We start from the raw sequence: 288358 nt of genomic DNA, 5'->3' as shown, positions 1-288358 counted from the left end.
CAAACTTTATGATAGATACCTACATTTAGTTTTATTTTATTTATTATGCTTATTTGTAAACATTCAAGTTACATTAGAGTACAGTGTTTGGGTATTTCAACCATATTAGATCTGATTAATATTCTAAGCTGCCAAAAGCACACAATCCCAATCTTTCCAGACCTGCTAATCATACTGTTTGCCAAGACTAAAAAAGAGAAAGAAAAGAGAAAAAACACGTTTAACTGTGCACTCACATCTTCTGCTGGTCTTTGGTGATCACTACCCGATTGAGCCTGTTGTCTTTGACCCCTTTGCTCTTGGCTGATTCATATTTATTGTACAGCTGTCAAGCATTCTAATAGCTTTTCCATGATCCTTTTACTTTCTATGCAAACTATGTGCTTTGCAGAGGGGGGGAGTAAGCTTATTTGCCTAGTAAATATTACTTGTAGTTGTCCAACTATATTTGTAGTTTTAGACGCTGGTATCACTGCCTAAATATGTTTTTTAAACTTTGTGCACAGAAAACAGACAGTATCACTGTAACATGTTTTATGAATTCTAATGAAGCACAGTTTTGAAGTGGCACTCACTGACCACTTAGCTCTACTTAATATAATGATGTGTAATATCTTATAGTCTGCTTCAACTGAAGGTTATGTAATATGTGTTTGTAGCAGCCTCTCTCTGGCGCTGAGTTAAACCCTGAAAGTCTTTGCTTCTTTTTTTTTAATTTAATAGTTTTATAGTTTTTAGTAGGTTATAGTTCCATCCATCCATTCTCCTTGTCAGGGCTGAGGGGGGGCTGGAGCCTGTCCCAGCTAGCATTGGGCGAGAGGCGGGGTACACCCTGGACAGGCTGCCAGCCTGACGCAGGCCTAACACAGCGAGACAGACAACCATGCACACCTATGGGCAATTTAGATTCAGCACTGCATGTCTTTGGACTGTGGGAGAGAGCCGGAGTGCCCACACATGAGGAGAACATGCAAACTCCACACAGAAACAGCCGGACTCACAACCTTCTTGCTGTGAGGCAGCAGAGCTAATCACCATGCCACCATGTCGGTTATAGTCAGATTTGGAAACTCCTTGGCTCTGAACTATAATAAACATCTTACTATTGCTATTGTGCACCCTAAACTATTGTTCATTGAGAAATTAAATGCTGGCACATACCTCGATTAATTCCCACCTTAAATTTCACCGTATTAAATTTGATCCAACCTCTAAAAGCATCATCAATAGTTAGTCCTTGATTTAAAAAGATCAACACTTTCATATTCAAATCACCTCCACTGATAACATAGCAACAAACTCATCCGTCTATGCTGGTTGATTATGAGCTACTCTTCTGTAAATACATTTTAAATGTGTCACAACAGACTCCATCTGTACTGCTGTCTGTGTGGTTCTGTATGACTGACAGAAAAATGGTGAAGAAGAGCCATCTCCTTACCGCAAAAACTCCTGGACCGTCTTCACTCCTTGTTTGGCATATAAAGACGCTGCAGGGAAGAAAGGTCATGTTAGCCAAACAGCAAAGCAAATGGAGCATGTGGAGCTATAAATGACATAAACACAGACAGAAATATCAGGAAGGCAGAAACAACACATCTCCATTTACTGCTCGTTGAAAGTCGGTACAACCTGTAAAGGTCTGCTGTCAAAAGTCCCTGAGCTATAATAGGAAAGTGTTTCTCTCTGTCCCTCACCCTCCCACCCTTTTTTCTTCTGGAGGATGTTTAAGTTTTGGCACTTGCCCCTGCCTCCCTCTCCCAGACTGGGAGTCCGTTTCACTCTGGCATGGTGTCAGGAACAGTCATTTCCATGTGTGTGTTTTGTTGTAATGCTCAGTCCAAAGGTGGTCTGTAGCTCTTTGATCATTATGTCCTCAGCTTCGTTGCTTTGAAACCTCAGTAAACCCGTTTATGATGATTTTTATGAGCTTAGTTGTTTGTTTAATGTTATACTGAATAAACCATGTTGATGATGATAATTATACGAGTAAGCCAACTTCCTGACTTTTGATTGACAGGTCATTAGCAAATGAGCCGCAGACCAAGACAACAGTGCAAACACACATAATAAAAAGAAAGTCCAGGACATGGTTTTAAAAATCAGTCTGTAATAGAAAATCATGTGTGCAGTCTTACCTCAGATGGGCAACAACACACTACATATTCCACCGTGTCATTGTTTATTTACCACACAGGAAGCCAAAATGCTAAAGCAGTGTGTGAAAAAAGTCAATACACCATTACACTGATATGATGATGATGTCATTCTTATAGCTTCTCTGAGGTTACCTCATTTTAAGACTTGGCAGCGAATAAATGACCCTTTTTATATCCTGGTACATCAAATGTGAGATTGTTTTTATGATGACTGTAGTTCATGTTTGTGACTAAACTTGAAAATGGTGAAATCTGTACTCGAAGAAGTCTGTCTTGATTTCTATGAGCTGAACACTGAGATAGTTGTGGTGAAGTGTCAACTTGCACACCACAGCAACTCTGTGTCCCTCAGTATAAATACACAAGATATTCTGGCAACTTTCTGCTGGTGTTGAAAGATATACACTGAAAGATTAATCAACGACTTATTTTCCTAAACTGCGAGCTCTGTTTGCGGAAGTGTGCTTGTAAGGAATCCCTGCTGATGATGTTGCCTTACAAGTCCAGGAAATGACACTATTTACCTTCTACACCCAGCGCCAAGTCATCGTCACTGCTGGGGTTCCTCTGCAGAGGCCCTAAAGGGGAAATGAGATACAGCATTATGAGAACCAGAAAATACTATGGCAATGTGCATCAACAGTGTCAGGGCCTGTGTAAGAGTTACAGACAACCCCAAGAGAAAGTGAATGCTATACAAGCATCCACTTTGGCTTCCTCCCACAAGACATGCATGTAAGGTTAACTGGTGATTTTTAACTGGCCATTAATGGGAGGTAGATTAGGTGTTTACAGTAAGAATATCTTTGAATGGTCATTTAGACATTTAGAAAAGTGCAAAAAGTGTAAATGCAGTTTCCATTTTCTATTTCAGCCATGCAGCCAAAGCAGATACACTTAGATGAAAGTTTCACTGACTGGAACATGAAATCACAAAAATGTCTACATCTCTACAGTAAGTATTTTTACAGGGCCAGGTCAAAATGGAAAAAGATCTTACAGTTATATGTTTCTGTAACTTATTTGTTCTTTGAAATTGAACGTGGTATATGTAAATGTACCGTACAACTGAACTGTAAACTATGTTGCAGTCATCAGGCATAACATCAAGACCATCTGCCTGATACTGGGTTGGTCCCCCTTTAGCTGCACAGACCTGACCCAGTGAGGCACGGACTCCACTAGACCCCTGAAGGTGTGCAGAGGTATCTGATACTAACATGTTAGCAACAGATCCTTTCAGTCCTGTGAATTGTGGGCTGTAGCCTCCATGGATTGAGGCCCATTTCTGCTTTGTGGCAGGGCACAGTGACCTGCTGAATACAGGAATAGTTTCCATGGAATAGTGCAACAATGCTTAGGTAAGTGGTACATGGCAACGAAACCTCCACATGGATGGCTGAAGCCAAGGACTCCCAACCATACATAAGCATCACACTGACTCCACCTGCTCGTTTTCTTCCCGTAGTTCATCCTGGTGCCATGTCTTTTACAAACATTTCCACGTGAAGTAAAAGAAAATGTGTTTCATCAGATGAGGTCACCTTCTTTCTTTCACCAGTTTGAGCTGCTGTAGTAACTTGTCTGTTGTATACGGACCAGCCTTTGCTCTTTAACTAGCCTTGGCTAATTAAATGACAATTTCGCTTGTTCACCACTGTTCCTTCCTTGTAACACTTTTGACCAGTACTTAAGAAAAAGTATGACAGTGTGCGCAGTATCTTTGTGTTCCTAGGACAGAGATCTCAGATGTCATTGCTGAGATCTGCTGGAGCCACTCACCCAGTTTGGGGGTCACTGCCCAGAGTGCTCTGATTACTACAGGGACCGCTATTACCACTGTTACTCTCAACCTCTTCTCAAGATCCTCTCTCAGACCTTGGTATTTCTTGAGTTTCTTGTCTTCCTTCTTCCTGATCTTGCTATCGCCATCTATAGCTACATCTATGATTAAGACCTTCCTTCTCTGCTTGTCGGCCACCACTATGTCTGGTTGGTTAGCCATTAGCACTTTGTCCGTCTGTATCTGAAAGTCCCATGGGAGCTTAGCTTGGTTATTCTCAACCACCCCTGGGGACGTATCTCCTTTGGACCGCAGGTCTTCCAGACCAAAACCACCACAAATGTTACTGTATACTATGCCAGTCACTTGGTTATGCTGTTGCATGTATACCATGCCTTCTAGCATATTTTTCATTCACTTTTTGTTCACTTTCATTTAATAATAAATAATAATAATAATAATAATGAAGAAGGTCTATTACTTTTGCCTTTAACACATTAGATGCTAAGCTAATGGGCCAAAAGCAGCACAAACATGAACAAGACGTGCCCACAAACCATTAGTTTGTCACTGACAGAACAGGACATTGATTTGAGATATATAACGCCATGTTAAAATACATGGTCCCAGTGCAGGTACGTAGAAATATTGAAGAAAAATGTGTTTATTCATGATTGTTGTATAATAATGGAACCAATGACCAGTCAGCAGTGTTTTTATTCTCTTAAAGTCATATTTTCTTCTCTAGATATTGTAGCCCAAACTCATCATTCTTTAAACTCCACAGAATCACTGTGGTCTGAGTGACTTTTTATAGTCAAACAGAGAATAGTGTGAGGTTCTTTTGATTTAAACACATGTAACAAAGAAACAACAGTGCCTTGAATTACAGACACAATAGCGAGCTGGGATGTTTTTCTTTCAGGGCGAGGAGCCGGAGCGAGAAACAGGCATAAGGACTATTTGTTGTTCCCATGGTGTTCTCAACCACTATTTGCATGCTGTTTGAATAGGCTTGCCTCAGGATGGGGTGGGGCAAGAAGCGTATGGCTTACATAATTCATACTGCTCCACAACAACATGCATAAACGTATGCATGTTGTAGGTACAGCTTTTAATTTCCAAACCACCAGATTTTCAGTTTTAGTTCAAATGTAGTTATACATTTAGTCTTCAGTAAAAAGCATAATGATGACGTGGCAACCGTTTGGATAAAAAAAACTCCTTAAAACATTAAACAGCAAAGGATGTTTTAGACTGGATCATCTAAAATAGACTGTATAAAAAACATAGGACAGCAGGAACAACATCTGTTGATCAGACAGCTTCGTCTATGTTGGATTTGCAGTGTATACTCTACAGGATAGAATAACCAACATTTTCTGCTCGTATTTGCAGGCGGAGCGCTCTGCCTCATTTAAAAGGTCTCTAGATGACTACAGAAACAATCGAAACCAAACAGACAAAGTACTCACCACTCTGTAACACAAACTCACACAAAGAATAAAACAATATACAGCTGAGCCAGAGTGAAGGCGTGAAATAGCTTACAGGCAAAAGAGAAACAGAAGGATTCCCATTGTTCGTACCTGCGTCTTCCTGCAGTGGCTCTTGCTTTGCATCTTCCCTGCAAACACAGGTCACGTTTTATGAGAAGGAGGAACAGAGTACTCACACACAGAGGTAAGTTTCCATCACTTCTGAGATCATTACGCTGAGTCGGTGTGGGATGGGGATACGTTTACTATCACCACCATATTCTAAACATGCTCTTAAAATATCCCTGCAGCTCGTCTTCATGCTAAAAATAAACTATTTATATTTTTATTTCATTCATAAAATAAAGCTACATCATAAGTAGTCCACTTAAGCACACATAATGTGGGCAGTATACGGTAATATTGTCGTGGGCACCATCCTTTATAAACATTGGGTACTGTGTCTGAAGGGTGGCAACAGTATGCTCCATCTTCATCCTCAATCTCCTCCAAAAATATGACAAAAATGAGGTAAATTATACAGGTATTTACTATTTCTTTAAATAGTAAATACCTGTATAGTAGTAATAGTAGTAAAGTAGTAGTAGTAATAAACTATTTACTAAGTAGTAGTAAATAGTTTATTTAAAATGATTTTGCTCGTGTTTTACTCCACTTCAGTCAAGAGTTTGAGTACACCTGAGGATGTGGATGTTTCTCATGATCAAATAATTAAATAAAAACTATGACGCACAAAATGAAACTACTATCCACAGGAAACATTTGTGTTTAAACTGAACTTTCTTAAAATGTGTTCTTAGCATAACAGAACAACAATGATGTTAGGAAGTGACATCTCGAAATCATATTGATCTGTGTAACTTAGTTCATCTTTTGTCTTTGTTTAATTCACATTTTTGCGCAGTGCCCCAATGAAAACTCATTATCTATTAAAAAACAGTCCTCAGACCTGACCAGCAGTCTGTACTGTCTGGAAGAACACATAAAACTGTTGTTGGCAACTTAAATTGACAGTATACCGACTACTGACCCTAGTGCCATGATAACTTGTAATTGTCAGCTTATGATCATAGAACCAGCGAGTTGACCATATAAAGCCATCGTCACCAGAGAAGGTTACAATGATCACCTTTCCTCTTGCATTAGTATGAAGCCAAGTAAGTCAGTAAAGTGGGTCTTCACATACATTCTCCCAAACAAGGATTTAGTTCATATTTAAGCATTATACAAAAATGTTACATTTTTCTTGAGAGAAGAGCTGACTAAGTCCAGGATACTTTCTGTGAATCATTACAAACCAGCTGGGGGTGTGACCAGGTGAACACAGGTTCTCTGGGTAATTGAGATTTGATTTAAAAAGAAAAAAATCATTTCCATTTGCTATTTGGTCAAATTTAGACTCCAAAACGTTTTATTTGAACCCTTAATTTTGCTGCCTAGCTTAGTCACTCATTAGATGAGTAATTTTTAAAAAATAATTGTATTTTGGGCTTAACAGTTCCCAACTAGGCGTGTGAAAAATTCACCGCAAAGTACGTGGTGCAGCCCGATATCACGGCGAAGCGTGTAATAGGTACGCCGTGCCTCTCCTAAACATGAAATGGACACAACTGCAGAAGTTGCAGTATGTTGCCAGCAGAGGGAGATATGTGTTTTCAAGCCAACACCAACATAATAATGGGAAAGCCTTATTACATTATTATTACAGACATTATTCTCACATTTACATGTATGTACATATCAGTCCCTTAGCGTAATGGTTTCTGACAACGAGGACCCTGGAATATGCTTCTCTCCCTGCTGGTAATGCTACTTCTGCAGGCATGTACATTTCGTGTTTTGAAGAGGCCTGAAATGCTGTGTCTATTATACGTTTCTCTATGATGTTGGGTAAGTTAAAATGTGACAAAACTACAAATAAGTGAAGTGGTATTTTGTAATCTTAGAGGTTGATTGCTAACTGTTTACACTGACAAAGCAGTCTATATTCATGCCTTGATACTCACTGAGTGACATTGGTGCTGAGCCACTTCCCAATACTGTCCTGACTTGGATTTCCTGTGGTGGACAAGCAAATTATAAAGAAACCACTAACAGTAAACACAAAGAGGCGACAGCAGGAAGCTTCCACTAACAGATTGCAACATAACAGTAACAGTTGAACTGACATGGTCATTTTAAATGTAAAGACATCGTTTGTAATACAATAAAAAGCATGTGGCGATTTTTGGAAACAAGTTGGAAGTATTGTGGGTTACATGTCAGAAAAGTAATGAAAACACTAGCATAATCTGAGAAACTATTATTCTAATTCATCTTTAGTTATCTTTATATTAGCAACATGAGATTTTAAGCAAACGAGAATAAAACTGGCAAACAACAAGTATTCTTTAATTTTGGTATGTAAAGTGCATGTACTAAGTTTCCATACCGTGAGTGTCCTGGTCTATAATGGAAACACACGGGCCCGTGTTTGCCCAGTGGACCCTGGATGCAATGAGTTTGGCCCTTTTGGCCGCAGCTCCTTCAAACGCCATGAAAGGAAGGTAGGACAGAGACAACTACAGAGAGAAACTTCAAAACATCAGTATGAAGTATACAAAATGATAGACTGATGTACACATGACTTACCAGTGTGAATTTCAGGCTTCACATTGTTGTGGAACCAGCACCAAGACAGTTCAGCCTATAACTGGATCGACACAGAGAGCAGTTTTCATTGCGCTCTCTCCCCACACTGTAAACATGACTGAGCAAAGGAGGGACATGCAAATGACTTGGTTAGACTTTTCAGCCCTACAAGGAAATACTGTTTCCTGGTTGAGCGGTTAATGCCTTTGAATACTTCCTGCTCTTATTTTATCAGTGTGTGCCTGCGTACATCCACATGAAAATTTAAGAAAATGTCTTTGTACTCCTCCCCAGGATATGTCGTAAAGCTTTATTCTAAGAGTGTTATAAAATCATATAATTGTGAAAAACATGCAATTGTGTGAAACGATCTCGCTCTCATCAGTGTTTTGTTCATTTTTTAATTAATTGTTACTTCCTCTGCTGGTTACAGAGTTCATGTCCTAATACAAGCTTTTGTTTTCTTTAAATATCATTTTACAAAATGTTTCAGATTTTCCTGCTGATAGGAAGTTGAAATATTGTTGTGTTTTTTGGGAGGGGGGTAAAGGAAAGTTTTGGTAAATTAAAGGAGCATGTCGGGTTGTCTCTGCAAAGTGGCTTTCCTATCAGGACACTTTGCATGAACATTAATGGCAGCAGGCCTCAGCAGGCAGGAAGAGCTGATAGGCTGACTTTAAAATGCAAAGTGATTTTCTTTTATGAGCAGTTTTATGAGAAATGTGTGCCCTAAAGTTAGAAAGAGGAAAAGGGAATTAAAAGGCACAATGCATGCAGTCCAAAAATGTACCTTTCCTGATAACCGTGAAGAGAAGCACAGAAAATCCATGCGCACAGCAGACGCCTTCAAACAGAGAATGATACTGGTGTGAGTCTGCTGTGGTAACAGTAGAGTCCTGAAGATCATTGTGCTTTTTTACACAAGTCATAAAACAGATAAACTACCAGGGAAAAATATATCTTCATTATATCCTGTTAACATTTTAATCAGGAATAAATAGTGAAAATGTTTGTTATACTGACATGAGATGTATTCCCGCAGATATTCCCTCTTCCTGGTGGAGAGGTTATCTTGTGTAACTCCTGCCTTTCATAAAGCCAGATTAAATGTTCAGATTTTGGTGTGAAACGGAAAAAAAATGACAATTACAGACAGTATCACTCTAAACTGTTTCATTTTTAATATTTCTTTCACTTTCATAAAAACCAATGTTGAGTGTGTCCTACGGTGATGACAGTAAAGAACAAAGTAACTCTTATTATGACTGTTACTGATAGTTCCAGGTGCCTTTACTCAGTTTAGAAACCTTTGATCGCACCCTGAGTTAATGTCTTTCTTTTCTTTTAATTTTTACCACTAGGTGTCACCAAAACGTCTAAAATCATACATAATTCTTGAGCTAACAAGCCACCTGCAGGACTGAATGAAGCTACCTTCCACAAAACACAGCATGTAAATTGTCTCAGGGTAACTAAAGTAATCTGTAAATTAATCTCTGTCCATTTCCTAATGAAGGACACTTTTTACAGGGTTCTACTACAGAGTAGTAGTTACAGAATACCCATATGGCTTCATTTACTCTAATTTCAGCAGTTGGAGTAAGTGGTCACGAGACCTGTTACCTAACGAGTCAGCCCAGGGTTTCCTGGTCTGTCTGCGCACATTCACACACACTGGTAGCATCACACCGGTCATTAGCAGCAGAGCAACTGATTTTACAAACTACAATATGTTAAGAGAGAGAAAACACAAACCACAAAGACGTTAAGCACAGACTGAAAGCAACACAGCCAAATGAGTGGTGTGTTTGAGAGAAAAAGTATGCTCTATAAGACAGTTTAAGTTCTTATTCTTTCAGCTACAGCCTCACTGCTGTTTAACCCAGAGAGAGCAGGTTAAGTTCAGTAAAAATGTAAAAAAAACAAACAAAGCTGATGTGCAGGGGTCCAAAATTACGTGAGGCTTTACAAAAATTACAAAATATACAATCAAAACATTACAAAATGAAAGAAAAATAAGAAATGAAAACAAAAATGATGCACTGATAGCACCTGGTGGGTCATATCAAAGCACTCAACCGCTGCTGAGTCAAGTTGACCGTGTGAGCTCTGAGTTATCGCAGCTGGTTAACCTATATGTTGAAGAGAAGCAACCAAGGCTTTTTTTGGGGGAAAACAATTTAATTTTTGTTATTTATGTTTTTATGTGTGTCGGTGGTTATTGGGGGAAAGCTTCTCAGAAAAGCCTGCCATGTGCCCAGCTTGTAAGTGGGTGGCACGTACAAGACACCCAAGGGAGTTGGTATAGGCAGTGGGAAGGATACAGTGGACTGTATCCATTACTAATCAGCACCCTGAGAAGGCTGCCAGATGGGCCTTTTGGATCATCTGTGGCCCGAACAGACAGCTAGCGGCCAACCAATCAGATCAAAGATTGACAGAAGGAAAAGTGTGCACACCATTTTGTTGTTACACAATTTTCTGGCTGAGAAACAACATATTTTATTTAATAAATAACAAAATCATTATGATATCATCAAGATGATATCAGGGGTTTGTATGTGCAACGACTTTAAAAGGCTTTTCAAGGCCTTAAAAAAGCCTCCTGACAAGTGCACTAGTCCACTATCATGGTATATATTACTGTTGTTGTTGCTATTAGTAAGAACATTGTTATATTGTTATTATTCTTAAATATTACAGTTTACGTTTGTTACTAACATTACTAATTACTAGCATTTATTACTGAAAGTTAGTTATAGTCAAACAAAATGAAATTTATTTGTACAACACCTTTGTTGTTTGGGGTGGTGTGTGCATGCAGAGGGGCTAGAGCTGAATTTACTTATGCTGAGTGACATCGTTCAAAGCTGAAGAACAGTTACACATTGTAAAGCTGAATAAACAGAAGGACATAATATTATTAGGAGCCTGATTATTGTTGTGTGCTGTTTTTGTCTTTGTCTGGTTTTGTGTCTCCTTTTTTGGCACAGGTGGGCGGGGCTACACTGAGCCTCTGGCACACCTGTTATTCATCAGAAGCGTTCTTAAGGAGCTGCGCGACACATGTCTAGTGTCGGAGCATTGTCCTTTCAGGAGTGCCTGTGTACCTGCTCGCCCGTGGAGATCATCTTTATTGGGGCTGAACTGAGTTTTGGTTTACATCCCAGCGTCCCACCTCTCGGTCTCTCTCCGTGCCGCCCAGTCTGGCTTCTGATAACGTCCCGGCTCTGCGTTCCTATACACGTCCTGCCTTGTAAATACACTGTGCCTGTAAATAGCTCTTCACTGTTAATACATTTCCTCAATGCAAACCCTCGTGTCTCCTGTGTTCTGCTCTCTGAGACTCTCTGAGTCCAGCCGTAGTTACACATTACAGATATGTTCTGAAAGAGCCCAAAATAAGGAGCACTCTGCCCACTGAGGGTTTCTGTTGTTATTGTTAGGCATTACCTCGCTGTGGATCATTTTCTTCAGCTACCTCGTTTTAAATCAATGAACTGAAATTGAGATTTCTTGTATTATGTCCTTTTGTTTTTACAAAGATTTTACAGACCGACAGCTCTCAGGGGGGTATGTAACACTTAAATATTTCAGATCATCAAACAAATTTAAATATTAGACAAAGATAAAACAAATAAACACAAACAGCACTTCCACACTTCTGGCTACCTTCCCCATCTGTCATCAGACAGGTCTCCAGTGTAGCTCCTCCACAGGCGCTGTAGTGGGTTTTCAGTCAACTGCAGAATGAACTCTCCACAAAGGTGGTGTTATCCCCATGTGAACAACTCACCGAAGCACTTTAAGAGCCTGTTTGTACATGTGGCCATCTACAGTATACTTCATTTATGTATCTCCTTGGAGGTGGAAGCCTTTGGCCTGATGTGAACTTTAAACCGTTAACTACCTGCTTGATAACAGAATTGTCACGGGCCGTGCGATTTCCGTGAGTCATCTCGCCTCGACTTCTGCAACAGCCTCTACTCTGGTGTTACCTCGTCATCTATTGGCCGACTACAGCTGGTTCAAAATGCTGCGGCAAGGCTTCTGACTGGCACGTGAGAGCGAGAGCACATATCCCCTATACTCGCCTCGCTACACTGGCTGCCAGTAAGTTTTTGAATTGATTTTAAGATCTTGACACTTGTCTTTAAAACATTGCATGGACTAGCTCCTATATATCTTTCTGATCTTTTAAATTGGTATACTCCAGCGAGATGTTTGAGGTCTGCGGACCAAATGCTTCTAGTTGTCCCTAGGTCCAGATTAAAACACAGAGGAGATCGGGCTTTTGCTGTGACTGCTCCGAAACTGTGGAATAAACTGCCTTTACATATCAGGACCTCTGCAACACTGGATACTTTTAAAACTCGTTTAAAGACCCATTTCTGCTCTTTGGCTTTTAATTCTGTGTGAGTCTGTCATTATTTTATTCTTATTTTCTTATCTTTCATTTTATTTTCCTTTTAAATTTTATCTGATTATTTTATTGTTCAGTACTTTGGTCAACAGTTGTTGTTTTTAGTGCTATATAAATAAAATTGATTGATTGATTGATCAAATACTGCGTTGCAGTTGCTGCTAATCTATTGAGTAGTTTGAAATATCAGGAAACGATGTTCTTGACACGACCTGGTGCCGTATCTGATCCCAGACCATGGAGGAGTGGGTTGATTGATATTACTTAAACCCCTTTAGTAAAGCCAGGCTCTTACTCCCCTGTAGGTAACATACTGCTGGGTTTCCCAGTCCATGATAAACAAAGACAAAGCAAACTCTTTTCCCCTTTTTTGGATAAATATTTAAGTTGTTATAACAAAAAAAAAAATAGCTGAGCTTTTCTAAGGCAAAGACACAAGATTAAAATTATATCACAAAATAGAAGCAATAAAAGAAAACAGTGCAGAGTTTCCATGTGTGGCATTTGCTTAAAATTGAAAAGTTAAAACAGAAGAGAAGAATGATGAGATGAATGCATGGACGGGTGGATGTGTGATGGAAACTGAATTTATTCGACCTTTGAAACAGGAAGTAGTTTAAATTTATAACAGTAACAGTGTCCCAGTGTTTCTCTAAACCTTTACAGGATTACACACGACAATCCTGCCAAAACAAAAGGTGGGACAGTGCCAACCACAGAAACAGGATGGCTCTGGACCCAGAAGATATATCGAGTCATCCCAAAGTGATTTGGATATAAAATGCAAATCACCTGTTGACTGGCTGTTAACCCACATCCCACGAGGGCCTCTGAGTACAGAGTACTTTCTTATTAAAATGCTCCTGGCAATATTCAGCTTCCTGCTGCTTTGGTCACCCTGTGACTCCGGAGCTTGTTGGAAACCTCTATCAGCGACTAGCTTCATGCATCACAAGTTCAATTCGTTGCTTTAATAACAGAGAAAACTCTGCATCTTCTAACTGTAATTCACATCAGAGCTTTAACATTTTTCATCAGTCTATGAAGATCTGCTGTGAAAAAGATGGACCAATGTCCTTTGGGGCTGAATTTTTAATGTAAAAATTGTAGGAAGAGGAAATTGTTCATTAATGTATTGAGCATGTGAACAGCTGGGAAGAAGTTTATCGTCAGTGTTTAGTGCATACCACTGTAAACTCTGACATTAATCACATACTGCTTTAAATGCAACTCATTATGATATGTGAGTTTTATTAACATAGCACCAGTTAACAATTACATTTCACTCAAAGTGCTGACTTTGCATGTAAATCTTCTCTTTGACCACTAGAGCCCAATCTGCCAAATATCTGCATCTGCAGAATTACAATATAATTGTTAATGCTAAGCTGAAGTAAACAGTAACTATTGTTGTTACATTTATTTGGGTCAAATTAATTTAATTTTAACACAGTGCCAAATCACAACATCAATCACAAGGAACATAATAAGACTTTAAATGATAGTAAATAGTACACATAGTTCAACATAGTACACACGTCCATATACACAGTATATACCTGCTTGAAGTCAGCCGTTGGCTCTGAAAAGCTGCTGAAACACTGACACTTTCATCATTGTGTAACACACTGAATCCAAACATTATTAATGAAACAGTCACAGAGACTTGTTGTTATCAGCAGAATATTAGTTCTTATCATGTATTTGTCAGTGAAAACAAAGCTGTGACACATGTGGTAAAGATGTAATGCAGAACAACAGCTCACCATCAAATATTCACCCAGTAGCTGCTAAAAACAAACAAAGTGCAGTTACAGAAACACAGCCTACAAAATGCACTTGACATCCTTATAATAATTTACTACGTAAAGCAAAACAGAGAGGAACAGGAGCAGCACCAAACATGAGGATTACAATATCACACCACATTTGTTCTGTTCATCCAACATGACAGCTGCAGCAACACCATAGAAATGGCTGCGCATTCAATTTAAATGTAGTTTCAGGGATAAATGTGCTGATATTTTAAAAGTATTCATGTGTTTTGGATAAAACCTTCAGCGATTTGGCCCACAAGAAGAAAAAATCATTATGCAGCTAACAGAGATTATTATTATCATTATTATTATTATTATTATTATTATTATGGGACTCGGCATGCTTTCCTTGTGTGTGTGTGTCTGTCTGTGTCTGTCACATTACAGGTTGTTGTCCGCAGACAGTTCACTGAAGATGACTTACTGCTTTCTCATCATGCGCTCCAACAAACCCCTGTTATTGTTGGCACTACTGAACTTCTTAAGAACTCATCCATTTATATGCTGTTTATCAATTATGGAAAGGCTTGTTTAATTCTCCCTGCACCTGGTAAAACTGTCGTTGGATGTCATAGGGACCAAGGTCTGAGCTGGAGGCCTGATTGATGGGACCATAGCGGAGACCATTGCGACAACTTCGGTAGTCAACCGGTTCCTCGTGTTTGAGGGTGAAAAGCCCACTGAAGTTGAAGGGTGGGCTGAGAGTCCCCATATCCAGAGAACCAGAACTGTCTGGAGAGGAACTGTTGTTTACAGACTCAAAGGGGCTGCAGAAAGAGCCAAAAGGTCGCAGAGACCTACCGCTACCCGCTGTGGTGGAGCCCCCAGCCTCGGGACCAGGATGGTGATCATAGGCTGCGTACAGAGACAATGACTCCTCGTCGGGTTGTGAGATGACGCTGCAGGTGTTGAGCTGGAGACAGCCAGCGACAAGGTTAGTGGTTGGCTGAGAGAGACCTTTGCACAGAGTCTGAACGAATGTGAGCAAGTCCAGCCTTTTGCCAGTGCTCAGGATCTCACTGAGAACCCAGATGTAGTTCTTGGCCAAGCGGAGGGTTTCTATTTTGGACAGCTTTTGTGTCTTGGAATAACAGGGAACCACCTTTCTCAGGCTGTCCAATGCATTGTTAAGTCCATGCATACGGTGTCTTTCCCGCGCATTTGCTTCAATCCGTCGTAGTCGAACCCGGTCCAGGCGAGAGTGGCTCAGTTTCTTCTTTTGAGAAGCCCTTCTTCTGAGCCAAGCTGGATCTCCTGCTTCACTTTCCTCCTCCTTCACTTCACCATTCCTCAGTTCATCCTCCCTCCTGGTCTCAAGGCTTTCCTCTAGGGCTCTGTCAATCTCTGGCTTAATCAATTTGACTAATTTGTTAGAGGTCCAACTCATCCTGAATGAACTGATGGTTTGATTGGAGGACTGTTCACCAAATGGCAAAGTCAGCATGCTGTCCTGCACATTAATGGTGGGGAAAGAAAAATTAGATACAAAGCTTCAAACCTTACAGGATAAAAATCCCCAAATTAGGACAAAACTGGATTTTTAGCAGAAAATTTGACTGTACACATAAGAAACATCATAATATCATTGTGCAAGATATCACAATTAGGAAAAACTGGGATATAACAGAAGTCCTTATCATGCGAAAAATACCAGTTGTGATAGATACAGCTAAAATTAATTACCCGGCTTACCTATTTTAATTAGCAGGCTATTATTATTTTTCAGTGACGCACTAAATAAGTTGGCTCACCCAGCTCTGTTGTTAAATTTTAAAAGGTATCGTCCTGAAGCCTCCAAATATCTCGACAGGCAGTGAACAGCAAACACGTTCTCCTCCCTCTTTCTCCTGCTAGCGTCTTCTTCTTCTTGCAGCCTTACAGACACTGATGCCATCTGCTGATGTCCTAGTCCTCTCTCTCTCTCCCTCACACACACACACACACACACACACACACACACACACACACACACACACACACACACACATACAAACTAGCTTCGTATCGCTCTTTTCTCTCTGCATCACTCTGCCTGTGCCTCTTTCCCTCTGCTCCTAACACGGTGGATACTGATCCTGAGTTTTTAGAGTTCACATTGAGCTGCTACAGTCACACAGTCAGCTGAAGCTAGTCGTGCACTTGTTCATGTCAGCTGTCCAGCTTACACCTTGCACCGTGCTGTCACGTGCATATAACCAGTGGTGGACTGGCCATCAGAGGACCAGTAGCCTAAAGGTCGTTTTGGCCTGCTGTGAATTTTCAACTTGATCTGCACATAGTTCATGGACCACAGAGAATCCATGCATCAGGTGCAACTCTCGGCACAGACGAGAGTCGTAGTGATGTCTGATGTGCCAATATCTTTACTTGTATTGGTACAAAGACTGTGGTGAGCAGAATTTAGTAACAGGGTATATATTTATGTACTCGTTATAAATAAAAGTGCAAATTCTTTGGAAATGTTTTAGAAATCTTTATCTTAGTGCATCCTCAAATTGGACAGAGAGTATTTTATCAACTGAATTGTCATCCATGACCTATTCCTATTCCATACTACAGTCAGTGTAACAGATTCAAATACTCATTATGCCTTTTTTGGCCCTCCACCATGACAGGCCTGAACTCCAACGTGTGTTTGATGAATGCAATGCTCATCTATCTGGAAGCCCATTAGGAAAGAAAGAACTGGATATTAAATATGTATGAACTGATACTCTCTGCACAAAGTAGATGACATTTGTCTCTTCTTAACTTTGGATAATCTGGGACTATTTGGAGTGGCCTGTCATGCCATCCAGGCCATTTATAATGACAGTAACTAGCTCTTAATGAAAAGTCCCTCCTAACCACATTAGTTTCTTCTTCCACATGCAACGTGAAACATGGTAAAGTAGACCCTACAATGATGCAGCACAGTGCAGAGCAGCTACCTAAACTCTCCTTGCACAGAGGTTGTTTGTTTCAACAGTACCCAGAGTCAATATGCGACACAGTGTACTGTTATCATTTTTCCTGAATACTATACAAATAAGTCTTCTAAAAACAGCACGCCCAGGCACTCCAGGCCTCCTGCAAGCAAAAACAAAAACTTATTTGATGGAGAACACCTGATTGTTCTGTAAAAAGTTTGAAAAGGTTATAAAAAAAAAAAAAATTAAAAAAAAAAAAAACGCCTTGGCTGCATTTTTAGGTAATAGCTACACGTAACTGTGTTGTTTTAAAACTTGTGCATAGTTTTTTAAAATGTACAGTTTCTATTTCAAGTTATGATTCATTAAACATGTTTGTGGTTCTTACAGTAGAACTTGTTTCTACTCTGATTTTATGTTTTTTTGTCTGATTTTAGATCAATTGTGGTAATACAACATATCAAAATAAAAACACATATCTCCAGGACAAACTGCTTTTCTCATAGGAAGATGCGGTTCTTTGGATGTTGTCCTCAGCTCCGTCTGTGCAGCCAGAGATTATACTGTGTGTTGATGCAGAGAAAGCCTTTGACCAAGTAAATGAGATGAAGTGACGTATGCTGAACAACAGGCCCACGCCACGATGTTCCTACCTCCAGACTTCACTGTGATATGCAGTGTCTTTTCACCTTTTGCATTGTGGCATCAAAAGAGTTTGGTTTTGGACTAAATGTTGTTCAATGAGCTTTCAGCACTACAACACACCTTTTCTTCAGCTACTGAGCACTGTGCAGTGAGCGTGCATACAGGCCATGGCACTTGAACACATTACTTGTTGTTTTCTTGGAAACAGCTGTACTGGCTCAGGTCTTTCTCTAGCTTGGAGATTGTGGTCCCAGCAGTGCTCACTGGGACCTGGTTCTTCTGTAACCAGTGCAGCTGTTTTGCTACAAAAAGGTTGTGAAGCTCTTGAGAGAGCTCTTTAGTTTTATCCATCATGGGTGTTTCTTTCTGTGTGTGTGTGTGTGTGTGTGTGTGTGTGTGTGTGCGTGTGTGTGTGTGCGTGTGCGTGTGTGTGTGTGTGTGTGTGTGTGTGTGTGTGTGTGTGCACCTGGAGGCATTTCAAAGGTGAAAGTCATCCAATTTAAAGGTTTAGGTTTCATGACAGAAACAACATTTGTAATCTCTCTTTTTTGTAATCTGTAATCTTATTTTTCCTTTTTCCCAAATAAATACCTGCTGGGGTGGTCCTTATTAATCTAATTAGATGATTTGTATTGCTACATGTGGTTATATCCCTGTGTCTGTAAGAAAAGCAACATCTGAGAATATTGCATAAAATACAATACATTGAAGTTTAAATAAAAAAAGATTTGTGGTTAAAAGATGAATTTCATAACACCAGTGAATCTGGAAAAATTAAATATCGACATTTTTTTGTTGTTTAATTTTGTTTAAATCATGTATTCTGTATTTATCATGGAGGGAAATGTTTCAGCCATTTTAATTGTGATGACTCAAACCTGAGTATTCTTGGGACAGAGACACTACTTTCTTTAAATAACTAAGTGAGAGGTGAGGAGATCAGTATCCGTTTGGAATTTTCTTCCTGCTGGTTGACCAGCAATAACAGTGAGTTCATTACAATAATAACCCTGCTAGTGACAGCTTAGAGTCACTTTTACTGTTGTTTATGAAGTATGACTTGGTTTTGCTGACATTCCTAATACGGAGAACATTCCTTGCCTGTCAGAATCTACGGGTGCAGACTGTGTGGAAGTTTAATAGTGGACCCAAAAGCAGGCACATGGAAACAAAATGAATTAACTGAAGGTGAGCTGTTTGTTCAAAAACTGGGGAGAAATACAAGACAAAGGGTAGGAAACTAACACTAAACACTGGAACATGAAGTCTGGACACATGAATACCTGAATATGACACATGAGAGCAAAGAAAAACTCACACACTAAATACACAGAGGTGTGACGAAGGAAGCAGAAACACATGGGACCCCAGCTGGGGCGCACAGGGAAGCCAAACACTGAGACGAGACGAGAGACTGACAAAATAAAACAGGAAACACTAAGACGTGGTCGCTAGAGAGGAACGCACACGAGAACATGATCGACTGGGGATGATCGACCTGTCTGCTGTATCCCCACGTCCAGTCAGTGTCTGTGTCTGCCCTGGTCCCACGTCTCTGTTCCCTCTGTTGTAGTGCCTGCATGTGAGTCTGTGTCTTTTGTTCAGTTTGTGTTATGTGTATCCTGTTTTACTTTGAAGGTCTCTGTCTTATCTCAGTGTGTTCAGTTTACACTTCCTTGTCTCGTCAGTTCTGATTTCCCCCAGCTGTGCTCTCCTTCTGTGTCTCATTCCCCTCGTTACTTCCCGGTGTATTTAAACCCTGTGTTTCTCTGAGTCAGTGTCGCGTCGTCCCTCATGCTGTGTGGATCTCCCTGTGTCTCACTGTGAGTTTAGTTTAGTTTAGTTTGCTTTTGTATGACTTTCTCCTGCCAGCAAATAAAGCTGAGTTCTTTGTGTTTAAACCTCATGCCTGAGTGCCTGCATATTGGGTCCAACTCCTGCCTGCCACAGAGCAACTCATGACAAAAACATGGAAATAGTCAAGGGAGACGAGACATGGAGGGAGGGATGTAAACACAGACGACATGACGAACACATACTGGCGACACAAAGGAGACACCCAACGGGGATCTCACAGACAAGAAGCTACACAAGGAATATAAGAACCTCAAAATGCTGGCTCAAATGACCCAGAACCATGACTATGTTCCTCCAGACTGACTTCTACTGGGATTTAGGTGCTCTACCCCCCTTCCCCCCAAAATTCCTCAGAGGACAAATGTTTTTTAATCTTTTAGAGAAATCAGAGATGCAGTGCTGGCTGCAGAGTGGTCCTACTGGTCCTAGAAGACACACGCTGTCAAAAGATGGACTTCCTCGATCTGTTACAGAAAGACACACAAAGACTGCGCAGCCTTAACACCAACATCAAGCTTCAGTTTATGGACACCCTTTTTGGGTGTGGATGGAGTCCTGTGGGTGTGTCACTGCTACTTCCATACTGACTCCCCTAGACTCTGACAGCTCATCCAGCTGAAGGAGATTTTGGCCAAGAATCTTGCATGTTCCTCCTCCAAACACAGATGCCCATCAGGACTATCCCTACTAACATTATTAAAATAATACAGGCTTTGTAAATAAACCCTGAGCAAAGGTATAAGACAGAGCTTCCCAAAGTGTGGGGCCTAGGGGGGGCGCCCCCCCTAGGGGGCGGTATGAAAAGGGAAAAAAAACAAACAAACGCTTGGACACTGCTAGCACGGGGCTCCCACACAAACGCAAAGCAGGAGATGAAGCATCGCTGAATATGTTTCCAAACGAACCTCATTCTAAGCCAGAGACTAGAAAATATGGTGAAGCAAATCTTCCCTTTGGCTTCACCTGCACAAGTGCCGAGGTAGGTCTCCCCTGCAGAATTGCTTTTCCCTGTGAGCACGCGCTGGGCTCTCCAAATCACAGACAAACAGTATCCCACAGTTGTTTATGTTTGTGAACCCATTTTGCACAGAGAGGCATTTTTGAAAAATGTATTGATAGCAATGTTGAATATTATTACACAGGAAAAAACAACTACACGTAAAATAATCACACCGTGACGCCTCTGCCTTTGTAAATGGAGGGACAGTAACTGCATGTGTGTATGTAAGCGTGTAAAACCTGAAGATAGTCAGATTAACAGTATTGTGTCTCTACCTGCCATTCTGCAATTCCTCTCATGTAAACAATAACGTGGCGCACAGCGTGACGTGAAAAAAGCCACATACCTTTGACGTTGCATGATGAACTCTGTATTCCTCGTCCACACGTAAACGCAAAAAAGGAGTTTAAAAAATCTCAGTTTTCGGTGATTCGAAACGCCGTTTACGTGTGGACGAAACAGCTGTGTTTTCAAAAATACCTGTGTAGGTGTGGACGCAGCGTAAAAGAGTTAGTAGTTTATTTTATTACTACCTGTAATTTATTGCAGATTACTAGTATTTGCTTATTTGTTTACGAAATGTTTGAGGTGTGAAATAAACCGCAATGGAGCAAAATATGGGTGTGTGTGGTTGGAGGATGTGTGTGCGCGCGAACATTTTTCTTGTAAAACAAAGGGGGGCCTAGCAAAAAAAGTTTGGGAACCACTGGTATAAGACCTTTCAGAGTCTTATATTCTATCTCCTCTCCTTTTTGTTGTATTTATAGACCCCCAAGGCCAGCTAAAAGGCTGGAGACATTATGATGGTACACTCAAAAAAATGAATGAGGTGGATTGTTCAGTGTATATTAATTATTTTCATTTTACTTAAAATATATGTTTTTGTTAAGTTAAAATATGTTTTTCTAATAAACTCTACGTAATTGTGTCTATTATTGTCTGTATAGAATACTAATGTGTTACTTGATGGCATAACATTTAAGTTAAGTTAATTAGGATCTATATACTTTGTATATCCACAAGGTGGCAGTAATGCAAAAACAGTTGTAATAAAACTGCGAAGAACAACAAGGTTTCACGGCTTGGGCCTGCTCATGCGCAAGACTTCAAATTTAACTTAAAAACGTTGTTTTTGGCACCAAGCTGCTGTTTCTTTGAGAGGTAAGACCATTTTTTTCTTTGATGTGTAGTATCTACATGTTGAGCATGGTTATATTTTGCGTTTGTCTTACAAGACATGTTATATAGTTTGCGTGCGCCTGTGCTACATTAGTTTTACTGGGTCCTGGATAAGTTAGATATGTCTGCTTTCATCCTGCCAAACCCTGCCATCGTAACACGGGAACCGTGAGACCAGTGGACAGGTGGTGTGTATAGGTCTACATCATGTGCAAGGTTTTTGGTAACAGATGAAGTATGCCCCTCACAGAGCAAACCTGGGTTTAAGATGAAATATAATATTACAAGGGATGAAATTTAGTGTGCCTGTTTATCTCAGGCTATTGTCAACAACTATTAACTGCTTATAGGGCTTTGGAGTTGACGTCACGCCGCAAGGTATTGTGGGAGCGCGGCGCCATTTTCCTGGGCCACCAATCAAAACAAACACACTGTGTCGGAAGGACGACTGCAAGAAACATGCTTAAAAGCAGCTCAAAAGAAAAAGGACGGTATAGAGACCGACTGCGTCCGGAGGCAAAGCAGCGGTACTTGCAAAAAATAGAGTGCATCGCAAATGTGGACCCATATGAAATACGCCAGTGGAGTAGAGACCCAGATGACTTACCGCCATTGTCCTACCCCGATATCTTTACGTACCTTGTTTGTGGAGTCAGCACATACACGGCGAACCTGTTTCGTGCCGTCCACTGCACCTGTATGGAGTCGCGGAGACCTGCACCCATGTCACTGCTCTTCTGTTTAAAGTAGAAGCAACAGTGTTGATCTGTGGCACAGGGACTGTTACAGGTGAACCTGCATACTGGGTTTTGCTGGGTAATGTGACCAAGATACAGCCAGAGGTTGGCCATAAGATGGACTTCTCCTCTTCAGCTGCCCCAAAAAAGGCTCTTGATCAAAACATAAACAGACCATCTGTATTGAAAGGTAAAAGAAGCCGTCCTCAAAAAGGAAAAATCCCACCTGCTACTGTGGAGGAGTTGTCACTGCTATTGGATACTTTGCTGGAACACAGTAAAGCTGTGGGTCGTGGGAATGACCCATAATGTTTTATCTAGGGGTCTAGATTTATGCCTGCAGTGCACTGCCATGTAAATAATTTGCATTTACTGAATATGTACTGACTGAGTACCGCTGTTCAAAAATTGAATAAAGAAACAAACTAATTTTTGCCTTTTTTTTTATTAAAACCACTTTATAGAACATCACATCAGTTACAATGATGTTGTTTATAGTTTACAAATGATAATGTTTACACAAAATCATGACAGTGTTTGCATGATATCACCCACTACAAACACTACTTAATTTACTGTATCTACTGTATCTATAGGGCACTACCTCTTTACCTGAAGGAAGACCCAAGCATCCTCTTCAAAGAATACCTGGTTGGTAATTTGAGTGTAGTTTTTATCTGTATTAAACCAAATCTTGAATAACTAATGTTGTCACGTGTTGTAATGTTGTTGTTATTATAATTTGCACGTAACGTGTTAAAATGTTTTTGGGAATCTTTTATTTATATATATATATAAAAACACCCATCTCGCCCCTGTGGGCGGTTTATCCTTCAAGCTCGGGTCCTCTACCAGAGGCCTGGGAGCTTGAGGGTCCTGCACAGTATCTTAGCTGTTCCCAGGACTGCGCTCTTCTGGACAGAGATCTCCGATGTTGTTCCCGGGATCTGCTGGAGCCACTCGCCTAGCTTGGGAGTCACCGCACCTAGTGCTCCGATTACCACGGGGACCACCGTTACCTTCACCCTCCACATCCTCTCGAGCTCTTCTCTGAGCCCTTGGTATTTCTCCAGCTTCTCGTGTTCCTTCTTCCTGATATTGCTGTCATTCGGAACCACTACATCGATCACTACGGCCGTCTTCTTCTGTTTGTCTACCACCACTATGTCCGGTTGGTTAGCCACCACCATTTTGTCCGTCTGTATCTGGAAGTCCCACAGGATCTTAGCCTGGTCATTCTCCACCACCCTTGGGGGCGTCTCCCATTTTGACCTCGGAACTTCCAGGCCATACTCGGCACAGATGTTCCTGTACACTATGCCGGCCACTTGGTTATGGCGTTCCATGTATGCCTTGCCTGCTAGCATCTTGCACCCTGCTGTTATGTGCTGGATTGTCTCAGGGGCATCTTTACACAGCCTGCACCTGGGGTCTTGCCTGGTGTGATAGACCCCAGCCTCTATGGATCTTGTACTCAGAGCTTGTTCTTGTGCTGCCATGATTAGTGCCTCTGTGCTGTCTTTCAGTCCAGCTTTGTCCAGCCACTGGTAGGATTTCTGGATATCAGCCACCTCCTCTATCTGCCGGTGGTACATACCGTGCAGGGGCCTGTCCTTCCATGATGGTTCCTCACCTTCCTCCTCTTTCTTGGGTTTCTGCTGCCTGAGGTATTCACTGAGCACTCGGTCAGTTGGGGCCATCTTCGTGATGTATTCTTGGATGTTCGTTGTCTCATCCTGGACTGTGGTGCTGACACTCACCAGTCCCCGGCCTCCTTCCTTCCGCTTAGCGTACAGCCTCAGGGTGCTGGACTTGGGGTGAAACCCTCCATGCATGGTCAGGAGCTTTCTTGTCTTTATGTCAGTGGCTTCTATCTCCTCCTTTGGCCAGCCTATTACCCCAGCAGGGTACCTGATCACGGGCAGGGCGTAGGTGTTGATAGCCCGGATCTTGTTCTTGCTGTTCAGCTGACTCCTCAGGACTTGCCTGACCCTCTGCAGGTACTTGGTGGTTGCAGCTTTCCTAGCGGCCTCTTCATGGTTCCCATTTGCCTGCGGGATCCCCAGGTACTTGTAACTGTCCTCTATGTCTGCAATGTTGCCTTCTGGTAGTTCGATCCCCTCAGTTCTGACTACCTTCCCTCTCTTTGTTACCATCCGACTACACTTCTCCAGTCCGAACGACATTCCAATGTCATTGCTGTATATCCTGGTAGTGTGGATCAGTGAATCGATGTCTCGTTCACTCTTGGCATACAGCTTGATGTCATCCATGTACAGGAGGTGGCTGACAACCGCTCCGTTTCGTAGTCGGTATCCGTAGCCAGTCTTGTTAATGATTTCACTGAGGGGGTTCAGGCCTATGCAGAACAGCAGTGGGGACAGAGCATCTCCTTGGTAGATCCCGCACTTGATGGTGACTTGTGCTATGGGCTTGGAGTTGGCCTCTAGTGTTGTACGCCACATCCCCATTGAGTTCCTGATGAAGGCTCTTAGGGTCCTGTTGATCTTGTACAATTCTAGGCATTCCAGTATCCAGCTGTGGGGCATTGAGTCATAGGCCTTCTTGTAATCAATCCAGGCTGTGCACAGGTTGGTCAGTCTGGTCTTGCAGTCTCGGCTGACTGTTCTGTCTACCAGTAGCTGGTGTTTTGCGCCTCTGGTATTCTTGCCAATCCCTTTCTGTGCCCCGCTCATGTATTGACCCATGTGCCTGTTCATCTTAGCCGATATGATGCCTGACAGGAGCTTCCATGTAGTACTGAGGCAGGTTATTGGTCGGTAGTTGGATGGGACCGGTCCCTTCTGGGGGTCCTTGAGAATCAGGACCGTCCGACCTTCGGTTAGCCATTCCGGGTGTCTCTCGTTAACTAGCAGCTGGTTCATTTGTGCTGCCAGACGCTCGTGGAGTGCAGTCAGCTTCTTCAGCCAGTAGGCTGAATATATATGTATCTCTCTCTCTCTCTCTCTCTCTCTCTCTCTATATATATATATATATATATATATATATATATATATATATATACATGTCTGTAGTCTAAAATAGACATGTTCCTAATATTATGTTTACTTCATTAAAGGGTAGCTTTGGCTCTTCTGGGTTTGTTTGTTTTTTTTAAACCGGATGCCATTTTTCTATGTTTTTGTGTGTAATTGACAGATGGGTTGGTTTTTGTACTCTCCGTTATAAAGGATTCTGATGCTACAGCTGTTCAAAGGGAGCTGGAACAAATTACCCTTGCTATCTTCACAATCGAAAGAGCTGATGCCAACACTCCTCCAGCCGATGTGGGTATAACCGTCGAGGGTGTTCTGCATGACCTGGAAGACATGGCCTCTGGGGTTTGATATATGCACTGAATCTCAGTTAACCTTGAGACTGAAAGCTTTCTTTGAAGTACTTCAGAAGCTCTTCCTTCATCTGGATGTCAGCAGACTCTTGACCAAGGTACAGATGCTCAAGAATAAACTGAATGAATAAGCAAACCCTTAATTTGGATGATGAATGTTCTGTCAGATGGACAGAAGTTTTTCGGAGGCTGAATGTGAATAAAATGGCAATTTGTTGAAAATAGCAGATGAAGGGAAAAACTACATTTGAGAGAAATTTAGAAAATTGGAAAAGTTTGTAAACTACTATAATTAGAGAGATTTTACCCTTGTGGGGGGGCACTGCACCAGAAATGTTGAAGTGTGGTGTGTATATTAACATTAGCAATAGCAAGATCGCTAGCCCGATGTCCCGGGGTTAGCGATTTTTTCCAGTTGGGCTACCAAAATCCATCTCAGCCCTGCCCGTCGGGCTATAATAGGAAGGAAAAATATGTTTCAATGCTTTTGCATTCTTTCGCAAATGTAGCTGGGTAATTATGTCATTGGCATCGATGAGCCACTGTCAATATGTGACATATTGAAATCGCGTTTGACTTGACTGCGCTTGTTTTTTCACTTTGTGATCGCGCACACTGTGTATAGAGAGCGACAGCACTGATTGGTGAGTGACGATTAATTGCGCACCAATTCCTCTGCCATCGTCTTATCAATTGTTAGCTTACTATTCAAACATGACAAGTGAAATCTCCCACAGCAAGCTTAAACATGTCATAGAGGTTGATTGCGCAGAGAATCGCTGACCGTTATGTAAGTATGTGTGTAAAAGCAGATGGATTTACGCCAAATAGTTCTGCAGAGCCAAATAAGACAGGTCAGGGTGAAGACGGGACAGCCAAAGAAAAGCCTACCACAAAACGGAAAAGTTATGACAAATCAGACTATGAGGCAAAAAGAAAGCATAGCTTTTTTGGTTTGATGGACAAAAGAGTCGACAAGCGCCTTTGTTACTGGGACCAGTCATTTTAAGAAAGACCCCATCAGAACCCATGAGAAGTGCAAGAAATGCATTATTGCTCAGTCTGCAGTATCTTTCCCAGAACATACACCAATTGCAAAAAACAATAAGTCCTGAAAAAGCTGTTTAGAACAGCGTGCTATGTTGTGAAGAGTGACCTACCATTGGCAAAATTTAACAGTCTTTGCAAACTTCAAAAGGCAAATGTCCTAGATCTTGGTTCCCTCTTACCTGTGATTTCAGTGGAAATGTCAGATTCAGGATCTGACACAGACTGATTCATGTTCTACGCAGTTCTTACAAGTTCATAGAAATTTCTGTTCAGTTAGAACCAAATATTTGAGTTAATGATTGTAATTTTTATACAGTTGTTGTAATTTGTGTTTTAACTATTTTTTGGTTGGTGTTTTGTTTCCTTTACAATATTATACTTTAATGTATGATATTGTAAAGGAAACAAAACATCGATCAAAAAATTGTCCTCTTTTTTAATTCGGGCTACTTAAATTTATTTTGGGCTACCAAAAACTGAAGAGTGCTGCCCGAAGGGCTACCAGGGATTTAGAAGTTTTGTGAGGCCTGGTTCAAGGCATATTGTTATGAAGTGGAATTATGTTCATATTGTGTTTGTGCTAGATTGTGTGCATTGTAAAGGTAATTGAAATACATACTAAGAATAAGGCTAAGTTAGGAATGCAAGATGAATGTATATTTTGCGGACTTTTAAAGACGAACAATTGTTTCCATGTTAAAATGTTTGCAACTCAAGTTTTTTGCTGGTAAAATAAATGTTGACAGTGGCAAGTGTTAAATGGTTACTGCTGTGCTGCTGCAAAAAACTGACAAGCTGTTTTATTGTTAGACCATAACGTTGGCATGCTTTATTAAAGTTTTATTTGGGATGTTGATATAATTTTGTTTGATTGCTAATATCAGTGGACTATTGTTTATTATTATTATTATTATTACAATAAATTTTTTTAATTGTGGCTGTTGAGGTGGACACTTCCCTTTGCATTGGTAAAGGAAAGCACTTCACTGGCGTTGTGTTGCTGGACTGACCCTAAGCAATCACTGCAAATAGCAACTTTGCTATTCATTTCAGACACTTAAAGAAAAAGCACTCCACAGACCTTACTAGCATCACATGTGCATAACTCAGGTGTCTTATCAATGTGTTATGTGGTCTTCAATGTTTTTTTCTTCTATTTCTGGCAGATACAGACATTTAATTTAAATTCTTGATGTTGCATCTGTCTACATACTGTTAGTTACTAACCCTAATGAGCTGTTGTGTTTTGTTTCAGACCGGGATTACACAAATGCTCACTGAATGTGTTGGCAATAAAGGAAATTTAAAAAAAAAAAAAAAGTTGGATGTACTTAATTCATTTGTGTGGAACCTGTTGACAAAATAGCTTCATGTAAAACTAATCAGTAAAGCATAAGGTGGCTGAAAATATAATATCTGAATTAATCTAACATAAATTTAACATTTTACTGCCACAAATAAGAAATGTGTTTAAAAAACGAATCTAAACTATCTAACCTGTAAATATATAACTTATGTTCATACAACATAACTTGATTTAGGTAGTCTTGAATATCTCTTGTTAATCCTAAGTAGTTTTGCTTTAAACTAACACAATGCAATTTCGTGGAACCTGTTGACAAAATAATTGTAATTAAAGTCAACGTTTCATTTTTTTGAGTGTAGGATGTGAGCAGTTGGTGATGTTTGCTGATGATATTCCTGGAGGAGCTTTAGAAATCATTTGAGGTGTTTAATGAACATAATACGTGACTTTGGCAAATTTTCTCTTTAGAGATCAAAGAGTACAAGGAAAAAAATTCTCAAGGAGGGAGGGGTCAACATTGGGCTTTTTTAGAAGGGGGTGAATAACAGCCTGTTTAAAATATGGAGGGACACATTTAAGAATTATTCATTACCTTAAGAGCAAGTGGTGCAATGGTGTGTGAGACCTTTTTGAACAGTGAAGTTGGTAAAGTGTCAAGTGGGCAAAAGAATGGCTTCATTTTATCAACCAAACTGACGAGACTGTTCAGAGAGATTGGTGCAAAGAGTGATGAGCAGCTAATATTTGCTTGATATTATGGGTCTTATTAACACAGAAAGTTTTCACACTCTTTATTTGACTGAACAGTTGGAGCAGGACGTGCAGACGTGACAATGTTTCTGATTGTGTCAAATAAAACTTTTGAATTCTCTTGCTGTCTTGGATAAAATTTGAAAAATACGTAGCCTTCACATTTTTGGATATTATTAAAAGAATGTAAGAGCTCTTTATATCACAAAGATGCAAATTTATTCTTTGATTGTTTTTCTGTTGGGAACAAAACATTTTTACAACAATTTTGTTGTTCTATAAGGATCATGGTCCTTGATGGACCTACACTGACCTCATATCAAATTTGTAGATAGATTTAGCTTATGTTTCTATTTTTAGTTTCAAACCTTTAAGCTGAGAGAACATTTTTATTTACAGCTTGTTTTAAGTGTGATAGAGACTCAGTCCTGGGGGGAATACCCTTTATATGTGCAGGTTAGTCTACAGAACTAAAACTGCTGAGTGAAACTGCATGCATTGCATTGTCACAGAAACGTGCACAGTTCCTGTTAATTTGTAGAGAATTCCACATTTCCTTTATTAGACTGTAGGACAGAAACCCCAGGGGAAACCGTGGGTTAGCTTACCAAGTTAATAACAAGCTTTGTGTGACTGTTTGTCCTGATCACCAGTGTTGGCCCAGTTACACTGCTGTGTAAATGAAACACTTTAATGATTGGTTATGTGTCAGTACTATTAGAACAGCTGACACATATCTTCTCTAAAGACCAGGTTTTTATGGCTTTTAACCCCAAAACATGCTACGCCAAAAATGAGTCCACCCACCTGGCAGTCCCCCGGCACAGATTAGTAATACTCTATTAGAGTAGTAATACACTATTAGAGTAGTAATACACTATTAGAGTAGTAATACAGTAGTAAGTGCCAGGATGATTGTCATGTTTTATACATTAAGGAAACCAAACAACCTCTGGCTAAGCACATGGCTTAAGGCAGAAGAGCTACCTCATTATCACCATCATTGATTATTATGCCTAAAGCTGGGTTAGATCTTAAACTAATTGAGCTAATTTAAGTTATAATTTAACTTATATATATAAAAAAACTTTACAGGTACTTTAAAATGACTGAACCACAAAAAAAAAAAAACATATGCTATTATAAAGTAAGTGCAGCTTTTACTTAATATTACACTTCGTTCACATGCTTATTTTTTGCATAGATATTTAGATATGATGGATATTTGTTTTTTGTATGTACATTTATGTTTTCTATGTTTTCATTCATTGTTACTGATCTCTTTGGCAGTTCATCCATTCATATATGCATTTGTACTTGACGTGTCAAAGTAAAAATAGATAAATAATAATAATGATAATTTACTATTATTATTATTATCATTATTATTATTATTGCAGCCACAGGTAGGTGGCAGTAATGCATCTCTATAGTTGTTGTCAGCCGCCGATAAAGAAGAAGCCGAAGAAGAAGTCGACCGTGGAGAGCAGGCCGGTCGTTGTGTCCCAGTCATGGCGGGTTTCAGTAAATATCTGACAGCTAGGAACTCCTCCATAGCGGGCAGCATTTTGTTTGTGTTAGTCCTGCTGAAGCACAGGAAGCGGACCAAGTCAAACAGGTAAGCGGCTGCTGTGTCGCTCAGTAGCTGGTTGTCAGCGGTTTGCGGCGACAGTCGTGCTACTGAGGAGCGGCTAGCAGCTCATGCTGACAGGTGACTGCGACCTGCCGCTGCCGCGGTGCTCCGGAGTCTCCCTCAGGGTTTCTAAGCAGGCACGTTTTCTGTGTGCACTTTGGGGTCCTCTTGTTTCGGTCGGCATACATCCCAACACAAACAGAAATAACGTGTGTGTTCCTGACACCTATGACTGGGCTGACTGGGAAACGACTTAGTTGTCAAATCTGTGGCTTGGTGTCGTCTACTATATCTTTCTAAGTAATGTCGTACTGTCAGCCAAAGTTGTGTGTGTATAATTTAATAAGCTAGTGTGTGTAGTTATCTGTCAGCCACAACAACAGTAAAGCTGCTGGCAGGTGAAGTGAGTAATGTTAATTGTGGGAAAGCTTCTAACACTGCTCTGCGGCGGTGTACGCTGAGGTTGTAGTCCCGTGTGTGAATCCTGTAAACGGGCCTCATGCTACAGGATGGCAGGGAGGCCACAGCTAACAGCGTGTTTCTGATAATCGTCTCATGCCTTGTTTTTCAGAGGAAGCTCAGATCTGGTGCTGAACACACAGGTATGTTGAAACACCCTGACCTGAATGTCTAAAGTGTCCAAAGGCTACATAATTCTTAGTTTGGTGCAATGGCTTTAATGCTTGTCTGTACCTCTTCATGTAGAAGGATGGCAAGAAAGATCGGGCAGCTGTGGACAAAGTTTTCTTTCTCCGGATCCTCCGGATCCTCCGGGTCTTGGTGCCTCGCGTTTTCTGCATGGAGGTAAGATGTGAAGACAAGCGAGTAGACTTGAACCAAGCTGTTACACTGCCTGCACTCACTGCTCTCTTATTTATTCATACATGTGCTTTTGTTAGACTCCAGGCCAGTGGACAGTTCTTTCATCATGCCAGTGTAGACATGCTGTACATTTCTCCTGATCGCTGTTAAATGATTATCAGGAGGAAAAATGGCCCTTATATGGATGCTGCGTTTAAAGGCTTCATGCATGGTATACACACTGCATCCTTTATTCTAAAGAAATAGCAGAAGAGCCAGGACAGTGTTTGATGGTGTACAAGTTTAAAGCAAAACAAGCCTTGACTGCTTTGCTCTTTTACCTCATTAACGCACAAAATTATTAGTCTTAATCTTAATTATAACAAATTTCATTTAAACAGTGATAGTAATGATTAGTCAGTCAGTGAGCACATCCTGGTTCCTCCTTTCTAAGGACCAGAGACTGACGAGTCATTACCCCACCAGGGCTCAGTGCCCATCGTATCTGAGCTGAGATCACAGCTTCCAGTATGTAGTTGGTGACTTGGTGTTTTCACACCTGTAGTTCTTGTACTCTGGTCTGTATCAGTTGCTGCATGTGTAGCTGGTCCCCATCGTTTGGTTTGTTTTCACACAGAAAAGTCAAATCTGTCTGCAGTGGGAGCAGCAAAGGTTAGCTCAGGACTATAGGAGAACATGGAGAATCTCACAGCTCGCTTGCTAGCCCATACAGACCCTCGCATATCTATAGTACCTTGCCGGATCCCAGAATACAAAGCTTACATGGCTCCGGAAAGTTCCGGATCAGCAGGTTGCTTTGGTTCGTATCACAGTGAGGTTACTGTGTTCACATCTTCACATCATTTTAAGTGAAATAAACACAGCAGGTGTATAAATCTGATACTTGGACAGTAATGACCTGATAATAAGATGGTAGTGATACCAACATCTTTGCTTCCTTCTGGTCAGCATTAATGTTGAAGGCACATGTTGCCAGTCCTCCCATTTAAAAGTACTCGTGCCTGTGTTTCCCTCCCCGTGGTGTTCGATTGGCTGCTCTCTGACATTTTCATGGTTATTGGTATTACATTTGAAATTCTAGTTTTGTGACAGCCCTAATTACTGAGGTCCATTTGCCTTTCACCTATTTGACCAGTGATGACTGGGCCAACCATAAAACATCTGGTGATACTTGGAAAGTGTTTCCAAAGCGTTACTCTGATTGCGTGTGCAGCAGAGCCCTTTGACACACAAACAATAACTCCACAAGTCAAGGTCGCAGCCACATGGCTGCTCCTGGTCTCGTCTTATCTCATCAGTTCATTAGATACGAGCAGAGTCAAAGGTAGGATAATAAACATCTGTGATTGACTGCAGTCTTTTACACACTCCACTAACCAATCTGTGGGCGCTGTTTCCCCTCTCCTCCACAGGCTGGCTACCTTATGTTTATTGCTGCCATGTTGGTGGCCAGAACCTACTGTGACGTGTGGATGATCCAGAATGGGACCATGATCGAAAGGTCAGGCTTCAGTGTTTAAGATGTTTGTTTGTTTTTGTTACAAAAGTAAATCAGACGACACAACAAAGATGGAACGGTGATGGATCACTGGAGTGGTATATGTGGGGGGGTGGGGTATGGTCATAGTGTATATCAGCGATGTTGATGCCCTACCAGGCCGAGGCCGATGCACAGCACGTTCCCGGGTTTCTCTGCTGCTACTCACACAATGAAAGTCTGAAAATGTAACGCTGATTTTGCTTTGCTGTCTTTACAGGAATTGATGAACTTTGTTTTGATTCTTCACAGTGGTATTATAAGCAGAGACCGCTGTCTGTTCAACAGGCACTTTTTTTCCTACATGTCAGTCATACCAGGGGTAACTGTCAACACGTGCTTGTATTAGAAGTGGGGAAGCCATTAACATGGTAGCTTTAACATCTGCTTTGGAGTTGTTGTGCTTTGTGTGAGGTCTGCTTTCCTTTTGAGGTAAAACACTGACCTGTGGTCATCATGGTAATGTGTAACGTCTTGGCATAGAGTCACTGGAATGCTGTTCAGTGTGTGCTTGTTACTCCTGCTTTAGAAGCAGCCTGCGCCAGTCTGATGTCAGAGTAATGAGCAGCACAGCTGTCTCTGGATCAGCTGGCTCCACCTGCAGCTGATCAGACATGGCGTGTAGTATGAACTTGTTCTGCTTCAGATACTGTGTGCGCCGTTTCATGTATCACGTGACCCCAACACACGAGTGCTGCCAGTCACAGATTGTTTCTGATGAGAAACTGCTGGCTGAGAACATGTTTTTAGGAGCAGTGAAAGCCGTCGCACGCTGCATTGTTAAGAAGCGACTGAAGCTGAGGATTTTTCAAATGCAGACTTGTTCTGTGTACGCTCTGCAAATGTCAGAAAGCCCAGTGAGCTGGGCCTGATGCTTCTAAGCAAGCAAAGACCGAGACTGTGGTTTGATCCATTTCTTCATGGTGGAGACCGTCATGGTTTGATCCAGGAGTCGAAGCTGCTCCAGAGCATCGTCTAGCTGTTTGACTGAAGTATTATTGATTACAGATTTGATATTGCTGCAGAGTTTGAATTACGAGCACACGCACACACTGCACTTGGGTATGGGTTGCGATATTTTTTTATTTTTTTGTGCGATTAGGTGGATCTGACAAATATTTGTAATGTATGTAACAAATCCAGTTTAATGCCACTAGCCACTGTCCGTCAGACGTGGTACAATAAAGCCGGGGGTCGGGGGCCTCTGTAGTCCAGTGCACAGCAGCTAATAAGATGGAAATGCATAGGTTGAATAGTGTTCCAGTGTTGCTCCGTGTCAGGATCCCACCATCCTTCTGTTTGTGTCCTGTCACATCATAAATTGCACACAGCAAGCTTCAGTGTTTGTCTCTGACCTTGGCTTTGTTTGCTCATCTTTGTTCTTGTTGTGGTTTGCAGTGCAATTATTGGTCGTTCGACTAAAGATTTCAAGATCTGCTTGTTGAAGTTTATTGAATTCATGCCAATTGTAAGTGTGAACTCTGACGTCTGAGGTTTGTGACACTCCAACGTTGATTTAATGTCTGTAGTTCATGCTCCCACATCTTTGTTGGAATGACAAATAATTCCATTTAAAACCAAAAACACACACTAGCATGTTTCTGCTTGGCTAACAGTGTGAATGACTGCGTGTGTGCAGCTGTGTGACTGACTGCTTTTCAGGCACAGAAACTGGTGTAATTATCATACTGACATAAACTGAGCATTGACTCTTCCCAGGCTGATTGTCTTTAGTTTGCATGGCTTTCATGAAATCATGCTGTAGCTGTGGGTGGTCACCTCTAGCTTTGTTACTGCCACGCTGTTCTCCTGGGAGCTTCTTTTAATGTGTGACTGGCTGTTTCCAGATATCCTTGGTGAACAACTTCCTGAAGTTTGGTCTGAATGAGCTGAAGCTGAGGTTTCGTGAGAGGCTAACCCACCATCTCTACAACCAGTACCTGCAGTAAGTACACCAGTAATACTTCATCACGTGCAGAGGGTTTCACCTTCAGTGCATGTGAGACGCTGACAGCAGCATGGTTAGGCTGGTGTATGTCAAGTTAAACTACAACTTCAATGAAACGAGTGGCTTTGTTTGCTAAATCTGGGGAACAAATGTGAGACGGTGTCAGTCGGCTGTTGTGTTGAAGCCTCTCTGTGGTCACTGACACAACACCTGGAACATGTTGTTCAAATGCAGCTAGGGCCGTGTGGGTGCAGCGTTTTCTTTTTGTGCTACTTAGCTTGTCACTACTGAACTTTGACCCACATGTAACACTTCAGAGGAGAGCCAAAGCAAACAGTATCAACCTCTTTTCCATCACAGGGACTCTAACCCAACTCGTAGTGAATTAGATCTGTTGTGTGATTGGGACACGTGGTGATTGCTGCACTCTGTTTCCTGCTTCTTCAGAGGTTACACTTACTACAAAATGGGAAACTTGGACAACCGTGTAGCCAACGCAGACCAGCTGCTGACACAGGATGTGGAGAAATTCTGCAACAGTGTGGTGGATCTGTACTCCAACGTCAGCAAGGTACTCCCATACATGTTAATGATCAATCAGATCAGTCAGTGCACTGACACACAGCTGCACTCCCCCATCATGCAGGTGTAACTCTGCCAGAGTGGGATGTAAATACACTGTACGCATCAGAGTATGCTCACCCCGTGTGTGGATGGAGAACAAGGCGACACAGGAGAGTCAAATTGATGTCATGGATATATGTACTGAAAACCTCTGACTGCATAATTTAACAAGATCGTCACCTAGGTTTTTAAATCGATAGCAGAGGTGTGGTTACCAGGAGGCTGAGGGTGCAGCAGTGTTTAGTGGAGTGGTGGGTAGGGCTGGGCCACATCAGACCATTCACTGTAATCCCAGTATAATGTGCGGAGCTGGCTGAGTTTCTGTCCGGCAGATGGGCACCAAAGCACTTTTTTTTGTAGAACATGCAAGCGGCCGTCGTTATTACCGTCTTTTTCACATAAGAAGGCACACTTAAAATCGACAGTGCGCCTTATGTATGAATTCTGGTTGTGCTCACTGACCTCGAACCGATTTTCTGTGCTACACGGCGCTCATGTCAAAATGTTTCAGTACGACTTTGCTAAGCTACGAAGCCGCACCGCTCGATGGGTCGTTGGAGCGTTACGGCTGCCGTAGTCTGGAGCCTGGTGGAGCGATACGTACTGTGCTTCAACATAAGATTACAGTACTGTGTGTGTATATGGCTCCTGTTAAAAGACGTGTGTATGAAGTGGATTTTAAAGTCTATCAGCAGCGCAGTAGATCATGAGAACAGAGCAGCTGTGAGAGAATTCAACATTAATGAATCGATGGTACGAAGTGCAGGAAGCAAGAAGAATGAAAAAGTTTGACTTATCTGTTTGGTTTTCTTATAATCCCGTGCACCTCATGGTCCGAAAAATACATGTTTGACTTATTTATTTGGCACACTGCAGTTTCATGTTGCAAAGCGCCTCTTTTTAACCTGTGTGGATATTCTACATGGTTATGCTGAGGATATGTCGGCCAGTTTCCACTGAAATGCCTTTTAGTTAAACTGTCAGCGAGGAGTTTGCATTTGCACTGTTGCATTGTTGTACAGCTTTAATGCACATAAAAACAGCTGCTTGTTTAAGTGAAAAAAGTATTTTGTCTCGCGTCAGTTATGTCGTTATTGCAAATTTTCAAATATATCGTGATAAATATTTGTGGCCATAGTGCCCTGCCCTAGTGGTGGGGGCCGCCCTCTACCACGTGGGCGGGGCCTTTCTGTGCTGAACGTGCGTCTGTAACTACAGCTGTTCACCTTCTGTTTGGTGTCTCTGTTAAAATCCACAGCAGCTCTGGACTCGTGAGGCCTCCTGTGGTGTTTCCCTGTTTTTAACTCTTTCCTGTTTGTGTCCTGCAGCCTCTGTTAGATATTGGCCTGTACATCTTCAAACTGACAAGTGCCATCGGTGCCCAGGTAAGCAAGTTTCCAAGAAATGTCTTTTTATTTTGGGATGGAACAAGTACAATGATTCCTGTTGGTTCTCAGGAGATGTGTGTGATCAGCACTGTCAGCTGTAGGTTTGTCTGGGCTGGTTGTAGAAGGACTCCTGAGTCAGCAGAAATCACCTTCCTCCTCATCATGAAACTCTTCCTTTCTTTCTGCTTTCCCTCTGCTACAAATCACCCCACCCTGACATCTCCATCTCCTCCATCACCCTGTCCAACAAGAGGAGAAGCAGAGCTGATGCTTGAACCCATCTGTGTACATGTGTGCTGGACCAGCCTCACACAGCTTTCTACCACAGTATGACTCTGTTGTGCGTTACCACAGCTCCCATTGTGTGCTTCCACAAAGACACGCTTCAACTCTTTCTGACCTTCCCTTCTTTAGGCGTCTGTCAGTGTGCATGTTTCCTTAATATGTGCATTGGAGGACAGAGCCTGGGATGGCTGAAGGTCGATCGCTGTCTGGTCCAGCATAAACACCTAAAGTTCTCCTTCTGAATTCAAACAATCCTGAGGTTGTGCTACTGTGTTGTACCAGAAAAAGCGTGTCTAACCAGACTTCAGGTGGCCTCCAATAGTACTGAAGTATTTCTACTAAACCGAAGGACTGTTGAAGTCGTTTTTGACCAGGATATTTCCTTCAGTGAGGGTGTGGGTCCACCTCCTTACTACATCTGTTAAGTCTTCTCATTGTTGCCGCGGGCACATCTTAAGCTCAGGTGTACTGGTGTCTCTTTATTCATCACCACCTAGGGTCCAGCCACCATGATGGTCTACCTGCTGATCTCAGGGCTGTTCCTGACCAGATTAAGGAGGCCAGTAGGCAAGATGACCGTGACTGAGCAGCGTTACGAGGGAGAGTACCGCTATGTGAACTCTCGCCTCATCACCAACAGGTAAACCTGTCAGTGACTCGTCTGTTACTGTGTAGGCTTGGTGTGTTTGTTAATGATGTATTTTCTCATTAGTGAGGAGATCGCCTTCTACAATGGGAACAAGAGGGAAAAACAGACCATTCATAGCGTTTTCCAGAAACTGGTGAGTACCATTTTTAGGTGACCCTGGGTTTAGCCCAGGCTGAGGGACTGTGTTTGACCTCAGTAAGTACTCATGTAGACAAACTTAGAAGATGCAAACATTTTGTTTTTGAGGGATGAAACCAGTAAAGCAGGAAAAATGTCCAGTTCCTGGTAACTATGAGTGAATATGGGAGTGTAACCCAGACTGTATCAAAGGTGCGTGTCTTCTTCCAGGTGAACCACCTGCATGACTTCATCTTCTTCCGGTTCTCTATGGGCGTCGTGGACAGTATCATTGCTAAGTGTAAGTAGTAGTTGTTTTGCTGACGTGCTCCTCGTCCAATCCTCAACGAGCATCAGTAACAGCCTGTAACTGACAGAATGAAGCCATTTTCATCAAATTCAACCCAAGAACAAAGTGTCGTCCTGTGTGCACGTACTGTTCCTTTGCAGATCTGGCCACCGTGGTGGGATATCTGGTGGTTAGCCGGCCGTTCCTGAACCTGTCCCATCCACGGCACACACACAGCACACACTCGGAGCTGCTGGAGGTGAGCGGTGTGGAGAGCTGTACTGTAACTTAACACGTGTCTGAAAGAATACTTTATAAATCCATGCTGACATTTGTTAAAGCTGTGATGAATCTAGATTACAAATATATTCTATTAATGTAATAATGAACTGTAGCTTCTGTCAGCATCGCTAGAAGAACCTTGACTTTAATGTCCTCTAATACAGCGGTCCCCAACCCCCGGGGCCTCGGGCCGGTACCGGTCCGTGAGTCGTTTGGTACCGGGCCGCGAGAGTTGAGGCTCGGGTGTGAAATGTATGGTTTTTATCAGTTTTCAGCGTTATTTTGTTATCGTTTTTATCGTTAACTCGGTTTTCCTGGGTCTTTTCACGTGTGTTATGAATAAAACACTAGTACCGGTACTAGTTTTATTTTGTTGTATTTATCCGCGACACCTTAAAGGCCGGTCCGTGAAAATATTGTCGGGCATAAACCGGTCCGTGAGGCAAAAAAGGTTGGGGACCGCTGCTCTAATGGTCCTCTAGCAGCAGGAGGCACAGGTACAGTCTGAGGTGTAACCTGGCAGCATCACACGGAACGAACAGGTGTTACGTTGAGTTTGGGTCAGGTGGTCGTGGGAACCAGTCAGTGGTATCGGTTCCTTCGTTCTCCAGGAACTGCCTGCATCCATGAGGTCTGCCATAGTCGCGCACCACAAGTTCTGACAGCAGCAATCAGACGATGGGCGTCATCCTAATACCTCATGGCAGTCGAGGTCTGTGCGTACCTGATGGTCTCCTCCCACCATCACTCACCCACCAACAAGCGTTGTCATGCTGAGCCTAGCATCCTCCACAGCTTCTCCAGATCCTTCATGTCTGTCACGTATGCTCAGGGTGAACATGCCGTCACCTGTGAAAACCCCACGGTGCCAGTGGACCTGCCAGTTTTGGTATTCTGTGGCAAATGCCAGTCAGGCTCCACACAGCCCACTAGAAGATGCTGTGGCTTCCCAGTAGATGAATTCCTTGGAGTTGTTAGTGTGCTTGTCTATCGATCCCGCTCATCGGTTCCACTTGCACTTGTGCTGCAACTGATTTCAGTTCAAGTTGCCGAGGAGGAGAATAGTGCTGCAGTCTGCAGCGTGGATGTGAACATGACTTTCTTGCTTTTGTGCAACAAAGATAAGAGTGTGATGGTAAAGGGCAAACTGCATCCAGGACAGGCACAAATATACATGCTGCTGCTAACACAGCTTCAGCTCTTTACAAGCACCTGCACAGACAGCATGCTAATGCTAACACCAACCTAGCTGTTGGGCTGGGGTTGACATGCACCTGGCTAACTGAGCGACTGCAGACGTGAGCCAAGCAGCCAGGCCCTGAACTTCCACAGGTAACAAACTGATGAGCAGTCGGGCTGCAGCCTGTTTCTGCTCGTGTGTCCTGATGGAGGTTTGTTGGTGTGTGGCATAGAGATGGACCGATCCGATATTACGTATCGGTATCGGTCCCATACTGACCTAAGTTACTGGATCGGATATCGGAGAGAAATAAAAAATGTAATCCGATCCAAAGTATCACAAAATCACCTCACAAAACGCGCTGCTTGTCGTAACCCAGCTCAGCGCATCAGAGCAGTATGTGTCACGTGATGGAGCGGCTGTTGTCTCCGAGACATGTCGGTGGTCTGGTGGAGCATTTGGAGCCTCGCTACCTGCTTCCAAACCGCTGCATTTCACCTCAGAGAAAACGATCCCAGAGAAGTAAAGTGTGTAAGTGCATCTCTGAATGTTTGCATAGTATTTCCACGTTAAGCTCAACAACTGATATATGGAGCCACAGCTGGACTGGCCATCGGTGTTCCATATTGAGGCGAAAAGGAAACGATTTGTCCCAGACTTCAGCTAGAATGGAAAAAAGGCACAAAGCTGGAGTTATTCTGTCTTTGCTGCACAGCTGCCTCTTCTCTCATTCTCTCCCTCTCTCTCCTGTTGCTACTTCAATCATGAAACTGATCAATGATCAGCTGATCGGCTTTTCTGTTGCAAGTCCCGTCTTAGTTGTTTGTTTATCGCTCACTTTGCGCCAGAAAGAGGAGACAGAGGATAAACAACAGCAGCACGTTTAAGCTTGATCAGCTGTTGTTAGAATTTATTTAATATTAATTTCTAGTATCAGCTGATGTTTGCTGGAGCCACAGCTGTAAAAGCTGCTGGTCATGATGTCGGTTTGGATATGTGGTGAGAGGGAAACATGAAGATGAAACCAGGAGATGTCCTTACTGAATCATCAGAGCTGAACAGGTGATGGAGAAACAGGTTTACCTTTTAGGTGACATGAATGAGTTGAAGTTATGAACTGTTTCTGAGAGACAAATAACACCAGGATCCTTTTTTATGTAGCTAACAGCTGGTAACTGTGCAGGGGCGGCTCTAGCAAAGTGTTGCCAGGGGGGCAGGTAGGGCATTAACAGGGAGAGGGGGGCACAAAGAAATACTTTTCTTTCTTATTCTCATTTAAAATGACTAACTTTTGATAAATAATTATCTGAATCTTACACCCAAAGTGGTCATCTAATTAAATGTATAGAAGTCCATTACTGTATATAGAGATCGACAGACCACGTGACTTTCGCGCATTGCATTGTGGGTACAAGTGGCAACAAAATCAAAACACTGCATCAAGCGCCAGCATTTCCAGCACCGGTAATCATTAATTCTGCAGTTTTAATCCCTACTTGCATTTTATTTGCCCCAAAAACAGTTATGTACAAAACGACGGAGAACACGGCAGGTCCGTACAAAGACAGACGTGACGAAAAGGCAAAAAAAAAAAAAGTAGGAGGAAAAAATCAAAGGAGTGAAAGGGTCAGACCCACATGAGCATACAGAGTGGACTAAAGACGTTAGCGTGCTGCCCAGCTTTCATCACGCTCATATTCATAATTATATGGTCCTAAGTGTGAGTGCATACACTCACAAAATGTTTAGTAACTTCAGATCCCTGCAACAGGCCCAGGTCCAGTTTACTTTGGTGATTTGGACTATTCCATTTCACAGCTGTTGTTACATTTTTTTCCTTTGCGTTGGCCTGTACACGAGATAATCTGTTTGTTGTTTCAGGTTGTAGTATTACACAACATTTTCAGATCTAGTAGAAATAAAATAAGTGTTTCGTAATTCATTCAATTATTGTCTTTATTTATAACTGCCATTATTGTTTCATTCTATTATAGAATCTTACAAGAAAGAGGCAAAATTGTAAAAATCCATCATGCTTTATTAGCTGCTTCGGTGAAAAACAAATCAACAATGCAAAAGAAAAAACACATCAAAACAACACACTGGAAAACATTTATTCATCACTTGATTGCTTCAATACAACACTTGGGCACATATATGTGGGACTGTTCGTGGCTGTTTTGATATCGCTCTCTCTCTTAACCGATCAAATCTGGCTGTGGTAGCAGCTTTAAACTCGGTCTGACCCAGGCTGATAGAGGCTGCCCAGTCTGGATCACATTCCAGCATTTTGTAGGCTGGTTTTCCTACAAAACACAACAAACATTAGCCCGCAAAGCCACAGCGAACAAAGCATAGCACAACGAATTCAATTCAAATCAATATAAGACTTATTTGTAACCTACATCAACAATGATGTTATGATAAATTACGTAATAACTACAACAGAAGACTGATCTTTGTGGAAATGCTTGGAGCAGACTAACATGTGAGCTGGAGTGTTCTGGAACGTTATATTTGGTCTTCAAATGGCTGCAATCCAGGCCATCCGTCGGCTCTTTGTTACTTCGGAAACATGGTTTGAACAATTTTTCTTCCACGACAGAATCCGATAAAAACCGATCTCTTTACCCGTCGGCTTCCCGTGGCCGTCATGCGACCGGCTATTGCAGTTAATAATAAAACAGCTTCTTGCCCTTATTTGTGTTTCTTTTTATCACTGTGTGATTGTTTTCATGTGAAAGCCTGCGTGCGCTAGTACCGCTTGCCACTCGTACCTACAATCCTTTGCGGTTTTGACGTCACATTTTCAATCTCTATAGGAACTAAGTCTAATATACCCCAGTAAGCTATAGTACTTTTTCCTTTGGGACGGTACCATCTGTGCAGTCTGCAATTCTGTTGAAGAAAGATGTTGAATCTATATAAATATTGTAGAAAAATAATAGATTTCTGTGCTTTTGTTTTACACGTGCATTAAATTAAAGTTATGTTGATTAAGCATTGTGAGGTGGAGGGTGGGGGGTGGTTCCCTAATATTTTTGCTATGAGTTGGCAACTCTGTTAGTTAGGTTGTTTAATATTTCTGCTAAGTACTCTTTAAATACCAGAATAGGGAGGATGGAGTAGGTTTAAGTTTAATCAGTTTTGCTGAAGTATGAAATATTTTGGGTGCAGTGTATTTTTTGCATACAGGTGTAACAGAATCGCTTTAGTGTTTTGTTTTTAAAAACTTGAGTATGAACTTGTACAAAATGCAGCAACATATTTATAAAAAACAGTTTTATTGATTAAAAAATACACTATATCAGATTAATTTTGGTATCAGCAGTTATCCAAATTTGTGGTATCAGTATGGGACATAAAGTGGTATGGTGCCGTCTCTAGTGTGGCACTGCAGACCTGTGGGCTTCTATTCAATGGTAACTATGAAAGGATGCGTTTCAGGTCATTATGCCATATGTAACAAACAGGAAAGTAAAGTTTAAAGGAAACACTTCTGTGCAACATGTGTGATGCATTACACTTTAGAGCACCAACTCTAACACTGATCGCAGCAAAGAGGGGAACTGCAGCATGCAGTTATATTGCACACTATGCTGCGACGCTGTTGACTCTCAGAGCGGAGCCAGTGAGAGAGGCTTTAAATAAGTGATATGGATCATGGAATGGGAATTCCCACTGGTGTGTCCAGCCTCCTGTGGCAACAGTGTGGAGTATCTGGAGGATGAAGTGTTGCCTTTAAATGGCTCCATGCTTCAGTCTATCTGCTGCTGCCAGGCTCCGCCTCCGACTGTCCGGGAGCTCCGTGACAACTGATTCCAGATCTGTGAAAGGGTCCATGATTGATTCCAAGCATTGATTTTTCAGGGTGTCTTTGAACTCGGCCCTCTGTTGGCTGATCATTTTCATGTCTATCCAACAATGTGGCGTCCCTTCAGTCCTCATGTTAGACGTCCAGCATAATTAGTTTTCACAGATAGATTTAATGCTGTTTTTAAAGTGTATGTTTATGCTGCAGTCGGGACGTACAGCAGGAAAACAGCTGTAACAATGATGAACTGACAAACACTGTAATGCTGTAGTGATGTTGGGCTTTGAGGTTTGACTGATTGGTGTTCGCAGGACTACTACCAGAGCGGCAGGATGCTGCTGAGAATGTCCCAGGCCCTGGGCAGGATTGTTCTGGCTGGCCGGGAGATGAGCCGGCTCTCAGGGTGAGTGTTGCAGAAGGAGAGCTTAGATTTGACTGCTCATCTTTAAATGGATAATAATGAGAATGTCCTACATTTGTCTTCTTTCCAGTCTGTTCTTAGTTTCTAGTTCTGACCGGACACTTTCTTTACTAATGAAAATAAGCTAAACTCTGGCAGGCCACTGATTTCAGGGCCTGGCTGTAGCTGCTTGTTACTGGTGGCCCAACAGCCTGCTGTCAGCATTGGCATGATGAGCTCGGGCTGTCTGGGTTGTGTGTTGTGTTTCCGGTTGTAGAACAAACACAGCTAGTGTGCTGTTCACTGAGGATGTGTTGAATTGTGCCCCCGACAGGTTCACGGCTCGTATCGTTGAACTGATGAAGGTGCTCAAGGACCTTAATGCTGGCAAATACGAGCGCACCATGGTGTCCCAGCAGGAGAAGGGTACGCATGACTCCTGATCGTACTATGAAGTGGATTTCCGACAGCTGCCGTCATCATTTGTTTTTCCGCTGTGTTTAGAAGCAGATGCTGCAGAGAAACTGGTTCTGGTCCCGGGCAGTGGTCAGATTATTAACAAAGACAATCTAATCAAGTATGTGCTGGATGTGTTTGTGTGGTTTCACTTTGTGCTTTAGTACGATATCGAGTGTGATGTGTTTTCCTCTCCTTTGCAGATTTGAGAATACTCCCCTAGCAACACCCAATGGAGACATCCTGATCAGAAATCTTACGTTTGAAGTAAAGTGTACTTTGCATTACCTCATCTCCATCGAGTGTTTTAGGATCAAGTACTTATTTCACTCAGTGGTGTGCAGACACAGTTCAAACTTTTCATGGCTGCATGTATGTGTGATACTGTAACATGAGATCAGCCGGGGCTCAGATAGCTTTGTCGCCTGTGTTTTGATGTTCAATGGGACTTTGTGTAGACGCTGTTCTCTCTTTTCTGAAGGTGAAGTCTGGCACTAATGTTCTTGTGTGTGGACCCAACGGCTGTGGGAAGAGCTCCCTGTTCAGGGTGCTGGGAGAGGTAGGGCTGCACCATCAGTAATCCGTTTCATCTAAAGCTGATTTTACTTTTCTAATGTGGATTTGTTTGTTTGTGTTTTAGCTGTGGCCTCTGTTTGGTGGGCATCTGACAAAACCAGAGAGGGGGAAGCTTTTCTACGTCCCACAGGTGAGAGTCTTCAGGAGGTGATGTGTGAGCTTTGCTCTGGGTTAGGCTAACTCTAACTCTGATTCAGTTTGAGGAAGATGGTCTCTAAGAATGAGACGGGATAAAACACAACACTGTCACAGAGTTTATAGACTACTCCAGAGTCTCACTGGCTTCCTGCACTTTTCACACTGTTCACCAGGAGCATGTTAGTTTGTTAAAGCCTCCTGTGTGTAAACACAGGTCTGAGCGATTCTTCAGTAGATGCTCATTTCGTGCCCAAATACTGCTTTGGAATATAGGTCTCTGCTGAGATGTTACCCACGACACATGTTTAAGGGTCAGCTTGGAAAACACAAGCACAGCATTAATGCATCCCTTCACAAGTCCTCCTCTGTTTCTGTCCAGAGACCCTACATGACTCTGGGTTCTCTGAGGGACCAAGTCATTTACCCCGACACCCATGAAGAACAAAAAAGGAAAGGCATCTCTGATCAGGTACGGCACTGCAGACTTCCTCCACACTGCCACTGTGTATGTGTGTGTGACTCTACATTTGTGTACAGGTGCTGAAGGAATACCTGGATAATGTTCAGCTGGGTCACATCCTGGACCGGGAGGGCAGCTGGGATACTGTCCAGGACTGGATGGATGTTCTCAGTGGAGGGGAAAAACAGAGGATGGCTGTAAGGACTCACTCGTACCTCTCCACATGCTGAAAAGCACACACCGGGGGGGGGGGCAGTATGCTGGCAGTGAGGGAATGGCTCATCTATTGTGGGTCCATCAGACAGACACACTGCCTCCATGTCTTAAAGTGATCATGTCCGAAGCATGTGTTTAAAAATGAACTGTACGCTGCAGCCAGTGTGGTTCTCCCATTCACTGTCGCCTCTACTGTCGCCTCTACTGTCGCTCCTTTGTTTTTCTGGCCCAACCAGTCATGGTTTGGCAGATGCATGAAGTTTGGGCTTTCACCCTCTGCAGGGTCGGGGTCTGCGGGTCGGGTCTGCAGTGGATGAAAGCCCTTCTCTGCTTGCTAACAGACACATTTGAAGGAGCGCTTTATTCTCACACCTAAACCTGCAGTGTGATGCAGGAGTTGCCCTGTGGCTGTGGATTTGAGTATCATTTTCAGTCAAATGGTCAACTTTTGGAACAGCAGTGACTGACTTACCTAACACATCTATTTCTTCATGTAGATGGCCAGACTGTTCTACCACAAGCCCCAGTTTGCGATCCTGGATGAGTGCACCAGTGCAGTGAGTGTGGATGTTGAGGATTACATCTACACCCATTGCAGGACGGTATGTCTTTGCATATACATAAATATAGCACATGAGCACATTTGTTGGGGGCCTCTGGGTTTTCAGGTCTAGAAAACTTTGTGCTGAACTGGGGCCAGTTAGAGAGTGACTAATTATGTGAACCTGCTCACTGGCACGACTCCTCCCGTCCAGTTAAATCTGTCGCTCATTTCTTCATTCAGTCATATCAAAGTGCATCTTGGAATTCATTGGTTTCTAGAAGTTTCCCTGTTTACAGAAACTGAACAGTTAAATATTAGTTTGACTTCTCAGTGATGTCAGGGACCGACCTTGATCTGAATTCATTGCTTTCAGAATAACATCTGTGCAACGCCCTCCTTTAACTGTTGTCAGTCTAAAATGAAGCTGTCAAGTCACTGAATCCAGATCAGCCTCCTCAGACGGCTCAGCCAGTCCTGAGCATGCAGCTTCACCTCAGCTCTTAACTTTTAATTAACAAGCACAACACAGGTTGCCAGGACAACTCCACCTAATATATTTCTCTTCATTTCCCAAAGAATCAGCTGTCAGGGGGGTCGCTACATAAAATCAAACCATCCAACATTCACAATGGTACGTTCCTCTGAAAGGTCCAGGGATGAGGGAAAGTAACAGAAGCACACAGGGAGGCAAAATGGTTTTATTAATGTTTCTACTACTAACTAAACTCAAAGACACACAGAAGCTGCCTTTAAAGAAAGAGAGCAACAAAACTCAGGTGTTGGTCAAAAAGCTGGAAAGTCAGAAGGGTTAGTTAGTTAATCAACCACCACACAGCTCACTGGCTGCAACCCAACAAGGCTCTCTGGCACTAGAGCTCACCTTTCTCTGGCCTTAAGTACCTTTAAATGCTGATGGGGGTCAGCTGTATGAAAAGGTCCATTTGAAAGGAGGCCCTGCTGGGACCATGATACACTATGAGCTTTTGCAGCAGGGTTGGAGATGATGTGGCGAAATCTCACCATGGTATTCTTTAAAAGGGGGGTTTGTTTTTTGTCTCAACAGGTGGGCATCACCTTGTTCACTGTGTCTCATAGGAAATCCCTGTGGAAACATCATGAGGTAGGACTGGATGTTCTTATGTTTCAAAGTGCTGTCATTGTTTCAGCGCTCGGCTTCATTGGTTGAGGCTGAGCAGACCACTCATAGTGTTTGTGGGACCAGTGAGTCTGTGCACAGTTCAGTCTGACACGTCTGTGATGCTCAGTGATTAAGGCTTCCAACAAACTGTATTCAGGGTGGTTTGTTGTTTCACCCCTCATCTACTCACTATGATTAAAAGTCATTAAGATGTTCAGTGTTGATAAACACTGGCACCAGATGATGTGCCACACACTGTGTAATGTTGGCCGCTGAGTCTGTTGATCTTGTTGGTCGCGATCATGAAGGGAGGAATCCTATTGGTTGAAGCTGTGCTCGGGTCCTTTCTTATGCTAGCGTCAGTGAAACGGTCAGTGCTACGGCGTGCTGGTGCTTTTATGACTGTAGCCACCTGTAACCTGTGAATGGTGACGGACATCCCAGTTCTTCTTCATGTGTGTACAGAAACATGTTGCTTACTGTTACCTAGAACTAACCATCTGACACTTGGTTACATTTGTAACTGATCTTTGCTGTTGTAAACGACATCTCTTTGTACTGGTAAATGTTACTGTTTTAACCCACTGGTCTCTTCTCTCCTTCCCACACTCACTCTGTGTTCCTGTAGTATTATCTGCACATGGATGGAAGAGGAAACTACGAGTTCAAGCCCATCACAGAAGAAACAGTGGAGTTTGGTTCATAACTACCAGCTGCTGACACCGGCACAAATTTCCTGTTGATTTAGAAACCCGTCCTGTTTTCTTTCTGTTTAGTGTTTCTGTTTGGTGGGTGGGTTGCACTCGTGGCAGCAGTTCAAACTACTCACCGTTAAATCCTTATCACTGTTGTCCTGTCGAAACAATAATTTGTTCACTGCCAAACGTCGGTTTCCGGCCTTTAGGCTGTTTCACACTAAGAGGTAGACGCATGCTACTGTGTTATCACTGCAGTCATGGATCATAACAGTACCAGGTTTCCTTGTAATGAGGAGCAGGATGCTGTTCTTCATGTGAGTGTGATGCTCCTTACATGTGTCTGTCTGGGAGCTTCTGACTGAAGATGAGAGTTGAGTTGACCTTTGGACGGTCCTTCACTCGTAATTAATGTTTTAATGAGCTAATGTATGGAAACATTTGTGAGGAGGCGGATCCTGTGGCGTCACAAACCCCACAGACTTCACACAGGACATCTCGTCTTGTTGCAACCACTCACATTTCTCACTCTGGATTTCCCTCGCTCTCCGGTAACCTTTAGCTAAACTTGGTTTAGGTTCAGATTCACAATGACGGCTTATTTGTTTTTGTTTTTTGTTTGTTTTTAAATTGTGGTACCAGGGTGACATCTTGCACTCCACCTACAGGTGACGACACCAGCAAGCATTTCAACTTTCACATGTAGCTGTGGGTCATAACGAATACCTGTGGGGGAGTTTGTGGGGAGGGACCCCTTCTCTGATGGCATAAATGTGCTTGCTTGCTGCTTCTGTCATTACTGGCTGTTTCCCCTCCTCTCTCCAAGCCGAAGGATAAAGGCCGTCTAAATGTGCCATGAAGTTAAAGCAAGTTTGCTCAATGACTTTTTCTGTGGCTGTGGGACAGAGTTATCGAGGCCTGTGGTTGTTTCATGTTAAACACATTATAAGTGCTGTCACAGACAGCAGCCTGTAGTTTTCCAGAACTTTGCTCTTGTTTATAAAGCTGGTCTAAATGAATATCTGGACTCTGTGATCGGACAAACAAACAATGGAGAGAGAGGGAGAAGCAAAATGCAGCTCGTTAAGTTCAGTGCAGCGTTTTTATTTATGAAAAACTGTAATGTTGGTAACAGTACGAGCTGTGGTTCTGGAGCTCAAAGAGTCATTTGAACCTGGTGGTTGTCAAGCTGCACTTTCTCTTGTTTTTAATCAGTAATGATAAAACTGGTCCACACTCGAACAGCAAATAATGACTTTGAGCATTTCCCTTCTCCAAGTGTCATTACTAATTTTCATGAATGAAATGTAGATTCTGTGGGTGGTGGGACTGAAGCCTGTGTTTGTTTTGGGGGGTTTGTACCTTATACTAATGTTTTAAAAATGTAAAGGGGAGCCTTAACTGCGTTGGTATTTTCTATAATTAATGTTATCTCACTTCAGATTAATGAAATAAAGAGTTTTAGAAACTATTTTTGTGTCTGTACATCCACAGAGAGATGGAGGTCTGTTTGTAACGAACAGCTCAATGTTTCCAGTTATTCGTTTAACGAATAGCTTGTAATGGTACAAAGGTAAGTGTTGAACTGCCACAGGTTAAAAATAATTTCAGAATTATACAAAAAGACTTTTGTGGGGAACACAACACGGGTAAGAAAAGCTGCTCTGCAGTGATGGAGGTTGATGTTGGAAGCGATCCTCTTGCCAGCCCTCCTGGCTCTCCACTCTCACTGCAGCTCACATTTAATCTGCGAGCCTCAACCTGTCATCACCGTTGTGAACAAGAGGAGATTCAGAGCTGATCTCTGATGTGATCCATCTGCCTCATCTATGACACGCCTCCCCACCGTCTCGCTGTGCTTACATGTGTGCTGGTCCAGCTTCCTTTCATTGCTCCTGCTCATGAATCCATACTGCTGCTTGCTCATCACGACCTCTCTCTTCATCCTAGTTTCAGACGCTGTTTCCATATCATCACACTGTAATTACTACAGCCTTGCACATCAACCTTGTTCCAAATCTCTACCTGAGCTCAGTTGAACATGGAAAAATGTGATGCAATAAATGGGGTGAATGAGGACTCTAGTGTAAAGTGCTGAGAGTAGACAGGCGGTGCATGAGAGCCAGTCCATTTACCAAAATATCTGAAAATATCTGAACCTTCATACGTTTATTACTTCTATCTGTAATCACTGTCAACAGGAAGTCCTAAAAACTCCCTGAAAGCTTTCAGTTGATCCAAAATGTTACAGTGAGAGCTGACAGGGGGCAGAGGGAGCAGACTTCCTCTGTACTGGCTTCCTTTGAAATTCTCCCAGTTTGGATTCAGGACACCCTCTCTATTTTTAAGAAACTTAAAAACATTGCTTTTCATAAAATTACCACAAAAGAACTAAATTTGTGTTGGTTGATTTTATTTCTGTTGTAACAATGTTTCTCTTATTTGCCCATAAATAGTAACACAATTATAAGGACAATGCATCCTTGAGTTGTGCAGCATCCATGAAACACCAAATTTTTTTCTAACAGTGTCACATATTCTGTTATTGATACGCTGGTGTTGTTTATCAGAGGGGATGACTGAAGTGTGAAGAAACTATTTGGCACTATATATTCACTCCGCCCTACTGGAACAAGCATGGTTATCTTGGAGGATGGACGGTCCCCACTGTGTGGGACTGTTGCAGAACATCATCACTATCTCTCTGCATCGAGGAGCCTCCGGTGATGACGAGGCTTGCTTTTCCACAGAGGGTGACAACATCACACTGCTGTGACACTGTCAGTGCACCAGTCAGCATAGCGCTCGCTGCACAGCCTGTATTTAGTTAAATTACTCTAATTTAGTAATTACGTTCATCGTTAGCCTTGAATGATAGTATAATCAAAGTTACACACTGTAACCACAGGAAACACCCACACAGGTGTTTAATCTCATTATGTTTTTGCTTTTTTCAGAGAGGTTTGTTTGTCTTTAGAGCTTCCTTTAAAATCATTTAAATGTCAGTCAGTAAGACTTCATGCAGAGCAGAAAATACTGCAAGATCTGTGTGAAGGTCTGCACTTCTTTTACTCGCTGCAGTGTGTCACAACGTTTACAACATGTCTGCTTAGAGCGACTGCAGTCAGTTTGTACTTTGACCTGCTGATCAGCTGATATCCTGTTTTTCTCGCCCGGCCTGATGCAGGAAGTTTCAGGTTTGTTTCAGTTTTAAACAGGGGAGCACAGTGAAGCCATGGACAGGCTCATGTGTATAGTGTTGATTTTAAGCTTTCATAACTTGTGGAATGGCCTCGACGCTGTGGAGCAAGGTAGGCTACTGTCAATGTTAGGTTTGATTTACAGTGTGTTGACCTGTCAGTGTACACAGGAAGTACATGATACATATACATACATATTTGAGCTTATACGTATTATTATTACTTTGTTTCCTTGTTGTGACAGGCTGCTAATAAAGTGCCCAAAGTTACAAAACAGGGTATTTACCAAGTTGTGTGTTTAGTGTAGCTGCATCATTGGTTCATCCCTTGAGTTGGGTACCTTTATAAGGCTTGAATGACTGATAGGTCAGCGTTATAATAACGATAATATTTATTTGTTGGCCCCTACAACACAAAATAACAAGAACAGTTTTAGAAGATAGGAATACTAAAAAGTTAAGGATGATTAGAGTTGACATGCAAATGAAAACCGTTAAGTTTTGAGCTGAGATTTGGCTCTGTCAGAGTCGAGCTGTTGAAGGTGTAGTGGTAACGAATTTAAAGTCAAGGTGCAGCACAGCGAAAGACTCGGACACCAGAAGTGTCCAGTTTGAAGTGAGGAGCAGCTGAAGCTGAGCAGGGGACATGAGAAGGAGTCAAAGAACCAAAATATTGTACTGAATACAGTGTGGAGCTAGTGAAGGTGAGAACGGGTGCAACAGTCATTGGTGCAGATTTGTGTAGATGTACCATTTGGAGCCAACTGAGAAGTTTGTTTTTGAGGCGAGCAAAGAGAATGGTATTACAGTCTCCCAAACGTGAGGCGGGCAGGGCATGAGCCAGCACATGAGTGCTGTGTTGAAAAAGAAAAATGCAAAGTCTTGCAAAAATCTGACTCCTTGGAAGCAAAATATAAAGGAATAAGATGTCTTGAGACTTTCACACACCATTTAAATAAAAAACAAAACAAAACATCAAAATATGTGTTTTTATTAGTGCTGTCAGCGTTAATCTCCTTAAAATGACCTTAACGCCATAACTGCATTAACGCAGCAAGTCTCCGTTAGCGAGTTAGCGCGGATTGCCCAATGCGTGGGGCTGCACGGTGTCAACGCGTTAGCGCGGTTAGCTGTAGTGTTATTTAGGTCAGTCTTTCTCAAACTGTGGTACGCATACCCCTGGTGGTACTTGGGCTCTCTCTAGCGGTACGCCGGAAATCTCCAATTGTTTTTAAGATTAAAGAATATACCATTGTGGAGGTATGCAAAGACGACATGAGACTTCTTGAGACTCTTCTGGGAGCCAGAGTCGACCAAAAAACGTCTCCCTGAGCATGAGTTCTCTATGAAGAGCAGCCTTTCCTTATCGCCAGCGGTCGCGGCTGCTACAGAGCGCTGGCGGGCTCGTTTCCCTGGGCCTTAAAACTGCAAAGGTGGCAGACAGCGCCGTGCTGTGGTGCCAAAATGCTGATGGTAAAAACACAGCCGTTTTCCGCCGCGCCGCCGTGCCACGATCCCAGCCACCATCGATGAGTCAGAGGCACCTGGGAGAATCGGTGGGTGGGCAGGAGATGCCGTCGGAACTATCACCTGGATGCCAAAGCTCCAGGTAGCCAGGAGAATACGATCTGGTTCTTCTGCGAGTGAGCGGTAATCCTCCAAGGCCAGCAGCAGGGAGTTGGCGAGGCCAGCTGGCACTAGTGCCGGCAACTGTCGGAGGAAGACGTGAGTGAAGAGAAATCCGCCATCATCCATTCCTAGCAAGGACTGCGTGCGCTCCATGAGCTCAAGAGCGGTACCATCACCCAGGCCTGAGAGAGAGAGGAGTTTCTTGGCCCGCTCTGCATCGGAGAGGGAGTAGTGGCGCAGCAGCAGCGCCTTGAGAGCGGTGTATTTCCCTTGGGTGGGGGGAGCCCAGAGAAGGGTCATCACACGGTGAGTGGACAGCAGATCCAGCGAGGCCACCACATGATGGTATTTCATTTCTGAAATGCCACGAAGAGCAAACTGAGGTTCGATGTCCACGGACCACGAAGAGTTGTGAAGCCAAAAATCCAGCAGCTTAATCACCACAACAAAAATTCAGACGTACAGCTCTGCTCTCACTTCCAACATAAATGAAGACAGAAAACTAAACAGCAGTGACGTTTGTAGGGTTACTGAAGTTGGGCTAGCTGGTATATAATGATGTGCTACGTGATCGCTAGCACAACAGCTATGTTAGCATAACATAAACAGTGAAGCTGGAGGATGAACGCTAACTTTTTTCCACTCGATAAAAGTTAACGTGAGGGTTCCCGATGGTTAGAGACAAATGCAATCGCCATCGGCGTAACTTTGTGCTGAACATTGGGGGGGTCAAGATCTCTGTCTAAACAAATAAATAAATCTGAGTAAATTCCCAGATGATTAAACATTCTATTTTGCTGGTAATAACTGAAATGAGTAAAGAAAATCAACAGCCTATTTATGCAAGATCATTCATAATTTTATTGGGGGGGTTATATTGGTTGGGTCTGATTAATGGGGGGGTCATAACCCCCCTAACCCCTCTGGAAATTACGCCCCTGGCAGTCGCATGGCAGGATGCTGTAAACGGACCAAACTTCAGTCAGTAGAACAACTGCAATATAAGGTTAGTCATTAATATACTGCTGCATGGGCTGGGCTGTAGTTACATCGTAAGGTTTAAAAACTGAGCTTTAAAATGAACAGCGATGATAAAAACCGAGAGAGGCCGACAGTGATCACTGACTGTTTTTAAGGGCTTGTTGAGATTAAACAGAACAAGATAGAAAGCATTAAAACATGTTAAAAACACAACAGCCTTAATAATCACAGAGTAGTTTGGACTGAAGCAGGTTTCATCACGTCATCACTTGAAGACCGGATATCCCACCTGCTGTGAATGTTTTAATGCAGTACAGTTGTTATTATTATCACTCGTCACATCCTGTTTATGACAGTTAAAATAAATAACATTCATATAAGAAATAAAATTGTCTGTGTAAACTGTATGTGGTGTTAAATAGGCCCATACTACTGTACTTTAATGTCGGTCATAAGGGTGGTACTTTAAGAGCCATATATTTTATGAGGTAGTACTCATTGTTAAGAACCACTGATTTAGGTCATATGGCACCAGTGGAGGGCAGCATGGGGCACAATGTTTAGTGCTGTTGTTGCCCAGCCAAAGTAATAAACAAGAAGGTTGTGGGTTTGAATCCACCATGTGGCCAGGGCCTGTCTGTTTGTATGTTCACCATTCGTTTTCATTAAGGCATTTCACACATAGTGTTTAAACCACAAAACCATTCACGTGTATGCATCTGTCTGTGGATGGTGCACATGTGTTGAGAAAAGTGTCTTCATTGTCTGTAGGTGTCCTGAACTTTGTGGTGCTTGCAGACTGGGGTGGGCTGCCTTTGCCTCCTTACTACACTGCTCAAGAGAAAGCTGTTGCTGCAGAGATGGATAGACTGGCCCAATCCGAGGGGGTGGACTTTGTCCTCAGCCTCGGAGATCACTTCTATTTTAGCGGCGTCAAGGATGTGGAGGACCCACGCTTCAAGGTATATCATATCAGGACCCATGCATTAACAGCTGTTAATATATTCTGTTGAGCTCTTCTTGTAGCCGCAGACTTTGCGATGAATAGCATCTCTTCAGAGTTTAGTCTACCCTAAAGGAATATGCAGGGTGATGTCATTTCCTTGGCTAAAAACTAAAATGTTACAAATCAAAAATATAGTTTTAGATTTGTAGTCAGCACGTCTCACTAGTGTTGCTTCACTCTTTTTATAGTGAAGATCAGCAGGGATCATTTATTCACTGACAGTTTCTTTGTGAGCTTCACAATAAGTAAGAGAACCAAAAGAAACCCAAAGCAACAGGAAGCTTGTCCATGTTTATCTCTGTTGGACTCCAGAAAGCTGCAAAATGTGCTCTGAGATTTCCAAAGAAACACACAATCACCACATTCCCTGCAAAGTGAAGACTGGAGAGACAGTACTGGTACCCAGTGTTGGGAAGGTTACTTTTAAAATGTATTCCACTACAGATTACAGATTACATGCCCCAAAATGTATTTTGTAACGTATTCTGTTAAGTTACTCAATGTGAGTATTGTCATGCTTTTTACAACTACATTAATGTACTATTGCTGTGTGATTTATTAGTATTACTGAGGCTACTCACCACCGAGCTGGCGTTAGCTGAGGTTAGGTCATAGTCTGCTTTCAGAACTGCACATGATTATTTGCAGCTAGCAGCTTGTTAATGCTGTCCATCAATCTAACAGACTGCAGGCTAAGAGTTGTTGATGTAAATGTCAGGCACCTGGCAAGAGATCTCAAACCTGCATGGTAGCCAGCAGACAGTTGGTGTTGTAAGGCACCCTTTATTTAAAGATTCACAGTGGACATAGATAACTTCTTTCACTCCTCTTTCAAACCATCTGTCTTCTCTGTCCAAAATGTGAACACTGACATCCTCGAAAGACCTTTGTCCTTGAGATGCAGATGTTCTGGTAAACTTCAGTGTTGAGGTTTCCGTTCACCTCCATGCGCACGGCACAGTCCAGAAACAGTTATCCTTAGTGTCTGCCCTGGTGTGTTTCTATCCACAGAGTTCATGTGAGCAGTGAAGGCTTCTACTTCTTGGGTTCTGATTTTGACCCAGGTGTCATCCACGTATCTGTGCCAGTGGCTAGGTGCTTTATTTTCCGCTTCCTCCATGTAAAGGTTGGCTATAATGGGTGACACTGGGGAGCCCATGGCACACTCATGTTTGTGTCTGTAGAAATCCACAGTGGGTCAGTGACTCTCTTCAGGGGCGACTCCCACTTGGGTTTAAATACCTCAGGTTTTAGAACTGCAGAAGCTTCTTTGATGACAGGTGAAACAGAAGAAGTCCAGTACTTTCAAAGCTTCTAGACTACCATGAGCTGGACATAAACTGTGAGGTATTTCTCCTCCACAGAACACGTTTGAAGGTGTCTTCTCTCAGCCATCTCTACTGGATATACAGTGGTACCTAACTGCTGGAAACCACGACCATATTGGCAACATCTCAGCACAAATGGCTTACTCTAACATATCCCACCGATGGTAAATAAGATAAGATAAGATAAGATAACCTTTATTAGTCCCACACGTGGGAAATTTGTTTTGTCACAGCAGGAAGTGGACAGTGCAAAAGTTATGAAGGACAATTAGAATAAAATAAAATAAGAATAAATACAGTACACAACTGTACAGAATAGAATAAAAATAGAATACTATATACAGTAGAATAAAATAGAATAAAATATACAATAGGATAAAAATAGAATACAAATGCTATATACAACAGAGTGAAAAATACAACGGTGCCAGAAAGATTATTGCACATTTGTGTTATCAAATATCAAGCAATACAGACAAGCTTTAGGCAAAACACTCTTAGATATGAGTGAGGTCAGTCTTCTTACACCTGTAGCTTTGACCTTAACTAGTTATCATGTGACTATTGCCTTGCATTAAAATCATGTTTCAGATGTTGCTAAAACGAGCTCTGATGTTTTGTATGCGTACACTCGTTTCTGTGATAAACATGATTCAAGGTTCCAGACCTCAGTGTTGCTTAGACGTTATGATGTGTTATTTCTGTAGGAATTACCCAGCTCTTTATTACGATCTTCAGTTTACTGTTCCACACACAAACGTGTCAGTGAGCGTCCTGATGATTGATACGGTGGTGCTCTGTGGAAACACGAATGACCAAGTCCAGCCTGTGGGACCAGAGGACTCCATGGCAGCAAAAAACCAGTGGAACTGGATCAGTGCTAAACTGGCCAGCAGCAGGTGATTCAAACAGATTTGTTTGACTAGTTATGTGCACAAATGTCACTCAATGCAACCAAAGATACATTTATGATTTATTAAAGGCTTAAACAGTGTACAGTGTACAGAATACCAAACAGAGAAGAGCATCAAAGAGAGGGAAACATACACCCAACAGTTTAAACCAGTTAGCTCTGCTGGTGTTGCTGGTCCCTCTGTGTGTGAGTTTAAAGGCTGTCTGACTTGTGCAGGTCTGACTATGTGGTGGTGGCTGGTCATTATCCTGTGTGGTCTATTGGCAATCATGGACCTACAGCCTGTCTAGTCGACAAACTACGGCCTCTACTGAAGAAGTACGGAGTCACAGTTTACCTGTGTGGCCATGATCATGATCTGCAGGTGTGTTCACATACAGAGTATCACTGTCACCAGTTAAAACAAGGGAATGAAGTGTCTCCACCCATTATATTCAGTCCATCGCACTGAACTGCTGGGACAACCAGTAAGTCCAATGCTATGAAGTGTTGACCAAGTGTTTCTGTGCCCCAAACCAGATGATATCATATTAATGTTAAACAAAGAGATACTAGTTTCTGATCTTTGTGTAGAAAGTGTGAAAATCCAACCCATCAAAAGAAGACACAGTTTCTCTGTTCTCTCCTCCAACAGTTTATCAGAGAGGATGATGGGAGCTCATATGTTGTCAGCGGGAGTGGGATGGTCAGTGACCAATCCACTCGTCACATCAGCAGCGTCCCTCCGTCCTGGCAGCTCTTTTCCAGTCCTGTCAATCACACAGCAGGAGGCCTGGCGTTCTTCCAAGTGACTGAGCGTCAGATGACCATCAGCTACATGCAGACAGATGGGAAATGTGTTTACCAGGCTGAGCTGCCAAAACGCAAAGTCTGAGGCCGCTCATCGCCGCAGAGACCGTCAGGGAGCAGCCATCTTTGTTCATGTCCTGCACAGCTTTGTGTAATTTACACTGTAAAATATAAAACCTTTATTTTAATTACAACTTTTTTAGGTTTTACATTTAATTATTATGAAATTAAACAGCTGTTTGGTCAATAATAGTTTCAAATGTAATGCTTTTAATTTCTACTCTTTATGAACAGATCAGCGTGTATGAATGCGTACATATGAATATGTAGGGAAATATATATATATATATATGATGCCACATCACAACAGCAGCCGCTTCAGGGAACTTTATATTGTAAGTTAAAGGCGCTGCAATCACACTACAGTGACAGTTACTTTGTTTGTTACTGTTGCTTTGGTTACAGAAAAGCAGCCTGTGTGAAGAACAACATACTGGTTACTATTTTGTAACCATCAGCATTGTTTTATTTGCTTTTGTTAAACACATTTAATATAAATTCACAGTTTCACATTCATAGTCACAGACGGTTTAAAAATAATTAAGCACTTACCGGATCAGTTATCGATCAGATGCTGTGATTGATGATGATGATAATCATCTATAATAATGTGATAAACTTCAGAGTGTGCATCAAACAAATATCAGTGAAAATCTGAGAAGCTGCCTGATTGTGGCGTCAAAGTGACTTTAATCCAACATTTGAAGCTTTGTTCTTTAGAACATGTACAACGTTCCCTCTGGAATCAATATGTTACCACAAAGTAATAGAAATACTTGTTTTCTTGAAATACACTTTCAACTTTTTTCTCAAAATGATTGATAATATTTTTCTCTTGATGTGTCCCTAATACTTCTTTGTAATATATAGAGTCCATCCCACTGATGAGTGGCTCTGTGCAGCCTCGTCTTGCTCCTGTCACTCAGAGTTACATTTGTCACATTACAAGATCAGAAAATTCATTTGACCAAAACGTTTACAAAACTTTACAGAACTTTTCATTTTGGTGGTGACAGATCTTCATTTTGACACATGAATTAAAGGTTTCGGGTTAGTTACAGCTTCTCCAGGTTACCCACTGTGCAAAGGGACGTCTTTTATCTGTCAGTTTTGGACCCCCGGGGATTTTGGTCCACTGAAGCAGCTGTTTTGTAACACCAGGCGACGTCTACTGAACGTCTAGTGTTCACGTCCGTAGCACCTCCGTGTGCGGCTATTTACGGTCCCTATGTGGTCATTGTGGACGTCTTTTAAACGTCAAACTTGGACTCATATTAGACGTGGCTTCTATAGGCTCTGATGTCTCCAGAGGGTGGAGGACATGATGTCTATGAGCTACCAGGTCATTTTTCTGTAGCTTTGTTTGTGTCTGCAGCTACATCTGTGGCTGAGACAGTCAAATGGAGCAGTGTGAGCCCTGTGAAATGGGACTAGATCATAACAGTTACGTGTGAAGGAGTCACCAGTGGACACGTTCAGGATGATTCAGGCTCTTGATGCTCAAACACGAGTGAGCAGCTGCTCGGTGGATGCAGCGACTGACACAGGCGAGCAGATAGTTCAGCTCATACAGAATTACACACTTGGACAAACATCTCGTACTTTCCTCACAGCTTGTCTCAGCAACTGATCACAAACACATTCACTTCCTCTAACAATCACGAGCTTTTCACAATAAAACAGCATGCTGGTCAAAATGGACCATATACATTTTAAATGCTCTTTGAAACTTTTTAAACATATTCCAAGAAATTCCATATCTGTCTAAATCCTTTAACCACCATTATTTTATATTTTAACATGGATTGTAACATTTTAATAAATGGCAGTTTTAACCTGGTGAAGAAACGAATGAACCAGTTAAAGAAAAGCAGGAAAATGTAAAATAACAAAAAACAAACAAGTACTGAGTAAATCAACACATAATGAAGGTGTTTGTTTATAAATTATCTGTATTCATGTTGATAACAACAATGTTTTATTTGTAAATAAAAAACGTGACATCACCACATCGTCAGAGCTGAGAAATCCAAAACTGTTGCAGCAAATAAACTGATGGTCTGACCTGACCGCTGTTACATCCTGCATCAGCTGATACAGCGTCCAGCAAAACGTTTATCTCTGAATGTTGTTGTTGTGTTGTTGATGAGCAGCAAAGCCCAGTGATGCTCTGCTGTTACCAGTAAGATGCATAAACGCATGGAGTAACATATTTATTGTCTTTAATATCAGTTAAACATAATAAAATAAATACATCAGATACAAAAATATACATCCTACATTTTGATTCCATAAAAATGTGTTTCAAGATAAAATCCCCACTACAGTATAAGAATGATTTACATTTACACAGCAGACTGTAAAATTAAATAAAAGAAATAAACTGTTATATCGTAACTATAGTAGTCACAGGTACCACTCACCAGGAAATGCAGTATTTGCAGTATCAGGAGTACATACTGTAGCAGAGCTTTAACAGAGTTTTCCCATCAGTGTCAAAAAAAGGTTGTTTCACAGAAACTAAATCAAATTCCAGTGTTTGGCTGAGGAATGCTGAGCTACACATGTCCATGTGACCAGTTCAACGTACCGCGAGAGATGCATGTGTAGTGAAGCACATACTTATACGACGCCCTTCTTTTCACCTTGTGGAGCTTTTTTCCTCCACTTGCAGCACACCACTGTGACGGTGATGATGATCCCGGTGAGCAGTAGGATCAGCATGATGGCAGAGATGATCACTGCAGGAGAATACACTGTGGAAACAGAACACAGTCTGTCACACCAAAGCTTTACTGCTCATTTCTAAGCAGTAACCCACATGGATTACGGATGGGCTGGCATTTATACAGTACTTTTTAGTCCTAAGTACTCAGAGTACTTTAGACTACAGTACAAGCCACACTGAACCTTTTCACACAAATTCACAGGCAGACTCTCTGTGTGGTGTTTGTACGTGTAACACAGTAACATGCATGCTGTGTGAGCAGAATCATCTGCAGCTCAGCGTGACAAAGACCAAAGACTTGATTGTGGACTTTAGGAGGACCAAGAAACCTGTGACCGGTTTCAGTCCAGGGGTGGATGTGGACATCGTGGAGGAACATAAATACCTCCGAGTACACACAGAAAAGCAACTGGACTGGGTTAAAAGCACCACCGCCCTCTACAGGATGGGCCAGTCGTCTCTGAGGTCCTTCAACATCTGTCGGACCTGCTCAGGATGTTCTGTGAGTCTGCTGTGGTCAGTGCCGTCCTCTGTGGAGGCTCACAGACGCCAACAGACTCAACAAACTGATCCATAAGTCACATTTATAGGTAATGATATTTGTATATACAAATATCATTACCTATAAATATTGCAGTAATTAGAGCTATTTTGTTATATTTTGTAACTGTGTAAAATATTGTATTATTTATTTAGTCACTGTTCTTACTGTTGTGGAGAAACTGTGACCACGTAGGAGTAATAAAGTATTCTGACACTTGGTTCAACTTCACTAATTAATTAACATACTGCATTACTTTGAAAACAAAACAAAGTGATGAGTAATGTGATTACTTTCACTGTTTGCTAATTAAGAATAACATCTGTAGACAGACGTCCCATCCACAGTGATCCCTCTGTGGCTCCATGTGTGGGGTTAGTGCCTGTTACTGTAGCAGCTTCCTGAAGGGGGCGCTGTGGGATTTCTATTAAGAATCGGTGCAACCACGGCACACCGACTGCAGCTGTACGTTCACCACAAATACCTTCAAAGTAATAAACGCAGAAGTGTTTTTTTCTGTGCACACAGTCTGATGGAAAAACATCCTGATGTCCTTGTTTGTGTTTGAGTTACTAACTCTACAAATGCTCACTTTAACACATTTCTGTTATTGTTCACATATAAAGGACATTGAGGTCATATGTGTTGTATAAATAAAACTGAATTAAAAGTAGGTTTAATGTTGTTTTAGTCATGAAGAACTCTGGAGGTGCTTGACGACCACCTGTTTCACTAAGATAATAAATAAACATGCTGTGAATTTATAGTCCAAATATTTACAGACGGATGTACACACGTTCTGGACGCACTTCCGCACAAGGCCGTGGGAAGTGGATGTGCTGGGGTCCTGGAGCGCCCCCTGTCCCAAAAGGCAGACATCCCAGCACCACAGCATTGTGTGTAAGCTGGTATTTTGGTACCCACTCTGCACACTTCAGTATGCCCCGCCCTCCCCACCTCTCTGATTCTGTAGACTGTAATGGAGTCACAGTCATGTAATAAACACTGTCTATCATCAGGTCCAGGCACTATTTACTGCCTCACCTCTATTTCCCAGCTCCTTCACACCCACACAGACACACACCAGTACGTCGTGTGTCATCATCCCAACTTTAATGATCTGTTTTCTCATCAGGACAGAGAAGAAAGCATGGCCCAGTGTTCAAATATTTTACAGAGCCGTACTTTTTCAACCTTAAAAGTTAGTGTAAGGCTACTGTGTCAGCAGCTCGTGGTCAGTACTGTGCTGAAATATAAGAGCTCACCATCTAAGATGGACTGCTTCTCGTCTTCTGAGCACTGCGGGGCACTCAGGTCTCCCAGCTGCTTGCCATAAGTGCGGCTGGGGATGTAGGCTTGGACCTGGAAGCAGTAGCTCTCCTCTTGATCCAGACCAGTCACCACTATCATACTTGTGTTAGAGTCGGATGTTTTCTGTGGAAACAGAAGGAAAAGGCCCGGTGATGTCATTCACGTATGTTAAAGAGTGCTGTTGTGATGTCAGTCTGTGGTGGGTGCTCCTCACTTTGCCAGTGCTCTTGTTCTTCCAGTAGGTGACTCTGTAGTGGAGCTGCTCAGAGAAGATGTCCCTTAAAGTCTGCAGGTGTTGACCGTTGACGATGGCGGTGGGTGAGTCTGTCACACTCAGGGTGGCTTTGCCTTTACTGACCTCCAGCGTGAACTTAGGCCTGTCGATCTCAGCTGTGGAGGAGAAGTTTGTATTTTTTAAACTGGCGGATATGTGCACATGTATGTTAGTATGTCCTGTGATCACTGAAGTCTTTGTTAACCTTCCAATATTACACTGAACTAAATGAGAAATGACAGCTTCAAAAACCAGCTTATTTCTGAATGTGTTGACATAAAATGATCAACTTTCTGTTCAACAATCTGTTCTTTGAGTTTGTTGAATGATCACATAAATAATCAGATTATATTATTATTGCTCTCTGGACCTTTAGACAGAACAAAAGGGACACAAATGACAGGGGTGTCACACTGTGGACCACTGCTGACACTGTCGTCTCATTGGAGGACACTTTAGTGTTCAAGTGGTACAAAACAAGAAAACAGGAGTGTTTGTTTGTTTGTTTGTTTGTTTACATTTCAAATATTGTAAAACAAGACTAAACTTTATTTCCTCCCTCTGAAGCCGTTCATTGAACGACTAAATAAACACATGGGTCCTCTGTGTCTGACACGTGGCAGCACTGCTGCTGTCATTGTGTTCCTGTTTAAATCAAGCTGCAGACACAAGTGTACACATGAGTTTGTGAGTCTGTCAGTGCACTAACACAGCCTCAGCATGTTTGTGCTCTCTGCTCATAAAGAACTTATGTTAACATTGAACTCAACAACAAACCCATCCTCCCTAACAAAAACACTGCATTAGGTTTCTTCATGTCAGTGTACGGGCCGGAGGTAGGGGTGACGTGGGCCCCCAGTGGCCCCCGGACCTCGAGTTTGAGACCCCTGCCTAATGACCTGACACCGAGAAACTGTGACGGGCATTTATTTATTGGATGGACAACAACTTTGTGAAATTCTACAGCTTCAGGGACCAATGATGGAAACAACCCAGACTGTGAATGTGACGGTGAGACCTCGTTGTAAATGCATCATCCTCCCTCAGGGTTCAGCAGCTGACGAGCCTTGACAGCGATCATGAGAGCGGGGTGTGTTATGAACATGTTAAAACTGTTCCTACGCTGGCTTCATGTGCTCTGCCCGAGCATGCTTTCATTTCTATGTTATTCTGATTTATAAAAAAATAATATCAAAGGGTCTTACTGTCATCGTACGGGCAGAATTTTGGCGAGGTTTTGTGGGGAAACTCGAAGAGTTCAGAGGTCACCCCCTGTGGGGGCTGAGATAGGACATCAGCTACATAGCAGGCTTTGGGGTCAGTCATGGCGGTGGACAGATCGCACATCGTTTGTGACGACCGGATACAGTTAGGCATTGTCTGTGCGTTCCCACCAACCCTGCAACATATGACATGTTACACATAGACGTGACTGATGGGTTTACATGAAACATCCACATACATGAAAACATGCTGCCGTAAGTGAACTGACAGGGCTGTGAGGCCAGGGTGTGGATGGTACTTACAGAGACAGTTCCACTGTGTACGAGTAATCCGCTGATGGTTTGGGTTCCCAGACCAGAACCGTTTTGAAATTGGTGGATTTCCAGGTGACGTTCTGTGCTTGTGGATACGAGCCTGCAAACAAGGAGTGGATCAGTCACATTATGAAAATCATACATTACTGACTCCTACTGAATGACTGAAGATCTTTAACACAGTGTTGCACATCCTTTTACAGCAAAAGCATAACGACCCAAACTGTGCTCAGATTCATCATTTCACCAGGTTCACACGGTGATGCGGCTGCGCTCTTATCAGGGTGGAGAAAAAGGTCCCCACTCATGTAGTTTTACGGACGGACTGTTCGAGCAGCACTTTGCTTTGTGACCACAGTAAGTGCGCCACCCACAGAGCACACCACAGCTTCTCCCCTCTTACACCGAGGATCGCAAATCTGTCTGAAATATTGTGGCTTGTTTGCAACAGCAGACCTCAGGAGCGTAAGTACCTCCTTCCTCTTTAGCTGGGGGCAAAGAGTGCAACTGTCTCACTCCTTTCACAAGTCACAATTAAGTGAGGCCAAATAAAAAAATAGACGTGTTCTGATAGCACCTCTAATAATAATAATAATAATAATAATAATAATAATAATAATAATAATAATAATGAGAAGAAGAAGAGTTTCTATCGTTGCATCCACAATAGGAGAATGCGCCGGACTCACCTGAGGCAGACAGCAGCGTGGGAAAAAAAGAAAAATAAAGAAAATAAAGTCCTGCTTCTATTCTTGCGGTCGCCATGGTACCCTCAGGAAGTGTAGTCCAGATCCGACAGCAGCTATCCGTGTGCAGTCCCGGAGCCTCCTTTCACACTGGGATACTTTTCGTTTCTGCTCAAGCGGACTAAAAACCTCTGCTCATAGCAGTCCAACATGACCAAATAAGGAGCGTCCGGCTCCTCCGTCATCACAGTGGGAATGCGCTGCGTGCCTGTCCCGCTGAAGTCATTGAGCGGATATAGCGGCTCAATGGCTTCTTCGAACTCAGCCAATCATTATTACATCATAAGAACTTCTGTTCATCGGGACGGAATCAGCTTTGGGGATTTGCTTACCTGGATGATGGAAAGATGGTTTTCATACCGTGATTTTATTTTACTTTCTTTGTTTTCAGTGAGTCACTGAAAGTGTTTTAAATTGAAACGCAGAACAGTTTATTTAGATTACAGGTTTGCTGTGAAATCACAAGAACACCTTCATGTATGCCCGCACTCTGGTTTCTGTCGTGCTACACATTCACTGTTGTGTTTCTGCAGGCAGAGCTGTGTAGGTCATGGTTTACAGAGTGGTGATGTGTGCTCATGCTGACTGCATGACTTTCTAGAGAGAAACATGAATGAACGCTGAGTTGGATCTGACTACAATGACCGCATGGTGGACCTTACAGTCACTGTAGCTCACTGAGTCAAGACATTTAGTCACCGCGCGGCTCCATTTATAGATCTGATTACTTCGACATTTGCTAAATTTCCAGACACACTTGTGTGGATGCAGAGGTTGTTCCAAAATGCTGGATGATGGATTTCTCTAGTCCAGTCATTTCAAAGTGCACACTTGTATCACGTTTAAGTGGCATATAGCCTGACTTGTAGAACAATGTAACACAATAACAGTTTAGCGTGCTTTGTTAATGATATCGATCTAAAGAAAGCTGAAGCTGATTTGTTTGTGAATCATTCAGGGCTGTTATTCTGGCTGTTTCAGCCTTTTAATGGAGCTGACCGGGAATATCTGCCTGGACTTTGGCAGTCCTGGCCCCCTCGTCCTCCTGAGAGGGCGGAGCAGAGATAATGAGAGGCCCGACTGCCGTAGGGTACAGTGTGGCTTTGAATACCGAGTAAGTCTCAAACAGGAAGGATTGAATACACAAGCAGGAGTCCAACAGTTCCTCTGAAGAAAAGCAGAGTGAGCGTGCAGCTTCTAATGGCTGTTTTCTGCTTTTTCTTAACGTTTGCAGTTCAGCTGTTTGAAATTTAACCTGAGAAATGATGTAAGGAGCACTGATCATTACTGATAATGAATTACTAAGTGTGCATGTTCTGTTTTCCCTGGTTCTACTGAGGAAAGGCTTCAAGGTCCAGAACATTTATTTACCTGTCACAATACATTCCCGTAGAGTTATCTCTGTCACCATATCTCAAGGCATTTCCTAACATAGCTACTGTTCTAAGAGGCCTGTTATGTAGAAATCCACCATGGTGTGGGAGGACACTGCACACAGGGGGAGTCGCCCTCCCTTCTGCCTTAATTACTTTCTCAGGCTCATTCCTGAAAGGAAGGAAGGGAGCAGCAGTGCATCACTGACGAACCAGCGCTAACACTGCACTGTTTACTGTATTTAGCAAGGAACTGGTGACCAGTAACAAGCACTTTAGGCTGTTTTCTTGGCAAGTTAGGACATTGAAGTTGGAGCTGGGTCTTAATCATCTTTTCTAGATCTTAATCTTCAGACTCAAGTTGTCGAGGCAGACAGTACTGTCCCAACGCTCTGCTTATGTCTGTTTTTGAAATCCATGCAGTTTCTGGCAAACACATTAAAAACTAATGAGGGTTAATGATTCACTGATGCTGATCAGAAGTGGTGTACAGTATGTTTCTGAGCAGCCTGTTACTCACCTGCGTCATCGTGAACAACGTTCAGCTGGGAAAGTTTGAATTAGACGTACATTTCAGCAGCTCCACTGTAAGACTTTACAGCATCCAGTTACCAGATTACTGCTGTGAGTGCAGGACATTAACTGTTATCATTAACCATCAACTGTAATGTGACTTATAGTTTGTCTGTGAGCACACGTGTGGCTCGCTGAAACATGTCTGCCACAGCCCAAAACCATGATTCTGTTCATGTGGATGGTTTCAGTGAGAGAAACTAAGAAGTCACCTGGATGAGGAGGAAACGTTTCTCCCTCTGCAAACATGCAGATGAAGAGAGTCAGCGTCTGAGGATTTCCTCACCTGCATGACTGAGCATGCAGCAACACATCTGCAGCACATTTAGAGAAATTCAGATTCACGTCAGCAGTGAATGGACTCGTTCTTATATTTGTGCTCAAAGTGCTTTAACAACAAGCCTCATTCATCAGTTCAAACACGCGTTTCTATCCAACTCTCACACGTTCACAGTCACACGGATGCATCGGAGAGCATCTTCGTCCTCAGCTACACCGATCAGGCTGAGATTTTTGGAATATTCGTTTTTCCTGTTAACGACTCTTCACCGTGGATGAGCACGTAACCACAGCTCTGTAAAAGCGCACACTGACAGGCTGATTTATGATGCTGTGTGTGTTTGATTTACTGTGATGCAGGTGGGGCAGCTCTGACTCTGCTGGTCTTACAAACTGTGCTCCTTTTCACGGATTCACAAACACGTTTTATATCAAATCTCCTGATAACTTCAGATGTTAGGTCATCGAGAAGCACTTAAAAGCTTCGGCATGTTTGAATCAAACATGGGCTTTTACAGAAGAGTCCACCTCAACTTTTATTTGGCACAAATGTCACAAACGTCTGCTTTTCTAGATCTATCATTCTGATTGTGTTTGCAGCATGTGCTGGATCAAGCACCAGAAAACCTGAATCTAGAGAGACTGGCAGGCTGCCCAAGGAAACCTGTTCCTGGTAGCAGCTTAACCGGCACACAGTCTGGTGAACAGGCTTTAACAGCAAACAGGGTGTGGTTACGGGCGATCCGAAACAACAGCCTGTTTCTGCAAAGGTGGAACAGCCACAGTGAGAGAGTTTATTAACCTCTGCTGGCAACCACAGAATCATAACTCAGCATCATCATCATCCAAGTGTTGTGTTCAAACTGCACATGGAGTAACTGTATGAAGCATGCACATGATGTTCTACTGTGAGGTCAAAGACTGGTGCACAGTTTGCTCTTTTAGGCAGAGCTGGGAACACAGCAAAGCGATTTCCACTCCCAGCAGGAGGATTGGTGCAACGCGCAGGAATGCAGGGATGAATGCGTGGTGCGTTGGTATGCAGGTTTCAGGGAGATTAGAGAACAGAGGTGGATTTTCACCTGTTGGAACATGACTGTCTGCGGCTCATGATGAAAACAGGAAAGAGATCAGACACAGAGATATACATGTTTGTCAGGACTTTTTCCTGTGTGGGGACGAAGCAGCCTGTATGTAGACGAGCCTTTTAAGGAGACCAGGGCACAGTCTAGACTCTGAGCTCAGATCACGTGAGCTGATAAGCAATAAGCTGTTTTATTAGAAAACAGAACAGGACGAGGAAAAAACAGTCACATGAAAAAAGCAACGAGAGCTGAAACATTCAAAAGATCCAAGACTTTTACATGTGTCCTGAATGTTGCACAGCTTTCATTCCTGTACGCACACTCGCACACTCACACACACACACACACACACAACAACAACTTTAGACCACGGGGAGGATGAACCCTGCTTTAAAAGGATGTTGGGGGACAGAAGGAAAGAAGAACGAGAGCACGGGAAATGTAATGACGTGCAGTAGTGGCACTTACATGTGTAGTAGATCAGGTCACATTTCACACTCTGTGGGCTTGTTTTGTGTGCAGACAGATACAGAACAAATAAACAGTTCCTTCTCGGTTGTCTGCAGAGCAAGCAAGCCACCAACCACAACCCCAAACCCCAGCATGTCAGCATGTCAGCAGTTACATACCCGCTGCCAGACAGTCACACATGCAGAAATTTACATGTGAGTACCTTAACAGGCACATTTTCCAAGGAAGAAGATTCAAAAGTACCTGCTGCTGTGAGAGTGGTGCCATACACTCTGTATAACAAAAAAAAAAAAAGGTAAATGGCCTGTATTTGTACAGCGCTATATTTAGTCCCTATGGACCCCAAAGCGCTTTACACTACATTCATTCACACACACATTCACACACTGGTGATGGCAGCTACATTGTAGCCACAGCCACCCTGGGGCGCACTGACAGAGGCGAGGCTGCCGGACACTGGCGCCACCGGGCCCTCTGACCACCACCAGCAGGCAACGGGTGAAGTGTCTTGCCCAAGGACACAACGACCGAGACTGTCAGAGCCGGGGCTCAAACCGGCAACCTTCTGATTACAAGATGAACTGCCAACTCTTGAGCCACGATCACCCACAAATAGGTGAAGCAATGCAGGGTCACAGTGTGAGCTTCTCTGCGCGTCTTTTTACCCAGCAGCCTCGATTTACAGCTGTGAGCGTGGGAAACAACTTCAGAAGTGTTGTCTTCAAAACCAACAGATAAGCAACACAAGCAACAAGCGACACATATCACAATATCGCACACACGCACACACACGTGTCTTTATTTTATATCAAATCTGCCTTTTAATACATTTATAGACATTATTAGGATAAAGACATTTTTCCATAGAAGTCTAAAAAAAGAAGAAGAAGAAGTGAGACCAACCAGACTTGGGAAGCAGCAGCGTCTGCTGTGGCCAGTGGGAGGGACATACAATGACATGCAGCAGTGGCACTGACATGTGTAGTAGATCAGGTCACATTTTCTGTCATGGTGTGTGTGCAGGGAGGCAGGAAAGGACCCAAAAGTCAAAGGGCAGCTTTATTGCTGGACACGAGAAAGAACTAAACTGGAATAGAAAAATAAACTAGACAGGCTTTGCAGGCAGAACACACAGACACGTATGAAGGCGATCACGACACTGACGAAGAGAAACACGGGGTTAAATACACCGAGGGATAACGAGGGGAATGAGACACAGGAGGAGAGCACAGCTGGGAGTAATCTTAAAGGTTTCATTGATACTTTGACCTTTGCTTTTCCTTCTTCTTGCTGGGTAGGACTGTTTGGTGTTGACCAGGAGCAGTGTTACATCCCTGATAGAGACTTCTCTTCATAAAAGCTTTGTGTGTACTGTGTGGGTGTGTTTGCCTCCTCCAGTCAACCCTTTTCCTATTTCTCTCTCTTGGTTGGGTCCAACACTGTGTGTGCAGTAACCACTTACTTTTGTCCAGGTTGTTTAATAAACAGTAAAGTTTGTATCTGCGTTTTTGACTTCTCCTGTCAAGTCCTGTTTTGGACCTGTGAAGCCTCTGGCTCTTACACTGCTCAAACCTTTCATGTCCTTGTGGTGAAATTGTCACAACTAAATGATTCTTCACCGTCGATGCAGAGCAGGAGGAGTGCTCAGTGTACGGTGGGAGGTTAGCCTCCTCAGCAGCAGGACTCAGGAGCTGGACGGGTTTGAGTTGAAGAATCAAACGCTCGTGGATATTTGTGCATGGGTCCATCTTAAATTAGGCCTCATATTACGTTTGCCCCCCCTCATCAGGGTGAGGAGTATCACAGGCTGTCCTGCCTCCTGAACCTGTATAAATGAACTGTGTACTCTAACTGGATATTTGGACTTTGATCTGGCTGAAGTGCTTTGGCTTCTGAGTGAAGGCGTCTGCATATAAACAAAAAGCTCTTTGTTCAGACTTGACTGCACACACACTGTATATGAAGGTACACACAACAGTCTGGAAATGAAGACACAATATAAATGTGATGAGTGGCTGAGTATGTGACACAGACAGTGGCTAGAACCTTTACTGTGGGTGTGTCGTGTGTGTTTATCGACTCTTTGAATCTGTTACCTTTGCTTCACGCCGCTGCCAGCTCTCAGTGTGTGTGTGACCAAGGTTTGTGTGTGGGAAGTAAAACAGAATGATAACTGACTCATTTTGCCTTAAAAAGGTATTAGCTTCCATGTGTAATATGCATTTACACACAGTGACATGTCTTTCATTTTCCCAGCCTCAGTGACTAAACTCACTCGTCATCCTTCCCAGAATTTCATCATTTTTGTGTTCTCGTGGTATTAATCATGATGTGCTACTGAAGACTTTAAACACTGTGTTCATCATACAGATAAAACGTTGACTGCCAACAGCACCACAAATGAAGGTTCATAAACCACCAGCAATGGAAAAACTCCATGTTTCTGTAAAAGTACTTGAAGTGCACGCTGGAGCTACAGATGGAAAATGTGTTATATAAGTGAGACTGGTACAGAGCGGGGTCTCTTTGAGGGATCCTTTACATACTCAGACAGTGACTTAAAGCAAGGTTTTCTGCTCTAATCATGTCAAAGTGGCGCCACTGAAATCCTTACGTCAAACCTGATGGCAAAGATGACACAGAGCAGACGAACTTCCATAAACTTTGTTATTAGATTTGTTTTGCTGCTGTCAGTGTTCACTACCTGAAAACAGAAATGTGAACACACGTACGGCTTACATGGTAACAGCTGACACTCACTGAACCTCAGAGAATGCAAAAATACTTCCACCTGTATTTGGAGTATACTTAAATATCCATGTACAGTATAACCAGGTCACACACCTGTTAATTTACTGTGTTTTCCGCTGTTTTATGCCAGCAGACATGTACGATAGGAGGTAAACGAGCCTGGCTTCAACGCTCTGAAAGGTACGCCCTGACTTCACTTTATCTTACCGGTTTGTTATCAGCTCCTGTTCTCCTGGTTTTCCTTAACTCTTCACAGGTAACTTCAGCATCCAACCTTTTCCCACACTTACCAGAGAACTAACTATTTACTGAACTCTTAAATGGAAATAGGAAACATTATAATTCAACAAGATCCTCAGCTGGCGGCGTGTTAGCAGCACGCAGTGGCCACTCAAATGGTGCTGTTTTTGTATTTTTGTGATTTCCTTTTCATCGTGACTTCTGAGCCACATGGACACCAGAACAAGAGGTGTTCGTGTTCACCGACGGCAAACACTTCTAAATTACAAGCATCATATAAAAACTGACCAGGAACTACTGGGAGCGCTGTGCATCCTTGGGCTGCTACGGAAACCAGGCCTCCAGTCCGCTGATGGCGGTGGTCAGGGGACGGGTCGCTGCAGGGTTGTGCAAGGAAGTGGAAGCGTGTCGGGGCGAGCAAATCCAAGCTGGCCCTGCTATCCACGCTGCTCTCAAACGTTTGCTCGCTGGACAATAAACTGGACTACATCCGACTCCAGCGGATTACACAGCGGAGTTTAGGGACTGCTGCGTCTTTGTTTTCACAGAAGCATGGCTCAGTGACAGACACCGCCATTCAGCTACACGGGCTCGCTTCATTTCATGCCAACAGAAATGCAGTTCTGTGCCGTAAGACTCACGGTGGTGGCTCGTGTGTCTACATCACAGTACAAGAACTGTGCTAGTTTCTAAAACTGCTCATCGCTGGTAGATGACTGTTAGATGCAGACCTTTTTATCTACCCCACAGTATTCACTGCTGTGCAAAGCGGTTCTGAGACAGATGAGAACGTGGCCTGCAGGAGCTCTCTCTGCTCTTCAGGACTGTTTTGAGCACAGTGACTGGGACATGTTCAGGGAGGCTGCAACAAATGGCGACCACACCAACTTGGAGGAGAACACATCATCTGTGACCAGCACACAGGCAAGTGCATTGATGATGTCACTGACTATCATAACACGCTCCAACCAGAAACCGCGGATGACTGCAGAAGTGCGTGACCTGCTAAAGACTCGAGACTCCGCCTTCAGGCGACAAGGCGGCCTGTACAGCTGTTGCTGTAATTTGCAGAGTCCGTCGTTGGAGCTATCACCATTAGCATATTCAGCTAGCCACTAACTGGTTTTGTGGGTAGAGATACAAAGCTAGTCCGAGCTGCACTAACTCATACTCTCCCTTACTCCGTTCCTTGGCTGTAGATGCGGGATGGGTTATCCTCACCGTCCCTCACAAGTGTCCTAGTTGATGCTAACTGCATCCAACCACACGCTCTTCCATCTCACTCCGGTCACTCGTGGCGCCGCTCTTCCCTCTCTCTCTCTTTGTCCCGGCTCTCTCTGCTTCCTCTTCCACTTCATCTCTTCCTCCAAAATAAAAGCACTTTAACAACAACCTAATTTCCACTAATATGGATTTACAAAAATGAACAAATAGAACTATTCATACATTAGAAGTAAAACGTAGCCCCTGTAAATATCTCCAGGTTACATAAGCATAAGAAACCAGTACAGGAACATTTTAGCGTGATAGCGTTCATAAGGTTTAAAGGAGGCTTTATAAGATGATAAGATCAAGATGAGCCACCTTGTTCCCACTGCAGTCTGCAGAACACCAGCTTTGAAGCACAGAGTTGTTTTTAGACAACATGTTTGGAAATTTCATGCAAATTTAAAAAGAAACTGTACTGCTCAATCCTGGTTTAAGCAGCAACCGCACACATCGTTGTGCCTCAGCCTGATCATCTGGGATTACAAAAATGCTGTTCAAGTTTAAATAAATCGATGTGTTTGTTGTCTCTGGGTCCTCTTGGAACGCAGCCGTCTGAGTCCAGCTGTGAGGGTCATCGAGTCACTGCTCACAGCCCAGCATGCAAGTACAGAAAACACTGTTCAGCCTGTTATAACAGGTTCCAGATATGCAAATATTGATCGAGTAAAGAAGCCTGACAGTATACACCCGTCTTTCTTGTTCCTCTTCATCAACACCGGTTGTGTTTGAGTTAAGTTAAGGCTGGTGAGATATTGGACATTAAATTCGAGAAGAAAAGATGACTGACATGGATTATTTGCTGTGAGCTGTTTAAACATAAACAAGCATTAATATAACCCCATACATCATATGGAACCAATCTCTATTAAATCAGAACACTCAATATGTTTTAACTGAAGACGTCAGTCTGGTCTGTTATGTAAAAACAAATAAGCTATAAAATGATCCACATGATCCACATCTGTTCAGTTTTACACATTTCCCTTTTTTCTATGTATAGGCACATGTATTTAGTGATTTTGCTCATCTATCCACCCAAGGGCTCTGCCAGCAACACACCTTTGTCTGCACCGAAGTGCCTCTCATCCAAAGAGTCAATAAACTTTATTAAATATTTGCAAATAGTCTGTAGAAGCTGTCAGCAGGATGCTCTTAGCTACACAGCAGCACGCTGCCAGGCTCCGAAACACTTCCTGCCGTGTGGCGTAGCAGGGTTTGTTGTTTCACATGCCTGAGTTTGGACTCAGGTTAAACCTTTTCTGAACTGTTGAGGTTTGTTTGTTGATTGTTTGGAGAGGAAGAAGATGCAAAAACGACCCAGCATTTAAATGCAGATCAATTTGCATCTCAAAACCAGAAATGTTTTGTCTGTTCAGGAGGTTGCTAGGAAGGATCCTTCCTACTGGCTTTCTTTTTTAGTCCAAGCACTTCCTGGTCGACAGGAACAAAACAACGTGAAGGACAAGGCCAAACCAAAGGGACTTCCCCGGGGAATACGTGAAACAGGCATGTCCTCATGCTCACCTAGAGGACATTTACAGCAGATGTTCTGCAGGGACTGATCTGGCCTCATGTCCTCTTTGTGAAAGAGTGGAGTTGGAAATCACAGTGTCTATTCTGCAGAAATGCAAACGGCTCATTTTGCATTAGTGTGAAATGTAACGGCATTCGATTCAATCTTCATTTTTATTTTTATAGCACCAAATCTCAACAGCACTCACCTCAAGGCACTTTATATTGTAAGGTCCAGACTCTGCAATAATTCAAAGAAAACTGAGAAAACAATCATATGACCTGAGGGACCCAAGAGCAAGTGCTCTGGTGACAGTGGGAAGGAGAAACTCCCTTTTGACAGGAAGAAGCCTCAGGCAGAAGCGTGATGGTTGGGGTGGGGGTGTATACCATTCAGAAATTGTCACCAGCTGTCTTTTGTGATTTTAAGTTTGTTGTTAACAGTTACAGATGCTGAGTGTGATGGTCACACATATAGATCTCTACAACTATTTGAAGATAAAAATTCACAGCAATTCTAACAAATGTTCCCATTTTCTAGCACATGCTCTGCTCTCATCAGGTGGAGGGAGCTACAAAGCAGCTCTGTAGTCACAGCAGTAATCTGGGCTTGATGACAACACTGCATTCTCTGAAGACCTGCTGACTGGACCTAAGCAACAAAACCAGTTAGCTGCCAGCAGCAGAGCAGCTCTAAGGAGAGATCTCACAAAAGCTTTTGGTTGCTTTAAACTAGGAATGATTCCAGCTGAGATATTGTCATGGGAACCTAGCTCTGTCAGCGACATGTTTTACATGTTTTAATTATTATTCTGTTGTTATGACCCATGACCCACTTCAAATGTCCCACGAGTACACTGGTCTGCTCGGTTTGTCATGGTTTTGTGAAAAGCAGCCCTTTATTTTGTGCTGAGCTAAGAGTTAAGAGCTGAAGAGTTTGAAGTGCACCCACTCGTCTGTGCTGCTGCCTCCTTTTATGGTCATGTGGAGCACGGGGCTGAACTCCTTTACTCCAGCATTCATGTCATACAGCACATGGTATGGATTGGTTGATTTGTTTTCTTTGTGTATGTGTGATCATCTTTCAGAGCTATTGCATTAATGCATTTCTTAAATGCATGAACTAAATCTGTCATTTAGTTCCTCTTTTGCTCTCTTTGAATTACTGAAGAAGTTGTAAGTACAGTTATTTCCACTCTTGCACCAAATGGTTTTATAGATGACGCTGATGAGTCAGTCACATTACAAACAATAAGGCTGGAAAATCCCTTTAAAGATGCTTATTTCAAACACATGACGCGTTCATGCAGATTCACAGGAAAAAAGTTACTCCCATGGAGTAACTGGAAAATGGTCCCGCCATTAAATAGTAAAGATGGTAGCATTAAATATGTCTGAATTACTACATAATTATACAAAATAACAATAATAGTTAATATTCTATGGTTCAAATTTACAGTGAAGTAACTTAATAAAATGTGTAGAAAAACAACAAAAACAGTCGAAGGTCGTCTTATTCGTTAGATGAAATCAATGAAGCTGGACAAAGAGGCCAACGTGACACCTGGAGATACCTGAACCCTGCAGAGGCTGCACAGGTACGAGGTACGTAATCCATCAGCATGACCAGTATGAGGAGAGAGCCCTAAAAATGACCTCCAGCAGGCAAACAGAAGCAGAGGATGGCCTCAGGGCCCAACGTCCTCTAGTGGGTCCACTGTGGGGCGCATACGGTGCTAAAATGGGCAGATCCACCACTGGTGGCCTGAGTTTTTCACAATTCAATTCAATGTTATTTATGCAGCACCAAATCACAACAACAGTCACCTCGAGGCGCTTCATGTTGTAAAGACCTACAAACTGACACATGAACACGTGTGACCGACGTGGCAAAGCTGCCTGTAACACGCTTCACCGTGACCATTATTTCTCAGCCTCACGTGGTGAGAGTATGCAGGCAGTCGCTTAAGGATGAAGGAGTCCACTGACTGTCCCCACACTCACCTAAATAATAGCGTAATGTCCCAGGGGTTTGTGGGACATTACGCCCTGGCCCGTATCTGCGAGGACATCGTTTCCCTGAGAGCACGCCCCGACAGGTTGGGACTGTGTAAACTGTGGAGCACCATTTGAATTCACGCCCATCGAATCATCCTTACAGTCAGTCTTTAATGAAGTCTGATGTGATTCAAAGTCTTCATTTGATTTTCACAAACCTTTTTTATCAAAAGTGTTTCACACGTGTGAACGTGACAAAATAACCGAACAAGTCAAATAGCTGCTGTCAGTGTTTTCACATTATTATGACTCACCATAATTCACTAAATATGTCTCCCTGTTTTGCAGTTAGGGACTATAAAATGTTTGTTTTCATAAACAACAGGATAAAAATGCCAACGGCCGCATATTTTCTCAGGCTTGGGCCAACACGGTGTGTAGATTTGAGCTGGTTCTTTGAAACAGACTGGAGTGACCTTACAGAAATACTCCAGAGACAAGGAAAGATGGACTGTTACACTGCTGGTTCATTAAACAAACAGCCGTCTCCTGCTTTAAAGGCCAGTTTTATCTACACTTTGGGGTGATTGTAGCTCAGGAGGTACAGCAGCTCATCCAGAGGTTTGATCCCGGCTGTTCCAGTCTGCATGCAGCGTCCTCAGGCAAGACAACCCCAAGCAGCTCTGTGATGCCTCCATGGGAGTATGAATGTGTCTGAATGTCAGACCGAGCGCACCCGTGTGAATCCACCTTCATGCCTCTGCATCAGCAGACTGAACAGAACTTTACTGAATAGATTATTATGGAGAGAACACACACGATATGATCCATGAGCATAAACTAAGATTTACACATGTGTGTCATTTTTTAGGACTTTATACTCACAAAGTGACCATCCATCCATCCAAACCTGAATAAATGGTGTTTATTTATGTTCAGTGACTCATGGTTTGACATCATAAACATCTCTCTCGCTCAGTAACAAAACCTTAAATGCGCGTGCACCAGTCGCCTGATATGCACAGAGCACATCCAGGTGGGGTTTTGGTTCATGCTGCCAGCTTTGCACGGACCCACAAATGTAAGTTGTATTCATGCGAGTCCCTGTATAAAACATCTGGTCGTCCTCTGGATTCCTGCGGGGGGTTGTTTTTTAAACAGAACAGCTAATCTACGAGGAACATCCCTGCTAGGAAAAGCGCAGCTGCAGAGAGAGGGGACACATGCAGAGGAGTGAATATATGCAAACTAATCTCTGCATATTTTGAATATAGTTATAATCCAGGTAATCTGGAACAGCACTGAGATATCAGTCTCACCATTCTCCGATAAAGCAGGCTAACACTGATGCCAGCTTAATGTCTCATCCTGAACACCTCACGACATAGAAACAGTTCATTTAAACCACATATTAACCTTCATAGCCTTCTTTGTAATGCCTTTAATAGTTCAACCTGTGTTTTATTAGAGCTGTGACGAGCAGTTGTGTTTATTTAGAAGAAGAAACCCCTATTGTGTTAAAAATACAGTAAAAGAACGGGTGTGTTAGACGGGGACATGAAGGCAGCTTACATTTGTGGATGTGAGTGTATCAGGCGAGTGGATGTTTCACGTAGTTTGACACATTTTTGGAAGTGAAAATGATGTAACTGGTGAACCTAATGATCTGTGCGCACATAATCACCATTTACTCAGGTTTGGACGTTCCCATGTGTAAAATAAATACACACGTGGTCAAACACGTGATTTGTGAGTCCTCAGAGGTTACACACAAATCACTGCACACATTTGTAAATCATACTTTATGCTTGTGGATCATACACATTCATAATTTCCTGTCTGTGAAGTTCATTGTAAAACTATAAAAGGAAACTGTTTCAAATATTTAGTTGTTTCCGTGGATAACACGTTCAGGCACGTTAGTTAAGAGTAGTGCATCACAGTGTATTCATCCACAGCGTGTATAGACGGTGTGTGGTTGTTACTGGGTAAACTGAGCAGCAGAGCAGCTTTGAATGAAGTGGACCAGACGTGACTGTGAGAATGTTTGTTGACATTATTACATTTCTTATTCAAGGATTATCAAAAGCACGGAGGCTGTACGCGCCTTCATCAGTGAGTCACTTCAGCCGTTTGTCTTCACAGCAGCACAACGGACAACACAGCTCGGCCTCACAGGCACTGACACGTCCCACAGTACCGACGCGTGGGTGCGTGGATCGAGCACAGAGAGCGAAACCCCGTAACGATGCGTGTTCCGCTTTAGGAAAAACCACGTGACCGGCCCGTAAACTCTGTTTATCGGGAAGCGCGACTTTCGTGCCGTGGGGGCAAAGTGGGTTTGATGACGTAGTGCTGTGGCACAATGTTCCTCGTGGCTGGGTCACAAGGAGGAATCAGGTCAGTGTTTTTAGCTGTGGAAGCTGTAATCTCCACATTTATTCTTAAAATGACGTTTTTATTAATGTGGCGCGAAAACTCCGTGTTCCTGTCTGCAACGTTGAGTTTGTTTGGTGTTGAATCCAGCAGGTGTCGCTGTCCACGAGGCGCCACGGAGATAACGGCTGGTCTTTGGAGGCCTTTGTTCTGCCAGTAGGGGGCAGTGAGCGTCACGGGCTAAACATTTCCAGGGATAAACGACGAAGCAGCGAAGAAACGGGCGCACAGAAACAAAGCTGTGAACAGACCCAGCAGCACCGTCGCTGTTGGAATGTGTCGCCCCACTTTATCTGGAACTTTATCATGTTTTCTCTGATTTAGACGGCCTTAACTTCCTGCTGCTCTGCAATTATAGTATTCCAGAAATACCACTGAAACTTTCTCACTTTGTAAATCAGGCATGGGCACTGATTTACAAACACAATTTCTCTCCACAAAACTGTTTTATTTGGAATAACCGCAATATTATTTATAAAAATAAAACTTTTTTAAAATAACTGGTTTAATAATGGAATAATCTTGGTTAGTCAGTTATATAAAGAAGATGGACTCTTATATAATTACTCTGAATTCCTCAGAAGATACAATGTAGCAGTAACGCCTAAAGAATTCTCAGTCGTGTTTGATGCCATCCCATCTGGTCTGTCCGTGTTACTCAGATGCTCCCACAGTGCTCCACTACAGGTCACTCCCCCCGATGTGTTACACTCTTCTCTTGGCAGTGTTTGCTTCTCCTCTCATAAGTCTATAAATACCAAAATAAGATCTCTCTTTCAGGACGCAATGGTCTCTGTTCCATCAGCCATATTTTGTTGGGCCAATTTTGTAACACATATTGAACGGAAAAAAGTTTGGACTTTACCACAAAGGTTTCTTTTAACGAACAAAGTTAAAGAGATTTCATTTAAATTGATTCATAAGTTTTACCCCACCAAACAATATTTGTCCAAATGTATGGCTGAAATAAATGTAAATTGTAGCTTCTGTCAAGAGCAACCTGAAACAGTTACTCATTTGTTTTGGTCGTGTAAATTTACATGTAAATTCTGGAAGGACTTCCACAAGTTTATTACTGACTCTGTTCTCCCTAATCTTCAACTATACTACAAGCATGTTATCTTTCAGATTGTGTTCTGGGGGCCTCTGGATGTCTGGAGTTTTGATCTCCTCCATACCTGCTTCATGCCCTGGAGGATGGGACTGTGGCCCCCCACACCCTCTAGCAGATCATTACATTAAGGAACCTTTTAAATACAAGCGCGCTCATGCTCACAGGTGTACACACAGGTGATCACACACACAAACTACACCCTTTTTGGCTCCTACCTCAAAGCACACTGTGCGCTGTCGATCTTACGTGCTGCACAATAATGTTTAATATTAAGTATTTAGTGTTATATTCCCATATATCATTGTGATGTTGTTTATTCTATTACTCTCGTTTTCTTCTGCTTGTTTTCTTTTTTCTTTCTCAACAGGTGATCCAGGTGATCGATATATGTATTTTTTGTCTGCTTATTTTGTTGGTTTTTGTTTTTTGCCCTTTATCCCCGTCCCTCTTCTCCGCTGTTTTTTTTTTCCCCCTCTTTCTTTCTCCCTTTTCTTTTCCCCTGTCCCGTATCTAGCAAGTAAAAAAAATAAAAATAAAAATAAAAATAAATAAAATAAAATAAAATAAACAATAAAAGGTAAATCAAATGGACCATTACGGCAAGGCTGGGATGGTCCATTTGGTAAAGTAAATCCGTTGGGCATCTTTCTTTGCCTTTAGACAATAATTCTGATGGCAAAAGAACCAAACGGGACAGGTAAAAAAAAAAAAAAAAAAAAGGATGTTATCTTTGGCTGTTATAATTTCAAAAACAAGGACAATGATGCTTTCTTCTTTATAAATATGGTTTTATTTTTGGCAAAATTTCACACACACAAAAGCAAAGTCCTCGGCAGAAAACTTGAACTTGTATTAAAAATGGAACTCGCACAATATATAAGAACAATCTCCTCATCAAAAAACACCAAGGCTCTCGAGACTGTTAACATCTGTAACCGTTTGAAACTGCTAACTTGATTTTGGCTCTTGCAAACTTTTATTTATTTATGTTCCTCCTTAATTTATTTTATTGTTGTACTCACTTTTATCTCATTGTCCCCGTCACTCTCATTGCTCCTCATTGTAATACTACAACGTCATCTTTTATATGATCCCTGTTTTACTTAACTGTATGTCTAAAATGTGATAAATAAAGCAAAAAAAAAAAAATGTTGTAATGTGTCGCATAAAAACGATGCCACGGAACTGACCCCGCGCGACCCTTTATTGTGGTAAGTAACTTCCGGAATAAATCGGAAATTCCTGGTTCCCAGCCGGACATTTTTTGTGGAACTCTGACCCGGGATGGCGCCGCTGAACGTAAACACACTACATTACTCCGTCGTGACAACCCACAGTGGGCAGCCGGGTGTAGTGATGGGTGGGTGATAAGTGTGTCGTCATTACGTGGACAAGCTGGATAAAAGGAGAAAACAAGGCCCTCATTCTGACATGCGCACAACAAGGGACTGTTTTTTTTTTTGAAGGAACTTTATTTACAAACAACAGTATAACATACAAGGCACCATCATTAATCCGAATATGTAATATCCTCGGTTGAGCATTATAGTAAGAAAGAAAAAGAAGAAAAAACAAACAAATAAAAATAATAAACACAAAGCCAAAAGAGTTAGCACAAAAAGAAAGAACAGTCATTGAAGGATTTGAACCAAAGGCAAAAAATAACATGAACAAAAAGGGCAGTCAAGATTATAAAATAGGGAGGTTTCTTTTTTAACATAGATTAAACTCTTTAAATAAAACAACAAGTTTATGAGCTTTCTTGTTATTCACAAGTTTCAGCGATTTAGCCCAGAGTTTAAAGTCATTCAGCCATCTGTTTATACATGGTTTAGCTTTAAGGTATCTGCATTTGTGAATAAAAATTTTTCCCAGTAACAAAAACGTCCTAATCAACAAGTCAAAATCTGCATTCTCAGCAAGTATTCCAAATTTTATTACTGTCACCGTCAAATGTGGTAACTGAATTGTCCTGGACTGTAGCCAGCTCCACGTGTCAGTCCAGAAGGAGTGCACTGATTCACAGTAGAAAAACAAGTGATCCAGACTTTCAATATCATTTTCACAAAATGTGCAGGCGTTCACATCTAAGTTAAATTTCTGTCTTAAGAATTCATTGGTTGAATAAACCTCATTAATGATTTTACAGTGAACCTCTTTCACTTTAGGGGAAAGAGGAAGTGAGATATACTTTTTTCTTATTGCCTTAACCTCCATGGACTCAAATTCTTTAAGGATATAATTTCTTTTAACCGGATTAGGGTAAATTTCATTTATCAAAATATTCCTGATCACCTTGTTTGTAAACCTGCTGTCACCAAATTCAACTCCAGCTATGCAGAGCTGCCTCAGTCCAGGAGAAATTTTAGAGTGCACAATATCTTCTTTTAACATTGATCTCAAAGGGACTGGGATGGCTGTTATTAGGGATTTATATCTCTTAGCAGTACATCTTACATCAAATTTCTCACAAAACGTCTCATGTTTTAATAAGACCCCATTCTCGTCCATAAAATGAGCTACAGCCCAAATCCCTTTAGATCTCCAGTCATCCATGTACACAGATTTCCTACACAGACGGATATACCTGTTGTTCCATATAGAGGTATTGTGAGGAGTAAAGTTATGTTTATAGATTAATTTCCAGTAAAGAAGGACCTGCTGATGGAAAGCTGAGAGTTTAACAGGTAACGAACTGCAATCAAAGTCACAACGTAACAAAAAGTCTATTCCACCCATTTTGCCAAAAATCACATTGGGAATAATGTTCCAAAAGGAATTTTTGTTCCTAATGAAAGATCTTAACCATTTCAATTTTAGTACACCATTCATAACATCAAAGTCAATGGCATTAGCCCCACCCTCTTCATAGTTCTTAATCATATCATTTTTCTTTATATAATGACATTTGTTCCTCCATATGAACCTAAAATTAAGATTATTTATAGATTTAATTAGTTTTGGAGATATGGGCAAAGAAAAGGCTGGATAGATTAGTCTGGATAGACGGTCCATTTTGGTTAGCAAGATAACAAGGGACTGTTTACATGAGCTCGGGTTACACCACGCTAACAGCATACGGGGAAGGGGTAGGGTTAATAATAGCCAAAGTAATAAAGCAGCACAATGTCACAAAACACATTTTATTAAGGGAGTAACGTCAACAACAGGAATCAAAGTGAAAGATTTGTTTTGGAAAATCGTGAGTGTTTACAGTGGGGCAAAAAAGTATTTAGTCAGCCACCGATTGTGCAAGTGCCCCCCCCTTAAAATGATGACAGAGGCCAGTAATTTGCACCAGAGGTACACGTCAACTGTGAGAGACAGAATGTGAAAAAAAAATCCATGAATACACATGGTAGGATTTGTAAAGAATTTATTCGTAAATCAGGGTGGCAAATAAGTATTTGGTCACCTCAAACATGGACAATCCCTGGCTCCCACAGACCTGTAACGTCTTCTGTAAGACGCTTTTCTGTCCCCCACTCGTTACCTGTATGAATGGCACCTGTTCGAACTCATCATCTGTATAAAAGACACCTGTCCACAGCCTCAAACAGTCAGACTCCAAACTCCGCCATGGCCAAGACCAAAGAGCTCTCGAAGGACACCAGGAAAAGTATTGTAGACCTGCACCAGGCTGGGAAGAGTGAATCTACAATAGGCAAGCAGCTTGGTGTGAAAAAATCAACTGTGGGAGCAATCATCAGAAAATGGAAGACATACAAGACCACTGATAATCTCCCACGATCTGGGGCTCCACGCAAGATCTCATCCCGTGGGGTCAAAATGATCATGAGAACGGTGAGTATATCCCAGAACCACACGGGGGGACCTGGTGAATGACCTGCAGAGAGCTGGGACCAAAGTAACAAAGGTCACCATCAGTAACACACTAAAACGGCAGGGAATCAGATCCCGCAGTGCCAGACGTGTTCCGCTGCTGAAGCCAGTGCATGTCCAGGCCCGTCTGAAGTTTGCCAGAGAGCACATGGATGATACAGCAGAGGATTGGGAGAATGTCATGTGGTCAGATGAAACCAAAGTAGAACTTTTTGGTATAAACTCAACCCGTCGTGTTTGGAGGACGAAGAATACTGAGTTGCATCCCAAGAACACCATACCTACTGTGAAGCATGGGGGTGGAAACATCATGCTATGGGGCTGTTTTTCTGCCAAGGGGACAGGACGACTGATCCGTGTTAAGGACAGAATGAATGGGGCCATGTATCGTGAGATTTTGAGCCAAAACCTCCTTCCATCAGTGAGAACTTTGAAGATGAAACGCGGCTGGGTCTTCCAACATGACAATGATCCAAAACACACCGCCCGGGCAACAAAGGAGTGGCTCCGTAAGAAGCATTTGAAAGTCCTGGAGTGGCCTAGCCAGTCTCCAGACCTCAACCCCATAGAAAATCTGTGGCGGGAGTTGAAAGTCCGTGTTGCTCGGCGACAGCCCCAAAACATCACTGCTCTGGAGAAGATCTGCATGGAGGAATGGGCCAAAATACCAGCTACTGTGTGTGCAAACCTGGTAAAGACCTATAGTAAACGTTTGGCCTCTGTTATTGCCAACAAAGGTTATGTTACAAAGTATTGAGTTGTATTTTTGTTATTGACCAAATACTTATTTGCCACCCTGATTTACGAATAAATTCTTTACAAATCCTACCATGTGTATTCATGGATTTTTTTTTCACATTCTGTCTCTCACAGTTGACGTGTACCTCTGGTGCAAATTACTGGCCTCTGTCATCATTTTAGGTGGGGGCACTTGCACAATCGGTGGCTGACTAAATACTTTTTTGCCCCACTGTATGTGAGGGTGAAAGGTTAAACGATCCCAGACTGAAGACGATGCCCTTTTCCTGTGACGTGAACACACAACCACACAAACAGTCCACAAGTGGCTCCTCCTCCTTTCAATGCAAACAGTCCAACGTTGTGCTAAACACATGTAACATCCACAGTGTCAGCGCTGAAGTCTGAGGTTAGCGAAGATCTCTCCTGGTCTCCGACTGCTCGACACAAAAATGGATTTGACCTGATTTCCTGATCAGGTAAAGGAACTACATCCTTAAAGATTTTCAACTGGACCTGATAACCAACATGAGACAGTAACATATTTCATACCTGAAGTAAAGGACGCACACTTTGAATGGACATTTTTCCAACTAATGATGTTATTAGACTGAAATGTAAGGTGGATGTAAACGGTTGTATGTTTTGTGGTAGTGAGTTAGTAAATGTAGAAACAATGTGGGGAGCTTGGTGGGGAGTCTGGACCCACCCCCACTGAAAATAATCAAATGTGGAATCTGTTCAGTGAATATAAAAGTGCGAGTGGAGACTCTTCACAGCCTGACGTGAGTTACTGGACGAATCCTCTGAAGCTGTTTATTATGTCTCTGAGGGAAATGGATCAGCCCAGAAACTACTCTCATTACTTAGTAATCCTAATTTAATATTCGATATATTTAACATTGTGTTCAGTGCCGCTCGTTTGCTCCTTATTTTCCTTTTTTATATATTTAAAGTGGACATGAAGCACTACATGTATCCAGACTCACTGACATCACCGAGCCTGCTCTCAGACACTGACACAGATGGAACTGTGACGCTGGATTTAACGAAGAAGTGCTTAGAAAAACATGTTTAGCGCCACCTTGTGTCAGTACAGAACATGACATCAGGTTGGTTAGAATGACAGAATCAGTAACTTACAGTGAAACTGGGCAGAATATCGTTGAATTGTTACTGTTGCAGCACTACAGTGAAACTGAGTTATTGTTGCTGTTAATAGGCAACATGAACTACTGTAAGTCTGCTGACTCCACCAGCCGACCTGATGACGTCATGTTCTGTACTGGCACAAGGTGGCGCTAAACATGTTTTTCAAACTTGAAGCAGTTATTTGTAACACAGGATATTTATTGGTGGCTTCTCTCTAATGATAACGAGACTCAGCGTGAGCCTGCAGAAGCCACGCCTACTCTGAAGGACAAGAATCTGCAGGTCAGTTGTTGGTCCTGTTATTACCACAGTGCTGCAGTCAGTGACATCAAAATAAGAAACTGTGGAGGCTAACATCCAGAGGAAAAGTTCAGATGTTTTTCTGCACTTTAATGATTTTCCTTAACACAATACAAAATGCATTTATTCAAATCTGTTATTTTTAGCTTTTATTGGTTAGTTTTTTTTTTTGCTTTGTCTTTGTTTCACATGCTGCTATGAGATCTTTCATACGTCACTTCCTTGGGGAATAATATCAGGGATTGGTTTGTTGCAGTGCTAAATCATGAATGAACATGTTACATGTTGTAAATAAGCTGGTGGGTTTCTGACAGGGTTGTGTTCATATGTTGGGAACATTAAAGGTGTGTGTGTTGTTTTCATGTTGATAATGAAGAGCACAGCTGCTGAGCTCGGACACAAATACACATTCAGTCATGAATGATTTTCATTCACACAGAAACATTGTTACAGCTCTGAGTCAGCTGATCACAGCCTCATTAAATCCCTTCTGCCTGCTAACCTTCTTTCTCTGTTTCAGCCCAGCTACAGGCTTCTTCACAGGTTTCTTGGTAAAGCTTGCTTCGTTTAAGTCAAGAGGTGACGTGACTGCTCCCTTAAAGATGGTTTTCCCTTGTATGTCACACACAGGGAGCGCTCTGATACCCCCTGTTGAAGCTCCATGGATTAAAGACACATCTGCACCTGTGAGGAGCAGAGCCCTCAGACTGGAGGAGACGCCTCAGAGAAGGAGGTGCAGGGAGAGCACATCCTGCGTGTGGTAGGACTTGACTTAAGCGGCCAAAGAAGTGCAGGAGACAGATGCTGTCCAGTGTAGCGAGTGAGTTATTCACCATTTGTGATCAACCAATATTTACAAAAATAAATAAAAAACTCAACTCCATAATTAACTCAGGTCAAATAAACATAACTAAACTTAAATCAACGGATATTAAGGTCAAAGGTCACACAGCTACACTGACCTGGTCCTTCTTATGAACACCTGCATTCATCTGCTTAAATAGTCCCCTCACCCCTGGACTCCATTAGGCAGGTGAGACATTTCTATACTCAAACCTGTCCTGGACTCTTCCTGGCAATAAAACTCTACGCTGTACTCGATACATATTACAACAAATCCATTTCTCTGCTAACACTCTAAAATCAGCTTTATTAAATTACCAAGATTCTCCCCCTTCTTCACCTGGTCTCTTCCTGTGACCTCAGATTAACCAGGAAGCTATAAATACAGGAAGTAAAACTATACTTCCTCCTTTTGTTCCTGGAACACAGGTAGGTAAGGTGAGTTCTAACTAAACCAATTAACAGTTGAAATAAATAACGTGTTACCTTAACGAACTTGTCAGAATTGATTTAAACCAAGATGTTGTATAATCTGTAAAAGTGCAAAACATTTCTTCATTCAGCTTTGTTGTGTGTGACTTTGTGTGTGTGTGTGTGATTGTTGACATCACAAAAAAAGGTTGAACCCTTCCTGGAAACTAACAGAAACCTGTTTGAGCATAGAAACAACAAACACATAATGAACAATAACAAACAATACAGCATTACTAGTTTACTCTGCATCATGTAGTCAAAGTACAGGTACAGATGCTGTTACTGTGACACTTCTGTATATAACCATAATTTACAAATAAACAGGATAATCCAAAAAAAATTTTTATTGGTTAAAAAGCTGCGATTTGATTGGCTGTTTCTGCATTACATCCATAGGTGATGGGCCCCTGTGGAGGCAGTTTGGATTCTCCTGTAAATCTGACCCTACGTCTGTGGACTGTGGACGACCCACGCGAACACAGGGAGGCCCCGCCCAGGCACTGGGATCAAACTCATGAAGCTACCAGATAACCAATCATCTGCTGCTTCAGGGCAGATTTAAGGATTCATTGAAACTACGCTGACTTTTGGTTTGGAGATTCCTCTGAGGCAAACAGAACGATAGCAGCCTGTAAGCTTCTCAGCCTGGAGAGGATTTATGGAGACTGTTTGTGGAGTAAACCAAAGACTATTGTGAGTGATGTGAGGCAGCCGCTTGCTGCCTGCTTTTTAAATCAGGACACATCCCCCATGCACCCCATGTTCACAGAGCCTGCTCCAAAGTATTTTTCATTCCCTGATCCATCAAACATCTAAATTAGCAACACAAAGCTCAGCCATCCATGTCGTTGTATACAGTGGTTTGCAAAAGTATTCGGCCCCCTTGAACTTTTCCACATTTTGTCACATTACAGCCACAAACATGAATCAATTTTATTGGAATTCCACGTGAAAGACCAAAACAAAGTGGTGTACACGTGAGAAGTGGAACGAAAATCATACATGATTCCAAACATTTTTTACAAATAAATAACTGCAAAGTGGGGTTTGCGTAATTATTCAGCCCCCTGAGTCAATACTTTGTAGAACCAACTTTTGCTGCAGTTACAGCTGCCAGTCTTTTAGGGTATGTCTCTACCAGCTTTGCACATCTACAGACTGAAATCCTTGCCCATTCTTCTTTGCAAAACAGCTCCAGCTCAGTCAGATTAGATGGACAGCGTTTGTGAACAGCAGTTTTCAGATCTTGCCACAGATTCTGGATTGGATTTAGATCTGGACTTTGACTGGGCCATTCTAACACATGGATATGTTTTGTTTTAAACCATTCCATTGTTGCCCTGGCTTTATGTTTAGGGTGGTTGTCCTGCTGGAAGGTGAACCTCCGCCCCAGTCTCAAGTCTTTTGCAGACTCCAAGAGGTTTCCTTCCAAGATTGCCCTGTATTTGGCTCCATCCATCTTCCCATCAACTCTGACCAGCTTCCCTGTCCCTGCTGAAGAGAAGCACCCCCAGAGCATGATGCTGCCACCACCATATTTGACAGTGGGGATGGTGTGTTCAGAGTGATGTGCAGTGTTAGTTTTCCGCCACACATAGCGTTTTGCATTTTGGTCTCATCTGACCAGAGCACCTTCTTCCACATGTTTGCTGTGTCCCCCACATGGCTTGTGGCAAACTGCAAACGGGACTTCTTATGGTTTTCTGTTAACAATGGCTTTCTTCTTGCCACTCTTCCATAAAGGCCAACTTTGTGCAGTGCACGACTAATAGTTGTCCTATGGACAGATTCCCCCACCTGAGCTGTAGATCTCTGCAGCTCGTCCAGAGTCACCATGGGCCTCAAGGCCTCAAGTTCAAGGGGGCCGAATACTTTTGCAAGCCACTGTATGTCTGTATGTGCGTGATTGTTTTATTGCAGTGAATGCAGACGTCCGGTGACTTCCACTGCGAGCAAACTTTCCCACGAGGACAAATAAACTGTCTTGTTGTTTTCCTGCGGGACTTCTGGTGTCCTCAGCAGTTCTATGTTTGTGGCAAAGTGCAGGTTTGTTCTTATTTTCATGTGAAACAGAAAACATAAAGTCGAACGTGCTTCGTCTTAAAAGCCTTTTCAGCTTTATTTTGATCTTCTCAGAACACAAGGACAAAGATCCAGACAACCACCGGAGACATCCATGACCTGTGTGTGTGTGTGTGTGTGTGTGTGTGTGTGTGTGTCCTTTGAGCCAGACAGGAGGTCCCATCAGAGCAGTCAGCTGTACTCAGCTCACTCTGGGACTGGAAGGATTTGCTACTAGTACAAACATGATGACAGCACAATTTCATAAAAAGCTGCACACTCCAGGTGTTTGTGTACAAACCCATCCATGTGTGACACTCATGTTAACTGTGTCAGTGCTGTGGTCTGTACATTTATGGATGGAAGTCTTTTGACAGCAGGACAGTAACCGTTTACACCATCTACATGCTTTGTACAGAGAAACCGCTGGAGCACCACTTCCTGCCATATAAGGCATCTACAGGAAGCGGTGTTTGAAAAGGGCTAGGAAAAAAACCCAGTCACCCAGCACACGGACTCTTCACCCTCCTGCCCTCTGGGAGGCGCTACAGGAGCCTCCGGACTAAGACCACCACTACAGCTGTCAGACTCCTGAACTCTGCCTCCTGACATCTCACCCACATTAAACTCACGGACTGAACACACACACGAACACACACACACACACACACAATGGACAAAACAAACAAATGCCCGACTGCACCCTCACACACACAATAATAACATGGACTGAACCACCACTCACACCACCAGCACTTTATATAACCTCTGTACTGTATCCATATATCTCATTGATCTAACTGCACTACTGTAAATGATGTATAGACAATCATACTGTACAATACAATAATCATAGTTTTTACAACAGTTTATTAATACTCACAATTGTACATCTACAATCTGTCTAGCTTTCATATTTTTAACCTGTTCATAGCCTGTACATACTTATAGTATATTCCTAACATACCTTCATACCGTGCACATTGTAACATACCTGTAATAGATCCATATTCTGTAATATATCTATATTTTTGCTGAAGCACTTCTGGATGGATGCAAACTGCATTTCGTTGCCTTGTACTTGTGACATGTGCAATGACAATAAAGTTGAATTCTATTCTCTTCTATTTTATTCAAAATTGTGTGTGCATGTAAAAGAAACAATAGTAAATGTGCTTGTGTGGCGTTCTTGCCTGTTAAAGTTAAATCATTTTCCATTAAAAGAATTCCGACTTTAATCTCAGAATTCTGGAAAAGAAAACAAAGACGTGCCCACCTCGTTTTTCCTTTGGCCCTAACCCTGTTCTGTGATCCAGAGGTGAATTTGTTGGTTTATTTTAAGCAGAAGGTTTGACATGTAAAGAGAATTTTTCCCCATCTTAGATCCTCTGACTGGAGAAAAATGAAACCTCTGTGCAGCCTCTCACCAATTGTTGACTAGAGGATGGCAGGTTGGCTCTTGCTGCAGAGATGCATTGAATCACAACCTGAGGAGCTGTGAGAACTTGCATGCTAACGACTTCCATGCCTTCCAGGACGAGTGTTTCCACAGACACACTGCTTGTACAGTGATGAGCACCCAAACACAGCATGTTACACAGAGCAGTGATGACTTCAAACAGAATGATAAGGAGGAAGTCGTTCATCTCCTTCAGTGATGAGCATTCTTTGTCCACAGTTCTTGAACACAATTCTGCTGTTTTGATAAGAAAACTGTAGATTATTAGTAAAGCATGTTCCTGGGCCCCAGCACTATGTGTGCAGCAGGAGCACCAGGATGGTTCGTGCTTGCATCAAGGCAGGCCTGCAGGACTGCCCGAGCCTTTATGCCATGCCTTCTAGGGCCCTCTGTGGTTGCTGCGGTTACCACGTTTTTTTGGACTCTATAATTGAGTCTTGTGCTTTCACTCTGGATTCTGCAGCCCTGTACAAAGCAGTGATTATTCCTGAGCAGCAGATGAGTTGGGGAGGCCTGGGGTTAAAAGGGGCTTTGAATGAATGCCATCTGATTCTCATGAAGCTCACTGGCTGCACTCTCTTTGTCTTCAGCTTTCTGAAATGCCTGACTGAGAGCTTAGAACAGACAACAGCTTGTCTCATCACAATTAGAGGTCTAAATTTAACTAGAAGGACACAGGCTGAATATTTTCATGGCTCTTCAAACTGTCATTATTTCATTATTTATATTGCAGACAGACCATGAAAAACATGAAAGCAATTACAACACTCAAGAAAATTACTTTAACAAGTCTCTGAAGACCCAGTGCGTTTAATGTGTGGCCATGCAGAGCAGCTAGCTACACTCTGCTCCCACAGAGGGCGGTTAACAGTGTTGCATCCTCACTGCTGCCCTGCACACTCTGGCTCTTCTGATAAGAAAGTCTCAAATCAAAAGCGCTTGACTCCTTGGTGGCTGTAGCTCAGGAGGTAGAGCAGGTCACCTACTGATCGGTTCTTTCTAATATTGTCTTTAGCAAAGCAAAGCACCGTGACACAACTGCTGTTGTGAATGAACACTTTATACATAAAACTGAAGTAAACATAACCAGAGGAGCACTTTTACTATAGTCAGAGCCCTCGTGTATCAATTCAAACTACACTATCCGTCTGAGTTAAACTGGATATGTGGGAGATATTACAGGGTAAGCAGAAGAAAGCCATAGGAGCTAATGCTTATTATTTCACAGCCAATTAGACATCGTTATCATGAGCTCCGGCAAAAAACGATGGGTGCACTAAGAGGAAAAAAGACTGTCTAAAGATCTTAACTTGATATTCTGCCATTTGTCAGTTACTAACTTTCAGAAGTATGACACAATGATAAAAACAATGCAAAGTTAAACAAAGGTAATGGAATACAATTTAAAAAGTGTACCTGCACATAGATGTGTCAGCCTTCTACAAATATGGCTTCAATCACACACTCGTCCAAAAACATCTGTTTTCCAGGCTTTCATCGTGTTACCAGTTGAACACAGCGTTTCTTATATTAGCTGCCATGTTGACATTTTCATGCATCTTGGAATTTTCTGTGCTGAAATCTGACCTACTTGTCCTACTTGGCTGTTTTACTGGATTTTTCCTTGTGGAAACTTCTCTTACATGCACCATGAAGAGCCTTTACAGTCTTTTTATTGCACTATGGGACAAATCTTACTTTTCTAATCCATGTAAATGCATTTGAAAGTTTTCACCCATTCATCTGTCTTCTTAAGCTTCTCCAGTTCAGGATGAGAGGGTGGTTTGAGCCATAGTGTACACGCTGAACAGGCCAGCAGTCTGTTGCAGGGCTAGCACATAGAGGCAAACACTCATTCACATCTACCACCAATTTCAATCATCAGTTAACTGAACCCCACGCCTGTCTCACCTGGAGAAACTCCACACAGAAGGATCGTGGCCTGGAGTCAAACCCAGAACCTTCTTGCTGTGCGACATCATGTTAATCATCATTTGAAAGTTTCCTTTGTAGTTATTTAGGAGAAAAACTTGCACCCTGCAATTTTCTGCAGAAACAGTATCTTACCTTAGAAACAGCAGCTTCCAGTTCAGTTATATTACAACAGTCACCTCAGGGTGCTTCATACTGTAAGGCAGACCCTACAGTAACACATTATTCCTGACACATCTGTACATTGTATTGCCTTTACTGCACAAAGGTTCTGGTTTAGAAACAGTCTGGGGTCTTACTGTATCGTCTGCCTTTGCCTGAATGACTTTGATACGTCCAAATTGGCCATGACTCTGAAAAAGTGCACAGACCAGAGTGTTGGATAAATGTGGGAAATACTGCCACGTATATTTAAATCCATACATAACATAACTGACAGTGAGTTTTAACAAAACTATTACAGCCATGTTGTACACAGTCTCAACACTGTTGAGGCTCAAAGATGATGGGACACTGTCATGGCCAGGTAAGGCCTGTTCTCTCAATATTTCAAATTAGCAGATAAAAGACGTCCCTCAACAAAACGAAATTAGGGTAAAGCCGTGTGTTCATTATGAATAACAGGAGTCCAGCTAAGTTCCTACCAAGAGATTCAAAGTTTGAGCGTGCCTGGAAACAGTTTTGCTTTCATTCCAGAGGTCGTGCTTCGATTTCCTGTGCACAAATACAAACTGTGTACTAATATGGGACTGAGTCGCTCCCAGTAGCACATTACACAACAGCGTGGTTGCTGCACACTGACCAGTATATAAGGAGATTCTGCAGATAATCATTATTAGAAGTAAATTTACAGGGTTTATTTTCACTTCTTCCTTTCATGTTTGCAACGCTACATTGTTACATAAATGTAGACATGATATACTCCCCAGATAAAAAGTAGTACTAAAGTAACATTCCTGTACTGTATAACAGTATCTACTGTACACTACATCGATTAGCTACACACATCTTTGAGTTCAGGGAGGCTGGAAAGCCTGGATCATTCCAGCAGGAACAACACATTATTCCTTCAACCTAGCACACGTGTCTCTGTACGGTGAGAGAAAGCAGCCACAGGGGGGATACGTAGGATGAAACCTGGACCTGAAGATGAGGGTACTTTAGTCCTTGTTAGGAACAGCTGCTGCTAGAGAGCCGGTGCTACCAATCAGGAGGTTGTTGGTTTAATTCCTGGCTTCTCGCACGTAAATGCAACATGTTCTTGGGCAATTTACTGAAGCCCAAATTGCCTCTGATGACTGTGTGTATGCACGCGAGGTCGAAAGTACTTCAGCACAGAATAAAGCATCTGTATGAACGTGTGTGATTCAGGCTCTGAATACAAAATAGTGCTTTGATTATTAAAGTACCACACAGCGGTCCATTGTTGCCATCATACGATTATGATTTAGTTACTCTGAGTATCTCCTATTAGGATCTAAAGATTATTACATTTGGGGTCACACACTCTTGTTTTGTCAAAGACGATGCCTGTTAGGACCCGTACCTGTGTGGGGGAGTGGTTACAGTCTGACTTTGTCTGTTCCCCAACTATGAGCGCTGATGTCAGCCTCCAATCAGAGCCAATGCTTCACCTCACAACTGCACACTCGGAGCATCTTTCCACAGACGTGTACATGACCTGATTTCCATGTTAGCAGTAGAACCATGTTGTAGGCTGGGATTAGTGCGTGATCCAGGTTTAATATTAAAGATTTAAAACTTTATTTATAACATGTCATTTTCATTGTGGAACATAGAACAGCAGACTGCTTTACTTTGGGACACTGCACATAAATACAGCTCGGCGATACAAGAGGGCACAGAACAAAAGAGAACAAAGGGAGGCTGGAAATTCAGGACGCAACTCCGGTCTAGCCATTAGCATGAATCCCACACGAGGTACGTGCTCTTGGAGCCGACAAATGGATCAGCAACATTTAAGGAATGCAAAGAGCGGAATTTATCGGATTCATCGGCAGCGTCATCTCTACATCAGTGTTCCATCATTTCTTTTTATAAAAGAGGCTATTAGCTTAGAAAACAGCATCTGTCACTGTGTGTGCGCGCGTGTGGTGATTCTATGCTACGTCTTAAAGAGTCTAGGTGAAGACGAAATACAAAGCAACATTTCAGATAATAGAGAATAAAAAGACTAGCAAGGATAGCAAAAGACTTGCTCTGTTGTAGTGATAAAACACATTTGTTAACAGGTGGAGAGCCCGACTAGCAGTCGATGTTCTGATCGTTGTAATGACAGTCGTTGTGGTAGCCGGCGTGGTACTCGTCCTCGTGGAATTCAGCCTGATAGTCACTGTCGCTGATGTCAGAACCATTGGTGCCGGTGCCTTGGCTGCCGTTAGTGTGGATGACCGGCTCGGTGGGGGGGGCGCAGTACTTGGGGTCATAAACCTGGCGGCCCAGCCCGTACACACTCATTCCTTTCTGAGACGCCACCTTGTTGGTGCCCATCTGCAGAGAGATGGTGGTGTTGTCCAGCGGCTGCAAGGCCACTTTCTGATCAAAGATGTCTCTGCGAGTACCGGGGGCCGGCATGCCCGCCTACATGAAACGCAACATGGCAAACATCAGCACGACAAACACATGTACACACAGAGATGATTCAAAATGATCACTGAGGAATAACGTACAGAGCTTTAAAGAGTTTCTTCATCGGTCACACGTTTCAGATCAAACTCATTTTATTATTAGACAAAGGTGACTTTTTAAAATGATGGCTTTGCTTATTAAGAGAAAGATTCATGTATGTAATTCTGTGTGACACAGCCTGCTTCACCTCACTAAACACTTTACTGCACTCTCAGCAGAACTCACACGTTTACATTTACACGTTCTCATTCATACCCTCGCTCTGTACCCGACTCTCATCATGTCAGATTCGAATGATGCCTCATTTACATGATTACAGCTCTGTGTCACTCAGCATGTGAAGAGTCGTATAGATCTGGGGATCACGTTCCACTCAAGTGTCTCACATGTTGTCGATACACTTTTGGAGTAATGCTGGGAGGTTGGCCACTCCTGGGAGGGCGCTGCTCCAGGTCTCCTCCATTTGTGGTTTGAACGAGCCCCAAACGGCTTTGTTACCCAAATGCAGACTGATGTCACTGAGTTGGTTTTTGAAAACTTAAACTTCATTTCCTGCAGGACTGGCCTGGTGTAGCTAGTGTTTTCACACAGGGCCCAGTGAGCTTTGAACAGCTTTTTTCCTTTAAGAAATGAAATCTTCAGGTTATCTTTGTCTAATCTTAACATTTGTTTGATGTCTTGAGACACCAAGTGTGGACAATATGCAAAACGAATAATCATAATAATGATCAGGGAGTGGTCCAATACTGTCACAGCACGACACATGGTAGAGAATAAAGACGGGGCTGGGGTTCACCTGGCTGGCTCCTTTGTTGGTCCCCATCTGTAGGCTGATGGTGGTCTGGTCATAAGGTTTGTCAGTGTGAGTCTTTGGATCGTACAGATGTCGTCTCGTTCCATACGCAGTCATTCCAGCCTGACTTGCACACTTGTTTGTTCCCATCTGAGAAACCAAAGCCAGAGACACGAGCTCACCAAACACAGCTGTCAGTTCGTCTTATTTCACTCTGCAGTGAACTGTTGGCATTTAAACGGACCCTAAACGTATCAGGTTTAAATGCAGTTCAAACAGGGAGTGTTTCTCTGCTGTACGACCATCAAAAGACACTAAAGTGGTTTTATTTAAATCTTATGATGAAACATCAACTCGGTAATCTCGGGTCATGTGACAGTCACTTCATTTACCTGCAGTCCGATGACACACTGGCCAGCCTTGATCTTCTCATCATCAAAGTGTCGAGCTTGTTTGTCTGCATATTTCACTCCGATATCAATCTTTGTGTCCATGCCTTTAGTCTTTGCCTGTCAGATAACACACGCTCGTCAGACCGATGACGCTTTATGTTCTAGAACAGAAGAAAGACGCGCTCGCTGAACACTCTGTGCTGTGCGTGCACTCACCATGCTAGCCAGTGCGAGTAGCGTTGTCTGGACTTGAGTCATGTTTCCATTTTCAAACAGGTCATTGGCCTCAAAGATGTCATTGGGCTTCAGGCCATAGGCCAGGATAGCTTTTATGAAATTCCCAAGGTTTTCCAGCTGCAGAGAGCATTGGGGAAACAGAGTGATAAGAGTGGAGACGGAGCACTAATACGACTGCTGGTGAAATGAACGAGTCGGGCTGACGTGCTTTAGCTCCAGCTCTGCAGTGTTTGTGGGTCGTCTCACCTTGTGCCAGTTGAGCTGTGAAAGGTTGATTTTCTTCACTGAACCAGGCTGCAGCTTATTAATCAGTCTGTGAGACGCAGGAAAGAAAACATCACATTATTCCCACTGCTACAGTGGATATCATGTGACTGCAGTTCAGACACATTTCCTTCATTTGAGAGGACATTACATCACTCACATAACTTCCTGTTTTACCTTCATAAGTACCATCAAACCAAAAATTCACCTGAAATGTGAATTTCTTCACAAATCAAGTTCAAACCATTAGAGAATATTCATAACCATCCCACAGACATAATGTACAGGTAAACATCAGTACTACTGACATCGAGTCACGATCTTAAATATGACCGAGGCTAGGAACCACAGGCCTTTAAGGTGGCAGTAATCTAACCACTACTTAAAAGTCTGTGTTTGGTTATTATACACCAGCCATCCTTTAATTTAAAACAAAACAACAGCAGATCATCTGCAGAGGAGCCTGAAGAGTTTCAGTCAGGATTCATCACAGTACAGAAACTGATGAACATCTGGTCTTTTGAACAGCTGCTGTTGAACCACCTGGAGGACATCCCAAAGCTCCTGATGGACCCACTGCAGTGTGCCTACCAAAGCGGCCGGCCGAGGGTGCAGCCAGTATGGGACTGCACTACATCCTGCATCACCTTGACAAACTGGGGACGTATGCCACGATCCTGTTTGTGGACTTCAGTGCCGTATCCTATACATCCTCCGGAGGATGTCTAGGACCATCAGCACTGGCCTCCCCCAGGAGTGCCTCTCCACAAACGACTGCACCTCAGGAGAACCACCATCGTTGGTCTGATCACAACAACGACGAGGCCAGCTCAACACTGTAGAGATGACGGTGGGCTTTCAGAGACACTCAGCTTTCTAAACAATACAGCACCCACTCTGGATCACTTCAGATTCCCAACATCCACCTTTTCACGCAATCAGACACATAGACTGTGTCTGGAAGAAGGCCCAGACACAGTCTATGTGTGAGGACTTCCTGCAGCAACTCAGGAAGTTCAAGCTGCCACAGCAGGTCATCTTCTACACTGCCATCATCCAGTCTGTCACATGCACATCAATTACTGTCTGGTTCAGTTCAGCCCCGAAGACTGCAACAGACAATCAGGTCTGCAGAGAGGATCATCACCTGCCTTGCATCTAGGACCTGTGCAGGTCCAGGAAACAGGCTGAGAACATCTCTGCAGACTCCTCCCATCCTGTTCAAACTGCTGCCTTCAGACCACCGTCTAGGTTTTCTTCCCTCAGGCCGTCACTCTGATGAACACTGTGAAATAAGCTGTTATAGCATTCATATGTGCATTGGGCTACTATTGTGCTCAGTTTGTATAGTTTCTTAGACTTTGTGTAACTTGTTTTCTCTTACTTTTTGTTTGCATGCATAGATCAAAGTGACCCAGAGTCAGAGTCCGTGTTTGTGGACACAAATTTGGCCAAATAAAGAGGATCTGATGATGCCGACTTTGCAGAGTGGGTTTTTTTGTACGTTTTTTTCAACAAACTCTCCAATTTTCAAAACTGTTCCGACATCTGTCCTGTATGTCTGCATGTCTCTGAGCTTCTGTGCAGGAACATCATGAAAACAGCAGTAAAAACTGCTATGATCAGTGTCCTGCTGCATCGGCCGCACAGGTTAGAGAAACTGAGAGGTGCATGACTGGCTGACGCACCACAAAGAGTGGGTGTTACAATAAACAGAGCCTTGGTTTGGTGATACGTGTCAAACTGCATTCAATCGATTAGAAAACATACTTAATGTTACATGGAATTTGCTTTTGTCTCCATTACAAACATCAAGAGGCTCAACAACGTCAGTAATACAAGAGCAAACAGAACTCACTCGCAGAGGATGACCCCGTCCTTCAAGCCTTTCTGGAAATTCTCTCCAATAGACATTCCGGTCACCTCTTCAATCCAGAAACGGAGCTCCTCCTCTTTCTGTGGGTCATATTTTTGAGCAATCTGGAGAGATTAAAACACAAATAATAATATGACCACATGAGTCTGTGAAAGCACAGCTGCTAGCACCAGTGCCCAGCAGACATGCTAAGCCTTAAAAGACATCATAGCTTTTAAAAATCATCAATCATGTTTCATCTGACCAAAGCCTTTTGGCCTTTATGAATGTATAACGTGTACTGTTTGGTTATACAGAACTAAAAAAAGGGATGGTAGAAATATTTCACCCTCACAGGGTGCTGTAGAGTCAAAGGTCACCCTCACAGGGTGCTGTAGAGTCAGAGGTCAGCCTCACAGGGTACTGTAGGGTCAAAGGTCAGCCTCACAGGGTACTGTAGAGTCAGAGGTCAGCCTCACAGGGTACTGTAGGGTCAAAGGTCAGCCTCACAGGGTACTGTAGAGTCAAAGGTCAGCCTCACAGGGTACTGTAGGGTCAAAGGTCAGCCTCACAGGGTACTGTAGAGTCAGAGGTCAGCCTCACAGGGTACTGTAGAGTCAGAGGTCAGCCTCACAGGGTACTGTAGGGTCAGAGGTCAGCCTCACAGGGTAGTGTAGGGTCAAAGGTCAGCCTCAGAGGGTAGTGTAGGGTCAAAGGTCAGCCTCAGAGGGTAGTGTAGGGTCAAAGGTCAGCCTCAGAGGGTAGTGTAGGGTCAAAGGTCAGCCTCAGAGGGTAGTGTAGGGTCAAAGGTCAGCCTCAGAGGGTACTGTAGGGTCTGGGCACTCTTAAATAACAGAGTTTTGGCCACTTGCAGCAGAAACAGCTTTTTTAAAACCTTTTCTCAGTAAGTTTAATACCACGAGTGACACACTAACAATGTAGTCGTGGGAATAATAGAATTATGGTTTACAGGCGCTTGTGTCTTAAATCATTATCAATTAAACGAAACATCTTCTGCTAAGGTCCAAGAGTCTCTCTGTGTTGTACTTTAAGTGGTGGGGCTGTCACATAGTACACTTTCCATCAAAGGTTTTTACATGTTAACCTTGAACAGTCGTTTTCTCTTAAGCTCTCCATCAATCACAGTAAAAGACTGAAACAGGGAGTTCCTAGAAAGAGGTCAGGGAGGTAACGGAGAGCAGCCAGCAGGGCTTTTCTTCTTATCAGTTTGATTTAGAACAGGCACTGGCATTTTGCTTCTAATTATTACTGTTTTGGGGTTTTTAAGATGCCAAGTAACACATCGAGTTACCCGTTCACCTGATAAAGAACTCTGCTGATAGATTAAAGTGGTTCTATGGGAGAGGACACAATCAACGGAACATAAAGCGCCCTTGCTGATCACTGTGGTTTGTTCTATTCTATCATGTGGACTAAACAAAAACTCCTGCTGGGATCAGCTCGTGCCCCAAACACATCTGGAAGCCTCACTTTCCACTGAATCCATCTCACCAGGTAATCCTGTGCTACAGAGGACAGATGGACCACAACCCAAAGTACAGGGACTCTGCTTTTCTAAAGCATACAGAGGAACGATGGAGGAGTTTTATCTGAAAATATCTCTGAGTGTTTGTTTTTGTTTCATCATATTGTAAATATATTAGCCAGAAAAACAACTGCTCCAAAACTACTGTTGATATATCATTTAAAAACATCCATTTCCAACTTGAAGTCGGGCCACATATTTATTTGAACAGAGCCATTCACTCAGGCAGCCAAGCTGCTTTGTTTGTAGTGTGTGGTAACACAACTGGCTGGCTCCCAGTTCAGTTACTAAAACAGACAGAAAATCATGAAAAACTGGACAAAGTTCAGAATGTGATAACAAAACGGTTTCTTTGAACTTCTGTGATGAAGCAGGAAATGCACACACACAGAGCTCATGCACAAACATGCAAAGAAAGCATCTTTCCCAGACTTGGATGGATAAAGCTGCTTTATGGCCAACTGTCCACTGAATAAGGACTGATTAGATCTGTGGGGCTTTTCTTTGTCAGTGCTGTCATGTTTAGCTATGGGCACTTACATGTTTTTTAAAAAATCCCCCCAACACTTCACAAACTCAAAATGCAAAATTTTCCCTCAAAACTCCAAATTTCAGTGGAGCTTGAGAGCATTTACTTTGGAGCAGGTTCTTGTTTTTAGCTGGCACTTAGTCCATGAGAAGCTCAGAGAAGCGGCTGTCCCACATCATGCCAGAGACTTGGTGGATCCCAGGTTGTTCCTGAACATCCTAACCAATCTTCTCCAATCTGAGGAAGACAATTTGAGTCTTCCTCTCGACCTTGGCAAAGAGGGGAGCATTCGAAGAGCTTGTCCTTGCATACAACTGTTAGAACTCATTATCTTGGAACCTGCAGTTGTTCCAAAATGGTTCCATTTCTGAACGACTTTCAGTTTGGTCAAACAGATCCTTTTTATACTGGCAGAGAAAAACTACCAGCTCTAATAAAAAGGGGTTAAATTTAGCGGCCTGGACTGTAGGTCTCAAGGGTCTGTTACATGTTACTCCAGCAGTTTAAAAGTCAGAGTTATTTGTACTACTGAGGATCAGTACTCAGATTTTTACCCTTAAAAAGGGTTAAATGTCTAAACTTCTTTAATGAAGGATATTTTATTAAAGCAAATTAGCAAAGCAAAAACAAATGCAGATAGTAATAATCACAAAATAATAACCACCTGAAATATCTAATTAACCTAGTGTGAGCTAACGCTGACCCTTGTGAATAAAAAGCTTGGAGAGACGATGAGCACCATCAGATCTGAAGATGCACTCTCCCCGTGTTAGATGCGGATCAGAAATCCAAATCTTCTTGAGCTCTTCAGATTTTAAAGTTCAAACTTTTCTTCTTTTCTGTCTTATTGTAACATAGAATTGCCATTACACACGAACACTGAGGCGCATATGAATATGCTTCATGTTTCATCTGTCTTCAGATCATGATGAGCACGTTCTTACATCCATTTTAATCCACTTATACAGAAATGCTTTGACTTGTTTCTCTTCCAAACATGTATTTGCTACACACACACACGCACACACACACGCACACACCTTTATTAAATCATAATAAGTTTCACTATTCTCTCATTTTAAACACCACTATTACAATAAATACAATGAACAACCCAATAAGAATAAAGAAATAAAAATAGTTCTGCAGATACCTCGTTTTATCCGACCACCAGTCCAAAAAACACCAAATTATCTTCTGTAAATATCAAACAAAACGCTGCCTCCTCTCCCAGTTCCTGATAAAAGCCACAAGAAAACCAGTCAAACAGCCTCCGTCTGATTCTGACCATCAGCAGGGTTTCCCATCGTTGACAGTTTGTTTTTTTTAAACTGTCATCAGTACCAAACAGCATGCATTTGGAAACACGACCAGTGAAACCAGTGCTCTGCCCAACACAAGCATGGTTATGTACTCTGAACTGGTTCCACAGTGGAACTGACTTTTCAAACTCTTCACAGATTGTGTCACAGCTTTAGTTTCAGACGCAGCTGTTTCAAGGCTGTCAGTCACTACTGTTGCCTAAAGTCTCACATTTTTACTGAACAAAGAGTAAATCAGCACGGAGGAACTCCAGTTTGAGTAACCAGTCTGACTTACAGACTCATCACACACCAACACACTGCAGTGTGATCATGTTAGGATTTTACAGCTCTGATCACAGCATTTCCCTCCAACAGCCTGAGGAAACATGGCAACAATGTGTCCACGGCAGCAACTTTATAATCGTGTGAAACATGTTGGTCAAATATTCAAAAATGATTTTTAAAAACCCAACAAACCGAACACTTTCCAGTTACAGACACTGCAGCTGCTGCAGCTGTAATAGTAATGTCACAGTCATGTTCCCCATCAAATACATGCTCATACTGACATTTTACTCAATATTTAGTTTTCATTTTGAAATAATGCATTTTTAGATACACACATACATATATGTATGTATGTGTTTAATAAATGGTCTGTCAGCCCATTATCAGGTTTTTCCAAAACACACTGAAATCTGATTCAACATGATGATCTCAAACAGCAGGTTTCAGTCCAGCACTCACGCTGAGCACACAACAGGAAAAAACTTTACACTGTAATCGAAAACCAGTGAAATAAATGGTACAATACTGGAAACTAAAGCATGTCGAATACTTGCTTTAGTTTTATGACCAACGTAAAATTCTTTGGTCACAATGAAGAAAATTGTACTTTTATGTAACGTTCGCCTGGCTGCTCCATGCTGCATGCCAAACTGCTGGGGTAACATACTGAACCCGAGTCTGAGTACTAATATAATCAAACTATTATTCTGGTATTTCAGCACAAAAGCAACAAAGAAATCTCACTGCAAAAGACAACTAGTGACAAGTCTGTAAAACACTCCTGTCATATTTATCAATGTCATCTTTATGGCTAAAGCTGGGTGTCATCTGCACTTCAGTGAAAACACATGCTATACTTGCTAATGACACTGCCTAAGAGAAGCATGTATAATGTAAACAGAACTGGTTCTACCACAGAACCCTGTGGAACTCCATAATAACCTTTACTAGTTACATTAACAATTTGCAGGCTGTTAGATATGATTCAAACCCTGCAGCACCAGTGCAATATTGGATACTGTACTAATGCTGCATGTGCAGCATGTAAAGACCAACAGGGGGGCTCTAAGCTAGTGTACTCCTGAGCCCAGGTAAACAGGACAGGTTAGGGCAGGAAGGGCATCTGGCATAAAAACCTCGATAAAATCAAACATATCGTAATAAATAAGATTTCCATACCGGATCAATCAGAGCCCGGGCTAACAATGAAACTCAGGAGATGTACTCGACATGAATTATGCAGCACGTCTACTGAACAGACCGGAATAACACGATCTGCCGACTGAGCCGAGTGAAAAGTAGTGGGCGGACGGTCTGCTGGATCGAGGCATTGAAGAATCTCAGGAATGTGATGTATGCTGACAGGATAAGAGCGTGTACTCCTGATCGCAGGTTATGCAATGGAAGCCATTTGCTGCTCTGCTTTTGTTGACACAGGAGAACAAGAGTCATATTTACATATTTAGAAGGAACATGGCTTCACACCAACATGACTCAAAATCCAGAACTTTGTTAGGGAATCATATCCAGTTCTTATATCGACACCATTATCAGAGCACACGGCAATATGACAGCATCCTAAAAACCTGTTTAAAATGGGAGAGCACCAGCCCTGCTGCAGGACGCCCGGCCTGCTGCAGGACGCCCGGCCTGCTGCAGGACGCCCGGCCTGCTGCAGGACGCCCGGCCTGCTGCAGGACGCCCGGCCTGCTGCAGGACGCCCGGCCTGCTGCAGGACGCCCGGCCTGCTGCAGGACGCCCGGCCTGCTGCAGGACGCCCGGCCTGCTGCAGGACGCCCGGCCTGCTGCAGGACGCCCGGCCTGCTGCAGGCCATAATTCTCCTGTCTCTGATCAAGGCTTTATCTGTGCTTCAACTTTCAGAGGGAGTGTTACTTTCAAACAGTGCACGATGCTGCTTTCAGAGTAATCATGATGTAGTGCAGTGGTTCCCAAAGTGGCGGGCACAGAGCCATTGCAGGGGAGGCGCAGTATGATTTTTATAAGAAAACACTGCTAGTGTAATGGACACAAACGCAAAGCAGAGGTTGAAGCATCATCAAATATGCTTCCAAACCAACCTCATTCCAAGCCAAAGACTAGAACAGGTAGGTCTCCCCGACAGAATGAGTTTCCCCTGCATCGGGAGCACGCGCTGGGCTCTCCAAATCACGGACAAACAGGATCCCACATTCTTGATTCTTAGTTCCCAAACACTTCTTATAATGACTAACTACTGCTGAAACTTTGGAGATTTTAGCACTTTGTACAGTTACAGGAGGATAAAAGTAATTATCAGGCAAAATGTCCTTTGTTTGTTAAAATAATCCCGTCCGATACCACGTGAGAACAATAAATATATAATTTTCTGTTGTGACCCTCAAACTGAATGGTATGGAGGCCCGTTTCCGCCACTAAAAAAAAAAAGAAGTATCCACATAACTCCAAATTTTGAGTTATTTTCTCGAAATTTTCGACTTAACTCAAAATTTTGAGAAAAGTAGCTCGAAATTTTGACTTACTTCTCTCAAAATTTCGAGTTAATAACTCGAAATTTTGAGTTAGCGCTGCCAATCAGTAATCTACGTGAATGGCGTCATTTCCTTGTTACCTGGAAGCTGAAGCCCTCAGCTACAAATACTACAGCTAAGCTACCGGTATTACATCCAGTCATAAATGCACAAATTGCTGATTATTTTCAGCATGGCTTCACAAATGATGAAATCCTTGTGTTATTAGCTGAATCACATGGCGTTACTATCAGCAAACGTACTCTCGAAAGCGCCAATTTGTTGCGATCGGGTTTTGAGTGCGCGTTCCACGTAGATTACGATTGACAGAGCTAACTCGAAATTTCGAGTTATGGATACTTGTTGTTGTTGTTGTTGTTAGTGCCTTCCACAGAATGGTAATGTAACAACACTCACCTTTCACAAAACTAAAACATCACTACTTTCACGTCTAACTGTCTATAATGGAGGCGGAGTAAACTGGATCCCGTGCCCAGCCAGTGATGCAGGAGGAACACGTTGTGTCGGTGATACCGACCTTGGCACAACACTGATCCTGCATGGACAGACAGTATCCCACAGTTTGATGCTTTTAAACCCATTTTGCACACAGAGACATTTTTTGAAAAATGTATTGACAGTGATGTTGAATATTCTTACACAGTGAAAAAAAAAAAAACATAAAATAAAATAATACAAAAAATAAAATAATTACACCATAAAGATGGTTTTTCTGTTGTTTCAAAGAGGCAGTAGTTTATGTTATTGCAGCCTGTAATTTGTTTAATCGTTTACCAAAGGTTTGAGCTGTGGAATAAACTGCAACGGGGTTTGAACACAAAATATGGGTGTGCGTGGTTGGAGGACGTGTTTGTCCGGGGGGGGGGGGGTTCTTGTAAAATTGAGGGGGGCCTAGCAAAAAAGGTTTGGGAACCACTGACGTAGCATATGGCATCAGAAGCTTTCACATGTTTTTCATGGGTGCATACAAAGGAACCATGGTGGTTCAGGCTCCTCTCTGCATGTCATCAAAAAGGAAGCGTCCCCTCCATTCATGTCTATATGAAACACAGTGTGTGAGCCAACAAACTCACATAGCTTCAGATATTATGTCCCTCTGTACAAACACACTGTGTACAAGTACACTAGTGTTTCCCCGTTTGAGACTTTCCACTGTGATGATGGAAAATACTTTAAATATTTAGACATTTTTGGGCTCTGGGAAATTTTAACTAATATAAAACCTGCAGATTAAACTTTCCTGAGCTGATCTGTTTTACAGATGCTTCTTTGATACTGCCAATGCTAATGCTAACGTCAGCAATAGCACACGCCTGGATGAACGGGATGGCAGTCAGGCTGAGTGCATTCGTCCCATAGTGCTGTGTTGTGATCCAGGTAATCATTTACTGTCATCCACAGAAAGGAAATCCTGGAAGTGGAGTTCACCTGGAATGTTCCGGCGGAGCACCGGTGGCCTTGCATTGGCTGCAGCTCTGTATTAGGATGAGCCTTAAATGATGGACAAGAACAGTGTAAACTGCACGCTTTAATGGGTGTTCATGGACGAGCTGAGTCTGCAGCTTATCTGCTCACACTGACCAGTCTGGTCCAAAACTCACTGCACAGTTTGTCCACTCACATGTCAATAACTTTGTTTTCCCCCAACATGTTGGGACATTTACTGTATCTGTGGCAAACATCAAATAATTCCTCCACTTCTCCATGTGAGCCGTTGACTTCTGACTCGTACATACAAACAACATGTGTGCAGCTCTTTCACAACATTTTAAATGTCACCATTTATAACTTGCTGCAAGGGTCTCCATTTTCCAAATACCTGACAATTAAATGATCCTGAGTCTTTAATTATGTTGATAAACTATAGAATAGAATAGAATAGAATAGAAAACCCTAATGTTGTCATTGGACGTGTACAATCAAACTGTGGGTGCTCCACACCAACTGTGCAGGAATCAATCATAAACAGAATAATAGAAATGCATACAAGACAAGAGAAAAGGCCCACAGGAGCAGCACAGTGGATGTGGTCTGAGAGTGGAGTCTGTGTGCCTGAGGTGTGGGAGCACCATGAGGTGTGGGAGCACCATGAGGTGTGGGAGCACCATGAGGTGTGGGAGCACCATGAGGTGTGGGAGCACCATGAGGTGTGGGAGCACCATGAGGTGTGGGAGCACCATGAGGTGTGGGAGCACCATGAGGTGTGGGAGCACCATGAGGTGTGGGAGCACCATGAGGTGTGGGAGCACCATGGGGCAGTCCTTGTCCTGCTCTGCAGCCTGGATGAGCTTGGTCTGCTGAACCAATGAAGGAGCACTACTCTCAGTTAATGTTTCACTGCCTCAAATCTAATGCAGTATATTCACCTGGTTAAACACATTATGGAATTGATCATTTAAGTAGTAATTTGGCAGATGTTGGTCACACTGATATGACCATGAGAAACAGGCTCTGGAAGGAGGACATGCTACAGCTAAAAGCTGCGGCTGTGCACACACACTTTGTTATTGCTGATACGACACTACAGTGCAGGACTTGTGTGACTGGACTGTATCCACACTGCTGACTGACACTCTGGCACATTTATTTGTGCCTCCCATTTTTTAGTTACTGACCAACAGACACTTCTTTCTCTCACGTTAAACTGGTTGCTTTATGTTCACTCTGTTTCTTTGTTTCATGGTGAAGAGCAACAAAAGCTGATTGATGCATTTTCTTTGCTGAAACTCTAATACTGAGCATTGTACTGAACAGAGTATACCATGTAATATCCCAGGAGGCAGACACATTCATTTTTGTAAAGAAGTTTTTCTTACACTGAAAGCTAACACACAAAATCAGAAAGCTGTGCACTGTCCAAACAGAAGCTGATGCTCGTCTGAGTGTCAGCCAGATGTGAGACTAGCTGCAGTGTTTCTAAGGCTGCTGTTGTATGTCCTGTTTTTTGTAACAGCACAGAGCCCATGTGACTTGGTTACAGTCTGTACTAGTGCTGGGCGATATGACGATATATATCGTGTGGACGATAGAAAAGTGTCTATCGTGTCATTTGTCTTCTATCGTTTCTATCGTTTCTAACCCTAATTTTATAAATTATTACATAAAATATATCATTAACCCTTTACAACCGGTCGGAGCAGGCACACTCCGTTTTGCCTAACTATTTTTAAACCCCTGTAGAACTGGAACCACATAAGCTAGCGCAATAATTGTTTTTGCATATGAAACCGTAGGAGTTGTACTTACATCTTATTCCATTAGCTTGCCCTAGATCACGGTTTCCTTCCACATATAGCTTTGCAAAAATTGCATAAAAAGCGCTTCCAGCAACAAAAACATAATATTCCAGACTTGCAGTAACAAAAACATAATATTCCAGAAACAGGCTTTGCCGATCCGATCAGCTGTTCATAACACTTCCTACGTTGGAATATAAGTCAGCGCAACTATCGCATGTCCGCCATTACCTGTCCGAAACCGGAAGTGACGTCATTTTCGCGGAAAATTTAGTTTTTTACCTTCAAAGCCTATGTTGGTGTTTTTAAAAGTCATGTTTGACTTTATGCTTTTCTGTATCGTTTCTGGGATGCTTAGAAGTCAAATTAGTGTATCTCAAACATAAACCTATGACGACACTCAAAACAAATTTCTTGTGGTTGGAAACTATTTTGTGCAACTTTTTTGTATTTACAGTTTTGAGGGATAAGCCTCTTAAATTTCTCTAACTAGAAATATATCTAAAAAACAAAACAAAAACGATTTTCAATTTTTTGTAGTTTATTGCACTTTTTTTGCAATTTATGTAGTTACTATGGACTTAATGCATACATATGATTAAAATTTGGGCTATAACGGTTGTATTGATGTATAGCAACTTGAAATGCTCCCACAAATGGCACTACAGCATGTAAAATGTAAAGATAAGCTCTGGCGGACTTGGTTCTATGGTAGGTCTTAAAAGGTTAAATAGCCTGTGCAAATATATTAGTGTTGTCTTCTCACTATACATGCTCTTAACTTTATGCAAGAGAAAATAAAGTATAAAAAAATGATATTTTTCGCAAAGAAACTCTGTCTTGTGGTTTTGCGACATGGTGCTGCTTTACGTGCACCCGGATTTGCGACATACTTTACGGTAACTCAAAACAAAGACTGCACCCTCTCCACTCGCTGTTTACAAACTGCATACTTTCCAGATGACCACAGGTCAGGTGGTATATCGTGATATATATCGTTATCGTGATATAAAAGAATTCATATCGTGATAAATATTTTTTCCATATCGCCCAGCACTAGTCTGTACCATGAATGTGACACAAACAGAATTAGCAGCTAACGAACATTAGTCAAAGCTAACCAGCAGCTACTTTCATAATGTCCATCTCTGTACTGGAAACAGTCTGATGGAGCTTCACATGCTCACCTGCATTTCCAGATGTTGAACTTAAGTTCTGAGGAGACTGATTTAGGTCATGAGGACTAATTGTTTGTTCATGTTAAGACAGACACACATAGTTTGTGTGCTTGTAGGGAAGTGTCTGCAGTGACATCACCACAGAGCCTAAAGTTCATCCTCTGATAATGAAACCTGGGCAAAGTACTCTGAGGGTTCTGAAACTGGTACGCTGGCTTTGCCACATCGAATTCTTATCGGCTGTAGACGGGAAACGGGAAACACGGATGGAACTTCCAAGTCGGAAAAAAGTGTCTTCAATCTGCAGCCAGATAACTGTGGTTATCAAAACATTTATTAATTAAAATAAGTTCATGGGAAAACATTTCTCTGTCTTGCAGTCTGTGAGCGTCTTCCTTCTTTGTTTCTGGGCTCTGTCACTGACTTTGGGTCACACTGAATAGAAAATAAGTCTGTTTTATAAATCGTTGTCATTCTGTGTTTCAGAAGCACATACTCACGACCTGGTGGCCTGTCAATCACAAGACATTAGCAGATCGTTGCATAGGCAAACCTTTTGAATACAAGCGCGCTGGTCCACACAGGTGTCCACACAGGTGACCACACAGGTGACCACACAGGTGACCACACAGGTGTCCACAGACACAAACTACACCTTTCTTGGCTGCTACCTCAAAGCACACTGTGCGCTGTCTGTCCTGCGTGCTGCACAATAACATTCAATATTTAATATCTACTGTTAGATAGATTATTGTGATGCTGTTGTGTTTATTATGCTGCTCTTTTTTTCCTTCTCTCAACAGGTGATCCAGGTGAAAAGTGCCTTTTCCTCACTCTCCCTCTTCCCCTCTGTTTTTCTCTTTCTTCCTCTCCTCTCCCCCAGTCATGTCTGTCCCGTCTGCAACAACTGAAAATAAAATAAATACATAATAATAATAATAATAATAATAATAATAATAATAAAAGGTCAACCAAATGGACCACTATGGCTAGGCCGTGATGATCCACTTGGTAAAGTAAATCTGTTGGGTATCTTTCTTTGCCTTCAGACAATCATTGTGATGCTAGAGAACCAAAGGGGACATCGGCAGATGAACGTGGGTTTGGTCAGACCCTCTTTGGCTGACATGGGGAACATCTACCTTTGGTACGGCGCGTCATTCATTGTTAAAATCTCAGACTGCTGACAGAAAACAGGACAGAAGATGAGGCCAAAGGCAAACAAACGTCCTGGTACACGAACAGCAAAACACTAACTCGTCCACATACACGCAGACTGTCAGTGTGCCCACCCACTTCTTAGGCTTACACAAAAGATGTGTTTTCAAATCAATCCTCTCGAAACTCCAAGTTTGCAGAAGTCCCACCATGCAGCGAGTCATGCGTGGCGTGGGTAATGTAAATCTCACGGGGCATCATGAACACGCACTAATAGATGGAGGCATTGTGAGGAGCAGACAGAAGAAACGCGAACTTCGTGGAGAGTGTGCGTTTGTACGTGTTTCTGATGGCGTCATCCTTCAGCCATCCCTCACAGACTGTCCACGGAGACTGAGAGCAAAGACACGACGCGTTTGCCGTGAAACTAACAGATGGTTTGGTTCCGTCTCTGAATATTTACCACGACACTGATTCCTGTTCTAACACTGCTCCTAAAATCTGAGGCAACATGGAAGCATCTGAGTGTGTCCGGGCCCGGGCTCCCCCCCAGCAAAAACTACAAATCCCATTTAGCTTCTCGTCATCAAACATCTTCATCACAACATCTTCATCACAAGTTCAACAAACTGCCGCCGTGTCTGTTTTTAAACGCGTAAAAAGCACCGAGACGGCTGTGGTCACAGTAACGCTCCCCGCGTCTTTCTTCGTGCTGGACACGAAGGAAAAAGTTCCCGAGCGCTGGGAACAAGTTCGGGAACGTTCGGCGCGTTCAGACAAACAAGAGGACTGAAACTTTGTTTAAACACTCGCGTTCGGCCCACAGTGAGACACACCGACGGGCCCGTGGGCTTCTAGCATCCACACAAAAAGTCTGAAAGCGAAGGAAACGTGAGCCAAAGTAAAGACGCGACCGAAGCACTTACTTTGCTCTTCACCTCAGCAGACAGTCCGTAGGCTGGTCCCTTATTAAAGTGAGTCATCGTGGCGCTTTTGGAACCCACAGGATTACTCGCAAAATCCGCGGAGTCGTCTGTGGAAAAACGGATTTCTCAGCGACTGTTTCGGCCCAACGGGAGCTCAAGTAGTGTGCGAGGCTTCCAGCGCAGAGTACGGTCAGCCCCCCGCCTCCTGTCCCCTCCCCTCAGTATCAGCTGCGTCCTGAATGAAGCCCTGGATGTGAATGCAACTTCCACACATGACCAAAACTTTCCATACCGGGATCATTTTTAGGAATCCTGTTCAGCTCAGCTTTGGTCTGCAGGCTGGCTGAAAACAAAAAGCTGCTGCAGCTTTAACTCAGAGCAGCGAACCAAGTCCCACAGCAACCGAGAAACCAGGTCATCCTGGAATGTGTGGGTGGACATGTCCGATATGGATGGTGACCGTCCATCTTTCTCCTCTCGTGCAGTGACTCCTGCTCGGTGTGGGCTCCACACGTGACGCCGTGCACCACGTCGCACAGATAAAGATCAACCTTCCCAGTGATGCACAGGTGCAGCAGTTTCACCTTTACTGCATTGTTTTCTGAGTAGTTTAATAGTAGTGAGAGTAAATAATGGGACAGACAACTCAACAATACAGACACAACATTTATTCATCACACAACAGGAATGAGTCCGTGTGGATCAGACACTTTCACACCATTCTTCCGAGGAAAATGGATTTGGGGTATTTGTCCCTCAGAGACGACCACTGTACAAAGAAGTAGTCGGATACAGGATACAGGATCTTCCCAGTGAGTGACAACGTCTGGACACGGCAAATACTCTCAGCGTAAACTATCAGGACTTTCTTTATTCCCAGAATTCCAAGGAGGAGTCCTGCTACACAAAGGGGAATGCACGTCCCCGGGCCGTTACACAGCACCTGAAAAAACACAGACAGGGGAGGGGTGAGCACACATCCATGGAAAGAGGTTATTCCGTACATCTGTTACAAAACTGTGTGTCATGTGACAAAAACTGGCTCAAATGCCATTCTGGATCCATGTGCACTCCATGTCGTCACTCCCAAAATACATGAGGAAGCACAGGACGACACGGACATACAGCACAGAGCACAACGATAAGGTGATCAGAAAATAATCCTTAGTGCTCGGCTCTGTCGCCACGTAAGCGCCGGCGTTTCAGCTGCGACTAAAACAGACCTGAAACATCCAGCGTTTGAATAAAAGCAGTTTTTCAGCAGAAACAAATGTTTTTGTAAAGTGAAAGCAGTGAGAAGCCGTTTCTCTCTATTTACTGTTGCTCATTAATAAGACAACAGTATTTGTTACTCAAATAAATATAACGGGTGGAATACTGCATTGCTAACATGCGTGACAGCTGCAGCCTTGAGCAGCAGCGTGCTAACCACCACTGTGTGAACCTGAGTCACTCCACTACAGTCTGGTCCACTCACCATGTCCGGTCTGAGCCTGAACACCAGAGGGAGGGAATAGCGCAGGGCATTCAGAGTGCTGACGACAGACGAGCTCCAGGACTGGTGCACCTCGCGGCTCCGCGGGATCCGACAGATGGTGAACTGAGGAACAAACACGTGTGCGTCACAAACGGCCCGCTACGACAACTGTTGTTGTTTGTGTTAAGGAAAATGTACACATCATAGGAGGGGTCTCCATGGCTGAGCAGCTGCAGGCCTTATAAGACCAAGCTCAGTGCAGCGCGTCGGGAAGTAAAGCACGCCGCCGCCGCACGCTACAGCAGTGGACACGCGTTCTCTGGAGTCAGTCTGATATATATTATCTCATGTGTTTGTGTCATGCTCTCACTATCATAGGCAGTAGGAAAGCTTGTGGTTATCTTTGACTTGACTTTCATTCGTCTTAATTTGACATTAGATGTTTAAATGGATTCACTGAGCTGTAACCTGACAGAAACCAATCACACGCCTGGACCTGTGAGACACACCAGGAAGTGCTTCTGTAACGGAGCTTTTCTTTAGACAGCATAAACTACACAGTAACAGGATTACTTCAGAGAAGCTCGTGGCCAACAGGCCTCTGGCAAACTTTACTTCCTGTTTTGCTGAGGTGCTCTTTGCCTTGTAGTGCAGTATTGTCACAGTGTGATACTTTCCTGAAGGAAAGGAAATAAGTAACTCTTCCAGTGTGTGTGCCTGCTGCTGTCAGGACTCTCCTGCCTATGATGATGCACAGTCATGTGGGAGCAGGAAGTCCTCTGCAGAGTCAGCGGTGGCATGCTTTACTGTATCTGAACCTCTGCATTGTGCTGGGATGCAGCTGCTGGGCCACGGAGACCCATAAAGCTCAGTGAGTTGGATACACTGTAGCTGTCACTGTGCATCACCACACTGCTCTCACTGAGTTCAAACCAAAAGCTCCATCGCATCATGCGTACCTGTGAGTCCGACTGTTGTTTGAGGCTTTCAAATGTGCAAATTTTCTCCTCGCTCATCCTGTCGGTGTCTGCAATGACATAGTGTCGAGGTGTGTAGGCTGCAGACATGCACTGCAGCAGGTGCAGGATCTCTGTGGTGTGACCACCTACAAATCAGAAAGAAGCACAGCACCAGTTACAAGGTTAACCACGACCTGGAGAACACTGAGGTCCTCACTGCACTCATCATACATGCTCATCTTTAGATGGACACTTAATAAAGACACACATTCAATTTGATTTAGAAAGTATGTTTTGTACAGCGGAGCAAAACAAAGAGAAGATCCCAGCCTGAGTTCAAACAGATCAGTCCGTGCTGGGCGTGAAGCAGCAGAGAGGACACTAACAGCCTGCTGGACGTCACTGACAGTGTTGGACAACCTGCACGTGGCCAGAAACAGCCAGAGGAGTCAGCATCTCGCACCAACAGCTCTATAAAGCATCATTATCACTTTGAACTTCACATCAGTCTACTGACCTTAAAGAAGAGGTCAGAGGTCAAATGTGACATTACATTATAAATGCTTAAACAGAATCATAGTTTATATCAGCAGGCTCCCATAATGACTACAAACTGTTTCTAAGACGACTCCAATCTCCCCAAAACGGCCGAGCCCCATCAGACCTCAGAGACCTCGGAGTATTATCATATGATCATATGCAGGTAAGCCTGCAGATCGCTGCTCTCCTGCAGAAGCAGCTTTCTCATGCTGTCTATAATATATTTATTTATTTATTTATATAGCACAATTCAACAACAAGGTGTGCTGTGTATATGTGCTATTACTGCATGTCATTAGCCTTTGGAGTCTCTCTCCAAAGCAGTGATCCTGGTTCTGTTTGAGGTCACTTCCTGTTAAAAGGGAGCTTTTTGTCTCACTGTCACCAAGTGCTCGCTCATAGGGGATCATTTGATTGTTGTGGTTTCTCGCTAACATTGTAGGCTCGTTACGTGTGAAGATAACTGCTGTTGTAATTTGACTGTATATAAATAAGGCTGAGCTGCAGAGCTACACCTCAGGACCAGCTCTACGCTCCAGACTTTACTGGGTCGTCCCGCTCAGCATTAAGCTGAGTATTTTCACCACTGAGACCAGGAAAACTGCACATTCATTGGCTAAAGGTCGTGTTGGCTGTACTTTTCAGACCTGGACCCAATTCCAGTGAGCATGCTCAGCAACACTTCTCAAAATAAAGCCTGAGTTGATACGTCAGAGCCTCCGTTTGAATCCAGCAGAGTGATGTGAATACTGCTGACTATTCATCTTACCAAAGCAGAGGGTGGAGCTCTCTGTCACTGTCATGGACAGCAGGAACGTTCATGGTTATCATTTAACCAACTTTCTGATTCATCCGAATTTGGATTTTTAAATCTAATCATTCAGCTGTTACCTAACAGGGACAAAATACAGCTGACAGAAACTGAAGACAAGAATACAAACACATCACACACTGATGGGCCTGTGATACACACCAGGACACAGTTGTTACCCCCAACATCAACATGAGAAGTAGGACCACACAGTACAGAACAAGGAAAGGAATCAAAGGAAGCAAACTAGTGAGAGATGTGTCTAAAGACCCAGGAACAACTGCAGAGACACTAGTGACTGCTGGGAATTGTAGTGTCACACGTGTCAGCCACTAGAAACCTACACAGGAATGGACTGTAGGGTCTCAGACCAGGACAAACGTCACCTTGGAGCTGGACAAAGCTCATGCATACTGGAAGTGCATCCTGTGGTGAGATGAGCTCTCTCCTGTAGAGATGCTGCTGATGTTTGGAGAAAGAAGGAGCAGACGTACAACCCAGAACTTAGCGCTCAGATCGTACACTCGTGTCTTTAAACCAGCCCACGTGCCACAAAGACTGTGTCACATGACACAGGATGTGATGTGAAAATCATCACACCCACACCCCAATACCTTCATGTGGATGTGGTTCTGGTTAGACCCACTGAGAGTGAATCAGGAGATTTCCAGTGGAAAAAGGTTCTGACTGAACTGTTGATGACAAACTGACTTCATTTAAAAAGTCGCTTCAAAATCCACGTTTGAGTTTATGTTTGAAGTTTATGAGTGAAGAAAGAGAGAGGGATGTCAAATATGTGGCCCGTGTGCAGCAGGAGGGCAGAGAGCAACAATCTGCACACAGATGACTGACTCAGACTCCAACAGTTTCCCCTCATCTCAGCGTGGAAAACGAGCGGACTGACACCTGTCACAGGTCCACGCATGCATCCAAACTGTGTTTCTTCAAGGAAATAAAACTATTCCTGCCTCTAAGGAGTTTTAACAACAAAATACATAGAAAATAACCAACATCGCTTAATCTGGATGGAATTATTAAGAAAAAATCCAGTATTTTGACGGATTTTCACTTCACTAAATGGGCTGTATTTGTATAGCGCTTTACTTAGTCCCTATGGACCCCAAAGCGCTTTACACGTTCAGTCATCCACACATTCACACACTGGTGATGGCAGCTACATTGTAGCCACAGCCACCCTGGGGCGCACTGACAGAGGCGAGGCTGCCGGACACTGGCGCCACCGGGCCGTCTGACCACCACCAGTAGGCAACGGGTGAAGTGTCTTGCCCAAGGACACAACGACCGAGACTGTCGGAGCCGGGGCTCGAACCGGCAACCTTCTGATTACAAGATGAACTGCCAACTCTTGAGCCACGATCGCCCCACTAATCACCAGAATGACCTTTATGTACACTCTGGGCGTTTCTCAATATGCGTACTTGTGCGTACTTGCGTTCTCGTGTACTCGTGATACGTCATCAGTCGGAGACCAAGTACTGTTCCAATTCGAATATATTATATTATATTATATATATATTATATATTCGAATTCTCACTACTCAGGTTAAAGAAACTCCAGCAGCTGTCTATAGTATTGAGTGTCCACTAAAATAGAAATAAAAGCGTTCCAACATCTCACCTGCTTGTTTTTATTAAGGTATGTACACGTATGTACATGTACACTATTTTTATTAATAGAGGTTTCACTACTGAGGTTAACAATGATATATAAGTCACTTAGAGCACTTCTAAATGTTAATGTTTGGTTTATTTCAGTGTTTTATTTGTTCCTGAGTAAACCGGTTTGGCTGTGATTAAAGTTAAGCTTTATAACATGTTACTCACAGTTACATTAAGAGGGGACGGCAGTAAAAACTCCGGACCTGTGACATCATCACGCACGCTGGTGTTCCAATTGTACAAATCACGAGTCCGTGCTCGCGTTCTCGGTGGGTACGTACTCACCGAGAACTTGGGCATTGATAAACGGCCTCTATGTCTGTATAGTGTACCGGAAGCTCGGTGATGTTGTTTGTACGGTGGCGGAAGTGTCGCAGTGCTGCCTGACACAAAGCAAACATGTTCAGTATCCACAGCTAAAACAGCAGATACGTGGCATGGCTAGAATTAGCATGCGTCCACGCCGTGTCGTGTCCGATGGAAGAACACCCACGGTGTCACAGTTAGGGTCACAGTGAAAACTGGCTCCATGCTCGGTGTAGCCCGGTAGCTACGGAGCCCGGCTGATGGCTGTATTCGGTGTGTTTGAACGCGTCTGTAGTATTTGTAACGTAACAATATGAGCGAGTTTTCTCTCGGACACTTGAACGCAGCGCAGAGCAGCAGGGCTGTGTTCCGCGCTCTTACCTGATCCTGCGACCACCAGAACAGTAACCCGACCCTTGGTTCCAGGCTTGTAGTTAGCGCCCGTCTTCACAACGATATAAAGGCGAATAATGAAAAATAAACATAAAAATAAAACTGCTGACCCGAATCCCAACAGCGACATCATGACGGCTACGGCAGCCTGGCGTGCCCAAAATCAGACAGGGCGTGGGACAGTAAGCCCTGAGTGCGGGCTGGTAGGCAGAGCCAGCTGGAGATGAGAGGAGAGAGAGGACTGCTTGGTGTTCACATTACTTTTTGTTTTTACGCTTCCACATCTATTCAGAATTCCTGGACACGTGTCTGCAGTGGAATATGCTGAGGAAGTGGAGTGTGCTTATGGGAAAAGTTGTTTTAAAGACAAATATACAAAAGGGTCGACTTTCACTTTAAATTCATTGTAATTTGTAACTGTAATAATAATAGTAATGATAATGTTATCAGTCTTTTGCACAGTGGAGGAGCGTGTCAGGATACATTTCACTGCGTGTTGTACTCGTATAACTCTGAATGTGACAAATGAAGAAGGTTGAATCTTCAATGATCTGGTTGATCTACAGAGCAGGGCTGTCAAACTGAAAGGAGCTGTGGGTCGCTGCTAACACGCTCTCTTTAGTGTTCAAGTCATACAAAACAAACAAAGAAGAAAACAGCCACAGATATTTCTGAAAATGTTTTGTTTGTTTGTTTTCATTTCAAATATTTTATAACAAGACTAAACTTTTTTATAAACACATGGGTCCTCTGTGTGACACGTGGCAGCACTGCTGCTGTCACTGTGTTCTTGTTTAAATCAAGCTGCAGACACAAGTGTACACATGAGTTTGTGAGTCTGTCGCTGCACTAACACAGCCTCAGCATGTTTGTGCTCTCTGCTCATAAAGAACTTATTTTAACATTGAAGTCAACAACAAACCCATCCTCCCTAACATCCATATACGGTCTGCAAGAAGGGGCGAGGCGGGCCGCGGGTTTGAGAGCCCTGCTATGGACGTATTACATAATCAGTAATGGTTTGAGAAGAGCTGTTATCAGCTAGTATCATTACTTTCCTGTTATACTTGTTTTTTATGGTAAATGATCTGTCACAGGCCTAACACAGAGCACAGTCATCCACACTAAAGTCAGTTTACAGTCTCCAGTTAACCTGAGCCAGGGCATGTTTGAGGAAGTCAGCGTACCTCCACACAGACCACACTGGGTGGTGTTGCTGTGAGGCAGCAGTGCTAGCTGCTGCACCTCTCCACAATGTTTACAAAATCAAGTTATAAATTGAACTAACCAACGTTTTAAACAAGTAGAGCTGAAACAATCAATCAATTATTGACTTGAAATAAAGTCAGCAGCTGTTAGAACATTTCTCCAGCATGAACATATTCCCTCGTATACAGCCGGTCCTGTCTCGACATCTCTTTGCCGTCATATGTATAAGGATCAGTCCATTTACCGGGACTTACTTTATGTTGTACATAGTTTTACTTCTGTGACATTTTCAGTGTAGGACATTTACTTGTAGTATTTTTCCAGAATATGCAGTCAGCCTTCAGTCGTGAATCTGTGTTCTGACTATCGTCCACATCCTGTTCACATTTCATACTAAATATATGTGAACTGTACAGAGACACCAGCTACACTGATGGTATTTGTGGAGCTTTTACTACCATGTAGCTCAAAGTGTTTGCGGCCTGGTGTGAGACAGGAAGTGGCTAGAAGATGCAAACACTGATTTTCTGGTTTTGATATCTTTGTTCAGGTTTACATCACTGATGACGATACTTGTGCTGTGCAGGTTTTGGCAGTAAGAGGACTGTAAAAAAGGTTAATAGGTGAGTGCTAGCATAGTAACCACACTTACCTGTAGTTGTGCTTCTGTTCAAGACTGTTTCCTACATGATGTCAAAGATGTCACCTGTGCATGTGATCACCATACTGATATATGAAAACCATCCATCCATCCATCCATTCGCTTCCGCTTATCCTTTTCAGGGTCGCGGGGGGCGCTGGAGCCTATCCCAGCTATCATAGGGCGAGAGGCGGGGTACGCCCTGGACAGGTCGCCAGTCTGTCGCAGGGCCAACATACAGGGACAGACAACCATTCACACTCACATATGAAAACCAATGAGTTTAAAAATGTCCCAGATGACAACGAGGCTTCTTTCAGACTGGCCAAATGAAATAGAGTTGTGACATCACTGACCTGTGATGTCATCACACTTTTTTAGTAAATGTTTGATTTCTAAGGTAATCAGGAATAAAGGTTGTTGACTTGAATGTCAGCTAAGAGTCAGTGCTGTAGTTCAGACATTAGCTCTGCTGCTCTGATTGTACTGAACTAATCATGGGCTCGGCCAGGAGCAGCGCTGGTTGTCCTCTGGCGAGAGCCCCGGGCTGGTCCATGATCACCTGGCAAGCATCTTTGACTTGACTCCTCGCTGCTAACCGGAAGGCTCAGCACCACCACCTGGGCCCATCCTGACGGCAAAGTTAGCAGCCGCGGCGACCATTCTTCTTTGGGCCATCGGCACACCTCTGCCAGGCGCCAGCTTGTCCTGGAGCTTCTCAAGCTGCTACTGCTGCCTGCGCCCGCTGCATCGCAGCTAGCTCCAACCATCTTTGCCAGTGCCTCCACCCGACGTGTCATGCCGGGTCGTTGGGCGACACTGTAGAAAGTTAGTTAGTGTTGTGCTTGACCAACCCCTGTGTCTGATGACCATTTTCATCCTGTCACATCCGTCACAGCTGGGTTGGAGACACAAGTGCACGATCGTGCTGGTTTTAACACTTTAATCATAAAGATTTAAAGTGCTCAGAGACAAAAACCAAGAATAAAAACTGGAATCTTTTTCTTCCAGTGTGGACGTCTTGCCCTCCTGTGTTAACGCTGATGTGGAGCTACTGTCTGAATGGCAGCACACAGCAATACTGCACCATGTGGTTCATGTGCACTGCAGTTAGGTTGGATCACTGCTTATTGATCTACAATAGCTGTGATACCATAGAGCAGGGGTGTCAAACTCAAATACACAGTGGGCCAAAATTCAAAACTGGAACAAAGTTGCGGGCTAACATTAATATTTATTGAAAAAAAAATCTTCCTCCAGATATAAGAATGAATCTTTTCTTATGGACTCAAACAAGTTTTGCTGAAAAACTGAATGTGGAACAAGCAAAGCTTAATACTAAACAATATATATATTAGCTGTATAATACCAGTAGGCCAGCTCTAATAGTAATTTGGTATGGCTTCGCGGGCCAAATGTAATTAGGCTGCGGGCCAAATTTGGCCCGCGGGCCAGAGTTTGACACCTAAGCCATAGAGAGTGTATGTAGAACATGCATGTGTGTAAATGCACAAACACGTGCAGGTGAACACAGTCGTCCTTACCTGGATGGTTGAGCATGCATCGACACATGCACACTCACTGATCTGTCAGATTTGTGCAAACTTACAAAAATCAAGGCAGGAAATGATGTAAAAATCGTCACCAGACAGAGGCTGTTTTCATGCTCGCGCTGAAAACAGCCTGAGTGTAAACAAAAGCTCTGCCCTCACGTACATGACGTCACATTATACTGAGCAGGCAACAGTGACGTGTTTCCTGTTTCACGGTGAAACAGGAGACGGAGTGGAGCTGTGGGAGGTGTCGTGGGTGATGTACAGAGAGCAGGCTTCGCTTCAGTGTTGTCTGCAGATAATATCGCCTAAAAATAAGTTCCGTGTGAGTGAATGGAGATGGCGCGAGCGAGTGTGATGACGTCACGCGGTAGAGGCTGAGCAGGAGGACCGGGAGGGTGAGCTAGCAGCTGCGACAGCATCCCCGCGTGAGTGCCGGGACACACGGTAACATGGCATCATACGTGTGCGCGTGTCTGAGTGGGGTAAACGGGCAGCTTGTCGTGTCTCGGTAGAGGATTTGGTGCAGGTGCACGAGCCCACGCGCGACCGCGTCCTTCACGAAACCACTGTCTGCAGTCACAAGGTCGCGAGGAGAGCCGATGTCCTGTGGTTGGCGCCCCGCGCTGTCACGGCAGACGGCGGGGTAGCTGGTGTAGGCCTCCTGTCACACACGCACGCACACAGCGTGGACGTGTTTGCTTTAGCGCTCAGAAATGTGGAACAAATGTGTTAAATGCGTGAAACCCGTGCTGAGGATCCTCTGCTGTGTTCCTATAGACACCTGTGCTTCTGTCTCCTCTAGGCCCACTGAAGTCCACACAAGCAGGACACAGTAAGGATGGACTCCATGTCTCTGATGAGTGGAAGCAGGAACCCCGTGTTCCTCACAGCCTCCTCCTCCCACCATGCCCAGGCCCCCCTGCTGCCCAAAGGCATGAAGAATGGAGCTGCAGATCCAGGAAGCTGGTGCGTGTCTGCTCAGCCTACTGTGGCCATTCTGGGATCAGGTGACTTCTCCAAGTGCCTGACCATTCGCCTGCTGCGCTGTGGCTTCCGTGTAGTGGTGGGTAGCCGCCATCCCAAATTGGCAGCCCACTCATTTCCACATGTGGTGGATGTAACACACCACGAAGATGCTGTGGGGAAGGCTAACGTTGTATTCCTGGCAATCCGCCGTGAGCACTATTCTGTTGTGTGGGACCTCAAACACCTACTGGAAGGTATGTCACACACCTTTAAGTGCTTTGCAACCATCACACACACACATACTGAAGTGGACACACTGATTGATTTTCTTATCCCAGCACACGTCTGCATGCAGATCAAACTGCTGACCTTCCAAATCAGTGTTGACACTGTCACAGGTTTTTATTTGCCCCGTGTCTGTGTGTGTCAGAGACTGGAGTAAATGCAAGGGCAGTGTCCCCAGGTCAGACGTCTGGGTTCTCAGTGTTAGTGACCTGACTGGTATCCTTGTGTTTGCTCTGCAGGGAAGATCCTGGTGGATGTGAGTAACAATAAGCGAGCGAACCAGTATCCAGAGTCCAACGCTGAGTATCTGGCTTCACTGCTGCCAGACTCTATCGTGGTCAAAGGCTTCAACGTCATCTCAGCCTGGGCCATGCAGCAGAGCTACCCTAAGGATGCCAGCACACAGGTGCAGTAACCTGGCCACACGTGTTCACTCTTAGCTATCATTAATGTCCATGTCTGTCGTGTCCCTGAGCCCGGCTCTGCTGGAGCTTTCTTCCTGTTTAAAAACCAAAGTTTTGACTTGTGACTGTTGCTAAAATGCTGGCCCACCAGGGGTTTCTCTGTGGTATTGTAGGGTCTTTACCTTAAAATATCACATGACTCGTCTCAACTGAGAGATCAGCCACGTGCACATGAGTCTGACTTTGTGATACTTTGTATGTAAGGCAGAGAGTTTAAAGCTGGAGGATGACCACGACACTGAGTCAGTGAAGAAATACAAGTAAGTCTTCCTTTAGGTTAGTGGCAGCGTTCTAAATGACCTTAAAGCACACAGAACGGCATCAATTCAATTCAACTTTATTTATACAGCCGCAGACCACAACAACAGTCACCTCATGCTGCTTTATACTGTAAGGTCGACCCTACAATAATACATACAGAGAAAAAGCCAACAGTCATATGACCCCCTATGAGCAAGCACTTTGGCGACAGTGGGAAGGAAAAACTCCCTTTTAACAGGAAGAAACCTCCAGCAGAACCAGGCTCAGGGAGGGGTGGGTGGGGGGGGGGGGCAGGACAAAGACATGCTGTGGAAGATATCCAGAGATTAATAAGAAGCATGGGTGCAGAGAGGTCTGTAACAGGTATCTCAGTGTCTCGCTCTTCAGAGTCTAACTGATGCTGCTGAGATGGAAGGACTCATAAAATCTCACAGCACCGTCCAAGCAGGAGGACGCTAACGCCTCTGAACCGTCCCCATCGTCCTCTCTAACCAGCCCTCATGTTTCTCCTGTAGGTGTTCATCTGCAGTGACTCAGTGGAGGCCAGGCAGCAGATCATGGAATTAGCCCGGCAGCTCAACTTCCAGCCGGTGGACATGGGCACCCTGTCTTCTTCCCGTGATATTGAGAACATGCCTATCCAGTTATTCCCTGGCTGGAAGGGCCCCGTTCTTGCTGCTGTGGCCCTCTCCATCTTCTTTTTTTCTTACTCGTTTATTCGAGATATAATTCACCCATATATGAAATACAAGCAGAGTGACTTTTACAAGATCCCAATAGAGATAGTGAATCGGACACTGCCTACCGTCGCCATCACTCTCTTGGCCCTGGTGTACCTTGCAGGACAGTTAGCAGCTGCCCACCAGCTCTACTATGGCACCAAGTACAAGCATTTCCCGCACTGGCTGGAAAACTGGCTGCAGAGCCGGAAACAGCTGGGCCTCCTTAGTTTTTTCCTGGCTGCTGTTCATGTTCTCTACAGCGTGTGCCTGCCTCTGAGAAGGTCTGAGAGATACCTGCTGCTCAACACTGCTTATCAACAGGTCAGTGAAACAGCTTTTTGCACATCTTTACAATCAGCATTATGAGTCCAGCTCAGTGCTGTTTCTAAAGATCACTTTGATTTTATTAGTTACATATTAGCAAGAGAACTGGCAACATGAAAGGTTTTACCTTCAAATATCCAGAAATGTTACAGGTCAGCGATAACTGTCCACATCAAAGCCTGGATGGACATCATCCTGAGCTACAGGCAGCATTCACCCATTCACACAAGCTTCTTCTACGTGCTTCCTGTCTAACATTCACACTCCCATGGATGCATCATAGGGGGTTAGCATCTTGGCAGACGGGGATTGAACCACCAACCTTGCTGCTCCTGAGCTACAGCCACCCTGTAGAGACATGTTCATGTCAGCATTGTCTAACATCTGTATTAAACACACGTGAGGTGCGATGGGAGGCTCATGGAGTATACCAGAAACTTTGTACTCTGATTGACAGCAGCGGTAGGGTTTCCTCCTGATGAACTGTAATAACTGTGATGGGCTCGGTGTTCTCATGTGATGGCAGGTCCACTCTAACATGGAAAGCACGTGGAACGAGGAAGAAGTGTGGAGGGTGGAGATGTATGTTTCCTTTGGGATCATGAGTCTGGGGCTGCTGTCTCTGCTGGCTGTCACCTCCATCCCGTCTGTCCACAGCACGCTCAACTGGAGGGAATTCGGCTTCATACAGGTACCAACAGAGTCCACCAGACGCTGTGCCTTAGAGAGTATTCTGAGTCCAGAGCAGTCTAGTCTATATACATGATTAGTAGTGCGTAATGGAGCAGGCGGTCTGTGACGAGTGTACCTGAAACCAGCTTAGCTGCTGTGAACTCTGAGGGTGTGTCTCTGAGATGGCGTGCCGGCACTCCGAGCTCTCCTGCTGTGAACACTTGGGGAACACGTCCTGTGACCGGGACGCTCGGCACTCTCTTAGACAGTCACATGACAGACTACATACGTGTAAACATGTTCTGCTGTAGTCTTGATGTTAGGGGCGTGTCTAATGTAAGTCACTGTTGTGCTGTCTTGTTATCTGATCACAACAAAACCCTGTGCCTGAGAGTGTTCCTGTCTTTGCTCCAGTCCACTCTGGGGTACATCGCCCTGCTCATCGCGACCTTCCACGGGCTGCTGTTTGGCTGGAAACGCGCCTTTGAGGAGGAGGCCTACCGCTTCTACCTGCCCCCCAGCTTCGTCGTGGCCCTGGCTCTCCCAGTGTGCGTCATCGTTGGGAAGCTGCTGATCCTGCTCCCTTGCGTTGCCCGCAAGCTCCACCAGATCCGCAGGGGTCAGGACAGCAGTGAGATGAGGGGCAAGCGCATGGAGCCGGTGGGCTCAGCTGCCCACATTTCCCCTGAGAGGGTCACCATTATGTGATCGGCTACCTGCCTGTTTGTAGCTACAGGTGAGGAACCACTGTAGTGCTTCTCACTGAGGGACTGTGTGTCTGATGACAGCTTCATGCTGTGGACCTGTTGCTGTATCCTCTTATTTATATTGTTCCAGCTGCTTCGTATTATTGTGTAGTATTTTATCAGAACATCACGTCCCTGCTTTGATTCGCTGCTTTAACTGAAACTGCAGTTTGACTGCTAAAAGTGACGTTTGTACAGGTCCTGCTCATCTGTGAGAACAGCTGTTTGCTCTTCTGTGACATCACATGTGAAAGTGACTGTGGGGTGTAGCAGAGGCACTGTCGGGGGGACAGACCTGTAGCTCTGATGATGTTGGAGCACAGCTGCAGCACATCTGTTTGCTCCTTTTCTGTCTCTCCTCACTGTAACACTGCACACCTGCATTTACCTGTGTCTGTCTCTGCAGAGGCTGTCATTAACACATGCATTGTTTTCCTTACAGACCGTCGTAGAAGTGTGTAACATTTGTGTGTCAGTCAGTGAAACGTGTTCCCGTGACGCTCATGTGACACACAGCTTCACACTGAGTGTTAGTTTATAGTATTTAGTTGTATTTTTACACAGTGAATGAACAGCCTGTGTCTAATCTGCAGCACATTCAGCTGCTGTTAAATAAGCAGCAGCGCCCTCTGCTGTCCGAATGAAGACTGGCTCCAGAAATCGTACTTCTCTGTATATTTATTGAGTTTGTGAGGTTAACGCTTTAAGGATTAAGGAGATCTACAGCAGCTGGATTAGACGACGGGCCGGGGTGGTGATGGAGGACAGGAGCGGCAGACCCAAGCTCGATGAGAACGTCAGAGTACAAATAAACTTTATCATGAACAAGTCTGAGTTTGGTCATTTAGAATCTCATTGTTTCTGCACACAGCTGCAAATCATTACGAGGCTCAACAGAAACCTCTGAAAACGTTAAGACGACAACTCTGACAGTGGGTAACCTCACCACACACTCAGGATGCACTTCTGTGTGGGTGGGGGTGGTGGTGGGGGGGTGATTGGTAATAAGGAGAAAAGAAACCTGTGATTGGGTGAATGAGGCTGGTAGTAAAAAGTGATCAGTGTCGTAGCCGTTCAGTCCAGGGTCTCAAACTGGCGGCCCACCTCAGCCCTACCTCCGGCCCGTACACTGACGTGAAGAAATCTAATGCAGTTTTTGGTTAAATACGAACACAATGACAGCAGCAGTGCTGCCATGTGTCAGAGAGGACCACTATGTTTAGTCTTGCTACACAATATTTGAAATGTAAACAAAGACTGTTTGTTTTGTACTACTTGAACACTAAAGTGTCCTCCAATGAGACGGCAGCGTCAGCAGGGGCCCACAGCTCATTTCACTGCTTCAGTTTGAGCCTCCGACGAGCTGCTGCCCTCTAATGATGTGAACACCAGACAAACGTGGCATAAAAAAGAATTTTAATGAAACCCATCACACCCAAATATCACATTTCACACACTATGATTCACAACACATTTAAGAAACATTTGGAAACAGTGTCACAGATGGATCAGGACGTTCAGTCTGGGAGGAAACGGTGTCCTGGTCCCACAGGACCGACCTGACAGCAGCACAGAAACAGCTAAAAGGAGAATAAACCAGCTTATTTTAATGCTACAATCTGAGGACTATGCACACTTATTATTATTTGCACAGTAAAAACATGATTCACATGTAGTCATAGACGCCCAGCGTTTCCATGTGCGTCTGCAAAGGCACTTCCATGGTTTCCTCAGCTTTGACCTGGCCTAGCGCACAGTACTCGTTTCCTGAAGCTGAACATATTCAAACCCACAGCTGTCCACACACCCGTGCGCAGCTTCAAATCAGGTCTGTGGCTGTAGCTGCTCCAGGGACGACAGCAGCTCCTGGGCGCTGGGTCTGCAGGGGGGCGTTCCGTTCCAGCAGCGGCTCAGCAGAGCCCGAAACAGCCGCCCCGGCTCCGACCGGAACACCTGGTGGTCCTGAACAGAAGGCCGCAGATTGTGAGCCACCACCGCGTAGATGACGTGCTCCCTGTCGCCGGTGTAGGGCGGCTCTCTGGTGAGAAGCTGCCACAGAGTGATGCCGAAAGAAAAGATGTCCGCTTTAGGAGTCACCCTCTCGCCTCTGAGCAGCTCTGGGGCTCTGTGCGTGTACGTGCCACCCACGAGTGGCTGGTGGCTCGCAGCGCTGACCTCACAGCCAGGGTCCAGTTTGAGAGAACAGCCGAAGTCTGCGATTTTGCACACGTCCTCGTTGGTCAGCAGCACGTTAGCTGGTTTAATGTCCAGATGCACGACGCCGTGGGAGTGGAGAAACCTCAGGCCGTGAACGATATCCGAGGAGTACCTGACGCACCTGTCCTGTCCCAGCGGCTCCGTGCCACCGTAAATGACCTGCTGGAGGTTCCTTCTGCCCACGAACTCCATCAGTATTACCCCGATGCTGCCTTCATCTCCACACTGTGGCGGGACGCAGGTGGTGGCAGCTATTACGCGCACTATGTTGGCGTGGCGCAGGTGCGCCGCGTTCAGCTCGGCCCAGAAGCTCTGCTGGGACGCCAGCTTGTTCTTGGTGGACCTGTTGACCTTCTTCACCGCCACGGTCTCTCCGAAGTACTCCGCCTGGTAGACCGAGCCGAAGCCTCCCGAGCCCACGGGCTGCACGGAGCGCAGCTGCTTCCAGTGGATAACCGAGGACCAAAGCCGAGTGGCGATTCTGCCATGGAGCCGCTGAGCGGGCACTTGTAAGGTGGAGCCGTGCTTAGTCAGCGGGCTGCTGCAGGGCCCCGTGTCCAGAGAGGGGCAGAAGTCTTTGGGCAGCAGGCGGGTCAGCGGGATGGGAGAAGGCATGGCACGCTGTGGACCATACTGTTCTGTAAACCGAACAGCTACTCTGCGCTCAGCTGAGGCTTTTACGCGCTCCGCACTGCCGCCTACTGTTCTGGAGGATGTAATGCTTCTGTTTGGGTTCACTGGGTTCATGCTGATGGTTCAACTCAGTTTACTCTATACAACAGAGCAGAGCCGGGTAAAAGGACGGCTTTGTGTGAACAACATCTGGGATAGTGAGCATGATAACATCTACGGTCATATATACGTCACGGCGAGCCGTGTGAGCTGGTAATGTGTGCGCAGTGTTTAAAGCTGCGGATGGGGAGCCCTCCCTGAACTGTCAGGGTGGACTGAGTGTGAGGCTGGGGGAGGGAGCTCCACCGAGGAGTGTGGAGCTCACAGCCTGTCTGTTTCACTCTCTCTGACTTTTCCAGCATGCAAAAACAGATGCTCACTTTCTAACAGCCTGCTCACTGGTAACAAAGGAAAACATGTAACTGTACATTACTGTGTTTTAATGCAAGCTACTGGAACCAGTCTGATGGGAGCTTCAGTGTACAAGGTCTCATTTTCATGGGTCAGAGAGATTTTTCATGTTGTAAGGAAGTGTATTAAAATGCTTAAAGCTTTGATTAAGCATTTTGATCCCCCCCCCCTCTTGATTTTAGGAGGACGATGACTCTCCAAAAGTTGATTCTGTTCATCTGCAGCGCTTTCAGTGGGAGAAACGTTTCGTCACTCATCCAGGTGATGTCTTCAGTCTCAGCTGACTGCAGGTTTCAATCTTATAAACAGGACATTTGTATAATGACTGAAACCAGCCCAGTGAAGGAACAATGGGCTGGGAGGTCACCTTCATCACAATTATGCAAATTCTCATGACCATTGATCAACAACCACTGATTAAGACCTGTTTGTAAGATTTGGGGAAACCTGCAGTCAGCTGAGACTGAAGAAGTCACCTGGATGAGTGACGAAACGTTTCTCCCACTGAAAGCGCTGCAGATGAACAGAATCAACTTTTGGAGATTTACTTACCTGGATGATTGAGCATGCATCAAGAGGATGATGATATCAAATATACATCAGTTCAGAATACAGCCATGAGTGTGGATTTAGACTTAGTAAAGGCTAAAATATTACAGCACCTTAACTTCCTTAATGTCAGTGGTTTAAATTCATGTTTAATAAAAGGAGACATTACTAAAGCTGATGTGTTTGAACAATTCTTCTCATGTAGAAAGTCCTAAACGACTGGGCCCATCACAAGACAGATGAGTGGTTTCCAAAGCTCTCTACTTTCAAAGCACAGCACACTGAAGCTGTGCTCATATGATGGGGATTTAAAATAAAACACAACTACTGATGATAGTAACCAGTTTGTGTTGTTGACATTGTACGGTGAGCCCATTTTACACAAAGATCACACCATTATGATGAAGACCTCATGTTATAGAGTGAAGATCAAAGTGTTAAGGTGGATTCTTGCATCACCAGGAGGGTTTCAGAGAAGCAGTGACAACAATGTTAAGAGTTACAGTGTGTTACTGTGTTACTGTGTGTTACAGTAACAAAGTTCTCAGAGTGACAGGTTGAAACAGACGAGCTGGATTCTTCTCTGATGTTTGATTTCTTTTATTACATTGAATAAAACATTGGAGTTGTCAACTGCAGCTCTTCTATTATAGCAGCAACATATGTGAATGAAATCAGGTTATTCTGCCAGGCAATAAATAATCTGCTTCTTTGGATGATGTCAAAGCTGCAGCATTAACATTTATTTTACACAACCTATAAACACACACAGACAAGTGTGAGCTGTATATGTATTTGTGTGTTTAGGTGATACTTTGCCTATAAAAATACAACAGTAGTTTGTAAGATAAATGTAAAAGTAAAAAAAAGTAAAGTAAAATATGAAGAACATTAAGAATTTGCAACGAGTCGATCGTCGTCACAGGATGCTGTTTTTAAATGTGGCTGGATGCAGCTCATTTACACTGCTGTCAGTTTCCCAGCATCAGCGTAACCTCCCAACACAACTCAGTCTGTGGACGCTCACACGCAGGTGAGCGCGGGTGGGGGGGTGGGACTATATTAAAGGCAAAGACTACAAAAGTCACAGTACAAGAAAATATATGAAGCTATAAAGTACAACTAGGCACACACATACCAACTGTTCAGCTACACGGGATACTTTGTACAAACGATACGTCTGAAGAGATAGTAAGGAGGTCTGTAGCACCTTAAGGAGCTTTAGAAGTATGTTAGCAGCTTGATCCAATACCAAAATATATTGCAGTGTTTTTTCATAACATTCAATAAAGTTCACTGGTACCATTGAAGCTTATAAAGAAGTTTGAATTGCTAAAGGTCTGTGCCTCTCATTGAAGAGCATCTCCTGCCTCAGCACGTGCCAGGACCGCGCACACGCACGCATGCATGCACGCATGCACGCACACGCACGCACACACACACACACGCACACACACACACACACACACACACTCACGCACGCACACACACGCACGCACACACACACGCACGCACACACACACGCACACACACACACGCACGCACACACACGCACGCACACACACAGACACACACGCACACACGCACGCACGCACACACACACAGACACACACGCACACACACACACACACACGCACGCACGCACACACACACAGACACACACGCATGCACGCACACGCACACACACACACACACACACTCACTCTAAAATACTTGTAATCAGCTTTGATCCACTGTTATTGCTTCTCTGTACCTGGAATCTGTCGTACAGTCCATAAGAGTTATACATCACATGTGTAGCTAGCTGCAGCTTTCAGACAGAGACCACGAGGAAATCAAGTAATGTACCACACCGAGGTGTAAAAATGACAGAAGAGGACACACTCATGGAGTTATTGGACACATCTTATTTTTGGAACATCTAAACACTCTGTGACACAGTGATATTATTAAGTAGCTTCGTTTCAGCTTCACTACGGTACACTCTGACGTAAAGCAGCGTACGAACGGTCAAAGGAGACCAGTTAAGTCCAAACAAAGCTGCAAAGCAAGAGCCCTCAATGAGAAACACAGAGCAATTGTGCAAGTAAAGCAAAAATGACACTTTATAGGAAAAACACTGTCAAAAATTGTACCTGCAAAAATAAAACATTTATATTGTATTTACATGTTATTGTTCTCTAAAAGAGCTAAATATAGAATCTATACATTTGTAATAAAAGACTCGATGCTGCAGGAAATAAACGCATCCCATTTACAAAAAGTGCTAATAAAAAGTAGCGGCTTGCTAACATCTCTTGTAAAACCACAAACATTCACAAGATCCAAAGAGCAAACTTCCATAAAGGTTGGGAACATTCAGAATTCAGTTCCACATTTCACACAACCTACAAAGATATGGTTTCCATTCATGTTCATCTCTGGTCACTCACAAAGCAGACGGGAACTTTTTGTCATTATTTTCAGAATTTTGGAGCTCAAAGAAGAAAAGTGAGGTAAATTATAACACTATTGGGTTATACAGGCATCAGACGAGTCACCACACGTGTGTGTGGAAATGCTAACCTATGTGGTGGAAGAGAAGTGACGACTCAATTTCTGTGAGATTCACATTTTCTGTAGAGTGTGCAGCCCTGTAGCTCTTCAAAGGGGATCAGGTGTCCAAACAGGCTCACTGGATGAAATAAGATTTGTTTATGGCAGTGACTGTCAGACCCCTGCAGGCAGGGCATGGACACAGGTACATGGAGTCAAACTATACAAGAACGTGTTGACGCTATTGCACTAAATCTGACGCTCGTGGAAGTGGTGAAAGCAACAAACATGAAACAGACTCTTTACTGCAACTGTTTGATACCAGAGTTTAAAAAAGACTCCAACCAAAACGAAAAACAATTCATATCCAGCTACAAGAAATATGAAACTACATATTTATACCTTCTCATTTACAACAGAAGCCACAGTGATGAGCATGAAGCATCATTACTGACCTTGGAAACAGCAGTTTAAACAAGACTGAACGCTTGTTTAGTAGATTCTGTGTGGGGTGGGAACACTTTCCCATCTGTCAGTTTGCTGCGGCCCATCAACCAAACTTTGGTGACAGAGTAACATGCGAGCTAATATGGTTTGGATATGTCAGTTTAGTCAAGGTCACAGATACACAGGCATTATTCAAAATACATACATTTCCCCCCATTAATCAGAAACATGTCCATGAAGAAGAAATCTTCATTCCAATGAAAACACAAAACCTCAGAGAAACTCTGTCAAAAGCAGGTCAGAGTGACGAGTGGTGACGTACCCTAACCCACAGCCACGAGAAGCGCCAATCGCTCAGTGTTTCTCTGTCTACACATCACCACTGTAACTGGAACCAGTACGCCATGGGGTGTACGGTGCTTCCTTCATACTGGACACAAACATGGAGCGCACTGCCAGCTATGTTCCACACCATCAATGCATTCATGCAAATGGAGAGAAAATGTGTTCGTGAACATCTTTGAATAAACTCCACACTCAGTGGACCAACCTTTATGTACAAAGGCCAACACTCAGAAATCCAACAGAGAGCATCGTCTTTGGGACTTCACGTCCAGGAAATGAAGATGACACCTGCGGGCTGTAGCCTGTATGTCTGTAGCCAGCAGATCTACAGATCTACAGATGAACATGTCGGGCCACATAAGTCGGCCAGCAGCACGAGTTCATGTTGTCACATAGTTACTGTGTGGACTACAATCCTACACCGTGATGCTTCAATGTGTGACTACAAGCTGGCACAAGGTGAGCTCTTATCCATTTATCAAGATCTTTAAGCATCTTTCACTCCAAATGTCAAGAGAACCACCAGCTAACATGGAGTATGATGCATCAGCTGTGTCTGATTTATATGACTGGAACACTTCTTGTTCAGCTGAGATCTGATGCTATTCTGAACCACGTCACGCTGACTGAGAACAGGGTTTGAAATGTGCCCTGTGTGGAGGCCGATTTAGGCACCTGGAACTGAGGCAGAGTGGAGCTGCTGCTCACTGCCTACTGCTTCTGACCGAGCATCAACCACATCAGCCCATTCTGTGAGAAGTCATCCTTTTGATCCAAGAATTTAAAGAAACCACCTTTCAATAAAAAACAATTCAAAATCTTTATAATTAAAGATCCAAAAACACTCCATGTGTTAACATCTACCCCTCAAGGCAATTTGACTTTCTTTGTCCAGTATTTGAGGTTTCTACATAAATGAAAAGCACTGTGTGGGTGAACTATGACGTCGAGGACCAGTGCTGTGAATCCTTACATTTGATCGATCATACAGGAGCAGAACTGTTTCAGTCCACCATCCTGTACACAGATTGTGACCTCAGAGGGCAGGTTTTAGGACTAAAGCAGTGCTATGTCAAAGAACTGGTTTCATCTGTAAAGACCAATTAAGCACTGCAGTAAAATGCGACTTATTTTCACACACTGTGTCATAGTAAACACAGCTATGTCTCCCGGGATGTTGTTTTAGTGCTCAGATCTTCATAGATGTAGTCAGCGCAGACTAATGTACGACTAATGTCTGATGATGCAGTTTTTGACAATTGCTTGACCATCAAACTGATCTATTTGTCAGCTGTAATTATTTTAAAGGTTGTTCAGGGGATGCTGGGTTTGCACAACACTGTGAAACGTTCCCTTCAAGTCACACTTCACAAATTAAAAAATGCTCAACAGCCTTTTTAAAAATGGAACAACAGCCAGGATGTGACAAAGTAACCAGTAAAAACCAGAAAGCCTGTTAACATCTCCTTCATGTCACAGTAAGTTGTGTTGTGTCAGCAGTGTGTTTAGCTCTTGGTTCAGCCTGTGTTGCTTTGTTAACATTTGAAATGACTGAATTGGACCTTATTATTCGTAAGATATGCGGATGAATGTCAGTCAAAGGGAAAAACATTAGAAGTAAAATGACTGCAGTTTGATGGTTCATCGGCTACAATGGTAACATTTGATACTCCCAGCATTTCTGTGTTGAATACTCAACATGTGGTCTGATCTCTCTGTACGTCATAATTATCAATCAGTCATGTTGTAGGGGTTAACATATTCACTTACACATGAAACTGGTTTGAGACTGGGAGAAACCCAGTCTCTGGTGGTCAAACCTTGCACAGTGGCCGTCCCAGATAAATGGAAAGTGTGACATTAGTGCCAAATGAAACATGTGGGTCCATCTGCTGTGGCAGCCCCCTGGGAAATAAGGAAGCAGCTGAAAATACTTTATGGACATATTATCACGGTTTAGGGCCGTTTTGCCGCCTCAGGTCTTAGATACCAGATACTGAGGAAACATGGATCACTTAAACTTCACAGCCTAGAGTCAGGTTAGTCTGTGCAAAAGACAACTGAAGGGACGGCGACAGCATCCAGGAAGCGCTCCACTGGGGTACCACTGTCACTATGACAGTGGCTACTTTACCAATGATGGAAACAAATTTTCTACCACTCAATAGTCTATTTTTGACCCCAACCGTCACCGTATTCAGCAGCACAGACAGCACAGACCCTGACACGAGGGTGGGCGACATGTGGATGGGACTGTGTCACTGTTGGTCATTTTCTGATAACTCATCCAAAATTCACTTTCTGGTGTTACTGGATTGTCAGACCACAGATTACAGGTAACCAATGCAGAAACTCTGGTAAGTCCAAAGGACCGACTTCTAAACACTGAGCAGGTTGTGAGGTTTCATTCCCAGTCCGCAGTCGTTCTAGATGTGCCTACAGAGCTTCGTAGCCAGACAATGACGTGATGAGTGAAGTTGACTGATGATGATTTTGGTGTCAGTAGAACAGCTGATAACACTTAAGATAAAATCATGTGAATGTTTACAAAGATAACTGATGGATCTGCTTTCAGCAGCCAGAGGCACACTGGCAAATTTACATTGAAGGCACAACTTTGAAACTCTGTGAGAAAGAAATGTTTGCTTTAAACAAGAAGAAGAAGGTACTGCTGTGAAATGTAGGCAACACTAATGATAAAGTTAAATGTAAACTTTGATGGACAACTGTAATACTGCTCCTCAGTAACTTTGTATTTTGTGTATAATAGTGTGAATGAACCACCACTTTAATGGATCCATCAGCAACATGTTTTTACTGTTCTGTCAACTTCCTGTCTGAGCTCTGAGAGCAAACTGTGCTCTAATAAGACTGGACATGCTTCCCACCTTCCAACAGACTACCGACTGCATAACGTCACCACGTGTTGATAGTAAGCTCAGGAACAGTTGAAACTACAGACAGTATGAAAGGTGGACACGGCTATCCAAAGGGCTGGATGTGACAGAGGGGCAGGTCTGACAGTGAAGCCACGTGTTCATTGGCTAACAACTTGTGAATCACACGTCTTTAGCCAATAAGCATATCACAGATAATCCTTTTAAACACAATACTGTTATTTTTTAATTCAATGCAACCTGAAATGAGTAACTGAGCATATAAAACCCAGCAGGAAGTCTTTACAGATTCAGGTTTTCCACGTCTATAGGACCAGAACACAGTTACAGTTTATTTCTATGGCACCTATCAGGACAAACATCACACAGTGCTTCACAACACGATGCCAGATCATAGAAACTGAAGTTCACCAAACACAAAGTTCAAGGCTGAGTTTTTTGAGAGCACAGATCAAGAGCTCAGAGGAAGTTACTGCAAACACAGCTCTCACCATCTGCTGGTCATTTAAGATGCAGGTTTAAGGCACTTCTGCACTGGCTTCAGTTTTCAGACCTGGAGTCCATGTTTTATACTGCCTATGGCTGAAACTGGACTTTGGGCAATCCCACGCGCTGAGCACATGGTCTTACTACTGACAGTGCAAATGTATGACACAGTAAAGCACCTGGCTGCTCACTCGAGTACAGTCAAAAAAGAAAAGTTCATTTCTACTTTAATTAGAAATAAACGAACCATCATGGCTGCCAAAAACCTCACGTTATACTTTGGCTCCTAAACAGAAACCCTCAAAACTACGGATGCTCTTTAAATCTTATCACATATAACGATCTTTGAAGACCAGAAAATCCAAAGTGCTATATGAAGAACTATACGCATGTATACCAAAGTCAGTCAAGTGTCTCAGCCGTAACACTTCTCCATGTGAAAACTGTCAAAACCCCAAATCATCTCAGTGTCAGTCAGTCATGTTATTATGCAAAGCAGCCCTTTAATGTTTGCATTAAGCTTATTAATGAGATACACAGAGAACGGTTTGTTTCTTTGTGAGTCTGAGCACATGACTGCTTCATATGGTAACCAGCATGCATCTGATGTCTCTGTAATCAAGGACACATCAGGATTTCTTTTTTAAATTGCCCAAGGCAAAAAAAAAACAGACTCTAAAAGAGAATAACTTACATTTGCCCCAAAACAAACTCTCATCATTAGAAAGCTGAGCCGGCTCTGTGGTGTGAGTGTGCTGCTGTCAGTGCTGTGTCTCCTGTCAGGTTAGTGTCTGCTGCTATCATAAATGGACAGATGTGCCAATTTCTTCAGTCGTGGGTCACTTGCATCTTGTATGGCGTTTAATATGGGCATGCAGCTCTACATGTGTGTCAGTGTTTGTGAGTGGCATGTGCCAGATGTACTGGGGTCACTGAAAAGCTTGGTGGAAGCGGGGCAGTGTGGTTGGAGTGCTCAGGTTGGATATGAAGGAGGAGGAGAGCCCCTGAAGTGGACTCTCAGCAGCCTCTGAGCCCGTGGCAGCCTGAGAGGGCAGCTGAACTAGAGATGCGGGCTCTTCATTGGGTAGAAAAGTGACACCCTGCCCCCCACTGCCCCCTACCTGATTGTACGGAGGCGCGTTGAGCGGCAGGAAGTTGAAAAGCTGTGAAAAATCCATTAGAGAGGAAGATAAGGCCAAAGAGTCGCCTGCAGGTGCTGCTACTGATGTGGACATTTTGGACAGGGACACCTCCTCATTGGCTTCCTCCAGCACACCCACTTCAGGAACCAACTCAAGTTTGGAGGAGGAGAGTTGGGGTTGTTGGGCTTCAGAGGCAGAGGATGGCATACTGCTCTGCAGCTCCATCAGGTAGGTCTCCAGGTCTCCCTTAAGATTCTGCTCCCGCTCCTGTGAGGACACGGCGTATGAGGTAAAGTTGGAGCCCAGTGGGTACTTTAAAGAAAAAGGATGTGTGGGACTGGAGAAGGGCTCGGTGTCGAGGACGGGGCCTGTGTACACGTTCAGCTGGTGCGGTCTTGGCGTCAGCATTCCCGGGAGCTCCCCCTTTACGCTCCCAGACGCCAAGTTGTAGATGACGGGCTCCAGCGAATCGCCTGGCTCAGTTTTAACCCTCAGCAGTTCCCGAGCATGGCTCTTTTTCATGTGACGCGTCAGATGGTCCTTCCTTCCAAAACGCTGGGCGCAGTACTGACAGAGGAAGTCTTTGCGTCCGGTGTGCACTACCATGTGCCGTCGCACGTCTTTACGGGTGTAAAACCGCCGCTCGCAATGCTCGCAACGATGTTTTTTCTCCTTGGTCCCACCGGAGGACTTGCCAGCATGTGTTTTGAGGTGTTCCAGAAGAACCCCAGTGCTGGGGAATGGCTGCAGGCACACTTGGCAGGTAAGGTCTCCACTGTTGGCAGCATGGAGGGCAAGGTGGCGTTTGAAACCCAGCTTCGTGTTGTAGCTCTTGCCACACTCTTGACAAGTGAATGCCTCCTTGTGTGGATCGTGAGTATGTAGGTGATTCTTTAAGTGATCCTTACGGTGGAACATTTTCTCACAGTATGAACACTTGTGGTTTTTTTCTGGCGAGTGAGTTGCCATATGCCTTGGAACACAGACACATTCTATGAGCACTCACAATTGTTGCAATCATGTTTAAAGTAGGCATGCTTTACACATAAACACAACAAACTAGTATTCAACACATCAATCTGACCACTACACAACATTACGTTACCAAAAGTGCAAAGAGAAAGCAACATGTTGCAGCCTGTTATGTACTGCTGCTTGTCTGTACCGTAGCAGCTTGTATTTGGAGACGAAAGCCTTGGTGCATTCAGGGTGGGAGCAGCGGTAGGGTCTTTCTCCTGTGTGAGAGTATGAGTGCACCTTCAACTTCTCCAGACTGTTGAAAGCTTTCTGACACTCCTGACAAGGGAAATTCTTCTTCAGCTTGCCTTCTGCTCTCTTGCGCCTCCCCAGAGGTACTGCAAGCTTGGCTTTGTCCAGGACTTGGTCACGGTGGCCCTGGGTTCCCGTGGCCATGGCACCCTAAGGCTGACCAGCTACATGGACCGATGCACGGCGCCGGACTAGTACTGATGTGATTATTCTGTCCAGTTTTATGTGTTCAACACTGCCTGGACACAGGGGTCTGTGAGAGAGGGAGAGAAAGGGCAGAAATATCGTCAGAGCTTCAGTATAGGACAAGGCTGTAACACGGCATGAGCTCCAATAAAGATCTGCAGTGAAAATACATCAACATAGAAACAGGATAACTTCTGCAAATGATGTCAAACTGGTGACTATTAAGTACATTACACTCATCCTGCAAAATACTGGTGAAAGGTGCACCCAGCTCTCACCCTATGGCAGCTGGAATAGACTCCAGGCCCCAGTAACTCTCAACTGGATAATTGGATCCTCATCCTGTCCCCCAAATCAGAAACCATGACCCGTTTAGATTGGTAGCCCCTTCTGAACTGAAAACATAGGTGCAAATTGAATTTCTTTTGGATTTGCGCGAAAGTCTTACACACCGTCTCAAATGTATACAATGGACTACTCGTGATAATTGGTTCATTTAAAATAACTGGTTTCCATGTCCAAACCTTACTGCAAATATTTTCACTAAGGTTGAGGTAGATGTTAGGCAAAGCCATTCCAGAAGCTGAATGTTAGCCCACTTTAGCTATTCTAAAAGAAATTCTGACGACCCAATCGTCTCCAAGCTGCTGGTTTGAGGTGAAGCTGAAAATCTGCATCTTTATTATTCCATCGTATGAGTTCAGTGTTCCTAGGTTTGAAAGCCTTACTTCTCCAAACATACGTCATCGTTGTGGCCAAATACCCCATTTTGCTTGTCCATATGGGGAACTGGAAATTTCAACTCGGGCTGAAGACGGTGATTTTGGAGCACAAGCTTCTTTTTTGTTGCCATGGAGTTCCATCAGTTTCCAGTTCATGGCAGGTTTGAGCCTTGGTGGTTCCTGTGTTATTCCTGAACTTCCCAACCAATTTCCTCTCATCTTAAAGTGATAGTTTGGGTCTTCTTCCAGACTTTGGCAAAGTGGTGACATACCAGAATAATTTGCACTGATATAATATTGTTAGAATGGTGAAGATTTAGGAATATGCAGCTGTTTAGATATGGCTCCAAGAGACCTTCCCAACACGTGTAATTCTTCTCCTTAGATGTTGACTGAGTTCATTGGACAGGACAGGTCAGTCGAGTCCTTTATGCTGGCAAAGGGACACGACCTGTCACTTCATCACTAACATCAAGTTCTGGGCCTGATGGGTTCTGTCGACCCGTCAGCAGTGATGCAAATCCAAAACAAATTCAAACTTGTGCACTCAGTTCTTGCTTGTTAAAGCCATCAAAGACGTGTGCTGTACAATCATGTCTTCCTAAGTGCACAGAAACCTCTGACCACAAAATTATTTTTTAAGCTCTTTTTGTAGGTCATATAGAAAAGTAAAAAAACAACAAGAACCACCCCAGCGGGCAGCCCTTTCATTGGCCACAGTGGCACCAGATGGGTGAGCTGTGATCAATAATTTAACTATAATTGGATCTAATAATTGTTTTATTTGGAAAAAAACCAAACAGTGGACCTGAAGCCTGGCAAAGTGGAAAACTGTCTTATGGTTTGACTAATCTGTATTTTTAATTCTTTTGTGTCCTACGGGCTAAAGAGGAGTCAGACCATTGGTCTTTTTAACTAGCGCGGAGTTTAAGCAGTCATGATGTGAGGGGGAGTTAGTGACATGGCCAGAGAAACTTTCATACACGTCTTTTTCAGGGAAAGCTTTGTTTGTTATACCAAGATAATCCCAACTGAACCGTCTGTTAGACCTGTCTACCTACAGTCCAGGTATTTAAAAAAAAAATCAACAGCGTCTGAACCGAGCAGCAGCTGAAATCCTACGTTAGACAAAAATTGGCCATCATTTCGATTTAATCACAGGTGATGTAACACACAGGGAACATGGCCTTATCCAACCTTACAGAAATATATATAGATCGATCTAATAATACTAATAACATGACACACATGCATCTGTACTTTGTCATTTAGAAGGATGTAACATAAAAACAAAGATGTGGTTATTTTAGTTTATTTGCTTACATTTCTTTAAACAGAGAAATGGTCTTATTTCTGTATGCAGGGTCCACCAGCTAAGCCCTGTACATGAAGCTCTCATGCTGTTGATGCTGTGAGGTGCACTGAATTCTTCAGGATCAGTAGCTAATATCGACAGCCCTGCTCTTTTTAATTACACAATCTCACACACCATTACTTCCCCCAGTTAACCAACTTGCTGGAATCTACAAAAAAGAAATAAAATCTCCTTGGCGTGAAATATTTAACTGTGTATTTCAAACTATTAAAAATAAAAACTATTCTGTTGTACATTCTATTCAAATTCTATTCTAAATGAGTTTTCAAACACAGACAAAGAGAAGAGTTGTTCAGTGCACACAAACAGGTCACATCTTGCATTTTCATCTATTTTTGACCAAAGAAAAAATAAAAATATTTTATGTGAAATTAAATTTTGCTTGATCTGCAAAGTAGTTGGCGCAGTACAATAAAACCATGACAATAAAAACACTGATAAGTAAAGACACTGCATCACTCCTTGCACCGGATGATGGTTTGGGGCTGATACCTCTATAATTACTGTAAACACATTTAAAATTTCATTTAACTTATGAGCTGAAAATATTCACTTAATGATTCCAAATAACCACACAGGAAATGCTTGGTTATTTTGTAATAATTAAGAATTAGCAGAAGAACTTTTCATGTTTGTAAAAAACCCCAAAACCATAAGAAAACACCAAAAAAAGGATAAAAAAGAACATTTTTTTTAAATTTATAACTGTTTATTTTAGAGAAGTTACAAATGTATCTACTTAGTACAGCTCACTATTCTTTAGCAACAGGATTAATTATTACTACTGTCACTACTTGTGCCTGTTTGGTAAAACCTTTAAGCATTTATTCATGTTTTAGTGAAAGTGTGGATAAATTCTTCTGTTCTACTGTGTACAGTGTCCTTGAGTGTTCTGAAAGGCTCTTTCAAATAAAATCTATTATTACTATTATTATTATTATTATTATTTAAGCAGCTCTTTGCTTTAATCCCTGAAGGTCTGAATGAATTTATACTCTTAAAAGAATCTTTATTCTTAGAAGCAAAAGGAAACAGAGCAAATGTTACTCATTCCAACTCCTGTAAATGAAAAACAAATGAAATCGTTTCAGTCTAATCAGAAAGAATAAACCCGCTTTAAACTTGGTGAATTGTACAGAAACAAGCAAAGCAGAAAGTTACTTTTTGGCTTCAAAACCATAGAAACGGCTGATTTTAGGATACGGTTATACCCGTGTTTAAATTCTCACAATTTCCCTGAACTTTAATCAGTTCCTAATTTGATGAATCGGGTTGTGCGGACAGCTCTGTCCTGTGCAGGCTATTTATCATTAAGCAGCACATCGGAACTACAGGCGGGTTCAAAGCAAGCGTCGGAGAAGCGTTCACACAGACTTCGGCTCTGCTTTAATGTATGTCAGACAGGTACAGACAGACTGGCTCCTGATTGGACAGCACCGAACAAGTCTGTGAAAGCTTTACGTTGAAGGCACCGTAGCTGACATATGACCGGCTGTGCACGGTGGAACAGCGACAGGCACACATTTCGTTAACAGCCCACGAAGTGTGAACCTGCCACACAAATCACACTGAGCCACAGTAACTTCGGGCTTTTTAAAGACACTATGCGACACGCTGGGACGCTCGGCGCTGCCACATTAGTTCTCCCTCCATTTTCTACTTTATTGACAAGAAACGGAGCCGCTTGTTTTTGGACGTGAGCTTCTGTGTCACACTGTGATCAATAGCGCAGAGGGGAAAACGCCATATAGTACACGGCCGCAGACAAAATGTCAGTGCGGCCGCTGCACGCTTGTATCGCCGTTACGCTTTTGTGGAGGAGATGCTTGAACCGACACGAATGTTTACACTGCGTGCGCTAAAGTGAAATCCCGAACATTATTTCTCAGCCTCAGCGCGCCTGTTCGTGACGGGGCTCACGGCACTGCCATTGTTATTATATTAGAAAAATAAACCAAGTGCTCAACTTTCCTCAAGTATCCTTCACACCACTGCTTCGTGGGATCTTTAATATTCGTGAACACGCACCGTCACACTAATATCAGCAGTGACACCGTTGATTTGACATTTCTCAGTCCTTGTGCCCTGCCTTAGTTTTCTCTGTGGTCCAAAGCTGGGTACTGATTAACACTAACTTTTTCCCCAGCTCACCCCGCTCATAATTTAAATAACCCCGATATTTTAATTGAAGAACTGAGTAACCGTTTCCTTATTTTACACCAGACTTACCCCGGACGCTTTATCATCCTTTCTGTTGAGTTTTTCTTCACTTTCAACTATTTTCCGAATTTTTAATAATTTTTTTCTCATATTTTTTGCGAGACGCGGCGGGCCTGAAAATTGTTTGCTTTCTCCTCTTTCGAGCAGCCATTGTGTATGCGCTGCGATGCAACCGAACTTGGAGTTAGTCACACCCATTTAAAGTTCCGACAGGGCGCTTTTTGATTTGTGAAAGGCGCTGTCGTTTTCACTTTAGTGTCGCTTACATTGTCTTTAAATAAAACTCAAAAATTGGACTCGCCGTTAATCCCCGAAACTTCTTTTCGCCCCTGTTTTGCAAGGATACGAAACCTAACAGTTAGGGTAGGAATCCTATTGGCTCGCTGGATTGTCTTTCTACGTTGCAGGTTTTTACAGCGTCTATTGGCTCATATTGACGTCAGTCCTCGGTGACGTCATGGTGCGCCGGTGCAGTAACCAGAGGCGGCGGTAAGGTGACAGAAGGTTGCGTTATCAGTTAGCTTCATGTTGCTCGGAGTCGTGCTAGCGGCGTTTTTGAGTCTAGGGGCAGTTGTGTGTTTTCTACAGCTGGCTCGTCTTCACTGCAGTGGATGCTAGCTGCTTCCACAGGTCGCTAGGCTAACGCCGGGTTCTCGAAGGCGCGTTGTAACATTGTGTCGCCGTATTCAGGTAATGGTGAGTATTCCACTCACATTCAGAGCTGCTACTAAGTTTCTGCACCGTTTGGAGACATTAAAGAAGCTTTAGCTTGATACAATATAGAAACATGTACTGGGGGAGGCCGCTCAGCTGCACCAACCGTCGTTAGGGATCTGCTAATTAAATAACAAGTGCTCTTTTTAACGCTTCCGATCTCCAGGAATCATTAGAACAGTTTCTGTTTACAATAGAAAGAACTGCCTTTTAATTCGGCATATATTTCAAACTACAAACATCATTCAGCTTTATTGAAGTTTCACCTTTTTATTTCACTGATTTGTTTAATCCTAAGAAAAACTGTAAACATGATATAAAAGTCAATCTCCAAACTGATCACAACTTAACCTTTGATATCCTCAAGTTGTAAATCGACCTGTGGAATAAATAATGATGTGTTTCATCAAACTCGAACTTCACAGTATAAACATTTTGGGGTGTGTATTACAGTAAAATGCATTGGAATGATTTCTTGGTGCACAATAGTAAATAACCACAACCACGTGTCATGTGGAAAATGTAACAATTTGAAGTGAGCTAATGTGTATTGATCTTTAAATGTTGCCCACAATAACAGTCCAGTGTTGTACCTCTGAAATGCCTGGTTCACTGGAAGACAAACGTCCATCATACATCACAATATCTGCAACTGAAAAAGGAAAAAACGGCCTTTGAGTAGGGCAAAAGGAGGCAGTTATGTACGTATTTGCCTTACTGTGCAGTTACTGTGTTATCATTATTTCAGTTCAGTTAACTAATTCTAGTGGACATGGACACAGATGATGGATCCAAACAGGGAAGCCAGCGCCTCACTTCTGGTTGTATGGATAGGAAAACGGCCTGAATTGTGACATGTAGTTAAAAAAAACTACAATGATGACACTGAAAACAGTCAAATTAAGGATTTACAATATAACTTAATTAACCAGTGGGGGACATGACATTGCTCATGTCTGTATTTTCTGTCTAGTCTGTGGTTTCATGTTAAAATGCTGCCTGGTATATATATATATATATATATATATAGAACTAGCTTGATTTTGATCCTTCTTTCTGGTTTCCTGTGACTTCAGGAAAGAAATGACATGTACCCCAGACCAGTCCATGGTCAGCACCTTAAACCCACGGCCACTTTCTTTTGAACAGGAACAAGCCTAGTTTTATTACTGACGAGTTCGCTGAACATTTTACTCTTCAAACTAATTCTTTGTTTTAGCAGTTCTCATTAGTGCAAGTGACGTCACAAAGAGAAGAGGTACATGACTGCTTCTGAGAAAAACTAGCCTGTTTCTTTCCATCCATACAGATTCAGATGGATCAAAATGCACGGAAAGTTCGGAACCAGGACATTAACCCCTGCATCGAAGTAAGCTCGCCGTCTGTCACATGCTGCGCTGTGTCGGCTGTGTGCCTGCTGCTGGGACATGTGTGTTGCGGGTTTCTAATCCTGTGCTTTGAAATACTCCTTTTTTCAGGAGAGTGATGACTCCCAGAAGTGTCTGAATGCCTACAACTATGATAAAAGCATGTGCTCCACCTACTTCCAGAGATATAAGAACTGTAGGAAATACTGGGTGAGTGTAATTTTTCAATGTTTCGATTTGTTGTTGGCAAAGATCTTGAAAGCTCTTCATCCTTGATGCTGCAGTGGTGACACCCACTGGATGCTCAAGGCACCACAAGTAATGAGTAACACACGTTTGTCAGCAGTGCGAAGTGGGCGGATGTCAGCAGTATCAGTGGTTTTGGTATCTGATCGACACTAGCAGGATGGAATCGATGCTTTAGTTTGTTTCTGTCCTAAGTTCGGTGCGTCGCTCCCGCTCTTCAGAAAGCTGGCATGTCTGTGCAAACACCTCCTCTCGTGCAGGCTACGCTCCCTCCTCCCTGATCGGCTGTGATTAGCTATCCTCTGGTCACGTGACTCAGCAGCACTGAGCAGAACCATGCAGGCTGCAGTGAGTGAGAAAAGCTACTTTACACTGTAAACACGACGGAAACATCACCAACTTCAATAAAGACATGAAAGAGTAGAAAACAGAGCTTTGTCCTGGAACGAACAAATAGGAGAAAGGGAATCCCTCAGACAGACTCGGACCCCCGGCACAGAGACGAGGCCACAGTTCGGTACAGTTTTCAGGGTTAGGTCAGAGTACCTGCTACCAGGTCCTTTTTTTCAGTACCTACTCGGCCGGGGTTCCAAGCAATCCAAGGTGAGCCCAAAATGTGACACCAGCAGACGGCATGCCTCCGATTGGCTGGGCAGGGACGTCACTCGATGAGTCGTCACAGCGTCTCGTTCACAAAACTCAAAAGTGACATTTTTTAAACCTGGCAACTAACCGAGTCTGACGCAAAGCTACAGGCCGAGCAGCGGGCGTATCATTGGCTCGATGTCCGCCTTTGTTGTAGCGTATCATATACTAATTATATCACGGGATGCTGTTGTGTTGCTATGACAATAACCACACAGGTTAGGTGGTACTCGATCGTAATGAAAAACCAGTCAATCGGAGTCGAGTCGTGGCGAGCCTCGGCGAGTTGATCTGAGTGGGTGCTGATGGAAACGTGGATTAACACGCTCCTTCATGAAATGCTAATATTTACAAATAAAATGGACATCTTGGACTTTTAGGGTGGTCAGTATACCCTCATAATTATATCGCCATATTTCAAGGAACTTTGCCATAATTCTATTTCTAAGGATATAAATTACTGTTTGATCACTGAGTGCAGCGAACATTATGAAGGGCATCTTAGTCTTTCTTTTCATAAGAGCTATGATCAGTGACCGCTATTATGACCATTCAAAATGTGAATATTTGCCACAAGATGCCAGCAGTATGAAGTGCAGTCGTATCTCTCGTGTCACAAAGGGGCCACATCAGCTTTGAGTTGGCACATTTCTCAGTTGCTCTTACGGACATGACCATAGAGGGATTTGTGTGTCTGGGATCAACTGGGAATCTTTCAGTAGGCCAGGGGTGGGCAATTCCAGGCCCCGAGGGCCGGTGTCCCTGCAGGTTTTAGATCTCACTTTGGGTCAACACACCTGAATCACATGATTAGTTTGTTACCAGGCCTCTGGAGAACTTCAGGACATGTTGAGGAGCTAATTTATCCATTTAAATCAGCTGGTTGGTTCAAGGACACATCTAAAACCTGCAGGGACACCGGCCCTCGAGCCCTGGAGTTGCCCACCCCTGCAGTAGGCTAATGTGTAAACCAGTACAGCATGGAGCCAGAGTGAAATGGCATCAGTCAAATGTAAGCACAGAAAGTAGCCTGCTATTGTTTCAGCTCCAAATGTGAAGTAAAGGAACAACCTCCCTGCTGTCACATCAAAGCCGTGCTTTTGTAACTGTGGAGGCATGTCCACTGTTTATCATTACTGTGTCACAGGGCAGTGGTCACATGACTAATCTGTTTACATCTGGGTCACACATCACCAGCTGTTAGTGTGTCCTCCTCACATTACTGTGTGTGTGTGTGTGTGTGTGCGTGCGCACTTGCATGTGTGCAAAGAAAAGGGCACCAAAAGGGGGTTCTCTTAGTATTGGCTCACATCAACAAGCAGGGATAGCTCAGTAGGTAGAGTGGTTGCCCCATGATCGGAAGGTCGGGGGTTTGAATCCACTGAACGGCTACCCTGAGGTACCCCTGAGTAAGGTACCGTCTGCACACACTGCTCCCCGGGCACTGCACTGGTGGCTGCCCACTGCTTCACTGGGTGAATGGGTTAAATGCAGAAGAGTAATTTCCCTATGGGGACTAACACAGTATTATTATTACTACTTTAATTATTACTATAATACTACTACTATAATGTAATTGACTTCAGCCTCCTGTCAAATGTCAAACTCCACAGCAGAAGTGTTTAACACAGGTAATGTAACTGTGTCCTCTTGTGGTATAGAAGACTGTGAGTGCTGAAATGTAAACCTGTGGTCAGTTTGTAAAGCTGGAGGATATTTGCTGACGTGCTTTAAAGTTTTTGGAGATGTGCTGCACCTGTGGTTGGAAGTCACGTGGCTCCCGGGACACAACAACCCCCTCTGCCTGTCCCCTGTCACAGCTTGAACTCTGATGGTTATACGTGTGCTGTACTTGTTTCAGTCTTTCATTTTTAGCGTTGGGTTTAAGGAGGAATGGGAGTGTTGTCAGTACAGCATGTTGATGCTGTTCATAGACGCTGACACTGAGGCCCAGCCTGAGGTGATTCAGTTATGTTTGTGTTGTACCTGCTGTCGTTTTAGCCGTTTGCTGCTTGTTGAAATAGTTTTGTGAGCTTTAGGCTGAGATTCTGCCGTTTCTGGCAAAATCCGTTTATCTTTAAAAAGCGATTCAGGATCTACTGAATCCAGCTTTAATCAAACTGAAATCGATTTGAATCGGGAAATTGATTTCTTTTTTTTTTAACCCACCCTGTTGCTTACAGTTTAGAGCAGCACTGCCACTTGTGATTTGAAATGCATTGTGGGATACCTGGCCGCCCTAAGTTCATCATACCTGGCGATAGGATGGACCTGTCTTAAACACATAATGAATTGATTAAATGCATCAATTAATAATTCTGAAACCAACTGAATTGCTGATTTAATGATTTCAGTTTGGCACTCAAAGCCCTCCATGATGTCATTGTGATGTCATCGAGGTTATTTTCTCAGACCCACAGTGACCTTTCCAGCTACACTTTACACAAGTAAGCAAGACCTGAGCAGTCACACTGACTTGGTTAGAAGGTGGCATGCTGTTTATTCAGCCTTCATCATTAGTAGAGAGCTGTTCTGATAATTATCTGATGTGCTGTTTTTGGTTGGTCTGTTTTGTCTTGCAGCACAACATCATGGTGCAGAGGAGAAGAGATGGTGTGAAGCCTGACATGCCCACTGCTGCAGAGAGGCTGCAGATGCTGACTTCACTGGGAGGCAAACCATACTAAGAGTGAGCCCAGTCACATGCACACTGGGAAGAGCAGCTGGCCTTCAGCCTGTGGTGGAGTTAACACTACAGTGTGTTCTGTGCTCCAAAGACTCGCCTACTCAAATCAAGGTCATCAGAAACTTGGAACAGTTTTACTTTTTATGCTTTTAGCTGCAGACTTGGTGCTGTTTAAGGATTTGACAGTAAAGATTCAATAGAAAAACACAATTTCAACTTAAGGTGAGCACAGGTGTCCTACTTTGGATCATATGTTATTGCTTATAAAAATCCATATTTATTATTTTATTACTCATGACACTGTAGACTCTCTGCACACAGGGGGACCAGGTGTGGTGTCACTGCTTTCAGTGATACCTGCTGATCTCTGATCTTTGACCTGCAGGAGTTTCACAGCAGCAGGTTACCTTGATGAAATGAACCGCCTTCATAGAACAACAAACCCAGGATTAGCCCTGAAGTTACCTGGATAAGCCCAAAGCCAGCTTAGCATTACTGCTAGTCTAAAGCAGCCAGTGAGGAACTAGATACTGAATGTTTTATATGACCATGGTCAAGTGTGCAGCCTGTATGTAATGAGTGTTTCTGTCTCTTAATAAACATGTGTCTGCATTAGTGATGTTTGATTCCTGGCTGTTGAAAAGTTTGATTGACAAGCATGCAAAAAAGATGCTAAGATGATCAAGGCTGATCTGAATTGTTTTAAGTTAATTCGGCACTATATACCCACTTCAGCAGCTCAGTTATTTATGCATTCCATGATATTCTCTCATTTTTCATATTGTATGACAGTTTGGACCCAAGCAGCACCATCTACAGCCTGTGGTGTCCTTATATAACCAATCTTTAACAATAATGGATAAAAATCTGTTCGGTGGCATCACTGTCACATTTTAAAGAAATATAATCTACTTAGTTTTAAGAGTTTTAATCATTTGTGTTTTCTTAAATTAGTCTTTAAATGTATAAATAGGATGGCCCCAGAGTGTCTCAATAGATACATCCAGAGACAAGATAGTAATCGTATTACTAGGAGCAAGGTGAACGGCAACTGCAAGATCTCATATTGCAGATCTACATTTGGTCAGTCAGCTTTTTCCATAAAGGCCTGCCATCTGTGGAGCACACTTCCAACCGAAATCTAATTGATTACAGACATCAGATCCTTTACATTGAAGGTTAAAGTTTGGAAGGGAAATCAGAGATTGAGTTATTTTAACTAATGATTTTAATGTTATTTTAATTTATTGTCTATTAATTGTATTCATGATGTAATTTGGTTTTATGAAAATGTATGTTTTATTGTAAAATGTATCTATTTTGATTGTAGCAATAGCTATAAACTTCTGTGCGTTACATCAGGACTATGGTAAACTGCACTGTCCCTTTTAAATAAATAAATTCATATACACACACACACACACACACACACACACAGGTGTGATGATGACTTCAGTGTGCAGGTAGTAGGTAGAGGAGGAGCTGACAGTAACCCCTGGGTGATGGTTTTCTACTGGTCAGCCTGCTCAACGTGTCATTGCTGCCACCGTCATCGTCACTCAGGGTTAAACCCCGCCCCCAAAAGTCAGGAGAGTGCACGCGCACTGTTCAGGAGAGGGTGTTTTTCACAGGTGACAGGTAGGAGCGCGTGAGTTCTCACCAAGCGAACTGTTAGCAGTCTAACAAACAATATCAGTAAAGTGTCACACAGTTAGCAGGCTGAGCGAGGCTAATGGGTGACAGCTTAGCTAGCTGACTGCAGCTAGCTCGTATTCGTTGTTGAACAGAGGCGATGTGGACTTACAGTTTCATCTATAATCCACATTCATTTTGTTCTGGTCAACAGAAACAACATTAAAAAGTCTCTGCTTTACTATGAGCGCATTTCGACTTTTACACAGAGTAAAGAACTCTTTATAATAATAATAATAATGATAGTTGTAATAGTTGCTGTTTGGTCATTTATACCATGTTTCATGCAAATGTGAGCGCATGATCTTTGAGTGGTCAGGAACAGGAGAAATATGATGAGCTCATGTCACTCTTTTTAGAATACTAAGAATTGAAATTTAAATACAAAATGTTTTATAGTATAAAAATATCCTTTGTTACAAAATAGCAATAAAAACACAAGGTGTTAAAATGTTTCAATTATCCAGAGTTACTGAAACCTTTTATTGCAGTTCCATGGATTAAAAAAATTCATAATAATGAAATAAGTAAAACAGTGTTGGTGGTTAGAACAGATAACAGCTGATATTCTATATGTGTGTGTGCATCACTGAAAACTGCATTGATCGTGTAGAAAAGCCCCACTTACCAAATGTACCGGTCCAGCTAGTTTTATACTGTTGTTGGAGTTCGTATTAGTTAAAGGTATTTAAGAAGTTTAGTGTTATTTGTATTCACATTCAGCAGAGTGCTTTTCACACCTAGTTTTAGTTTAGTTGAACTATAATAACCCTAATATGCTGTTGGCATTCTCGTCCACAGACATTGCTGTTGTCCATCATCATGAATGTGTATATTGATCTCTGCCATTCACTTGGGTAAGTTCAAGTTTCCCAGCTTTCAGTTTAGAATCCAGTGTTGAGTCGTCCAAAAGCTGTGACAGAATGACAGAATATCCCCACGGGGGGTGAAAACATACAGAAAGAATGATTGTTTTACTCATTTTTTGGCTAAATCATTAATGTGCGCCTGCTGTCAGCTCCAGTTTATTCCTGAAAACATCTTCAGGGAAAAGTTCTTCTAAAAGTGACCCTTTAATGAGTCCTGTAGCAGAGCTGTGGTATTTGGTACGAGGGCACGTGTCAGTCAGCAGTATACTTCACTCTCGCTTCAGTCTTTCGCCTGTGCTCAGTTCTCCTTGAGTCACTGTTGTTCACTGCAGAGTTCATTATGTATATCGCTTCATTCTTGCCATTCTGTCCCCGTTATGAAACGCTTCCTGGTTCTTATTTGGACAGTTATTTCAAAGCATGATCTAAACGAACCTTAATCTTAATAATTCATGTGGAATCAGATGAAACAAAGAACTGAACAAAAACCTGTTTCAACTGTAGACTCTACTGTAGACTCTACTGTAGAGTCTACAGTAGAGTCTAGAGTAGACTACTGTAGAGTCTAGAGTAGACTCTACAGTAGTCTACTCTAGACTCTACTCTAGACACTACTGTAGACTCTACTGTAGACTCTACTGTAGATTCTACTGTAGACTCTACTGTAGACTCTACTGTAGATTCTACTGTAGACTCTACTGTAGACTCTACAGTAGTCTACTCTAGACTCTACTCTAGACACTACTGTAGACTCTACTGTAGACTCTACTGTAGATTCTACTGTAGACTCTACTGTAGACTCTACTTGCTTTTGGCTTTGTGTTATTGAACATCAGCTGATTCTGTCAGTAGGAGTCTGTGTCAGTGTGTGGGACCATAGTCTGAGGTTTACATTGTGAACTACAAATGAAGGGACAATGCATCTAATGTTAAGAAATAACTAGTAATATTGTAACAAACTGCTTCCTCCCAAGAATAATAAATGTGTTTCTTTTTAAGAAATCATTTGTTTAGTAATGAAGAGCACTGCTTATTGTGAAGTCCTGTGTTATTCTCTGTGTACGGGGATGATTTCGTTCCTGTGTAAACTCTGTTTAGTCTTGTGTTCCTATAGATGTGCGTTTCCCTGAGCTTCGTCTTGTGTGTCGCCCGTGTGTGTCGCTCGCCCCTCCGTCTGTCTCGTCTCCATGTTTGTATTCCCTCTCTCTCCCTCCCGTGTGGCTCCCTGGTGTTTCTTGTCGTCTTGTTGCCTCCCTGTTTTATCCCTAATGTTATGTTATGGCGTGTGAGTCTTAGGCCCGCGTCTCTGTGCTTCCTGTTTTACTTTGACAGTCTTGCGTCCTGTGTTCAGTATGTTCTGTTTTTTACTCCTCTGTCTTATCGCCCCTAGTTTGTCTCAGCTGTTTCCCCGTGTGTTTCCACTTCCCTCATCACCTCCTGTCTGTATATACTGTGTGAGTTTGCCGTGACCTTTGTCGTCGTGTCCGTGGTTCCTCCGTGTCTCGTCTGTTTCCCGCCGGTGTTTCCAAGGTTTTTCTAGTGTTCCAGGCTTTTACTTTATGTCCTTAGTTCCCCCAGTTCAGCCATTCCTCTGTTTAGTTTATTTATTGTATTTTCCCCCGTTTGGTGTCTGCCTTAACCCTTTAAGACCTACCATAGAATCAAGTCCGCCAGAGCTTATATTATATTTTTACATGCTGTAGTGCCATTTTTGGGAGCATTTCAAGCTGCTATACATCAATACAACCATTATAGCCCAAATTTTAAGAATATGTATGCATTAAGTGCATAGTAAGTACATAAATTGCAAAAAAGTGCAATAAACTACAAAAAAGTTGAAAATCGTTTTTGTTTTTTTAACATATATTTCTAGTTAGAGAAATTTAAGAGGCTTATCCCTCAAAACTGTAAATACAAAAAAGTTGCACAAACTAGTTTCCCACCACAGGAAATTTATTTTAAGTGTCTTCATAGTTTTATTTTTGAAATACACCAATTTACATATACTGCAGGAAAAACAAAAATAAATATTATAATGCAAATTTGCAAAAAAGCAGCATATGCATCAAAATAAAGTATTTCCAGCAGTGCAATATGAGTCCTAAGCATCCCAGAAACAACACAGAAAGTCATAAAGTCAAACATAACTTTTAAAAACACCAGTATAGGCTCATGAGGCCCTGGTGGTAAAAAACTACATTTCCGCAAAATGACGTCACTTCCAGTTTCGGGCAGGTCATGGCGGACATGCGAGAGTTCACTCTGATGGACATAGGAAGTGTTATGAACAGCTGATCGGATCGGCAAAGCGTGTTTCTGGAATATTATGTTTTTGTTGCTGCAAGCGCTTTTTATGCAGTTTTTGCAAAGCTATATGTGGAAGGAAACCGTGACCTAGGACAAGCTGATGGCATAAGATGTAAGTACAACTCCTCCGGTTTCATATGGAAAAAAAAATATCGCGCTAGCTTACGTGGTTAAGATAAGATAAGATGACCTTTATTAGTCCCACACGTGGGAAATTGCAGTGCTACAGGGATTTAAAAATAGTTACGCAAAACGGAGCGTGTCCGCTCCGACCGGCTTTAAAGGATTAATAAACGGCGCGTCTTTAGTTTATTTCCTGTTTTCCGCTCTCTGTGGTCTGCATTTGGGTCCTCACATAAACAGTCCAGACGATCTGCAAGTTGTGACAGTTGGTTGCGTTTCTAAACTCAGCATAACTGAAATAATGATGACATTATTCTAAATTTAGGATTTCTAGTTAAACCTTAAGATTACCATTAGTCACTGTGCAAGTGTACTGCTTTGTATAAATGAAGATAAGTGTAATCGTTAAATTGAGTAAGGAACATCCTGCACCACAGTGTGAGTCTTAATGTCCATGTGGAACAACGTAACTTAAAGCAGCATTTACCAAACTGTAACTGTAACACTCTCCATCCACACTGTCAGTGCTGATGCACTGATAAATAAATACTTGATGGCTGTTCAGAAGAAGGCGACATCCATCACGTTTAAACTGCATAGAAACATGTTTTTAGGTTTATCAGCTGCGCTCTAAATCAGAACACAGAGAAAGGGTCAAAGTCTTTATTGCAAAGCAGCCCAGAGGATCTTGTAAGAATATGCTGGGACTGTGGAGTGAGCAAAGCTGGGTGGTATATGGTCTGGTACTTTTCTACTTACGTTAGAGGGTGGTAGCTGCAGGGATAAGGTACAGGAAAGAGTTAGACTACTTATACTTACACTTATATCTATTATGGCCACTTCTGCAGGCTTCCCGTGTGGTTAGCATCTTTGCTACATGCTGCCACACGCCTCAGGAGTGACCACGCCCGTCGCAAGAAGGTCTTCCGTCTTCTGCAGAGGAAACTGGTGTGTACTTTAGTAGCAACACGTAGATGTCTTTACAGTACTGCTTTCTCTTACCACAGAGCAACAGCACAGTATATGCTAGTGTTTGACGGTGATCCCATATATGCACATAAGAAGAGGCGCCTGGGAATCGAGCTCAACATTGCAGAGAGTTGTTGTCATAATCCACCCCTTCTGTTCAAGGATGGTTGTCCACAGTGGACACAGAGAAGCCATGTCTGTCTACAATGGAAACATTTACATTCTTGAAAGAGTGACCTTTGACCTTTAGATGCGGATGTACAGCTTGCCCTGTCGAGGTGGCTCTTCTATGTTATTATTATTAGAATTCATTTTTAGTCTGACGGTCATATTGAGTAATGTTAGAAATACAATTGATTGTTTTCAAATTCAAATGTCTCCTGGGTCATTCTTTTAACCAGACAACAGGCTGGTCTTCACAGGTGGGCAGGCTTGAGCAGGTGAGGTCCTGGAGCCTAGAACAGGTGTGCCCACAGGAGGCGGAGATAAGACTTACTGAAACATTCAAAGAACAATTGGTGGATTAGTCAGTTACCAAAATAATCTTTAACTGCAGCCCTAGCTTCCAGTAAACTCCAATGTTGAGGTCTCCATTCTCCAGAAACAGCAAACTTTTATCGTTTGTGTCTGCCCTGGTTTATGTACACACACCTCTATGTTTCTATCCACTGAGCTGATGTGAACAGTGAACAGTTCTGATTTTGACCCAGGTGTCATCCACCTATCTGTGCCAGTGGCTAGGTGCTTTACTTTCCATGTAAAGGTTGGCTACGATGGGTGACACCGGGGAGCCATGGCACATCCATGTTTGTGTCTGTACTGTTTTTGTTCAGCTCATTAATGACAATAAGCAAGGTTTTCTCCCAGTGGTTACCAGCACTCCCCATAGCTTTGTGCCATCACAAAATCTCCTGCAAACATTAATGTAGAGATATTTCAGTCATGACAGACTGGCAAGGAGACTAATACTCATACTTAGTCCTCAGATATTCCAAAGCCAGGCAGGATATATAACTATTAGAAGAAGCTGAAGTGTGGACTTCATTTCATCATGATTCAATTCAGGACAAGGAAATGAGAGACTGAGACTGGGTGATAAGTGGTAACTGCTCAGAGATTGGTCTTCTGTGTTTACAGGTGGTCCTTGTCATGAAATACATTGTATTATTCTATCATCTTTATCATATAACTCCCTTCACCCCTGTCCTAGTTTTTTAACAAGGTTGGAGTGAAGGAGGGGGATCAGTGTCAGCCTACTTATGTCTACCCTAAAGAGGTGAAGATGTTGATACGGTCTGCCTTTCCAGAGGACATCTGTGACTATCCAGATCCCTGCCATGATACGGTGAGTGTAAACCATTTTTCCACAGTCCACTGTGGACATTGCCTAAATGCTCTATCACCAAAGACAGGTTTGTTTTCCCCCAAAAGTTGGTTCTGTTCTTGTGGACGAGGAGTTTTCAGCAGGAGAAACATTTCAGCACTCATCTAAGTGACGTCTTCAGTCTCAGCTGACTGCTGGTTTCCAGCCTTATAAACATCTACATTTGCATAATGACCTAAACTGGCACCACTGGGTCATGAGCAATGTTCCCTCTAAGCTGCACGCGTGCACGCACTGCTGGCACGGTATGTGCACACAGAAAATCTGTGTTGCGCACAAAAAAAAAAAATCTAACCTGAATTGAAATTAAAATAAATACGTTAACAATTGATTCTGTTTTGCAGTGTGAGTCAGTAAGTGACCGGTGACTGGCTGCTCCAGCCAATGATGCGATTCACATTCGTATATACGCAGCTAATCAACGTCGTTGACAGGCTACGACAGCGTCCTTAAATGCTGCTAATGTTTTAGCTAACAAAGGGGTGTGGCCGATGTGGAGTGCTGCTTATGTTGAACCTTTATAATAATGGCAAAACTAACGGGCAGTGGCAACAGTGGCCAAAGTAAAAAAGTTGGGAGAGAGCGCCAAAGACCAAGAGAAGAGGAACGAGCTGTCACTCATAAAGAAATCCAACCCTGAAGAAGTTAAAGTTCTCATCGACAATATTCTACTAGCCATCAAAATGAATTCTTCTATGCTGTCGGTTCAACAAATTCACGATCACATGGCAAAGTATGTGAGTATACCAGAAAGCTGGCGAAGCAAAAACGATGCCTTTGAGTTTGTGAATTCAATTAATGAAGTGCAGAATGAGACAATGTGTGAAGTTAAAAATGCACCTCGGCACACCCTGATCATAGATGAGAGCACAGACGATGAGAGCACAGAGCACAAAATGCTAGTCCTGCATATTAAATACAGGGAGGAAAATAACGTCACCATAAAACTGTGTTTGGTGGCATCACCCAGCTGACAGCATGCACGGCTCAGGATGTTGTGCAGGCAATAACTCAGTTTTACACCAAGCATGAACTAGACATGCTGACCTCCAATGGTGCCTCAGTAATGCTAGGAAAGCACCACAGAGTTGCAGCTTTATTAAAGCGGCAAATACCACACTTAACTGAACAACACTGTGTGGCCCATAGAGAGGACTTGGGCATTGATGATGCGTGGAAAGATGTACCTTTAATGCGTGATGTGGAAACTCTTCTTAGAGCTGTTTACTCCACTTTCTCTAGATCCACTGTCAAGAGGGGAAAATTGGAAGACCTAGAAAGGTTCTTGATGAGGATGCACTGTCATTCAGGCCTCTGAGTGAAGTGCGATGGCTGTCGCGTCACCAAGCTGTGAATGCTGTTCTGAGGAACTACACTGTGCTGGAAGAATACTGCAAGAGAGAATCCAGTGATAACAGAGATCCAGTGGCAAATTACTGTTACAAGAAGCTAACCAATTCAAACGTCAAGGTTACGCTCACCGCTCTGGGAGATGTTTTGGGTGAGCTGGCACACCTGTGTCTTTCTTTTCAAACCTGACTGTGATGGAGGAGCACTGCTTGGCAAGAGCAAAGATTGAGAAGTTGCGTTCCCAATACTTGACAGAGGAAAAGGATGTTAAGTGGAGTGACCGTGTCAAAGAGGCGATGAGGGCCTCATCTGCTGATGGCAGGAATACTGGTGAGATTACTCGTGTTATTCGTAAGCTTTGTGATCACGCTCGTTTTCCAGCGGATGAATTAAAGGAGTGGTCTGCATTTGACATTGAGGCATTGAACTCAGACATCAGCTTTGAGTATGGAGCAGCAGACATTGCCACGCTGGCAAAGAAGTATGAGGCCATTCTCCACCCTCCACATTCAGTGGAGGTCATAAACAGTGAATATTCTGATTTCAAGTACATAATGAGGCACAAACTTAAACATGGGTCAATCAGCACATTCTCAGATATGGTGGCTGCAATGCTAAAATGTGAGGAGCTAAAACACATCTCACAGCTTCTGGATATTTGTGCTACATTTCAAGCATCCAGTGCAGATTGCGAAAGAGGCTTTAGTTTAATGAATCATATCAAAACAGCATCCAGAAATCGTCTTGAGGTGGAGCATTTGGACCAGCTGATGCACATAAAGTAGAGCTGGGCGATATAAGATTTTTTCATATCACGATATGTTTTTTTCATTTCAGGCGATAACGATATATGTCACGATATAAGCCAAATTATAACGGCGCTGGCACGGCTGGCAGCCTTAACCCAATTTCCCTCGGGATGAATAAAGTATAATCAATCAAATAACTATATTTGTAAGATTTAAATGTGCCGTTGCTCACAAGTAAAATGTGAAATAATCTGCAGCTTGTCTTGATTTTACTATTTATTTCCCATAATAAGTTCAACAGGGTAGATGTACTTAAGGAACATGAGACTTCAGTTTCAGATAAATAAAGGCAAATATTGCAAACGACACAAAAGGCAGCCGCTAAAGCGTTTAAGTTTCAAAATAGAACAAACAAAACAGACTACTAAATTGTCAATTCCACTTAGAAACAAAATATTAATTCTAAAAATAAATCTTAGTTTGTTTTACAGAAGAACAGACAAAATTGACTAACTTTTGTCAATATCAAATAAACTGAGAACTAAAAGGAAATTCTCAATCTCTCCTTGTTGTAAAGCTTAGCTTTTCAAACAGTTTTAACAGTGACTTTAGTCTGACAAAAGCCGAATGACGAATTAGCGCTTTCAGTCAGAGATTGAGCATGCACCGGTTTATTGTATTTCCAGACTTGCTTTCGGCGCAATTTACAGTGTGCGCTACTCTGTTTTTTGTCAGACTTGAAATAGCTGAAATACCTTCACACTACGGAACTTCTATGGCCCTTCCGTTCGACAATCTCTCCGGCATTGGAACCATCATCGGTTTTTTTCTTCGGTAACCTTCGCTCACGCTCTCGGTTGATTTTTCTCTAGTCGGCACACTCATTTCCTCCATTACCCGGGCGGCACGGCGGCTGGCTGCTTCCCAAACAAATACACGTGCGCGGCTTGGCACTTGTGCTGTATGTAACAAGTCACGTGACGTGACGCTGTGGCTGTGATTGGTTCGGCTCTGCGCTACTTAATTTGGATTGGCTGTTCTTCTTTTCTTTTTTTAAGAGGACAAGAGGGATGAGGTCTATCGCAATAGTTTAATTTTTCTATCGAGAAAAAGTTATTTCGCAATACATATCGTTATCGTTCTATCGCCCAGCTCTAACATAAAGTCAAAGCTGCAAGCAGACGAGGCCATCAACCTGGACGACGTGAGAAGGACAGACGGGAAAAATAAGGTGAAATTTAAGCTCTTAATCAGTTTACTACTCATCTAGTGTCATTTATGTAGTTTCATTTATACTGTCACTAGTTTATGAGTATTAGAAATGCAAATAATTGTGTCATTATATACTGTATTTTGCAGACAAAGAGTTACAGGACAGTAGGACTGTCTCCCACACCGCAGTAGGACAGGAGGACCAGGAGCTTCACAGACTGGCTCATACTCATCATAACACAAGTCAGAGCTTTATAATAAAAATGTTAAGTTTCAAAATTGGAGTTTATAGTAGGCTTGATTTGGTTGGCAGTTCATGTTTTGCGATAGTTCAGATTAAATATTCATACTTCCAATAGCGTTGACATAGTGCACAGGTCATTAAAGAAACATTTTTGTAATTTTCACTGTAAGTGGGCTAAAGCTCTTAATTAAAGGTATTCTAACAGAAATGTAAATGCTGTCATTTGGCTCTTTTTATAAACCATGTAACTCTGATGGATGCGATGCTGGCGTGACCACATTGTACAATGTCGCTCACAGTGGTCCAAGGGACCGCTCAGGGAGTTTGTGTGTTTGCTCACACACATGAAAAATTAGAGGGAACATTGGTCGTGAGGTCAGGTTCATGATCAATAACACCATTAATGATTGTATAAGCATCTGTGAAGAGAGGAGGCAGCTGTAGACACAAACTTTTGAACCTACAGTGCAGTTCTGAGGTGGCGTGCCAACATCCACTCACATCTTGTGTCAGGTGACCTCAATAGGTCACATGACATGGCTTCACCCAAACCCTCTGCTTATAATGACCACACCTTTTTTCAAACCTTGGCTTGTGTGATGAGTCATGTGATCAATAGTGGCTCAGTGACCCAGGTGTTTAAAGTGTAGTAACCTGCAGTAGAGTTCAAACAGCTGTGAGTTGGAAGTGAAGAAGCTTTTGAGATGAGAGGTGAAACGTCTTCAGGAAACTTTTCTTTCCAAGCTCCACTCTAGTTTTCACAAAAGTAACCTGTGTTCAGATTGTGTGCCATCACTGAGTCCTCTTAGAAATGACTAAATACATCTGAATGTTTGTGATGTACGTACGCTACTATATGCTGTATGCCAGATGGCCGTTACTGTCTCCCTGTGGTTATAATTCCCCACTATAGTGACGTTTGAATGTGTTTCTGCAGGTGGTGTACATCACTGTGGAGGATCTGCACAAAGTTAAAATCATGTGAAGGATGCCTCTCTCTCCTCTTTTTGAGTTTGCACTGAAAGAGACCAGAGCAGAAAGAATGTTTGTGGATGTTGGGAAGATTAGTTCTGGGCGCTGTTACGTTTATTGTTAACATTTGTATTGTGCTGTTCAACATTAATAGCATCTTCTGCCACACAGTGTGTACTGATTGTTATATCTGCCACCTTTCTCAGGTCTGCATGTTCTGAGCTGCTCATGTGGTTCATGGGTGACAACTACAAGAACTGTATATAAAAGATGGATACAGCTACACTGGAGTCATCGATTGATTTCTGTGCTCTTTATTGACACTGTGTTATTTTCATATGTGGATAGAAAGTCATCCTGGTGAGGACATCCCTGTTCATGTGGACGTAGCAGAGACACATGAACAGAATCAGCTTTGTGGGATCTGGACAGAAGGTGTCGTGGCACAATACTGAATTGTTGGTGCATGCATGAAGCACAAAGAACAACAGCCTGTATCGATGCGTGTCGCGCAGTAAGAAAGCTCACACGACCAATACAGCTGCCGTGTTCGTGCAGTGAGGAGATGCCACGCTGTGTTTATACTGAGTGGAGGAGGGGAGACTGTCTTTGGTGCTGTTTGATTGGCTCATCATCACCTACTATACAATGGAACCAATGAGAAAACTTTTCTCCAGTGAGGCATGATTTAACCCCGCCTTCTCCCCTGACACAGACAAACCCTGTCATGAGCGCTCTACTCAGGTTACCTGCAGTAGCTTTTTTAATCCAGCAGATGTCACTATCATACAACACACTAACACAGTGTTGACACAGTGAGGGGAATGTGCCACGCACTTCACGAGGAATCAGATACCCACCACTAATGCTAAAATATAAGCTAAGGTAAGAAAGCTTGGTTTGCAAGCTGCATCCACACAGCATGTACACTTTTAGACCAAGTTCAGTGACTCAGATAGCAGAGGTGATGCAGCGCAGACGGTGAACACTGCAGAGGAGGAAAGTGAAAGAAAGGAAAATATTTCTCCAAATAAATACATCCATTTTCTTCCATACATCCTATTCAGCCTATCCAGTCTGTCATAGAGCCAGCACATACAGACAGGCATCATTCACACTGATGAGCAGTAGAATCCCATGGATGTTTCTGGACTGTGGGAGGAAGTTGGAGGACCCAGTTTCATCCTTCCATCCTCTGCTGCTTGTCCTTTTCAGGGTCATGGGGGGGTGGAGCCTATCCCAGCTGTCATAGGGCGAGAGGCAGGGTGCACCCTGGACTGGTCACCAGTCTAACACATAGACAACTATTCACACCTGTGGGCGATTTAGAGTTTCCAGTTAACCTGACCCCACTGACTGCATGACTGTGGGCTGTGGGAGGAAGCTGGAGAGAACCCACGTAAGCACGGGGAGAACATGCAAACTCCCCACAGAAAGACCCCGGCCGGGTGGTGGAGTCGAACCGTGCTGCCCTGTAAGAAGTACATCTTTGATTATTGAATCCATTTACTTGTTTCAATATATATTTTCAAACAGATTTTGAAATTTCTTTCTTTTAATTTGGAATTCAAAACTGGTTTTTGAAACGAGTCCCAAAAAGTTGATTCTGTTCATGTGGACGTGGCGTTCCCATCAGCTGGACAAGAACAGAGGACTACGGCAAACCCTCAGGAAATTCAACATTGTTAAACCTTTAAAACAAAAAAAAAAATAAAATAAAATAATGAAAAGTAATTTATATATGAAGCTAAAATTTAATAGCAATTGCAATAAAATGTTCACCTTTTCTACCATCACATTTGTGTGTCAGAAACAGCTGAGCAGCAGGCTTGGCTGATGTGAGGTGTCATGATCCTCGTCTGTGGATGTGGGAGTGTTTTTGTTTTCAGTAGACTTACAGAGACAGTTAGGAGAGTCATTTCATTCAATACAGTACTCTTAAGTGGCAGTCCAACTTGGATCTTCTTTTAATACTCAGGGAGTTTTTGCTGTTCTTTATAACTATAGAATGTGTTGAGAGTGGGCAGTGTACGGAAGCGTAGAGCTGCCACCCAGGCAAAAGAAAAATAGAAGTATATCACGTTATAACGGACACGTTATAATGGATCACGGACACATCTAAAAACTGCAGGACACCGGCCCTCGAGGCCTGGAGTTGGACACCCCTGCTGTACATGAAGATGACGCTCTGTCATATTTAACTTGGTGCTGAATATCGCTGTGGACCCATTCCTGTGTACTCTGAGGACTAGGAAACTTTGTGATTCTGTCAGAGTCGAGTGTGTGGCACCTCTGCTGAGGCATTTTTCATTACATGACCCAGAGTGGATAATCTCTTCAGTATTCCTACTGAGGAAATGTGAGGGAAGGTTACCATTTACATTTATATATACCACACCTTCTCCAACAGGAACCAAGGAAAGTGACATATCTGTCTGCTACAGTACAGAGCTGCAGTTCATTTAACAGAAAATGCTTAGCAGACAAATTCTAAACTTAAAGTCAAACCGCTATTTTTCAGCTCATTGATGTGGAGGCTCTATGGAGAGCATCTCTGAGCAGTATCTCATTGATGACGATGAATGTGGTAAGGCCTCAGTGTTGTGCCTCAGTGTTCTGCACCATCTTCAGCTGGAGAGGTTCCTCCACTAAGCCCTTAAGCTTCTTAAGACACACAGCTCCACTTAATTAGAGTAAATGAAAAACAGCACTTAAAATGTACGATTTTAGTGCAACAGTTTGGTTGGAATACTTCTGATTATTTTACGAAAGAGTTATCGTTATAACCTCCATATTTATTCCATCAGTTTTAAAGCCAACAGGCTTCTGTGGGTCTTGGCTCTAAACATGTAGTTTAAAGATTAAGTGAAGAGTTAGATCACAGAGCCAAAGCTTTGGCCTTCATTGGAGTTCATTGGTTCTCATTCATGAAATACTCTGATAGATGTATTTTAACCAGATTTGATGTGAATATCTTTTTCTTCATTTGAAGAAAACCTGAGCAGTTGTTCCAGTAGCACTTACAGCTACACTCTGGCAAAGGCAAAAAACTGTTTTTGAACGTGGTTGGGTTGTTGAACTGCATAAGCAGCGCCATCACTGCTGAGGTGGGACGCAGTGAGACAGTCATTTGGAATTTCTTAAATGATCCTGAGGGTTATGGAACAAAAAAGTCAAAAATGTCACCAGCGCTGAGCTGGAGGATCCAGTTGGCTGCCCGTCAAGACACTGGACGATCCTCGACCCAAATTAAGGCCGTTACTGGTGCCCACCGCAGCCCCATAACCATCAGACGGCATCTGAGACTGAAGGGGTTCAAAAACATAAAACGTCTTCAAAGGCCTCGTCTCCTTGAACGCCACAGAACTGACCGTTTGGACCAAACATGGGACGTTGAAAGGTGGAAGAAAGTTTTATTGTGTGATGAGAACAAATGTAACCTTGATGGTCCTGATGGTTTCCAACATTACTGGCATGACAAGCAGATCCAACCTGAGATGTTTTCTGCGCCCACAGTGGAGGGGGCACCATAATGGTCTGGGGTCTTTTTCCTTCAGTGGAACAATGGAGCTTCAGGAGGTGCAGGGGCGTCAAACGGCCGCTGGCTGTGTCCAGATGTTGCAGAGAGCATCCCTCATGACTGAGGGCCCTCGTCTGGGTTTTTCAACAGGACAACGCTACAGTACACAATACCCGCAGGACAAGGGACTGCTTCCAGGAGAATAACATCACTCCTCTGGACCATCCTGCGTGTTCCCCTGATCTAAATCCAACTGAGAGCCTTTGGGGATGGATGGCAAGGGAAGTTTACAAAAACGGACAACAGTTCCAGACAGTAGATCCCCTTCATGCAGCCATCTGTTCCCACTTGGAGAAATGTTCCCATCACCTCATGGAAAGGCATGATTAAGTGATTAACAATAACGGTGGAGCTGCTCATGACTGAGTTCATGTTTGGATCTTTGATTTCTGTTTTGGGGGGTTTACGGGGGGTTGTTTTTTTGGAGGTGTGGTCCTAAACTTTTGATTAGCTGTAAAACAGCCTGTTTCAGTTTAAGTGTTGTTTTCAATAAACTGCATGCTCAAAAAAACGTTTTGCCTCACTACCATTTCTTCTTGTTGGATGTTGAAGCTCTACTTGGAACCTTGTTAAGATCCAACCATGCAAATTTTGCATGGTCAAAAAGGTCTTAAACTTTTGATGGGGACTGTATAAACCATCTGGAGCAGGGTTTGCAAACGCATTTTACATTGCAAGCACATCTAGCTGTCTTTGATCATATGTGGGTCACAGCAATGAAACTGCCAGTGTTCAGAAGTTTAACGACACATTTAGTCCCTGGAATATCTTGTATACAAAATGAAGTGCTATTTTAACAGAAAGAAATCTGTCAGCACGACTCTTTGGCTATAATTTTAAGAATTAAATGAGAAAATTACAGAAATCTATGGCTTAATTACTTCTGTGTAGCATGAATGGCCATGGGGGAGGTCTTTATCATTAGGAAAAGCTGTAAAACCTCCAAATTGCAGTTAAATTTTCTGTTTTCCTTCACATTTTCCAAAGCCATCCAGTCAGCGGGATTTAAGTCCTGCTGAACCAATTATGACCCCCGGGCCTTATGTTTGACACCCTGATCTTAGAGTGTCACACGCTGATTTGTGCCAATTTGTACTTTTATAGTTTTGAAAAGCAATTTATAGCAGACCCAACCAACAGACCTTTGTGTCTACCATGCACATTACAGTCCCATGTCCTTGAGTTACGTGCAGAGATCACGAGCTTCTCTGTCTGAAACCGCAGCTCTGTATTTATAGCAGGGCTTCTTAGTGTCTTTCCTTGTTATTTAGAGATCAAGGTGTACCTGCTGCTTTGAGGCTGGACTAAGCTCTGGCTAATGTAGAGTAACCACACCCCTGAAACACTGCGAAACAGGAAGGATTGCTCTTTCCACTGTCTACGGTTATCTTGCTACAAGACTTTCTGTTAATGAAATCTGTGTGTGTAAAAGAACAAAGGGGTGGAAGATCAAACAAAGACATTAACAAACACTAATTCTAATCATGGACAAAGCAGAGGAGTTCAGGAGGGATCTTTGAAGATGTAGTACTGGGAAAGAGAAGAGCTTGGACACATGTATGTAAATGCTGGTGTTCGAAGTGTTAATGTATGTGAGCCACACCATGGGAGCTGTACTGAGCTGGTTTGCTATTCGCGTTTGTGCTCTGATGCTGCACAGCGGTGATGCACTGAAGAAATGGAGAGTAAGTGCAACCTGTGACCTTTAACAGAATTTAGTATGTGTGAGTGTGGACTAGCCTGATGCTTCAAACAGAAATGTTTTTACAAAGTAACAATGATATGGAGACATTTCATGCTTGTGGTTCTTCAAAGAGCTGACAGTGCAGACATGTATGAACAATAAGACTACAGACTGTTATATGGCAGGTCTACTGTGCAGAAAAGCATAAACAAAGTTTATTGACCGTTACTATGAGCTCTGTCTTATCTGTGGCAGAGGCAAAGCAATATAAACAAGAAGAAGATTGGCTAACATAAGCATTTGATCCTGATATTTGTTAAACTGACCTTAAGTGGCAGCAGACAAGATTCAAGATTATTTATTTGTCACCTGCATACGAGTACGGCACACAGTGAAATATAGCCTGACATGCTCCTCGACTGTGCAAAAAAGGAGAGAACCAGTACAACAGTCAGGAGCCTTCAGCTGCTCCTGCAATTCGCTCCACTAGCTGTTCGTAAAAATGACTCTCTCCATTTTCAGATGCACTTGTTTAAACTAGCTTAGTCAGTCTGATTGATGAGTTTTCAAGATGACCTTGAGTGTTATGAATGGGTCTAAAACAAAAAACAGGCTGATGTGCAAAGCTTTGCATAGCACAATGCTAGTACCATGCTGAAATAAACGCAGATAGGATTTTGCACACAATTTAGCGGAATACAAAACACTGTGTGTGTGTGTGTGTGTATATATATACAACTCCAATTGGTTATTTGTACTATGCTTTCATTTCAGAGTGCAATGAGACATTAAACTGCATAGTTTTCAATAACAACCTGGACCGGTAGTGTATGAAATGATAGATATATGTCTGTGTGTTCGTGCATTGGTTTGTTACTCAACCTCATCTTCTTTAATGTCTCCACAGCCACAGGAAGCCCCTGACGACTCTCACAACCTCTCTGCAGGAATGGACTCAGAGGAGAGGGGGTTTGGCACGGTCTCCCTGAAGTGGTGTGAGCAAAGCACAGGAGATGGGGAAACATTTGAGTATTTTGACTCCTGCTCATGGCACAGCGACATCCTGTCAGATTTTAGTGGGGAAGGAGAGGATTCTGTGGACGCTTTGCTGCGACTGGAGGATGCCTACATTTTTCGACAAACAGTGGGAGTCGGCGTCTGCAGTGGGCACACTAAGGCTCGACGCAGAGAATCAGTATCAGCAAAGGACAGCCACCGAGATGTCACAGAGACTTATGTCAAACCATCTACTTACAGCATGAAAAAAGGACCAGAAAACTGTGTGGCACCAAATCTTCCTTTGAAACTGAGCAAAAAAGACCTTTTTTCAGTTGAGATCCAACCCCATTTAAACACAGAGAAACTAAAAGAGCAGTGCAGCTTACAAACTGTTGTTACAGGCGGCACGGAGCCATGTAGTCTGCATATTCAAAAGCAACACAAAACAGAGACATTTGATGCAAAGGTAAACACTTCAGACACTCAAGTAGTGAAGTTGCTTGTACAACCTGAGGACAACAGTGGGAACAGACTGAATAGAGACTAGGAAACACAGGACAGTGCTGTGGAGACACAGCAGCAGCATTATGCACATAAAAACAAGACACATTCACAGAAACAGATTGAAAAAGAGAAGAGAAGGCATGTGGAGTAAAATTAGAAACATGTATCGTTGAGGATGTAGAAGTACAAAATCCTGAGCTGCTCAGCACTTATGTGTAAATAACAGTTCCTCTTATTCTAAACAGGGAAAACATTTACAGGGTGCAATCAGTGACCAAAGTCAAATACAATGTGGAAAAATGCACAGTGAAGACAAAACAGACTTACGTGAGAGTGATATAACATGCATGATAAAAACAAGAGTAACAATACCAATGCAGCAGTTCCTACCTTCAGAGATATCAGAAATATGCAGACATGTGACAGTATTTCTACATCACCACACTCTCACAGCATTGAATCCAAACACCATAGAAGAACATGGCACAAAGACAGTTCATGCATCACAGAATACAAAGTCACAGCTGATATATGCACCCAATCCATAATTAACTGTATTTGCACGTAAGGTGGATATTTGCTGTTCACAAACTCTGTTTGAAGAGATCCCCAGCAAATAACTGTCAGAGGGCCGTCCTTCGGTTTGTGCTACTGTAACAGAGCCCCAGGCATGGGTGCTGGGTGGACTTTGAGTGTGTAAGCACTACAATAGAGGCAATGATCTTGCATGATTTTTTTCCTCGATCCTTTTTCTATAGAGACCACAGCCTGCTTTCCTTCTGATACCTGTCCTCTAAGGTGTCTGTAGTCCCCGTCAAGGTGGCTCTTCTATGTTGTGCTATACATTTGTGGAGTGGATGTTTGGTTTCTCCGATGTACAAGTCTAAGCACTCCTCACTGCACTGCAGAGCATACACTGTTGCTTAGTTTGCGTTTGGGAAATTTGTCCTTGGCATGAACCAGTTGTTGCCTGAGTGTGTGGCTGGGTCTGATGTGCACTGGGATGTCGTGCTTGGAGAAGATTCTCCTGAGTTTCTCTGACAAACCTGCTACATAAGGGATGACAGTGTTGTTCCATTTGTCATTCTGTTTCTCACTAGTTGGTGTCTGACCTCCTTTCGTGTGCATCTTTGCACAGTTGGGGTTGTTGTGAAAATTCAGTGCATTTGCTCCAGGCCCAGGAATGTCAACAGCGCCTGTACAACACAGGACTCAGGGAATTTTACTGGGAGAAAAAGTGCTTGTATTATTCCCTTCTTCAAGTTCAAAGTTGCTCACCGAGTGGCAAGGACCCTTTGTGGTCACATGGTGAGTGGGCAACGTTGACTATGAAGTGGTACGGTCACACAGCTATATCACCTCAAAGTCCTAAAAGCATGGAGAGAGGCTGAAACTGCATCTCTGGTGAGCCTGGTTAAGGAGATATATGAGCTGGGGCTGGAGGTGCCAAATTCCACCACTGTGGCCTCCCTCCGTTGTAATAACCATTTTACACAGAGAGCAGGTGTTGCTCCACTGCAACAGTCGCTTGCTGATGTGTTCTCCCCCTTCTCCGGCCATAACAGTCTCATAGAGAAGCATTGTGAAACACGGCCTGGCAAGATGTGGTGTTCAAGACCCTACAGGTTACCTGAACATAAAAGAACTGGCTGAAATTGGGGTGATAGAAGAGTGAACAGTGCAGTGTAGCTCCATAGTTCTTGTGGTAAAGAAAGATGGGTCTATACCAGGGGTGTCAAACTCCAGTCCTTGAGGGCCAGCGTCCTGAAACTTTTACGTCACCCAACTGCAACACACCTGAATAAAATTAGTAGGTCATCAGCAAAACTCTATAGAGTTTGACTGCATGCTGAGATGGCAACCCCTGACCCTACCCAAGTAATTTAAATAAGTGTAAGTATTTGGAAAAATGTACTCCTAAAAGTACTCTAATAGCACCGTGTTCATTCACTCATGAGCTGCTGTAACATGAATCAAATAGCTGAATTGGCACCTCAGCATGCAGTCAAGTTCTATAGAGTCTTGCTAATGACCTAATTTTATTCAGGTGTGTTGGAGCAGGGACACATGGAAAAGTTTCAGGACACCAGCCCTCGAGGACTGGAGTTTGACACCCATGGTCTATGTTTCGACTACCGTAAGGTGAATGAGGCGTCACAGTTTGATGCCTACCACATACTCCGGGTCGATGAGCTCCTGGACCGGTGGGGCACGGCTCAGATTCCATTGTCTGGAGAGTCCAAGGGAAAAACGACCTTCTCCACGCCGTACGGCTTGTACCAATTCGTGACTCTTCCTTTCGGCTTGTTCAGAACCCCTGTCAGCAGCACCTCATGGACCAGGCCACTGCTCCCCACACCTAACTTTCCCCTCACGTTTACACTGCAGATGCACGCCTCGAACAGAGGACTGGGGGCTGTTTTGTCCTAGTAGGTAAGGGGGGGTCGACTGCCCAGTTCTATACATCAGCTGCAAACTGACAGAGCGGGAGAGTAAATACAACACACTGGATGAGGAGTGCCTGGTGATCTGGTGGGCAGTGGATTCTCTTCATTATTACCTCCTGGGATGCTCATTTAGCCTCTGCTCAGATCATCCCCCACTACAGTAGCATAAAGGATGCCAATACCTGGATCACCTAGTGGTATCTGGCTTTACAGCCCTTTAAATTCAAGGTGGTCCATAGGCTGGGGGCACAGATGGCTGTGGCTGATTTCCTCTCCTGCTTATGGAGGGGACTAGGTTCGGTTGGGTGGCTGCACTGGGCGGTTACTCAGGGACAGTGTGACGGGAGTGTTGTTTATGGTTCCGCTGCAGGGGAGGGTTGGTGCAGCAGGCTCCAGAGGCAGTGCCAAGGAGGCTGGTAGAGCATTTGCACCTCGTTGAGTAATCACATCTAACCCTTTTTCAGTGACACTGGGACCTGAAGAGAGAGGGGTGTGATGACTGCTGGAAAGCTGTCAGGCCAGAGACAGAACGTCTGAAAAGAACATCAGCTCTGTTAGTTATAATAAAAAGCTTTTTATGAGCACATTGAGTGTTGCAAATACTGACTGGGGTTAGAAGTGGTGCTGAAACCCAGCTCCGCTGCCTGCGTATTGTAGGATCTACTTTACTGTCAGGGCTCGGCCGTCACAGACGAGTGACTGATGTTGCACAGTTCTTTAACTAATAATCTAAGGCGCTTGGACAGAAAGCAACTGGACTTCTTTAAGTTTTTTGAAGATGTGCTTTCTTCCATTTGTGCAATACTTTCTTTCCCAAGGTGGCCAAAGTGCTTGCACAAAAGGGGGTCATATGATTGATTGATTGATTGATTGATATACCTTTATTAGTCCCACAAGGGGAAATTTCATGTTAAGGCTGCCGACCTATTGCACGCAATGGCGGCGCCATCTTACCCTCCAACCATACATACATTACACAAAAACATCACATGGGGAAGACAGGTCAGAGGGGTATAACAATTGTCAGGGAATTCTCTGTTTTCTTTGTATTATTGTAGGTTCTTTAGCTTTCAACATAAAGTGCCTTGAGACAGCTGTTGTTATGATTTGGCGCTATATAAATAAAATGAAATTGAATTGAATTTAACTAGGGAGTCCACGGCATATCCATGTTTTTATCTGTTGTATTATAAATATGTGATAGGGAGGCAGAGGTCTGGTGTGCAAATCTGATCGGGGTAAACAACAAAAGACACTATTCAAATATTCATGCAGGTGGGAGAGGCTTTTGAGGTTGTGTGTTGGCTGCAAAGCAGTGATAGAAAATGTCTTTGAAACACTTTAATAATGAAAATAATCATTTAATGACCCAGGGATGACATATGCAAAGAAAAGAGAATTGGTCCAAGCATTAAACCCCGAGGGACTCCATAATTATTAGCCCCCTTATGAAAATGATGCATTTCTGAAGTATTTCCAAAGCACTGTTAAACAGAGTAACGAGTTTTTCACATAACTTTTGCAAAAATTGTAGTTTTATTTTGGATGTTTACATTACACATGCACACACGCATGCACGCATGCAATTAATTGACTGGTTTTTTCATGCCAATATATATCACAAACACATGTATACAAATGAAGACCATGATAGCGTGCATGCAAGAAGTAGCAGAATGAGGAGCCCTAAAAAGCAGTCATCAAGATCCACTTATTTCCAAAGTGGATATTTTTTTAAACAAAAAGAAATACATTTATTTCACAAAAATCCCAAAACTGACGGGCCCTCCTGATGATAGTACTCAGCTGTGTGTCCTTTGGTGGGATTCAAGCTGGGACCAGTCGATAAGCTTCACTTTGGTCTTCTGGAGACAGCCGTTCACCAGGAAGGACGTGTGTTCTTAGTTGTTGTGTTAGTAGAAAAAACAACCTTCCAGGGATGGTTTTATAAGCAAAGGAATGACAGCAGCTGTTTTAAAGCTATCTCCAACCCGATTATAGAGACTGATTGATACTGGAGAGGAGCCAGAGGTAGATGACAAGGAGAACCCCATTATGGAATTTGGGAGGAATAATATCCATTGGATATATGGATTGGAAATACAAACTTGGATAACACTCAGACAACAGGGTAGGCTGGGGCACTTGGACAGGACATGGACATTGGATGACATGGCAGGAAAACCAGACAGAGAGCAGAAGTAAGAAGTCTATTGATGGAAGAACTCAGGATTGTTCTTGGTAATTAAGCCAGAGAATCAGGATGTTCTTGCATCTTTCAGTCGGTTGAGCAAGATTAAAAACTCCTTCATGTTCTCATAGTGCAGAGGTAGGTAGGAAAAGCCTTGTCCAGGTCCCAGCTCACTGGAACGATTGGTAACCCTTCAGCCTTCAACCCACATGAGTCACATAAAGTGACTCAGATTGAAAATGCATACTTACATCGCTCTGTCATTATTTAACCAACACTCCTCCACATGTTGTCTCTCGAACACCCATTCATGCTTTTTTTGTTTTGTTTTTCAGTGTCGTTCAGGTTTGTCCAGTATGTGATTGTTACATGTTAATGATCCTCATCAGGGTGCCAATGAACAGTGATGATAATAAAACATGCACTATTTCCACAGCTAGATGCTGGAGTCCCCCTGGAGCCCATCAAGGCCCACTGCTTCTCCCACAGCACCCCCATCGGTCTTGACTGCTTGGGCAGGAGGAGACAAATCTCTTATTCCTGTAAGTACCGACTCTGGTTCTGTTGGGTTTAGATTCTGCTGTCTTATTGTGACTGAGTGTCCGAACCTGTGCAGCTTTAGTCATCAGATCATGTCTCTGTTCAAAAAATGTCTATTTATTTCATAATGGGGTGCCTGTCTGAGTGTTTTTCAGCTCTGCTGACAGAGACTAATGAGGAATGACTAAGCTTACTTTCTGAATGTACCTGATCACTGTTTTTCAGCTTTATTTTAATTTCACAGGGACTTCCTGTTATGTAAAGAGGCACTGATGCCATTAAATACGAACATATAAGGCCTCATGCATATTTTCATCATCTCTTTCTAACTATGTTTTTCATCTATCATCTTCCTGAGCCGTTGTTTTCCTACAGCTGCCACCATAACTAGGACTATCAAAATGTAGGAGTAAGAAAACAAAGTTCAGTTGACTTCCATCTGCAGTCTAGTGGCCATTAGAACACGCCCACCACACACCTCCAGCCAGGTAACAGCAGATATTTAGGTATAGATTTTTCTGCCTGGCTTTGAGAGTTGATACAGCTGAATCACATTCCTCTACTAAAAACGGTAGAGGATATTCACGTTGGAACACTTTACCTGTATCTCTCATGGGGAGGGTTACATCATTTAGAATGATAGTTCTGCCTAAAATCAGCTGGTTCAAGTCAAATTTAAATCTTAGCATTTTTATAGAAGAACAAACCATCAAGACTGAGTTTAAAAACTTTACAAAAGGCAGAACCCAATGGGATAAAACAAATGAGAGCATATTAGTCAAGACTGAAACTTTATTTCATTTTAATAGTTCAAAATTTGTGCAATAAATATGGAATCAGCAACAGTAAATTTCTTGAATATCAGCAGTTAAAATCCAACACACAGAAAAATATGTAGTCCCAGTTAGCTGAACTTAAAAACCCTACATGTTCAAGAGAATGTTTTAATCTTTGTACCCCAAACCTTTATCACAACTGTTGTTGTCAAAAACTGATGACTCGGCAAATGTCTTCATCCACGCAGAACCTCAAACAAGCAACAGCTTACACAGTGCACAAGTAAAAACACTGTAGAGGACAAAGGATGATCCAAATTGGTGTTACACAGTCAAACATGTGCACCCACTGTGTAACTCTGAGGTAGAGCTGCTGTGCTCTATGGTCTTCTATGCTGTTCAGAGGTTCTGGCAGAGGATATGTGAAGACCTGTTCAGCTGTCAGTGGAGGTATCCCAACCTCAGCCAGACTGTGCATTTAACTGAAGTAAGTGGATCGCCTGTTTAATCACACACAGTTCTTACTGTGTCTCTCTAAGAAAGCTAACCTCATAGATTGGACATTTAAAAATGACTTCTGTATTGTTTAATACAGGAATTTATTTCTAGATGACATTAGTGGAGATAATGTCTGTCTCCTCAAATAATCAATAATGATGGATTGCATTTATATAGCGCTTTTCTAGGCACCTTTACAATTCCACTATTCATTCACACACTGGTGGAGGCAAGCTACAGTTGTAGCCACAGCTGCCCTGGGGCAGACTGACAGAAGCGAGGCTGCCATATCGCGCCATCGGCCCCTCTGGCCAACACCAGTAGGGTAAAGTGTCTTGCCCAAGGACACAACGACCAGGACAGAGAGAGCAGGGGGATCGAACCGGTGACCTTCCAGTTACAGATGAGCTTCCCAATCCCCTGAACCATGGTCATCCCTGAATCAATAAGTTCCATTAGTGGGTGTGGTCAGCTACAGTGTTGTCTCTCCATATGCCTGACACTTCTGTCATGTATGTGTTTTTGATCTAGTTGTTGTTGGTGGGGGGCCCGGGTGGGTGGCGTGTGGTCTGGGTCCCTGTGGTGGTGGATGCTGTCCTTGGGCTGAGTGGCTAGCTTCTTCGCCAGGGCTTCAGGTGCGGGATCTGGGGCTCTGGTGCCTGGGGTCTCCTGGTGGAGGCCCTGTCTATGGTGGTACTCCAGGGCATTGTTATTGTGGGCCCTGGATCCATGTTTTTTCTTAAAGGTGCAGGAGTTGGCCATGGACAGTGTTGGGGAGTAACGGAATACATGTACCGCCGTTACGTATTTAAAATACAAAATATGAGTAACTGTATTCCGTTACAGTTACCGTTTAAAAAGGTGGTATTTAGAATACAGTTACTTTGTTGAAATAAATGGATTACACGGCGGTACTTTCCTGTTTCATATTGTCGCGGGTCAGGACTGTTTGGGTTTGTTTGACAGCTACGCTCTGTTGTTCCAGGCGGCAGCGTTACGGTTGCCATGGTTACAGGGTGACGCTCTCTCTCTCTGCGTGTTTCCTGGGTGAGAGAGCGCCTTTTTGTTGTTGTTGTTGTGCTAAGAATGCTACAGAATGTAGCCTCATGGGCAGTGTAGTCCGTGCTGCAGCGAGAATGGACTGCCATACACGTTATGTGTCTGTGAGCGAGGGAGGGAGAAAAAGGAAAAGTCCGAGCTGTCACGGAGCAGAAACGGGAGCTGGAAGCATGTAAATATAATAATAACCACCGCAGCCAAGAAGAGTGCCTGACGAGCCCAGCTGTAAGTAAGCTATTAAGACTCGACTGTACACTGTGTTCGTGTTTTCCTCCGAAACAATAAGTTCCGTTGGAGCAGCCTTTCAACGCCTCTCTCTGTCTCTGCTAGCAAAGTTGACCCAGACAGCAAAGTAAAGCTAGTTTTCAGCTACGAGCCCGACACGAACCCGACGTATTAGCCAGAGGTCCCTTTACTACGGTTCGGAGCCGCGGACCTTCAGTAACAGTAATAAATCACAGTTGTAAAAAGCATGATAATATATTAAGTAATCCAAAGTATTCAGAATACGTTACTCTCATTGAGTAACGTAATGGAATACGTTACAGAATACATTTTGGGGCATGTAATCTGTAATCTGTAGTGGAATACATTTTAAAAGTAACCTTCCCAACACTGGCCATGGATGGCACTTCTCTGTGTGCTAGTATGCTTTTATTACATTTTCTCCTTTATATTACACATGGACTGTAATAAGAAACACTACTAATAAAAATTAATAATCAGGTAAAAGAAACACATGAAGAAGAGCAGTCTATAGAGAATTTATAGAGCTCATGTTTGGCCTGACGTCACATTCTGCTGGACAGGACAGGCTGAAACAAAGCGAATGTAAACTTCACTGTGCTCCTCAGAGCTGGTGCCTCTTATCAGCATTGGTCCTTCACTGCTGTCTGTCACTAACAGCTCGCTGAGGTAAGGTTGGATTCCATCCTATTTTCAAAATGCCGAGGAACAAACCAAACTAAAGAAGCTTTACTGACAATTATTGATCTATTATGAAATTGCCATTGATTAGTAGAAAAATAATCAAATCTTTACTCAACAAATGACAGATTTGTTTATCCTTTTCAGTCTTGCTTTCAAAAGCAGTACTCATCTGAGGCTGCTGTTGAAGGTCTATAATGATGTTTTGAAGCACAGCAGTGGTGAATCTAGAAAACTTTACATGTGGGAGGCAACGGAAGGGCAAGAGGTCTAGGCAGGGGGGCACATGCTCTGCAGTGAAGTTTGCAAATCCCTGATATGTAAATATCCACAAAAACTCTTTATTGTTGGTGTGTTCCACCAGGTTCAATCTGGGGTCCACTCTTGTTTTCTTTGTACATGCTGAGCCTTTCAGTCTGTAGACAGCCCACACTGCAGCTACATTTAGTTTGCTCTGTGGAAAAGCAGCTCAAACTGCTTTTTTTTTTAAAGAGGCTTACGATTATTATTATTATTATTATTATTATTATTAATTTAACTGTTTATTTTATTGAATCTTATTGTCTTTTTATTGTCTTTTATGACATCGTATATTCTTATTTACTCTTTTTGTGTACAGCACTTTGTTGCTGTTTGTCTGTGAAAAGATTCAACTTTAATTACCTTCTCACTTATTTAATATGCATTTGATTATCTCCTAAAGAAAAGTGGTGGGCTTTTAAAATCCATATATTTACTTATTCCAGATATATGAACAGTATGTCATGTTCCTCTCCAGCATTTACACTAATGTATATTATTTTTAGGTTTTCTACAGAGAAGCATCCACACTTGCTCAGAGCGTGTGTGGGTATAATGTTTGACATTGCTGTGTAGTTTAATATCAGCCCTTTTCACTCCCATGTCATTGTCTTTTATCCCCGTCACTGATACATTTGAATTGTTTCCACAGGCTGTTGGGTCAAAGCACTGAACTCTGAGACCAGGTACCACATACAGGTGCCATCCAGTGATGTCTGGTTTTACCTTGTCTTTGGTAGTTAGTTTGAAATGTGTCAGTGTTGGGTTGGTAATCATTCATGTACGTATGAGGATACAACAGAATCATTCAGGTCATTCTGAAGTCACGAGTTTTTTATAAGTCAGAGTTGAGACCCTTACTCGACTCAAGAAATCTCACAAATGAATGTTTTATTTTATTTATCGCTGAATTTGAAGCTGCAGTTACAAATGACCTAAAACATTTTTGCACAATATTATCATCTGAAGTTTGGTTTGATCTTTAGAAAAATCTGTCTATGTTGGGTTTTTTTTCTAGACTCTGCTATTATTAGGATATAAATTTGTTAATTATGCTCAAAAGGTCACAGTTTGAGTTTGATCTCTTTAAAGGGAACTTTTGGGTCAAATTATTTTTTTCAAAATCCCAAAACAAATGATGTTGACATGCATGAACAGTTGCTGTGCCCTCACTGCAGGAGCTTGGGCTAGCCTGTCACCCAGCCCACTCTGTCTTCCTTTTAAACTGACAGTTTTCTGCCCAGCTGGACGTCACTGGGGTTTTGGTGCAAATATGCTCTAAACAGGTGGATTATTTACATTTTTGTTCAGGGAACTTTAAACACAGTATCAATAGACACTACAGTTACAAATGATAAGACACTGAGCCCTTTCAGTCTACTATGGAGACTAATGCTTTAGTATTGATATATGAAATACTTGTAGTTATTTCATATGTTGCACTTCCTTTTTGGTGTAAGTAGAAAGCGTGTCTTTGCAGTTTTCAGTCTTTGCATACAGCAGGACCTGTTCTGACCTGTTCAGTCAGGGTCCATTTGTTTCACACCTCTGATATAACCCTCTATATTAAACAGCATCATGTGTATACTATGCCTTATTTACAATGGTAGGAAACCCAGTTTGGCTTAAAAAAGTCATGAGTGTTTGCATGTGCATATGTTTCTGCTTTATCGTATGTTTTGGAGAGCAGGGGAATATAAACTGGAGACTGCGGGAGGGAAACCTTAATGGATTCTGCACCATTAGTGAGCCATCCAGGCTATCTGTAGCAGGCAAATGACACGATCGAGTTGCAGAAACCCCCCTGCAGGACCCCTACTGATGTGAGCCTGGAAACAGAGTGAGCGATAGGGGGAGAGGGAGATGACTGTGTGATTTAATGTAAGGAAGCGAAGCAGCGTTCAAATTGATAAAGAGAGCAAGAGAAGCAGGAACAGAAAGAGAGGAGACAACCGCTGTATCACTGGGGAGCAGAGAATCGAAGGGTGGAGTGGAGCGCTGCTACGGCTCTTCTATTCTGTGCATGGGAGGAGAAAGCGGGAAGTTGACAGCTGAAGCTTACCTCAGCAAATACCGCAGCAGATACCAGCCAAAAGGCTACCTCCTCCTCATCCTCATCCTCCTCCTCCATTGTGCTGTCCGCTTGCCAGGAGAATAAACCATCTGCTTAGCCGCTTCTCTTCATTTTCTTTATTTTCTCGTAGTTCCACTCCCCTTTTACATTGCCCTCCACCCCTTGTTGTTGGGTTTCCACACAGGGATGCGGACTCAGCAGGGCTCGGAGGGGGGCGTGCCGCTGCCAGGGGGCAGTTGTGGTAGTAGCGGCAGTGGCAGCTCTGGGCTGTCACCGGGGTCTGAATCAGACGGCGGGAGCCCAACAGGCAGAGGGGTGGACGGCATGGTGGACGGAGGTCTCGGAGTGGGTGTATGCATGGGTGGAGGTGGAGGTGGAGGAGGAGGAGGCAGCTTGGGCGGCACTTTGAGGGGGGTCCTGTCTCGCTATTGGAGTTTGGAAAGTCTGCACTCCACCACAGGTAAGTGGTAGTGTGTTATTCCGGATTGGATGGGACTGGATACGCTTTGCGTGAGTGCATGTCGTTCCAGCTGTTCAGCTGACACCCACTGACAGTGACGGTGCAGTACTGATATATTTGGGTGGGCCGGCTGCCGGACGCTTTAGTCATGCAGAGAGAGCCAGAAAATGCCAGTAGCTCTGTCTCCTGCTGTGCCCTTTCTTATGGTCTGAAATGTGTGTCCTTGTCTGCCACACAAAGGATCTTAGCTCTGGAAATGCTTGTTGCACTTCATGCTGCACTGAACTCTCCAGTGATCCCAGCTCGAGCCCAGAATCGTCTGTCTAAATCGGCACTGATGATATTTTTTTGGAAAGTCCCATATGATGAGACAGGAAGAATGGGTTGACTTTTATGCACACACATTTATCTTTGAGAAACATGAATATTTAACAAAATATGGTTGATTCAAACTGTCAAGGATCTAATCTGATGTGAGAAATACAATTATAGCTTTAAGCTTATTATACACACTGTGTTTTATTGTAACAAAAGAGTCTCTGATAATAAACCAGGTGTTATCTTTTTTTGGTATTTTCAGTATTCTTTGAGGGGACTTAAAATAGTTCAAGACATGTTTAATAGCCTGAGCATGATTAAAAATATTGACAGTGTTATTAAACTTTTAGCCCAAAAGTCTGACGCATTTGTCTTTGCATGCAGCCGTGTTCCCTGTCATCAGCAGTGTGTGCTCGTGTACTTTGTACTGTTGTTAAATGGGGAAAAAGTGTGAAACATGAGCTGCTTATGCTGTGGCATGTAGCCGGGCTCTCCCTCTTCAAAATGGCATCGCGTTAGTTGTTGTGACTCCCAGTTGTTGTCATTCCGGCTTTGTTTTTCCGGCTGTGTGCTTGTGCATGTGTGTATCTGTGTGTATGGCCCAGTTGTTGCTCATGTTGTGCTGACCTAAATCTGTAAACACAGTGACATTATGGGACATGTCTTCATTATAAGAATAAAAAGCCAGTGATGTTCTCAAGGTGGTCTGGCTTATGCCCAGACCACCTTGAGAACATCACTGGCTGTTTGTGAGCTCGCCCTATCTCATTGGCTAAGCAGGGTTGGGCCTGCTTAGAACTTGAATGATAGACCACCTGGGAAACACCACCAGGTGTTTTAAGCTTGGCTCTGGCTTGTGCAATGGAGCAGGTCATCTACTAATCAGAAGGTTGGCGGTTTGATCCCTGGCAGCTCCCAGTCTGTATGGGTAAGATACTAAACCCGAGTTGCTCTCTGATGCATCCACTGGAGTATGAATGTGGGTGAATGTTAGAAGAAGAAAGCATAGAAAGAAAGTGCTTGTGTGAATGAGGCAGGCTCTATAAAGTGCTCAGGTAGAGCAGAAAGGAGATAAGAACGACTCCGGGGTCATTTAGGAAGTATTTATTGTTACTTTTGGACTTGTTGGTTGTCAACAGAATTATTTCTCTTAAAGTATCATGAAGAAATTCAAGAGCTACACAGTACAGAAGAAAAGATTTCAAAGACTTTAAAAACCAAAACTAGTGGGACGTGTTGGAATTATAGTCTCAAAGATTACCAGAAAGAGAAACTCTGCTTCTGCACAGGAGGCACCTTTAACCCTCACGTTGTGTTCATGTGGTGTTAAACAATTTCAAAAACAACCACTCCATTAAGACTCACCATAAAAAACTATAATAATAGATACATTATCACTACTTGTTGTGTTAGATCTTTGTATCAACTTATGTTCTTGTGAACTTTACAGTTTCTGCATGTCTCATTAATCTGAGCTTATCTTGAATTTGAGCTCTAAAAACCGTCACTTTTGGATTATTTTCACTCTAAGAAGGATCAGTTGAAACATAGTAAACTGATCATCAGAGACCACTGTGGCTGAAAGTTTGCATTTTGAAACCATTTCAAGTTTTTATACAGTCACATAACCTGCGTTACTTTTACACCTACTTGTGTAAAGAGTAAATTATCCCCAAATTATCCTCTTACTCACAGCTTGTGAGTAAGAGCATAGGAGATGAAGGAACTGTCCCTTGAGACCTCCAATCAGTCTCCAGAACCACAAACCTCTCTTGGTTCTTTCACCAACACTATCAGTGGGTTTCCCAGTATAAACCTACATGTTCCAAACATGGTAAATGGCCTGCATTTGTATAGCACTTTACTTAGTCCTTATGGACCCCAAAGCGCTTCACACTACATTCAGTCATCCACGCATTCACACACTGGTGATGGCAAGCTACATTGTAGCCACAGCTGCCCTGGGGCGCACTGACAGAGGCGAGGCTGCCGGACACTGGCGCCACCGAGTCCTCTGACCACCACCAGTAGGCAAACATGGGGTTAGTATCTTGCCCAAGGAAGCCAGGAGCCTGGGATCGAACCACCGGTTAGTGGTTGACCTGCTCTGCCACCTGAGCTACAGCCACCCCATGATAACATAACATGTCTTGGCATCACATGTTGCAAAACCTTTATGCCATATTTACACTGCTTGCTTGGCATATACTGTTTAAAAGCGCAGTGTCCCCTAAAGCAACCAGACCGAACCAACTGAACTTCTCTCATCACAGCCATTTTGTCTTGTTGACCACGACCTGGTCTTGTATCTGTCAAAGCAAATCACCCATAACAACATGTACATTTTCTGGAGTGACACGATGGCCTGAAAAAATTGTCCGAGTGGACTCTGCATCCCATAAACTGCTGGTAGAGTCATTTCTGGATCTGTACTCACCACTCAAATCAAAGACTCATGCATGCGCTGATGTCTTTCTGACTTACCTCCTCCCAGTCATCTTTGTAAAGCTGTTTCCCCTTCAAGTTGGTCAAGTTTACCAGCATGGCTTTGACTGAGGACTGAGTCCAGAACAGTTCAAAGCAGGATGTGATGTCATCAATCCTGATGACAGTTTCAGCTGGAAGCCTACCTTCATTCTCGGGTGGGGATAAGTTCCCATTCTTTCACTTGAATGTGAGATCAGCCTCAGCACGGCCATTCTCTTCATCACTGGATTCCTCCTCATCAATCCTTTCTTGGTCGGGTCAGATTATATTCCGTGTCAACTTCAGCTTCTAAAACTTCCTCATCTAATCCATCCTCATTGTCATCAAATATGATCAAATATGGAGTAAAGAGCCTCACTGACCTGCCATGATGTTGCCACAGCAAAGCTATGAGAAAAGTTCAAAGTTGACACAATGTTGCAACTATCTGTGAGAGCTGCTGTCAGGAGCTGTTCCTGTGGAGGAGAGGCTCTACTGGGCAAAGATTCCCGTTGCCAGAGAAACCAAAGTGTTTGTATGTGTAAATATGAGTGTGCACATGCATGCTTGTGTTTGCCTGTATGACCATCTGACAGATAGGGATGGACCTGAACTCTGTTATTTACACTAATTATTGTCTCTCCAATGTCTTTCTCTTCTTTTATTGTACATTGTATGAACATAAAACAGGAAAAGGTGTGCATAGACAGAAACAAGAAAGAAGGCAACTGGAAAAGATGAAAATAAAAGACAAAAACACAAAGAACAAAGCCAAAACATGTATATGTGTTGTATGTCATGTTTGTTGGCTACAAGGATAATAACCACAGTAATAACACTATCACCATTACTATTACTACTACTAACATTTAATTCAATTCAATTTTCAATTCAATTTTATTTACACAGCGCCAAACCACAACAACAGTCGCCTCAAGCTGCTTTATGTTGTAAGGTAGACCCTACAATAATACATACAGAGAAAAACCCAACAATCATATGACCCCCTATGAGCACTTTGGCGACAGTGGGAAGGAAAAACTCCCTTTTAACAGGAAGTTGAGGTGCGTCATCTGACAAGGATGCCTCCTGGGCTCCTCTGGGTGAGGTGTTCCAGGCATGTCCCACCGGGAGGAGGCCCCGGGGCAGATCCAGGACACGCTGGAATGTATTAGGAATACCATGGTAGTTTATGGCCAGGTCACTAGTGATTCTGTTCTGTTCTAGATCACTTAGCGCTGCTTTGGGTTGCCCCCAGAGCCTAAGGAGGGAGCCTGTTTATTAGGGGAGAAGGACACTGATCTAGTTGATGATGAATCTACATTGGTGACCTGGCTTACCTTCCTAAATCACCTGGTCCGGATGTGGTCTAGGTCTAACCCACATAGATGCTGAGAAATCAGCAAGAGGGAAAAAAGAAGAAAAAAGGGAGAAAGGATAAAAAAATGAATTAAAATAAGTTAACACTAATCAATAAATTAAAAAGGAATTCCAGGGTGGGGCCAAGGTATTTATTTGTTTAACTAAAACATATTGTAGTATTCAAAACATGTGGACATGTGCATGGTTTCAGCCTACAATGAAGCACAGTGATGGAGATGGAGGGATTCTGGATACTGGATAATCTCTCAGTCACAGCCATGTAAACTATAGGACTGGGTGACACACCCATGTGGTGTGAAAGTCACTGCCTGAGCTCCCTGAAGTGCACTGTGAACAAGTGGCAATGCTACCCAAAGCCATTTTAAACATTTTCCTTTGAGGTGGGTCCTGTGAATTGTTTTTATAAAGTGTAAATAGTAAGTGTGCATTTTTGGTCACAAAATGTTACTGCACATTTCTGTCCAGAGGTCAGCGCTGGAAGAGTACTCCAGGTCATTTTCCCATTTGTATGATGATATATAACACATGATAGATACATCAATATTTGAAAATTGTAGTTTGGAGGTTATTTTTCTGGGGTGAGTGATTTTCATGGTCTCTTCAGTTAATCTGGAGGGAAGTAGTGGATTATTTGTTATGGTAATCCTGGATTTGATTATAGATTGGACATTTTGTTTGCATTGCACCAGGCCGTCAGAGTTACACTAATTGTAATTGTAATGTAGTTTTTTTTTTAATGCAGAAATGTAGGAATGAGAGACTAAAACTGAAAAATGGTTGAGGTCAATTTTTCATACAACACCAAATTACAACAACGGTCGCCTCAAGGCGCTTTGTATTGTAAGGCAGAGCCCACAATAATACAGGTTGAGTTGGTTTTGTCCTATATTTACCTGGGTGAAGTGCACAGTGTTTTTATCCAGTGGATGACTGAGCGTCCAAAAGCCAGTCTGTGTAGGTTGAAGTGTCCAGTTAACTTTATCAAACTCCTTTTTTGCATCTAATGCTAGTATGATTATTATGGTATGGTGTTTAGAGGTAAGCTATGAAGTTGATTAATCTGTCAGCAGCATTTCAGGTTTTCATGAAACTGGTTTGATGTGGATGTATTCATGTTTGGGTAACGTTTTCTTTTTTAGTAGCGAGAGCTTTAGTGATTATTTTAATGTCTGTGTTTATTACTGAGAGGGAGCGATGTGTTGGTTAGTTTTTAGTTGGAGAGTCATAATATCGCTTGGTATCATGTGTGTCATTACTCTGTGGGATCATGACAACATGATTTGGCAGAAGTGTTTATAAAATTGTGCCGGAAATCCATTGTGATTTCATATTTGGCATTTACTAAGTGCTTTATGGAGTTCATCTATAGTCATAGGTTCATTTAACATGTCTGCTTGCTTTTTGGAAAGTCTGGGTCAATCTAAGTTTTCATTGAAAGTTTTCTACTTTGGGTTGTGGTCAGAAGAGTATAGCTGGCTATAAAAGGTTTTAAATATATTAATAATATTGGAAGGGTTTTGAAAAATTCCGTTCACTAAGTATGATTGAGTGGATTGTTGTAAGGGAGTTACTGAGGACAGAGAAAGCAATACGTGAGAGGGATTGATGGAAAAATAAGTCTCTGGATGAAGGGTTGTTTTTCCTCCAGCTATCATTAAGACCATAATGATTCATATATATATATATTGTTTTATTATATCTGTGGAACACCAAAGTCTTAAGCTACCAGGTGAGTGTGACCGGTCGAGTGTGGGACTGATAACTGTAGTGAAGTGTCCAGCAATGATGATGTTGGTTGAATTGCACTCTAATGAAAATAGGTTGTAGAAGAAAGATGGGTCATTATTTCAACTAGCATGAATGTTTTATTTTCCTAACCTTCCACCTGGATCAATATGACTGAAGTACGTTACTCCCACAGAGTAGTGTTCTGGTGGAGTGGAAATTGAGTCTTACTAATTTAGAAGATAATTTAGCCTGGAGAAATAGTTTGCTGCTTTATAATAAAAAAGCTCTCTGTGAAGCCAGACAATGTCCTAATATTCATCACTGATTGAAGAAAATAAGAACAACCCCAGGTTTCTCTTCAGCACTGTAGCCAGGCTGACAAACAGTCAGAGCTCTGTTGAGCCAACCATCCCTTTAACGTTAACTAGTAATGACTTCATGAACTTCTTCACAAATAAAATTTTAACCATTAGAAAATAAATTACTCAAAATCATCCTACAGATGTAATATTATCTACAGCTACTTTCAGTACCATTGATGTTAAGTTAGACTCTTTTTCTCCAATTGATCTTTCTGAGTTAACTTCAATAATTACTTCCTCCAAACCATCAACGTGTCTTTTAGACCCCATTCCTACAAAACTGCTCAAAGAAGTCCTGCCATTAATTAATTCTTCAATCTTAAATATAATCAACCTATCTCTAATAATCAGCTATGTACCACAGGCCTTCAAGCTGGCTGTAGTTAAACCTTTACTCAAAAAGCATCTCTAGACCCAGCAGTCTTAGCTAATTATAGGCCAATCTCCAACCTTCCTTTCATATCAAACATCCTTGAAAGAGTAGTTGTCAAACAGCTAACAGATCATCTGCAGAGGAATGGCTTATTTGAAGAGTTTCAGTCAGGTTTCAGAGCTCATCACAGCACAGAAACAGCTTTAGTGAAGGTTACAAATGATCTTCTTATGGCCTCTGACAGTGGACTCATCTCTGTGCTTGTCCTGCTAGACCTCAGTGCTGCGTTCGATACTGTCGACCATAATATCCTATTAGAGCGATTAGAGCACGCTGTAGGTATTACAGGTACTGCACTGCAGTGGTTTGTATCATATCTATCTAATAGACTCCAATTTGTTCATGTAAATGGAGAGTCCTCTTCACACACTGAGGTTAATTATGGAGTTCCTCAGGGTTCAGTGCTAGGACCAATTCTGTTTACATTATACATGCTTCCCTTAGGCAGCATCATTAGAAGACATAGCATACATTTTCACTGCTATGCAGATGACACACAGCTCTATCTGTCCATGAAGCCAGATAAGAGTCAGTTTTGACCAGGATATGTCCTTCAGTGCACGTGTTAAACAAACATATTAGACTTTCTGCTACTTAAGTAATATCTCTAAAATGAAAAATCCCACAGAGCCTTCAGTTGATTGCTTTTGCAAATTGCTGCAGGAAGACACTAGAAAGAGAGAGCATATTTCAGGAGAAACTGGCTCCTCCTCCTTGGCTCCCTGTTAAATCCAGAATAGAGTTGATTCTGGAAACCCTTCCAGTTTGGATTATGGAGACAGACACCCTCTCCACTTTTAAATTAGGCTTAAAACCTTTCTTTGTGATAAAGCATATAGTTGGATCAGGTGTCTCTGGATCCTCCCTCAGCTATGCTTCATGTAGATTGGATGTTGATTATACCCTACTGTGAATTCCTATTGACAGTATTTGGCCCTATAAGTGTGACCTAATATTGGCACATAGATGTCTCCAGATTTATGCTGGACGCATCTATCCATCTAAGTTTGGTGGGCTGCCATGACTACGTCCTACGTCCGATGAAAACTCAAAAGCTTCGAAATTTAATGTCACCAAGGTCTTTAAATCGTACTCACTGAAGATCACGTTGATCTAATGAAATCCTTAGGAGGTGTTTGTGCCTGAAATTAGTGAAAAATGCTGCTAAAATTACACATTAAATTCAAAATGACTGACTTCCTGTTGGATTTAGAATATGGCTGACATAGACAATGTATAATAATAATAATAATACATTTTATTTATAGGCACCTTACAATAACACGAGAACAATAGCAGCAATAAAATATAATAAACATGGCAAAACAAAATTTAGACATAAGGTAAAAAAAAAAAGTAAAAGTAAAAAAGTATCTTTGAGTTACAGCAGTTTAGTCTTTAATGGCGAAATATCGAAAGTTATCTCCAGGGATCACGTCCTTTGGCGAAACCTCACAGTTGAAGGCTTTGTATGTGAATAGAGGGATTTTGAAGTGATATTTCTCCTGGGAAAGTAGCGGGAGAATATGAGAATTATGATCGCTCTTCCTAGTTTCTTCATACTTCATTCATACTCTTGCTGTGGTGTTTCAGATCAACTGGATGCTTTTCATGGATCAACTTTTAGGATAAACTGTCAGTAAGGAAATAAGAAGTAAAGCAAAGACCAGTTATTCAACATCAGTCAACTTTAACATGATTAACATGTGCAAATTAAAGCAGCAACTTCTAGAGATTTATTGGCATTAAATGGTCATCATAGTCAAAAATGACTCAGAGCTTCCTTGGAGGCCAAAGTAATGCTATCCACAGACCAAAGGCTGATTTAGCTCATAGTAAGTGTTTGTACTAGAGTTGCTAGATAGGACTGAGGACAGAGCTCTGTGCTCCCAGTTTCTTTATGGGCTTTGTATTGTTGAAAGGGCCATGCACAAAGTGCTGACACAAATTTAAAGCTTTGTGACTCTTTAAATCCCAAGTTAGAATGTATACTGCAGTCTTGAGATTTTTTTTCACTTGTGTCAAGGGTCATCCAAACCAGAGACACAAAGCCCTGATCTAAACCTTACGTTTCATACCTGTTTGGAGTATATCTGATGCCTAACCCTAAACCACTTTTACCAATCTGACCTGTTTTCTTCTTGTACCTACCCTGTGCTTTGCTACCCCAATGAAAATAAAATCTCAGAAAATGCCAGAAAAGAGGTTGTGTGTAAACAAGTCTTTGTCCAATCTTTGCACTCATTCTCCTCTTTTGTGTTCCTGTGAATTAAAATAATGCCAGGTGGCAACAGTGTGGCACACTGTAGCATCCAAGCACACACTGGCAACTGTTCTCATCCATGAGCAAGTGAGGGGAAGGGGGAAAGGATGTCTAAAAGCATCCATCACAAAAATGGGAGGCATGGTGCTTTCTGGGAAATAGGTCACCATTAAAAAAGCCATTTAGCCTGAGGTGTTTTTGTGCACTACTTATTCTGAAGTTACTTATCTTAGAGAAGGATGAGGGGACAGTGGACACAAATAGATAAATGCATCAGTGTTCTTAGTTTTATTCATTTGTTACCTATTCTCTCATTACGTCAGATGGCCGGGGTGACCAGACTCATATTTACATTACAGTAGAATGTGACATAGATAATGTAAACAGCATATATTCAGTAGCTATTTTAGCTGAGTCTTACTTTTCTCCATGAGATCTGGTTGAGCCCATTTTGTTGCTGATTAAATGAATCAGTCTCTCCAAAAGTATGTATCTGCTATGTCTAATCACCATTAATGTAGTTATAGCTATAGTATAGTGATATAAACTTAAATTGTCTGCTATTTAATATGTTATTTTTATGTTATGTTATTTTTCTATTTTTTGGACTTATGCCAGACGGCTGGACAAAGAACGATAAATATTTGTTTAATATTTTACTGGCAGCAGGCAAAAAAAGCCATCACAAAGAAATGGCCTTCTTCTGAGAGCCCAACTATGAACATGTGGATGAACATCACAATGGACATTTACAGAATGGAGAAAATGACAGCAGATGTGAACTACAAGAGGGACCTGTTTGTATCACCATGGAAGAAATGGATGGACTATATAAAAAAACGCAGGCCAGATTTTGACTGTGTTAACTATTAGAAGACTAGAGGATATATTAGTTATATTAATGGAAACAAAAACTCACTCCCTACATGCCTTTTTTTTGTATTTTTATTTTATTTTTTTCTTTCTGTTTTGCTTCTTTTTCTTTTTTTTCTTCTTTCATTCCTTTTGTATGGATATTTTAGTTAAAAACAGGAAAAATATATGTAGTAACAAATTGCTGAAGTTGATGGTATTGTACAGTGATTCCTAAATGTCAATTAAAAAAAATATATATATATATTTTTTAACTGGTGTGTTGAGTTAGTAAAACTTTGTTAAACTCTATTTTCTAAGTACACAAAGACAGTGAAGTGTTTTTATCACATGCCATATTCAGTTGCTCGCTTTTCATTTTACACTTTTAATCATGTAATAGTTCATATCTAGGTCTAGGATTTACAGGGCGTTCTGTGACTCTGCTTCAAAATCTTCTCTTTGGATAGCTCTGTATGTGTGCACAGCTGGTATTTTTAGTTTTTAGTTCTGCCCAATTGTAAATAGATACGCTCTATGTGTTTTCCTCCATTGTGTCCAACTGTTCAACTTTAAATTAATCTTGGGAAAAGGAACTAAATTAGGTGATGAGCAAAGATTTTGTTGGTTTGGCCAGAAATCTCCTTTCTTTTTAATACACCGTGTGGTGGCAAATGCTATAGTTTAGTGTTTTGCACTTGTGGATATTTCTGTGCAACTCTACACTGACAATCTGCTCTGTGGTGCATCGGTTTTGGTGCACCACCCCATAAAACTTACAAAAAAGTGAGAAGGATGCTCCTGGTCATACTCCTGAACTAATGTGTCATCGTCCACTGACATAAGCTGATGACTGCTGTCTGTTTAGTGTTCCCCTTGGTACAAAAACACAAATGTTTATATTCATGTGATCAGAGCAGGACTTTTACAGAGTGATAAAAAATAGCCAAGCTTTAAAAAGATGTATTCAATGAATTCATTTTTACTTTTTCACTCTTATGAAGGTTAAAACAGTAAAATTCAAATCTCTGTATTTGATTTGAGAGAAATGAGCCTATGAGTCAGTAAGCCTGACTTTCCAAGCATCTCTGGCAGGAGGGTCCCCTATCCCCCACAAGACATTCAATATCTGCTCTGGGTTCCTGGCCGGCTGAGGCTCTGCCGATCCCTGCACCCGTTCCAGCTCCTCGGGTGGAGACAGCAGTTGCCCAGCCTTTGCCGGTGCCTGTCCCGGCGCCCAAGGTCAGAGCAGCTGTGACCCAGCCTTCTCATACACCTGTACCTACTCCTCGCATGGGAGTGGCTGGTGTCCAGTCTGCTCTGCCACCCATGCCAGTCCATGAGGTGAGACCCACCAAGACACAGCTGACCTCCACACCTATAGCTACTCCTTGGGTGGGAGTGACTAGTGTCCTGCAGGTGCCTGCACCCATTCCTATTCTCACTGGAGGGTCAGCCGAGCCCATCCAGCATCCTGCTGCATTGCCTGCAGCTTCACCACCTGCTGCGTCCGCTGACGGCTCTTGTGAGTCCGTTCAGCCACCTCCTGCTCCACCACCTGTGGCTTCCACGCTGTCACCTGCTGCACTACCACCTACTTCTTCGCCTACTGCTGCCATGGCGCCATCTGGTCCAGCTCCGTCACCCGAGGCTGCCACACCATTGTCTGGTCCAGCTCCAGCGCCCGTGTCTGGTCCTGCCTCTGCCGAGTCATGTCCAGCCAAGCCACCAGAGGATTTCTGTGCACGTTTACACCACCATCGACCGCCTGCCAAGCCGCCTGAGGGTTGTTGTTGTCCACGTCTAGCGTGGCCTGCTCATCCACATCCACGTCCAGCGAGGACTGCTCGTCCACATCCACGTCCAGCGCAGACTGCTTGTCCACATCCTGCTTGTCCATGTCCAGCACACCTTCGCTGGCCACTTTCCAGGCTGTCAGCTGAGGAACTTATCCATCATGGGTGGCCACCAGAACAGTGTAATCGCTGACTCTTTCCACGCGGCCAAGCTCCGGACCTCTTTAGTTATGGACTCTTGTGCTGCTGACCTCCGGGTCGGTCCCCTGAGCTGTCTTCTTGGGACTCTGTTTTGTTTCCTGTTTTTCTTTGTTCAATGTGTTTAGTTTTACTCTTCCACTGTGATGTTGTTATGTTCATTTGTGTCAGCTGTTTCCCCATGTGTTTCTGCTTCCCCTTATCACCTCCTGTGTGTATTTAGTCTGTTTGTTTTCATACATTCCTTGTCAGGTCGTCTGTTGTTTCTTGCCATGTTTCCAGGTTTCATGTCCAGGTTTGTTTAGGTTCATGTCAGGGTTCTTCATGTTGTTATTTAGTTCTCCCAGTTTAATATTTAGTTTTGCATCAGTTTGCCTTGCCTTTTGTCTTGCACCTTTTTTTAAATCAGCCTTATTAAACGGCTAGCCTTTTGTTAATATCAAGTTTTGTTCCACGTTCTTTTGTGTCTGCATTTGGGTCTACTATTCTCAATTCATACAGTCCGACTACAGTCCGATACCGACTGTATACAGTCATACAGTCGGTACCTATCAGCTGCCTCTGAAGTCCCACAGGCTACCCAGGCCTGATAGGACTCCTGGTGGCTCCCTTCACCTCTGGTGTCCACCATTTGGTTTGGGGGCTACCACCATGACAGGCACCAACCACCTTGCAGCCGCAGCTCAGTGCAGTGGCTTTGACAAGGAGGTGCTGAACATGTCCCTAGTCTGAATGCTGTTGAAGCTCTACTGGAGGTGTGCGTTGAAGATCTTGCAGACCGGGGCCTCTGTCAGGCATTCTCAGTGTACCCTCACTGTACGTTTAGGTGCACCAGGTCTGTACAGTATCCTCCCCTGCCACCTGATCCAACTCATCACCAGGTGGTGATCAGTTGACAGCTCAACCCCTCTCTTCAATCGTATGTCCAGAGCATATGGTCGCAGATCTGATGATACAGTTACAAAATCACCCTGCGTCCTTATGGACACCCTCATATTCGAACATGGTGTTCCTTATGGACAAACTGTGGTTTGCCCAGAAGTCCAGTAACAGAACACCGCTCGGGTTCAGATCTGGGAAGCCGTTCCTCCGAGTCACGCCCCTCAGAGTCTCACGGTCGTTGCTCAGGTGAGCGTTGAAGTCTCCCAGTAGGACAGCAGAGTCCCCAGGTGGAGCACCCTCAAGCACCCCACCCAGGGACTCCAATCTCCACAACAGCTGCCCATTGTGGACCATAGTAGATCACAACTGCAGCTTCTCTCCAGTGTAGAAATACTTCCTTCCAGCCTTACCATTCAGGAAAGGAGGCTATCACATCCTTGAATAAAGACCAAAGCATGACCATACTACCAGCTGACAAAGGTGGTGCACCATTCTTCTCAACTCAACCTATTATCACTCTTCAGTGGGCCTACTCAGAAGTTTATCCACCTGACTGTTAAGTGGGCTGGTACTTGTATAGTGTTTTTCTGCTCTGAGCACTCAAAACACTTTATTATTAGCCTCATTCACCCATTCACGTGCACCTTCATATAAGTGCATGTGTTTTCAATGCCTAAGTCCTTCTGACCTAACATTCATGTACTTGCACTCAATTAATGCAGTGGGGGCAACTCAGGATTGAGTATCTTGCCCAAGGATACTCTGACATGTAGAGTAGAGGAACTAGGAATCGACCACCTTCTCTACCTCCTGAGCCACACCCACCCAATGAAGGGATCATAGGCTCTGTAATGACTCAGTAAACTGTGTCTGGGTCCCATCAATATGGTTCTACACTGCAGCAAATTGCAGTTTTTTATTTAATAAAAACTAGCTAATGTCACAGGTCCATCAGTAATGGGTGTCTTATTTATTTCTTCATATTTTTTTTAATATCACCTTTGGTTGCAACCTGCACAGTAATACAGACATTCCACCTCATAGACGCACCACCATCAGCTATCAATGTACCGTCACTCACCTCTCCATGTCTTCAACTCAGTTAGAAAATTACCTGATTGGATAGTGTGATTTTCAGTAGAGAAAAAGAATCCTAGTATTCCCTTCACCAGACCTAATTATTTTTGCATGATATTGAGATTTAGAGCATCCTTACACTGGGACATGTGTTCTGATAAATATTCTTATGAACAACAAGACCAGTCTTAGTATAAAGACCTTCCAGGTAACAACCTGGGGCAGTTCTGGGGTGAACCAGAGTTCAGTCTTCTGTGTACTTTTGCTCCTTTTTGGGGTGAAGCCTTCTATGTAGTAAAACACCATTTCATCAGGATATGGTCTCTTGGGAGACTGTCAAGTACGTGGGAAAAGGCAATTATGTCAATGTGCTTAATGTTGCAATATGACACAGAACGAAAAGAGTTTGACTTAAACAAGATTAAATTGGCATTAAAAATTTGGTCAGATATGGAACACGAAATCCCTCTTAGGAGTTTTAGTGAGATTGTCTATATGTAAGTCAACCAGCAAAATAACATTGAAAACCAGAAGAAACTCATTGGAGGAACTCAGAAAATGAATTTGAAAAGTCATTATTTAGCTTGGGCAGGCAATACATTGTAACATATATAGCAGTAGTTGGCCCACCGATTTGTAAAACGATGGACTCAAATGAGGCGTACAGAAGAATAGTTTTAGATGATACTTTCCATTTCTTGTTGTAAACTACCACAACACTGCGACCACGGGCAAATGCGCAGGGCTGATAGGTGTAAACTAACCAAGGAGGAACAGTTTGATTTAGCTACACCATGTCATTGGGTTGCTGTCAAGTCAGTCAAACAAAGAAAATCAAACTTAATGACTGGCCAGGAGATCACACAGTAGAAACCCTTATTGGTGAGCGAATTCACATTAAATAGCCCGAAGAAGAGTTTCTTTATCTCAATTGTGGCATCAGCTGACCAGGTCGGGTCAGCCGGGACACTTGTTAACAGTCTAACCAGGTCTATGTGGGGATCAAAGGAAAATAGACCAGAATTATTGTATTGGATTATGATCATGATAAGTTCCAACAAGATCCTCGGCGAGTGTATTTCTGACTGGGATGACGTAAATAGAATGAAGCTGAAGAAGCTTGGCTGTTGTGTACTGAAATACAAATGTCAGTGGGTGGAAGATGGCAACCAGTGCCAGCAAGCTCCACGGGAACACTCTGCCAGTTCACATCATTAGATTTTAGAAGTTTCCAGTTGCTGAAGGCATGGTGACAGCAACAGAATAAAAATGTAATAAAAACAATCAAAAATCGGATGGCAATTGATGGCTTATAGAAACCATTCTCAAATATATGAAAAGACACTTGAGTGATACAATATTAGAATTAAAATAAGTCCACAGAAAAGTGGCAGGGGGTAGCACCAGGGTTCATTCAACCAAATTATACACCTGTGTCATCACAGTCACCCCTCAGTTAGCTTAACTGCCACTGTTACTGGTACCAACTGAGACACCACCACTCAGTTGGTATTTGGGCTGCCTGCTGAGTGCTAATTCTTTACAGCTTTTCTTGTACAGTGTTTGTGGTTTTGTATGAGTACCAAAATTAAGCAAGCAAGCAGAAATCTCATGGCTGTCCCTGTCGCCAGCAGTCCACAGCAAGAGCAGAATGAGGCATGTCACATTTACCTGGGTATTGTCCTCACTAGGAGAGCATTGACTGAGCCTGAAGCCTGTGCATTTTGTTGTCAGCTCCAGCACAAGACACTAGAAAGATGGGTGACATTTGTGGAGAAATTACTGGGAAACATGGCTGTAGCACGGCATGACGCTTTCCTTTCTAAGTGTAGGAACTTGGGTTTGTCTGAATCCAAGGGCAAGTTGATGTACCTACATCTGACTGGGCTGAATGAAGTATGTTGATGGGTTAGAAGAGGGTGAGCTAGAACTAAGCAAGAATGCTGGCCAGCTTCAGCTGAACTTGACGATCACCAGGATGATGATGATGTGCTGGACATCCACGGTTTCTCAGAGGATGAGCTGTAGAGCCTGTCATTGACTCAGTGTGCCACTGCCGCTGCACCAGCCAGCCAAGACACCATGTTCGTTGTTCTGATGTGAAGCAGAGGAGCTGCAGGTGGACTGGTTTTCTTCTGAGTCAGTTCAGAAAAAATCATGGTTGAAAGCCATCTTGGGTCAGCTGTAGCTCAGGAGGTAGAGCAGATCATCTGCTAATGGGAAGCTTGGCGGCTCCATCCCTGGCTGTTCCAGTCTGCATGCCAAATTTCCTTGGCTAAGATACTGTCCCCAAGTTGCTCTGTAATGCATCCATCGGAGTATGAATGCATGTAAATGTTAGTTAGAAAGCACTTTCACAGAAAAAGCATAGAAAAAAGTTCAGATGTGAATGTGTGAATGAGGCAAGTTGTGTAAAGTGCTTTGAGTGCTCAGAATGAGTGCATCATATAGTCTGTACCTCCCTATGTTAGCGGATTTCTGTCCCTAAGCCTTTGGAGCAAGCCAAAGTTAACCATCATCACTGCGCCCGGGTGTAGACATTGAATCTTGAGGTATTTAAATGATCTACTGGTGTGTGTGTGTGTGTGTGTGTGTGTGTGTGTGTGTGTGTGTGTGTGTGTGTGTGTGTGTGTGTGTGTGTGTGAGAGAGAGAGAGAGAGAGAGAGAGAGAATCACTTTCAGTTTAACATCAGTGTGTTTGCGTCCTTGCACATTATACACTTTCTACTGTTCATGTATGGCTGAAAGCACAAAGCCAGCAAACAGCTCAGCCTGGCACTTCCTTGTACATACTGCACCTCCCCCCTTCCATCCTTTGTCTCTCCCTTTTATCCTGCCACTCCGCTTTACTTCAGTTGGTCAAAGCATGGAAGTCTTTGTCAGAGTTTTGTTTAGAGAGTTCAGATTCCCTTCATTTATGTCAAACAGCGAGGCACTGTGTCGACTTTGTGTAAAGTTTATTACATTGTTATTTATTTTTTTCTTCACAGGAAACTTAATGTAGCTTGGTGTCCCCTTATTTAACTGTTATTCTCAAGGCTTTTTTGTCTCTTAACTTTCACTAGCTCTTTAGACCTAAGATTAAGGCTACAGTTAGGGCTAGGTTCACATGCGCCCCCAGTAGTGAATTTCTACCTGTAAAGCACATAAAGAAAAATATCATAACAGAGTAAATGTAAGATTGAAATGTATGTAAGGTACTTGTTTTTGATCTGCTAAAATATATACTAACCGTAAGTCTATGTGTAGACCCTGTTTTGTTCTTGTACAGCAAGTAAATAAGTATTCAACACGTCAGCAGTTTTCTTGTAAATATGCTTGTATTTATTGTATTGCCTTGGGATATTGTGTCGCATACTCGACAAGAGCTAAAACAAATTGATATTCCTGTGCACTCCAGTAAAATGACCCGATAAAGTCCATGCTGATGCGCTCCAACGAGGCCTCCATAAAAGGTAGTGGTCACAAAGACACTGCCAGCTGGTTCACCAGTTTCACTTTGTCCATGTGGCCCCCTGCGGGTCAGGTGCAGTGTCTGTAGCTACAGCAGAGTAGAAAGTGTTAGTAGAGACAGCGGCCATTGGTCTGCCATCCCTGGCCAGTGACCTGGAGCCTCCTACTTGGGGCCAGGACTGGCTGACTGTCTGCCCACCACCCAAAACGGCGGCCCCAGCAGCTCCCTCAGCTGAGCCACAAGATGGTCCTCTGCTAGCATTACCACCATGCCTAAACTGGTGAGCTGGTGACAGCGGACCCACTTGGTGGTGCCAGCTGGAAGACACTGACACAAGTTTTTATATAATGCATAGAAACTGCATTAGACCCTCTGATTATAACATGCACTGAACATGCATTTCTACTGCTTTGAAGTACGCAAAGTATGGAAAACACTGAAACACTGGAACGCTCTGAAATCAGCATTTTCATGCCAGCAACCTTTAACTTAAAAACAGAAAGCCACACCACTTATGTTTTATATCCATAATATAAATACTATAGTTATACTAGGTTATCATTATATAAATATCATAATATCTAGATAGTTAATAATCATAAAAAGAAAAAAAGTGATGTGAAAAAGTGTTTTTCCCCTACCTGATTTCCTATTTGTTGTGTTTGTCACACTTAAATGTTTCAGATCATCAAAATAAATTTAAATATTAGGCAAAAATAACACAAGTAAACACAAAATGCAATTTGTAAAAGAGGGAGTTTACTGTTAAGGGACAAAAATCCAAACCTACATGGCCCTGCGTATAAAACAGTGGCCACCCTTAGCAGCAACAACTGCATTCAAGAGTTTGCGATAACTGGCAATGAGTCTTTTACAGCGCTGGGGAGGAATTTTGTCTTTGCAAAATCATTGTAATTCAGCCCCATTGGAGCATTTTTGAGCATGAACTGCTTTTTTCAACTGTTAGCATCTCAATCAAAGTCAGGACTTTGACCAGGCCACTCCAAAGTCTTCATTTTCTTTTTCTTAAGCCATTCAGAGGTGGACATTCTGGCGTGTTTGGATAATTGTCCTGCTGCAGAACCCAATTACGCTTCATCTCGTTTAAGTTTAGGTGGACAGCAGGGTTCCATTTATTGCAGTCATCCAGGTCTTTAGGCAGCAAAACCACCACCATATTTTACTGTTGGTATGCTGTTCTTTGTCTGAAATGTTGTGTTATTTAATGCCACACGTAAAGGGACACAAACCTTCCAAAAAAATTCAGCTTTTGTCTGAGGACACTCTTTCGAGGATGCCAGTGTTCACATTTTGGACAGAGAGGACAGATGGTTTGAAAGAGGAGTGAAAGAGGCCATCTATGTCCACTGTGAGCGACCATCTTTGAACAGAGGCGGTGGTTTACGACACCAACTGTCTGCCATCTATAATCCAGTTTTGAGTTCCCTCCCCAGACGCCTTAACGCCCACTCACATCCTGGGCCATCTGACCTCAGGAATTCACATGACAAGGTGGGGCCAGGTTTCACAATGAGCTCACCCGAAACCCTGGCTGATTAGGTCCCACACCCGCTTTCACACCTTGGCTCATGTGATTAGAGGATCACCAGGGGGTCCTTTGTCCCTCTTTGGGGGGATACTCCCACTGGGTTTAAATCTGGGACTCTCGGCCATTTGACCTTAGAACTGAAGAAACTTCTCGGATGAGAGGTGAAACGTCTTCAAGCAACTTAAAGAAGTCCAGACGCTTTTCTTTGCGAGTTTACATAGACTTTCCACCTTTTCAAAGAACTAGTTGGAGTTTGAAGTAGATTTCAAGTTCATTTTCAGTTGACTGATGGTCCTTGAGTCCAGCTGCTGGTTGATATGGATAATATGATACAGTCTTTAAGATAAGATGTGGCCCCAGTATTCAAGCTCTCATATGTAAGGAGAAGGATTTTAAGTTTGATTCTGAACAGATACACAGTGAAGCAAAGCCAGTATGGGAAAAATATTGGCTTGTTTCTTTCTAGTCACTGTCAGTACGCTCACTGCAGCATTTCAGATCAAATGAAGGGTTACCAAGGAGTAGGACAGCCTGATAATAATGAATTAAAGTAGCCCAACCGAGAAGTAATAAATGCATGAACCAGTTTTTTAGCAACACACTGAGATTTGATCCAAAAAAGCTGATGCTTGTTCATCTGGGTGTGGTGTTTTCAGTGTGAGAAAGGTTTCATCACTCATCCAAGTGACTTCTTCAGTCTCATCTGATTGCAGGTTTCCCCAACCTTATAAAGAGTACAAGAGTACATAAACACTGTGTTCAGATGATTAGAATCAACTTTTTGGGATTTGTCTGTGAAGGTTCTCAGTCATCCAGGTCATCGTAGTCTAAGGAGCTTGGAAAGAAAAGCGTCTGGACTTCTTTAAGTTGCTCACCTCTCATCCGAGAAGTTTCTTCAGTTCTAAGAGTCAAATGGTGGAGAGTCCCAGATTTAAACCCAGTGGGAGTTTCCCCCCAAAGAGGGACAAAGGACCACCTGATGATCCTCCACGTAATCACATGAGCCAAGGTGTGAAAATGGGTGTGGGTCCCAATCAGTCAGGGTTTCGGGTGAGCCCATTGTGAAACCTGGTCCCCACCCTATCATGTGATTTTCTGAGGTCAGATGGCCCAGGGTGTGAGTGGGCGTTAAGGCGTCTGGGAAGGGATCTCAAAACTGGATTATAGATGGCAGACAGTTGGTGTCGTAAACCACCGCCTCTGTTCAAAGATGGTCGCTCACAGTGGACATAGATGGCCTCTTTCACTCCTCTTCCACTTTTTGGGATTTCCTTACCCAGATGACTGAGCATGCATCAAGACTGAGACTGGATGTTTCTAATTTTAGAGATATTGTGCAAATGCAAGGTAGCGGTTATACTTATTTGATTAATATGCACATTGAAGGACATATCTTGGTCAAAAACAACACCCATACCCCGAAAAAGCTGAAACGTCTGAAATTAAACCTCCAAAAGTTGATTCTGTTCATCTGGACGTAGTGTTTTGTGGGAGAAACGTTTCGTCACTCATCCAAGTGACTTCTTCAGTGAAATTAAATGTAAATATATGAATGATACTGCCTAAGGTAAGCACATATAATGTAAACAGGATTGTAAACAGAATTCATGTATAAAATAAAAAGATTTGGTTCCAGCACAGAACCCTGTGGAACTCCATCATTGATTATTGGTAATGGTAGTATGTGAGGCAGTCTGTTAGCCAGTAATAACTGAAACCCCTAAAATCAGTAGCCTTAAAGTTAGGGCATGCACTAATCTCTATAATTAAATTTTATGGTCAGCAGTATTGAACACTGCACTGAGTTCTAGCCAGGGAAGAGTCCACTGTGAGAGATCATAAGAAGATTATTATTAAGATATTTTTACTCATATTTTTAAGAGTATTTGTGTTCTGTGATGAGCTCTGAAACCTGACTGAACTCTTCAAATTAACAATTTCTCTGAAGATGATCAGTTAACTGTTTCCAAATACTCTTCTTCCCCTTATTGTGGTGGAGTTTCTCCGGGTATCCAAAGCGAGGGATAAAGTCATAGAATATTTTGTCAAATGCGGTTTTCCCATATTTATTCCTTGTTGGATACACCTGGGCAAAGCGTGGGAAGTGGTCTACAAGAACAAGAATGTACTCATACCCGTGACTTTGCTCTAGGTGTAGGTAGTCAATACAAAGCAACTCGAAAGGACTACTGGTACTGATATGTCCATAGGAGCTCATTGGGGAAGATTGGGATGTTTCTGTTTGATACAGACACATCGTTTGTTTGCATAGTCCTCTATGCTGCATGTTGGGCCAATAAAACTATTCACAGGTGAGGTGTGTTACTTTATCGGCACCAACATGACCCATGTCATTATGAAGTGTTCTCAGCACCAGGGGCTTTAGCTTTTTAGGAAGCACAAGCTGTTTATGCTGTTTATGCTGCATTTCTACTATTCACCTGCAAAGCTGCTGCTTGGGGCACCTCATCCTCCTGCCCTGCTTTGCTTCCTTGCCATGCTGCAGACACCACCTCTGATGACATAGGCTCTGTGTGCTCTGTCATTCTGTCTTGGAGGTTTACTGGGTAACTTGACAGAGTGTCTGCATCTATGTTCAGCTTCTCCGGTCTAGTTCACCAACCCACCTGTGTCCAACAGGATTTAGTCTGGTAGTGCTCAGGATGGATGTTAAGATGTGATTATCAATGCAGACTGTGAATGTGGGGGCATAATACAAGTAGTCTTGAAACTTATCACATGTCGCTGGCTTTAGTGCCAAAAACTCAAGCTTACCGAAATGAAGGTGGTAATTTCTCTCGGCCGATGTTGGAGTTCTTGAGCCATATCTGATGACACGTAACTTGTTGTCCTGACGCTGGTACAGCACTGCACCTAACCCTTCACTGGATGTGTCGGTGTGCAGTATGAATAAAAGGTTGAAGTTTGGGTATGTTAGGATGGGTGGAATAGTCAGCACATCCACAAGTTTAGCTAAAACATCCCGGTGCTCAAGACATGTCCTTCAATACACATATTAAACAAATATGTAAGACTGCTTTCTTCTATTTGTGCAACATCTCTAAAGTTAGAAATATCCTGTCTCAGAGTGACGCTGAAAAACTAGTTCATGCATTTATTACTTCCAGGCTGGACGACTGTAATTCATTATTATCAGGAAGTCCTAAAAACTCCCTGAAAAGCCTTCAGTTAATCCAAAATGCTGCAGCAAGAGTCCTGACAGGGACTAGAAAGAGAGAGCAGATTTCTCCTGTTTTGGCTTCTCTTCATTGGCTTCCTGTTAAATCCAGAATTCAAAATCCTGCTCCTCACATACGAGGTCTTAAATAATCAGGCCCCATCTTATCTTAATGACCTTGTAGTACCATATCACCCTATTAGAGCACTTCGCTCTCACACTGCAGGCTTACTTGTTGTTCCTAGAGTATTTAAAAGTAGAATGGGAGGCAGAGCCTTCAGTTTTCAGGCCCCTCTTCTGTGGAACCAGCTTCCAGTTTGGATTCAGGAGACAGACACTATCTCTACTTTTAAGATTAGGCTTCAAACTTTCCTTTTTGCTAAAGCATATAGTTAGGGCTGGACCAGGTGACCCTGAATCCTCCCTTAGTTATGCTGCAATAGACGTAGGCTGCCGGGGATTCCCATGATGCACTGGGTGTTTCTTCTTCACTCTCTGCTTGCTCATTAGGGGTCATATGATTGTTGGGTTTTTCTCTGTATGTATTATTGTAGGGTCTACCTTACAATATAAAGCGCTTTGAGGTGACTGTTGTTGTGATTTGGCGCTGTGTAAATAAAATTGAGTTGAAATTGAATGGTCTTTAACCTTCTTGTACAAAGGCTTAGGGATAGAGTTATAGAACTTTTGAACTGGATTGGCTGCTTCTGGTCAAGATTCTCCAAGTTAACAGGAATGCCACTTTTTGGATAGTGTTTGCTCTGGCACTCGTGTGCCTGGCTTGGCTATCCTGCATGGTACATATTTAGGTATCAACACTTGACTGCCCTGGTTGCTGACAAGGGTGACAAAAGTCTGTTGGCCTGGTGTCTATGATTCCTAATATGAAGTTCAAAGCTGTTCTTGGTGGCAAGAAGATATCAAGATATTAGCTTGAAGATTGAAGATATCTTCAAGCGACTTGATTTTGGTGTCAGGTAAGTGCTTCTCTATCCACGACTGTGCCATTATTGTGGCCTGAACCCCACTGTCCAGTAGTACCTCAGTTGGTTCACCATTAAGGTAACAGGCAAACATACACCTTTTACTAGACAGTTTCCTTTCTTCACTCTGTGTCTTAACACTTGCTGATTATCAGTTGGAGTCCTTCTCTCATGTTTTTTTTTTTTTTTTAATAATAATAATGGATTGCATTTATATAGCGCTTTTCGGGACCCCTCAAAGCGCTTTACAATTCCACTCTTCACTCACTCTCACATTCACACACTGGTAAAGGCAAGCTACAGTTGTAGCCACAGCTGCCCTGGGGCAGACTGACAGAGGCGAGGCTGCCATATCGCGCCATCGGCCCCTCTGGCCATCACCAGTAGGCGGAGTGTCTTGCCCAAGGACACAACGACCGAAACTGTCGGAGCCGGGGCTCGAACCGGCAACCTTCCGATTACAAGATGAACACCCAACTCTTGAGCCACGATCGCCCCTTCACCAACTCTGGCTCTGGGACTCTGGCTCTTGTCTGGTCACTGGTAGTCCCTCCCCAATGACCTGGTGTTGTTTCCCGGTTCTTGGACAGGAAAACCACAGCCTGGTGTCCCTCCTGACCACACTGGAAACAGGGGTTACAACTAGCAATCCCCTGGGTTATACATGGCCTGCATTTTCCTTTCACGGTTGACTTTGGTAGTGGAGCAGTACTGAGTGAGCTGACCTGTGTGGACTCAGAAGAGTGAGAGCCTTCTCAGTAGTTTTGGCCAATCAGTTGACTGGTGTATTGAATCTCTGAGCTAATCTGCTGAGAAGCAAACATCACACGCTGTTTTAGCCCCGTTAGCCGGTCGGTACATGTACTGATGTAGGTTTTCTCTGTCTTGTTGCTTAGCATTGCTAAGCTCCTGAAATAGCTCTGCACTGCTCTTGTCTCTCAGGTGTGCTCTAAAGAACCATTTGAGCTCAGCTAACGTTAACCCAGGTTTGGCCAGTAACATATCCTTGAATGTACCCGGTTTAATTATCTTTAAGACAGTACGGATTATCTCTAATTCTGTAAAATTCTCAGCTTCATCACTCTATCTACACAGAGAGCTATAACTAACATCCGAATCTCAGTTACTTGACTGGTTACCATGCAGGGTCTATCTGCCTTTGCACTAACTACTGAGGGTGGTACAATAGAGTGTGTTTCTGCAACAAGCTCACAATCCTCATCTGCAGCCGCCGGAGGTCATTGCAGGTCAGTGATGAAGTTGTTGACTACTAGCAGGTGAGACATGCCTTAGTCCTCCTGACTTGCCAGCCAGTCACTGTTCAAAAAGTCCACAATGAAGTCATAGAGTTCCACCTCTGTTGCATTTTCTCCTGTTAGGTCATCTTCCACCTCATCCTCAATGGTGTCTGCAAGCTTGTACAATACCTCTGTTTTAGCAGTATTAATAAGCTCATGAAGCTTTCTCTGTATTCTTCATCGCAACTCTTGTAAAGCAGCCATTCTGGTATCCCAGATGGAGCAGGCGTAGCACGTTGGTCCAGGACATTAATCTTAGTTTATTGCTGGTGATTAGCTACCGTCAGGAGGAGGCTCTAATCCCAGACGAGCCCCACGATTGTTGTTGGCTGACCTGACAGGTGTCCAGGAGGGGTGCGATCCTAGATCCTGCTGCTCTGTATTAAAAGGGACAGCTATTTTTAAATTTACATGGTTAAAGTCCCTGCTAAGGAACCTGCTCTGCTGTAAGCTCATGGTGCTATGCAAATGACCAAGAGCAGAGTTAGCATTACAATCGAACTGTATTTGCACAGTAGTTATTAGGACCACATTAAACTCCCTATGAAAGTAAACAGGCCCACATTTAACTATCATGCAGTCTAAGTCCCAGGAGTAGTAGTTTGTTGTAGTCACTGAGTTAGTACACCAGTTTTTATTGCCAGACGCACAGACAGCCCCGCCTACTCTCACCAGAGTCACTAGTTTTGTCATGACATTATACTGTGTAGCCTTCTAACCTATTTGCAGAGGTAGAGTAACGCTTAATAAAAACCAGTCATTTTACCATTTGCCAGAATAGAAGACTAGAGCCAAGTCTCTGTACTGAGGATACAGGTGTTCCTGACAATGTTACACATGCTGCCCGTAGTCTCAGATCATCCACTGAAGGGATGAGGCGTTGGTGAGAAAAGTAGTTTTGATACAGGCCACAGTTCTACTGTTACTGGCTGTTTTGTTGGTGTTATACCAAGCTATGCACTGCATGGCCACATGTGTTGTTTATATGATCAAATTTATATTTATCATCAATGTCAGTTTTTGCCACAAACAGGAAAATGTTGGGTATAGGGTGTGATGGAGGTAGATGATATGTTGTGATAAAGAAAACATTGTGGTCATTTTATCAATTCAATTCAATTTATTTTATTTATATAGCGCCAAATCACAACAAAAGTCGCCTCAAGGTGCTTCATAGGTACAGAGAAAAACCCAACAATCATATGACCCCCTGTGAGCAAGCACTTTGGTGACTGTGGGAAGGAAAAACTCCCTTTTAACAGGAAGAAACCTCCGGCAGAACCAGGCTCGGGGAGCCATCTGCTGTGATTGGTTGGGGTGAGAGAAGGAAAACAGGATAAAGACATGCTGTGGAAGAGAGACAGAGGTTAATAACAGATATGATTCAATGCAGAGAGGTCTATTAACACATAGTGAGTGAGAAGGTGACTGGAAAGGAAAAACTCAATGCATCATGGGAATCCCCGGCAGCCTACGTCTATTGCAGCATAACTAAGGGAGGATTCAGGGTCACCTGGTCCAGCCCTAACTATATGCTTTAGCAAAAAGGAAAGTTTGAAGCCTAATCTTGAAAGTAGAGATAGTGTCTGTCTCCTGAATCCAAACTGGAAGCTGGTTCCACAGAAGAGGGGCCTGAAAACTGAAGGCTCTGCCTCCCATTCTACTTTTAAATACAACAAGTAAGCCTGCAGAGCGAGAGCGAAGTGCTCTAATAGGGTGATATGGTACTACAAGGTCATTAAGATAAGATGGGGCCTGATTATTTAAGACCTTGTATGTGAGGAGCAGGATTTTGAATTCTGGATTTAACAGGAAGCCAATGAAGGGAAGCCAATACAGGAGAAATCTGCTCTCTCTTTCTAGTCCCTGTCAGGACTCTTGCTGCAGCATTTTGGATTAACTGAAGGCTTTTCAGGGAGTTTTTAGGACATCCTGATAATAAAGAATTACAGTAGTCCAGCCTGGAAGTAATAAATGCATGAACTAGTTTTTCAGCGTCAATCTGAGACAGGATATTTCTAAGATTTTCAGGGCCGAGTACAATAACCTCAGTTTTATTTGAATTAAGAAGCAGAAAGTTAGCGGCCATCCAGGTCTTTATGTCTTTAAGACATTCCTGCAGTTTAACTCATTGGAGTGTGTTACCTGGCTTCATGGACAGATAGAGCTGCCTGTCATCAGCATAGCAGTGTAAATGTATGCTATGTCTTCTAATGATGCTGCCTAAGGGAAGCATGTATAATGTAAACAGAATTGGTCCTAACACTGAACCCTGTGGAACTCCATAATTAACCTCAGTGTGTGAAGAGGACTCTCCATTTACATGCACAAATTGGAGTCTATTAGATAGATATGATACAAACCACTGCAGTGCAGTACCTGTAATACCTACAGCGTGCTCTAATCGCTCTAATAGGATATTATGATCAACAGTATCGAACGCTGCACTGAGGTCTAGCAGGACAAGCACAGAGATGAGTCCACTGTCAGAGGCCATAAGAAGATCATTTGTAACCTTCACTAAAGCTGTTTCTGTGCTGTGATGAGCTCTGAAACCTGACTGAAACTCTTCAAATAAGCCATTCCTCTGCAGATGATCTGTTAGCTGTTTGACAACTACTCTTTCAAGGATGTTTGATATGAAAGGAAGGTTGGAGATTGGCCTATAATTAGCTAAGACTGCTGGGTCTAGAGATGCTTTTTAAGTAAAGGTTTAACTACAGCCAGCTTGAAGGCCTGTGGTACATAGCTGATTATTAGAGATAGGTTGATCATATTTAAGATTGAAGCATTAATAAATGGCAGGACTTCTTTGAGCAGTTTTGTAGGAATGGGGTCTAAAAGACACGTTGATGGTTTGGAGGAAGAAATTATTGAAGTTAACTCAGAAAGATCGATTGGAGAAAAAGAGTCTAACTTAACATCGATGGTACTGAAAGTAGCTGTAGGTAATATTACATCTATGGGATGATTATTGGTAATTTTTTCTCTAATGATAAAAATTTTATTTGTGAAGAAGTTCATGAAGTCATTACTAGTTAACGTTAAAGGGATGGTTGGCTCAACAGAGCTCTGACTTTTTGTCAGCCTGGCTACAGTGCTGAAGAGAAACCTGGGGTTGTTCTTATTTTCTTCAATCAGTGACGAATAGTAAGATGTTCTGGCTTTGCGGAGGGCTTACTTATAAAGCAGCAAACTATTTCTCCAGGCTAAATGATGATCCTCTAAATTTGTGACACGCCATTTCCTCTCCAGCTTACGAGTTATCTGCTTTAGGCTACGTGTTTGAGAATTATACCACGGAGTCAGGTACTTCTGATTTCAGGCCTTAGTTTTCACTGGAGCTACAGTATCCAGAGTCGTACGTAGTGAGGAGGTAAAATTATTAACAAGATGATCGACCTCTGTTGGAGTAGCGTTCAGATAGCTGCCCTGCTCTATGTTGGTACAGGGCATTGAAGATGATAACAGTGGGTGGATTATATTCTTAAACTTAGTTACAGCACTTTCAGAAAGACATCTACTTTGATAAAGTCTACTCTCCACTGCTGTGTAATCAATCATTGTAAATGTAAATGTTATCAGGAAATGATCAGACAGCAGAGGGTTTTCAGGAAACACTGTTAAATGTTCAGTTTCTATGCCATATGTTAAAACAAGATCTAGAGTGTGATTAAAGTGGTGGGTGGATTCTTTTACATTTTGAGAGAAGCCAATTGAGTCTAATAACAGATTAAATGCCATGTTGAGGCTGTCATTTTTAGCATCTACATGAATGTTAAAATCACCCACAATAATTATTTTATCTGAGCTGAGCACTAAATCAGATAAAAAGTCTGAGAAATCAGAGAGAAACTCTGTGTAAGGCCCAGGTGGACGATAGATGATAACAAGTAAGACTGGTTTCTGAGTTTTACAGCTGGGGTGGACGAGGCTAAGCATCAGGCTTTCAAATGAATTAAAAGTCTGTCTTGGTCTTTGGTTGATTAATAGGCTGGTGTGAAAAATTGCTGCCACACCGCCCCCTCGGCCTGTGCTTCGAGGTTTCTGGTAGTTAGAATGACTCGGGGGTGTTGATTCATTTAAACTAACATAATCATCCTGCTGCAACCAGGTTTCTGTAAGGCAGAGTAAATCGATTTGTTGATCAATTATTAAGTCATGTACTAACAGAGGCTTGGAGGAGAGAGACCTAATATTTAATAAACCACATTTCACTGTTTTACTCTTTGGTTCAGATGTGGATACTGTATTGTTCTTTCTTTGTGATTTCTGAGCCAGCACCAGTTTCAGATCTAATGTTTGCAGTTATTTTAGGTTTGAGATTTTGTAACAGTAATGATGGATTATTTTCTACTTCCCTTAAAAGGCTGTCATGCCTCCCTATGGCCTCATTTCAGGCAGTAAGGCCACAGAGAGGGCTGACTGTCTTGTACAGCTACAATGTAGGTCACATGATTATTGAAAGTAGCTGAGGGGGATGTCGTTACAAACTTGCATATTTCCATGCACAGATGTGGAGGTTACCGAGGACACCAAAGCCTGTAATGTCCACTAGTGTCTGGACAATTAATCAGTGAATTGCTTATTACATTATTATTACAGTATTACATAGCTTAATTATTTATTATTGCAACTGTAATTATCTGTAAATATCAGCATCATGACTATTTAACAGGTTAAAAACATATACTTAGAAACTATTTCAACAACCATCAAGCTAACCATCAGCTAAAACAGCAAACAATGAAAGAGAAGGTAAACAGATTCTGCAAAAAGATGTAAAAACGAGACGGAGCCCCGTTCACTCGACGGCACGCACATGGACATGCTGTCGGGCGCTGAAAGCAGTCATCTCACAGATTCTGTCACAAATATATGGCACTTTGTTCCAAACAATTCAAGTGATTAATAAGGTCAGTAAACACTGTTGTAGGAGAGAACCACGAAACCTTGGCACTGTGCATAACATTACTGGTGATCCTCGCCATGTATGAGTTCCAAATGAATTACCAATCAAAGTGATATCAAAGTGATCCCTGCTTACTCAAGAAGTCTGCTGCTTAGCATATCATTTTTTATACTCTGGTTCAAAAGTTTTGCATTGTGAAAGAGACACTTCAAATGCAACAACGGGTGAGCCGATGTGTCCTGCCAGTAAGAGTCCAACCTGCAGCATTTAGTTAGTTACATAGTTATGACAGGTAGGTGAGAACAAACAGTCAATAGTGTTCAACCTGGTCTTAATGAGCGACTATACAAACAGACACGTTTTATATATTTTCTTTATTGTTTCTTGTTATTGTTCAGTCAAAGCATCACCATCATCATCATCATCATCATATGACCCCTCATTGTGAATGTAGGGAATAAACCACGCAGGAACCATCTGAACTCTGACAAACAATAAATAAAAAAAACCCTCTAATAACAAAAAAAAAACCACTTTAATAACACAATTTGTTAAATATGTTGCATGTGTTAACAGTAGTTTTACTACAGTTTACTTGTATTTTAACACATGTAAACTGTATTCTAGGAATCATTGACAGAAAGCTGTAATAAAAATAATCATCTTTGTGTTTTCCCAAACTTTAGCTTTTCTCATTTTCGTGCTTGTTGTTCAGCTGCCATACTTGCATAGTGTCACCTCTTAACCATGTAAAATAACACACAAGCAGAGTATGTTACTAAAACTGGTGTTAAGACATTGCAAACTTTATGACAGCATAATTTCTAACAGAGTGTAAGTTGAGAATATGCAGAAGTCATTTCTACTTCATGGAATAATCTGACAAGCCAGAACATGTCTGTTTGATTAGAACAGTTTCTCTGACTGAGTGGCCCCAAATAAACCAAAGAGCCGCGTTCATGAAAACTCTGAAATCCAAACATCAGTCTTTTTTTTATCCTGGTGTAACTCTGAGAGCATGTGATGGTTTCAACAGAAGCAACAAAAACTAACAACCAAATAGGAAAACCTTAAACTTATGGAATTCAACCCTGTACCAAAATTCCAAGGACAACACCCCAACTCCCACAAAACTCAGCCCACACAGCTGATAAGTTACACACCCATGCACATCCATCAAGTTAACGCTGCTCTAATACACTTTAAATATATCGTAGATTGTTGGATTGAATGATGAACTGTTGACTGGAAATAGTTTTGGTGCAGGGTGCAGTGTGAAATGTCTGAAAGGTCAAACTGAAAGTTTTATGATTTATTTTACATTTTCAAAACATAACTTTTAGTTTTTATATTTCAATGGATGATGAGGTTTGGAACAAAAGAAATGAACGTGTTTATAGTGGAAACTAGATAAAAAAGGAGGGGGGACTCTGTTAGCTAACAGTCAGCTGGCTGACCTCTGGCTGACCTCTGGCTGACCTCTGGTTGAAGGCAGTGATTTTGAGTTGCCGTATCTGTACATACACTTTTCTGTATATACCCATTTATTGCAGACAAGCCATCTGTTCCTCATTTCGATCTATATTTGGGGTAGAGTAATCTGTCTTTTTATTATTTAGTGAAAGTAACTGAAATGTTATTTATAGAGCACCTCTCAATAAATATTACAAACTTTATAAAAAGCAAACTGCTTAAACATAATGCAAGTTTTTAGCTTTTACCGCTGAGTCCACAGTTGTTAAGCTGTGTGGGAGAGAGCGATGGTATCCACAGCAACAATGAGCTCATTAAGTAGCAAATCACAAATAAATCAATATTACAATAATATTACCACTATACATTTTTAATGCATAGTGGTAATATGACATTGCTCGACTTTGTGTGTTGAAATGCTGGGAGCTGGAAGCACAGTTTGGATCCAAACAGTTTAAAGTGTAAGAAAGTCTTGATGCTATAGCAGTTTTAAAATGGTGGTAAAGTGGGTGAGGAGGGAACAATGGGGTAGGTCAGGGGTCAGTGTTGGGACTAACGTGTTATTAAGTAACGTGTTGCAGTAACTACGTTATTATTGTGGTAACGAGCACGGTAACTAGTTATTATGCCAAAATCAGGAACACGCTAATCGTTACTGGGATTTAGATAGGGTCGTTATTCGTTACTTCGTGTGGTGGCATTGCGGAGCTTCCACAGATTCAGTAACATTAGCAAGTGGTGGAGGCCAGCAGGTGGATGAGGGAAAGAGGAGGCAGGAGGAGGAGAGAGCCGAGGCGGCCGCCGAGTGTCAGGTGAACTGAACTTCAGGTAAGAAGTTATGACCTGCAGTCTATCTGGGTCAGATATAAACCAAGTTTAGGTGGAGTTTATTTTCATTGTGCTGACTTTTTACAGTCAGTTACAATAACTCGTACTGCGTGCTAGCTAGCATGACAGAGTTTATATACAGCTGGGTGGGTGCTATGATGTTACTGATGTTGAACTTTATTTTATTCATGAGGTTAATTATTAGAGTTGCCAACCGTCCTGTAAAAAACGGAATCGTCTCGTATTCAGAGAAAATATTACGCGTTTTGTATTGAGGTGAAAGGGAACACAGTTTGTCCCGGACTTCAGCTACAATGAGAAAGACACAAAGCTGGAGTTATTCTGTCTTTACGCTGCAGCTGCCTCTTCTTCTCTTATTCTCCCCCCCCCCTCCCTCTCCTGTTTCTACTTCAATCATGAAACTGATCAATGATCAGCTGATCATCTCTCTCTTGTTTGTTTATCGCCCACTTTGCGCCAGAAAGAGGAAACCAGCGGATGTCGTGCTAAACAACAGCAGCACGTTTAAGCTTGATCAGCTGTTGTTAGAATTTATTTAATATTAATTTCTAGTATCAGCTGATGTTTGCTGGAGCCACAGCTGTAAAGCTGCTGGTCATGATGTCGGTTTGGATATGTGGTGAGAGGGAAACATGCAGATGAAACCAGGAGATGTCCTTACTGAATCATCAGAGCTGAACAGGTGATGGAGAAACAGGTTTACCTTTTAGGTGACATGATTGAGTTGAAGTTATGAACTGTTTCTGAGAGACAAATAACACCAGGATCCTTTTTTATGTAGCTAACAGCTGGTAACTGTGCAGGGCGGGTCTAGCAAAGTTTTGCCAGGGGGACAGGTAGGGCATTAACAGGGAAAGGGGGGGACAAAGAAATACTTTTCTTTCTTAAGCTCATTTAAAATGTCTCACTTTTATTAAATAATTATCTGAATCTTACAACAAACGATTGATAGATTGATACATATATACCATCAGAACAGTGTACATCACTGTAACAACAGCGTTTGTTTTCATTCAAAGGCTTTATGGTTTTTCCTATAATGGCGGCCGGTCTCTAGTCAAAACGCCCGGGCCGATTTTTTGTCCCAGTCCAGCCCTGTGTGCAGCTCATCTGCAGTCTGCTGTTACCGGAAGGCAGAATTTCCGAGTTCTGAGTACAATCAAAGCACCACGACTGCAGTTTTTGTGTTGGATGTAAAAAGCACACATGACGCTGTGACGTAGGCTAGAATCATGGCGGCGGTCAACGACAGTCCAGGCGTGGGATTTCTCTCGTGGAAATATGCACATTATTTTTTCCTTTCTATTGGTAGGTGGCACAGTGCACTTGTGGCAAGTAAGCAAGCTAGAAGACTGGCAATCTTGCTGGGTATCCAGTTACGGAAGCAACACATTAACAAGAGAATTCTGAGTAAAACCAAAGTTACTTTCCCTAGTAACTAGTTACTTTGAAAGCAATGAGTAACTTGAAGTAACTGAGTTACTTTTGATAGAAGTAACTAGTAATGTAACTAAGTTACTAATTTAAAGTAACTTACCCAACACTGGTCAGGGGTCAGTGCACAGGTAGGTGACAAAGGTCTAGTGAGTAGTCTCCTAAGAATGTTGTAAAAACCAGCGGCAACTGGAAAGGCTCCAGTACAAGTAGCAGATCACTGAGACATGCACACCCCGAGCTAAAAGGTTTATTTACAGAGGAAAGAAATGAAACAATACTGGGTCAGGAAAGCCAGCTGACTCAAGCATCTATGGAGAGAAAAAGGTGACTGTCACATGTTTAAGGTATGGGAAGGTGGTGGCTGAGCCAGCGCAGACCAGCAGGGGGGCTAGATCCAGCTAAGACTGGTTTAGGTGGTGAGATGACGAGGCACATTGGTGAAGAAGATGGTGGTCTGGACTGAGGACCACCTGAAGAGCCGGTCGGTGAGCTGAAACAGACAAGATGACCTCCAATGAACACTTTTACTACTAAATAGTATAGATAGTAAGAGAGATAGTTTCAATCCAGGTAAAGTCTGCTGAAGTGAAAGAAGTACTCTATGGTCTCTTTCTTCTTCTCATTCAATGATAATCTTTGGGGTTAAGAGGTGATCAGATTAACAGGTGGTTTTCTGTCACGACAATCATTTCCTTGGAATCTTTAAATCAATGACTATAAAATATTTAATGGCCATAATGAAAATAAAATAGGAATTCCCAAAATACGGCCACACTATTTTTGGTACAGCAGTTCGGTACTCTACCTTTTTATATGCATCACTATAAGGCTAGCTAGTCACGCTAGCTCAGCTAAACTCACCAAGAAACAGTTCCAGCAGTTATTCCTGACATACACATTCCCAAATCTCCTCTCTCTCTATATATATTATATATATATAGAGAGAGAGCTGGGCGATAAAACGATAACGATATGTATTGCGAAATAACTTTTTCTCAATAGAAAAATTAAACTATTGCGATAGACCTCATCTCTCTCTTGCTCTTAAAAAAAAGAAAAGAAGAACAGCCAATCCAAATTAAGTAGCGCAGAGCCGAACCAATCACAGCCGCAGCGTCACGTCACGTGACTTGTTACGTACAGCACAAGTGCCAAGCCGCACATTATTATTAGTAGTAGTAGTAGTATTTCGTAGTGATGTGTCAGTCGCGAACGAAATGGCTCTTAGAGCCGGATCTTTGACGTGAACGACGCGAGCCGTGGGGTTTTCTTCTTTCTTTCTCTCACCCTCTCTCTCTCTCGCACTTTATTTCCGCTTCACTCCGCACACGAGCCTTGCGCTTTGCGCTGGGAAGAGGGGGGAGGGGCGGTAGTTAGTAGCACAGGAACAGAGCGGGAGGGAGAGAGAGAGAGAAAGAGAGCCAGGGACAACAACGTCACATTAGAAAGGTATAGTAATCATCCACAACTATTTTCAGTTGCGGATGATAAAGGATTCAGAAAGTTCAGAAAGCTGTACAACAAGGAGAGATTGAAAATTTCCTTTTAGTTCTCAGTTTATTTGATATTGACAAAAGTTAGTCAATTTTGTCTGTTCTTCTGTAAAACAAACTAAGATTTATTTTTAGAATTAATATTTTGTTTCTAAGTGGAATTGACAATTTAGTCTGTTTTGTTTGTTCTATTTTGAAACTTAAACGCTTTAGCGGCTGCCTTTTGTGTAGTTTGCAATATTTGCCTTTATTTATCTGAAAAAGTCTCATGTTCCTTAAGTACATCTACCCTGTTGAACTTATTATGGGAAATAAATAGTAAAATCAAGACAAGCTGCTGATTATTTCACATTTTACTTGTGAGCAACGGCACATTTGAATCTTACAAATATAGTTATTTGGCTTATATCGTGATATATATCGTTATCGCCTGAAATGAAAAAAACATATCGTGATATGAAAAAATCTTATATCGCCCAGCTCTATATATATATAAAGGTACATGAAAATGCTTTCTTAATCACTTATTTACACTTTATAAATGATCCGTTTTATATATGATCTGCTTTTTAATCCAGAATAAACAATTATTTTTCCAGATTTTCACTACGGCCGTCTTCCTCTCCTTGTCCACCACTACTATGTCTGGTTGGTTAGCCATCACCATTTGTAAGTCCCACAGGATCTTAGCTTGGTCATTCATACCCCAGGACGTATCTGAGCTTATGACTTCCAGGCCATGCTCTGCACAAATGTTCCTGTATATTATGCCAGCAACCTGGTTATAGCATTCTATGCACTGCCTGCTAGCATCTTGCATCTACTGTTATGTACAGTAGAGGCATCAGAGGTATCCTTATATGGATAAGTGGCAGAGAATGGATGGATGGTGAGTGTATTACTTTAAAAAAGCCCTTCCCTTCCAGTTTACTTAGCATTGCAAATGAATATTTTATCCCTCCTTTCTCTCCCTCCATGCTTCTGTTACTCCGACTGCAGGAGCTCTGTGCACGTAAACAAAGGCCAGCTAATACCTGGAGCTCTCTTATCTCTACTGCATCACCAGTCAGGGTGTCCTACACTGCCCCCATCAGAGCAACACCTGCAACGTCTCTTCTTGATGCTGGCAGTGATAGTGGTGTTGCATTATGTAGCGTTACATAATGTGTATGATGCTGCTGTAATCCTAATAGAGAAGTAGCTTGGTGTGCTTTGCCTTGTACCATAGATAAGTGTGTGTCACTGTCAGTAAGGAACAAAGGTACCAAAGAATTCATTTCAATAACTAAATTCTGTAATGACTTTTTCCCCACTTTGAATGAGGAGTGTGTGTGTGTGCGTGTGTTTGTGTGTGTGTGCGTGTGTGTGTGTGTGCGTGTGTGTGTGTGTGCGTGTGTTTGTGTGTGTGTGCATGTGTGTGTGTGTGTGTGTGTGTTTGGACGGGTGGGGGGTGGGGTAGAGGAGGGGAGAGGATCTTTCTTTATGGCCATCTCTCTCTGTCTCCACAGTGACTTGTCACCAAGGAGACAGAGCTGTTGGCAAGGCAACCAAGGGTGACGCCTATGATGAGGTGTGACAGCATAAGTATTTTTAGCCCGTCAGCTAGGTGTTCACAAATGTGAGTTCAGACACTTCAAAGGATGGATGGGAGGTAGGATGATGAGAAAGAAAGACAACAGCTGGTTTAAATAAGAGCTAAATGCTGTGTGTGTCATGGTCAGTGGATTGGTTCTCATGTAGTGCTGATGTCACAGACCAGAATGACCACCAATAGTCATAGCAGGCCGTGGTTAAACATGACTAACTGGACCGACTGAAGTATTATACTTACAGCACAGTAGTGAGGCCACAGTGCGTGAGTATCAGCAGGTATATATTCACTCGTTTCATTTCACTTTCTTTAATAATACTTTGAAGATTTAGATGAACAAAATGCAGTTTAAAAAAGTCACGTGATGTTAACACTTGATATTTATTTAAACCCCAGGTATAAATAAGAAATCAGGAAGGGGGCTAAATACCTTCCCGCAGCACTGCAGATATAGATCAGACGTGTTTTGATTTTATTTTTAAAGCTGATGTGGTACTTTATTTAGTTTATTTAGTTTATCTAGTTTAACCCTTTTTCAATTATTCAAAATATCGCAAAAAATTACAAAAGCAATCAAATCTGTGCATGAATGTTTAAAATCCCAAATTCTTTAGTTTCCAGTGATAGAGAATGAAAAAGAGACTTTTGCTGTTCTTGAAGTGGACATGAAACACTTTACAGGCTTATGCACATCACGGAGTCCTGCTCTCAAAAACCTGACACGGATGTAACTCTGTGTGTGGATTTAAGAAATCAAGTTTTTAGAACATTTTAGTGCCATCCTGTGCCAGTGCAGAACATTCAGTCAGCGGGTTGGTTGGGAGCAGTAAGTAGATTTACATTAGTTTAACATTAGTTTAACAGAAGCAGTAACTCAGTGGAACATAAGGACAGTAAAATGAAAAATCGGTTTAAGGGGATCATGTTTGCTGCCCCAGGATGCAACAGTGATGTTTTATGTTAAGGAATCACGTTTTTAAAAAAGGGACTCTGAGAAAGAGGCGGCAGACTTTCTGGAGACCTAAATTTGACTGACTGGTTTTCTTCATATTAGAAGTGAGGAATAAAGGTGAAGCCCAAATGTAAGTGAAGAAGAGTGTGAGGTTGTCAGGGTTTCCGACTGCATTTCAGTAAGTAATGCAGGTATGTTTGTGTTGTAATGTAGTAACCTGCTACGTTGTGAACTGTTTGGGAAAAGAGATGATTAGCGGATGAAATATCCCTGATTGCATCTTGTGAACAACTACTTGCCAGCTGATTGTGCAGCCGGCAGCCGACGTGTGTTGGACTTACTGAGTATTCTGTCTCGTGCGTGCGTGGCTCTACACAAATTGACAGACAGCTAAACATATGCAGTAGGCAATGAAAGCGTTGAATGATGACTCAGACATGGAAGTAAAGTAAAGGATTGTTTACTTTTTTGTCTTCGCTGGTGGACATTCTTCCAGTGCTTTTCCAGAATCTGTGAAAGGACACAGCTTGTCCTTCTCACAGGTGGATGTTGAAGGATTAAACAGAGAGGCTAATGGTACACCTCATTGTGCAATTCCCAATACTAAAATGGCTTCCTGTATTACCCTGCTCATGTGACCCTAAACATCCAACAGGAAGGAATGCGAGTAAAGCCACAGCACATTCACCTGACCGCAGTTTCCATGCTAACCACTAGGAGGTGCTAAAATACTTAACTCTCACATAACATTACACTGGGCTGCTTAACCTATGAAATGTCTGCCTGTCATCTGTGCATTATTTTAATCTCAGGCATCTGTACAGTATTTTATATTTTAGTGTTTAGAAAACTGGCATAAAAATACAACGATATACTTGATTATAAATCTAATGTAATCAAATTACAAACACATGTGAAGATATCTGTTTCTTTTTCTTTCTTTTCCTGATTCAGCTGCAGTCGCTCCTGATGGCACATTTGAAAAGTCAGCGTTTGGGGATGACCTGAGCAGTGAAGAGGACCTCCTCTATGATGAATTTCGAGGATCTGGACATCGTTATGGACACCCAGGAGGAGGCGGAGGAGAGCAACTTGCCATCAATGAGGTAAGCAACATGGAACTGTAATCTCTAGCACCATCTTGTGACCACCAAGGTCTGAAGAATTATATATGTACTCTCAATTGATCCGTGTGAAAGATAGATGTCCTTGACCAAATGTAGGGTGGGGTTGATACCAAACTAAAAACAAAAAGAGTTCATCCTCCGCAGAGGACTACAGTTTGACATAAACCTGACCCTGGAGTAGTAAGAGTCATGTCAGCAGGGGGATCGCCTGCCAAGTCAGAGAGTGTTAGGAAAAAGAAAACACTTAAGTTTCTTTTCATTTGTTGAATGTTAGAGTCCATAAAAGTTATGAACTCGACCAACTTGGAGGGAAAACAGATGTAAAAAGATATTTGACATAAAAGCTTACATGAGTCCTGATTTTGAGTTGTGCATACACATCCACAAATAAAGGTTTTCAGGTCACTGTTTCACTCCAGAAATTCTACATGTGGCTGTGAGTGATTGCTTTGACAACTGTGATACAAAACCAGGGTGTAAGTGAACCGGGATGCTATATTTATCTAATCTGTTATCTGTTATATTTATCTTATCGCCTCTGTCAGTGTGCCCCAGTGCAGCTGTGGCTACAATGTAGCTTGCCATCACCAGTGTGTGAATGTGTGGATGACTGAATGTAGTGTAAAGCACTTTGGGGTCTATAGGGACTAAGTAAAGCGTTATACAAATACAGGCAATTTAATACAGCATTTCACTCAGTCAACCAAGCAAAAACCCAAAATCTACTAATTGATGAAAAATCCACACACACATCTTCATATAATTTGATTCATGTGTGCAGCACAAAAAAGCAAAATAATAAAGAGAAACCCCCCCAAAAGGCAAACCCCTATGTGCAAGCACTTGGTGACATTGGGAAGGAAAAACTCCCTTTCAACAGGAAGAAGTCTCTGGCAGATTCAGACTCAGGGAGGGGCGGCCATCTGCTGCAACTAGCTATTGATAAGGGGAGGGCAGGAAGTGAGGAGGGCAGGAAGAGAGCCAGAGATTAAAAAAAAAAAACCTTGAAAAATGCGATTTCGTGTGTGATGACAGAGTGAAGGTGTGTAAAGAAGAAACACTGACGCCCCCAGCAGCCTTGGCCTGTTGTAGCCTAACTAAGCTCTCTAAACTCTGTAAGCTGTTTCTTCCTGGTTATAGGTTTAATCCCATACATTATACGAGGTCCTTTTGTTGTATATCACAGTTCCCTGACTGTTTCAGTTGATTGTTTATTAAACCCTTTTGTGTTCCCATTCTATTCCATGTTTATTTTTCATATTCTGTCTCTCCATCAAGTACACATGTGATCAGTTTGTCATTTTGTTACTTCCTGTTTTATTTTGGTGGTCTTTAGTCTGAGTGTGTATACATCATCTCAATCTTCTCTTGCTCTTTGTTGCATTCTTCCTTCTAGCTGTGTCCCTCTTAGTCATTTTGGGTGTGCTCCTAACTGCTATATTTGTCCTCCTAAACCTGCACTTTGGGTCCAGTTTTTGCCCACCACACAGTAAGCCGTCACAGGCTCTGCCTCCCATTCATGTATACAATCAATATGTGAACTTGTTTTTGATTATTACTCTGAGACAGGATATTTCTAATTTTAAGATGTTGCACAGCAGTCCTACTTATTTGTTTGATATGTGCATTCAAGGACATGTCCTGATCCAAGGTTCCTCACAGTGTTACTGGAGGCCAAGGTAATGCCATCCAGAGTAAGAATCTGGTTAGATACCATATTTCTAAGATTTTCAGGGCCGAGTACAATAACCTCAGTTTGATCTGAATTAAGAAGCAGAAAGTTAGCGGCCATCCAGGTCTTTATGTCTTTAAGACATTCCTGCAGTTTAACTAATTGGTGTGTGTTACCTGGCTTCATGGACAGATAGAGCTGGGTGTCATCTGCATAGCAGTGTAAATGTATGCTATGTCTTCTAATGATACTGCCTAAGGGAAGCATGTAGAATGTAAACAGAATTGGTTGTTGAACAGAACCCAGTGGAACCATTTACATGAACACGAGTTCTTCTTTGCCAGCATTGTTTGGTTGGGAACGAGTTGCTGCCCAAAGTGGAGGAGTTGAAGTATTGTAGCTTCTTGTTCATAATTGAAGAGATTAGCTCCATCAATTACAGCAAGTGTAGCAGCAGCACAGCAGCAACAGGGCATCCCATGCCCACCACCGTGTTCGACTGCTGGTATGATGTTCTTTTTATGAAATACTATGTTAGTTTTTTGCCAGATGTGACGGGACACAAACCCTCCAAAGCAGTTCAAACTTTAGTCTCGTCAGTCAACAGGATATTTTTTTGGGGACCATCAAGGTGTTTTCTGGCAAAAGTGAGCTGAGTCTTTATGTTCTTTTTGGTCAGGAGTGTTTATTTTTCCTTGGAAGTCATACATGGATGCCATTTTTGTCCAGTCTGTTTCTTATTGTTGAAAGACGAGCACTGACAGGTCTACAGTGATGTTGTTCTTTTGTAGCCTCCTGGATGAGTCTTTGATATGCAGTTGATAGGCCAGCCACTCGTGTGGTTCACCACTGTTCCAAGTTTTCTCCATTTGTGGATAATCACTGTGGTTCTCTGAAGTCCCAGAGCCTTAGGAATACCTTTGTAAACCTTTCCAGAGTAGGGATGGGTATCGTTTAGGTTTTATCCAATACCGGTGCCAAACCGGTACTTTTGAAACGGTGCCGGTGCTTAAACGGTGCTCGAACCGGTGCTTAAAGAATGGAGAACACAAACTTTGTCCTAAAACCTCTCATGTTTTTATTTTTAGCAGTCTCTTTTTCTCTGCAAAATGATAACCAAGTTAGCCTTTTCTGTTGATACAACACACCTCCTTTGGTTGGAACCGGTGCTTAAACAATGGAAAACACAAACTTTGTCCTAAAACCTCTCATGTTTTTATTTTTAGCAGTCTCTTTTTCTCTGCAAAATGATAACCAAGTCAGCCTTTTCTGTTGATACAACACACCTCCTTTGGTTGGAACCGGTGCTTAAACAATGGAAAACACAAACTTTGTCCTAAAACCTCTCATGTTTAGCTGTTTTTTTTTTGTAAAAAAATAACAATGTTAGTCTTTTCTGCAGCTATAGGGCATAAATGGCATCACTCTATCAAACAAGAAGACAGCCGCATGTAACTACGACGGTGTTTGCTAGTTCACCTTACATGCATTAATTTAATAACGTGGTTAGACTACTCAACGTAAATTACACACGAACAACATTAAGCTACTCACGCAGAGAAGAACAGCTGCTGCTGCCATCATCATCCTCATCATTTCTGCTACACTGGCAGGGCTAGGGGTCAGGACTCTCCTCTTCAGGTTCTTGGGGGATGTTGCTAACTCCGGGTCCAATAACGGGCACCACACCCGCAGTAGATGTGCTCGGTGTGAGGTCTCGCAGCAAGCTATCAAATACGGTGCATTTCTTGGCTTTTAAAAAAACGCTATGCGTCGCCAGGTGTTTCATCAGATTCGAGGTGTTACCTCCTTTGCACAGTATCACCTTAAAGCACTTGTTGCAGGCTGCTGAGTTTGCATCTTTTGCTGTGAAGTACAGCCAGACTTTTGACCGCTTCGCCTTGGGCATTTTTAATCTGTAGCTCTGCTCTAAAAGAACGTACGTACCTGGACCCGCCTACTATCCTTGGAAAGGTAAAATGATTGGCTAGAATCCAAAGTGTATGACATCTCAGAAAAAAAAGCACCAAAATAAATCACCGAAATGTGCGCTGCTTTTCGGTCTGGTTACTACCGTTTATGTCAGAACCGGTGCACCGGATATCAGTACCCATCCCTATTCCAGAGTGATAGATATCAATGACTTTTCTCTACATTGTGGCATGATGTGTTGATGTTGCAACCAAATTCACGTTGTCAGACAGGTACTATTGAAGTGGTGTCTTGATTTAACAGATGTGTGTTGTGGAAGTTTTTCCACTTAAATAAAGCCTGCAGACGAGCGGTGAGCGGTAGCTAACATTCTTTAATCCGGACACACAAAGACAACGGACAACCAAGCTTGTGGAGAGCCTGCATGTCCGCGGGACAGACGGTCAGCAGAGTTCTCACTGAGCCTAGCATGGCTCTCAGTTTAAATACCTTCTCCAGGAACAAAAGGCAGTACACAGCTGTTTCACACCTTAAGGTTCACACTCCCTTGCTACCTCCCAGAGTCCTTGAAGAGACAAAAGACTCTTCCTGTGGAGTGGTCTGCTTCCCCCCAACTTCCCTCTTACAGTATGGGTGTCAGACATGTTAAAATCCAGTGGCACCAAGGCATTATACAATAAAATAATGTGATTAGTACATAAGTAAAAGAAATTCCATTACATGTGACAGTAATTAGCCATGGATGTGGGTAGTAAAATTGAACTCAGCTATCCAAAAACTGTTGTTAATCACAGTTAATACATGATTTATTAAGGGGGCAATTACATTTTCAGCAGAGTGCCAGATTACAATAGTGTTTTTCTCTTGATAAATGAAATCGTTTTTCAAAAACTGCATTTTGTATTTACTTGCATTGTCTTTCTCTAATATTAAAGTTTGTTTTCTGCATGTTTATCACACTTACGTGTTTCAGATCATTAAACAAAGAAATCAGGAAGTGGGCAAACACTTTTTCACATATATCAAATTTCAAGTTGGTCTTTAAAACAATGTGCAGCACCTACTCGGCATTTCATCCGTATTTTTTAAATTGCTCAGCATAAATGATCCCAAACCACTGCTGACACCCATGGCCATTAAATACACGGCTTTGAGCAGTCTGTTGTTCATTTTTCAGTGTTGTATGTGAACTAACAAAAGCCTAAACAGTGCTTAGACACGCCCTCTACCACAGAATGACTGATGTTTGGACATGATGTAGAATTCAGTTTCACATGTATGCTGTGTAGTTAGCTAGCGAACTGGCTAGCGAACTGGCTAACCATCCCTACTCTTTATTATTGCTGCAGGAACCAATTGTCATGACACTGCCTTGTTCTGTTCCATTACATAATATTATTGCCTAAAAGAATGGAGAATGAATACCACGATGCTGCTGATGTTGACCCCAGTTCTCTCATGACTGTTTTTTTCTCCTTACTGAAACCGGACCTAGATGAAAGCACTGCATTGGGTTAGGCATTTGAGAGCAAGAAAAAAACATCCCATCATTAAGAATTATGTGGAGAATCCATCCTGCATCCTTCGCATCTGCAAACTGTTTTTAGAAGCAATCAAGACAGTCTGGGAATATTTCATTTTTTGTTACGTTGACTTACTGACCATGAAAATACATGAAAAAATATCCATAGTAGTAATGGATGTGTAAGGTTGATTGACAGTTCAGTGATGCTAATGATACTAAATGTGACAGGTGAGACCTGAGACTGGGAACCGCCCCTGGAAGGCGGAGCTGGGTTTTTCCCTTTTATAAGCACAGGTGAGTGAACCTGGAGCTGTGTGAGTGCCTGGTCCAAGCTGTGCTATTTGCCACTTTTAACTGTTTATGACAGCTTGATGTGGGTCCCATAGCCTTCGGTTGGAGTGGTAGGTCACCCAAAAATGGTCTGCTTGCATTTTGGTGATTTGGCGGAAGGTTAAAGTTATATGTACCTTTGTAGGAGGAAAACATTGTTTTATTCCTGCGGAGAAACGTGTAGTGGACTCCGCCACCACCTGCCGATACTTATGAGGGTGTGACTCAAACTTGTGAACAGGTAACTGAACAATACATATGAGGCCAGGTGGGAGGGATATTCCTGCTGCGGTCAACTGTTCAGTGTAAGTGATGTCCTGTTTTCATTTACAGAGTGCCAAGCTGCTGCTTTGCCTGGGTGGATTTCTGGCTGCAGGGCCGAGGTCCTGATGCACCAGTGTTTATTTTAATGTGTTTAGACTGGTGTAACTCAACAGAGAAGAGCTGAAGATTATTGTGACGGCGATGTCGATGTTCTGTTTGTTTGTTTTATTTCACTGTATCAGTAGGCACCAATGCAGGAATTGATTGTATTTTAGAGTGGATTACTTGTTTCTATCGTTGCAGACAGTGAAGGCGCTGCGTGGAAACTGATTTTTTTTTTCTGGCTGCTTTTGCATGCACTGTGGTGAGCTTGAGTGGAGACGGCACTGAAGATTTTCCTTTTTATATTGTTTTGCCCAGTTGGTATTCAGTATGAGTTGCCATCTCTTTTAACATGTGTCAAACGTTGATTAGTTTTCACAGGTTCCCCGCAGTGCTTATCCTGTCTCCCACGTACAATCATACAATTTTATAGTTTTAAACGTATTTAATAAAGTAAAGCTTTTAATTGTTTTTAGGTGCTACCGTTACATGTTTAATCTTATTTTGTATGAACATTAACCCCTTGTGAACTGACTGTATGCCTCCAGCTCCATCCTATTGAAATGGCTACCTCCCACAGGTCACATAAATATAATAGGTTGCAGCTCTTATGCCTGATAGATGGGATTAGTAGAGGAGAGTGTGAAAAACTGAAATTAGGAAGAGATGTGTGGAGGACATGTGGATTATTGAGTTGAAGCTCTGGTCCCACCTTGTGAAAGCAACTATAGAGTAAAAGACTTGGTTTTCAGTAGGGGTGCCACTGGTGCCCAGTACTACAAACACTGAATCATTGTGAAAGAAATGTTGTTATCTTAATGACATTCTTCTGATCACGTTTCATACAGGTCCTTTATAACTGTTGTTGCTTTGCTATTATGTTGAATCCTGCAGTAACAGATACGATGCCCCGTACATGTGCACACACACACATCAGTTCTCTCCAGATCAGTCTTCACTATACCCCCTCCTCCGTCCTTCTCTGCCAAATACCCTGCCCCCCTCTTTGCTGCCCTCCAATGGGTTACAATGTGCTTGCCTCAACTACTGTGGTATCTAGGATATGCTGACACACTCTGCATCCTGATTGGCTGCCAGCTTATGCAAGGGTGGGCACAATATAAAAGGGAAGGGAAGGAAGGGGAGAATAAAGGAAACAAGGTTGATCCTAGTAGTTAGATGGTTGAGGTAGCACAGCTCCAGGCAGAGCACTGAGCACCATTTTAGAAGGAGCTCTTAATGGAGAGAAAAGATGAGCACAGATACAACAAGCCAGCTCCAAATGGCCATTTGGTTTAAGAGGTAGAAAAAAAGAGTTTATGTAGGCTATAGACAAGAACGCTCTGGAAAACAAGCGGACAGACGGAAAAAAGGACGAGCCATGATCACGTATCGGAGCGGTGCAGCAACCCACTGGCTGTCTTTCATCCTGATATCCTGACTAAAAGAGAGAAGAGCCAAAAGGAAAAAAGACAGAAGTGGTGGATACAAAGAAGACAGAGAGAGGAGGAGGGGAGGTGCTTTTTCCTCAAAGAAAAGAAAGGGAGTAAAAGAGGAGGAGGAGGGGGGGTCCATACTCAGCACGTAATACACAGATATCTTCCCAAAGCTTTACGCAGACGCTGACACAGGTAGGCACCCAGCCTCCACAGGCAGGCCGGGGCAACGCTGGCAAATTAGCAAAGTGGCAGGAAAAACAGAGGAGGACACCGCTGGAGCTGAGCGGAGGAACAAAGCAGCCCGAGAGGATACTGACATCGATAGTCGAGAAGGAGGACGAGGTGACGCGGTGTGGTGTGGAGGCTTGGTGTTGAGGGAGAGAAGACGGGGGAGGGGAGGTGGTGCTGAGGAGGAAGAGGAAGAAGCTAGGGAACTGATGGCTCGTGGCAGTGGTTCAGGGAGGTGGAGCAGGCAGAGGATGGGATTCTTTAACACTATGCTGCGCTGCAACCTCCCCCCAGAGACCCAGAAGGTGGTGGTGTTCCTCATCATGATGTTGCTGATAATCATCAATGTAGTTCTCATGTTCCTACTGGCCTTCCAGTAGAGCGCACACAGACCAACACTCTCTGTCATAGACACAAACTAAGACTCCTAGATGGAGGAGGAGACCAGGTGAAGTGACAAACAGAAGAACAGAGGAGCGCTGTGTTGTTTGGACTGATGGGCTTCCAGCATGGCAGCAGCAGAACACAGGTACAATCAGCAGGAGGGCGAAGGGGACGGATGATGTGTGTTTAATAGACATATACAAAGCCTGCTGGCCACTAGCTGTAGGAAAACACCATGGTTACACTAATGATCTTTAGTGCAGACAGTCTCTGTGACTCCAGTCTCCACTACAATCCAACAATGGATTTGAGATTTTTTGCTGGGAGGAAACTTGTGTTATTCTCTGTTTTACCATTTTTTTTAATGAATTAATTTATTTTTTGCAAAAAAGTTGTTAACGTTGTTAATATTGTGTTAACAATAGAGCAACATTTATGTTGTTATTGTGCTGAATTGATAAAGTAGATTCTGCAGACACAGACTTGAAGGCAATGCAGAAGGGCCTCCTGCCATCAGGGAGCATCACTGTGTAAGACTGATCAGAAAAGTGTCACACTGTTCATTGTTGAATTCATGGTTTTGGTAAGGAGTTTAACATCTTCTTAAGTATTTATTTATCAGTGGCTGCTTTATGATTGACAGGTTGCCACAGTAACATAGTGTCCTCAAATTCCAGGTCAGACCTATCCTTCACTGGTTTCATGAGCCAAGATGGTGACATTAAAATGCACCCCCAGACCCCAAACATGCTCACAAATGATCACAGAGAGACACAGTTAATTCCCTACATTCATTACTATGAGAATGTTACTCAAAGCCTGGAGGAGACTCCTGAATCAAAGTAAAACGTGGTCTTATAAAACAAAATCAATCTAGTGGTTTCCACCATCATAAATGAAAATAAGTGGATGGACATTAGATCACCAAGGTAATACAAAATGAAATAAGAAGGTTTAAGTGGCTCTTTTTACTTCTTATTTTCAGTGAGTACTTTGAGTGAGTTCTATTCTAAGTGTTTCAAAACTGGTTAAATGATACACAGTTAACATTCTCAGATAATTTAATAGTTGTAGCTTATGTCTTAATTGTTTTCTTTTAATTTGAAGTTTTAATTTTTTTCTTATACTTTTTAGAACAGAAATTGTTGAATAGAGTCAGGTTCAAAAGAAGTGTATTTATTGGTAAATAAATAAAATCCAAGTTAATATTTCCAGCATTCTGTTTACCAAGTGGAAAGATATCAGCTAAACAGTTTAAATCAGGGATGTGAACAGACCCAGCTCGGCACCCTTGGAAAACCCAGAACTGGCCCGGCCCTGTAGTATGTGAGGCCAAAGCAGGACAGCCATCATAGCTCTCCTCAAGCACCAGTAAACCAGCACACTTGCAGTCTTTAATGCCTCTCTGCAGCTTCTCTCCTTCTTTTATCCAAAACCCTACAATGTGTCTCACCCCTCCCTGAGCCTGGTTCTGCTGGAGGTTCTTTCCTGTTAAAAGGGAGTTCTTCCTTCCCACTGTCGCCAAAGTGCTTGCTCATAGGGGGTTATATGGGGTTTTCTTTGTATTATTGTAGGGTCTTTATCTTACAGTATAAAGCATCCTGAGGACACTGTTGTTGTGATTTGGCGCTGCATAAATAAAATTGAACAGAACCCCATCGTCTTAGAGACTGTGTCTACTCCCAGACCACCCAAACTCAGCAACAATGATTTAAACATAAAACAAAATCACAAAGAAAGAGCAGCACAGGATCCACTACTGCAAAATCTAATAAAACAGTGAAATGTGGCTTAGTGCCTATTAGTACATAAATCATTTATTGATCAACAAATTGATTTACTCTGCGTTACAGAAACCTGTTTACAGCAGGATGACTATGTTAGTTTAAATGAATCAACACCCCCGAATCTTACTATGTGTCAATCCTTGAAGCACAGGCTGAGGAGGGAGAGTGGCAGCAATCTTCCACTCCAGCTTATTAATCAACCAAAGACCCACACAGAGTTTTAAATGATTTGAAAGCTTGATGCTTAGCCTTGTCAACCCTAACTGGAAAACTGAAAAATGTAAGCCTGTCCTTACTCAGAGTTTAGTGCTCAACTCATTAATTACTCAGCTCAAATAAAATCATTATTGTGGGTGAGTTGAACATCCATGTTGATACTGAAAATGACAGACTCAACACACCATGAGCCAGTTGACTCTAATAATAGAGTAAAGCATTATTAGAGTCAACTGGCTCATCTCAAAATGTAAAACAACACGCCCACCACTTTAATCAACTCTAGATCTTTTTTCTGACAAATGACATAGAAACTGAACATTGAAGTGTAATCACTCTTTTGTCTGATCATTTCTGATCGTTTAAATGTACAGCAATGATTTGCAGAGTACTGGGGAATACACCTCATCACACTTCTGAAACTGCTGTAACGAAGTTTAAGGATATCATTCCTCAACCTTATCTTCTCCAATGCCATGTTCCAACATGGGAGAGCAGCTACCTTAACTCTACTCCCACAGAATCCGATTATCCTGTTAGTAGTTTTACATCTTCACTGCGTACAGCTCTTGATCCTGTGGCTACTCTAAAAAAGAAAGCCACAAATCAGAACTACTAGACTCTCTGGTATATAACTCTTAAATGTAAAGATAATGTCATGGCCAGGGTATTTTTCAGTTTGTTTTTAGTTGTGTGGTGGAGCTGTTGTTTCCAGTGGGTCTGCCTTGAGGTGGAATTGTGGATTCTTTGGCTTCTGATCATTAACCCCTTGTTGAGTGGGCAGTATTTAAGAATTGGGGTAAAGTGATAAGGCGTCTAAAGGACAAACTTGCCAATGAGGAAAGACTAGGTCTATAGATGAGCTAGCTGATTTGGCTGTTTGAATCAACCATTGCACATTTCTCTCCCACTGACTTTTCCCAGTTGCATTAGAGGAATGGTAGCATTGGTTGGAGGGGACAGAACAGCCTTCCCTCATTTGGACAGATCACCAAAAATGTATCATCTCTTCAAAAAAAAGAAATATTGCCCCAGGGCCTGAAACGTTAAACCTGACTCCCTCTCATGCCAGGTTGCACCCGAGCAATGAACATCAGCAACCACAACAATTCTGCCTCCATCTTGTGTCATAGTGGGAATGTTGATTTGACAAATAATGGACCAGGTAAAGTGAGTTTAGCTTAGATGGCATAATTCTGGCATGGGTCTGACCAATCGCACCTTTGTTCCATCAACTGTTAGCTACTTAGTTGAGTTGAGTATGTGCACAACATGTTCACCTCCTCTGCCATGGGCTATCACCGTTTGCGGCATCTTTAGGTTATCGGCCGCCTTTTCTTCTTCTTCTTCTCGCAGTCCCATCAATTCATCACCACATGCGCCACTGCGGTCGCATTTTGGCGTCAAACTGCACTGCGGAGGTCTGCCGAACAAAACCTCTGCTTGGCTGATCAGCATAGGACCCCGGCTCTGTCCTATGCAGTCGCTCAAAAAGTCTGGTTGTCGTTGAAGGACAGGATTTATCGGCCCGTTTGAAATTGTGCACTTTATCAACCTGTCTGCAATCTGCTTAAAGCTTCCAGCAGCTATGAAAATACATCCCTCGTTCAATGTCTCCCAGATTAAGACCATTTCTTCCAGCGTACTGTGACTCCTACCAAGTCTCCTCACCTCACCCAGTTGGTGGACAATTGTCCAATTCTTATCCATTCACAAGATTCTGGACGTCTGGCAGCGGGGTGGGGGTCTTCAGTTTCTGGTGGACTGGGAGGGCTATGGCCTGGAGGAAAGATTCTGGATTCCCCAGTCTTTCGTTATGGATCCTTCCCTTTTATAGACCTTCAAAGGGCTCATCCAGGCAAGCCAGGTAGCCGCCTGGTGGCAACCGTTGGGGTGGGGGGGTACCATCATGGCCAGGGTATTTTTAGGTTGTTTTTTGTTATGTGTTGGAGCTTTTGTTTCCTTCTAAGGAGTGGAGTTGTGGAGTTAGATTCTTCCCCTCATACCTAATCAGCATCCCCTCATTGAGCGGGTGGTATTTATTCATTTCCAGATTGTCTTCTCCCACTCAGTGGTAATCAGGTTTTCCTGTTAGTGAGTTTAGTCTATGCTTCATTCAGTAGTATCCTGTCACCTCTTCATTCCAGCTTTCCAGATGTCAGCTGATTTCTTGTCATCCTGTCCACAATCTCTAGCTCATCTTCAGATTCTTTTTCAGAGCCAGTAATTGTGACCTGCAGCTGCAACCGCCTACCCACTCCCCACCATAACTTTCGTGTTCCCTAAAATTTTAACATTGGACAGTCCCTAGATCTAGAAACCCCAGGGCAAAAACACACAGCCCAAACACAAGTTTGCCCAAACACAAGTTTCCTCCACCCTCCACCCTCTCTACTTTTAGACTTAAAACTTTCCATTTTTATAAAGCGTATAGTTAGGGCTCTATCAGATGACCCTGACTCCTCTTTTAGTTATGCTACAATAAGTCTAGGTCCATGATGCACTGAGCGGTTCTTCTTCACTCAATTGTTGTGGGTGATTTTAACTACCATGTAGATGTATCTGTGAAGGTTCTCAGTCATTCAGGTCATCGTAGTCTAAGGAGCTTGGAAAGAAAAGCGTCTGAAGTTTCTTGAAGACGTTTCACCTCTCATCAGAGAAGCTTCTTCAGTTTTAAGAGCAACTGGTGGAGAGTCCCAGATTTTAAGCCCTATGGGAGTGTCCCCCAAGTGGGGATGATAAAAATGACAGCCTCAACACAGCATTTAACCTGCTATTAGTTATTAATCTCTCTCAAAATGTAAAAGAACCCACCCACCACTTTAATCACACTCTGGAGAGTCCTCTTCACACACTGAGGTTAATTATGGAGTTCCACAGGGTTCAGTGCTAGGACCAATTCTGTTTACATTATACATGCTTCCCTTAGGCAGCATCATTAGAAGACATAGCATAAATTTTCACTGCTATGCAGATGACACCCAGCTCTATCTGTCCATGAAGCCAGGTAACACACACCAATTAGTTAAACTGCAGGAATGTCTTAAAGACATAAAGACCTGGATGGCCGCTAACTTTCTGCTTCTTAATTCAGATCAAACTGAGGTTATTGTACTCGGCCCTGAAAATCTTAGAAATATGGTATCTAACCAGATTCTTACTCTGGATGGCATTACCTTGGCCTCCAGTAACACTGTGAGGAACCTTGGAGTCATTTTTGACCAGGACATGTCCTTCAATGCACATATTAAACAAATATGTAAGACTGCTTTCTTCCATTTGTGCAACATCTCTAAAGTTAGAAATATCCTGTCTCAGAGTGACGCTGAAAAACTAGTTCATGCCTTCATTACTTCCAGGCTGGACTACTGTAATTCATTATTATCAGGAAGTCCTAAAAACTCCCTGAAAAGCCTTCAGTTAATCCAAAATGCTGCAGCAAGAGTCCTGACAGGGACTAGAAAGAGAGAGCAGATTTCTCCTGTATTGGCTTCCCTTCATTGGCTTCCTGTTAAATCCAGAATTCAAAATCCTGCTCCTCACATACAAGGTCTTAAATAATCAGGCCCCATCATATCTTAATGACCTTGTAGTACCATATCACCCCATTAGAGCACTTCGCTCTCACACTGCAGGCTTACTTGTTGTTCTGTAAAAATGTGTAAAACTACAGAAATATATATCTAAATCAATTTAATTACTTTCATCTAGGATAAATTGCTATTGGTAAGGTCTTTATCTGTAAGTTAAGCTGTAATGCTTGTGAAAATTCGATTAAAAGCTCAAAATTCATGTCCTCCTTTGTATTTTCCAGTGTCATCCAATGTGCCGGATTTGGGTATTTGCCAGGCCAATTCTGTGCCCCGGGCCTTATGTTTGACACCCCTGGTTTGATGTTTTTCCAGTGGCAATGGAACTTTGTAACTGCTCCATACAGGCACATTACTGTCAGAGCAGAAGTGTGGGTACGATTTTGTGTGTGTCTGTGTGTGTATGTGTCTATGCACACACATACATCTGTGTTAGCAGATGTGTTAGGTCACAAGCAGAATCGGTTTATTACAGTTCTGATGTTTAATGGGCCAGTGTTGAAACGACTTAAAAATCACATTGACTGGCTATTGTCAGTCATCTTCTGTCATCATTTTCCATCAGCACATTAAGAGATGTATTTTTATCCATTATAATGTTTATATTTTATTAACATTCAGATGAGATCCTGCTGTGTCATTAAAATCAAAATCAAAAGACAAGTGAGCAGAGAGGAGGGATGCTCAGCTGATACATCAGGATTTATGTTGTGTCTGCAGAAATGTGAGGCTGAGCAAAATTATGCATGGTCTTTGTAAGCCTGAAGCCATGATGGCGCAATGAACCTGGTGGAGCATACAAGGCACCGTGATGATCACCTCAGAGTTTTCCTCAGTAACACTGCTCCCATCTGGGAGGGGTGGCTGTAGCTCAGGAGGTAGAGCAGATCAGCTGCTGATCGGAAGGTTGGTGGTTTGATCCCTGGCTCCCCCAGTTTGCATGCCAAATATCCTTGGGCAAGATACTAACCCCGACTTGCTCTCCGATGCATCCATCGGAGTATGAATGCATATGAATGATAGTTAGAAAGCCCTCACCATATAGATAATAGTGCTTGTGTGAATGGGTGTGTATGGGGTGAATGCGGCGTGTTGGATAGAGTACTCCAGGAGAGTAGAAAAGCGCTATATAAGAACTAGTCCATTTACCGTCTCTTCCTCTGTTTCTTCTTCTTCCATAATGTATCTCCTTCTAAGTTTACTTTGATTTTAGCTTCTCAGTGATTTTTCATTCTGTGGACGCTGTCAAAACACAAAATGATAGCACACACAGTCGTTAATGGCAGGCTTTAATCTTGGTGGCTCCTGGGTTGTTCCTGAACATGCTACCAAATTGTTCTCATCTCAGGTTAACAGTTCTGGTCTTCTTTGAGATCTTGGCTAAGCAGTGACATATCCGTTTAACTTGTGCTTACATACAGTTTGAGCTGTTGATCCTGTTATGGTATTTGGTGCTATATAAATAAAATTGAGCTGAAATTGAATCCTGGAATCTGCAGCTGTTTAGAAATGGCTCATTAATTCTGGCCGTTCCAAAGCCTTGACTTTAATCCTTTTGAAAATTTGCAGACTGTGCTTAAAGCCAGGGCCATACCAGGAAACCAGTGAATTTAAGTGAACTCTAGCACTTATGCTAAGAAGAGTGGACAAAGATACAGCCAGACTTAGCCATCAACAACATTCAGGCATATCTAAAGCGTCTGGTTGAGGTGCACCTTACTAAGAGATATTTTACCAGATATTAGTAGGGCTGTATGTAGACTTTTGACCCTGTGTGAATTAGAAAAAATTCAAAAATATATTAAAACTTGGTTTTTTTTTTAAGTCATTACATGAAATTCAGCTGTGCAGAGTGTGGTGGAAGCGTGCAGACTCAAATGCAGAAAGCTGTGAGATGAGTGTTAATTACATGAGTGCCTAAAGTAGATCCGATTCCAGAAACAGGAAACTGAAAAAGTACATGGAAAAATACAAACTCTAGGAAAACCAAGAATAAGAGATTTTTTTAAAAAAAAAAAGAAAAAAGAAAAACTACAATCCAAAAAGCTTAAACTCACTGAGTAAACAGACCCAGGATATAGTAAAGATGTGTACAATCATTTCACCCTAAGAAAAGGAACAGTTAAAAGAAATCAATGCCCAAAATTACCACAATATTCATGCCCATGAAGAGTGTATGCAAGCTTTAGACCACACCTGTACCTGGCTAGAGGGCTGAAAGAGTTCTTACATTAATCTTGTATACCATGACTCTACTGCAGTCCCAATTAGAAGTTGATTGTACGTGACTACAGTCCCTCCTGTTGTTGTTTCTCTGTAGCTCATCAGTGATGGCAGTGTGGTGTATGCAGAGGGGCTCTGGGACCATGTTACCATGGATGACCAGGAGTTGGGTTTCAAGGCTGGTGATGTCATTGAAGTAGTGGATGCAACTAACAAGGAGTGGTGGTGGGGTCGCATCATGGACAGTGAGGGCTGGTTCCCTGCCAGCTTTGTACGGGTGAGAAACTCTGTTCTGACTGTACTCTGGTGCATGTTCAATCATCCAGGTAAGGATATACAGGATATATATCAAAAGACATCAAACTGCTATTAAACTTTGGCATCTGTGAAGAAAAAGATGACATTGAAAGACAGGGTTATTATTTGAGCCACTTAGAGTCCATTGCATACTTTTAACACTGCCTGCATTCTCCAGTTGCGTGTGAACCAGGATGAACCCATGGACGAGTATCTGGCCCACCTAGAGGAGGCTCAGGCTGGAGAAGAGGACCGGGCAAGTCTGGGCCTGTTGCTGGGACCTGGTTTACCCTGCAAAGAGCAGATGAGAACAAATGTCATCAATGAGATTATGAGCACAGAGAGAGACTACATCAAGCACCTCAAAGACATCTGTGAGGTTTGCATTGAAATCGATTGGTGTTTTACTTGGGACATATTTGCTCGAGCTTCATCTAGAAATCTATTCCTAGATGAGGAACTTTTTCTGCTTAACTCTCTTGTATGTCTCCAATATACCTGCCAACCCTCTAAATGTCAGTCTAAATTCTCCCGTAGTTTCATTGACCATCTCATTTTGCCATTTTTCTCATCCCATTATTTGCTTGACCAGCTCAAACTTTATTGTGAATAACTATATTACACCTGTTCTGAGTGTCAACACACACATGCAGTCCGCACACTCCCCACAGTATTTAACCTGCAACCTGATTCAAGTCTAGGGTGTATGCTGAGTGTCACTGAGCTTAGCCCAACTGTTACTGCATAAGAGGCCTGAGGATTGATCACAGGGCTGACAAACTGTCATTTACATTCACATTAATATCTATGAAATTTAGATATTTACGAGTAAATCATGTCTTTGGACTGCAGAGTACAGACCAGCACAGGGACTTGCTGAATGAATTACAACCCTCTCTTAGCTTTTGTTGTTGCCCTCTTTTTTTTTAAGAGCAAGACTTTAAAACATACAATATTTTGTAAAAAAAAAAAAAAAAAAAAAAAAGACAAACAATGCTTCTTTATTAAAGTGTACAACAAGCCAGAGTCACATTTTCAACAAACATGTCATCTTCCAGGTCAGAACTTTAATGTAAGAATTCTGTTCAGTTCAGTTTTATTTATACATCACCAAGTCACAACTAGATTCGCCTCAAGACCCTTTACAATGTGCAACAGAGACCCTACAATAATACAGAATAAGCCCCAAAGATCCAGCACTTGGCAACAGTGGGAAGGTAAAACTCCCTTTTAAAAGGAAGAAACCTCCCTCATGGAGGGGGCGTCCATCTTTGGCTACCAGTTTGGTTTGAGGAGAGGGAGACAGGACCAAAGACACCCTGTGGAAGAGAAACAAAGGTTAATACTCCAAGAATGCAAATTTCCACCAAAGCACTCACTCCCTGGGCACTATTTACTTTGGCTTTGTATACATTTATGAGTTTTCTGGCTCTTTCCTTTAATGATATATATACAAGGGCGTAGATTTGGCATGGACGGAAGGGACACGTCCCCACCAATATCCAGCGATTATTGAATTGTCCCCACCAATAATTTGATCTCTTCCAGTAAAGAAAAACAAACCCGATAGAAAGAAAAAACGATCTGTCAACGTCTCATTCACCCAGCGGTGCAGAAAGAGTTAAATTACGTTCTCTAGTGGAGTCCTACGTCATGTGACAAATATGGCCAATGTGATTGGCTGTGCCTTTCAGGGAGCTCTGTTTAGTTTTAGCAGCGGCAAGCCTGCGCTGCGAGGAGGAGAGGAGGATGGCAGCAAAAAGGAAGAACCTCGATATAAGAAAGTATTTTTCAAAGAAACCTGTAAGTCACTTAAAGCCAAGTTAACTCATAAAATGTGTCCGTCATAATAACGTTACAGGCTATGCTCGGCTTTGGCCCACATCAGTCTAAAATTGTATGCAACCATGAATAACGTGTTTTGGAAACTAACTGCACAACAGGCAGCACTGTTAGTTCTCTCAGTCTCAGAGTAGCATTTCTAATTTTGATTGAAACTGTCAGAGAAAACGGCAGCCTCGAGTAAGCCAGGATATTAGTTTACAGAGGCCGTTAAAATTATATGTCTAACGTTAAAATGTTGGTGACACAATAATTTCATCCTAATCGCACTGACATATTCATAGGGTTAATGTTTGAGACAAAATATCATGAGGTAGTCATGATTTCCAAATATTCCACCTTGTAGTGCAGTTTGCACAAATTGTTTTAAAAATGCACTCAGCCTACAAACATTACTGATGAGTCAAGATCTGCACAAATTGACAGAAACACTGAAGCAGCTCCACATTTTATTCTTATTGTCATGTATGTCCTATTTGTCAGGTGACAGAAGAACCAACACAAAGCTCAGAGAGCAATGGTGACACAAGATCACAGGTGAAATTGGATGATGAGTTGGTGGATCATTACTGTATTTGAAGCACATGTGTGACTGCATGTATTTGGAATGTCTCACTATTATTTATCAGGTGACAGAGGCAGCTCTGCCATGTTGTAGCTCAGACAGGTGAAGAGGCGAGGTCACAGGTGACTGACTGATGTTTTGGTGCTATAGATTAACAAGAGGAGCAGGCATGTTTTTGACTCTTTCACATAGAGGACATTGAGTTGTTGTGTGGGACACCAGTAGTCCATGTCTGTTGCTGTAACAGTAGTTCATGTTTAGAATAAAAAATCCCAGCTCACTGATTTGATCGGGGCAACAGTGCCTAAAATGTTGCATCATTTTGCTGAGAGATCTTTTACTTTGTGTTAATCTTAGATGAGTAGTTTTATGAAAAACCACCAGGTCATTCAGTGTTCCCTTAGTGCTAATGTATAAGAGATGTTGGCTGAAGTAAACTAAAGTCTAAAATACTTAGTCAGTCATTTGTTTAATAGTAATTTAACATTATATAATTCACATATAAAACTATGAATTGTAATTTTAAATGGTTTAAAAGCATGTAGAATAGCCAGGGCTCGCAAAATCGCTAGCCCGACGTCCCGGGGCTAGCGATTTTTCCAGTCGGGCTACCAGAATCTATCCCTGCCCTGCCCGTCGGGCTATCATAGGAAGGAAAAATATATGTCAATGCTTTTGCATTCTTTCGGAAATGTAGCTGGGTAAATATGTCATTGGCATCGGTGAGCCACTGTCAATATGTGACTAGGGCTGCTCAATTAATCGAATTTTAATCTAAATTACGATCTGGGCTTTCAACGATCATTACAAATGACTGAGCCGATTATTAGCACCTCCCTCGTGCTTTACACTCGCGCTGCTCCGTGTGGCAAATCGAGCGCACCTCTCTGCGTTTCGAACACTCGTCACAACAATTAAGAGGAGCTAACAGAGGGAAGCTCGGAAAGCTAAGCAGAAGTTATTTGGAGAGGAGAGTGACTGCCGTTGGTTGAAAAGAGAGGTAAAAAACCCTTCAGTGGTGTGGAAACATTATGGGTTCGCGGAGTCAGACGTGGATCAAGTAGACATAGTGTGTAAACTTTGGTGTCGTAGCTGCACCACAGAGCGACATGGCAAAGTTCACTAAACATAGATGTTTACATTTTATTTTTTATATTGCAAACATTTGCACTGTTATCAGTATTTGCACACTATTTTACACTATTTTTGACAATCTTTAAAGCCATTATTCAATACATTGTTATTGTTAAATAAATATCATCAAATAATCGAGATCTCAGTTTCAGTGAAAATAATCGTGATTATCATTTTTGCCATAATCGAGCAGCCCTATATGTGACATATTGAAATCGCATTTGAATTTGCGCTTGTTTTTTGCTTTCACTTTGCAATCGCGCGAACTGTGTATAGAGAGCGACAGTACTGATTGGTGAGTGACGATAAGTTGCGCACCAATTCCTCTGACATCGTCTTATCAATCGTTAGTTTACTATGCAAACATGACAAGTGAAATCTCCTGCAGCAAGCTTAAACATGTGAGAGGTTGATCGCGCAGAGAATCGCTGAGCGTTATGTGAGTGCGTGTGTAAAGGCAGCAGGATATATATTTTAGTTCTGTTGAGCCAAATAAGACCGGTCAGGGTGAAGAAGTGACAGCCAAAGAAAAGCTTACCACAAAACGGAAAAGTTATGACAAATCAGACTATAAGGCAAAAAGAAAGTGCAGCTTTATGGTTTCATGGACAAAAAAGAATTTCTGTGGCTGCAATATGACAAGCTAAATAACCAGGGGTGCACATAAGAGGTCCGCAGGTGCGCATTCGCTGTCAAAATAAAATACGCGCACAAGATAAGAAGTTGCAACGCGTGTTTGCGTCCATAAGATTTTCTGGAGGAGGACAGACATTTGTTTAGAACTCTTAAAGATGTCGAAGAATCTCCTTTAAGCAATTACTTTGGTGTTCCTCCACCTCCAAAGAAATGTCAGATGGAGTCCGAACCACAAAAGAAGCGCGTATTCTAGGAAAAGTGGTTGCAGGAGGTGAGCTGGCTTTAAACAAATGATGAATGCACAGAGATTTGGTGCAGAATGTGCCATGAAAATCCCACTCTAGCGGACAAAAACAGTGCCTTTTATATGGACGCAAACGCGTTGCAACTTCTTATCTGGTGCGCGTCTTTTATTTTGACAGCGAATGCGCACATGCGGACCACTTATGTGCACCCGTGTAAATAACATAATGTTCTGCCGGGTGTGTTGTTGGTTTCCCTCGATTTCTGAGTCGACAAGTGCAAGAAATGGATTATTGCTCAGTCTGCAAATAACATACTAAAAATCAACCTGAAAAATCTGTTTAGAACAGCCTACTATGTTGCAAAGAGTGAACTACCACTGGCAAAATTTAGCAGTCTTTGCAAACTTCAAAAAGCAAATGGCCTAGATCTTGGTTCCACTTGCCTCTTACCTGTGATTTCAGTGGAAATTTCAAATTGAGGATCTGACACAGACTGATTCATGTTCTACAGTTCTTACAAGTTCATAGAAATTTCTGTTCAATTACAACCAAGTATTTGAGTTGATGATTGTAATTTTTATACAATATTGTAATTTGTGTTTCAACAATTTTTTGATTAATGTTTTGTTTCCGTTACAATATTATACATTAATATTGTAACGGAAACAAAACAGGAAACAAAACATAAAAAAAATTGCCCCCTTTTTTATTCGGGCTACTTAAATTTATTTTGGGCTACCAAAAACTGAAGAGTCCCTGCCCGAAGGGCTACCAGGGATTTTGAAATTTTGCGAGCCCTGATAGCATATGTAGGCAAGTATATTTCTCCTTTTTTATCAAGAAGCAAAGACAAAAAGGAAAAAAAAAAGAAACAGGGCAGGGTTCGGTGGTTGAATCATCGGTCCCCATCAATGCCAAAACCAAATCTATGCCCTTGTATATATATATATATATTTAATTCTTTTTTTTGAAAATGGAGTGTTAAATTAATTGACATTATAATTTTTTTTGGGCAATTTATTGCTTAAAATGGAATTATTTATAATTGCCATATACCAGTTTCATTGCCTAAATCTTGCCAATAAAAACAAAGGTAATAGAATTTATTTTTAAATACAAAAAGACATTTTAGGAAAGTTTGACCTTATTTGATCTCCAGGACAATATTAAATTGTATTGAAGAAATTTTCAAAATGTGATGACACCAGCATCAGTTTTTGCATATACACTTTTATAACAAGTTTTAAAAACCGCTTTTCCAGTTCTCACACCCATCTGCACTTACACAAAGAACATTTTACATCTAAAAGTATACTCCTAAACTTCATAAACTTCATTCTTATCACTACTGAAATGATAATACTCTGACCCATTTTGATTGGGGGGGGTGGTGAGCATGTGCATAATGAGAACCAACATAAGCCCAGAGGCCCCAAGTGGCTGCAACCAACAGCAAAGACCAAGCTGCAGTGGACAGCAGCATGCTGAGCAAAAAAACACATTGGACGTTCTCCACCAGTGCCCAAGGCCCCCCAGCAAGATCCTGCCAGTGATTCTAAGTCCCTTTATTTGGCCCCCAAACCTGACCTGCATGTAGGAAAAAGAACTTTGGAAATCTGTCCTCCAGCATCAGGAAATCTGGGCCTGAACTCTGAGATAGTCTGAAATGTACAAATGACCAAATTCAAAACAAGTGGAAAAATGAGAGAGAACAGTTAGTCTGTGAACACACTGTGCTCTGTGTATGTTTGACATCTAAAATCAGCAGGTTTTCCTCCTGTCTCTGTCCCTCAGGGTTACATCAAACAGTGCCGCAAAAGGACAGACATGTTCACTGAAGAGCAGCTTCGTACCATCTTTGGGAATATCGAAGAGATCTACCGATTCCAAAGGAAGTTCCTCAAAGGTCTCGAGCAGAAGTTCAACAAGGAGCAGCCACATCTGAGTGAGATTGGTTGCTGCTTCCTTGAACATGTAAGCTGAATCAAAAAACAACAACAAAAAATCTTCAACTGGTTTTCTTAAAACCTTTAGAAAACCAGTTAACCCACACACACACTTCTGCTTTAAAAGTCCTTCTCAGTTGTCCATTTCATAGTGCTTATATTACACCTACATTATTTTGCCTGATTAATTGAAAATGCTTTATGATATTTCATGAAAGGTCTGAGAGGTGTTTTCAGTCACATATTAAACACTCTTCCCACACCATTCTCTCACCTCTAGCCCGATTTGTTGTTGTCTGTGTTCAGCAAACAGATTTCCAGATCTATTCAGAGTATTGCAACAACCACCCCAATGCCTGCATCCAACTCTCCAAGTTGATGAAGGTCAACAAGTATGTATTCTTCTTTGAGGCTTGCCGACTGCTTCAGAAGATGATTGACATATCTTTGGATGGTTTTTTGCTGACTCCAGTTCAGAAGATCTGCAAGTACCCGCTGCAGCTGGCAGAACTGCTCAAATATACCAACCCTCAGCACAGGTGACTGTAAGCTCTTTGACAAACTGTCAGAATTTAAGTGCTCCCGAGCTAGCGAGGGTCCAGTTGGCTCCTCTCTATGACATACATTTCATCAGTAGACAAATCCAAAAATCCATGCAGACAGTCACATGCTTTTCTGTGTCAGGCCACCAACAAAGCTTTTCCTCCAAATGAAAGCGCTAAAATAGCTTAATGATGACTTTTTCTTGATTTCAACAGTTGGCCGTGTGCACATGTGAGTATAACAGAATAACAGAATCACAAGTAGGGAGCTATTTCAGAATTTAAGATTTCCTAAAGACTTAACCAGTGCATCACGTGGTCAGATGCAGTTATCTGAAGTTTTAATTTTACACACTCTTTGGGTTTCATCTTCATTCTTAAGAGTGATGCAGCATTAAATCTTAGTGGGATATTCAGACATACACAGACTGAGGAAAAAAAAAAGAGCCTCTGCCTTAAACTGAATTTCAAACAATGATTGCCTCCAGCGAGAAGGAAGAACTCCCTTTTAACAGGAAGACCTCTTAAATATTCAGACGTCTGGCTGAACCAGGCTCAGGGAGGAACATATAGAGACAAGGGGTCACGGAAACTTCCATAAAAGGAAAACAAAAATAATATATTAGTATGAGGTGGATTCTGTGTGGAGAATTGCATGTCTACCTGCATGGGTTTCCTGCAGATGTTCCAGTTTCTTTCTAGTCCAATTTCATGCATGTTAGGTTAATGGTCATTCTAAATTGTCCATAGATGGCAGATACACAAAATTGCCCAATAAACAGAATACAACCTGTTTTGTAAGCCTAAAAAAAATGTCCATAAAACATAACACAAATCTAATGAGGAAAATGTGAAAGTTAAAAAAGTAAGCTAGCAACTTAAGGCACAGGAAACTGAGAAGAAGCATTCAGGAACAAGCTAGGGTGAGAGAAACTGAGGCACTGACAAAGAATAAGGGGAATACAGGAATGAGAAATACACAGTAGGGTGATGGGCAGTGAGGAAACACCTGGGAAACACAGCTCAACTAAATCAGAATAATCACGAATCATGGGGGAAGGAAAATTAAACACCAAACAGAAGAGATGACTATGACTAACAAAGTAAAACACGAAGTACGAACAACAGACGACCACGTCTAACAAACAAATTTGAAAGCAGGAATGGTCACTAAACCAAAACTAAAGAACTTAAATCTCAACTATAACACAAGGAGAATCTAAAACTAAGAATAAGAGCTACAAAGAAAAGAATACTGTGACAAGGACCAAAACCCTGACCGTGTTTATTTTCTCTTTATTTACGTGACACACTACTGACAGTTTCTTGTCGTTCGGTTCAGCACCCATGCGTGCAGCTTTCAGCTGCACTACGACACTCCTCTCCACTCTCAGCTCCGGCTTCACTTTATCACGAAGGAAGAGAGAGAGCTCATTAACTAAACTCCACTCACCTGTCCCACCAGCCTCCCCAGCACTGCCCCTTGAGCTCACTGCACCACCCCTGCCCTGCAGCTGAGCCAGGGACCACACCTCCGCCGGAAATACAAAAGCCATACGTATCACTAGAATCCCAAATACAGAGCACCAACACCCCAGGGTCCATGACAGCGAATCTCCAAGATGGAATTGTCAGGCAGGAGGAAGAAAGGTTCATTGATGTAGTGAAGGAAGACATGCAGAGGATTAGTGTGACAGGTGAGGATGTATGAACTGAGATGGAAGTGAACAAACTACTGTGGCAGCTCCTAGAGCAGGGGTGGGCAACTCCAGGCCTCGAGGGCCGGTGTCCTGCAGGATTTAGACGTGTCCTTGATCCAACACAGCTGATTTAAATGGCTAAATGACCTCCTCAACATGTCCTGAAGTTCTCCAGAGGCCTGGTAATGAACTAATCATCTGATTCAGGTGTGTTGACCCAGGGTGAGATCTAAAACCTGCAGGACACCGGCCCTCGAGGCCTGGAGTTGCCCACCCCTGCCCTAGAGGGAGGAGTGCCCAAAAGAAAGTCTAAAGCACTGCAGCATCAGTATGACTAGAAGAGCACAATATAAATGCAAGTGCATCACCTTAAATGTACAGTGTGGTCACTGTATTTTATCAGCATTTATTTAAATTGATTGATTTATTTTTGCCTTTACTGTTCATTCTTTGCACAGTGCAATGAGTGAAGAGTAAAGCAAGGGAAGAAAGAGTGTGTGGGAATGACATGCAGGTAATGGGCTGCAGCAGAACCAATCCAAGGCTCTGCAGTTTAGCGCCAGGCTGTTCTGATGACCTATAGCAACGCCCTCCAGTAAACCCCCAAAACTCCATCCCCATAGAGACTGTGTCTGCTCCCATACCAGCAAAATCCAAACCAAAATCGGCAAACAACCATCTGTCCATCCATCCATCCATCCATCCATCCATCTGTCCATCTGTCCATCCAAGAAATAATGAAGTCCATTAAGATATGACTGTTGAAGATTAATTAAAACTCTATTTATCCTTGTCCACTCTAACTGGACAAGACAAAAAACAGTTTTAGTCGTTATCCATCATCTTCAGTGTGTTTATCTGATTTCTCTGACTTTTTTGTCAGGTTTAGTGCCCAGTCAAATATTGTTGTAAGTCCATCCATTTATATGTTGAAATGACACTGCATTTAAATGGTAAATGGCCTGTATTTGTATAGCGCTTTTCCAGTCCCTAAGGACCCCAAAGCGCTTTACACGTTCAGTCATCCACCCATTCACGCACACATTCACACACTTAAACACTTAACTTAACTTAAACACATAACTCATAAGCTGGAGAGGATATTGTGCCTTTGGAAGACCTTAATTTGACCTGGAATATCTGTTTTTTGCTTTACATAGCAATACTATAGTTTAGGATCCCTGGGTCTGTTTCATCATATGTTTTGTGTTTGTTGGACTTTTGAATCAATATTGTAATATTGAGAAAAGTGTTCTGGATTTATCTGGATTTTTTCGTGCCTTTGATGTTCCCCCTGTGCTTCCTGGGTTATTGTCTATATTTCTAGTTCTTAGTCCTTGTTCATTCTCAGTTCTCTTTTGTGTCGAGGTTGTCTTAGTCTCTCTGTGTCCCTCGCTCTCTCTGTGTTGTTTTTCCTGTTTTATTTTGTCAGCCCCTTGTCTCGTGCATGTTATGTTCAGTTTTGCTTCCCCTATCTCGTCTGTTTGCTTCAGCTGTGTTCCCATGTGTCTCCACTTCCCCTGACCACCCTCCTGTGTTTATTTGGTGTCAGTTCCCCTTTGTCCCTTATCAGAGTGTCCTGTTATGTTCTGGTTTCTGTAGTGTCATTCCAAGTTTAGTTTTTCAATAGTTCCCATTTACACTTGGACTTTTGCCTTTGTTTTGTACCTGTTCCATCGGTTCAATAAAGGGCTCGCTTCTGTTAAAACCTCCGCCTGCCTCTGTGTCCTCATCACACACAATCCAACACTCTGAAGGAAAAGTCTTCTGTAGAGCTGGGACATCTTACTCAATGATAGGGGAATAGCAGGTTTCTTTTTAACACTTTTTCCAGGCTGACAAAGAGTCAGAGCTCTGCTGAATGAAGTCTTCCTTTAGACTTCTCTTTTTAATAGTAAAGACTAGTAATGATTATTATTTTTCTAACAATTAGAGTAAATTTCACACCCTTTCCACGGATGTACCAGTAAATACAACAGCTTTAATAGCCGCTTATATTGACTTTCTCTAACATGTAAACATGTCTTTTAGAACCCATTCCTACAAGACTGCTCTAAGTCTGATCATTAAGTGATAGCCCAACTTTAAATATGATTAATTTACCTCTAAACTGAGATTTTGTTTTTAATTTGGCCGCAGGAATCTTAAAAACATTATGTCTAACCAGATACTGGACTTACCTTGGCCTCTAGCAGCCCTTTGAGGAATCTGTGTCATTTTTTAATCAGGTCCTTGACTGTACACACAACTACTTTTATGCATTTGTGCAATATCACTAGAACATTCTGTCTCAAAGCCAGTTCATGCATTTATTACTTCTAGTGTTAACTACTGAAAATCCATTATTATCTCCCTGAAAAGCCTTCAGCTGATACAGAAGGCTGGAGGGACTAAGAAGATAAACCATATTTCTCCCACATTCTCCCCATGGGCTCTGTAAATCCCCCAATTTAACAACCTTCTCCTTACATACAAAATGTTGAATAATCATCTTATCTTAAAGACCTCATAATACCATACTATCATAATTGAGAGTTGGGGGGAATGGGATATCAGTAGCTCACAGTCTGGGTTTAGGAGAAAGACACTATTTGTACTTTTAGATTAGGCCTAAAACTTTCCTTTTTATAAAGCGTATAGGTAGGGCTGGATCACGCGACACTGAATCATCCCTTAGATATGCTGAAATAGGTTTAGGCTGCTGGGGGGTTCCCATGATTCACTGAGCATTTCTTCTTCATTCACTTCTTTTCACTCTCTGTGGCTTTATACACAGCTGATTCATTCATTCATGAATGGATGATTCAGTCAATCATTAGTAACTATGACTCTGTGTCTCTCTGCTCACTTCTCTATCCCCTCACTCCTAAGCTGGTCACGGCAGATGGCTGTCCCTCCCCTCAGCCTGGTTCCACCTGAGATTTTTCCCATTCAAAGGGAGTTTCTCCTTCCCACTGTTGAAAAATGCTTGCTCATGGGGGCTCATTTGATTGTTGGGATTTTCTTTCTAACATTGTAGGGTCTTTATCACCCTACAGTATAAAAGGCCTTGAGGTGACTTTTGTTGTGAATTGGCACTTTATAAATTAAATTCAATTGAAGGGAAATAAAATGGTGCATTTGTTAAAGATATTTTGTGAAGTGAGGCACAGAAGGTTTACAGTTACTGATAAAATGTCATCTTTATCCTTCACTCTAAGGTGACCTCTGATAAATTAGTTGGTTTTCTGTCTGAAAAGACTAACAGACACGGCATTTTAGTTTGTGGAGTTTTGTTTATTTTCAACATAAAGCCCCATTTTCTGACAGGTTGTCCGAAACCACACTATACTGTAACTGTAACACGACGCCCTGTTCAACAACTCAGTGATTGCTTTAACACTTGTTTAATAATGGAGTTCTGCAGCATGGCAGATGCATCAGTTGTGATTCACAGAAAATATAAAGAAAGTGTTATGGAATCACCACAAATACTTACTTTATAATTCAAATGCATGTCACTCTCTAAACTTTAGGGACTACAAAGATGTGGAGGCAGCTTTGAATGCCATGAAGAATGTTGCCAGGCTTATAAATGAGAGAAAACGGCGTCTTGAGAACATCGACAAGATCGCTCAGTGGCAGAGCTCCATTGAGGATTTTGAGGTGTGTAATGAAGCATCTTTTTTCTAACATTTCTCCAACACTTCTGACCACTTACTATTAACTGCAGCATGTCTGAGAAGCACCTAATAGCTGCATGTGTGCTTTAAACCTTACAGGGTGAAGATGTCCTCAGCAGAAGCTCTGAGCTCATCTTTTCGGGAGAGCTGACCAAACTATCCCTGCCTCAGGCTAAGAGTCAACAGAGAATGTTTTTCCTTTTTGACCATCAGATGGTGTACTGTAAAAAGGTGCCCTTTTTTTCTACAATGGATGTCATTTTGTGAGGTACTGATAAAAGCATGTGGCAAGAATCACCCTAAGAGCCAGGAGAAAGGGGCATCAGTGTATATGTACAAAAGAAAAGGTTATTCATGGTTGTGTATCAGGTGTTATTTATATAGCACCAAAACACAACAACAGTCCCCTCAAGGTGTCTGTGTAAGGTAATACTAATGTGTCAAGCTAATAGGCTTAATTTGTATTCTAAATACAAATAAATTTCTATAATTTTCTAATAATAATTCACTTTATTCCACAAGAAGAAGACAGTTTGGTCAGTGGAAGAAGAAAAATGGTGGTATTTGTATACTGAGATGGATCATTAACTGAATTGTCAAGGTTTGTTTGGTGCAGGACTCAATCGCAGGAATCCAAAACTCCAAAACTAGTGAAAAGTGAAAAGATTTATTTAAAGGGGCATATATACATATGCACAGTGAATAATGGGAAGAGGGCTCCAGTTCCTTGTTCAGCCTGTCTGTCTGACCATTGGTTTGGGGGTGATAACCTGATGAGAGATTGACCTGGGCACCAATGGTGGAGCAGAATTCCTTCCATACCTTTGACGTGAACTGAGGTCCACGGTTGGAGACGACATCTGAAGGGATTACATGCAGGTGGAACAAGTGATCCATCAGCAGCTGGTCCATCTCGAGTGCTGTGGGGAGCTTAGGTAATGCTACAAAATGTGCTGCTTTGGAAAAGCAATCAATAATAGACAGAATTACCGTGTTTCCTGGTGAAGGTGGAAGGCCTGTCAAAAAGTCGAGGGCGATGTGTGATCAAGACGGCCTGGGGTTGGTAGCGGTTGGAGCAGGCCCGCCGGAGGAGAGGTCAGTGATTTATTTTGGGGATAGATGGTGCAGGCTTTTACATACTCTCCGGCATCTTGAGCTGAAGTCACCAGAACAGGCTCCCCAGGAACGAGATGGTGCGTTGGATTCCAGGATGACACGAGAATCTTGCCCATTGGAGCACCTGGGCCTGCACGGATGAAGGGACATAGAGCCGGTCCGGGGGTCTTGTCCCAGGTTCAGGTTCGGTATGCTGCCATTACCACTGACTCAATTTCCCAGGGGAGTCCTCCTATTACACAGCCCCCAGGAAAGACCAGTGTTTCCACTCGAGCCTCCTCAGAAGGTGAAAACTGGTGTGATAAAGCATCTAGCTTGATGTTTTGGGACCCAGGCCAGTAGGTAATTGAGAAACTGAACCGTGTGAAAAATAGTGCCCACCTGGCTTGGCGCGCGTTAAGCCGTTTTGCTGACTGAAGGTAGGCGAGGTTCTTGTGGTCTGTCCACACAGTGAGAGGCTGTGCTGTTCCCTCAAGCCATTGCCGCCACTCCTCCAGCACCAACTTGATATCCAGTAGCTCTCTGTCGCCAACGTCGTAATTTTGTTCTGTGAGCACATGGATGGAGTTTACCTTCAGTCTGTTGACTAAGTTCCACCTCCACGATGAAGGGTCAGGTGCGATCCAGCTGGGTGTGAATGGGCACCAAAGCGAAACGTTGCTTCACGTGAGCAAAAACCTCATGGGCTGCCTGCCCCCACTGAAACAGGACCTTAGGAGAGGTGAGGTGAGACAATTTTACTGAAGTCGTGAATGAAGCGACGATAGACATTTGCAAATCCCAGGAATCGTTGAAGCTGTTTGCAGTTTGGTGGTGTGGACCACTCCAAGACAGCTTGGACTTTTACTGGTTCCGGTCTCAGATTTTCCTGTTTAATAATGGAAGAGAGGAAGGAAGCAGTGTTCACATGAAACTCGCCCTTCTCAGCTTCAACAAACAGACGGTTCTCCAGCAGCCTCTGCAACACTAGTTTTACATGCCGTTCATGCTCCACCACTGACCTGGAGAAGATGAGGATATCATCTAGGTAGACAAAAACAAAGTGGTTGATGAAGTCTCTGAGAATGTCATTAACGATGGCCTGGAAGACTGCCAGAACATTTGTTAACCCAAACAGCATGACGAGATACTCAAATTGCCCCAAATGAGTGTTGAAGGCCATCTTCCACTCGTTCCCCTCCCTTTTTGCGAAACAAATGGTACGCATTCCGGAGGTCCAGTTTACTGAAGATTGTCATTCCTTGGAGAAGCTCAAACATAGAAGTCAACAAAGGCAACGGGTATTTGTTAACAGTTATTGTGTTCAAACCTCGATAATTAATGCAAGGTCTTACAGACTTGTCTTTCTTTTCCACGAAGAAAAATCCTGCCCCTAAAGGAGAGGAAGATGGCCGAATTATCCAAGCAACAAGTGAGTTGGTAATGTATTCCTCCATGGCCTCCCTTTCTGGCTGGGACTGGCTTTAGAGTCGACTGGTTGGCAATGGTGCCCAGATAGCAAGTCAATAGCGCAATCATTGGGCCTGTGAGGAGGCACAATCCTTATTAAATACCTCAGCCAGTTCATGATAAACCGAAGGAACAGCAGCTAGCTTCGGAGGTGTTGGCGGAGGTGATGCTGGAAAGAGGACAGACGGAGGTGGCAGATCTGGGCGACCGTAGCTCAGGGGGTTGGGAAGCTCATCTGTAACCGGAAGGTTGCCAGTTCGATCCCCCTGCTCTCTCGGGGTGGCTGTGGCTCAGGTGGTAGAGCAGATCAGCTACTGATCGGAAGGTTGGTGGTTCGATCCTAGGCTTCCCCAGTCTGCATGTCAAGTGTCCTTGGGCAAGATACTAACCGATGCGTTCATCGGAGTGTGACTGTGTGTGTGAATGTAGATTAGTTTGCACTTGCGTTTAGAAGTGCTTGCATGAGTGGGTGTGAATGGGTGAATGAGGCATGTTGTATACGGCGCTTTGAGTACTCCGGGAGAGTAGAAAAGCGCTATATAAGAATTAGTCCATTTACCATCTCTGTCCTGGTCGTTGTGTCCTTGGGCAAGACACTTCACCTACCGCCTACTGGTGTTGGCCAGAGGGGCCGATGGCGCGATATGGCAGCCTCGCTTCTGTCAGTCTGCCCCAGGGCAGCTGTGGCTACAACTGTAGCTTGCCTCCACCAGTGTGTGAATGTGAGAGTGAATGAATAGTGGAATTGTAAAGCGCTTTGGGTGCCTAGAAAAGCGCTATATAAATGCAATCCATTATTATTATTATCATTATCTTAGGCATGTCATGTGGCATTCCTCCCTCCATCCAGAAATGCAGCCATTTCTCCAGTCAGTGAGTGGGGTTGTGTTGTAACAGCCAGGGATAGCCAAGAACCAGATGGGTTAGTGGAGTCTTAAAAACAAACAAACTGATTAACTCAGAATGATTTCTGGAATGATGTTACCAGTTCAGTAATGTGGGTGACGTCTGGTAAACGCTGACCATTCAGGGAGGAGGTTCATAGAGCATGAGGCAGTGGCTCAACAGTTAAGCCTAGTTTCTTAGCAAGGGAAAAGTCAATAAAACTCTGTTCAGCGCCGGAGTCAATTAGTGGAGTGAGTGGGTGGAGGCGTGAGCGGTTAGCTCACAAATTCGTTAAACTGTAGGCTGGACGACCTCTAATTATCTCTTTCTAAATTCAGATTATGCCGAAGTTTTTATATTCTGCCCTAAAAATCATAGAAATGTGATGCCATGATCCTCCAGTCCTCCTGTGTTGGCTCACTCGGCAGCAGAGACCTGCAAATGGATCTCAGAGAGTTACTGAAAGAGAGATTGCTGAGGAAAGAAAGTACTGTGGTGGAGCCATGGGCCTCGCTAACTGGAAATCCCTTTGCTTTGCTTCTGACTTTGTCTTGTAAACTTTTCTCCTGAGCCCTGTGTATTGAGTCCAATCTACATCACGTGTCTAACCAGATACTTATCCTGGTTACTGGAGGCCAAGATAATGCCGTCCAGATTATATCCTGTAATGCACATTATTAAGCAAATAGTAAGGACTTCTTTCTTACATTTGCACAGTACCTCTAAAATTAGAATCATCCTATCTCAGAGTGATGTTAAAAAAACATTTCATGCAGTTATGACATCTAGGCCAGACTATTGTAATACTTTATTTTTCAGGTTGCACTGATCAAAAATCCTGCAGTGAGATTTCTGACATGGACTAAAGAGACCATATTTTTAGCTATTAAATCAAGAGTCAAAGTTAAATTACTCCTCATATACAAAGTCTTGAATAATCAAGCCCCATCTAGTCTTAAACACCAAATTTGACCATATATCACCCCAAATGAGCACTTTGTTTCCTATTCTACTCTAGGAGCCACAAGGCGCCACAAGTCTGAAAGCAGAGCTTTTAGCTGTCAGGTCCCTCTCCTATATTAACCAGCACCCAGTTTGGATTCAGGAGGCAGACCCTCTTTGTACTTTTCACTTTTCTTTTTTTTTTATAAAGCTTTATAAAGTTTGTTTCGGGTCACTTGATCCAGCCTCTCTCTTAAATATGCAGCAATAGGCTCAGGCTACTGCTAAGGCTCTCCATGATGCTATGAACATTTCCTTTTCACTCCCCTGTTTATACACCACTTTGCTTTCAGTCATTACGTCTTGATGCATTCTCAATCATCCAGGTAAGTAAATCTCCAAAAGTTGATTCTGTTCATCTGGACGTAGCGTTTTGTGGGAGAAACGTTTCGTCACTCATCCAAGTAACTTCTTCAGTCTCAGCTGACTGCAGGTTTCAATCTTATAAACAGTACATTTGCATAATGACTGAAACCAGCCCACTGATGAACAATGGGCTGGGAGGTCAGTTCCTTCATCATGATTATGCAAATTCTCATGACCATTGATCAACAACCACTGATCAATGGCCATGAGTATCATTCACAGAGAGTTGGGGAATGGCTGCAATCACAGCATTGTAAGATGGTGACAGATGTACCCTTAGGCCCCCTCCTCGATTCAGAGATGGTCTTTCCCTTTTCACGTAAATGGCCTCCTTGACTCCGCGCTCAAACCAGCGTTCCTCCCTGTCCAGGATGTGTACATCCTCATCATTGAAAGAGTGTCCACTGGCCTGTAGGTGTAAATAGACTGCAGAGTCCTGGCCTGACGAGGTAGCTCTTCTGTGTTGTGCCATCCTCTTAGCCAGAGGTTGTTTGGTTTCCCCGATGTATAAATCCTGGCAATCCTCCTGCACTTAACAGCGTACACTATGTTACTCTGTTTGTGTCGGGGGACCCGATCCTTGGGGTGGACCAGTTTTTGGCGCAGCATGTTTTGGGGTTTAAAAGCCACAGAGACCCGGTGTTTAGAAAAAATGCGTCTCAACTGTTCCGATACTCCTGACACATATGGGATCACTACAGGTTTTCGCTTGGACAGCGGTTGTCCTTCTCTCCTGGATCGGCTGGAGCTTTCTTTAGGTGCCTTTCCAGCTTTGACAAAAGTCCAGCTGGGATAACCACATTTACTCAGGGCCTTCTTGATGTGATGTTCTTCTGCCTCCCTGGCTGCTGTGTCAGTGGGGATGGTGTTCGCTCTGTGTTGTAGCGTCCTGATGACACCCAGTTTGTGCTCCAGTGGATGATGAGAGTCAAACCTTAGATACTGATCCGTATGTGTAGGTTTACGGTACACGTCAGCTTTTAGATGTCCCCCATTACTGATGGAGATCTCACAGTCTAAGAAAGCTAACCTGCCACTTTTCATATCCTCTCTGGTGAATTCGATGTGTCGGTCCACTGAGTTAATGTGATCCGTGAAATGTGGTACGTCCTGAGATTTGATTTTCACCCAGGTGTCATCCACATATCTGAACCAATGGCTTGGTGGTGTTCCAGGGTAGGATAGCAAAGCCCTCTTTTCCACTTCTTCCATGTACAAATTGGCCACGATGGGTGAAACTGGGGAGCCCATGGCACACCCATGTTTCTGCCTGTAGAACTGACCCTTGTATGTGAAGTAGGTGGAATGAAGACACAGTTAAGAGCAAACACACTTGGTGGATGCTGAGAGTGGTCCTGTTGCTGAGGTTGGGGTCATCCTGTAATCTCTTACGGACTACCTCCAACGCTTCCGTGACTGGGATGCAAGTGAAGAGAGATGTAACGTCGTACGAGACCATGGTTTCATCTGCCTCCATAATGACATCTCTCACCTTCTCAACAAAATCCAGGGTGTTCTGGATGTGGTGTTCAGAGCTGCCCACCAGCGGGTTGAGGATCGAAGCCAGAAACTTGGAGATGTTATAGGTGACAGAGTTGATCATGCAGACAATCGGTCTTAAAGGTGCACCCTGTTTATGTATCTTCGGTAAACCATACAGACTTGGTGTAGACTCCCCTGGGTACAGCCTGTGGTATGAGGTCCGGTCAATAGCCTTGTCTTGTTCTAACTGCTTCAGACAGTCTATCACCCTCTTCCTGTAGCCACTTCCTGGGTCTCCTTTTAGGGGCTCATAAGTATTTTCATCACTGAGCAGTGACAAGATTTTCTCATGATAGTCTTTCTGGTTTAGCAATACTGTGCACCTACCCTTGTCTGTCAGAAGGATGATAATGTTGTTGTCATCACTAAGTGATGTGAGTGCCTTCCTCTCCTCCATGGTGATGTTGGATGCTGGGGGCTTTGCATTGCTGAGACAGGCCGAAACTTTTGTCCGTAGTTGCTCTGCTTCCACTTCTGCAATATTGTTGTTACGAATTGCTGTTTCTGTGGCTGTGATCAGCTCCACTAGCGGGATTTGTCTCGGTGTGACAGCAAAATTCAACCCTTTAGCAAGGATGTTTTTCTCTGTTTGGGTGAGCTGTCTGTCAGACAAATTCTTCACCCAGTTGTCCACATCCTCGGTGTCGCATCCTTGTCTCTTCTGGCCACTGAGGACACTCTCCGTATTTTGCGGTGGTTTCCAACGTACAACAAGTAAGTCAAACTTCCTTTGTTGCCTGGTCTTAGACTTCTTGTGCTGTGCTAGACGAGCCTTCTCAGTAAAGTCAAACAACGTTTTTAGAGAATTCTCATCTAGAAGCATCTTAAGTCTCTGTCTGAGCCACTCCTCTTGAGATTTTAGCACGTCGATGGTAAAATTTGTTTGCCTCACCCATTCATTAAGCAGCTGATGCTGTGCCTTCTGGAGGATTTTTGTTGCCCGGAAGCCTTTAACTGAAGAGCTCATTTGCAGACTTTTAGGAGTAATCCTGTTTTGTCTGCATCTGAGGCTGAATCTCAGGTGGTTCCTGTAATCCGCCATCTTATGTGGTGTTTGCTCATACTGATGAACAAGCTTTAGGCAGTCCTTGCCAAAGTGGGAAAAAGGCCCTGAGTAAATGTGGTTATCCCAGCTGGACATTTGTCAAAGCTGGGAAGACGCCTAATGAAAGATCCAGCTGATCCAGGAGAGAAGGACAACTGCTGACTATGGTACTCATGGCCATTGATCAGTGGGCTTTGATCAGTGATTATTGATCAATGGTCATGAGAATTTGCATAATTATGATGAAGGAACTGACCTCCCAGCCCATTGTTCCTTCACTGGGCTGGTTTCAGTCATTATGCAAATGTACTGTTTATAAGATTGAAACCTGCAGTCAGCTGAGACTGAAGACGTCACCTGGATGAGTGACGAAACGTTTCTCCCACTGAAAACACTACATCCAGATGAACAGAATCAACCATTGAACATTCAATCATTTGTTATTATTTACCTCAGGACTAAAGACATGCTGTGGAAGTGAACCAGTCTCCCTCCTCTTACTCCTAACAGGTCACAGCAGTTGGCTGCTCCTTCCTGAGCCTGATTCTGTCAGAGGTTTCTTCCTGTTAAAAGGGAGTTTGTCCTTTCTGCTGTTGCCAAGTGGTTGCTCATAGGGGGTGATGTGATTGTTAGGGTTTTCTCTCGGGCTGTTGAGAACTGTTGAGGTGACACAGTGCTAAACAAAAAAAACAAAACAAAAGAAACCTTTTGGCTTTCGTTTACTTTTCTTTTTACTCTTGTTCAAAACAAATCCTTCTTTAAATCTGCTGTCCATTATTTTTGCAGGACCTCCTGCGCCGAGACATGCTTTACTACAAGGGCCGGATTGACATGGACCACATGGAAGTAATAGATCTGGAGGATGGTAAGGAGAAAGACTTCAACATCAGTGTAAAAAATGCTCTGAAACTGCGCTCGCTAGCTGGTGATGAAGTCCACCTCCTATGTGCTAAGAAGCCTGAGCAGAAAGAGCGCTGGCTCCGAGCCTTTACTGATGAGAGGAGGCAGGTCCAGCAAGACCGCGAGACAGGTCAGACATGTGCTCAGTTCGTCTTCATATGAATGGATGCTAATAACATTTGGATGATAATAATGGTGGCAATCCAAGTTTGTTGTAGCACTGTCGTGGCACATGCATTAAACAGATACAGACTCTGTAAACTTTCACAGAATTCTGATTTTTAAATTCATTTTGTCAAGGACATTTTCAGTCAGCTGATTGGAATGCTGTCGATCTGATGTCCATACGAATAAAGCTTTTGTTTTTCTTTTCTTTTTGTCAGGGTTCACTCTCACAGAGGTCCAGAAGAAACAGGCCATGTTGAATGCTGGCAAAAGCCATCCAGCTGGGAAACCCAAAGGTATGCACCAATCAATTTATCGTAGAGTAACTCGGGGTTCAATATCTTCCCCAAGGATACTGTGCAGACTGGAGATGGGAGTAGCCAAGGATTAAACCTTCCAATTAGTAAATGACCTGCTCTACCTACATGACTGCAGTGGACACCAGTGCAACTGAGGGGTAAAAAAGTGGCCCACAGATGATAACGAATCGAAATGTCTGGCAGTACACACTTTGTGATCTGCTGCCATGTGCGTATGTCAACAGATTATGTGTATATCTAATATTTTTCCTGTTTCACCTGTTTGGCTCTTTGTAGAAGTCTCCCTGTCATTCATAGCCGCTCACTTGGTTTGGTTTATACTGAACTTTTACCGAGTTAGATTTAAACAACAAATGCAATCTCAGACCCTCATAATGAAACCCTTCCTTGTTTCCTAATGCATATCCTATTTTCATCTTCGTAATATTAACCGCCTTCATCCCTCACTCACTCCAAACAGTACCGCCATACTTGTCAATGCTCTTGTCACATCCCGTTTAGATTACTGTAATTCTCTTCTCTACGGTCTGCCTCATAAATCCACCTGCTCGCCTGACTACCATGGGACTCAGAGCCTTTAGCTGTTCTGCTCCAAGACTTTGGATGCACTTCCACCAGATCATGAACTCTCTCACCACTTTTAAATCACGTCTCAAAACCAATCTATTCAAAATTGCATACAATTGATTCGGTCTTAGTCCATTTTTACGTTGCTCAGCTTTTATACTTGCTTTTATACTTTCATGCTTTTTTTTCTCTTATGTCTAGATTTAATTTTGCCATGTATTGTATTGTATTGTATTATGTTATATTGTTGCTATTGTTCTTGTGCTATTGTAAGGTGACCTTGAGGGTCTTTCAATTCAATTCAATTTTATTTATATAGCGCCAAATCACAACAGAAGTCGCCTCAAGGCGCTTTATATTGTACAGTAGATCGCACAATAATACATACAGAGAAAAACCCAACAATCATATGACCCCCTATGAGCAAACACTTTGGCGACAGTGGGGAGGAAAAACTCCCTTTTAACAGGAAGAAACCTCCGGCAGAACCAGGCTCAGGGAGGGGCGGGGCCATCTGCTGTGATTGGTTGGGGTGAGAGAAGGAAAACAGGATAAAGACATGCTGTGGAAGAGAGACAGAGATTAATAACAGATATGATTCGATGCAGAGAGGTCTATTAACACATAGTGAGTGAGAAAGGTGACTGGAAAGGAAAAACTCAATGCATCATGGGAATCCCCCAGCAGCCTACGTCTATTGCAGCATAACTAAGGGAGGATTCAGGGTCACCTGGTCCAGCCCTAACTATATGCTTTAGCAAAAAGGAAAGTTTGAAGCCTAATCTTGAAAGTAGAGATAGTGTCTGTCTCGCGAATCCAAACTGGAAGCTGGTTCCACAGAAGAGGGGCCTGAAAACTGAAGGCTCTCCCTCCCATTCTACTTTTAAATACTCTAGGAACAACAAGTAAGCCTGCAGTGTGAGAGCCAAGTGCTCTAATAGGGTGATATGGTACTACAAGGTCATTAAGATAAGATGGGGCCTGATTATTTAAGACCTTGTATGTGAGGAGCAGGATTTTGAATTCTGGATTTAACAGGGAGCCAATGAAGGGAAGCCAATACAGGAGAAATCTGCTCTCTCTTTCTAGTCCCTGTCAGGACTCTTGCTGCAGCATTTTGGATTAATTGAAGGCTTTTCAGGGAGTTTTTAGGACATCCTGTCTTAAGGGCACCTATAAATAAAATGTATTATTATTGTATTATAAGTAATGATCTGTTTTTTGTCTTCTCCTCAGCGGTGTCCAGACCTTATTATGACTTCCTCCTGAGGCAGAAACACCCCTCTCTCCCCTCTGCTTTGCCCCAGCAGCAGGTCTTTATGCTGGCTGAGCCCAAGCGCAAGACCTCCACCTTCTGGCACAACATTGGCAGACTGACGCCCTTCAAGAAGTAAAAAAACTGTAAGGAAAAAAAAGCCTTGGAGAAACGGAACAGAGAAGGAGAAAGAGTCTCTGTTCGTGCCTGAATAGACCGTTTTTAACCCTTCCTCTCTTTAATTCCTACACATAATATCCTCTAATTATTGATTTATTGTATAGATATGAATTGAATATGTTATCTTTTGAAAGCACTTTATATGTTGGTTAACAATCAGACATGGGAATGGTCCTCTAGAGACAATGAGTCAGATAGGTAGAGTAAACTCTTGGTTCACTTAATAATAGACCTTGAATCAAGCACTGATTGGAACTAAAACTACTACTGTACTGCTACTGTACTGCTACTGTACTAGTACTGTACTAGTACTGTACTAGTACTGTACTGCTGCAGGTGAGTGTGGGACTCCTGACTGTGCTGTCTCTGTGAGGACGTTGCCTGTCAACAAAACCTTGTTTATTTTCACTCTTCTGTTGCTTCATGATTTGACAGATGCCAAGTGTTTGTAGTGCCAGATGATCTGTTTTTATATTTGTTCCATGTCTGCTTATGAAGAGACAACATTTCTTGTGCGTTTCCATGTACAGAAATATAATTTCAGCTATGTTTTGTTTCGTGATTATGATCCACCGGGATTTGGTTTTGTACTTCTCTGGTGTAATGTGCAAATTCCTGATGAATATCAAACGCAGCCCAAAGAAGAATCGGCTCAGCACATGTTCTCGGCTGTTCTGGCTCCACGGTCTGAACCTCGACGACTCCTGATACCTGCTGTGTCAATGAAAGTACGCAACTCGCTCGATTTTCTTTTTCTTTCTGTTCTTTGTTGAAGTGCCATTTGAAGTGTGTCATGGATGCTTTACAATGACATGCATGGATGTGCTTAAAAGAAATACTGTGAGGAATATTTTTTTATCTCTGAAGAGCCCTGCTATATTTAACCTGATAGCTGGTTAAAGCTGGTTTCATTGTGCAGCCATGCTGACAGCATCTCTCTGTCTCACACACACACTCTTTTATCTACCTGTATTTCTGATATTCACTATTCCTGCTCTGTGTATCTGATTTCCAGTATAATCTCATGTCAGATCAGTGCAGCCCGGCGATATTGCTCTGTAAGTGCATTTAGTGAAATGTACTCCTTACTCCTTTCTGTTCAAAAATTAAACGTTCCTAAAATGACACATGTCGCTTCAACTTGGGGTGATTTTTACTTTGTTTCATGCCACTCTTTTTGCAGTTTCAGTTCTTTAACGACAAACCATGTGTACGCTAACATGGAGTACAAGCTAACATTTTCACTTTATATATTAAAAAACCTGCTGAAACTATGTTCAGTATCAAGTCTGTATTACTTTGCTTTTCATGCCGTTCAAAGGGAGATTGCTCTGAAAAGTGATACAGTTCACACTTAATGTAGTTACACTGCACTACTTATATTTAAAGGATGTGGGAAGCACAGACTATATAAATGAGAAAATAGCCACACACATACAGTTTCACTGACTCCACACTATTTACATTCAGAATGTGATGGTGCATCATGGGCAGTGATGTAACGGCATTACAAGTAATGGCGTTACTAACGGCGTTACTTTTTTCAGTAACGAGTAATCTAATTACTATTCCTATCGTTACAACACCGTTACAGTTACTAACAAGAAAATGCGGTCCGTTACTATTTTTCAACAAACAGACGGTTGAAGCTGTGTTCAGCTTACCGCATCTTATATCAGCTGCAGGAAGTAGCTGTAAGTAATCTGGACGCTACAGCTTTAAGCAGCTGCGCGCTCCCGCGGACGGCAATCACGATCACTGTCTAGCACAACACCTGGAGCTAAGGAGGCAAAACAATCGCATGAGTGCTGCTGTTTGACTGAGGAAGAATAAAGTAGTCGTGGTAAGCCGATCACATGACCACTTCAAGACAAAGCAACAAGGTGATATATACCAGTTTATAAACTGTGTTGATAGGCCACGTAAAACCAGAGTCATGATAAACAAGATATACGCGCGTTTTCCTGAATAGTTTCGTCACGTTTACTGTCTAAGGACAGCGCAGCGAGCACTCTCTGCTTATGAGCAAAAAAACAAACAAACCAGGGGACGTTTTAGGAGTGATGGCGAGAGAGAGAGAGAGAGAGAGAGAGAGAGAAAGACTGCAGAAGAAGAGAGAGAGCGAGTTTTGAGATGTGAGAGATTTGTGACGTTTAGCGTGTTTGGAGTGTGTAGTTCATGTGTTGTCTTGTGTAGTTAGTGTGTAGTGTTGTGGGTAGTTTTGTGTTGTGTGTCAGAACAATGAGGCGACTGCTGTCCCCAGGTAGAAACAGGAGTGATACACCTGCTGCTGTCAGACCTGCAGGTATCAGGCTGTGATGTTCTCCTTTATAGTGGACAGAAATTATGTTTTTGAGTGGCACAAATAATTTGTGTGGCATCTTATTGAATGCAGAACAGCTGATTGTTCTGTAAATAGTTTGAAATGCTTATTAAAAAAAAGGGTAAAAGGTAAATGGATGCAAATAACTTTGTTGACAATTGACAATTTATATTTGCATTTAAAGTTATGAAATATGATTCAATAAACATGTTTGTGGTTGTTACAGTAAAAAATGTAACTTTTTCTACTCTGATTTTATGTTTTTTGTCTGATTTTAGATCAATTGTGTTAATACAGTATGTCAAAATGAAAACATAACTGTAAATTCAGACACGTGAGGTTGTGCTGAAAAGAATAATACCAAACAAGGCAAAGTAAATAGTTTTTAAAGGTAAAATGTGGAGGGAAAATCAAAAGTAGTTAAAAATGGCCAATCATACCCTGGACCCCAGAGGGTTAAACATTTTCTTTTAAAGTAACGCAGTAGTTACTTTTCAAGTAATTAATTGCTTTTAGAATATTGTAACTCAGTTACTAACTCAGTTACTTTTTTGAAGAACTAACTAGTAACTATAATTAATTACTTTTTCAAAGTAACTTTCCCAACACTGATCATGGGCACTTTCATACTGTTTGTTTATTGCTAGCAGCTAACACTAGCAAGTGGAGTTAGCAGGCTGCATCAATGCAACTTATAGATGCTTAGTAAAAAGCTAATAAATGACTAATAGCACTTCCACATTGCCTTTCCCCCCTCTCCTGGAGGTCACCGTTTGGTGTTAAGTAATGTAATGGTGTATTATTGTAGGGTTTTTGACTTATAATATTGAGAACCTTGAGGCAACTGTTGCGATTTTGGAACATATAAATAAAACTGAATTGAAAGTTTCTAATGTTTATTTCTGATCAGCTGCTCTGGTCCTTTGGTTGTGAGTTCCTACAGTGAGTAGATCTAAAGCTTGAATATAGAACCCAGAGGAGGTGTAAATGTGTAGATCCTCTCATGAGGGTTAGGGTTAGTGTATAAGAGTGTATAAAGTATAAAAATTAGTGCTGCCAAAATTAACGTGTTAACGCAAATTAATCCGCCATCACGGTCAACGCGATTAAAATTTTTTTTAACACAATTAACACATCTGGAGTGCAGAATGACCCAATTGCCAGTCTTGGTAGCCGGGGATCAGTCCTCCAGGGCCTCCGCTCCTGGCCGCCGCCCGGCACACAATGCACCCGACCCCTACTGCGCCTCCTGCGGGTGGTCGGCCTGCGGGAGGATGGGCCCATGTCCCCTTTTTGGGCTGTGCCCGGCCGGGCCCCATAGACTAAGGCCCGGCCACCAGACGCTCACCCTCGGGCACCCTCCCCGGGCCTGGCTCCAGGGCGGGGCCCCGGTAACCCAATCCCGGGCAGGGTAAATGTTCCCTCAATGTTTTTCTCATAAGGGTCTTCTCAATCGCTCTTTGTCTTGTCCATCACCCAGTACCAATTTCCCACGGGAGACCTTACCAGGGGGCAAAAGCCCCCAGACAACATAGCCCCTGGGATCCCTGGGACACACAATCCCCTCCACCACGATAAGGTAGCGATTCATGGAGAGGCCCTGTTAAATCCAGAATTCAAAATCCTGCTCCTCACATACAAGGTCTTAAATAATCAGGCCCCATCTTATCTTAATGACCTTGTAGTACCATATCACCCTATTAGAGCACTTGGCTCTCACACTGCAGGCTTACTTGTTGTTCCTAGAGTATTTAAAAGTAGAATGGGAGGCAGAGCCTTCAGTTTTCAGGCCCCTCTTCTGTGGAACCAGCTTCCAGTTTGGATTCAGGAGACAGACACTATCTCTACTTTCAAGATTAGGCTTCAAACTTTCCTTTTTGCTAAAGCATATAGTTAGGGCTGGACCAGGTGACCCTGAATCCTCCCTTAGTTATGCTGCAATAGACGTAGGCTGCCGGGGATTCCCATGATGCATTGAGTTTTTCCTTTCCAGTCACCTTTCTCACTCACTATGTGTTAATAGACCTCTCTGCATTGAATCATATCTGTTATTAATCTCTGTCTCTCTTCCACAGCATGTCTTTATCCTGTCTTCCTTCTCTCACCCCAACCAATCACAGCAGATGGCCCCGCCCCTCCCTGAGCCTGGTTCTGCTGGAGGTTTCTTCCTGTTAAAAGGGAGTTTTTCCTTCCCACTGTCGCCAAAGTTCTGCTCATAGGGGGTCATATGATTGTTGGGTTTTTCTCTGTATCTACTGTACAATTAAAGCGTCTTGAGGCGACTGCTGTCGTGATTTGGTGCTATATAAATAAAACTGAATTGAATTGAATTGAATTGAATTGAATGTCTGTTCTGCTACTACTCAAGTTAAAATAGCATATATTCAAATAGCGGCTGGTGCTTAAAGGCTTTTACATTTTCTGGTCTGAGTCTGAATACCTTGGCTGGCGTACTGGACTTACTTTAGTATTAATTCTTAACCAGACAGTCGAGCTAAAGACAAATATAACAGAGGTGACGCAAACATGCAGCACATGTGACATCCAACATATTCTTGAGTGATATGTGTCGTTATAAAATAGAGCATATAACATACTTTATCAGCTACGTTTGACCTTTCCAGGTTTATTGAGACATCCCATTTCTCTGACAGAGATATACAGGTGACCCCGATAAAGATTTCTTTTTTTTTTTCTTTGGCCCGTCCCGTCCGGCACTGTAACAATCAGAATTATTGTCTGAAGGCCAAGACAAATGTCCGACAGATTTATGTTCCCAACTGGATCATTACCACTTTGCCATACTGGTCCACTTGATTGCCATAGTTTATTTGATCTTTATTATTTTATTATTTTATTTCCGATGCATGCATCGGAGTGTGAAACTGTATGAATGTCAGACAATAAGCACTAAACTGTTTTGGAAAAGTGCTTGTGTGAATGGGCATGACTGGGTGAATGAATTAGTTGTATAAAGTGCTTTGAGTGCTCATGTAGAGTAGGAAAGCGCAATATAAGAACCAGTCCATTTACTATTTACCATGGTACCATTTACCAAGTCACTTAGATAACCTAAAATGTTATTGTTTGGCTTTTTTCAGTGTTTTATTTGTTCGTGAGTAAATCGGTTTGGCTGAGATTAGAGTTATTAGATTAGATTAGATAAAATAAAACTTTATTAATCCCCCGGGTGGGTTCCTCCTTGGTTTTCACACAGCTGAATAAATGTCAAACAGAAAACTGATTAAACAGAAGTGTGAGACGGTCGAGAATTTACGCCAGTGTCCTGTTATATTTTAGATAGCAAGGAGCAGACGGCCGAGTTTATAAAACTCCACCGAGACAGCAGTGACGCTAATCAGAAGGCTAGACCGTCCAATTTCTCCAGCCGTTTACTTCCGGCCTACCCGACCTTCTGAGGACCCGGCCCACGTAGACCGCGAAGGCCGGGTCCTCAGGAGGATGCACCTATGAATGTGGACACCCCTAACATATACACAGAAGGGTGACAAGGGAAGTGGAAACACAGAGAACACAGCAGGAACAAATCAGACGTGACGAGATAGGGAGGAAGCAAAACTGAACACACCAAACACAGGACGCAAGACTGTCAAAATAAAACAGGAAACACACTGATACACAAAGACATGTGGCTTGACCCTGGGGTTGGGAATAAAACAGACACAGATGCAAATGACAGACAGGAGAGACAAGAAATGAAACACAAGGAGGGGAGCGTGGGAACATAAGGACACAACTAGGACCCAGAGTGCGAGGAAGCAAAAGACACACAACTACACACGGACACGTAGACGAGGGCACAAAGGGAACGTATAAAACAACATAAACCAGAAATTACAAATAAACTCAGCAACATAAAAAGGAGTAAACTCAATACTAAACTGTATAAAACTAAATCATTACAACACAAAGAATGAATCAAATACAAACTAAACTCAAAAAGCTGGGTCAAGGACCCAGAACCAATCTCTCTCTCCTGTGATATGAGACAGTGCTGCCATAAAGCTCATCACCTTTTTGCATCCATCCTTTCCATTACTGCCATGGTGTAGCCACAGTTGGCTATTGTAACTGAAAGCTGCCCTTCTATTGCGCTCTTAGGATACTCGAGCTGTCTCTGTATAACCGATGTGTCTGGTTTTTTTTTGTTTTTTGTTTTTTTTTTGCCTGTCCCATTTGGTTCTTTAGCCGTCAGAATTGTTGTCTGAAGACCAACAAGGATACCAAATGGATCATCATGGCATTGCCGTATTGGTCCATTTGATCAACCTTTGTTGTTATTATTTATTTTATTTTCAGTTGTTACAGATGGGACAGACATGATTGGGGGATAGGAAAGGGAGAAAGAAAGAGAGGAAGGAAAAGAAAAACAGAAGGGAAGAGGGACAGTGAGAAAGGGCACTTACAAAGACAAAGAGAAAAAAAAAATCTCCTGGATCACCTGTTGAGAGAAAAAGAAGAGAAAACAAGCAAAAAAAACAACAAAACAAAGCAACATACTAAACACAACACCATCCCGTTAATCTAGCTAAGTGTGAACAGCAGTAAATACTAAATATTGAATGTTGTTGTGCAGCACGCAGGACAGACAGCGCACAATGTGCTTTGAAGTAGCAGCCAAGAAAGGTGTAGTTTATGTCTACGAACAGTGAACAGCCGTGTGCACACCTGTGTGGATCAGCGCGCTTGTATTCAAAAGGTTTCTCCATGTAACGGTCTGCTAGAGGGTGTGGAGGGCCATAGCCCCGTCCCCCAGGGCATGAAGCAGGCATGGAGGAGATCCAGGCTCCAGACATCCAGAGGCCCCAGAGTGCGAGAGCCCAAGGAGTACCACTGGAGGGGCATCCGTGCCACCCTCCTGGGAAGGGCTGAGGAGATCCCCAGACGAGGGGTCACCCAGTAGCCACGGAGCAGAAGCCAGAGGGGGCTGCACCGGCGTGCCCGCCAGCTCTGCTGGCAGCCAGCTGTGCCAGAGTGAACCGAGCTGCAGGCCCAGAGGCCCGAGGGCCCCCTACGCCCCGGAAGAGGCCTGACCGAGCGACAGGCACCAGGCCCCGCCAAGTAGCCACCGGGAGTGAGCTGGTGCATACCTGAGCGCCCAGCCCCGGACACCAAGAACCACCAATGCACCAACCCCTGAGGGCATCAGTTACCGGCAGGGAGTGCGGTGAGGGGAGATAGGCCTCCACACTTTGGAGGGCCTGGGAGTTCCCAGGGAGGTGGAGTCTAAGACCCGACCTGACATATAGACACAGACAAACAGGCACACACAGACACAAACATGCTTTCCCACCCTCATGCACACATATACAAACACTCAGCACTCACCCAACGTAGGGATAGACATACATGGACATGTACACACAATCACACTCCACAAACATACTCTATACCCCGGGTCCAGGTACCCTCGCCCCCAGAGGGGGAAAAGGCACCCAGACCCAAGAGATGTGACCCTTTCCCCCGGGGTGGAGGCAAGCAGACCGCCCCAGGCTCCGCAGCAGCAGGGAGGCCAATCGGACAGCCAACACCTCCTCCCAGTCCCCCGCCCCGATGGCTAGTAGAGAACGGGGGTGTGTGAAGACCCCATACCTCCCTCCTCCCGCTCATGTGTAGTGTTGCTGCGTGTTGTTCTAAAGTGCATTTAAAACAAGGGAGGGCATGGTGCTGCTGCCAGAGAGCAGCAGGTGTTAGCACGGCCCCTCCCGAGAACCCTCAATGTCTACATGGATTTAAAATTGAGAGGTGGGCACCGGCGCCAGAGGTAGGGTTGAACACACAGACCGTCCACTGGACGCCGTTAACGTGGTCACCCTCAAGGCCCTATATATATGTGTGTGTTATGACAGTGTGAATAATGTGGATGTCTAAGTTGTGGAATAAAATTGAGGCACAGGTGGCCAGAAGGGGACAGAGGGGGGGGAATGCCTCCCCTGCACCCTGGTGACACACCCGCACCCCAAGGCCCTACCTGTGTGGGTGGGTGTGGTGGAGTGGGAAGAGGGAGGCAGCCAGGGATGGGGAGGAAAAGAAGGGAGGGGCAAGATGCCCCTCCTTAGGGCCAGCTCCCCCGCTGACCCCAGTAGGCACCCCCGTCCTCTGGTACCCACCAAGGCAAGGGAGCCCAGGCCCATCCAGACCGGGGCCTACGGCAGCAGCACCGCCAAGCCCCACAGGACCTGGGGAAGCCCACCCCACCCCACCGCAGAGGAAACTGTACCCACCCCAACATTCAATCATCTCCAGACTACACAAGACAACAGACACCCAGGTTAGGTTTATTCTCCACCTCTCCTATGTCTCTCCCCCACCTGCAGAGTGGACTTCTGCAAGGATGGAACAACCTCCCTGCCAGTTGAAGAGCCCCCCAGTTAGGCCGATGCACCAGAGGCCCCCTGCGCCAGGGCTGAGCCCCCGTGCACTCTCCCGCCCACAACCTCGGCGACACACCGACGAGGACCGAAGCCCCCAAGGCCCAGCCAGAGCCCCATCATGGAGACGAAGCACCCCCGAACCCCAAGCCCCCACGCCTGTCCCGGATCCACTCAGGGGCAGCCAGGCCACCAGGCCAGTAACCTACGTCCGCCAGTACAGACCATCCCCCAGCCCCGCTGCACACAGCTACGAGGAGAACACCCTCTAAGAGCGACCAGAGCCACTAACCAGGTTATGACCACAACCCCCCGGGTTGAGCCCTCCAGGGATAACGTCTCTAGGGGTTCTCCAGGCGCCCTAAGCCCGTCCCAACCTCCACATCAACCACAATAGCGAAGGCAGGACCAAACCATGACCCCCCACCCCCACTAGGTGATGAAGCCGATCAAAGGAGCCCAAAGGGATTGATCAAATGTGGTGGCAGAGGCTGTATCAAGACTAATGTGATCTATTAGATGGTTTTTATATTGATTAGAATTAAGATTATTTTTATTTTTCCAGTTAAGGAGGACCGTTTTCTTGGCAATGCATAGGGCTGTAAAAACAATGTGGGCTGTGTTTATTTCTGCAGTGACCTCATCCAAGTTGCTCAGCAAGCACACTAAAGGAGAGGCTGGAATGTTACATTTCAGACACTTTGATAAGTCTTCACATATCTCACGCCAAAACTTCTGCACTGGTGGACAGAACCAAAGAGCGTGGATGTAATTGTCTGGTGTATTGCCTTGACAGTGTGAGCAGTTGTTGGAAGATGTAAAGCCCATCTGGAACATCCGATGACCAGTATAGTGCACTCTATGTACTAATTTGTTTTGTATTAATTGCAGACTGGGATTTTTAATCAATTTAAAGGTTTTTAAGCAAACCTGAGACCAGAAGTTTTGGTCTAAGCTTACTGATAAATCTGCTTCCCACTTTGCAATAGGAAGGGATATTGATTCATCTATTTTAGAAAGTGTTCTGTATATTTTAGATAATAATTTGGGGGATTTAAGATTAAGAAATTGTACCGCACTTGGTGGTGTTTGTAATTCAGCCTGACTGAGGTAAAATTTCTTTTTTACTATGGATTTAATTTGTTGATATTCTAAAAATCTTTTCTTGTTGATCCCATATTGTGTAACTAGTCTGTCAAATGGAATAAATTCTGTTCCCTCTAATATATGTTCTAAGTATTTAATTCCTTTACAACTCCATTCTGGAAAATTAATCATATTATTGTTTTGTAATATGTCAGGGTTATTCCAGATAGGTGTACGTTTGCATGGGATTAATGAGGACTCTGTCATTTTTAGAAACTCCCACCATGCTGTCAGAGAAGAGCTGATGTTGATGCTTTTAAAACATTCATGTCATTTGATGTTTGAGCTTAAAAATAGTAGGTCTGAAATTTCTAGATTATTACATAGTGCCTGTTCTACATCTAGCCAGGGCTCATCTAAGAAGGTGTGTTTAAACCATCTAGAGATGAACTGAAGCCTGTTGGCTAAAAAATAGTGATTAAAGTTAGGCAGATCTAATCCTCCTTTATCCTTGGTCCTTTGTAATGTTTTTAAGCTGATACGTGGGGGTTTGTCTTTCCAAAGGAATTTAGAAATAGATGAGTCTAGAGATCTGAACCAATCTTGTGATGGCTTATTTGGGATCATTGAAAACAAATAGTTTATTTTTGGCAAGACCATCATTTTTATAGCGGCGACCCTTCCCATGAGTGATATGGGTAAAGATTTCCATCTAGCCAGATCGCTTTCTACTGTCTTTAAAAGCGGGATGTGGTTTAATTTAGTTAATTCTGAAAGCTTAGGAGAGACATTAATATCTAAATATTTTATATTTCCAGATTGCAGTGGTGTAGAAGAAGAATTATGGAAGGAGCAATTAATCGGAAGAACTGTAGATTTTGACCAGTTAATTGAATAATCTGAGACTCTTGAGAAAGAGTTTATCAGTTCAATCACCCCAGAGAGATTGGTTTGTGAGTTTTGGAGAAAAAGTAACACATCATCCGCATAAAGGCTGATTATATGTTCTACATTCTTGCATTTTATGCCCTTAATTGTTGTAGCCTGTCTAATTGCTGCTGCTAATGACTCAATAAAAATTACAAACAGTGAAGGGGAGAGTGGGCATCCCTGCCTGGTGCCCCTCAGGAGACAGAAGCTGGAGGATGTCTGGTCATTTGTTCTGACACAAGCTGTTGGGGAATTATATCATATTTTTAACCAGCTTATGAAAGAGGTTCCAAAACCAAATTTGTGTAAAGTTGCAAATAGAAATTTCCAGCTAACTCTGTCAAACGCTTTTTCTGCATCAAGAGACAATATTATGGTTTCAATGTTTTTACTGCATGAGTAGTCTATCAAATTAAGTAATCTACGTGTGTTTGTTGATGAGTGCCTACCTTTTATGAAACCAGTTTGGTCAGGATGAATTAAGAGGGGGCTTATTTTCTCTAATCTTTTTGAGAGAGCTTTGCAGATTATTTTAAGGTCTACATTAATAAGGGATATTGGACGATAGCTTGAGGCAAATACAGGGTCTTTGCCTGGTTTTAGTAAGAGACTGATATTTGCAGAGTTCATATTTGGTGGTAGTCTACCATTTTCTTTGATTTCCTGCAACATTCTGTAAAAACACTGGTGCTAGAATCGTCCAGAATTCTTTGTAGAATTCTGCAGGAAAGCCGTCTGGACCTGGAGCCTTATTATTGGGCATACTTATCAGGGCTTCCTGGAGTTCACCTGGCGTCAGTGGCGAATCCAGTGCCATTGCTTGGGTGTCTAATAATTTTGGAAGAGTTATGTTGTCCAGAAACTGATCAATTTCATTTTTAGATGGGTTTATTTGTGGTGTATATAAAGTTTCATAGAAATCCCTAAAAATTTTGTTTATTTTTTTAAGATCATATATTGTATTCCCAGATAAATCTTTAACGGCACATATAGTTGTTTTTTCTTTATTGATTTTTAACTGGTTAGCAAGAAATTGTCCGGATTTGTTACCGTGTTCATAATTTTGCAGGCGAAGTCTTTGTACTAAGAATTTAGTCTTTTTATTAATAATTTCATTTAATTCTAGTTTTGTTTGGCGTATTTTGTTTAATATTTCTTGATCTTGGTGTGATACATAGGCTTTTTCTAAGGATTTGATGTTTTTTTCTGGTTCTTGAATATTTTTGTTTTCTTCTTTCTTCTTATTTGATGAGAAAGAGATTATTTTACCTCTCATCACGGCTTTCCCTGCTTCCCAGAGGACAGATGCTGATGTTCCAGGAATGTCATTAAAGTCTAAATATGAAGTCCATTTGATAAACTCTTCATCTTTGAGCAGCGATGTATTAAATCTCCAGTTTTTACTAGGCGTAGTATTATTCTTGTGCATTAGTGTTAAAGATACAGGAGCATGATCGCTGACAGCTATAGGATGAATCTCAGTGTCTGAAATGTCCCTCAGCAGTGAGCTGCTGACCAAAAAATAATCCAGACGAGAGTAGGAGTGATGGACATGTGAGAAGAAAGAATATTCCTTACTGTTGGGGTGGAGGGAGCGCCATGCATCGCAAAGACCAAAGTCGCTCATATACTGTTTGATTATATTTGTGGACTGCCAATTATGCTGAGTTCCTGCTGTATTGAGCCTATCCATTTCTTCATTTAGTCCAAGGTTGAGGTCGCCTCCAAGAACAAGTGTGCCATCTAAGTGTTCGGAGAGTGCACTGAAAAAACCGTGAAAGAATGAGGGGTCATCAACATTCGGACCATATACACTTACAATACCTAGCTTTTGGTTAAGTATAGATAGTTTGACTATTAGGAATCTGCCCTCTGGATCTATAACTGTATCGAGTACTGTGAAATTAATATTTTTATGTATTAAAATTGCTACTCCTCTTTGTCTAGAATTATAACAGGCTGAGAACACATTAGGAAACTCAGGTGTTTTAAGTTTATTCAAACCTGTGACAGGCATGTGGGTTTCTTGTAATAAAACAACGTCTGCCTGTAGTTTTTTAAGTTGGTTAAGTATTTTTATCCTTTTTTCCCTAGAGCCAGCTCCATGCACATTCCATGAGACAAACCTTAGCGTGCCCATAGTTGTGTGTTTGTGGCTAATGACATACGCTGTGTGTCTTGCTTAGACGGGTGAGGAAAATGGAAACACATCATATATATATATATTTTTTGTAAATAAAGAGAAGAAAATGCGCAGCGTGAAGCTCCATAGGTCTGACTATGTGTGTGCATAATAACTAAAATGAGCAAATGTGTGGGTGTGTGTGTCCTATATCTGTGTGCGCTGTGTGGCTGTTGTAAATGTGTTGCCTTTAAACGCATGTGTGCGCGTGATCGTGCAGAGTGAGCATGTAGAAATAGACAGTGTCGTTTGTGGATGGATAGGGAAACAGGTGATCGACATAGTGAAAGAAAAGAGAAGCAAGGAAACCAAAGAGCAAGGTGAGCGACAAGAGAGAGAAAAAGGGTAAAAGAAATAAAAACGGACACATTCCAATTAAAGCATTGGCGGAGAGTGACGGTGACGTTATACTAAATTAGCAAACTGATATTACATAGTTAAGCAAAAGTTAATACAAGAGAGTGAGTGAAGAGAATAGCGTAGCGGATTCTTATCTGGTGTGCGGTCAATACAGCCATGGAGTGGTGCCGGGGTCGCGGTAGAGCTGTCCGTCCACGTAGAGCCGGTCCACGGCGATGACAGCCCGGGAGCCTTTCTGAATAAAACTACGTCGGACTGGGAACAGGACCCTGCGTCGTTCCAGGATCTCTCTGGGGAACTGGTCGTTCACGCTGAAGTCCGTTCCTTTCAGCTCTCTGCCGCGACTCTTCACCTGCTCCTTCTGCTTAAAGTGGCCGAATTTGGCCACAATAGGACGCCGTCTTCCGCTTCCTGTCTTCGGAGCCCCGATGCGATGCACTCTTTCAAACCCTATGTTTTTCACCGTGTCCTCCGGCAGCTTCAGGTGGGTTTTAATAAAGCTTCTCACGGTCGTTTCCGGGTCCTCTCTGGCAGACTCTGGAATACCAGAAAACACAAGATTATCTCTCATGCTACGGGCTTGTAGATCCATAACGGTCTCTTTTATTTTTTTATTTTCTATGTTTAATTTGGTCACATTTTCGGTTAGAGATTTGACCGAGTCCCGTAGCGTGGCGTTTTCTGCAGCAAGTGTTTCCACCTGCTTCTGGCTGAACTCCAGGGATTCTTTTAGAGATTGAAATTCCCGGTGTAAGATCTCTACCAGGGACAGCCTCGCATCAAAACTGGTCAATCGCTTATCGATTGACTCCAGGATGTCGACGATATCTTTGCCGGCAGGCGATGTTGTGCCGGGGGAGTCTGCCGGGCGACATCTTTTAGATGACAGCGTCTCAGTTTTGGCCGGGGAAGACATGCTCTGGGTCTTCTTCATTACTAAATCTTCGAAGCACCGGTCGATGTATTCTTGGAGAGCGTCTAAACTCTCCTCGTTGTCCTCCAGGGTGTTAGAGATGATAGGACAGATGTTGTTAGTTATATGACAGTTGGTTAGTTTATTTGGCAATACTGAAGATTAAAGAAACTTTGTTAAATTCTAGGCTACCATTCGTTTGTTTTTTTTTCCGCCAAATCTCCGGCGTCTGACGTCACCTACAACATGGGTCGCTTACCTTACCGATGTGTCTGTTAACAGTGACTGCTCTGAAAACAGTTGTCATTAGAAAGTGAACGAGCTTCAGTGATTTATCATCTTAACAAATGAGCCATGTCTCGCTAACTGTAACTGAATTTCATTCATATTTTAATCCTCCCTATAGATTTTGCTCAAGCCTTTAAGTTCAGCTGACTTTTTTCTTCAGTAATGAATATATTTGTTCCTCAGGACACCTAATACAAACATGATTTTGAGAATATGATGCTGAACGTTAAACAGAATATAAATCATTTCAAATAAGCTCAACATTCACACACACAAAAAAAAAACAATTTACATGGACATAAAAAAAATCATGGAAAGAATTTTCGCATTATTTTATTTTAACATTATGCAAATATTATCCCAACATAATCTACTTGGATCAAACCAACTTAATTGATGGTGATATTTAGCTTATTTACTCCTGCTTGTGCCAGTTTAATTTAGTTCTGTTGGTCTAACTTAAGATGTTTTGGTCCAACTCAGTTTAGTAGATTATTTCACACTTATGTGCTATGCTTGTTGTTGATTAATAGAGTTGATCCAGCCAGTATAACCATGGTATTATAAAACTCAGTTTATCAAAACCATCAAAATGAAGTTAGTCCAAAAAAAAAAAGTTCTAATTCTGATAGACAGTAATGTAGTCATGTTGAAATCCTTTCTATGATCAGTTCAAGTTCATTCCAAGTTATTTTCTGGAGTCTTGACAAGTTCAATTCAATTAAATTCAGTTTTATTGATATAGTGCCAAATCACAACAACAGTTGCCTCAAGGCGCTTTATATTGTACAGTAAATTCAACAATAACAAGTCTACAATATAAAGATATACTACATGAAATGAAACTATTAAAAAATGTTATGATAGACCAAATTTCACACTCGTGCTATATTGCAAAAAAGTAGGAAAACTATGGTTACAAAGCAGTTTTCATAGCTTATAATTACCTTGTGTATTTTGTGTGCATGGTTTCAGACTCACTGTCCAGATTCAAGGTGCAGCTTTTGCGATGGTTTCACCTCTCAGTGCAAAAGCAATGTTTTGAGAACCTTTACTTTGTTTAAATCCATTTCCATGACAGTTCTCTGTAGAACCTCAAATAAGTACTTTAGTTTCTAAGGGTAGCTCAGGTTTAGTGCACAGACAAGACCAAGCAGTATTGCCACTGCAAGAACTAAATTACCCAGCTCACCCATCGCTTCTACCCCCACTAGAATAATTAAACATCCTGGGGACTGTTGCTTGCTGTGCACCTTCTGGGTGAATGACACAGACTCCAAAGAGATGCCATCTCTGCTATGGAACAGGCGGTACTTTTATCAATATCCTGTAACAAGACAATTATTTTTTAAAAAGAATGAATTTTCACTCATGTTCATCATATACCATTCAAAGTAAGGGAAAATGAGTTGCATGCATTTTCTGAGTGAGAGAAAGAAAGAGGTTGTAAAAGCCTTATTTTTCCTAATTTTGAAGCTATTAGAATGCAAAGTAAACCCCATTAACTGAAACTTTGTGCATCTCCTTAGTGAATATATAGGTAAATTAACATATCAGGTATTTCTTCACCAGACCTTCAAGGATGCATTCTCTTCTGGCTTCAGTGGCATCATATTAGCTCATTTTGAGTTTGATGAATTATCCTGTCTGTGGGCCAGACCTTTCACCAGTTGATAACATCTGGCTCATTATAAAATGAAAAATACAACAATGACAAATCCACATGCCATGAACGAGGGGGGGTGTCGTTACATAGTGGAGAGATAATCGCTCACTCAGAGAACCAAGGTTACAAAGTAACCGTATGATTTCAATAAGTCAGGGTCTCCCAATGGTTTCACTTGAAACCTCTGCTGATAATGACTGGCTTAAAATCTGGGATTCTACACCATCTTGGTCTTAGAAAAAAAGACGACAAAATAAAACATTCTTTAGAAAATGGCAGGTACAAGGATACAAGAACTGGACTAAAAGTCAGTGAAAAGCAGACAGTGTTCAAAGAAAAACTTTGAAAAACCTTCTGGCTTTACAATACCCTACAGCAGAGGGCCAGGGTACAGACTGGTTTTTAAGTCAATTTAAAAAAATAAAAGTTTGTTGAAACGTGTTTGATGTTTATTGTTTTGTATTTTTAGTCGTGATTAAGAGGACACTAGTCAAGTTGTGCAGCAAACATAGCAGCAGAGGCATGGTAATTTAATGTAAAAGAACCCACCCACCACTTTAATCACACTCTAGATCTTGTTTTAACATATGGCATAGAAACTGAACATTTAACAGTGTTTCCTGAAAACCCTCTGCTGTCTGATCATTTCCTGATAACATTTACATTTACAATAATTGATTACACAGCAGTGGAGAGTAGACTTTATCAAACTAGATGTCTTTCTGATAGTGCTGTAACTAAGTTTAAGAATATAATCCACCCACTGTTATCATCTTCAATGCCCTGTACCAACATAGAGCAGGGCAGCTATCTGAACGCTACTCCAACAGAGGTCGATTATCTTGTTAATAATTTTACCTCCTCACTACGTACGACTCTGGATACTGTAGCTCCAGTGAAAACTAAGGTCTCAAATCAGAAGTACCTGACTCCGTGGTATAATTCTCAAACACGTAGCCTAAAGCAGATAACTCGTAAGCTGGAGAGGAAATGGCGTGTCACAAATTTAGAGGATCATCATTTAGCCTGGAGAAATAGTTTGCTGCTTTATAAGAAAGCCCTCCGCAAAGCCAGAACATCTTACTATTCGTCACTGATTGAAGAAAATAAGAACAACCCCAGGTTTCTCTTCAGCACTGTAGCCAGGCTGACAAAAAGTCAGAGCTCTACTGAGCCAACAATCCCTTTAACGTTAACTAGTAATGACTTCATGAACTTCTTCAGAAATAAAATTTTTATCATTAGAGAAAAAATTACCAATAATCATCCCACAGATGTAATATCGTCTACAGCTACTTTTAGTACCATTGATGTTAAGTTAGACTCTTTTTCTCCAATCGATCTTTCTGAGTTAACTTCAATAATTACTTCCTCCAAACCATCAACGTGTCTTTTAGACCCCATTCCTACAAAACTGCTCAAAGAAGTCCTGCCATTAATTAATTCTTCAATCTTAAATATGATCAATCTATCTCTAATAATTGGCTATGTACCACAGGCCTTCAAGGTGGCTGTAGTTAAACCCTTACTTAAAAAGCAATCTCTAGACCCAGCTGTCTTAGCTAATTATAGGCCAATCTCCAACCTTCCTTTCATATCAAAAATACTTGAAAGAGTAGTTGTCAAACAGCTAACAGATCATCTGCAGAGGAATGGCTTATTTGAAGAGTTTCAGTCAGGTTTCAGAGCTCATCACAGCACAGAAACAGCTTTAGTGAAGGTTACAAATGATCTTCTTATGGCCTCTGACAGTGGACTCATCTCTGTGCTTGTCCTGCTAGACCTCAGTGCAGCGTTTGATACTGTCGACCATAATATCCTATTAGAGCGATTAGAACATGCTGTAGGTATTACAGGTACTGCACTGCAGTGGTTTGTATCATATCTATCTAATAGACTCCAATTTGTTCAAGTAAATGGAGAGTCTTCTTCACATGCTGAGGTTAATTATGGAGTTCCACAGGGTTCAGTGCTAGGACCAATTCTATTTACATTATACATGCTTCCCCTAGGTAGCATCATTAGAAGACATAGCATAAATTTTCACTGCTATGCAGATGATACGCAGCTCTATCTATCCATGAAGCCAGGTAACACACACCAATTAGTTAAACTGCAGGAATGTCTTAAAGACATAAAGACCTGGATGGCCGCTAACTTCCTGCTTCTTAATTCAGATAAAACTGAGGTGATTGTACTCGGCCCTGAAAATCTTAGAAATATGGTATCTAAGCAGATCCTTACTCTGGATGGCATTACCTTGGCCTCCAGTAATGCTGTGAGGAACCTTGGAGTCATTTTTGACCAGGACATGTCCTTCAAGGCACATATTAAACAAATATGTAAGACTGCTTTCTTCCATTTGCGCAACATCTCTAAAATTAGAAATATCCTGTCTCAGAGTGACGCTGAAAAACTAGTTCATGCATTCATTACTTCCAGGCTGGACTACTGTAACTCATTATTATCAGGATGTCCTAAAAACTCCCTGAAAAGTCTTCAGTTAATCCAAAATGCTGCAGCAAGAGTACTGACAGGGACTAGAAAGAGAGAGCATATTTCTAATGTTTTGGCTTCCCTTCATTGGCTTCCTGTTAAATCCAGAATTGAATTCAAAATCCTGCTCCTCACATACAAGGTCTTAAATAATCAGGCCCCATCTTATCTTAATGACCTTGTAGTACCATATCACCCTATTAGAGCACTTCGCTCTCGCTCTGCAGGCTTACTTGTTGTTCCTAGAGTATTTAAAAGTAGAATGGGAGGGAGAGCCTTCAGTTTTCAGGCCCCTCTTCTGTGGAACCAGCTTCCAGTTTGGATTCAGGAGACAGACACTATCTCTACTTTCAAGGTTAGGCTTAAAACTTTCCTTTTTGCTAAAGCATATAGTTAGGGCTGGACCAGGTGACCCTGAATCCTCCCTTAGTTATGCTGCAATAGACGTAGGCTGCCGGGGATTCCCATGATGCATTGAGTTTTTCCTTTCCAGTCACTTTCTCACTCACTATGTGTTAATAGACCTCTCTGCATCGAATCATATCTGTTATTAATCTCTGTCTCTCTTCCACAGCATGTCTTTCATCCTGTTTTCCTTCTTTCACCCCAACCGGTCGCAGCAGATGGCCCCGCCCCTCCCTGAGCCTGGTTCTGCCGGAGGTTTCTTCCTGTTAAAAGGGAGTTTTTCCTTCCCACTGTCGCCAAAGTGCTTGCTCATAGGGGGTCATATGATATGATTGTTGGGTTTTTCTCTGTATTTATTATTGTGCTATCTACTGTACAATATAAAGCGCCTTGAGGCGACTTTTGTTGTGATTTGGCGCTATATAAATAAAATTGAATTGAATTGAATTGAATTGAATTGAATTTAATATATTTGACATAAAGAATGTATTAATGCACTGACATGTAATTTATATTGTACTGTCTGTAGGATGGGCTGCACATGTGATTGTGTCACAGTGTTTCCCTTTCTCTTTTTCTTGCACTTTCTCCCCAGTTTGTTTTAGAGTAAGGGTCGTGTTTTAAAATGGATTTTTTTTGCATTTGGGTCTGCTTTTATGTTAACTGGGCCAGGTGGAATATTAGTCGGGCAATGGGCAGTCCCTGAGCTGGGGCTCACACCTTATAGAAATTAGACCTTGCATAATGGTGATTGTATGGTGATTGGTGATTGGTACCAATCATTTCCTTAGGGAAACACTTGGCTTCCCCAAGGATAAGGAAGCTGGCTGATGCTGGCTGATATTGAGAGTTCAAATGAACAATTGAGAGACCAGTTACAGGAATGCTCACTGGTGACTGGTCCAGTGCCAGGCTCGTCCACTGCACCATCAAATTTGAACCCAATAAATGAAGCTCCAAATGTGTGTTATGCTTATGTGCCCCAAGAGCATAAATGTCTGAAGTTTAATGGGAAATTGTCAGTGGGCTTGTTAACTGTTGACCAGTGTGTTGAAGAAGTGCGTAGATGTCTGGAGATTCGCCTTTTGTCATGAGCAGAACAAGTGATGTTTATGATGGACCATCCTGATGGCAGTGTCCGTTTTCACCGGAGAGATGCTCCAGTAAAGATTTTTGCTATTTTAAATGAGAATTATAGCTGTACTCAGTCTTAGGTAGCTGCTCAGTTACAGTTTTTCCAGCGTATCCAGAGAGAGGGGGAATCTCTGCAAGACTACTTTTATGCCCTTAAATCATTAATGGATGTTGGAATATCCAGGACACCAGCTTGTATCCCCAAATGTGATACAGTGTTAAGAGAGCAGTTTAACATGTTCATGATGATATGCTGCGTAGAGAGTTGAAACAGCGGGTTCTTCAAACACCAGACATTTCCTTTGTTACCCTACGCAGTATTGCCCTTAGGTTGGCTGAGGCGAGCTGAAAGGGAGGGAAAACTAGGTCTCGAGTGAATTCCCGTGATACCAACGTCAGGGGGAAAGGGAGTTAATGCAACTATGCACTCAGTTACCGCTAAGCCTAGTGATGACATTTTAGAGATAAAGGAGTGTCTTTGTAAACATCAGGTTCAGTTGCATACCCCTATGAAGCAAATGTCTGTCCATTTTTCTTCTCAGACTGGAGTAACCCACACCTCTCCCTCAACTAGGCATTTTCGTTTTCAGGCCGATGGCAAGTCAATATAGGTTACACGGAGCTTGATATGACTGTTTTTGGTGGCACCTTGACAAAAATGGGCATGCTAGTGGTAGAGGACCCTCCAGATGGGCATATTCAGCAGCTAAAGAGTGTGCCTGGCCTCTTTTGTAATGAATATCATTAGCCATTGTTACCGCCTACTGTTTGAGCAGTTCAGCCCTGGTCTGTTTGAATCTCCTGCCCTTGAAAATACCACTGAGACATGGAAGGAGACTCTTCATAAGTGTCAGTACATTGAGGCTTTGAATACATTGGGGTACTTGGGTAAAGCCAAGGTCCACAGTCGAGCTGTTTGTGTCCCTGCTGGTTCTTTGAAATGGATTTTTGATATGAGTAAAATTCCCCGAACTTTTGGAACCAACATCATAGCATGTGTGTGCATGTGTGCATTTGTGTGTGTGCGTGTACGTGTGTGTGTGTACACCACCTCCCTCCCTGTGTGTGTCCATCTGTTCCTCTATTTGTCACACTGCTTCGTCTCTAAATCTTTTGCTTAGTGTTCCTCTGTCGGTCCTATAGATGTGGTTTTAACAAGATCTGATATTTAGTGGTCATGTTGATGTTATTCCTTTGTGAGTGGACCTCAAAATCAGACTGTTTGTGTGCATGTGCTTAATAATAGATATGATAAAACATGAGATTACACTATGGAGTAATAAAGTAGTAAAAGTAGCTGACTTCCTGTCCCTATAAAACCTCTTGATTTGACTTGATTTCCATCAGACTGCGGAACACTGACCACTATATCTATCTATCTATCTATCTATCTATCTATCTATCTATCTATCTATCTATCTATCTATCTATCTATCTATCTATCTATCTAGTGTCACAGAGAACATCTTATTAGCCAATTATTCTAATATAAACTTTGTAAATGTCTATAACAGTTTTAAAGGCCATAAAGCTCCACAATACATATTCTGAAGTACCACCAACAAATAGAAAACTGCATTTGTACTACTCCACTCTTGGTTGTCTTTATACAGAGATTGAAAATGCAAAGTGGTTTGTAAGTTTCCCCTGTAATGCTCTAAAAGTTAAAACTAGAATTTTAAAATGGAACCTAAATCTGATTGGTAGCCAGTGCAGCGACTTTAAAACAAGAGTCATACAAGCTCCCTTGTTCAAGCGGGTCAGTAGCCTCACTGCAGAGTTTTGAACAACCTGTAGACAAGCTAGCCCTTTCTTGTTTAGACAAGTAAACGGGCTGTTACAGTAGTCGAGTCTTGTAGAGACAAAAGCATGTATTATCATCTCGAGTTCACTTGTTGACTCGATCGAAGTTTTGAAATGTTCCTCAAGTGAAAAAGCAGGTTCTTACTATCTGATTTAAATGTCCCTCCAAAGAAAAAACTTCATCAAAAATAACACCTAGATTTCCAAGGTTATGCCTCTGTGAGGAACCCAAATTACCCAGTCGCAGTTTAATATCAGGTATTGCACTGTCTGGTGCAATAATCAAAGTTTCTGTTTTGTCTGGGTTAAGCTGTAAGCATTTATTGTTCAACCATTGTTTAATGTTGGTTAAACAGTCAATCAGACCGGAGAGCTTATGAACTTCAGAAGGCTGAAGATGATAAGATACTTCAGGAAACTGCCGTATTATCTGGCCTAAAGGAAGAATGTATATTAAAAACAGAATAGGTCCCAGCACAGAGCCCTGAGGAACTCCACACAACAACTCTGTAGATTCCGACATAATCTGACTTGCAGCCACACTAAAACTCCTTTCCAGATATGTAGGATAAAAACCAGTGTAGAACAGAGCCAGACATCCCAGCCAGGTCTCTCAGTCTGTTTATCAGGATGGTATGATTGACTGTATCAAAGGCGGAGGTAAGGTCTAACAAGACTAGGACTGTGTATTCTCCGGAGTCTGCTGACATCATAATATCATTAGTGACTTTTAGTAGTGCTGTCTCAGTGGAATGCCATTTACGAAAACCAGATTGAAAACGGTCATAGATGTCCCACATAGCAGACAGGTCCGGCCCGACAGGCCTGGTGTCAAGCTGGCACTGCTGGTTGACTTCTGGCATGGTAAGTGTCATCCAGATGTGGGCCAGGCCAGGTGTAGATGGCACTGTTTATGTGATGGCATGCCACATCTGGCCCGATTGTGGTTTGGTTTATGTGGCCAAGGCTCATAAAAAAACAGCAAAAAAAAAAACAGGTCTGGCCCAGATTCGGCATCAAGCTGGCACTTCTGACTGACTGGTGTCATGGCAGAGTGTATGTCAACCAGATGTGGGCCAGGTCTGACAATGATGGCACTATTTATGTTCCTATTTTCCTATTTTAGTTAGAAGAGCTAAATACCATGTTGCAATACTATACTGCTATGGTAGCCAACATTTCAAATGCAGGTTTGACAGGTTTGTGAATGTACACTTTATCCAAAACCTAGTGAGGGGTTACTCATGTTTACCACTGGGTGGCTGAAGCTCAGGAGGTAGAGCAGGTCACCTACTGATTGGAAGGTTAGTGGTTCAATCCCTGGCTCCTCCATTCTGAATGTCAAGAGTGAATGTATATTAACGTAGTTAGGAAGCACTCAGCGAGATAGTGGGTGAATGTGGCATGTTATATAGATTGTCAGTCCATTCACTGTGTGAAAAGGGATTCCTCAAGTTACTTTTGCACTATTATGTTCCGGCACATGTTGTTATTACATGGTTTGATTAAGGTACACATTAGGCTGACACCTGGGGCCAGAGCTGAAACTGTTCTGGGCCAGCACAGGGCCAGCAGTGTGTCTACAACTGGCCTTGTGCTGGCCCATGTGTGGGCCACATCTGGCAAACCAGATCTGGGCCACCAAAGGGCCGTCATTCTTTACGGTATGTGGGCCATGTGTAAGCACAATGTGTGGGCCAGATCAGAGCCATACCAATTTTGCTATGTGGGTCCATGTATGCTGTAAGGTGGACAGCAACTGTCTTCTCAAAGAGTTTTGACATAATGGGATGGGAGTTTGGAGATAGGTCTAAAAGTAGTGTTGGATCCAGGTTGGGGTTTTTTGAGCCTTGGTTCCACAATGGCATGTTTAAAAAAGCTGGGCAACACCCCAGTCTGAAGAGAAACATTAAAAAGGTTCACAACCCAAGGACCAATGGTGTCAAAGGCACTGATGAAAAGCTTAGTGGGAATAATATCTGAGGGGCTTGAGGATGGCTTCATTTTGTCCACCAGGGCTGCTATTTCATCATATGTCACCGTTGTAAAAGTTGACCAGGAGTGTAAAGGGAGTGCCTCACTTGGAGAACAAGAAACCTTTGGGGAGATTTTAGCATTGATTTCTTTAATCTTATCAACAAATAATCGGAGGAGTTTGTTACTGTCTGCTTTAGAGTGTACATCTAAAGGTACCACATCTGGGGATAATATAGCACTCTTTTGTCAAAAAGAAACTTGTCGTTCTCTTTTGCGGCATATTGTCCTTAAGTTTAAGATAGACTCATTTATCCAAGGGCATGTCTTGTCGTGTAAGATAGAGCTTGTTTTAATAGGTGCCACTTGATCCAAAATGGATGTGCATTTTCTATTAAAGGACTGAATAAGAGTATTTACATTATGTTTGACAGTAAAGAACTGTCAAACATAATGGAGAACCTCTCAGCAGTAGTCTCAGTTATTATGCGTCTATGAGTTTTTAACTTCACAGGCGTCTGTTTAGAGCTAAAATTGAGTTAAAAAAAGATACAATTATGATTACTGAAATGTACATCCTCAGCAAACACATTGCCAGTGTTGAAGCCCAAGGAAAGGACAAGGTCCAAGGTATGGCCTTTTAAATGGGTTGGACCAGAGACACGTTGAACAAAGACTCAGATATAGATAAAAGTTCAGCTGCAGAGTTACATGAGGCATCATCAATATGAATGTTAAAATCCCCAAGAATCAAAGCTTTTTCCAGCTTGATAATAGAAGATGAGAAGTCCATAAAATCCTTTAAGAACTCAGTAGCAGGGCCAGGAGGGCGATAGACTGAAACACAATAAAAGATGTTCGTAGAGCCCACCTTAATTGTTTGCGACTCAAAAGAAGAATAGTTTTCAGTTTTCGTACCTCTGCAGGTGAAACTGTCCTTAAAGACAACAGCAAGACCTCCACCACGCAACCTAAACGGGGGTCGCCCAAGTAGGAGCAGCCTGCAGGACGCAATTCGTTTAGGTGAATAAACTCGCCATCCCTCTGCCATGTTTCAGTGAGAAACAGAAAATCCAGGTTTTTTCCTGTGAAGAGCTCATTCAGAGAGAAGGATTTGTTTGCAATGGAGCGGATGTTCAAGAGTGCAAGCCGACTAAATGCTGGCAGTGCATGTTTTACATCAGCTTGTCGAAGTGGAACTGACAGCAAACACCTTGTCCGAACGCGAGGTCTCCAGCAGCGCCACGGAACCAGCGGGACCAGCCACCGGTTTTGCGATGCAGGCTGCGGGGACACAGCGGTAGTGAGGTAATCAACAGAATCCAGAGCATCAGATGAGAAGGTTCCAGTCTGTACTGGCTGCGAGTACACGTTTCCAAACAAATCCGGAAGGCTAACTGGCAGCAAAAACTGGGGACGTCTCCAGGCCAGTCAGGGAATCCAGGTACGTCTAATGTGTACCTGGATGCCGGCCCTACAGCCTCTTTTCCTCAATTTCTTCATGGAATTTCCTAAGGCACGTTTCATAAGTAGCAAGAAGTAATCCAGCGAGGAAGAAGAGCACACAAATGGTGGGGGGAAAGTTTTCTTATAACTGTCCCAGTCATCATAAAGGAGTTCCATAGACTGTTTGATGTGGAGCAGGGAAGAACGGTCATAAATCACAGCAACATAGCTCCATATATTAAACGTAAGGGCTGATATAATAGCATAAAATACAATACAACGCAGACAGGTAGAAGTCAAGCCGAGCAAAGGGGCCATCTTCCTGTCACAGTCAGCTGATCTCCAAACTGATGTCATGATTTGGTTTTGTTTTATTTATATAGTAGTAATTTTTTGTTTTCTATCATTTATTAGTGAATGAGTCCTGGGTTTGCTCTCTTTAGTAATATTTCTGTTTTCCTGTCGCTGTCTCATCCCTGTGTCTCCTGTCAGTCTGTAATGTTCTCTGTGTATGTTTCCTCGGTCTCCCCTGTGTGTCATGTGCATTCATGTGTGTTCTCCCTAGCCGTCATGTCCTCTGTATTTGTTCCTCACTTATGTGCGTCTCGTCTCCCGTTCCTACTTTCCTGTCCCATGTCAAGTCTTAGTCTGCGTGTTTCCTGTTTTACTTTGACAGTCTCGCATCTCATGTTCAGTGTGTTCAGTTTTGTTTCCTCCTGTCTTGTCACTATGTTTATTCACCCCAGCTGTGTTCCCTGGGTGTTTCCTTTTCCCTCCTCACGCTCATGCGTATTTATGTAGTAAGCTGTCATTCATTCATTGTCAGACCATCTGTTTACCAAGCCTTGTGTTCCTGGTATTGATTTTCCTCAAGTCCAGGGTTTTTTCAAGTCCAGGGTTTGTTCATGTTCAATTTTAATTATCCCAGTTAGGTTATTGTTGGTTCGCCTTTACTGTTTGTTTTGTATTTTTCCACCAGCCTCATTAGATGGCTTGCTTCTCTGTTTAAATCAAGTTTTGTTCCACGTGTCTGCTTTTGGGTCCACTATCTAACTTCCACTCAGTCTGCATCCACAGACCGTGACATGGGTATAATCTGCAGAGCTGTGAAAATGTGCGCTATGCCTTCTAATGATACTGCTGAGAGAAAGCATGTATAATGTAAACTGACGTAGTCCTAGAGCAGAATCCCATTGAACTCCATAATCAACCTTAGAGCAATGTTCCCTCTAATGTTTCATGTGTCTGAGCGAACACACAAACTCCCTGAGCGGTCCCTTGGACCACTGTGAGCAACAGCAGACGTGTGCACTGTGGTCACGCCAGCATCCAATCCATCCAAGTTACATGGTTTATTAAAATAATCAAATTACAGCATTTACATTTATGTTAGACTACTTTTAATTAACTGCTTTAGCCCACTTACAATGAAAATTTAAAAAAAATCTTGTTCATGACCTGTGTAGTATGTTAACACTATTGGAAGTAAAAATAACTTGAACTCCAATTTTGAAAACACAACTTTCTTTTTTCTTTTTCTTTTTTTTATAAAGATCTGACTTGTATTATGAGTCTGTGGTCTGGGAGAGAGTCCTGTAACTCTGTCTGCAAAATACAGGATATAATGACCAATGTTGGGCAATTAATTATATAGTTACTTCTTCAAAAAAGTAACTGAGTTATGCAAACAACAAAGTTTTTTGCAACTGTTTACCTAAAAATGCAGCCAAGGCGTTTTTTAAACAAACATTTCAAACTATTCACAGAACAATCAGCTGTTCTGCATCAAATTTGATGCCACACAAATTATTTGTGCCACTCCAAAAAATAATTTCTGTCCACTATTAGATAAAGGAGAACAACAGCCTGATACCTGCAGGCCTGACAACAGGAGATGTATCACTCCTGTAACACCTGTAACATTCAGCAGTCGCCTCATTGTTCTGACACACACAACAAAACTATTGACTACACTACACACTAACTACACACTAACTACACACTAACTACACACTAACTACACAAGATTTGTGCTAAACATCGCAAATCTCTCACATCTCAAAGCACCGCCCTCACTCCTAAAACTTCCTCCTTCCTAAACAACTAAATGCCATGTTGCCATATCATTTTTTGATTGGTCCACATGGTACATTTTTCCACCAATGGGAAAGGCTGGGGTTTTTTGGTTTTGTTTTTGCTCACAGGTGGAGAGTGCTTTCAAGCGTTTTCCTTATAAAACGCCGTTTTACCGTTTGTTCCCGCAGTAAATATAAACAACGATAGTATTCAGGAAGAAAACCAAACATTGCAGATATTTTTATCACAACTCTGGTTTTACGTGGCCGATCAACACAATTTAAAAACTGGTATAAAGTCCACACTTTTCCCGTCAGTTGTTCCGTCTGTCCTGCTCACATCTCCAATGGTTGTACACGTTGTCATTAACGTGGCTTCACTCCACATCAGCCACGCCGCTTTGCTAGCTAAAACACCGGTGTCGGCACATAAGGACGCTGTCATAGCCTGTCAACCACGTTGATTAGCTGCGTATATACGAATGTGAATCGCATCATTGGCTGGACTGTGGGATAAGGTGGCATCGTTCTAATCTACGGGAGCAGCCAGTCACTTACTGACTCACACTGCAGAATAGAATTGTTAAAGTATTCATTTTAATTTCAATTTAGGTTAGATTTTTTTTGTGCGCAACGCAGATTTCCTGTGCGCAGAGACCGTGCCAGCAGTGCACAATTGCGCACGTGCGCAGCTTAGAGGGAACATTGGTCTAGAGTCTCTAGGCAGAAAATTAGAGTCTTTAAGATTCAAACCAATGCTGTGCAGTACCTGCAGTACCTGCAGTACCTGCAGCATGCTCTATCTTCTGTCTTCAAAATAAAACCATTTAAAATGTTACTTTCTTAGTTTTGACCTACATGAATATCATAACATAGTTTAAGAGTAATAAATGCAGAAATCCCTGTCACTTGAGAAAGATCAGTAGTTTTTTGTTTTTACATTTTTTGTTCAGTTTTTTTTATTACAACTGATTAAAACATAATAAGATTATGCTTTATTGTATTTGCTTGTATTTACTTGCCAACATGTTATCACCAAATTATTTTTTATAAAAAGTCTAACACTGCAACATTGAATAAGTATAAGAGTGCAATTCCTCTGTGTCACATGGGCTGCACTGCCGTGACGCTCTCTGACATCCAGCGAGTTCAGCCAGCCGTCTTTCAGTCTCCCCAGTAATACATCACATTGGTTTCAAATGAGCAGCTTCTGTGAGAAAAAGTGTTGAAAGATATTTTTCATTCAAAGCTGATGAAATGTGAATGGAGCTGCATTTAGGAGTGTGCGTGTTTTGTACGAGGTACTTTTAAATATGCAGTGTGGACCACATGGATCACACATCATGTCATCTGCCCTAAAGTGTCTCACCAACTCCAGACCTAATGTTTCCCGAGTCTTATCCTACCTACAGCACATAAAGGCCTGCCTCCCATGGAACCTGGACTCTCATCAGTTTGTCTACAGGACAAACTGGACAAACATATTAATAAAATATTAAAGCAAACTTAAAAAGTCTGTGATAATTACCTGGAAACACCTGTGGTGGGTTCTGTGTAATAAGTATAAATAGAAACAGCCTGCAAAGAGCTGCCTGCCAGCAGGTGGCAGACTGCTGCCTACTGGGAGTCTGAACTTTCTATTTTAACCCTGGATAAAGACAAAGACGAGGGGTGCCAACTGCTAACTTTAGCCACTCTGTACTCAGAATATAGCTATCTACCCCCAGTACATTTTGCAGTGGTTTATTTTTAATGACAGACATGAAATATTCTAATATGTGGTTTTGCTTAGAAAAGGAAAAAGATGAATTGATTATTTTACTTCATACAAAATTATAATGGTGCACTTTTTCAATAGGACAGTCTCTATCTTTCAAATTGTTGCTCACAGAACTGCCAATTACATCACGCTTGGTTTAACATTGTTTTTCTTTTAAAACTTTTAATTTTTCAGTATGCAGTGGGCGGCTTTGTGCTCCTCACTGGAGGAAAGGCTGGATGTTTGGATGGTTAAGAGTCAGTGATGAAGGTGGTGATGATGGTGTTGCGCCCCCCACAACCCTGAATTGGACAAGCAGGAGAGCATGGATAGCATCTTATTTTTCTATACTGGACAGTTTAAAAATGTGCTCCACCTTCTCTCCTCCCTGAAATACAATGTTATGTGTTGTCATCCATGATAAACTGAGCTGTGAAAGAGGATCATCTTTCAGTGTTTCCAGTTCATTGCAGACTTCCCGATGCTTGTTTTATTCAGCTATCACGACCAAAGTATCAAATTGCTGCTTATTACATAGAAACTACCACAGGTGTTTCCTGGTAGTCATTACTATTCTTTAAGTTTGTTTTAAAGGTTATTTATTACCTGGTTATTAATATGTTATTAAATAGAAACAGGCAGTTTTGCAGCTCCGTTTCCTGCTTATTACACAGAAACTACCACAGGTAACTGAGTGGTAATAAAGTGTTACATAAATTTCATGGTAATATTACTCAACTGTAACCGCTGTTGCTACCATGATATTACTTGGATATTACATTGTTATTACTTTGGTCATTGCATAGTAATAACTTTGAAATTATTACACTCTTGTTTCCCCCTCGTTACCCTACTATTACCCCTTTATTACCAAGCTGTAATAGGAAGCGCAACCTGTCCAACCTGCTTAAATTATCCAAACAAAATGTGATCTTTGAGGTTGTCTTAAAAATAAATCACATGACTTAGGAAGCAGTAAAAACATCAGTAAACACTATTGTTATTGAGATTCCAGGTTTGCTTTGTATTTTCTTATTTTTGTACTAGTTAGTAGATTTAGTTGCCAGTTGCCTCAGCTTTAATCCTTCCTTTGTGTTCCTGTTTTCCATCAGTTCCTTTTCTATTTTGTCCTTTCACATGTATGTTTCCCCATCTAGTTATTTCCCTTCCCGTTTCCTTTGCCTCTGCCCCGTGTTTTGTCCTTTTGTGTGGTAGCAGTTAGAATGAGCCAGCACAGCGGCGGAGATGCGCGCTGTAGCGGCGGAGATGCGCGCTGTAGCGGCGGAGATGCGCGCTGTAGCGGCGGAGATGCGCGCTGTAGCGGCGGAGATGCGCGCTGTAGCGGCAAACAGTTTTTTGACAGTGACATCGTGATGTGGTAGCTTTGTTTTGTGTGTACGAGTCAGAAATAAACCTGGACAGCTCACATTAAGAAGTGGCAGAATTATTTTTTCGAAGCTTGGGACAGAAATGTGCAACTATAGTTGCATTATTAATTAGCTGTCATGGTCCTGGGCCATGTTGGCCCAGTATTCTTAGTTTTTGTGTGTTTTGTATTTTGCTCTTTATTTATGCATTGGTTCCTAGGTCATTCAGTTAAGATGTTCCTTATTTAGTTACCCTCTGTATCTGTGAACCCCCGTTTCCCCTCCTTGTGTTTTATTCCATGTTTCCCCAGCCCGCTATGTCTGTGCTCTCCCTCTCCTCTTGTCTGCACCTCTGTGTACTTCCTGTTGTACTTTGACAGTCTCCCGTCGGTGTTATGTTTACTCCTGCTGTGTCTTGTTATGATTATCTGTGTCAGCTGTGTTCCCCGTGTGCTCCCACTTCCCTCGTTAACCCTCTGTGTATTTATGTGCATGTCTCCCTCAGTTCAGTGTCGCGTCGTCAATGTCTCCTCCCCGAACCTGTGTGCCTTCCTGTGTTCCCTCGGTCCTCAGTTAGCATTCCCAGTTTAGTTCTGTTTCTTTGTGTAGCCTGCAATAAAGCAGTGATTTTGAGTTCAGCTTTTTGTCTCCGTGAGTTTTGGGTTTGGGTCCTCATCCGCCTCCACACAGCCAATCCATGACATTATCTGCAAATAAAGCTACAATTCTGAGTGTTTCCCTGAGTCTGGGGTCCTTCATTTTGGATCCTTATCATGCAGCACAAGTTATGAAAACTTTCAGTCACCATTCTTGGGAAATTGTTTTACATAAGAGCAAAAACTTGAAACATGACATAAATTTAAAAAAAAATTCTGGCAACAACAACAACAACAAAAATCTATTTTCTGGTGTAAATGAGGCAGTTATTTAAATTAAATAGTTTTTTTTAGTGAATCTCAAAAAAGATGAGGACATTATTCATGGACTTACAGAATCACAATGATTTTATGACATTTTATACTCACCAGATGATAAAGAAGATAAGCTGTTTTTGTTTTTTGTAATTCATAAACTTTTGAGTGTGACTTTGAGGATTACTGTGTCCTTTGCACAACCATATTTTCACAACAGGCATCACAGGCTGATGAACAGCAAACAAAGCTAGACAAAGTTCTTCATATATCATATATAGCTTTATTTATTTTTGCATGAGGAATACACAGTGAAAATCCCCTGCAAATAGAGCCCCAGTTAGCCCCTGAAAGCGACAGAGGAGGCTATACACAAAATGTTTAAACATCAGCAAGCAATCCTTAAGTTTTGTAAGCTATACTTCAGCAATTAAGCATACAAACCTGAAATGAAAAACAAACTGTTTAGGATCAATAGACTCTAAGGTGAAAGCACTGAATTTGTATAAATTGTTTTTCAGAGAGGCTGAAACATTTATTAAAAAACCATCAGTGTGTCTGTTCATGTAAAGGA

The 288358-nt window shown here is 42.6% G+C and overlaps 11 protein-coding genes across 20 annotated transcripts; 5 read left to right on the top strand and 6 right to left on the bottom strand.

Annotated features, from left to right (window-relative positions):
- Nucleotides 1–14823: 14823 nt before the first annotated feature.
- On the bottom strand, nt 14824–15699 carry LOC134634202 (neurogenic differentiation factor 6-A-like). The gene has a single exon (XM_063483261.1). It carries the CDS (start codon nt 15697–15699, stop codon nt 14824–14826), a length of 876 nt encoding a protein of 291 aa, XP_063339331.1.
- Nucleotides 15700–30557: 14858 nt separating this feature from the next.
- abcd3a (ATP-binding cassette, sub-family D (ALD), member 3a) lies at nt 30558–49761 on the top strand. Of its 2 annotated transcripts, none has more exons than XM_063484542.1 (23): nt 30558–30712; nt 31299–31329; nt 31433–31531; nt 32962–33050; nt 34485–34554; nt 34934–35031; nt 35482–35605; nt 36987–37043; nt 37829–37971; nt 38044–38113; nt 38329–38398; nt 38548–38645; nt 43974–44065; nt 44397–44488; nt 44567–44639; nt 44722–44785; nt 45000–45077; nt 45159–45224; nt 45612–45701; nt 45770–45889; nt 46406–46510; nt 47516–47572; nt 48219–49761. In XM_063484542.1, the coding sequence occupies exons 1-23, from the start codon at nt 30606–30608 to the stop codon at nt 48294–48296; spliced, it is 1971 nt and encodes a 656-aa protein (XP_063340612.1). In that variant the 5' UTR covers nt 30558–30605; the 3' UTR covers nt 48297–49761. The 2 variants fall into 2 exon arrangements, with proteins under 2 accessions (XP_063340612.1, XP_063340613.1); XM_063484543.1 differs by lacking the exon at nt 34485–34554 and adding an exon at nt 33339–33408.
- A 1614-nt stretch (nt 49762–51375) lies between these two features.
- Nucleotides 51376–58960, top strand: acp5b (acid phosphatase 5b, tartrate resistant). Of its 2 annotated transcripts, XM_063483937.1 has the most exons (6): nt 51376–51596; nt 54866–55056; nt 56465–56592; nt 57136–57327; nt 57558–57705; nt 57976–58960. In XM_063483937.1, exons 1-6 carry the CDS (start codon nt 51521–51523, stop codon nt 58213–58215), a joined length of 975 nt encoding a protein of 324 aa, XP_063340007.1. In that variant the 5' UTR covers nt 51376–51520; the 3' UTR covers nt 58216–58960. The 2 variants fall into 2 exon arrangements, with proteins under 2 accessions (XP_063340007.1, XP_063340008.1); XM_063483938.1 differs by lacking the exon at nt 56465–56592 and having other exon boundaries at nt 57167–57327.
- Nucleotides 58961–60159: 1199 nt separating this feature from the next.
- On the bottom strand, nt 60160–65419 carry f3a (coagulation factor IIIa). The gene is made up of 6 exons (XM_063483664.1): nt 65272–65419; nt 64571–64682; nt 64250–64443; nt 62985–63160; nt 62725–62893; nt 60160–60946 (listed from the first exon to the last, which is right to left on the bottom strand). The coding sequence occupies exons 1-6, from the start codon at nt 65345–65347 to the stop codon at nt 60813–60815; spliced, it is 861 nt and encodes a 286-aa protein (XP_063339734.1). The 5' UTR covers nt 65348–65419; the 3' UTR covers nt 60160–60812.
- Nucleotides 65420–93673: 28254 nt separating this feature from the next.
- cnn3a (calponin 3, acidic a) lies at nt 93674–112524 on the bottom strand. The gene is made up of 7 exons (XM_063484540.1): nt 112116–112524; nt 99425–99546; nt 97549–97615; nt 97282–97419; nt 97066–97182; nt 96677–96823; nt 93674–95832 (listed from the first exon to the last, which is right to left on the bottom strand). The coding sequence occupies exons 1-7, from the start codon at nt 112170–112172 to the stop codon at nt 95497–95499; spliced, it is 984 nt and encodes a 327-aa protein (XP_063340610.1). The 5' UTR covers nt 112173–112524; the 3' UTR covers nt 93674–95496.
- A 237-nt stretch (nt 112525–112761) lies between these two features.
- Nucleotides 112762–118445, bottom strand: alg14 (ALG14 UDP-N-acetylglucosaminyltransferase subunit). Its single transcript, XM_063484541.1, has 4 exons — nt 118270–118445; nt 114552–114697; nt 113593–113715; nt 112762–113058 (listed from the first exon to the last, which is right to left on the bottom strand). The coding sequence occupies exons 1-4, from the start codon at nt 118412–118414 to the stop codon at nt 112828–112830; spliced, it is 645 nt and encodes a 214-aa protein (XP_063340611.1). The 5' UTR covers nt 118415–118445; the 3' UTR covers nt 112762–112827.
- Nucleotides 118446–121860: 3415 nt separating this feature from the next.
- Nucleotides 121861–126954, top strand: steap2 (STEAP family member 2, metalloreductase). Of its 4 annotated transcripts, none has more exons than XM_063484535.1 (6): nt 121861–122111; nt 122489–122906; nt 123177–123343; nt 124178–124705; nt 125235–125399; nt 125795–126954. In XM_063484535.1, exons 2-6 carry the CDS (start codon nt 122525–122527, stop codon nt 126086–126088), a joined length of 1536 nt encoding a protein of 511 aa, XP_063340605.1. In that variant the 5' UTR covers nt 121861–122111; nt 122489–122524; the 3' UTR covers nt 126089–126954. The 4 variants fall into 4 exon arrangements, with proteins under 4 accessions (XP_063340605.1, XP_063340606.1, XP_063340608.1 ...); XM_063484536.1 differs by having other exon boundaries at nt 121861–122130; XM_063484538.1 differs by lacking the exon at nt 121861–122111 and adding an exon at nt 122138–122329.
- Nucleotides 126955–127531: 577 nt separating this feature from the next.
- mos (v-mos Moloney murine sarcoma viral oncogene homolog) lies at nt 127532–129539 on the bottom strand. The gene has a single exon (XM_063483749.1). The coding sequence runs from the start codon at nt 129088–129090 to the stop codon at nt 127951–127953; it is 1140 nt and encodes a 379-aa protein (XP_063339819.1). The 5' UTR covers nt 129091–129539; the 3' UTR covers nt 127532–127950.
- Nucleotides 129540–131023: 1484 nt separating this feature from the next.
- plag1 (pleiomorphic adenoma gene 1) lies at nt 131024–143925 on the bottom strand. 2 transcript variants are annotated; one of them, XM_063484526.1, is made up of 3 exons: nt 143866–143925; nt 138993–139349; nt 131024–138800 (listed from the first exon to the last, which is right to left on the bottom strand). In XM_063484526.1, the coding sequence occupies exons 2-3, from the start codon at nt 139238–139240 to the stop codon at nt 137615–137617; spliced, it is 1434 nt and encodes a 477-aa protein (XP_063340596.1). In that variant the 5' UTR covers nt 139241–139349; nt 143866–143925; the 3' UTR covers nt 131024–137614. The 2 variants fall into 2 exon arrangements, with proteins under 2 accessions (XP_063340596.1, XP_063340595.1); XM_063484525.1 differs by lacking the exon at nt 143866–143925 and adding an exon at nt 143609–143783.
- Nucleotides 143926–144059: 134 nt separating this feature from the next.
- chchd7 (coiled-coil-helix-coiled-coil-helix domain containing 7) lies at nt 144060–149843 on the top strand. Of its 2 annotated transcripts, none has more exons than XM_063484524.1 (4): nt 144060–144289; nt 145623–145682; nt 145792–145890; nt 149154–149843. In XM_063484524.1, the coding sequence occupies exons 2-4, from the start codon at nt 145629–145631 to the stop codon at nt 149256–149258; spliced, it is 258 nt and encodes an 85-aa protein (XP_063340594.1). In that variant the 5' UTR covers nt 144060–144289; nt 145623–145628; the 3' UTR covers nt 149259–149843. The 2 variants fall into 2 exon arrangements, with proteins under 2 accessions (XP_063340594.1, XP_063340593.1); XM_063484523.1 differs by having other exon boundaries at nt 144060–144295; nt 149154–149842.
- Nucleotides 149844–166060: 16217 nt separating this feature from the next.
- Nucleotides 166061–257414, top strand: arhgef4 (Rho guanine nucleotide exchange factor (GEF) 4). Of its 3 annotated transcripts, XM_063484519.1 has the most exons (13): nt 166061–166393; nt 167300–167857; nt 172970–173075; nt 217049–217200; nt 233011–233190; nt 233389–233589; nt 239427–239606; nt 239885–240117; nt 245336–245465; nt 245582–245713; nt 253674–253917; nt 254171–254248; nt 256076–257414. In XM_063484519.1, the coding sequence occupies exons 1-13, from the start codon at nt 166274–166276 to the stop codon at nt 256231–256233; spliced, it is 2472 nt and encodes an 823-aa protein (XP_063340589.1). In that variant the 5' UTR covers nt 166061–166273; the 3' UTR covers nt 256234–257414. The 3 variants fall into 3 exon arrangements, with proteins under 3 accessions (XP_063340589.1, XP_063340590.1, XP_063340592.1); XM_063484520.1 differs by lacking the exons at nt 166061–166393; nt 167300–167857; nt 172970–173075 and adding an exon at nt 178495–179167; XM_063484522.1 differs by lacking the exons at nt 166061–166393; nt 167300–167857; nt 172970–173075; nt 217049–217200 and adding an exon at nt 224213–225242.
- Nucleotides 257415–288358: the final 30944 nt, after the last annotated feature.

The sequence above is a fragment of the Pelmatolapia mariae genome, linkage group LG9, assembly GCF_036321145.2.
Source record: "Pelmatolapia mariae isolate MD_Pm_ZW linkage group LG9, Pm_UMD_F_2, whole genome shotgun sequence".
Classification (NCBI taxonomy): Eukaryota; Metazoa; Chordata; class Actinopteri; order Cichliformes; family Cichlidae; genus Pelmatolapia; species Pelmatolapia mariae.
This window is presented reverse-complemented; position numbering and strand designations above follow the sequence as displayed.

Bases quoted from the DNA above. Each gene is read 5' to 3' on its own strand.
- LOC134634202 (XM_063483261.1), bottom strand. From the start codon at position 15,699: ATGAGTTGGACCTCTAACAAATTAGTCAAATTGATTAAGCCAGAGATT.
- abcd3a (XM_063484542.1), top strand. From the start codon at position 30,606: ATGGCGGGTTTCAGTAAATATCTGACAGCTAGGAACTCCTCCATAGCG. The intron at 30,713-31,298 runs GTAAGCGGCTGC...CTTGTTTTTCAG, and splicing joins AAGCGGACCAAGTCAAACAG to AGGAAGCTCAGATCTGGTGC. The intron at 34,555-34,933 runs GTAAGTGTGAAC...GGCTGTTTCCAG, and splicing joins TTATTGAATTCATGCCAATT to ATATCCTTGGTGAACAACTT.
- acp5b (XM_063483937.1), top strand. From the start codon at position 51,521: ATGGACAGGCTCATGTGTATAGTGTTGATTTTAAGCTTTCATAACTTG. The intron at 56,593-57,135 runs GTAAATAAGATA...TTATTTCTGTAG, and splicing joins TCTAACATATCCCACCGATG to GAATTACCCAGCTCTTTATT. The intron at 57,328-57,557 runs GTGATTCAAACA...TGACTTGTGCAG, and splicing joins GCTAAACTGGCCAGCAGCAG to GTCTGACTATGTGGTGGTGG.
- f3a (XM_063483664.1), bottom strand. From the start codon at position 65,347: ATGGCGACCGCAAGAATAGAAGCAGGACTTTATTTTCTTTATTTTTCT. The intron at 64,683-65,271 runs GTGAGTCCGGCG...CCTTGTTTGCAG, and splicing joins CACGCTGCTGTCTGCCTCAG to GCTCGTATCCACAAGCACAG. The intron at 63,161-64,249 runs GTAAGACCCTTT...TCTCCTCCACAG, and splicing joins ATTCTGCCCGTACGATGACA to CTGAGATCGACAGGCCTAAG.
- cnn3a (XM_063484540.1), bottom strand. From the start codon at position 112,172: ATGACTCACTTTAATAAGGGACCAGCCTACGGACTGTCTGCTGAGGTG. The intron at 96,824-97,065 runs GTAAATGAAGTG...TTGGTTTCTCAG, and splicing joins AGTGTGTCATCGGACTGCAG to ATGGGAACAAACAAGTGTGC. The intron at 95,833-96,676 runs GTGAACCCCAGC...CGTTTCATGTAG, and splicing joins CCAACAAAGGAGCCAGCCAG to GCGGGCATGCCGGCCCCCGG.
- alg14 (XM_063484541.1), bottom strand. From the start codon at position 118,414: ATGATGTCGCTGTTGGGATTCGGGTCAGCAGTTTTATTTTTATGTTTA. The intron at 114,698-118,269 runs GTAAGAGCGCGG...TCTGATTTGTAG, and splicing joins TCTGGTGGTCGCAGGATCAG to GTGGTCACACCACAGAGATC. The intron at 113,059-113,592 runs GTGAGTGGACCA...GTGTTTTTTCAG, and splicing joins TCAGGCTCAGACCGGACATG to GTGCTGTGTAACGGCCCGGG.
- steap2 (XM_063484535.1), top strand. From the start codon at position 122,525: ATGGACTCCATGTCTCTGATGAGTGGAAGCAGGAACCCCGTGTTCCTC. The intron at 122,907-123,176 runs GTATGTCACACA...TTTGCTCTGCAG, and splicing joins CCTCAAACACCTACTGGAAG to GGAAGATCCTGGTGGATGTG. The intron at 123,344-124,177 runs GTGCAGTAACCT...TTTCTCCTGTAG, and splicing joins CTAAGGATGCCAGCACACAG to GTGTTCATCTGCAGTGACTC.
- mos (XM_063483749.1), bottom strand. From the start codon at position 129,090: ATGAACCCAGTGAACCCAAACAGAAGCATTACATCCTCCAGAACAGTA.
- plag1 (XM_063484526.1), bottom strand. From the start codon at position 139,240: ATGGCCACGGGAACCCAGGGCCACCGTGACCAAGTCCTGGACAAAGCC. The intron at 138,801-138,992 runs GTACAGACAAGC...CTGTGTTCCAAG, and splicing joins TCCAAATACAAGCTGCTACG to GCATATGGCAACTCACTCGC.
- chchd7 (XM_063484523.1), top strand. The intron at 145,683-145,791 runs GTAAGCTCGCCG...TCCTTTTTTCAG, and splicing joins ACATTAACCCCTGCATCGAA to GAGAGTGATGACTCCCAGAA. The intron at 145,891-149,153 runs GTGAGTGTAATT...TTTGTCTTGCAG, and splicing joins AGAACTGTAGGAAATACTGG to CACAACATCATGGTGCAGAG.
- arhgef4 (XM_063484519.1), top strand. From the start codon at position 166,274: ATGCTGGTGTTCGAAGTGTTAATGTATGTGAGCCACACCATGGGAGCT. The intron at 233,590-239,426 runs GTTTGCATTGAA...TCTGTCCCTCAG, and splicing joins ACCTCAAAGACATCTGTGAG to GGTTACATCAAACAGTGCCG. The intron at 254,249-256,075 runs GTATGCACCAAT...TCTTCTCCTCAG, and splicing joins TCCAGCTGGGAAACCCAAAG to CGGTGTCCAGACCTTATTAT.